At 41.3% G+C, this 288,358-nt stretch overlaps 3 long non-coding RNA genes across 4 annotated transcripts; 1 reads left to right on the top strand and 2 right to left on the bottom strand.

Annotated features, from left to right (window-relative positions):
• Window positions 1–11,944: 11,944 nt before the first annotated feature.
• On the bottom strand, window positions 11,945–16,196 carry LOC138734332 (uncharacterized). The gene is made up of 2 exons (XR_011339554.1): window positions 15,498–16,196; window positions 11,945–12,115 (listed from the first exon to the last, which is right to left on the bottom strand). It is a non-coding gene; the product is annotated as an uncharacterized lncRNA (long non-coding RNA).
• Window positions 16,197–25,318: 9,122 nt separating this feature from the next.
• On the bottom strand, window positions 25,319–91,836 carry LOC138734339 (uncharacterized). Of its 2 annotated transcripts, none has more exons than XR_011339555.1 (3): window positions 62,339–63,754; window positions 32,141–32,233; window positions 25,319–25,531 (listed from the first exon to the last, which is right to left on the bottom strand). It is a non-coding gene; the product is annotated as an uncharacterized lncRNA (long non-coding RNA). The 2 variants fall into 2 exon arrangements; XR_011339556.1 differs by lacking the exons at window positions 25,319–25,531; window positions 32,141–32,233 and adding exons at window positions 41,158–41,916; window positions 91,631–91,836 and having other exon boundaries at window positions 62,339–62,388.
• A 22,171-nt stretch (window positions 91,837–114,007) lies between these two features.
• LOC138734324 (uncharacterized) lies at window positions 114,008–232,863 on the top strand. The gene is made up of 5 exons (XR_011339553.1): window positions 114,008–114,646; window positions 116,897–116,962; window positions 125,659–125,819; window positions 230,224–230,379; window positions 232,302–232,863. It is a non-coding gene; the product is annotated as an uncharacterized lncRNA (long non-coding RNA).
• Window positions 232,864–288,358: the final 55,495 nt, after the last annotated feature.

Here is a 288,358-nt window from a genome sequence, read left to right on the forward strand (position 1 = left end):
TGGTTCAGTAATGTGCCGATTGCAGGAAGGAGAGAGCCTGACGTGAAATTCCTTCCTGTTCTTTAGGTATTGATTTCAATACAACAATTCATGAGGGTTTTTGTCCTTTTAGGAAATGGAGTCACTGTGTTCTTGCAGGTTCTGCAATCAGTGCTAATAAGATTGTGTAACTGATTAAGAATGGAAGTTTATATAAAGCTATTGACATCGATACCATAGACTAAAAAAGGCTGATGTCTCGGTGCTGGCCATAGTACTATGAAGTTTCCCCTTTACTAAATAATTTCAAACCGATTTTCCTTTCCCTGCATAACTGGATCTCATGGAAATAGAAGACTCCACCCTAAGATGTCCTATATGTGGAATTAATAGCCATAGGGCAAAAGAAGGATGCCAGAATAATCACATCCTGCTCTGCTTCTACAGGCTTGCAACAGGGGTAGTGACTTCTATTCTGACTTTGGAGAAACTCCTCTCCACCATGGCTGTTCCCACTTTTCACCTATTTTGGTTGGTTTCCAGTTTTCCAATGCTCAAAAATAACTCCTTTAATCTGAGCTGAGCAAGGCTGATGTGCTTTTGTCTGTCTCTGGAGGAGACAAGTCTAAGGTACATCCAACACACAGTCTGGACAGATTCCATTTTGATCCTCAGCTGAATCCAGAACCAGAAAGCCGCCAAAGCGGATCAGAAGTCCTGCTTGAGAGCACAACAAAGTGTTCATAATTTTCAATATTTTAAAAAATATTTGATCCCAGATCGCTGGAAAGTGTTATTGAATATTCACTGGGAAACGAGCTGGGAGCTATCCAAGAGGGGAGAAAGAATTATTGCCTCTTACCCCTTTCCCTCCAATTTGTGCTGGACCATTGCCAGGCTTTAACTTTACAGGGTTTATTTTTATTGATTTTCAACAATAAACAGTGGGAGTATCTACAATAAAAGATTTACAGCGCATCACAAGGAAATGCAGCTCCCTACCAAATATTATATTGATCTATTCCCAGATGCTACTGAAACAGCGTATAAAAGCCGAAACCAAGCGCAGTGATGGAGGACTTCCTCTCTTTAGTGACAGATGCGTATGACTGTTATGTCTTCAAAAAACAATAAAAGGGAAGGAAGTGACTCTGCTTCTTTGACCATATCTTCAACAGCCCAGTTAAATCTGTCAACTCAATGTAATCCACATAAATAAAGCATTTGGGAACCAGGGGAACTGCTAGCGTGTCTGAAGATTCCCATGCTTTGAAGCTGCCTCTCCTGCTGCAGTCAGGCCGTAATTACTCACAGAAGGCCTTGTTGTGACTTGTAAATGGAGGGACCAACAATGACTTGAATAGCCTGGAACCAGCCAGAGATCTGCCTGGGGGCCTGAATAGTCTCAAATGGGTGGGTGGGATGTAAATCACTAGTCATCGTATAAAATACAAATAAATCTGAATTCTACTATAAAAAAAGGGGGAACGCCAGTTTTCTGGACCATCGCGCAGTTTCTGCTGAAACAACCCCCTGAAGTGGGATCTGATGTGTCAATTTAATCAAAAAATCCTTCCTCCAGTTCTACTCAGTTTCTAGTTCAATGCAGTGGTTCAATAATTGGTGGTTTTTTTTCTGGTCAGAAGGATGATGAATGTAGCCCTGAAGGTTGGAAACAGTAATGTGTAAAAGTCTGCTGAAGAGAATGAATTTAGGACTTTGCTTTCCAAGCAAGTTTCTGCTACACCAGACGGCTAAATACTTGCTGAAACTGTGAAGAATAAAACATTGCAACATTGTTCCATCCAAAGTCTCCATTGGAAAAAAAAAAAAAAAGGCAATAGATTGAAAACATCAAGTCTGGGGTGTTACTAGTGCTTTGGAGACAGGAACTCAATTTTCTTTGAATTTCAAAGGCTGTTTGCAGATTTCATTGAGGGCCTTCTGAAAACACTCGTCTTTGGTTTTTGTTTTTGTTCCCCAGTGATAACTAAACTGAGTAATAAAATAATTGCTGACATACCGTTTTATTTACAATGCTGTATGCAGCAATAAATAAAATGCATGCTGATCCTTCTCTCCTTTAACCTTTGTGTCTCTTTACTAATTCATCAGCCTGCTCCTCAGCCTGGTCGCTGGTGAAGGAAAAGGCTACATGATAAGGGCAGGCAGAGAGCCATGGAAGAACACAAACTCGCTTCTTTCCCATTACAGAGAGAGAGTTAAGGGATAAAATTCATTTGGAAAGAGTCACTGCCTTTGTGGAACCAGACACACAACTTCTTGTATTGAAGGGAGGACAGTTAACAGAGCTGTCAGGAATTTCAACACCACCAGACAATGAACAACAGAAGATGCTCAGGTGCATCAGGAAGGGCATCACCAGCAGATATAGAAGTCATTATCCCACTCCAGGCCGCACCTGGAGTACTGCATTCAATTTTGGTTCCTGCTATGCAAAAAAGATGCGGATAGGCTGCAGAGCGTGCAGAGAAGGACCACTAAGATGATCAGAGGACTAGGAAACCTAAGAAATGAAGTATGGCTGAGAGAACTGAGTTTGTTCAGTCTTGAGAAGAGGAGACTTAGGGGAGAGTCTTATTACCACGTACCAGTACATAAAGGGTGCCTACCAAGAGGATGGAGACTCCCTTTTCACAAGGAGTCATGTGGAAAAGGCATGGGGTAATGGGTGCAAGTTCTTCCTGGGGAGATTCCAACTGGATTCCAGAAAATTTTTCGCTACGAGAACAGCTAAACATTGGAATAACCTCCCCAGAGAAGTGATAATTCCTCTACAGTGGACACTGCTAAGGCTCAGTTTGGCAGGGTGCCAGGCCATCTAATTTAAACTATCACCTAAAAAGATTGGATGAGATGATCTTTGAGGTCCCTTCCAATCTGGCATTCCATGATTCTATAAGATCTTATAGGGGTGAATGAATGGGTGGGTGATACCTGCTAAGGGAATGTGGAGAAGGCACAAAATGCCTTTGGGCATTATGGAGACTTATTTGTTCATGAGACTGTAGGGACAGGTTTTTTCCCCCTAATACGTTAGGCAAGTGGATCTGCAGATCTTACATCAGTTGTCTGCATACCTGAAGAACAAAATTTTTCTCTTGGAGGCAATTTCTCCTTCTGTGGTATGAAACAAAACATTGCAGGATCCAGACATAAGAAGGGTTAATCATGCTGATACCCCACATCTGGAAACAGAAGCTAAGCTTTCGGTGGCCAAAGAGACAAATTCTGAAGACCATAACACCAGCAGTGCTTTGGCAGCACTGGGGTTATAAGCCTCCTGGATAATTACTGGATACATCCTGCTGGTGGCCTTTGTTTCAGTTCCACTTGCAGCACGGTGATCAGCAACCCCTGTTAGTAAGTTCCTAATCTTCCATAAACTGGAAATGGATCTTCTTCTGGAACAGACTAGTTTACATTGTGTTTTCTCCATCTGCAAATCAATCCTTAAGCCATATAATTTTCCTTTGCTACCTATGATTGTTGAAAACATTGTCTTCTAGAGATGGCTCAGTAAACTGTAGATCCCTGCAACACGTTAATGCCTTAATGACTAATATGGCCATATCAAGAGTATAAATGAAAAAAATTATCTGCTTAGCCTCTGAAGTAACTGAGATCCTTCTCCCATCTTATGTTTCCTGCTGTTATTCAAAAAGCGTTTTCTTTGATAATTGAAGCATGATAGCACAATCCAGAGCTCACTGCTGTTCATATGCAGTCCCCCCAAACCTCTGTAGGTTCATATGGAAAAGGATGGGCAAAAAATCATCTTTTTGCCAGACTCCTCTTTCATTTCAGAGATTCTCTGCAGAACCTTGGCTGGGTAATACACTAATGGGAATGGGGACACCAGCGTGTCCACTGGCTGCATCTTTCCCTATCATCTACACTCTGGCAGGCTGTTGTGCTTCAGTATTGAAAGCCTGACCCACGCCCTCACTGAACTTCTGAGGCGGCTCTGAGACTGAACAGAAAAGCTGCACATCCGTGAGATTGTATAAAGCTAACAGGAACATCAGTCTGCTATCATTTTGATCATCTATATTCTGTGGAGGGTTCTATACTGACAACTTCTCTACTTCCAGCACCAAGATACGGCCATGAGTGGAGGATCAAATGACAGTTCTGAGGAGTTCACATCTGAAACGTTCAGGATACAAAGACATGCATTTCTGTTCTTCTGAAACAAATAGTGACAAGCACGTAGATCTTCTCCTAAGGACAATGACTCCTGCTACAAAGAGCACACAGCTCCATCAGGCTGAGTAGATAATGTGAAAATAACTGTTTTGATAAATCAGAGCAGGACATTTTAACACAGTAATGAAAAAATCCTAGTTCAAAAGGTTACTCCATATCAGATCTGTGAGATGTATACATTCACATCTCTTGAGAACTGGGACAGCCAAAGTGAATGCTGTGCTGGAATCGAGTCGCTACCACCTTCCCCCCTCCCTTTTAAAAAGATAAAGAGGGCTCTTTTCCATAGGAAAAGAAATGATGTTACTAATGATCTAACACGCTCGCATTAAAGTGCCCTGGGACAGAACAGAGTCAATGAGTGACTGAAATAGAACATGCAAGACTGTCTCTGTGACAGCTGGTAGGCACTAACCTGTTATAAAACCACTTCAGTGGCTGAGAGAAAAAGGTAGAACTTTAAAACATCCTGAATGTTCCAGATCAAACGTTGATGGAAGAAGCAGGTGGACTGTTACACATGAGAAAGTTAATTTTTTTTCTCTCCAAGTCTTGTGCTACTTTGCTGGAGGGCACCTAGGACTGTACAGCTGGAAAGCCTGTGCGCGCTCTCTCAGGGTCTTAAGAATGGTGTGTACAACCTCATGTACACAAACAGATTGCAAAGCATTAAATAGCTGCTGGTACGTCAGAAAACCCATCAAGAAGTCTTTATAAAGATATCCATTCCCGGGAAAGTTGTTATTGCTATACATAGTCTCTACTGCATTATTATCTAAATTCCCTCCTAGATAACTGTGGCAATTCTTACTATTATAAATTATTATTTGCAAATCTTAATTAACAATACTCCATTTAGGTTGTAGGGTTTCATAGTCTGTGACCTCAATTTTTTGAATGTAGCACTTTCTGCAGCAGAGAGAAAACATAATTTTACTCTAAATGTCAATTTTTGCTGCTATTTGAGACAGCTTACCTTCCCGAGAAGGCTGTCCTGAGATAATGTTCTACTCTGATGGCATTTAGCAATGGTTTAGAGGGTGGGGGTCAGGAAGATGGGGCCAAACACTTCAGTGATGTTCAGCAACAAGACAAGGGGCAACGAGTACAAGCTGGAGTACAGGAAGTTCAATCTAAACATGAGGAAAAACTTTTTTACTGTGAGGGTAATGAAGCACTGGAACAGGCTGCCCAGAGAGGTTGTAGAATCTCCTTTTCTGGAGGTATTCCAGACCAGCCTGGCTGGGCTTCTGTGCAACCTGCTCCAGGTGAGCCTGCTTTAGCAGGGGGGTTGGATTGTATGATCTCCAGATGTCCTTCCAGATGCTACCTATGATTCTGTGATTTGGCATTTCATAAAACTGCTCTGACAACCGGATCTGCAAACGCTTTGTACTCACTGGATGCAGGTAATTAGTCAGGAGCTGCCTATTGATGAGAAAGAATGACTGTATTATGTCAACTGATGACACAGCAACAGAGGGTTTCTTTGAATACTTAAGTGGAAGGCCTGCATGACACCTGGAGGACCCTTGTAATTCAAGAAATGCTTATGAGAATATAGAGATGCCAAAAGATGCAGGACATTCAGGTCTCTGTAAACTATCCTAGTGTGAAGCATACTTGACCTCTCTACCTCGTGTAGGATGACCAGCTGAAGAGAAGCTTACAGAAGAACCTTTCAGTCCTTGTCTGGTTCTGACTGCGCACAGGAACATTTTCTATTAAACTTGATGGAAACTTCTAGAAAACATTCTCAGTACCAGCAGAGTAGAGCACGGTTAAATCATACCAAAGGCTCGATATCAATGGAAGTTTATAAGGCAGGAAGTCTGAGCCTGATGCGAGAGTGGAGTGCTGGACTGCTGTCTGCTTTCAGCTGAAGGATCCAAAGGCAATATAGCCTTGTCAAAATTAATTTTGGTATCATCACTAAATTCTCCTCTATCATGGATGATGAGGGATCTTGGGACTGCAGATCATGTACCGTGAAATATTCAATGTAATTCCAACTCTGCATCACTGGACAGCCTACTGTTCCCAGGTCTGAGCTATGCTTAACTTCAGAAGAATTTATGTAGGAGAAAATGAGGATCTGTTTTGCAAATGTTCAGTTCTTTGTCACCCTCTGATCACTTGCTGACAGGCCAGGGCAAGGCATGGGAACAGCAAAACAGTTCTGGTCCTTCTCAGTTTCTGCTCAGACAAACTAGAACCAGAAGCCAGGTACCTATAATCAATTGCGACATCGTGAAGCAAGATGTTTTGCTTGCTCAGCCTTTGTAGGAGATTCCTGCGGTGCTCACCAAGACAAGTAAAATGTCTCTTATGCAAATAGCCTTTAGTTACACTGCTGTGGAACACATTAAGCTAAGGGAGGACTTGCTCATTCAGTAGAGCAGCTTCTCACCAAAAAATAATAGCAATGCTACAAGGTCTAAACCTAAACCAAATCTTATCAGCAATTTAAGTATTAATGTAAGTGTAAATAAGTGAATAATGAAAAACTACCTGGTATGTCATTGGCTAACGAAAATCTCCGTTCATAGCCATCGGCAGTCTGAAGAATGAGGGGATGGCAAGATTAATGCTGATTTTGCACAGTTATTGCTTTCACAGGTGCCACTGAAGAACCTTCTCCCACAGAAGAGTATCAGATGCACAGTGGCTGCATGCAGTGCCTACCTACAAACACAAATACATATGGAGAAGAATTCCAAATACTTTCCAAGATATTTGAATCCAGGTTTTTCTGGTTTTGTCTATGTCATATCAAGAGGATGGTGAAAGAAACTGGCAAAGGTAAAGAAGCTCAATATGAATTATTGGGTTTTAATATAGAGGGTGACATAGAAATTCGTATCCCAAGGATGTGCTTTATGGGGAATCAGAGTAGCTTCACCTCGCCTAGACATCTCAAAGAAAGAGCCCATTGGCAGCCTGAGAACCTTAAACACTTTAAATCACCGGGACCAGGTACTATTTTTACAAGAACTCTGAACTAAATGTAAAAAACTAGCAGTACAGTTAAGAACTTGTCAATTACCACTAAAAACTTCCACTGGCCTGGATAACTGCTCACAGCTAAACAGAAAAAAGGGCAGTTTTAGAGGAAAGTGACTGAAGATACTTTCATGGTGTAAGGTAGTGCCTTTCTCAGGCTACCTATATAATGCCTGAATAAGCATAAAATAATGGGACCACAGTGCCGCAAGCAATCTGTGCATTCTAAGCTACTAGAATTGCTTGAACAGAATAAAAATTACAGAGACTCCAAGAATCACAAGGAAGTCCAAGTTAAATTCCAATCTGGAAACAAAGTAAGTAACCACTCCTCTGAGGCTGAAAAAAGTTGTAATTTTTCTGATCAGGGCAAGGTATTTGAATCTTCAACTCAGAACAGGCCCCTATCAATGCTAGATTTCTTTACTGAAAGGGTTGTCAAGCACTGGAACTGGCTGTCCAGGGAGGTGGTTGTGTCAACATCTCTGGAGGTGTTTTTAAAAGACAAGCAGATGTCATACTTGGGGACATGGTCTAGTGGTGGACTTAGCAAGGCTAGATCAATGGTTGGACTTGATGATCTTAAAGGTCTTTTTCAACCAAAGCTATTTGTTGATTTGAGAGGCAGATTGTTAAAAAAAAAAATTAGAAACCAGTTTGCGCATAGACTGGAAGAGGCAAATCAATCCCCTTGCTGCTTGTTGAACAGCCATGAAGCTGTTACTCTGCTAGCTGCTCACAGCTTTCTCTCTTCAGCAGCTATAGAGAAAGCAGGAGCACAAAGCAGTTTAAAGCCACCTTCTCCAGTGCTCTCGTCAGCATAGAAACCAGAGCTTTGGCATAACAGAGCTCCACAATCCCATTTGCAAATATTCAGTTATCTCAGTGTTCATCTACCGGAAATATAAAGTACACCTTCAGTGAGCTTTAATGGGTATTTATCTTCATTGTATGCTTGTTTTACTGCTAGTTCAGGAAACATCTTAGGAGAAGAACACGGAACTTGCAAGGAACTGCAGTTAGTCCAATAAACGCAAATTCCACTCTGCTTTGAAATCCTACCTGCAGCTTTCTTTCATCTGCCACCAACCTTTGAACAAAACCATTTAGTGACTTCTCTTCTTTATGAAACATATTCTTGATTTAACAAGAAAGATGGGGAACATCTGTGGGCAACTTCCACAGGGCACTTCTTTGAAAGCAGATGTGAATTTGAATTCCCTCAGGCTTCTGAAACTCAGCTTTTCTGTTTCCTGGGAGAGTTCCCTCACTTGGAGATTACTTCAGCCAGTTTCTTATGCTCTTCTGATGGATTTTAGCAAGTTGTGACAATTTTTAAGCAGCTCTTTGGTCTGTCTCTGCCGTTGCCATTACCTCCTCTTCAATCACAGTATCCTTACCTTCTGTTGTTTTTGCAGACTGTGGTATCTGATTACAATCAATATTATAATGCACCAAAGGGGAAGAGGAAAAAGAAAAAAAAGAGGTCTTAAGCACTTTGGGTTTCTCAGTACAATGCCAGTCTTCTGTTCTGTGCTGTAGTAGAAGGCTGGTTCTCACATCAGTTTCTCTATTACTGTTATAGCTATGGATTTTTAGCCACAAATCAAATTCTTCAAATAAGGATGCAGTTTTATAACCTAGTCTGTACCCAATGCAGAAAGAGATCACCTCACAGCAGAAGATCCTATACCCCTGAGATAAGAGTACCTCCTGTAAAGTTTCCTTGGGTCACCTATTTCTCTCACAAATAGTGCCTTTAAAGCATAAATACATCACCAAATTCTAGAAAATTAGTATGTAGAGCACCTCTCATCACCACATGGATACAATGACCATTACAATGCAGATTTTATGCTCCCTTGTCAAACGCTTTAAAAAACAAGTCAAAATACCCAATACGTGTCCTTCAAATTTCCAATATTTTTAGACACCTTTTGAAGAACAAAGGTTTTCTTAACACATGGGAGAACACAAACTGGAAGTAAGCAGCTAGCTGCACTGGTAGCAACTTTAGCCACATACAAAAGAAGAGATTAAAACAAAGCAAATATGAATAACCACCCCCCCCAAGCCTCTTGGTAAAACTGTACCTTGTCAAATAGCAGCAGCTTTCATAGATGTGCCTGAAAGTGTGTCCCAGTCATTAAATAAGGCTGGAGCCTATGTCTGGCTAGTTCACTAACTTGTAAACTTATGCTTTAAAATCTATTACCTGTATTCTCCTCAGTTTATTTAAATAGTTTGAATTAGCCAGGCTGTAAATATGATATTAAAGAATACAATCTTAACTTTTGGTCTCAAGGCAAAGCACTGTTCTACATTTTTACTGTGGCTCTTTAAAAATAAGCTTCTGTAAGGATATGAAGAAGCTGAGTGCAGGTAATCTATTTAATCAAGCTTTCACATTTATATTATACACAAGTATTAAACTTGACTCAGAGGTAATTTTTATATTTTTCATATGGGAATGAAAAAAAAAAAGCTTGTTGAGTGCAATGCATTGCTGAATTCAAGGACACTTCACTTCTCGAGGCTCCACAACAATACAACCAACAGGGGGCTGTCTGGCTACACGATATTATCGAAGCTGCAGAAAAATCCTTTTCCCGACTGTACAACTTACCAGCCACACAGCTTCCTGCAACTGGTTGTTGCACAGGTAATTTAACAGATTTTGTACCTCCAAAACAATACAGATCTTTATCTTTGCCCAATGCTACTGGAAATGTCTTATTTTAGTGCCTGAAGTTTCATTACACATAGATGGATAAGATGTTTATATATATGTGTGCGTGTGAAAGTAACAGATACTGCCTATTGGACACCTGGGAGACTTTCCTGTTGTTCTGATGACAGGAAGGGTGCATCACAGCTGTTCCCATGTACTAAGAAGCTGTATCTATGTGAACATTTTTGTGTTAGTTTCATATGTAGATACCAAACTTCCGTAGAAAGGAAGATGTAGACAAAGATGTTGCCCCCTGTGACACTGATTTAAAGAGCAGGCAGGTGAAGTCTGTCTGTAGGAGTAAAGATAAAGGAAGAATAAGGCCCTGAATATTCCTTACATTGGTTTAAGCAATGGAAATGAACGTTAATACTGGACTGCCATTCTCAAGAGCAGAGGGCACTGTGTGTGCTAGCACATTCAACAGGCTGAGGTTATAAAAAAACAAACCCAAAGTCCTTCAGTGAAACCAAAATGGAAATATTTGAGCCAGGCTAATATTGAAGCTACAGGAAAACTTTATCAGTCTCAAACTTGTCTGTCTTGAGAATCACAGGACTGCAGAATCAGTCATACATTACTGTTGACTATTCTAGCCCATCCAATCATATAATCCTGTAAGCTTTTCTTCTGCCTTTATTTCAATAAAACATTGAAAATATATACATTTGAGACTTTACATTCTATAATTTATGCCTTATAGAGTTCAAATTAAGGGTTCTTCTCAGTATTTTATGAGAGATTCCAAAATGTTTTACTTTTAAAACCACTTAAAAGTGTAAAAGCTGCTGACAGAAGGTTCCTTTATAGGTAATAAAGCCACATGCTTGCACTGCAAAAAAACACAGGGAAATGTGAAACTTTCTATCCACGATCGTTTCCTATGGCTATAAGTAGCAGAAGAAAACATTACGGACACATTAGCCCCGTATCTCAACAGATGCTAAGTAAGCCAGCCTCTAGCTACTCAGCACTGTATACTTAGGAGTCAAACTGGATAAACGCTGCTATAATTCATTTGTTAATTTCAGAACTTTTGAACATAGGGTTGAAATTTTACATTAAGAGGCAGAAGCAATATTAGATAAATTTAATTAGATTTATTAACATAGAGTTATTATAAGCGAATCAAATTTGGAAAAAATACTGAGAAGTTCCACCTGAGAGACATTAAATAACTTCAAACAGAAATAAACTGTTTAATTTAGAATGAGAAAGTAATTCACTGGTGTCCTTTTAGTCCTCTCACAGAAGATGAACAATGTCACTTGTGCCACTGCATTTTCTCCATATTTTTTTCTTATTTCTTCTTATAGTTAAACATCATCTTCTGATACACAACTGCCATGTTAAAAGTCAGACTTACATATATATGCCAGACATAAAACTTTTCCTTCAAATACATTTTAAGCTTCTTGTTTATTTTAAATGAAGAATTGCTGCTTTGCCTCAAGCTAAACTGTGGTAAAATCACTTCAGATATTTCTGCCAATCATTTTTTGTGATTTCTATGACAAGAGGTGGCAATGAAGAAATAAAGGGAGTCCAAACATTTCAATATAAATTACTACTGCTAGCATTGCCAATTGATTAGGAGAGACCTTGCTGAATACTTAACAAGATTCCATGATTATGGGAAAAGCCAAAATATGTTCAGATCTCTATATCAGAATATCAAGTTCAGAACCACTTTAAAAGTGTCATATGCAGTACCAAGAAAACTGCTTTTGAATTTTGAAGAACAATGGTTTGTAGAAGTCCTAAATACACAGATGCAAGTCACTTCACATTTATAAGATCACTGTTTACCACTGTCCATAAGAAATTAAGTGTTACAATTTAACTAGGTTCATTCTTTCTGCAACACAGGTCTTAATATGTAAATTTAATGTAAAAGATGCTGAAGTTCAAACATGAATGTTACCTTTGGTATTTAAAGTTTTGCAAAATACAGAAGATGTTACTCATGAAACCATATTCCAAAAATGGAACAAACAAGCATTTAATTGTAATGGCTATATGTGCAAATGTAATCATCAAGAAGATAGCACACAAATCAAGAGTATTTTGGAGTTCACAGGACTGGACACATAGATCATGAATCAACAACATGGAAACTCTCAGTTTCTCAGCTTGAGCTTGTAAGAAGTAAAGTTGATTGCAGATCTGGTCCTTAAAAGATGCACCATACTCACCTCTTCCTCCAAGATCAGGATTAATAAATGCCACAGAAAATTCCACAAGGAAATGCATTATTGTAGTACAGATACTAAAGTGGTATTTTTTTAAACAAACAAAACCCCCAAAGCCCTTCAAGGTAAGTGCCTATTATCCCTATTTCAAATGTGACACAGAGGTGTAGAAACCATAGTAGTACGCAACAGTCCGAGGTATCCTGCTTAAGAAGATAGGAGGCTGTCAAATCAACATAACATTACATAGTATTTAAATTCCAACTCCTAAGAAGCTAAGCAGCAAATATGAACAGCGAACGCCTCTTAAGTCAGACACCTCTGAAGTGCGGAATACAAAAACAATGGCCTGGTAATTTGTTTAGCATCATATAAAAATAAAGGCAGAAAAACATCATGTCCAGTTCCTAGGAATTCTCATTTGACGTAACCACAAAGAGGCAGTTTCCACTACTTGCAGTCTTTTGCTCCATTGCCTACAGAATTTTCTACCAATTTCTGCAGCACCTATAGCAGCATCAAGTTTCTTCTTTACACAGCCCACAAACACCTTCCTTGGCTCAGCATGAGCTCATGCCAATCCAATCATCAGATTAAATACTCTGTATGATCATGAAGTGTACTTCATAGCACACTAACACAAGGGGGCAAATGAATTGCAGAATCTTAAAGCAGGAGTTATCTAACTTCTCAGTTTTTCATTTTGGGATATTTATGTTCTTCTTATAGTTTTTACAGTTAAGCTATTAGGTTGTGTTTTGGGATTTTTTTTTCCACCCCCAAAAGAAGCATTTCCCTCCGAGTTTCAATTCTCATATTTGTTGAAACATTTTATTTACCTTCATAAAGGGCCTCAAAGACAATGAGAGAACCAAAGCACCTTTCGCATGAAGAAAGGCTGAGGGAGCTGGGACTCCAGCCTGGAGAAGAAAAGTGTGCTTCTGATGGGGTAAGGGAGAGTAAAAATGACATAGCTGGGGTGTTCCAAGTTGCATCCAGTGACAGGACAGGTTGCAGAGTCTCCATCCTTGAAGATGCCCAAAACCCAACTGGACACAGCCCTATAAAAGCTACTCCTGCTTGGACTAGATTATTTTTCACAGAAAGCCTCACTGGGCACTGGAACAGGCTGCCCAGGGAAGTGGTTGAGTCACCATCCCTGGAGGTGTTTAAAAGACAGGCAGATGAGGTGCTCAGGGACATTGTTTAGGGGCAGATAGGAATGGTTGGACTCGATGATCCAAGAGGTCTTTTCTAACCTGGAGATTCTGTGATCTCCAGAGGTCCCTTCCAACCTCAACTACTTTATTATTTTGTGATTCATTCTCAGGACCAAAATCTCCACAGTAGCTGAGAGCACTGATAAGGTTGCCCTCTTCTATGTGGAACACACTGAGGGAGGTGAAATTGACAGCAATTTCAGAGATTACAGCAAAAGCTGCTACTTAACAGTCTGCATTCCCTTCCAAATCTCAAGTGTAGAGCACTCTACTGAATGTTAGGAATGATCTGAGGTGTGCAAACCCCTTTCCACAAGCCCAACTCATGTTCTCTTTGCCTCAGGCCAGATCCTTTCTGTCCAGTTGCTCCTTCCTCAAATTTCAAGACAACCCCCCACCCCCCATCTTTGCTTATGCAGTCCCAATCTTTCCAATTTTCCAGTTCATCAGACCTGTCTTTCCCATCAGCACCAGATTTTTAGACATGTTCCTCACTAATTGTCTTCACTCCTATACAGCTACAGTTTATTTTCAAGCAGGCCTATTTTTTCTTTCCCTTCTATATGAACTAAGCATCTTTTCCCCATACAGTTCCCAAGAGTAGCAGAAAATAAGCATCTGAACTGAAAACAGAAAGCCATCCTTTCTTACATTAGGCACAATCCTTAGGACCCTGGAGCCACAGTGCAGAGGGAATTCCATTCAGCCATGGGCTATGGCACCCCTCCCCACCCCGGAGGTAAAACTCTGGAAAATACAATTGCTAATATTATTTAAGGCAACTGTGAACCACACGAGAAATAAGACATTCTTTTGAATTGTTTAGGACCTGAATACTGTGAGTCAGCCCTCATAAGCACTTGAAGTAATTTTCTTAATCCAGACAGGGACTTTAGTTCCTCACTTGAGCTCAAGTTCTGCAAGTGCTCAAACGGTATTTTCATCACTTCAAACTGTTATAAGCTGCTAGGGCTGCCAAACAAGGCTTCTCTCATTCCCTGCCATATCCCGCCTTGTACCAGCTACAAGGTGAACCAGGAGGAAACAGCCTGTTCCACCATTCACACGAAAACCGTCACTGCCACAATGAGGTAGGCAGAAAGAAATGGTTTGGCCGCTGGACTTTGTCAAAGTCATGCAAACTGACTGACTTGTTACATGCTCTCAAATCTTTCTTACTGGCACTTTAGATTCACAGCTACTCAGAGAAGTCCCGAAGAACAAGCCTAGATATAAAGAGATCCGCAAGAGTAACAGGATGGATAGCCACCTGTAAACACCACAGCCTGCAGTCTGCTAGCAAAACGCAGTGACCTTTAAAAGGAGGGGAATAGTGGAAGAATAACATCTTTTTCTTTTATAACGCACACAGTCTGGTCAAGCATTTCTAAGTTTTCAAATGGCTGAAATGTATGCGCATGTCTTTAGTATTAAGCAGTAACAGATAAGCAAATACAAGACAGTACTACTTAAAGAAGCCTCAGTGAGAAAGCTATCAAACTTTGAGTCAGATAGTATATCTTTTTCCAAGTAGTCAACCTCACTTTGCCACACATCTCAAGCGACGTGTAGTAGGTAAATGTACACACAGAAGTGTTCCCTTTACAAAAGGCTGTAGGCTAATACTGGAGAGCTTTACTACTGAGAACCACTCAAGTCTGAACTAAATTGGAAATTTTAGCCATCAATAACCTCACCAGTTCAAATCTACAGCAGCGACAGACAGGAGAACTGTAATTTTTACTAGCACATACACCAGGCCGAAATTCTATATGGTAAAATTATGCAGATTTATGAATTATAACAACTTACGTTCATATTCATCTATGTCATGTTTGTACCTGTGCAACTACACCAGCAGCAGGCCTGCAAAGCATGAACTCAAAACAAATCCTCAGTGCACATAAGCTTCCTTATCCTTTTAAAACATCTATATGATGTATAAACTTGAAGCTGTGAGCACTTATTTGAAGAAGGCACATGTATTTTAACGGTAAAATAACAGGGCTAATAAAATGAGATTAGCAAGTGATACTGAGTCATGATAGTGAAGAAAAAAATCTTAAAAGGAAACACTTTCAGATCTTGACTGTATCTAAAATTAGTGACATTTACATAACCATTAGTCTACATTTGACTCACCAAACAGTTCTTGCATGCAGCTTTTAAAAGGAAAGGAGCCCAAGGAATTTTCATTCTCACTGCAGTGATTTCAATCATCTCAGTGAAAGATCCTCCTGTAAGAAAAACATCTTTGTAGAAGATGAGAAAAAAAAATTAGTGAATTCAGAGTCAGATACAGTTTAAACTTCAAAGCATAAAATTGATACCTGTCTATAGACATAGTGATTTCAGAAATTAAGTGTTTAAAAAGTTTTGCTAAATGTTTTACAAGACACATTTTGCTTTATGTGCACACTTTGCTAAAAACATGACAGAACGTTTCCTGGTTCTATTCATTAAGAAAATGTTGTAAAAATGAACGTGCAGTTTTACAAGTTTTAATAAAGAAATAAAGACACTAAAAGTAACACCATTTTTTTGTAATTTTATATTATATAAAGAACCAAATACACTTACCAAAGGATAGTTAGACAGGTGCAGCTTGAGATGGCTCCTCTAATAGAATCAGCTTTCATGTAAACTGAAGCATTCCAAGTTACATACAAGTCTATTCTATATTTACTATCTGATATTATGAAGCCCTAAAATTGTTCTCCAATAGACGAAAATACAAACAAGACCCAAGGAAATGGTCATAAATAACCAACCCATAAATTATAACAACAACAAGGCATCAGGAAACACATGAAATGTTGTTTTCCATGACTCACATGCAGAAGTGGCTAGCCTTACTTCAGCAGCACAGTTAATACTGGAGATATTTACAGTCTTAACACCAATATTTACGTGCTGCTAAAGTATGACAGACATCAGCATCGCAGGATTGCCTAATTTGTGACATTTCTCTTCAGGATGATGAAATCCTTGTATTTTTGAGGCAGCACAATATGGCCTGCACCTTTTTAAAACCCACAAACCATTATGTGCTGCTACGTTATGCCAAGGTGTCTACCATACTTCAGGAGAAACATTTGCTGAAAGCTGAATGCAGGATTTTCTTGTTAAACATTACTTTTCACGCATTGGCATCAGTTGTATTAATAAACTACGAAGTGTTTATAAAACATTTGTCCATTGCCAAGCTGACTGTTTATTTACAGTGAAGCTCTATACTACTTTGTCAACTGTGCATAATACCTTGATGGGACACAACGAGGAACTTGACAATTGTGTGTCTGATTAGAGGAACTAAGGATTATGCAGATGTTTATTTCTAAACAAAACAGAAAAGTCTGGGTTATTTTCTGATATAACTTTTAGTCATCTGGAAACTTCTGATGTGAAAAAAGCAAGTTTCATATTTAAGAGAGTAAGAGCTGATTTCAAAGCAAGATTCTTTCAAGTACTTTTATCAATCCTCAAGCCATTTGTTACCTCTAGAGGTTATCCTTTGCCACAGTTTTGGGGCAGATGGGTTTACAAGTCCTTCTTAGTCTGTTTCAGGGAAAAAAAAGAAATGTATCAAAAAGCTCCACCAAAAAAATCCCCCAACATATTGTTAGCAAGAACAGTAACTTTTCTGCTGTTGGGAGCAGGAGTTCATCTGCCCCCAGCCTAGAATGGACATGCTACTTTACTTGAAGAGTTCCCAACCCTGCCAAGTATCCTTTTCTTGTACTAAAGCATGTCAACATTTTAAGTGTGTACAATAATTTTAATAGTTCCCTAGGTAACATGGATTATGCTTTCTTTAATATTTTTATACCAAATTATTAAGACAAATGCTCCTTACACAGGCTGGACTCGAGCACTTCATTCCATTGTAATAAACCTTCTGGTCAGTTCATGATAAAAACATTTCTGTAAATTAACAAGACTATCTGTAAGCACAAGCATTTAGTAGGCCACAAAGGGGGAAAGCTTGGTGAGTTTTGCTTTTCTCCCTTCCTATTTTTGCTCCTACAATAATACAGCAGGGTGATCTCTGCTAGAAGGGTTAATTACAGTGAGATTTGCCAGTCTAAACTTATAGATAGCTGCAGCAACACTGAGGTTTTTATATAGCTATCTAGGTAGGCACAAATGCTACTTTAGGAAATGTTTAAAAAGAGCCACTACCAGTATATTTTATACATGCATAACAGTATTTACACTAACCCCCCACTCCCCCTATATTTGTTTGGGTTTTTTTGAAATCAGACAGCTAAAATAGGCAAGCTGGATAACCTAGGCACAACCTGCCCACTGCCTCAGCGAAGTAAAACCTGAATGCAAAGTCAAAATAAACCTAACTGTAAAGGTATGGTGTGACAGTTGGTCTCCCCACTGAAGGAACTGTGCTAGGCATAATCCGAGAGAGGAAAAGAAAAACACATAATGTGGAAGCAAAGATAAAGTTGCAAACAAAAATACTAGCCAGCAGCAAAAGATTTACTTAAAACTTTTCTAGGAAGAGAATATGAAAGAGGTTCTCCAGAAAGAGAACATAGTGCCACTCAGATATAGATTTACCTTAAAAGATTGAAAGGAAATTATTTAAATAAGACAGCTGCAGCATTTACTACCTTTGGAAGTACATTTCTCATTTGGATGTTCCAGCCAAACTCTTCATTTGTAAACTATGTGTGTTTAACTCGATACTGTTGTTTCGATTGCTGAGTTGATTTGAGCTTCTAGCTCAAGGATGGAGTTTTTTTCTGTTGCATGCGTAAATCCCTCTAAAATTAAACTACACACAGATGAAACGAATACTTGGCAGAACTATTATGCTATTTTCTGCAGCGATTACATTAGTAAGAGAACTTGCAGGTAATTCCCCCTACCCACCCAAAACCTCCCATGTATTACAGCATTGTGGTGGTGGTGGATTTTTGTTTCATTTGGTGGGTTTTTTTTGTTTTGTTGTTTCTTTTTTTTTACCTGTACTACCAAAAATGCCCCACACCAAATCAAACAAACAAATAAAACTAATAAAAACAATTGAACAGCATGACTGTGTCTTTTCTACATTGTTATTCAAACATATTTTCTCTGTAAGGATAAGGAGCAAGTTTTCACATAGAACTGAAGACCATGCAAGAGTAGGGTTTGAAAAACAGGAAAAGGATTGAAGTAGGAAGAGTAAGATAAAAAGTGTATTGATAGCTGAGCCAGAAATCTACTGAAATTCAGGAGCATCTGCACAAAGCTCTGTACCTCTATGGTTTGGTCATAAAGCTAATGTGGTTATGCTATAAAAAGTGCTTCTCCTACCTCTATCCTGCTGTCTTAATATGATGGTTTGTGGAAGGGAGATAGACAGGAGAGATCTTGATAAAAGCTGGGAATCACGTATGCAGGCAACTCCACTAGATCTACCCCAAACCCCTGAAAGCAAGGGCTATGATAGGGAAGATGGAAGGATTCTGAATGCACAGAACTGAAGTTCCATAGAACTAGGCACTCTACAGGCACACAGAAGTCAGGAAAGCTGTTAGAAGAAGCAATTAAACAGTTAAACAAAAAACCCCAAAAACAAACAAAAAGAAGGGTGTGTGTGTGTTTGTGTGACTGGGTTGCTCCCAAACAAGTAAGGAGCCTTTCCTTGATTTTAGTATTTCTTAACTGATTTATCAAAACCCAAGCCTAATATAAAATATTATGTTGAATTTTTATAGCTTTATGGTTGAGTTTATGACAACACCAAGCCCATTTCAATCTCTTTCTGAGCCCATGAAAAACAACTACTACTGTAACTACTAATAAGCTCCTTAAATTCTAAGCAACATCCACAAAGCCACTAGTCAGCAATCCAGCAGTTCTGTGATTTGGAGTAAAAGAAACCGAGGCCTTTCTATTAAATACTGTATAGTCTCAGATGCCCAACAACACAACATGAGATTAAACATCTACCTTATGTCTTTTGCTTTTACAGCAAAAGAACTATCTTGATATTTCTTGTCCAAAAGAACATTCCCACTGAGTGTTATAGGCCACTTGCACACGATCATACTCCACTGCTTGTGTTATTTACTCATTAATGCAAAGAACACAGATCCGCTATGAAAGCAAGCCTACTGCTTCATAGTTCTCTGCAACCCTTGCCCAATCTTATTTCAGTTTAAAATTAGAAACCTGAAGGTGAAATACTCTGACTCTTAGTGTTCCACATCAAAGCATTAAGTTATTTGCCCACCACAGCTACTCTCACAGCACAGGCATCATGAAGCACATCTGTATCCCACTTTATCCCAGTTCAGTTTCTTAGGTTAAACTAGAAATGAGACAGGATTTGCAGTCAGAATGAAAGGGGGCAGTTCTGACAAGAGTGTCTTGTTCTGTGTTCCATGAAAACAGTAGTCACTTACTCGTATGGCAGACAGGACATTTTGCAGTGATAGTTTTTTTTGACAACTACTGGTGAGTTTGCAAAGCTCTTCTCTCAGAGCTCACAGTTGTGACACTCATATACCATTCAATATTAATAAACACACTGACAGTTCAACTCTTGCTTCATACATGTGTGTGTGTATATGTATACATTATACACACACACACACACACAAAATTCATCTGGGCAAAGATAGAATCTCATTTCACTTAAGAAACCTAAACACTTCTATTCTCAAGCATCAAAACTGTAAGATCTAAAAGCCTATGTAGCTGTGCGTTGATAAAATACTGTCTACTTCCTCCCCTGCCCCCACCAGTTTAAACAATAGTAGTTTCACTTTATTTTTGTCATATGCTTACTCAACACTAATATTTATACTGCAAACACACTGGAATTTATAACCCTTGCTCATTCTTAAAACTTTAATATTTAGAAGTAAATGCAAGTTTAATATTCTTTCACTCCTGCCTTCTGATTGCTTTTGTTAAGGACCCCCCTTTTTACCCCCAATTCTTAATATCAGCAGCCTTTAGAGTGATAGGCATATACTAAAAAAAAAAAAAAAAGAAGAAAATAGTAAATTGAAACATTTCAAACTATTTTAGAGGTATCAGTGTGCTCTTGGCTACTAACGCATTGTTATTATTTTTTTCAGGTATAACCTATGATACTCAGTTAATTCACTCAACTTAATTGAGGCTACTTTGTGGTCATAGAGGAAAAAGAATAAGAGAATAAACTATGTGTGCTTTAACTGCTATTCTCCTGAAGTAACAGTAAGATTTTGAACTCACATTTAAGACAGCAGTTTAAAAAAAAAAAATTTAAAAAAAAAAAAAAATCTATCTCTCACCTACCAATTCTGCGCTAGGGTTGTTGTGGGTTTGTCTTTTTTTTTTTTTTTTTTTTTAGTTAAATTACTATCACCCAGTAATAAATTGGTCCCACTTTGCCTCAGAAAGCAGCAGTCATTCAAGACGAGGCTTAAAAACACTCTCCATATTTAACAGATCTTTCCATACCTTCTAGCAAGCAGTTGCATATTTCTACTATCAATTTGTATTAAAAAGTCACAATGAATGTTTTGGATAATTTTCTGAATGCAAAGATGAATATTGAACAGATATAACTTGCACTGATCTAGAGTTTAGGTTGTAAACCATGAGTAAGGTCAAGCACACAAACTTTGACAAAAAAGGGACTGTCTGTTAACTATTTGCTGATCATGTCAACCATTGTCCCCATATAAGCATGGCAAAGGACTGGGGGAACTACAGAAGCTGTCTGCAATGTAAAATATTAATAATGAAAGCTAAGCAGATAACTGATTACCAAAATCTACTGTTACTAAATCTGGAGAATGTATATCATGTGTCCAGCCATCTCTCCAAGGATCATGAACAAACATATTTAGACTAGCTGGAGAACCGCTGCATAAGATAAACATAAAATTACAAAGCCAGCTAAAAATAAAAACCAGGAAGTAAAACATTAAGAAATTCAGGAATATAAAAATAGCTGGAAATTTGGAAGTGCATTTTTGGTCTATTAGCATAAAATTCAGTTTTACATCCTTTTAACTTCATCTCAGCATCCCAATCACTGCTTAAATCACTTTGACTCTGTTTGTATGATGTGCACTTTTAGGAGTTTTTTAGGAGTTTTTTTTGGTTTGGGTTTTTTTTTTAGTTTTTGTTGTTTTTCCATTGCAGTCACGAAAACAAACCAAAATGAAGACAATTACTTGGTACCACAACACTAATGATTCTATTGGAGTGATGAACAGCAACCAAAATGCAGTGGATTTATGTCAAAGGCAAGCAAAGGCAGTCAGTTTTGACTCAAGGATGTACAGGATGGCAGTTTTTATAACTTGCTAGCTAAAAAGAGCTTAACTAAGGGAAGCTGACAGCACACAAATATTATCAATGTATATTTTACTATATCACCAGTGTATTTTAGTATCAACTCTAGCTTAAAAATAAAATCAAATAAGACTAACTCCTCCCACCTCTTTTCCCAGCTTCTAAGGAGTGTTTTGTCAGATGCTGATGCATTAACTAGACTGCTATATGAAATACTTTACAGGGATCTTGTAAAGTGTAACAGGCTCTGGGTTCTAACAGTTTGTGGAAGTTGTATTTCAGAAAAGCTTTCAGATCCCTCTTGATTGCACTGGTATAGCTTGCACACATTTAAAAATGTCATCCCTGCACCTTTGGCATGCACACAGGAAGAAATCTGTGTGAACGCTTACAATCTGTACCAGCATTCTTTCTGCTTGAAAGGACACAGACAAAATTAAGAAAAATGAAGAAGCTATTAAGTTCTACAAAGTAAGTTGCATATTTCATTATAGCAGTCATTAAAATGTTCCTTTCTCCACGATTTTATTATAAAAAACCAGTAATACTTAGTCTAGTGGATCTACCAAAAAGAAAGCCAGGTCTGTCTTAAAACAACTTAAGTTTCTATATTAGTATTTTAAAAAAAAATCGTAACTCCTTTTCAGATAACAACAACAAAAATCAAGATAATTTTTCCCCCCAAGTTCTCCAGCAAACATATCCTTAGATTATTCCACTATTCTACTTCAGAACAGATTATCCTATGATTACAGTTCAAGTTTACAAAACCTGAAGTATATAGAACTCTTTCTGGTAACAGAACAATGCTTCTCTAAATCACAATACCCATACGACACAAATCAGGCATAGAATAGAAAGGTACTAAGATAGGGAAACAGATTCTCCTCTCAAATACACTAGATTCTTAAAAAAAAACAAAACAAAACAAAAAAACCCAAACCCAAAACATCAGCTATTCATTTTCTATTCTTTTCACTCTCCTAAGCTGGCATCTGTTTTTTTATGAAAAAGTCACACAGGTATTGCTGTTTAAATCTTCTAACTCTATAACATTCAGCAAAGCATTTCTTCTCCTTAACAGAATACTTAATACTCAAGTAGCATCTTGCAGGAACCCTGGTGGTCTGTGCACAGGATCAGTTTCCAAAGCACTGCTGGGGAAGTGGAAAAACACATTAGTCAGTGTTAACCAGAATGCCTTCCTACTTTCTATCTTATCTGAAATTGGTAAATAACAATAAATCATGACAGCAATATATATATAATAATATATACATATAAAAACTGGCTTGATATGTAAATAATACCACCTGCACCACAAAAACCCACAAATCTTAAATTTTATTGCATCTCAGTATTATATAGAACTATGATACCTAAAGACAAAAAACAGGCCCATAACTCAGAATACAACCCCACTTGTAAAGGGCTAAATTTGCTTCACGTCTGCTTCCAAACAGTTAGGGTCAGAGTGACAATGCTATAAAATAAGGGTCAAAGCACAAAAAAACCAAGGCCACAGAACAAAGAGCTTTTCGTGTCCTGAAAGAAGGTGCTTTTTGTGAGCCTGCCTTCTGGCTTAGACAGTACATTTATCTTTTTCTTGACATCATCCCTACATGACTTCTGTAAAATGCCAAACAACAGTGTGATTTGTGAAAGGTGAGACTGAACTGTTAGAAGAAATCTACTCAAGTGTGAAGGGAATCCACCAGTTAACAGCAGAGGAACACCTCCTAGGAATTGCTGTAACCTCTCCAATCTTTAGTTAAATAATGAAGTTTTAGAAATACAGCTAGTCACTTCAGCAAAAGTTTTAAGTGTTCTTAAAACATTTGGGGTCCTACTCATTATCTACTTAGATTACTGTTTATTCAATGGTAGATGATGAAATGCGCAGGAGCAGCAACTCGGAAGGCTGTTTTAACCTTCTCCCCAGCCCTCTGTGAAATACTCCTGGAAGAGAGATCTCATCTAACACAGATGTGCATACTCCCTTTGAAAAACGTCTACAGGCTGGCTCCACACTTCCCTATCAGTGAGACCCACAACTCACAGAACTGAGCTAACACAAAATAAAATTGTGCTTTCTAAAGCTGACACAGATTGCCAAGCAGTAAAATTCATTTTTCAAGCTAGAAAACAAACTTCACTTAGGATATGCCTTTTCAAAACAACAATAATTTTGCCAAATGAAATGAAATCTATCCACTGGGGAGAAAAAAAAACCCAAAACCAAACAGATAAGGATGCTGGGTGCCTTTTATGGCTTTATATTAAGCTAGATTTTCAATATTTCACTAACAAGCTTAAAGTAAAAGCATGGTGATTAACTAAAAGTTAATATAGTAAGAAAAAGATTAATAATCCAATACCTAAAGCACAATAGTAGAAAAAAATATCAAAATCGTACTCAGCCCTATGAAACTGTCTAGTAAATATCCACAAACCAAAGAGAAGACATAGCTCTCTGAACAGGTAGCATTTGACTTAAATAAAAAGCTAGCTGACAGTATGTTCTTTAAGCAATTATCAGTACTGCAAGAATTGTCTCCATCATAATTCAAACCTATATGAAAGAACAGGAATTATCACTAAGTTGTGCATTATCTTTTTTAGCAGGTCTAAAGCAGGACATTCTGCAAATCACATCTTCCTTCAAGTAATTATTTACCCCTTCAAAACAGACAGTTTCTGCCCTCAAAGTTACTGTATTTAATTTTTTTTTCCGGTCCTAACTTAAAAGCTGGAACTGGAGATTCAGGTATGTGGAATTAGGTCAAAAAAAAATATAGAAAACTTACCTTTCAACTGTGGAGATCTACAATGATTTTTGAGTTTCAGTGCCAGCAAAACAGAAGTTTTATGTTTTTAAAAGGAAACAGATACCTTTGCTTTTACTTTGCATTAAGTCATAATAAGTCTGATTCCCATTTCAAATATTAAATGCAGTATTTAAGAATGTTACTTGTTTTTTTCTTCCTAAAAAATTAATAGTAAAAAAATTCTTATGAGAGGAAAAGCCTAGTGTAACATCTGAAAGGCCTACTCCAATCATCCTACACTTTTTGAAGGAAATGATTACTCCTCATCTCTCAAGAAGCACTGGTGCGAGCGTACTGATCTTCCTTGTGGTGAATAGCAGCCCACAAGTTAAGGAACTGATGCAAACTGGCAGATTTCCCCTTCTAATTCTGAGTCATATGCGTCATCTTTTTGTCAAAAGCTGGGAAGAAGAAAAAAAAAAAAAAAAGAAAGTCTCTTCCAGCCTGCCACATGAAACCACCTGCTTAAAGAAAGAACAGACCGATATTGCGATATTGGTCTGCACATTGCTGATATTTACACATTTGTTCTTGCTTTGATCAAATAAGCAAAATTCTTAATCTTAACTTAAGGACAGAACTCTTTGCTTTAGGGCCACAAATCAAGCTGGTAAAAGGGGAAAAAAAAAAAAAAAGAGGAATCATGCTGGCATGAAAATGCTTGTTCTTAAGATTCGGTATAAATATTCACATTCTCAAAATCCAGAGTTCATGTATGTCATTAAGACCTCTTTATCACTGTACATGTATATCAACCAATTCTTCAACACCCTTCCCTCTCCAACAGACCCCAAGCCCCAGAGAATCTAACAATGGGTTAAATTCCACATATTTCAGGTTTGTTTTTTAATTTTGTGCATTTTGCAAATTAAGAAGTGAGAAAACTTATTTTCTTTGTTCACAGATGCATCAAGGTCAATCATTGCTGGGCTATACACTGTGTGATAACATAAGCCTTCTCCCAAAGGTTCCAGCACTGATTAAGGTTGGGCACATCACTGCCAGCAGATACATATATTCCAATTACATTGGAGTAGTTGATGAGACCTGCAGGAAACAGGTATAAATGTTTACTATAACAATACATTATAGTATTTCTACTGATTTGTGGCACTGCCAGAGTGACTGTAAGTATTCTTTAAAAAAAAGAATATTTGAGAGCAGTTAAAACAAGGATAAGTTTGACTTTCATAGCAAGTTGTGCAAAAGAATGCAAATATAACACTACTTGAAAAACTGGTACAGAGTGTTGGAACGATCATGACATTTTAACCTTTGACTGCCATTTTTATAGATAAGTACACCTAAAATACATATACAGATATAAAATTACATTGAGAGATAGGTAGAAACACAGACATAAAATGCCCTTGCGTTGAGATTTGTACTGTGGCACAAGCATTTACATGGCTGGATGCATACATTTCAATATAATGAGACAATTTGCATTGCTAAAATCAGAATTCTTGAGTGCTTTTCAAGAACCATGACACTGTCATTTGCATTACAGGTTATTACTTACAAGCATTCAGAATGTTCTGTAAATCTATAATGAACATTCTAACTGTGAAAACTGTAATTTGTTATGTAATGCACTTCTATATAGATTGTTTAAATTGTGCCTAATGTACACAGATGATCTCCCCTCCTCAGTTAAATATAACACCTGAATGCTCATTTCATTTCAATTATTTTTTTTTATTCTATAAATATTTTTCTCAATAAAATTGTGGACACAAAGCATCTATCTGATCTCACCCTGCTCCTGGTGGGTGTTTTTTTAAAATCGAAATTATTATTTACATAAACTTATTAATTTGCCTAATTTTGCAGTACTTCATGAGACGTTTGTAACAATATATTTTACTCACCATGAGTTCCATTTTCCTTGATACTTAACAAGAGACATTTAAGTTTCAGTACAATGTTACCTTACCTCCCAAACCCCAGCAACTTTCAAAGGGTTCAGTGTAGCACATCAGGACAAATTAGAAGAAAAGGAAACCTACCACTGAGTAAGTTACCCCTTTTTGACAGCAGCAAGAGTGTGTGAGGCAAGGTATCATGGAAGATGTTTTTTGACTGACTTCAGCAAAGCATAAGAAGTGGTTCAGTGGAGTGTTCAGTGGAGCACTCAACAAAAATGATTTAGGAGGAGATCTAGCTTTTGCGTGGGGGAGACCCTGGGAGAGCCTCCGTAGGCTCCTTTCTGGACAAGGGGCCAGAGGCACCCGTAACTGCTCTGGGGCGAGCTGCTGCTCTGAATTGCCCTCTAGTGTCAGCCTTCATGAATTCCTACCTCAATGACAAATTCTGTTCAGATTTTTACATAATGGAAAGTGGGTCAGCAACATAAGTTATATTAATCTAAAAATAAAACAAACAAAAAAATGAACAGCATTTTGAACAATCATCTTCAGGTCAAAAGACAGTGAGGTTGACAAACTAAGTATCGCACACCAAAACCACAAGAAGAAATCTGTATATCTAAACAGCAAAAAAAGGACAATAAGTTTAAGAGATAACTTAAAACACTCGTGTATTTACATTTCCATTACTTTCTTATGCAGTTTCACAAAAATATCAGTTCCTGAAACAAACAACAAAAACAAGTGTATTCACAAATCCACTGTAATTACAGTGACATAGCTGGGATCAAAACCTTAATGAAAATTGAAGAACTGCTGGTGTAAAAACAGAACAGAGTCTAGTAGTACTAATTCCCTGGAAGGAATTATTCTCTCACTGATAATTCAAGAATCTCCTAGTTATACTCTAAACCTGGATGCAAAACAGGCACCATGCAAATGAAGATCTAGATTTTAAACCTGGTAATTCCAGAGAGAAAAGTGGAAGTATTTTTCTGTGAGTTCATTCAAACCACATTTTATCTACTCTAGAATTCATTACAGAGGCCACAAATTTAGGACTTAAAAGAAGTATAGAGAACAAATAAGTAACATTCACATATCACAAAGGCTATGGATTTCCACATATATAGCATTAAAGATGAGCACATGACCATCTGTTTAAAACAAAACTCTGGTCATATAGAACTACTGTCCCTAATACTCACTCTGCTGAGAGCTGAAACACATTGTTGGGTGATAAAACAGATAAAGAAAAATGCATATTTGACTGCTGCTGTGCTTGGCATTAAAAGCATCATCCTCCCTTCTCCTGAGAACCAGGAAAAAAGTCTTTTGGTTGTGGGGAGTGCAAGGACAGAGTAACCAGTACATAGCTATTTCTTTTGATAAGGAGTTTTTTGCCTGTGCAAGCTACTGACAGAAGGGAGACAATACTAGAGAGCTCTGTACTGCAACAGACTTTTGAATATATATTTTGATTCAGAGATACCCTTTCTCAGAAGGGCCATTACAATGTTTCACAACAGATGGAGCATCCTCCTATTTCTTGTTCTTGACTAAAATATGGACTAGCTTGTAACAGGAGGAAGCAAAGTGTTTTCAGAATTACTGAAGTTAAAACACACTTAGATTGCAGAATCTACCCGTAACACCAAAAGAAGGTTTTGCTCCACAAGTATACAGAAATTCTAAAGCAAATCTTTTATCGGATTCACTGGAAGTCCCGTCTAAATCTAAACATTACTTATATTATTCTATATATTTTCTGAAGTAGGAAATTATCAGTTATACTTGGCAAGTTTATACACATTTCATATTACAATATTTTCAAAATGTTTATGTTAACTTTCATATTAATACTTAAATTTATATCCTTCTGTGGGGGAAGAGAGGGAATGTTAAAAGAAAAAACCAATTAAAAAAACCCACTCTTCATATCAACTAAGATATCGATGGATAAAGTAACGAGAATTTTTGGCCAGAAGGCTTAAAAAAACCTAACAAAACCCACAAAACAAAACCCCCCACAGGATACTCACAAGAAGTAAAAAGCAAACTCTTAAAATTTAGTGGGTTAATGGAGAGGTGTAAATACTTTACAGACACATGCACATGGCTAAGATATTTAAGTACTCACAAATTAATAGATATTGCTGATTTCTTGTTTTGAACAGATTGTTTTTGTAGTGTTATTTGCTAAAAAACACTAATTTTCTTGAAAAAATTAGAATAATGTAACAGAAAACTTTTTCCCTGAAAAAAGTCCTGCCCCAAACAAATTTACAAAAAAAATTTCCTGTGAATACCCATGTATTTAAATTAAAAATTAAAGCTTGAAACAGTGGTTTATTCAAACTACTCTATTAGCAGTTGCATCTTCATGCGTGTCCTTTTTCATGCTAGTGTGCAAACAGCAGCCTAAACCAAGGGGAATTAACAAGCCATCAATACAGTTGGTGAACATTTAAGAACTCCTGACTACATTTTTCATCTCCTCCCCAGCTTAAATGTATGGGTTTACAAAAACGTCTAGTCTATTTAGATTTTTGTTGAAATAAACAAACACAAATTTAAAAATAATAAAAAATGGGCAATATCTTACTGTCATATATGTGCATCTAAGTGAGAAAAATAAGTATTCAACTATCCCATCTACCATGTTTTTTTTCCTAAAAAAAAAAAGTGCATGTAATCATATTTTGCCTATTGCCTTGCAAGAACATTTTATCAACAGAGAAGGAAAAACGAAGTGCAAGTATATCAATCTTAAACCTCTCCTATGTACATGTTTCATGTCTAACCTAATAATAAAAATTAATGTCTATTTAAATCTATAAAAGCTCAGTATATAAAGCTCCATTTTAAAATAATGTTACGGCTGGTTTTAGTTTAAACTAACAAAATCCAGAAAATTCAGTTGTTTCAGATTTCAAAACTTAAACCAGCCATGCCTAAGGTATGACAGGGTTTCAAGCAATGGCTGATTTTACATGTGTTGTAATAATGAGGCATGAGCTGCATTTATAGCTACACCTCTTCTTTAGGAATATTATTTAAGTTGTCTTTGAAAAGCAAGAGAAGCCCTTAAAGAAAGTACAGAGGAGTTGACAAAGTAATCTGCAGCAGTTGTTTTGGATGAGCAGTAAGCATGCACTGTCAGCTTTCAAATTATGATCCAGTCAACCGGGTCTGTAGAGCCTCAAGTACAGACCCATAGCACGAACAGCAGAAGTGGCCACAAAAAGTTACACACGGGGAGCACTTCAGCAAAACAGCCTGTACATTTTTATCTTTTCAGCCTCATTACAATTAGATATTGCAAAACAATTTACAAAGTCAAGCACACACTTTGCAATAGCCACACCAACAATTTTTAAGGGGCCAGCACTGCAGCCCTTATTTCAGGCTCAACTTCCAACAAAATAAATGCTAGTTTTGCTAATAAGAACTGCAGTAGCAGAGGCCAGGAGTGAGAAAATAAAACAAACACACCCTGTATCTCTTTTGAAAGTTTCACCTACAATTTGGGTGATGAAACAGCCATGCTGACTAACAAATACAAAACAGCTCTAGAAAATAAAAATTAATATGGGCCAAAATTAAGCATAAAAATGGTCTAGAGCTAATCTCCACCTAAAAAGTGGATTCTAATGATAACTGACAATTGCAGCACTCCTGAAAGATATTTGAGCTTCTAAATGTAAGGCTCATTTACTGCAAAAGTCTTCTCTTTGGACTTCATAGAGGTTATTTAGATTTGTCTTAAAATTCAAAATATTTCAATATCTTTTATTCTTTAAAGGAAGTAAAGTTTGCACCTAATGATAACATGATACTGCAAATCCTGAGCCATGGAAGTGAGTCACTAGGACTACTTGTGTACTCAAAAGTTTGCAGGATTAGGCCCTAAAATTTGAAATCTCTTTGATTTACAGTTGCGAACCAGAAACAATATTTTTTTGCTGAATAAGAATCTATGAGAAATACTCTGAACTTGTCTCAGACCAAGGAACAGTCCATCAAACTTTCACCTCTTAAATATGTCACAAGGGAGGCTTAGATACCTTGTCCTTGCAATATGATCCTGATTTTCATTAACAAGAACATAATTGCTTTTGTACAGAAAAAAAGGAAAAAGAATGGACAAATTCAAAGAAGTGTTCTGTGAAATGCTGGTACTTCTAAGAGAAGTAGAATAAAAAAAAGAAAAAAAAAACAGAAAACAAAACCAAACAGAAATGCAGTACACATTTAGAGCAGAGTTTCTGGACAGACTGTGAAATATTTATTTATTTGGGAGCATAATAGGCATGTTACCCAAACACTGTTACAGCATGAATAAAAATACTTTCACTGTGATTTTTAATCACAGAAAGAAAGAAAAGATTAGAAAGTAAAGAATTACCTAGTCACTAATCAAACTGCAAAGCTTATACGAAGTTGTGTTTCACTTCCTATCCTTTCTGTATTCCAAGTTCTGTTTCTCAACTGATAATTTTCCATAGGAGGTCTTATCTATGCTAAAATCATAGTATCATACGAAAAAACATATTCAGAACATGTCTGCCTCAAATACTTCTACAACAGGAGCTGTATTACTGGTAAAAGCCAGCAATTCTTCAGTCTCACTAACCACCAGTTACAACAATGAGGAAATATGAAATTTACACCTCACTGTATTTGCTTGGTATAAACTAGCAGTTACTGGGATAATCTAAAATTTTGTTTTCTAAAACTTCTCTTATTTTATGGTACAATTACTTCCTATCAAAAAAAGTGCTCTTGAGACAGACAGATTTGATTAAGGATAAAAACTGGATTCCAGCTGAAAGCTGGAATTGCTAAAGTCACGACATGTTCATAAAATTTGTTGTACTGTAATATATTCTGCTGAAGATAAAGTCTTACAGTTTTTACTACCCCATTTAGTATTTTAACAAATTTACTCAGTCCAAGAACAGTTACTATTTTCATTTCAATTGCTTATGTAAATGGTTAGTTAAGATTATTCGTATACAAGCAGATAGGTTACAATTACTCTGAATGGATTTCTCAGTTTCAGCCAAATTAGCACTTCTAGTGCAAAGCAGGACTTGCAATATGAGTGTAGCATAGTCTATATTAACTACTCTTCAATATTCACTGTTTTACTATATATAGTACCCATGTGCCAACAAACAGGTAAAATAAGTAACATCTGACTATTCTGGTACAGGTGGAGGGCTCTGAAGGCCACTTTCCCCCTGTTTTCTGCTTCTTTGCTTATCAGATAGCTTTATTAGTAGTTTATTAATGCCTTTAAAACCAAATTTTGCACAGCGCATTGAAATGCACTCAGCGAGCTCTCTATTCTATTCTTTAACAAAACCTCCCAACAACAACAACAAAAAAAGTGTTATTTAAAAATAAGAAGTATATAATCTATACTTTGTTTCTGAATTAGCAACATTTTAGCTGGAGTAATTCCCAAGATAAGACTATGAGATCAATACTACTTGAAGAATTTATATAACTCAAACGATCCAGGCTGTTGCAAACTTAGCTTTTTATACATGTTTCTGGTCACTTAATTTCCTTCTGAGCACAGCTCGTGTAAATACTTTTACTTATTTTTTTATAATTTTACAGAAGGAGTGTAAAGAAGAATTATTTTAACAAAGAGAAAAACCTTGAACAAACCCAGCAGAACTGGCCTGTTTTGAATAACCTGAATAAGTTGTACTACTGTATACATTTTTAAACATAAAGAACATAAGTAATAAGGGAAATGTTAATATATATATACCATGGTTATGCTCCATCAACCTTCCAGAGAGAGTTTTTCAATCACAGGAGTAAGCCGTTCTCCAAAATCAGCTCTCTATTGAAAGGTTGAAACCTGCAATAAAAATGTCATGTATTATAACATATTTCCAACACCCACAGTTTCATGGTTGATCCCCAAACATAGATGTAGGTCATTGGCTTGACCCTCGCATTGTCTATGTTACAGGAAATCCTAATTTTAAAAATACTTCTTTTTTTAACCAAACTGACTTGATTAGGAACACCTGTGATATGCCTCTTTATTATCAGAAGCCTCCTGAAACAAATCAGATTAGCATGTTTCTGCTTTCATTCTTCCCACAGCATTTTAAGATGAAAGTAAGAAAAAAAAAAACAGGGGGGGGGGGGAGGGTGGGGGAGCGGGGGAGGTGTTCTCCCCCTCCCAATCTCTCCCTCTACCATCAAACAAGCAGGTAAGTATAAACCACTCAATGGATGTCAGATTACTACTGTTACATTTCCATGCTATTGACTGTTTAAGTATTTAACTTCTAGCGTTTTTCTTTAAGGAGCTTTTTTTTTTTTTTTTTTTGGCTCTTCAAGGAAGTACCACTATTGCCTTTATTAAAATGTAGACGAAAAAATATTAGCTACTTTAAAACATGTAACGGAAATGTTATAGTCATACAACACACAGATGTAATAAAATTTTAAAACTTAAAAAAAACTCCCAAACAAACAAAACCAGCCACAAGAGTAATGGGCCACGATCAGGTAAGAACAAAGTATAACTTGAGAGAGGTAGTAACTACAGCCAAATATCTACTGGAGGAAGCAATGCATTCACACAGCCAAATTCTTAAATTTATTTTGACTTTATTTTGACTTTTTCACTGTAGATACCATGACAAAACACACCCTATGCCTAATAAATGAGCAGCAGATGCCTACATCAGGTCACCTGCTTTCAAATATTTCCATAATTTCATTCTTTATTCTTTAACTGTAACCTAGAAAACACTAAAATCTCCCCACAGCTCTGGAACCATAATAAGCACCTCACTTTAACAAGAAAAAGGAATTTGTCTTTATTTTCATGTATTCCACACATCTTTCATTTCACCTTTTCCAAAAACGTTCCTTTTCTTAAATGAGAAAGACAAAATTTCTCAATATAAGTAAGGGAGGGAAGATTTTCAGAAGATTTAGCATACTTAAAAGATAATATTGGAACTGGACTAACATAAAACCATTTAAAATGAAAATACAAGCTTAAGCTCTTGTCGATGTGTAATTATCTTTTTCTCAGACCAAATCTTCAAGTGAATTTTAGTTCTTGCTAAAGAAATTAGTTAGTTGCCACTAGATTCAATGTTGAAAAGTTTATTAATACTCTATTTACTGTGGATACACTCATTGCAGCGCCTGAAAACAAAATAAATAGGATTCCCCCCCCCCGTGACTATTTCTAACAGTGGTTTCCTTTAGACATTAATAACGATCACTAAAAGTCACTGCTATTTTCCAGTTTTGAGCAACATAACAATATTGTCTTGAGTTTTAGGAGACATGTCGGGGAAACATTCGACAAAATGAAAGCTAAATGTACATAATTTACATTTTCTACTGTTGTATGTATGTGGTAACAAATGTGTGTGTGTCAGGTCATCCTTATACACCAGCAACTCTTTATTACCAAGACACAGGAAAGTCTTTAGAATTTACATATAAAGTTATAAAACTTCATATTCTCTGAAAAGAGAAACTTTTTTTCTTTCTTGATGATACACTAAAATATTACTAGATGCAAATTTCATAGTAAAAAGCTGTCAAACTTCAAGTATTAGCTGCACTAGAGCTGAAGTTCTGCCACCTTCCCCTAATCTTCAGGCAAACCTGCTGAAGTTCTCACACAACAACATACGAAGCTGAGACCAGAACTATTCCTCAACTGTGGTACTGTCAACTGCCCAGTGAACAGACACAGCCCCAAGTTCCTTTAGTAGAACTGGAATGTTATAAAACCTTACAATAAAGGGTTAAAAAAAAAATCAGTACAGATGTTGCCTTACACCCTATTAAACTTGGGCATAAATTTCTATACCTTGCTCATTCTAACTATTTCTAAAATTGTCCAGTACCCAAACTTAAGGTATTTTTCTATAAAGAGATTCCTTTTGAAATCAATACATAACAAGTTGGGTAAGTTCAACACATCAGTAACCAAAATCTCTACGTAACCCCTGGCAATAATGCAGAAACAAAAATAAAATTGCAAAAGAATATTTTCAGTGAGTAAAAGGAGTTCCTAGAAATCAGTGGCTACACATTTCCACTCTGTCTGATGTCCTCTTCTTATTTGTGGGACATATCAATTTTCCCCTATCTTTAAAATACATGACTAGTTCTATTAAAAAAAATAGATGGCTGTCAGAAGTCACAGAGGACTATGTACAACAGTAATTTAGGCAGCCTGTTCAAACAAAATTTTCCAAGTATTACTGATAACAGAAAAGCTCAATTTTTGGGATCAGGTTCCAGTGTTAGATGTTAGGTGCTTAGAACAGCACATATATATGTTAAAAAAAAAAAAAATCTAAAAAAATTAAAAAAAAAAAAAATCTGTGGTGCACACTTATTGGTGTATATTAAGTTATTTTTAGTTTTAGAAACTTTATCATAAAAATATATTTTTCTGTTTGTACACAACAGCCCACAATTGCATTCCCTATTTCTTTTACAGACAGTCAGAACTCATCCGAGGTGCGCTCCACCTTTGACAGTTTGTAATGAATGTAAATTACTGGAATGATTTGCACTGGGCCTTTGAGTGTGGGTGGATGACTGCATCTGCAGAACAGAATAACCTGCATCACATTCACAGAATACAGTGATAAGATGCTCAGTTGTCCCTTTTATATTCAGTAGTTAATTGCTTTCTAATGCGAGTAAGAAAACCCATTAAGTTCCTGTAAAAGCAAAGCTAACTGTTACTGGGCTATTCCTTATGCTGGTACCTAGATAAAAGTGCTACAGAAAAGCACTGCTACACCTGTTTGGATGGCTCTGGACATTCAAGATGGATGAGATGTTCACCTTCCCTACTGTGCTCACAGGCAGGGTGGACACAAACAGGTAGTGTGCATGCGGGTCCAGATGCACTTCACTCCAGAATCTGATTTATAGGGATGATTTAGGAAATAAAGACTACTATTTAGCAGCAAAATTCCTTCCATAGCACTGCATTTTGGATGGAGTAGTAAGAAGTTCAGAATTCCAGAAGTAAGCAAAAAACACAAACAACCAAACAGAACCCCACGACACCTTATCGTATATACAGTCCGACTTTGAAATGTTACTGCAATCAGCTTCCTGAACAACACTGTCCTGAACATGAAGGAGTCACATAGATATACAGTCACACTTTCAAATTACTGTTATTTCAGAAAACTAAAATCTCCAGATTCACACCAAGCTTCGGCAGATTTTTAATCAATAAAATAAAAGAAAGGAAACCGTTTGGAAACTGCCAGTACAACTGAGTGAGCTTAAAAAACAAACAAGAAAAAGCGCTAGCTGAAGCTTATTTAGATGCTCTTCCTAAGAATCAAGATAAAGGATTAGACTAAAGAGAAATAAATTAAAAAATAAATAAAAAAAAAATTACACATGTGATGCTACGTGGTAGCCCTGAGCAATACTCTGTTAAGCGCCGAACTTTAACTTCCACTTATCAATATAATATAAATATTTATGTTTAGATCTTTAAGTTCTTTAAGTTCATTTGACAATTCCTCCAAATGTAACTTTTCCAGGGCCAAGTAATCCCAGTTAATGTTTGACATTTTAACTAAGGAGAAAAATGCAAGCAGTTCTACAGGGGTCTATTTAAGCTACATGATTTTTTTCCCCTAAAATATCTCAAAATAAGGAGTACAACAAATATAAGAAAGGAAAACCTACTTAACATACACTATACATTGATATTTGATTGCCTACTGCTTTCGTTTTGGCCACACCCACCTTTATGTAATTGTAAAATATGGGAATGGTGCAACTGAGAAATAAGAAAACCTGAAAAGAACAGTTGTTTTATGCAGTTAAATATGTGCTAAACACAGACTTGAATTAAAATGAAAAATAGGTATAAACTGCATGCTATTGAGCGTGACTATTGAATAGTGGGAAAAAAATGCACACGCACCTGTACAATACTGAATTATAGGGGTTTTTTTGTAACTTAGCTATGAGTCAGGACAGTTATTTCCTTGAAAGTGAAAGTCGATGTCTGTGAGTGCACTTCCATTGCTGAATAGTGTAAATCTGTTCAAATCCTGATATTTGGAAGCACACACAGCTACAATGAAACAGCTTTGTGCACATTCCCATATTAACTGTTAGAAACATTTCTGAAAAGACTCTGAAAGTATCGACACAAATCTAAAGAAATAAGCACTAAATTTCCATAGAATCTTACTAGCATTGCAGTTTCAGAGATCAAGGTGAATTCTCTAGCTTATCGGGGCATAAGGGTATAAATTGCGGAGACAAACGGAGCAGCTATTCCCAGGAAAAGAAAGGGCTGAAAAAGCGTAATTTGTGTAGTGGGTTGAAAGAACCCAGGGAAACTAAGGATTCGAGGCAGAAAACCCTCCTTGAACTACTGTATTTCTGCGTCGCACAGAAAACCCCTCGAATCACAATCCAGTTGCCATGCTGGAAACGCTAAGTTTTGCATTTCACTTTAAGGCTGCACGCTCTGAGCCGCGTACACAGAAATCTTTTGTACAGCACTTCTGCACCCCAACTCTTCTCTACGTCCCTCCTACGTTCTCCGGTTAACTCGTTATTCTCGGTGGCGAGGGTGCAGAGCGCAGGGCGGCCCGTCCTGGCTCGGGAGGCGGCGGAGGGGGGGGTGGAAGGGGGGGAGAAGCGGGGAGAGGCGGTGACCCGGGCCAACCTCCCGGCTCCGGCCCCGCGGGCAGCCAGGGGGGGCAGCAGCCCGGCCCGGAGCCTCCGCTGCGCATCCTGCGCGCTCGGGGAAAAGAGCCATAACGCCTCTCTGCCTCCGGAAAAAAAAAACCAACACGATAGTAATAATTAAAAATAAAATAATATTAATAAATAATGAAAAAACAACAACAAAAAAAAAAAGCCGCGCGGTCGAAAGCGGAGAGGGAAGTCGGAATAAAAAGTAGAAATGGTAGCTGAGAAGGAGCCCGCCGGCTGCCAGCGCTTCCCGCGCTGTTTCGGAGCCGCGGGGCGTTATCCCACAGCCACAAAAAAAAAAATAATTAAAAAATAAATAAATGAAAAAAAAAAAAAAAATGATGCGGCGTTCTGCGTGTCTGCGAGTGGCGGAGGCGAGCCCGGCGGCGAGGGGGTTAATCGCGGCGGCGGAGCGGCGGGCGCGGTGTCACCGATCGCGCTCCGAGAGCCACCGCCAAACGACATAGAAACAGGCACCAAAAAATAGCTTAAGCCAATGACAAATAGCGACCCGGGTGACAGAGAGGGAGAATTTCGTAGGCGGAGAGGAGGAGGTGAATGGCCAGCGCCGATCGCGGCGTTCGGCCCCGCGCTGCCCGCGGGGAGGGTATTTACTCGGTTTTTGGGGTGCGTGGGAGGAGAGGAAAAACACCTACAAATAGCTGGCGCGATCCGAACGGCCGCGGATGATGCCTGCCCCCCGCCTCTAGTTCAGGAAGGAAACTCGCGTTCGAACGCGAAAAGGTGGCGGTGGGGGGGGAACAGCCCCGTGCAATAGGCGGTGAGCAGCGCCTGGCTCCGCGGTTAATTCCGAAGGGATGGGGAAACGGCGGAGCCGGCACCCGGGTTTCTGCTAAAGGCGGCTCCGGTACGGAGACACGGGAGATCGGTGGGAGGGGGAGAAAGCGCTTAAACGGAGAAGTTAATCTGCTAACGCGGAAAGGCAAGAAACGGCGGAGAAAAGCGAATGTTGTCCTGTTATTTAGGAGGGGTGGGAGGGGAAGCGAAGGAGCGAGGGGGCATTAATCCGGGTTACGAAAACACGGGGAGAGAGGAAGAAGGAGGAGGCGGGGGGGTGGGGGGGAGAAAGAGAAAGAGAGATGCGATGGGAGCGGGGAGATCCCCCCGGCTGCCGCGGAGCCGCCGCGTCCCGAGCGCTGCCCCGGGATGCCCGCGGCGAGGGCGGGATGGACGGGAGGGAGGGAGAGGGGGATGCGCGGGGGGGGGGGGCGCAAAGGAGCGGGGAGGGAGCCTGAGCGCAGCCCGTCTTGTCACGGCTCGGGGAGCGGGCAGCGACCCCCGCCCCGGGGTTACGGCGGGGGAGGCGGCCGCTCCCGTCCCCCCGAGGCCGCGGGAACCGAGTGACAGATCCCGGGGAGCCTCCCGCCCGCCGGGTCCCGCGGCGGCCGCTCCCGGCGGCCGCGGGGCGCAGCTCGTCCCCGTCTCCCCGACGGGGGGCTGCTCCCCCCACCCCCCCACCCCCACAACGCCCGCTCGGTTCTCCCTCCATCCCGGGCTCTTACCGCCCGTGCCGGCGGCGGCTCCCGCTCCTCGTCGCGGGGCCGGGGCGGCGGGGAGGGGGAGGGAGGCGAGTTTCGGCGGCCCCGCGCGGCGCGGCTCCCCCGCGGCAGCGATGCGATCGGGCATCAGTCGAAAATGGCGCCGAAAGAGCAGGGCTCTTCATTCAAATTCGTTAGAGCCAGCCCCGCCACCCTGGGGCATGCCGGGAAGGGGAGGGAGGGGAGGGGAGGGGGGGGGCGCGGCGCGCGCGCGGGAGCGCCGCTCGGGCAGCGCTTTACGGACGCGGCGGCGCTCGCTGTCAATGCCGCGCGCCCCTCCCCAACCGCTCCCCCCCCAACCCCGCGCCCGGCGCGCGCTCCCCCGCCCCCCCCGCCAGCGCGCGCGCTCCCGCGCTCCCAACCCAACCGCCGCTAATGGAGAAGGGGGGGCGGGAGGGGGGGGGGAAGGGAAATGTCACCCGGCCCCGCGGGGAGAGGTGGCGCGATAGGGATGGGTGCGGGACGCAGACACAGATCCTCCGCCGACTTGTCAAGGTAAAGGCGCCTGGGGACAACGCGTGAGGGGCGGGGGGCGCGCACACACAGCGGGGTTGGGGAAGGTAAGGAAGCGGCGGCGGGGGGTGGGGGGTGGTGATGCGCGCCATGGGGACCTGAGCGAAGGACGAACAGCGCCTTCTCCCCTCCCCAACCCCAATGTGTCCCCGCCGCCGCTGCTGCTGAGGACCCCGCGGCTCCCGCAGCGCTTCGGTTGCCGTCGCCCCCCGCCTCATTCGCGGTCTCGGGGCGCTCGGCGGGCGCGCCATCTCCCCCCCCCCCCCCCAATCCATTCGGAGCGCTCGGCGCGCGCCCCCCCTCCCTCCCCCCCAGTCTATTCGGAGCGCTCGGCGCGCGCTCGCTTCCCCCCCCCCCCCCGCGCTTCATCCATCCATCCATCCATCCATCCACCCATCCATCCATTCGCGGGCTCGGCGCGCGCCCCCCCCCCCCCGCGCGCCTCATCCTCCCGCGCGCACCGGCTCCTCGGCGGCACCGACACCAGCCCCCCCTCCCCTCAAGACGCGCACCCGGTGCGGGCGCGTCGCGGGGGTAACTCGCAGCCGCCCCGCACGCCGGGCGTTTGAAAATAAATATCTTGCGCGAGGGACCCGCCGGGAGCGAGGCCGGGGGCGGGCAGAGCGGGAACTTTCATTTTCACGCCCCGTCGGGTTGAGGGACCGATCCCGACGCGGCGGTACCTGCCGGCGCTGCCGTCCCCGCCCCGCCGCGGGGGACCCGGCAGCGGCGCGCGGCTTCGAGGTCCCGCCGCGCTCCCCGAACCTCCCGCCGGAGCCCCGTTCCCAGCGAGCCCCCGCACCCGCCCCGGGGCTCCGCGGGGCCCGGAGCTGCGCGGCGCTCTCGCCCGGCGGGACAAGTGGGGAGCGGAGAGGTAACTTCTTTCTCCCTTTCTCTTTTTTTTTTTTTTTAACCAACTGGCGCGGTGGAAACCAGCGAGCGCTGGGGCTGGAGGAGCTCGGACCGTCCCGGCCACGAGAACTGCAAAGCTGCCCCGAAAATATGGAATCCTGGAGCTCCTTAGCGAAAAAAGTGCTGCGGGGAGACATGTAAGTAAGCACAGAGCCCGCTCTGCTCGTTTGTGTTGCTGCTTCTGCCTTGCATTTCAAGTTCTGTATCGCTAGAGAAACTAATTCCTTATTTTTCAGTGTTTTTCAGGATTTTTCAGGATTTTTTAGGATTTTTTTAGGATTTTTTACGATTTTTTACGATTTTTTTAGGATTTTTTAGGATTTTTTTTACGATTTTTTGGGAATTTGGGGGGATTGTTTTGATTTTTTGGGGGATTCTTTCAGGATTTTTTAAAGGATTTTTTTTAAGGATTTTTTGGGGGCTTTTTTAGGTTTTTTAAAAAGATTTTCTAAACGTATTATGGGGGAATTTTTTGTAGGATTTTTTTTTAGGATTTTTAAAGGGTTTTTTTGTAATTTTTTTAGGAATTTTTCAGGATTTTTTTGGCAATTTTTAAAGGTGTTTGTTTTATTTTTAAAAAAGATTTTTGGGATTTTTTTAAAGGATTTTTTTAGGATTTTTAAAGGATTTTTGGGGGTATTTTTAAAGGATTTTTTTGGGATTTTTTAAAGGATTTTTTGGAGATTTTTTAAAGGATTTTTTTTGGATTTTTTAAAGGATTTTTGGGGGGAATTTTTAAAGGATTTTTTTGGGATTTTTTAAAGGATTTTTAAAAAAATTTTTAAAGGATTTTTTTGGGTACTTTTTAAGGACTTTTTTTAGGATTTTTTCCGGATATTTTTAGAAAGTTCTCAGTGAAAATTAGCGAGATGGAAAAAACTTCAGTTCGTAACACCTTTCTGTTAAAAAGGAGAAAATGCGAATTATTCACAGCATATTGATATTTTTGCTCTTATTTTTTTGAAATTACCATGGGTGAAATTTTCAAAAAGTGTGCCTTTCAGCTGGGGAGAATGACAGGAAGCGCCTTCTAATTTTTTTTCTGAAGTTTGTGTGCCTGTGCAAAGAGAACTTTGCAGTGGAAATAGCAATGGAAACAGTAAAGAAAAATACACGGTTAAGGTGTTGCAGATACCACTTCTCTGTATTTAAATTATGTATAGTTCTGCCCTAAAATAATTCCAGTTATTATTTTTCGCCCACTTTTCACCCACGATATAAGATACAGAAGACACTGTGTCAGTCTGTTTAACAGGACATGGTGTCCTCTTAAATGAATCACACTGCTGTCCTTTCAAATGTCATTCCTAAGGTTTCATTAAGATTTTTAACGAAAGTGAAATTTTTACATCCCCTCGTAGTTAATACTTGCTTTCAGATTCCATGCTTAATGTGCACAGGCCCCAATCCTTTACGGGCAAAAATGTATATTATGATGTGTAGGTGCACTGAGTAGTTCTCTTCATTATTATGCTCTTGTATTTCTGACTTAAGGAGCTAATAGTGATGTTACACAAGCATTATTCTCAGTATTACTCAGGACTGCCCAAAACATAAACCGAATGTAACAGTCTTGATTTACATCTCCCATTTGTATCTCTGGGACTTAAGTTAAATAAGGTGCAATTATAATAATGTAAGGATCAGAATGGGTAAATATTTAACTGAGTATCAGATGAAGTGAGAAAGGAGATTGCTATAGTCTAAAAATCCATGTAATATGAGGTGGGTATTGCATTCTCTGGCTGCAGCATCTGGGAGAGGATCATCAGTTTGTTTCCTCAGTGACTAGTGGAGCCAAAAAGTCACAGCAGGAACACAGCTGAGGGCAGAAGGGAGAGGAAAGGGATTTTGAGCTTCACCAAAAGTGATGTCAATTCTTTAGATTGAATTTTCCTTCCAAACAACTTGGGCGGATCAAAATGGCGAAAGCCTTATCTGCTGTGGTAGCAAATACCAGGTTAAATGGCAGTTTCTGCAACAGACTCCTGTCCTCAGACAGTTCTCATTACAGCGCTACCTGAACACCTTCTGGTAGTGCCTGTCCTCTGTTATAGATTCTTCTCCTCCAAGTGTGTCGTCATATTGTCAGAGAATCTCCTCATACTGTAACAAGTGGCAGGACCAGCATTTGTCACACTGTCTGTGCTTGTTGCCAGCGGATGGAGCATGTCCAGTTGAACGCTTACAGTTTATTTTAGCTGTCTTTTCTTCCATAAAGGTGTTACGTATTTATGTTAGTGAGGCAAGGTCAAAGTAGTGTGTTTTGTTCATCAAGCAAAACACGGTTAGGTTTCTGATTGCCCTCAGCTCCTAGGCACAGTCATTCCACCGAATTGCCCCAGCCTCGAGAAAGTTCTGTCCCTAGAAACGACAGCTTTCTCTTCCCAGTTGCCCAAGTTCTTTTATGTCGGCAGAGGGAAACTGTTGACAACTGGGTTCAGTCCAGAGATCTGTTAGGCGCTTCTTTAGGAATCCTGGATTTAGGCCCTGGAAGGTCTTGAGACCCTGAATTTGCAATTTAAAATGCTAGAGAGAATCAATATAGAGTTGAAGAGAGGGGCTTGTAATAACCCACAATGCTGAGTTGACATCCCCCCAGCTTCTCGTACTTGGGAGTTTCCTACATGCAGCAAGCTGTGTTCTTGGGGATACTGGATTGCCTGGGTCTGGTTGAGAGGTAGCAACACCAAAGCAAGTTACTTACTGCCAAAATGGCACAGAAGCTTACAGCTCATCAGGGATGATTAGAAAGCTGGAGGCTGTCTTCTGACTCAGGCAAACATTACTTTACAAATTACCTTGCTATGTGTTTTTAAGATTTATTTTACAACCATGAGGATTAGAGGAATTTGTTGTAATGAAAACTGGCGTTGTGTCATTGCCGTCTAACTCTTTAGTTAGATTCTTTGGCTTGCCTGGGTACTTGCATATTACTCCATTACCTACATCTGATCCAGTTCCTAGGTAAGTTAAACCAACTGTGGGCCACCAGGATACACCTATGTGTAGTAATTATAATAATATTTTCAGTATTTGCATACGTACATATTATTTTGATATTCTGTGCTTGTGTGGCATACAGATGTACAGCCAGTAGGAATTAAATTTTTTCCTGTATTTATTTTTTTAATTTGAGCCCTACCTCGCCCCTGATGCTTGTCCAGCCTTCTAGGTCTCTGTAATAGATTGACCTAAGCCTCACTGCAGACCTCTTCTGTAAATTTTATATCAGTTGAAGTTTAAAGTTTCAGTTTAATAGCCTAGTAACAGCAGTTGGACATCCTCTTTCATGTATGAGTTTTACACTTCCTTCAGCCACTCAGTCTCTGAATTACCCTGACAAATACGGGATTTGGAATTCAGCACTTCTGCAGTTTCAGTCTGTTAGTAATGATAGAGGTTGTAATCTAAAAAGGACTTAAGTGTACAGCATTTACCATTGTACAGTGAAAAGAGAGTTCTGAATTTGCCAGTATAGAGCTGATCTAGGGATGTTTCTGTAGGCACTGCAGGAAGTATGTGCTGGCTTAGCACTTGCATTTGGTTTATTAGATTTCCTATAAAATTCCAGATTAAAAAATAAAAAAGTTTTGTTTTTCTTTTTACTGTAGGCTACTTCCTGATTTTTGAGTAGAAAACTTTCAGTTTAATTTGTTTTCAACCTTTAAAATGCTCAGTGTAGCACAGAGGCTAGTGGTGTACTCAAAAAGCTGGATTTACTGTATTTCATTCGGATCTTATAATATTGACTCTGAAGTAGCTATAGGTCTGACTCATAGTAATGAACATATCCCCGAGGATTCAAGAAGAACTTGGGTTCTGTGGTAAGATCTTCCTAAAATGGCCTAACTGTAACTTCTATATATTTTAATATTTTGATAGATTTAACGGTTGTAAAAAGCGCTGGTTTGGTTTCTGTGAAAACTGAAGCCTGTTCTTTATTCATGGATTAATTACAGCAAACCAGTTGCCAAGTGGTCCTCCCCACAGCACCCACGAACTTCCACCTTGTACTGAAGAGAACTCATCAAATGGTGAGAAAATAGCGTGGTTGTTGTGATTGTTAAGTTATTGAGGGGATGCTGTATTATTTTTTAATTACTTGCATTGATTCTGTTATTTAATAAGTATTGAAGTTAGATTTTTGTAGGGTAATTGCTGTAACCTAATTTGTCCCCCTCCCCCCAGTATTTCAGCTGTTAATTTCTCAAGCTTTTCTATCTTCTTAGCTGTCCTTGACTTTTCAAAAGTAATTGTTATTGATACCCTAAATTCATTAGCTAATTTATTTATTACTTGCTTTAGCCTTAGTCCTGTGCATGTGCTTAACTCTGTTCACATGAGTAGTTTCATCAGTAGCACTACTTAGAGGAGTGAAGTTCAGATATGTGGAATTGTTTGAAAGACTGAAGCTTAAACTTTGTAGATATGTATGCCTGCACTGAAATGAAATGCTACTGAAATGAGTGCAGGAGTGTGGGATCTGGAAATGCTTTAGCTAGTACTAATTTGTTTGCTTTTATGCTGTTCAATTTATTTCTTCTAAGACAGCTTGATGTAAGTTGTTAATTTGCTTCTCTAGTTTCTCAATTTCTGGGAAATTTTGAAATCCGAGCTTCAAAACATTTATAGAATTTTAGTAATGCTCATAATTCTCTTGAGAAGAACAAAACATTCTTCTATTTAACCATTTTATGAAAAAGTGACTGAATCTATAGAGGAACTAATTCTGTCTCTAATTCACTGCCTTAATCAGGTCTTTACGCTTACTCTAGCACCCTACCTTCATTAAGTAATGATTCTTACATGTATGCATTTATGAAGCATTCCTCTTAAAAACAGGGAGTTTCCTTTTCTACCGCTATAGATAAGGGAAGGCATATTGGTAGCGAGAGCGTATGCATATAAGAATATAGTTGTCGAGTGTTGATATTGTCTTCCTGGTCACTTAGATAGGAGACAGCTTAAAATAATGGTGCACAGAATGATCCATGGTTCAGGAGACAGACCTCAATAATCAGAAGTTCACAGGATGCTGAGAGATGCCCCGGACCTTTCTTGGTTCGCTTTCTGATCTCTAAAAGTGGCTCAGTTTCTGTTTACCTTTAGTAACTGTAGAAGTAAAAGGGACAGAACTCTACTAGTGGATTATGGTTTCTGCATTTTCTCTGATCTCTGTGGTTGTTAGAAGTAGGAATACTGGATACTAACCCTCTCCTAGCTGTTTACCAAATTGGCTTTGGAAATGCAAGTGTGTTTAAATAGGCAGGAGAGATTGTGAGCCCTTTATACCAATAACTGAACTACACCCTGCGTTAAGAATTACTTTAAAACTGTTAAACACTGTTAACACTGTTGCTAGGGTTATATACCATTTCGTGTATTAAAAATAATATTTAATGCTTAAGCCAGAAAGAAGCAGTAGTTTTCAGGCAGAGTGTGTCGAGATATAACCCAGAGGTCATTTATTGTTAATACAGATTCAACAATCTGTTATTTTTTCTTTCTCAGCCATTTTTTCTTTAGTTTTCTTTTTGAGACTTGATTCTTTAATTAACTTTAAGCACTTAATTATTTGCATTCTACTTCATCAAACAATTAATCTTGTACTCAAGTCACAATACTTTCATGAGTACGGGTTTTGAGAGAAGAGTTTGAATCCACATCAGGCTCTTGCATCTTGTGCTTGATTTTGCTTGTCTGATAACCAATGGATGGATCCAGACTAGTGCCAAAGTGTGAGCTCCCATGTTAGCAGGGCAAGGAGTTGGGGCTCAGATTTGAATGTGTGCTCAATACTACAGACATATTTAATGATTACAAGATTATTTAAATTAATTTTCAAATTTCACTGCTTCTTTAGACGTTTAGCTGAGCAGAGTTTAGATGCTCCATATGCTTAAAGTTAAATGGTTCAAATGAAGTGGCTTAAAGGTTTTCCTAAAGCGCTTTTGGAATTTATGTAGCTCTTTTACTGCAGTAGAAGAAGAGATAGGTCAATGTCAAACAGTTTTGAAAAGCTCATTCTTGGTGCTTTGCTGAGAAGATAATTTTGTTTCTTGTATTCCATCCCCTTTTTGGTTAAATCACTTTTACTTCCCTGACTCTTCTTCTATCCATTGTTTCCTGCTAACCTTTCCTCTAATGTCCAGCTTTCTATTAACTTTTCCACACTGACTATTCTTTGTCTCTTTTCTTTTTACTGGAATTTTGGAGAGGTCATTATACTTTTTCAGTTTCTTTCCTTCTTTCATCAGTTCCTAGAATCCAACAACAAATAAACCCCTCTGATTTCAACTATGCCTTTTTTGTTGAGAAACGCAGAAGTGAAAATTTAGTGCTAGATCAATAAGAAGGGTAAGCAGAGCAGTGTGGGTGCCCTTTATAAAAAAGGGGACTGGGACTTGGCATATTATTAAAAATTATTTCATAAATAGAGATATCAGGATCTGGATCCAGGCAGTGAGATCAGGATTTAAGGTGATTCTTTAAAAATTGCTGTGCTTATTCTAAAAATCAAAAGCCACAAAAAAAACCGAACAGCCCAAAACCACTACAAAATAAAACTTCAGTTATACCTAATGGATTCATTGGACTTAGAGTCACCGTTCTCTTACTGAGCTGTGTTTCACTGAACTTCTCTTAAGCCTTAGGAGAGGCAGCATGGAATTGGAAGAGAAGCAGGGATCTCCGTGAAGGGCAGTCAACTACAGTCTTGGTAAGTTCAAAAAATATAAATAAAACTTTATTTCTGTTAAATTTTCACCTTTATGAAGCAACGTGTACTTAGGGCCCTGCTCACAGTCGCAAAACCAAGCCAATTTTATTGCAACAGTTTCTGCATTCTCTGGATTCATTTATGCTATCACCACGTAAAAATCTGTGTTTTGTTATAGCTGTGTTTGTGGTGTAACTCCTGAATGAAAACAATAAGCGACATAAAATTCATTAGCTATTTTCATAGTGATTATGCTACAGTGTTTTCATGCCCAGTTTCTGAACAAAGCAAGATATATAGGATTGTGTTGTCTCCTAATAACTTTTGAATCCACCACTTGGTTTCAGCTGCATTTGAAATAGAAACAGAGGTCACAAAGTCAAGTTTCTATAATTTGAGTGAAACTTAGCAGCTGGGAGTAGAGAAAGGACTCAAATTAGTGCCCCTGGGGTAGAAAAAGCTGCAACACGGACTCAGAAATTTTCTGTTCTGTTCAACCTGTTGACTTGCCAGTCAACATGCTTGATCAGTCTGCCAGACAATGCATGTGTAGCTCAGACCTAGCCACAATGTGAGCTGCCTGTTGTTCTCCTAGAATTCAGAAGCTGGTGTTTTCTGTAGGAATTTAGGAAAATCTGTTTAGAAGGGAATGGGAAACCAGCCAGAATAGTGTCAGCCTGGGATTACTGCACAAGTATGTTGGTGGCATGTACAAGCACGGTGATAGCAAACAAGACTTCATGACTCCTGTTAGTACATGGAAAAAGCCTTGGTTTTGTCTGGGCCTTCTAGTCTCCCAGACCAGTTGTGAATCATTCAGTTTTATGGTAGTTTCTGTACCTGGGTTAGATGCATGTTTTTCCCTGTCCACGTCAGAGAAGGGAACCGTTGAGACAACTTCAGTATTCCATTTCTTTGACTGTTTGGATGTCAGCTCCGAGCTATTCCTTAGGCTGTCAAAATTGTAAGCTTGTGTTTTCAGCTTTCCCCAGAAACTGACTGTAATTCAGACTGCAAGTATGTGTCCTTGACCCATCCTATATCCTACACTCTTGGGGCAGTGCAGGAAACATGCATTGTATTCCAATTATCTTCCTTTGTGAACAAAAGTCTGGAGCTAAGCACAGGGATAGAAAACAATATCGGGGTCTGGCTGCATCATGTTAGCATGTTGCCTTGCAACTCGGGAAATGCTAAATCTGTTGCTGCATCCTTATGGGCATTATGATTGTCCTGAAACTTGTGGTCTGTCCATTCTTCTGAGTCAGTGAGAAGTGGGCAGGTTACACTTGCCGGAGGCACTGGTTCACTCACTTTGCAGACTAAGGTAGGCAGCAGGAACTTGGCAGATATCTGATATTTTTAAATTTTCTGCGTAATGTTAGACAAGGGTCAAAGTATCTTCTAACACGTTTTAAACAGAACTTAGCACTGTGGCACTGTGCTTTAGAAACAGTTTGTTTCTTAGAATAACAGAAGCCATGCATATGAAACATAAAATTTAAAAGCAGCAACGTGAGAAGAAACAGTTTTAATTCAATATAGCAAGACAACTTTCTTGAAATTTGTCATAAAGTCTGCAATATGTATTTTAATTTTTTTTTGTTTGTCCTCCTGCCCAATTGAAAATTGCCAACCTGGCAGCAAGGAATGAAAAACTGTGATACTCCTCTCCATTTTCTGCTTATTTTCACATCTGTTGTTTCAAAAAATGAAAACCAGTAAGAGAACAACTAGTCATTAAAATAAAAAGAAAAGACTGCATTCCATTTAGATAGAACTTTTGGTTCCTCTGTGAGGTTCTCAAATACTTTAATTTGGTGCCAGCTTTTTTTTGTTGTTGTTGTTTTTTCTAGAAAAATAGTTTCTCTAATGCTGTCTGTGTTACAAGAATGAAGAAATGTCTTCTGCATATTTCTAGGATCTAATGGTTGTTCTTATAGCCTTTATCAATGGTACTCTTGCATAGTGTCACAAGTTAACTATAATTTCCTGGAACCTATGGTTAAACTATTTTTAAATGGTTAATAATATATAAAAACATTGTAACTTACACTATTTTCCTTTTAAAGGTCAACATAGGTATGTTTTTAGTAAGAACAGCAAAGTCACATCATGAATGTTAAGTTTTTTGTGAACAACAAAGTGATACTATATTCTTGTTTAACAGTGTATTGTCTGCTTCCTGTGTTTTAAACGGACTTCACTAAGAGCTTATGCTTTGCAAATTATCAATTATTATTGATTTTTCATAAGGATATTTTATATAAAAAACTGAACCTTTTTGGTCTAAAAATTTCTAAATTGCTTTCTATAGTGTATTTTTGAAGATCTTGGTCTTGGATGCTGCTGTATGCGGTCAGATACTTTCATGATTATGGAGACCTCAGTGAATTCACAGACTTACTTTATGTCCCCAGAATGGGTGTCGTGGGACAGATTTTAAGAAGGCTCAAGCACTAAAAAGCGACTTGCATCACAGAGCAAAGAAACTGGGATAATTACTTTTTAGGAAATAATAAACATTTATATTTCAAATGCGTATTGATAAAAGCTCCCGTCATGTGCTGTCACTACATGTAAAACCCATAAGCAATTTTAGGCCAACATTCTTTAAAGAAGGAGCTAAAAATTCCTATAAATAATATACAACTTAAAGACGTATGGAACTCCTTTATGATGTGCTAAATGGTGTAATAAAACAGGCTATCAGTAGGTTTTGCTGCATGTTACTAATTTTCTTTTTTTTTATCCTGATGTTTTTGCAGGTGTGTGGAGGAACAGGTCCTGTTCTCGCTGTTGTTACTCCCACATAGGAGGACTCTGTAATTGATTATGTGTGGGTGGGGCCCTATTGAAATTAAGGAGATTCTGCAATAGTGCAGGGTTCTTTTTGTGAAAGTTGAGTTGCAAGATCAGGACCCTACTGTGACTCCTTACTGTGAATTCTGTCAGTGTATCATTGCTTGTGCTGGAACCTGCCTTTTGGGATAATGTAAGTCCTGTTTTCCCCCCAAATGTACTTTAGACATGAAATAATCGTAAAACATTTCTAATTAGAAAATTAATATCATTTACATGCATTCTTTTAATTATGTTTTTTTGGCAGTACCAAATAATATATTCCTCAAAACTTCTTAATGGCACTGAGGCTTTGTGGATAGTTGGTCACATGATGAGAAAATTCAGCTGTAAGTACACTGCAATGATTGAATTTTTTGATAGTTAGTCTTTACTGATATTGACAGACTAATAATGATAAAAAGGTGAATCAAGATATTTATGTCAATTGACTTCAGTTCTGTTTAGAAAATATATACAATATATCCATTAAGAATTTCATTATTTTTGGGTAATTCACCATGTGAACCTGGAGTCCTTCTGTACTGCTATTAGGTAGGGATTTTAAATGCATTTGTTTTCTTTATTCTCAAAATAGTATGTCTCTGTCTTGCTCTGTATTTTTGCCCATAAACTTTTTGCAATTTATAGATCTATAAAAACTGTTTATAACACCAATATTTGTGTAGATACTGTGAAGAGATTTACTAACATATTTGTCTTGCTGAGTTGAACATTGAAATGTTAATAAATATTCACTTATACTTGTGTCAGTGTAACTTGGTTAAATTAAACTAAACTGAGCTGGCATTATGAGTGAATTTGATCATGACGATTAGTTAATAGTCTCAGGCAGGAACTATGTATTTTACTGTGCCTAAGTACTTTGTGCTTAGTCAATAATAATTACCCATATCATATGTCAGTGGATTCACCCAAAAGAACTATAAATAACTATGCCTGGATTAAGGATGAAGTTCTTTTTCTGTAGCTATGGGTACAGTCATTGCTGTGACTCCTATTTTTATATCCAAGTGAGCAAAACCTACATGTAGGTGTTTTCCTTGTATAACAAAAGGGGTATTATAAACTCCATGCCCTTTTTTATGATGCTGAATTTCCTTTCTGGTAGTCAAATACAAGAATGTTTTCAATGGCATCTTAGTATCTGAAAATGGAAGAGCTGGAAGTGCAATTGAATTTGTTAATAGTTATTAAGGGGCTGTAAAGGCCTAGAGGAGTTGCATGTAAGTACAACGCTCCATGTCTTTCCTGTGAAGCAAGGACATAAATAATAATTGGTGAGTAAAGATTAAGGAGGACAGGATAATTTTTTTACTTGGTAAAAGAGCAGTGTGAAATGAATGTAATTTAAAGAGAGAACGAGACCAAAGAAGAAATCATAAACTCGGATCAAAAGCAATCTAGAGTCCAATTTAAAAACAAAACAAACAAAACCAAAAGCCAGAAAAGGCATGGCAAAAATATGCCTGAAAGGAGAACTAAATACATAGCTAGTGATATGTCTCATTGCACTGAACACATGATGAATTTAAGTTTAAAACTTACTCAAGAAGTGTTTTTCTATAATTTTTTTTTCTGTTGGAGTATATGGACTTTAAAGAAGACTCAGTGAGGTGTTGTGCATTACCTATATAAATTGGGGATCTAAGATGACAGTCACAACTAAAGAACAGAGGACAGTGGGTTATATTTGCTAAGCTACAATTAATGCTAGGCAGAAGCCTTAATTTCTTCTTCAAACATAGAACTTTATGATTTTGAAGTGTATCATCTTCAACAGAGCTCAAAACACAATTACATTATATTTGTTACAGGTTAGGAGTTTTCAAAGTTCTCTCATTCTTTTGAGAATTTGCAGTATAAAATGAAATAGAGATTTTTCAATTAAATCAAGATTTGAGAACACCAAATGTTTCATTTTGCATTAAAAAATTTTATCAGCATATTTTATTTTAAAAATGGCTAGAAGTAATGGTTTACTGTTTTCACCTTTTAATCCTATTGGCCGTGTTTATACTTACTTGAACTAAGTTGGGTAAAAGAAAGAAAGAAAAGGAGGGGGGGAGATTAGGGGATTGCAATAAGAAAACCCAAACACAGCCCTCTAGCTATGCCTGCCTGCCCTGCTCCAATGCAGATCAAAAGAAGTGCCTCAGAGGACATGTAGTTTCAGAGGAGAAAAGGGAGGAAAGTGACATGCTGGTAAGTGGTGGGGTATGAGGAATTCCCTGGATGTTTCATAAGTGTCCAGCTTTTTCACTCATGACCACTGAGAGGCATATCACCTAGGTATGACTTTTTCCCATGATGGCAGCTTCTCAGCGCTTTGAGGGGGATAATGTCAGGGCACAGCTTTGTTCTGCCTGCAGTAGTGCTGCTACAAATATTATTTGGAAGAAAAGGAACTCTGAATTGTCTCCTGCTGTAACCAGCTCTCCACTATGCACTGCTGCTAACCCCGATTGCTGAGCACCTGATCTGGTTGTTTCTTTGGCATCGTCGTGCCGTGATGCCGTAAATGTTCAAAACAAGGAGAACAGCAAGCAAGCAGATACCAAGAGAATGTTGTGGAATGTAGGGCGTGGGCATTTGCTACACAGTTACACGTCATATGGGCTTGGGAATACTTCAAGAGCTGGAATACCAAACTACAGCAACAGAGAGTAAGTTTTCCTTTAGTGGCAAATGGAGGTGGTAATCCTAGTTCTGTGCACTAAGAAGGAAGAGCGAAGAAATGCGCCTGAACATTCAGCATGTTAGTTGCTTTAAGTTTAAGTTGTGAGATCTTTTGCTCTGCTGTTTTTTGCGCATGGCTTGTATTGTGACTGTCCTGTCTTTAAGCTGGATGTAGCACGTTTCTTTTTATGTCAGATGAGGCACCCATCATATTATAACATCACGAACATTGTTTTTCTTCAATCCTTGAAAGTCAAAACATGGTGGCATAGGTAGCTGCAATAAGTTAGTAATAAACGTGACGTGGAGGAATTTTCTCATTTCACAGTATTCATAGGAGAAACAATGTTTTATGTGTTTCATCTACCTCCTTCCATCTTCTTTTCCACTCTTAAACAGATTTAATGCATGAAAATTTTCTTCAGTAGTGCCCTCAGTTCTTTTTTTCTAGTTACAACTATTGGTCTTTTGTTAGTAGGGTTTTTTCATATTTAAGTCGAGGCCTTCAAAAACCTCTGTGCATCCTCTATGAATGACACCACCATGCTGTTGTTTGTTTTAAGTCCCTAAATCTAAGCTAAATCTGAGTTTCAGCAATATTTATCCAACCCTTTAAGGATGGTCTTTCTTCTTTGTCAGATGATTATATTTTTCATCCGGGTTTTCCATGGATCATGTCTTTATTAGAAAATCTTTTTCTTTTGCCTTGACAAATGCAGTCTTGACATGCTCGTTATCTAGTCACAGTGCTACTCTACTGCAAATATCAGTTTTCAAACTTAATCCTTCGGTATTTTCAATTTCCTCCTTCAGTTTAAAGCAATAAAGATAAGCTGTCTGTCTTTATTTTCAAGGCCCATCAAGACTACTTCTACTCAATACCTCTCCTTCAGTATCAAGATGTTGACTCTTGTTTTGATCAACATATGCATCACATGCCAGCTTCCATCACTTGACTGTTAAATTTTCAGACCACACTGGATATTTTCTCCTCAGCTGCCTGTCATGTATTGGTTGACTTCTTCATAAACAGAACTGTTTACTATCTTCCTTTAAATATCTTCTTAGAAGTTTTATGTACTGTGAAGCTTAAAAAAATCCAACTAGACAACAGTTACATTGCAGGTATATTAATGCCACTGCTTATCACAGTAGTACTGTGTCATTGCACCTATACTCTGCTATAATTTCTCTGTTGTCTCTTTATGCAGAATTCAAGCACATCTTACTTTTTGTTGTATGTTTATTCATGGCCCAGTGTAACAAGAAGTGATCCGAGGTGAGGCCTGCCAAGATTTATGGTAATACCAATAAATAATAATGACTATCCACTGGATACTGCAGTGTAGCTGTTGGATTCTGCTGTGCCTTATGTCACATCATATTTAATGCAGAAAGAAGGTGCTCCGACGAGAGGCCTCACAAAAGGGAAAGAAGTGAGTTGCAGCCAATAGATAACATGCTAGCCCTAGGGACCCTCTCAGCTGTCAAACCCAAGTCAATAGCTTTTGGCGTTGTATCCTGAAAGCATCCCTCTCTTCTCCACAACAGTAAGAACAGACTCTCCCTTGTCACAGAAAGGAGTAAATGCGAATATTACAAAGTTCTGCCATGTGTGCAAAAGGTTAAAGGACTTTTCATATTTCCATAGCATCTTTCTGCTCCTTAGTGCATTCCCTTTGTGACACAGCATCTCTTGGACAGAAATCTTGCATAACCACAAGAAGTTCTTGCAGCCATAGTGTTGGTCAGTCCTTTTTCAGATGCCATCAGATCTCTGTTAAGAAGGAACCTACACCAATTTTGACTTTGTATCTTGGTACGTTGCCATCTCCTAGTGCTCCGTTTCCATTGTGCCTTGAAGGTAATGATTCTTCACAAGTGTGGTGAGCATGAATTCCATCAGGAATTCCCCAGGTATGTCATCACCCTCTTTATGGAAGTGGGTCTGAACGTATTTTTCTTTCAAAGGGACACTGAAATGTCAGTGTAGAGATTATACAGAGATAATAGATGGTTTAGTACCTAGCTGATACAGAGACGGTAGACTGGACTATGCAGACAAATGGCGCTGCATATACCTAAGAAAATATAGTCAAATAAGTTAATTTCATCAGAATAAGCCACAAAACATAATTACAAATGTCTCTACATCTGAGTAGGAGAAGTCTAGGAAGAGCTCTGGACTAGTTGATGGGATGGAGGCAGGGACTGTCATATACTGTGGAAGACTGGTCAGGCTATATAACCGGAAAGCTTGATTACAACAAGTTCTCAGTTATCCATATGTAGACTGGATAAAGTTAACATTAGGCCAACATGCACAGGCTGTATTTTTAGGTATCATCAAGAACTATGTTTTGAGCAAACCAGCTAAAGAATCCATTGGAGAGCCCTTGGTCTAGTCTAGATTAGCACACAAGACCTGACTATAGGAGAGCCATTCAGTAGCAATGTATCATACTTGCGTTTCTCATACTTGTAGGTGAGAAAGAGTCCAGTGTTGTTTTAAAAAGAATTGCATACAAATAAAGATACAGTCTGAATAAATACTAAAACCGACACAGAATTTGCTTTCTGATTCTAACCCAAATAAGTAAGAGTTATCCAACACAACAGTAAAGGAAGTTACTACGAATAAATAGAAGTTTTTCAAAAAATGAAATCTGCACAAGCAAAGCAGAAAAGAGCACAATTCTGGCAAGTTAAATGTAGAAGTATTATAAGGCAGAACAAAAAGATTTTGAAATGCAACAGGCTAAAATCCTAAAAGCCAAAAAACTTTTATTTGAATTGTAAATTTTGCTAGAAGGGAGGTGAGCTCAATAGATAATTGTGGATAAAGAGAATATTTAAAGACAAAGCTATCGCAGAATGAAACAAATTAATTTTTTTCCTTTGGCAAGGTTTATTAAAGGGAGATTAGGGACATCTTCACGCAAGAGTTGTTCTTTATAGGGAATATTTCAGATTTTAAGTATTTTGAACAAATTGATTGAATAAATGTTAACAGATTGACGGATAGCATTTTGTTTATTCAGTAGTCCTGGAGAAATTCAGAAATTAAACTGTGGGCCATGAGCTCTGTTGTGTAATCTATCAGTTTAATCAGCCATGATTACAGAGGAATGAAAGTAACAAATGTGACACTAGTTTTAAAAAGGGCCCTAGGGATGATTGTGGACCAATAAGTCTGATTACCGTGACAGATAAAATGCCAGTGGATGCGATAAAGAATATAATTAATAGAAACGTGGGTAGGTGTAAGAGGCAACCATCATCATGGCTTTAGTACAAAGGAGTTTTGTCTTGGAGCCTTGGTGGTTATTTAAGGAGTCAACAGATCCACAGGGAAGGGTGACCCAAAAGCTCCATAACCAAAGACTCTTAGCAGAATGAAATATTGAGTTACTTAAAATTCTTTGTGGATTAATAAAGTGTTACAAGCTAAGGAACAGTATAGCAGCTAATGGGCAGTTCTAACAATGCCACCTCACCAAGGTTTGCACTGGCACCTTTGCTGGTCCACCTGTTCCTACATAGGCTGAAAAAGTGCAGTGATAAAGACTGCAAATGGTAAAAGGAAAACATTCAGTTGGAGTCAGACCTAGTGCTGACCCCGAAGAGATGCAGAAGGATTTCACAGCAGGACCTGTGGTGATCCAGGAGCCGTGGCTGTCACAGAGGCCAGATATCGCTGACCCCGCTGTTGAGCTAGATCTATCAGCAGAGAGCGGCAGCGGCTGTTGGATTACAGCAGCCATCACCCTGTAAACTGTGAGCTCAGCAGGCTGTGGCTGGTCCTGCTGCTCAGAAGGCAAGGGCTTGTAGATGATCTTTTTAACTGCAGCAGGAGCTGCAAGTTGAAGAAAAGAGTTTTCTTCCCTATTTCTCAGGGATTCACAGCACTGATTGGGCTTCAAGTACAGGTTTTGGGCCTGGATTTTCTACTGGTCACACGGGTGGAATATCACTGTTAAAGTGATAGTATCTGGCTACTGTAAAAAGCCAGGGCTCTCAAGCCATCCTACTGGTATTTGCATGGATTTTTAGCAGTTCCTGCAAATTTCCTAAAATCGTTCTGGGTGGAGTTGATGCTGGCAAGAAGTGCCAAGACCTATTTGAAACAGAGAAGTGGCACTGGCATGCTGGTCAGTTTTTAGCAGTGGTGAGAACTACATATGATGTAGAAAAGGATGACTAAGAGGCATAGCATAGCTCTCTACAGGGCCAGTAAATGGATCCAGATTCCTCAGTTTGGACGAACATTGACTGAGGAGTAGGTAATGTGAGAAAGATCTCTAAAGCCATGTATACATGGAAGTGTTTAATAAGAGACTATAGCTCCCTATTTCTCATAACAGAAGGAACGAGGGACCTTTGATCACCCATTTGTTTTTCATTGCTCTTTAAGATAGCAAAAGGCAGCTTATCACTAGTTGTATCTGCTGTAGTTTTGTGAATGCATCTTTTCAAATGCACAAAACCCAGCTGTTTGGTGGTCTTGAAAATTTCACTCATCCTGAATCAGCTGTGGCCAAAATCCAACCTGTGCAGAATTATAGGTTTTCTGTAAAAACAAGTTTGTAGTTCTTACTGATTGATAATGAGTTTTCAAACACAAGTCAAATGCAAAATGGTCCCATATCCTAAATATACAGATATATTTTTATTTTCTGCTTCTATTTGTTCCTTTATCTGGCAGTAGCAACGTTGCAGATAGGCAGATCGGTTTTGCTTCTCTCATTTACAAATCACAGAATCATGGAATCATAGAACTGTATGGGTTGGAAGGGACTTTAGGGATCATCCAGTTCCAAAAACCATACCATGGGCAGGGACACCTCCCACCAGACCACCCTGGCCTTGAACACTTGCAGGGAGGGGAGATCCACAACTTCCCTGGGCAACCTGTGCCAGTGCCTCACCACCCTCTGAGTGAAGAATTTCTTCCTAATGTCTAGTCTAAATCTTCCCCTCTCCAATTTAAAGCTGTTCGCCTTGTGGGCAATGGAGAATGCCAGTTTGCTGCTGCTTCAGAAACCTAAATCAGTAGCAGGCCCTAAAATTAATCCCAGGAGAAATCAGATAAAGCAGCAGAAATGTTTCACACAGCAGCCAGAAGGTCTGGAGAGGGGGATGGATTAGAAGACATCATTGCATCTCTGAAACAGCTGGAATGGTTTCCAAGCTGTGGTCCACAAGCCCCTTGTGAACTACAAGGCTATGGTAATTTCAATGGCTGATTGGCCAAACCGTAGTTAACAGCGTTTTAAATAGTGCTTCCAATTAAAATTTTGACCGGATGGGTGCATGGCATTTTTTAAAAAAAATGTTAAGGGCTGATAATGACCCTTTGTTCCAAAAATATGGGAACCACTGTTCTGGAGTGTGTGATAACGTAGAACGCACTCTCTGCATTTTCAGCTTTAAGACAGGTTGCATGCCTCTTCTCCGAAAGCAACAGCTAGAGGTTCCCAGAAAGGAGCTAGGAAGAGCAGTCCAGTAGCATTAACCCTTCTGTTGCCACCGCGCCCTCCCTACTAGCAGAATTGTGGGGTTCTAAATCATTGCGTTGCCCTTGAATACTACCAAAAATCTTCACTACCTCTACTTTCCATTAATATTCATAAACAATAGATCTAATTTTCTGAGAAGTGAATATAACTTTTTAAGTCTTGGGTCCTCATCAGAAAAATATTAAACTTGTCAGCTCTGCTAGATTAAAATATTTATCCATCTCTGAATTAATACCTGAAATCTCATTGCCAGAAAAACAGATTTTATATTTTTCTATTCTGTCCTTATTAGCAGACGTAAACTTTCCTCGCAAGTATCAGCATGTCTTATTACAGCATCTGTTTATAACTTTTGAAAAAATCCCAGTTCTATTTAACCCAGCTCTTTTAATTTATGTCAGCTCCCTGCATGGTAATTTAACATTGTAAAAATCTTCTCTGCCCTCATATCAGGTCTCTTATTATTTTTTTCCCTGACTGAAAAATTACCAGAATCGCTATGTACGTGTATTATCAATGCTTCTAGTTGCCCTTGACATTACTTCCCAACGACCTGAGTACCGTACAAGCACATCCATTAGGAATTTGAAGAGATTTTGTCTTTGCAACATACTGCACATCTTTATGTTTGGAGTTATGGTGGCGTTGAATTTGAGAAAAGCCAATTGTAAGCCTTATTCAAATGGTACAAATGTGTTATTGTGAAGAATTAAGTTTTGTAATCTAGAATGACTGTAGCGTATTTTATGAAATCTAAGCAAAATACTGGAAACAAATGTTATTGACAAAAATGTTTTAAAAGGAACTAAAGAAAGTTGGCAGCTGACCACGCTCTGTATATCCATTTTTGTTCCATATTTCTTACTCATATGTTTTAATATGTATATGGAGAATGAGGGCGTTTGTGTACATTTCTCTATGATGTCGCTAAGTACCTGTTTTGAACTTATGTGATTCTGAAGTTATCTGTCAGTTTTCTAACAGGCATAGTACGTAAAGTTGTTTTTTCCTTGCTCAGACTGAAGCTACTAGCTTCAGAGAGTGAGGGGAATCTGTGCCTTGTATCAGAAAGGAACACATAAGGGAGGAGAGAGTGATTTCTTCTGTAGTGTGGAAAAAAGGTTTCTTGGTGTCACCTGTGACAGGAGAGAGGGATTCACAAGTCCAGGCAAGGTACACAGGCAGTGATGGTGCGTATGGGTAGGACTGGGGATGAGTGCATCTGAATAAAGAATTTGGAATAGGGATCAGAACAGAGTTTCTACAGGAGTTGGCGAGATCACAGCTGGAAAATATACTGGGGTCACTTGTAAGTCACTTTACCAAAGAACAGCTCTCTATCTGAATCTAGTTCAGTCCGCAGTTGTCCTCCCTACATCCTTCCCTGTGTCTTCTGGAGTGCCAGCTTCTTCACCACTTCCTGCACGTGACCCTTTAAAGTGGAAAACCTGCTTTCTTGCTTACTCCAGGAACAGTTACACACAAAGATACAAATGGTCCCACTAATCCCTCGCATCTAAAGCTTCTCTTCTGTCCCACTATACTTTTTTCTGCCTCCTGCCTATGGGGTTCTTAACTGCAGGTGCAGACAGACAAATGAACCATAGAATAGAATCACAGAATCATTTAAGTTGGAAAAGACCCTTAAGATTATTGAGCCCAACTATAGACCTAATGCTGCCAAGTCCACCACTAAAGCATGTCCCCAAGTGCCACATCTACAAGTCCTTTAAACACCTCCAGGGATGGCGACTCCACCACTTCCCTGGGCAGCCTGTTCCAGTGCTTGACAACCCTTTCAGTGAAGATCTTTTGTCTAACAGCCAATCTAAACCTCTCCCCTGGCGCAACTTGAGGCCATCTCCTCTTGTCCTGTCACTTCTCGGAGAGACTAGCACCCACCTCATTACAACCTCCTTTCAGGTAGTTGGTAGAGAGTGAAAAGGTCTCCCCTCAGCCTCCTCCACACTAAACAACTCCGGTTTCCTCAGCTGCTCCTTCTAAGACTTGTACTCTAGCCCCTTCACCAGATTTGTTGCTCTCCTCTGGACATGATCCAGGACCTCAATATCTTCAGTGAGGGGGGCCCAAACTGAACAGTTTTCAGTGTGTGGCCTCACCGCTGCCAAGTAAAAAGGGACTTCAGTGAGATGCTGTGGAAGTGCTGGGTGCAAAGTAATGGTGCCTTTCCTTTCCAACGTAACATTTGAGCCTTCTCTGAATGGGACATGTCCCATTGTTTGAAATCTACTCATAATACATGATTGTTCTTTTTCCAGTCTTCTTGTAGTACTATTTGATAGTGATGATTGGGGTTTTTTCCACATGATGAATTATGATATTTTAGATAATATTTGTCTCACTAAACATTAGAAAAAAAATCATGAATTTCTAAGTACTAGTCCCTTTGACTTGCATTTTTCTTCCTAAAATAAATTAATTAATCCAGTGGATGATTGCACCAACTGATGATAAGTTGATGCTTACTGACAGGATTGTTGATTTTCTTAGTTATGATTTTGCAGGTCCCTTAAAAGTTGTTCACAAAGCCTAAAAAATCTGCAGAAAGACTGAAAGCGATGTCTTAGGACATCCCCCTAAATGCAAGGATTTTTTTAAATGCAAAGGATTTTTTTAAATGCAAAGGTTTTCTTGGCACAGATCTTTTAATAAATCTTAAGCTCCCATTTAACAGTTTTCCTTCTTAATATATGATTACATACTTATGTCTATGACTAAACTTAGCTGGCCAGAAGCATGATTTTTGCAAAAGTTTAAAATTCAGGGATTAATTACTAAGCCTTTCAGCACCTGACAATACAAACAAGTTAGGTAGCAAGATCACTGTAACAATAATAAAATAAAGCATACTTTTCTTTCTTTTTTTTTTTTGTAAGAGTGTACATTTTAATGGAAAACTATTTTGATGTTTATTTTTTGAGCAGTTTTTATAGTGGCTATAGAGGTCACTCTCTCGTTCTGTCAGCATCCATCCTTAAAAATTTGCTCTACTCTTACTGTGTATCGTATGTCATTTTATCTATAAAGACTGCTGGAGTTTATGTTTACTGAGAGGTAACACCTTGAAGTTTTGGCACTGTTCCTTACAAAGTAACTTACACTGAGCTGACTTTCTGTTGTTATGTCAGTGAAACATCAAACATTAATACTATGTGTGAAACAGCATTTGATACAATAGCTATTAAGTTACTAGAAAAAAAATCTTGTAAAGATGGATTTTGTGTTTAGAAGAGCTGGCATCTAAAAATATATGTCATGGATACTGGTAATAAATGTCGTTTATGAATTGCTACAGGAGAAGAAATATTTACATTTGTGTATAGTATGCTAGTCGTAACTCCAGCTATTTTTATCTCCTTCTAAATATCTCATCATACATTAGTTATAACGTATGTAAAGACATGAATCATTTCATTTGTTAAACCTTTCAGTACGTCATTTAAAATGGCTCCTAAAGGAGAGAAGTGGATGTGCACTTCTCATAACGGCTCAGCATAAAAATAAGATATCAGAGATAATAATGCAGTTCCAAATCAGTAAAATCGTTGTTACGTTTTGCTGTACGAGCAGAGCTCTTCACAAAATGGTGATCTCATTCCAAGATTACAGTTATCTAAATAGATTTTCATTGCTAAACTATATGCTGATGAACTTTTATCTTTGCTGGAAACAAGAGAACAGAAGCATTTGAATTTTGAATCATTGATCTTTTGCCACAAGCTTTCAGAACTTTGTATTTCATCCCAGGACTGAATCCATAACCTTTTTAGATTTTGGAATTTCAGAACTGTGCAGGTGAGTAGGAAAAAGGAAATGTGAAAGGAAGAAACTGAAATGGAGAGGAGAAAATTATTTTCCCTTTCAGAAGGAAGGGAAAGATTAAAAAAACAATGAATAAGCATAGGAGAAATAATAGGGTGAAAAGGGAGGTGTCAGGTAAGTATTTATGCGAATATTTTGTATTCAGTGCTCAGATGTGTCATGCATTATGCTTGAATGGAAAACAGATTTACACTTCAGCTTTCTGACTAACTGCTGTGCTGAGCTGTGTTTTACTCTCTGTGCATTTTTACTGTAGCATGGTTGCTTCTAAGGAAGGCTTTCAATTGACTTTCAGCACCATCCTGAATCACAAACTAGAAAATGACGACTGCCCCCATATTCTGTCTTCCTAAGGTAGCTTTTTAAAAAAATACTATTAGACATCAAAATAACAAAGCCAGTTTTATACATATATTTCTGTTGTTAATTCCAGTCATTAGCATCTGGGGCAAGGCATGAGCAGGCAATAACACTTAAGAGTGGCAAAATTTGTGTGCAAAACCTAATTGTAATAATGCTGAAATTGAAAATTGAAACTGCTAGTTAATCATTACTCAACAGACAAGGTAAAGTCAATTAATTGATAACCATATATAGCTGTAGAACAATGGATTACTTACATTTGCTTTCATTACAAGTTAGTAATCAGTGCGTAGATTTCATCCAAAAGCTGTAAGAAAATAAAATTAATTAGGAAACTGGTAAAAAAGTTTAATTCAGTAATTTGTTCATTTATGTACTTAGTTACTGCACGATTCCCATGAGAATATTTGGTATTATAGTGGAGTAAACATTTAGGGAAATTATGTACTTTTTAAACTGAGCAATTAATTAATATTTATATAGTGACTATAACTGGTCTTCATGAATTACCATGCTAAAAACTTGTTTATTTTTAAATACAGAGACCTCCTATTTTCTCATGTTGACTTGGTGGCGTGCATAAAACACCTTAACTGTCCCCCTGAGCAACACTGAGTACAACTGAGACCTGAGCTGAGGTAGAGAGGAGCAGCATTCCCTCTAAAACTGCCCCATTGCTAACTGGGGACAGAAAGAGTGAAAACCATAGGGGGCGGGGGCAGGGAAAGCCATTGTGGTGCTAGTTCACCAATAATTTTGGAGTGGTAACATCTACTTTTTGGAATGTAGTGTATTAATTTCTGCTGATAGAGAGAGATAGGTCTGTGTAAGAATTACGCTATAAATCACCGTGTGATAGCGTTCCCTTTCCTGTGCAGCTGTTTTTAAGGGCACTCGGTGAAGACATGAATACTGAAAAACTGACAGAGTTGTACTCTTTGTGTTCACTCTAACAAGAAAATGAAATCAAATATAGATACAACTTTTAAAAGTTCTAAATAAGAGTTTTCATGCTGTGTTTTATAATTAGCCCTTACTTTTATGTTATTTTGTATTAGTGTTACTCTAATTTACATTACAGGACTCTAGAATTGTTTAGATAATATTTCAGTGCAAAATCACATTTCAGATGGACCATTATTTAGATTTTAAAGATACCTTTTTAATTTCATTGTAAGTAACAACTCTGCGTTGTCCTCATGAAACAATCAGTGTCAGGATGACTGTATCTGAAAGTAGTCACTCGTAGAAGACGATTGTATACACAGGTCTCCAGTGAGGTACAAATTGCACAGTCCCAGGATTCTGTCTCTCAGGCTTTCCGTGCCAACAAGGAAGCGCAGACTGTGAACTGTCTCGTTGGTGTACATTGCTGCCCCTAGAGCAGTTCCAAGAGGGAAAGCTGCCTTTCCCACCCTCTTCTCTGCTTATTTAAGTTTTGGTACTGCAGTTCTGTAAGAGCAGAGTCTTGTTTCTGCATTTGGGCTGGAAAGCTGCTGACAGTGGAATAGAGAGGTTGGTCCCCACTCCACCTTGAAGTTTCCTGCTCAGAGAATGAGCTATATACCAACTTCAAAAACCAGCCCTAAACCCATGAATCTTGTATTTGATTATAGATCATTTAAACTAACCACTATAATGTAGGTATCCATGACCATAACATAGGATTTTGGCATCTTCCCCACCACCCCCCCCCGCCAAAGGTATTTACTGTATTTAGTAACAAATTACTGAAATATCAGCAGTGCCATTTTAAGTATCAGTTAAATGTGATATTCCTGAATCGGGTCTTCATGCTGGGAATATAGGATCCCAATGATGTCAAGCTTTGATTTTTACTTACAGCAGATAAACTTAAAGCCCCAGTACTACATAATTAGTCCTAACAAGAAAGCAAACTGTCTTTTATTTGGGTCAGACTTCATTTTTGTGTTCAGTATAGTGAACATGAGTAATGTTTAGCAATAAAAAAATATTATGGAGCACAAACCTATTACATGTTCCTTGCAGATGAAAGTTGTTAGTGAATTTTCTTTGTTCAGAGTAAAGGAAGTGGAAAAATACGCTGTTTCTCATACTATTTTAATCCAAATGTTTTTATCCGTAAGTATTCAGCTTAAACATATGCTGCTACATTCACAGCTACGTAGTAAGCTTCACAAAATTAATTAAGTTTCAAGAGTCTTAAGATTCAGACTGTAGGATGGGAGGAATTGTCCTCTGGAGGTGCCCATTTTGATCTACTGGCTTCACTGAACTGACTAGCTCAGACTAAAAGTTAAGTGAGTGGCCTGTCACCATAAGATAGGAATAACTCAGCATTTCAAACTGTACCAGGTCTTTTATGTAGAATTCTTTCTTTTTAAAAATGGCAACAGTATTACTCACCTTTTCTGTCAATGTTCTTCTACTGTTTCTAAAGTGAACAAGCATGATTGTTACTGTTGCTGTTTCCTGTGTTTTTTTTTCTTTTTCCCTGTCTTTTTCAATCTTATCTTTCTCTGTTTTTTTTCTTTTTTCCCTGACTCTTTAGCTACCATCTCTTCTGAAGCTTTTCACTTGCTACCTCTCTCACCATCCTACCTTCTGTCTTGAGCGCATTGTCCTAACTTTTGATGTGGAAGATTGCTGACCCCTTCCTTTGCTGCTGATACCACTGTTTTCTGTGAGAGATAGTGCTGTAGTCAAGACATAGAAAAAGAAGAATGTGGCACTTTTGGGATTTATTTTTTTTATGGCTTTGAATAGTCAAGAAGTATTGTTCTTCTGCCTTGACATAAAATACGCTGATTTCCCAATGTACTTGTAATTTAAAGATGTTTGTAGAAATGTAAAATCAAATGTGAAGAATATAAAATCTGTATTAAAGACATTTAAATTTAACAAAACATAGCATTAGTCTTTATTTTAAACATTGAGTCCTACATGGCTCACTTGCAAAAAGTGGGATAAATTTAAAAAGCTGTGTACTGGTAGAGTCTGTCTTATAAGGTGAAATTATTTTCTTCCTTCCTATGCTAATAATTTCTTGATTTATACCTATTAAAGATCTCCCTTTCTCTTGAGTTCTCTGTCTTCTCCCTTTTTTGTTCCTTTTGTTAACAAAAGTTTCCTGTTCCTTTCTACACTGGACTCTCCAAACTCTTTTGGTTCAATACCGATCCATTTTTCTCTCATGTATACATCCATTTGTCTAAAATATTGTCTTGAGCATGATCATAAATATTCAAGAATAATTCTCCTTCTAAACACTGGATGAATCTGCTATTTCAGGACTTCCAGTAAAGCAGATAAGAAACATAACAATTTAGTGACTGCATTTTAAGTTTTTCATGACACGTGCTTTCATAGGATCAAAGTACCTTGGTTCCTACATCAATGGAATAATAATTATGGACAGAGATAAAAATTTCTGTAAAAATACAGGTACTTTTTCAATGTAGGAATGCTAACTTAAAAAGAGCACGTGAATGAAATCAAACATGCTGCATTCATAAATGGTATGGCAGAAGCTTTCAGATTTCATATGCAGATAAAGAGAAATGCTCATGGAAAGAATGCTTTGTCTTTTTTTTGTAATAAAACCAGTCAAAGTTAAAAAAAAGACATCAAAACTAAAAAAAAAGTACATCCATAAAAGTAGGATTTTTTTTCAGATAATATTTGTTATAGCAGAAATATTAAATAAAAGTTAATATTTTTGAGGGGTAGATGCCTACGTATTTTATTATCTATACTAAATGTTCTGTAGATAATCTGAATTACTTGGGTTGCAGTAAAAGGAATGCCAAGTACATGGGAAAACATAAATAGTGATGTTCAGAACTTTTTGCTTTAGGAGTGTAAAATATAATTCTGAAGCCTTTTCTAATACAGTAATTTACAATAACAGTAACAATAGCAACTTACAAGGAAATGGTTGGAGGTGTGGCTGAGGATGTCATTGATGGGGCATTGAAGTTTTTAACTAGTATAGTTATCAGCAGGACTTTGCCCATTAAAAAAGCACTTTAATTGCCGCATTCATTTCCTAAGCATAAGGATGACATTAGAAACAAGGATTTGAAAGGAAATTTGGTATCTGGAACAGTTACACTGAGGATGAGTTTTTGCATTGTACAGTAGTTACAGTAGTTAGTAGCAGTAAGTTCTTTGTTAACATGAATCAACTGCAGATAATTTTGTAAGAGTGAACCATGTGAAACTTACCCATACAAAAAGAAATAATGTTAAAACTATGTAAAACCTGTTAGGATTTTCTAGGGCATATCCTCAAATGGTATGAATTGGCATGCATAAAGTTAAGTCACCATTGCTTACTGAAGATTTGTCCTTTCTGTTAACTGTATAATGCAATACAGACCCTAAAATAGTCACTTACTGTGTTCATTTCGTGGCAGAGCAGTTACGGAATAAGATCTTACTCATTACGAGAAAAAAATATAATTCTAACGACGGTGTATTGTTGTTAGAAGGAAGTACATCAAACTGACCAGAATTAGCATAGTTTTGGAAAATAACTGGTTTTGAGAGTACTGTATTGATATCATGTGTTAAGTTACAAAACTATTGCTTGTTTAATAGTACTAATCTAAACCTCAGAGTTGTAGTTAGAAGACAAAATTATTTTTACACTCAATTTTAGCTATTTTTCATTTGCAATTTGTCTCAGTTCAAACAAGAAGTTAAAATGTTTGTCTTTTTAATATACGAAGAACAGTGATGAAAACATAGCTGGAAATATTAGCAAAACAGGAAAGATTTTTCATCAAATGAATAAGAGTAACTGTAAGGAAACATTTGTGGAAGGAGAATAAAGTTGAGTGAATATTGCTACATTGAGATAGGAAAACATACTTCATCTGTCAAGTCCTGCAGGAAATAATAATGAAAAAAATAGGTCTTTCTGTTTTTAAACACAGCGTAGGTACCTGTGGTCTTGAGAACTCCAGTACTGCCTCAAATTCCATGAAATGTTATTTGATCATATTACAAACGAATCTAGCTAAGACTTAAATAGAATATAACTACCTGTTGCTATATAAGGAAGATAAGGTGAGGGAAGCTCAATTTATAAAACAACCACCCTGTCTGCACATCCTGCAACTCACATGGCTGGCAGACACAGATATAATTTCACAAATGAAAATGGAAGGTGCAAAATCCATGAAGGTTGTGTTGGAGGTTTGTTCCATTTGACTTTCTCTAGGATTATGGGATGTCTGTGATTATGATATATAATATCTGTCTATTATACATATATATGTATTGCTATGTATATGAAAATAAATGTGTAAAAAGCTGTACAAGAGGAATTCGAGTTACAATACAAGAAAAGTTTCAAAATAGGCTACAGGAGGATATTTTTTGGTATAGTACTTAAAACAACTGGAAGAAGTAATGAGAGTTAATTCAGTCCTGGATCTGATAGTGGTCAGAAAAAAATATATACTAGGTCTACAATGAAGACCTTATGAATGTACAATATTTCTGATTTAACAGAGACCAGAAAAAGGGTAAACATATTGTGGAAATCATTGACAGAAATGTAAAGAGTTTGAAGAGTAATAGCAAAAAGCTAGTTCAGCACAAACATTGTGATAAAATAAGAGAAAGATTCTGTTGTAAATAAACGTTCAGTGAAGTATAAAGTAGGAGAAAAGAAAATGGAACTGGAAATGGGAACTTCAAGCTTGTCATCATGGAAAGACAAAATGGAAAGAAAGCACTGACCATGTGATACTATCAGAGACAGTCTAATTACCTGCTTAGTATAGTTTTGCTAATGTAATCTGAAAACACATGAAGCTTTTAAAGAAGTACTGAAAAGCAGATTTTTTTCACATTTCTTCAACTTTCAATTTTTTCTTTGTTTCCAATAGAGAAATAAATACCTGAATAAAAGGAAATCTGAGACCACTGTCTACAGATCAGATAATTTATTTGAAAATATAGTTGAAGAGACAGCAAACAAAAATGGGAATTGAAAATACAGAAAAGTATCTGAATATATGAAGGGGACCAGATTCTGCACCCCTGTTCTGCCCACTGGAGGTAGCACAAGTCAGCCAAGATCCATTCCTGCTCATAGGCTGAGAATTTGCCTGCCATAGGGAAGTCACTGTCAACCTAACGCTAGTCTATCCCTCTCCTTTGCCAACAGCTTTCATCCTTCGCGCAGGGTCGGGTATCGGAGCCTAAGAAGGTGTGTATACTCTCTACCAGTTTTCAGCTACATTTAATTTCTTAGATGACATCTGTACTAGAAAACAAAATGGACCAAAGGCCAGTCAAAAGCTGATGGCAAATTACAGCTCACATTCATTTTTCTTACTGCCAACTAAGAACAGTCTCTAATCCATGCTCGTCCCCAAATCTTGCTGGGTTTTACCTGGGTGCTTGTTGGTCTCGGCGAAAAGCATACTAAAGAGCATGCTAACGGTTAAATGCCATGGATTATCACACAGTAGAGCCCAATCATGTGCCCCGTTTAGCTCAGCAGAACAGATGTAATCTTGTGAACTACATCCAGTTGGCAATAATTACAACTGTATTAGCCTGCTCTAAAATAAAATCGCAACGGCGTGAATACTAATAAGCTTTATGTATCTTTCACACTACTGTTTCTTGAACAGAAATGTCCATGATCGTATAAAGGTGGGTGCAAGGTATGACTTAAAAGGAGCAAAAGCGTAGAAAATCTGAAAAACTGAGGAATTAAGAAAATCAGAGGAGGACAATAAAAGGCAAAAGAGTACTTATCTGATGTGGAGGTATTTTAAAATGGAAAATGGGAAGCTAGTTATATGAGTGAATATTCTTTTCAAGGTAAGCAATGAAGAAGTCGGTATATGACCATTTGGGTAAACAGAAATAGTTCATTATTAAAATATTGTTTGGGCCCCATCTATATGGACCTCTTTGTAGGAAATAATGCATTTGCTTCTGGTGTTTTATTCTGAGACTTTTGAGAAGGACCTGATGCTGAAGTAGGTGCTCTTCAATATAAAATAATGACCTCATCATGCACATGATGGAATAAGTGCTTTACTGAATATTTACACAGATTTCAAAAAGGGATATGCAATAATATCTTGGGATTAACATAATCTCTGTATTACTTGGACAGTTTTCCAGTATGTGATGTAATTACTATTAGGTTGCAGGTCATATTTTAACCTAGTGAAGTCAATGGTTATTTTCATGATAATTTCTAATTTTACTTGTTGTAGAAAACTATGTGCAGGATGCACAAAAAGGGCAAATAAAATTACATCCATAGACTACATTGTGACCTAGGATTAACTGCTTAAGTGTGAAGACAGAAAATAAAAAGGGAAGGGAAAATGTGGCAAGTCAGACAATGCTGGAACATTATATGCTAGCATTCAGGTTAATGCTGTCTTTTAAGTTACTCAGAGGTAACAAGAGGAAATAAGCTGCTCATATAAAAAACATATGCATATTCTCAGCTCCTCTGGTGAGTGCTTGAGGATCTCTACTTCCTACTTTGCAAAATCGATGCTTGAAATATCTGTCTAAAGCATGAAAAACTCAAGAATTGTATCACAATGCCATTGGTTTTATGTGAAGAAAAATGTCACTATTTTGTCTGTATGTAAAATAAAGGAGTTGCTAGGTCTGTTATATATATTGCTGTTATAACCACACCTGTAATGCTCAAGGCACTTGATACAGTGTCACAGGTCGCATGAAAGAAAACAGGTAAATGCAAACCAAGGTAACTACTCTCATGAAAACATGCTAAATTTACTAAATGTATGTAATCCACAAACAAAGCAATTTGGGGGTGATTAAAATGTATACATGTAAATTTTGTCTGTATACTAAGGACATCAGTTAAAGAATTGAGCAAAATTTTAGGATGCTATAGTTTGAAGGAAAAAGGCCAGAAATTAAGAAGGAAGGTGGGGAGTGGGTGTTTGGAAACAATTAATAGGAAATGATTCTTAATGGAACACTGGGAAGCAAATAGACCAACATAACAACTATTCCGCAATAAATTTACGAACAGATTAAGTAGCATAATTTATTTCGAGAAGCAGTCCCGCAGAAACGCAGGCAGCATTCCTGGAGGAACTAACTGGCTTTTCTGGCTTTACTGTACTGCCATCAACACAGTGGGGAACTATGTTGGGAAAAACCTCTCCTGTAAAATGAACGTGTGATTCTGTACCTTTGGCACACCTTGGCTTCAGCAGAATTATGCTCTTGCAAATAATAGAAACTACATTAAAAAAGCAAGAGAATTTCGCTGCAAAATACGAGAAAGTAGAATTTTATACACATAGATGGAGAAAAAAATAAGGCAAATCTGTCACATATAAACCTAGCTGGGAAAAAAAAAGAAAATAAGTGTTCTTTCTTAGAATGAGCTTGTAATTTTGAAATGGGACTGCGTTATATAAAATTCTAATGATATGATCCCCTGGAGCATAGTTTTAGAAAATTACATGGAAGAACCAAGCAATATATTTCAAGTTGTCCACTTCTCTCTGAATGTGTTGTGTATTCTAAGCCTAATGCCTGAACTGCCAGAACTGGTGGTTCCTGTTTTGAGGAAAAAAAGTTGTTTTAAGTCTTCTATGAAAAGAGATTCTGAAAGTTGTCACGGCAGATACGACTGGCTGCTAGAGAAGTGTTCACAAACTGCTCTCTCTTCTCTGCAAATACATTATGTGCCCATCACTCCTGCTTAAATAATCACTTGGTGGGGGTTTGCCTCTTTATGTTTCCTGAAGCAGGGGGGGACGTAGTTTTTAGAAGCTGATGGAAGCTGTGTTGGAGCATGGCAAGGAGGAGATGACTACATCAGAATTTTGGCTGAAGGGTAGAGGAATTGTAAAATGGCTTTTCCAGAGATGGGGAATAGGTGGCTCTGAGCAGGACTGCAAGGCTGCAGGGAGCCCTTAAGCCTATTTACTCATTTAGAGTATTGAGAGCACACCTCGGTATCATGGGATTTGGATGCTTTGCAGTTGGATAGATTAACTAGATTACAAAGACGAACTAATAAATTTCAGGAATTCATTACGAAAGCACCCTATGAATAAACTGTATGAATATTAAAAAGCAAAACCAAACCATAGAAACCACTTCTTGGAAGAACTTTCATATATGGCTGTGGTATGGTTGCATAGTCTGCACAAGTGAAGTAGAGCAAAGAAGCAGAAGATCTGGGCTAGATGTCATAAAGGGCTTCTCAGTTTTTCACTTATTTTATTCCTTCCAATTAAATAATTTGGAGATTCCTGGATAAACTATCACTAGTTAAAAAAAAGTAAAATTCTCTAGAGGCAGGTGTCTGCAAACAACTGTGAAGACAGTCAGCATTTAGAGCGCTCCTTTGATCTGTTACTATCTTACATCCTTTGTTTTACTTTTCTTGGTGCAGGATATTTCTGCTTTATTTAGACAAAAGTCATTGAAAACAATGCAGAACATTACATTCTTTTAACATGAACTAACAGTTGTGTAATTATCAGAAAGAGACTCCATAGTATACTGACAACATCCTTCCTACCTCCATCTCAGAAAACATTCTCTACTTTGACACAACAGAAAGATACAGCCTTTGAATCAAATATTCCTTCTATTATGCTTCATTCTCAAAGAAAACGATTTATGCCTGCCTTTCTACCTATCTGCTTATATATTAAGAATATTATAATTCTTGTTTTAGCTGTTAAATGTAAAAATAAAAGTTACAGTATTACTGAGTAGAAGGCATACAAAATCCCTGCTTTATCTGGTTCTTTGAAGAAAAGGAAAAAAAAACCAATCGAATTTTTCTATATTCAAAGAAAATTGTGTGTTATTACTGATTTCCAAAAAAGTTACTGAAGAGATGGACAGATGCATTTCGTTTCAAGGGTCTGCGGGGCCTGCTGCTCTAGAGCAACGCCACGTTCCAAAGGACATTGATACTGCCTAGTTTTGCAGATGAAGCAAAATCAAAGAATACTCATGCAAAATGGCCAGAATAAAAGTCAGTGAATAAAACTGTCGTATCTCTGTGTCAAAATAAAATCTGGAAAATTATTTCGATGTCCAGGTAAAGGTGAATTCACAGGAAAGCACATGAGTGAAAAGGGTTGTGAAAAGCAAGATTTATAAGGCGCATTTCCAAAGAGTTGTATTTGTTTAGTCTAGAGGAGAAAAGACTGGGGAAAATAGTCTGATATCTAAAGATTATTGTGAAGAAGATAGTCATTGATTGTCTTTCATGGAAAGTGGTGAAAGGACAAGAAAAGTATTTCTTAATTTACAGTGAAGAAGAACAGGCTACATGTTTGGAAAATCCTTCTAAGTACAAGGGCAGTTAAATCCTGGAGCCAGGCTATCTGGAAATACTGGAACATCTTCCGCACTGGCAATTTAGAACAGGTTAGACAAAAAGTTTCTGTCATCACAATCCTCTTACATCTGTCTAATTGCATAATTGTTGGCTCTACCCAGTAAATAATCTGGAATATTAAGAAGTAACTTGAAAAAAAAAAAATAAATAGTGGAGATGAAATTGGATAGTGCGAACACATGATATATCATAAAAAATGCAGGTATCATTTTTCATAAAATCATAGAACCACCACGTTGGAAAAGACCCACCGGATCATCGAGTCCAACCATATTTTTCGGTCAATACATGTATTTTTGTATCTTTTATTACTTTCTATGTTTTAATTTTCATTTATTTTAAAGTTCATATACATATTATTTCTATTTACAGGTCATCAATAAGGATAAAGCATTTTACCCGTTCATGCAAGCAGTACTGTTACTCTGCTCACACTACTTGATCCTCTGGGCAGGAAGCTGGTTTCAGCATTGTCAAGACCCTTCTTCCTTGCCTTCTAACTCTTATCTAGCACATGCTCTTCAGGTATGTATAGCTTTGTAGATATTATGGGTAAATAGTCTGCATTCAAAACACATCTAGTTTCTTTTAAGTCACAGATAGATAACTAGAGTTTATTATTTGACAGAATATCCAAAAAAGTCTGATTCCTAAACAAAATCTTGATGATGAGTTTTACTTTCTGTGGTTAACAGCCTATTTTTATTCTCATAAGTCAAGCCTGTAATAAAAATGAAACGTAGTATCTGTGCCATGATAATGGAATACTAAAGTGAAAATAGTGACATCAGAAGGTATTACTTGTAATTCTGCTCCAAACCTCAAGATATTTTATTTTCCTGTACTCCAAAACCCCATTAAAGAATATGAATGGTTTGTGCTACCAGCATTCACGGCCTTCACTATAATGTGAATAATTTCTGTGTATGCTTTTGTTAGAGCATAAAATATGTAGCATAAGAGAGCAAGCATGTTGAAGGAATGAAGGTTATTTGTCTATTCAGAATACTGACAGAATTCAGTCTATTCAGAATACTGGCTAGCATGTCTGTTCTTCCTAAGAAATTAAATTTGAAGGATTATGAGAAAACTATTTATATTTATTACTGTGATAATCTGTTAGCTGCTTAAGGACTTTCTGTGTCCGTATCAAACAATAATTAAAGTCTTCACATTAAAGAATTTATCTTCCAGTGTTTTTTCTTGTACTGGGTCTGTGACAGGAAGGCTGTGAGCATTTGCAGGTGTACCTTGTTTCCTCAAATTGTGTCAGAAACATTTCAGTTATTAGAAGCAGCTGTATTAAAAATGTGAATAGTGTACAGAGAACCTAGTGGCTTTCACTCACTGAACCTCCTAGGGAGGAAGATCTAAGTAAGAGAAGTAGCATCCCTTCACTTCTGTAGCTCACTGTCTTGTTATCTTGACATAGAACCAAGGGGTTTCAGTATAACTTTTCTGATTAATACTGTACTTGAATCATCCAGGTTTACCTGGCTTTGGTTTATTGTTGGATTTTGGAGTTTGTTTGTTTGTTCGTTCGTTTTTTAAGTAGGAGACATTTACTTATGCTAGTTGAGAATTAACTTGAAAAGAGACCACCAAAGTATTAAAACCTTTATAATACAAGCCAACCCAGAGAAAGATTGTTGTCAACTTGAAGTGTTTAATTTTGGGAGACTTATTTGCCAACAATAATTGCCTGCGTTACAACTTTGTTTGCTGCAGGCAAAGTATGCTGTATGTTGAAATTCCTACAGAACTGCAGAATAAGAATACGAAGCACATACCACTACACCTTTATATTAGGACAGTTTATGTAGAAGAAAAACAGTAAAGGTCATAGAAGCTTTTGGAGGAACACGTCTAGCAAATAACTTTAGAATGTTAAATGCACACATTTTTACAAGGATGGGAAAATATAATTTCTGGATGTAAGTGAAATACTGCTTCAGAAAGGCCTCTGAAATTTGAGTGACGACTTCTCGTGAAAGTCAAACAAGTAGCTTATGGACTAAAATGTTTCATGAAGAGAGAATGATGATTCTAAATTGTGAGATGGCTTAACAAATTGAACAAATTGAGAAAAACAAAAAAATGAGCTACTAAGGCTCCTTTAACTTACAATTGAAATCAAAGGGTGTCTGGTTTTACTTGTCAGAACTTGCTCTTCAACATGAGTATTAATTTAATAATTTTTGGAATTGAGCGTTCACATTTATATTTATAGTTTGGGGTTTTTAAAATGCAAAACTGTTTTTAACTTTCCCATTTAACATTTTATTGAACAGTTTAAAAATATTATTTTTGTAGACTAATGAAAATATTTACTTAGCAAGAGGGGGGTTATTATGATGAGAAATTTAGCTCTTTTGCAGTATCTTCAGAGGCCCAGTGCAGCTACTACAGAAATCAACACCCAGCAAGGTTCCTGTGTCTTGTTTTGGATAGTGTGATACTCAAAAAATACAAAGCTAATAATATAGAAGGATCTAACCTCCATTTGCAAAGGTGCTGATGAATTTATCCTTTAATAATTTTGAAAATATTACTTGCAGATTAAATAAGGACAGTCAGAAATAGTAAGAAAAGGTCGTTAGGAAGAAAAAGAATCACAGAATCACAGAATCACAGAATGGTTGGTGTTGGAAGGGCCCTGCGGAGATCATCCAGTCCAAACCCTTGCTAAAGCAGGCTCACCTGGAGTACTGTGCACAGGAACCCGTCCGGGTGGGTTCTGAATATCTCCAGAGAAGGAGACTCCACAACCTCTCCAGGCAGCCTGTTCCAGTGCTCCATCACCCTCACAGTAAAGAAGTTTTTCCTCATGTTTAGATGGAACTTCTTGTCCTCCAGCTTGTAGTTGCTGTCCCTTGTCCTGTTGCTGGGCATCACTGAAAAGAGTCTGGCCCTCATTCTCTTGACACCTGCCTTTTGTATATTTATAAGCAACTGATAAGATCCTCTCTCAGTCTTCTCTTCTCCAGGCTAAACAGACCAAGCTCCCCCAGCCTCTCCTCATAAGAGAGATGCTTCAGTCCTGTCATGTTCATGGCCCCTCTGGTGGACTTTCTCCAGTGGTTCCTTGTCTTTCTTGAGCTGGAGAGCCTAGAACTGGACACACTACTCCCGATGGGGCCTCACTAGGGCAGAGTAGAGGGAGAGGATAATCTCTCTTGACCTGTTCACCACACTCTTCTCTGTGCAGCCCAGGATGCTGTTGGCCACAAGGGCACGATGCTGGCCTACAGTTAACTTGTTGTCCACTAGGATTCCCAGGTCTTTCTCCACAGAGCTGCTTTCCAGACAGTTGACCCCTAACCTGTACTGGTGCAGGGGGTTATTCCTCCTGAGGTGCAGAGCCCTACACTTGCCTTTGTGGAGCTTCATTAGGTTCCTCTCTGCCCAGCTTTCCAGCCTGTCCAGGTCTCACTGAATGGCAGTGGAGCCTTCTGGTGTATCAGCCACTCCTCCCAGTTTAGTATCATCAGCAAACTCGCTGAGGATACACTCATCCAGGTTACTGATGAATACGTTGAACAAGACTGGACCCAGTACTGTCCTGTGGGGACACTGCTGGCTACAGGCTTCCAACTAGACTGCACCTCTGATTATATGCCCCTGAGCTCTGCATCCAGCCAGTTCTCAATCCACCTCACTGTCCACTCATCTAACCCACACTTCCTAACCTTACCTCTGAGGATGCTATGGGACACAGTGTCAAAAGACTTGCTGAAGTCAAAGTAGACAACATCCACTGCTCTCCCCTGCTCCTCTAACCCAGCCAGTTATGCCATCACAGCAGGCTATCAGGTTGGTCAAGTATGATTTCCCCTTGGTGAATCCATGTTGGCCAGTCCCAATAACCTTCTTTTCCTCCATATACTTAATGATGACATCCAGAATGAGCTGTTCCATCACCTTTCCAGGGACAGAGATGAGGCTGACTGGACTCTAGTTTTCCTGGGTCCTTCTTATCCTTTTTGAAGACTGGAGTGACACTGGCTTTTCCTCAGGCACCTCTTCTGTTCTCCATGACCTTTCAAAGGTAATGGAGAGTGGCACAACAATAACATTTGCCGGCTCTCTTAGCATTTGTGGGTGCATCCCATCAGGGCCCATGGATTTGTGGATGTTCATTTTACCTAAATGATCTCTTACCTGATACTCCTAGACCAAGGGAAAGTATTTTTCTCCAGACTTTCTCTTTCCTCTGGGGTTCAGAATTCCTGAGGAAGGGCCTCAGCAGTAAAGTCCGAAGCAAAGAAGGCATTCGGTAATTCCACCTTCTCTGTAGCCTCTGTCACCAGGGCATCCACTTCCCTCAGCAGCGGGCCCACATATTCCCTACTCTTCCTTTTCCTATTGGTGTACTTGAAGAAGCCCTTCTTGTTGTCTGTGACATCCCTTGCCAGATTTAATTCCAAGTGAGCCTTAGCCTTCCTTGTTGCATCCCTACATATCTGACAGAGTTCCTATGTACATCCCAAGTGGCCAGTCTCTTTTTCCACATTCTGTAAATTTCCTCCTTCCATCTGAGTTTTTCCAGAAGCTCCTTGCTCATATATGCAGTTTGATTAAGTGAGGTAAACAACCATATGCAAGGAAACTGAAGTGATATAATATTTATTTAAGTTGGCAGGAGAATGTATAATGGGAGGTAGAATTGGGAAAACATGGTGTGCAGTTGTTTTGAGTTACTATATTTTAGCAGACTTAATAATGTTTTAAAGTGGTGGTAATCGCCTTTTTAACATAACCGCAACTGAACTGGACAAAGTTGTAGAAAATGTAGTTCAGAAAGACAACCCTATGGTTGGATATAGGTTGGAAAATATAAGTGTCAGTACTTAAAGTGTGAAAACTTTTGTGGCCAATTTTGAGAAATAAGTAAGAAAATGTAAGAATTAAGAAAATATTTTCTCTGGAGTTCTAGAAAGTATATTTGTATGTAGTTTTGGGCTCTAAAGACTAATACTGTGGTGAACAGTAACAGTATAAAGAGAGGGTTGCTTTGTTAATGTAGTTTGCAGGTGTTACTTTGTATAGCCCAGTTTTCCACCTAAGCTGGCCAAAGCACAGAGAGTTAATTGCCCAATTTTTTAAAGTACTTGAATAACACATGTGAGATGCTTTTGATTGTTTCTTTGAGTGGTTGTATAGATGGACTTCAGTGCTGGTGTGTCTGTGCCCTATGAGTGCAAGGACAAATTCTTTGGACAAGCAGAGTCTATTAGATTAGATCAGAAGACTCTACATGAAGCATCGCCCTGTCCTCTGTCCTTAGGACATTAAATAGGGATATGAGCACAAACATTCTTGATTTCATTATTTCCATCATACCATAAAGATGGAAATAATGCAGTATATATGCTGTGTGATTAATTTAACTTTATACATAATAGCATAATTTCATGCAGTAAATTAAGTCCTTATGACCATTAGCAAAATACAGTTTGAGTTAACATACTAGATATATCTCTTCTTATGTGGATAACAGAGTTGTAAGATACTGGGGTTTAAGACATTCCCTAGCGTGATTCTTCAGAGGGCAACATGTTCCATAGTAACATTTCCTTTTTCCAAAAGAAAACGTACAGAGGGAGAGAGGGAGAAGACTTTCCTTGAACAGAAATCAATTCACTTATAAGTTCCACAAGTAAAGATATAGTTACAATTTAAGACAGTGTCTCTTAGTGTCCTAAAAGCTGTGATTCTGAGCTTCTGGAAAAATCTCCATTACCAGGGTCCACTTGTATTGGCAGGGAAGTCTGATGGAGGTGAGAGGAGCATGATTCCCAGTACAAGTTGCTGCCCATGTACATAGCAAGGGATGAAAGATTCATCAGCAATATGGCATGTCTTTGATTCATGTATTTTAAAGTCCAGGACCTGAAAAGACCTATTTTATAACTTTCACGCTCCCTGCAGGCACCTTGATAGTGACTGTCTTTGTGTTGAGCACCACGTTTATTTATAACTGTGATAGTAGCGATTGTATTTTAAGTGCCATGTATTTTCAGAGCAGAGTGACATGTTGGTCTCACAGCTTTCTCTCTCCTATTCTCTAACAAGCTACCTGGCTTATTAGAAACAATAAACACAGAAATAGATTCCTTTCTATGACTGATTGTAGAAGCAAATGTACCGTTACAAACCAGTGACAGAGCCTTCTATATCTACAGGAGAAAGGGTTGAGGGGGGCTAGCAGTTCAGTGGCAGCTATCAGTGCTTCAGCACTTTCATTTGCTATTTCAAATTCAGCCTGGAGTAGGATCCATAATCTCCTAACCAATCACTAATCCTCAGGGATTTTGAACTGCTAGCCTGCAAGATGTCTATTTTTACATACACAGGGGTCCATGCAGCAGAGAAAAGACATGAAGATTCCTCATAGGAACACCGGATTGCATTACAGAGTGCTATACCCTTCAGTATTTCTCATGAACCAAGCGGGAATTTTCTGTTGCTTTTGTGTTCCCCCTGCTCCCTCCCAGAAAAAGTAGCCGTCATCACATCTTGTCTCAGAAGATAAAGAACTGAAGTACACAGGTGATCAATTCAGTTCACACAGGTCTAAAGCTGCATGATCGATTGTTCCTAGACTTACAAAAAAAAGGCGCATTGATTTGGAACACTTGGTTAGAATTTTGCTGTTATACATCATATAATCAAGAGCTTTTTACTTCCCAGAGGAGAGATCCTAAACAGTAACAGGTAAATTAAACCAGCTTCTAAGCCATCTTATAAGATCAGTGAAAACATTTCAGCATTTATAGCTTCTCACAAAACATTCTGTGCTTTATCTACATTGTGCACAGAGTGGACTGAAACCACAGCCTTGTAAGTACCTGGTACACGCTGCATCAGATGTCCATGGTACACAAAGAAGTCCTCTCCTCATTAAACTTTGAACAAACAGAACTCAGTATAGTGTCAACTTCATACATTAATGTACCAGGGGTCAGGCTGACTGTCAGGTCTATTCAGAGATAGGGATTTGCTCTTATTCAAAATCTCTGATGCTCAGGGGATGCTTTATCTCCATCTAAATATCTCAGAGTCAGGACCCTCTGCCTTGAACAAAAAGTACATTTGGTTTTATATTTCAGGGACTTCTCAAACAAGTGCTGATAATCAACATGAAAATTAATTAAATATTCTGTCAACAAGCTAGTGAGGGGCAAGACTGTTTTCAGGAAGTTTTGTGTGACATATGGTTCTGAATTAAGCCAGTCAGAACCAGACAGCATTTGGAGTTCGAGTTGGTAATGTTGAAGGTTCTGAGCCTTTCTAACCTTCGGTGTATCCAGCCATCGCAGCGGGGAGTCAAAAGCAATGGCCTGTCTTCCAGAGTTAACTTTTTAAAGTGGGGACTCTTGAACATGCACTTGGTCATAACAGACACAAGTAGGTGTCCTGTTCTAACCAGAGAAATACTGACAGCCCCTGAAAAAGCTTTTCTTTACCTGTTTAATAACATGGGGTTTGTATGCTTTTTTGTTTTTACCTGTCTTTGTGCCTTGTGAAACTTTCAGTACAATCTCTTTACCTGCTTAGCCGAACATTCTCTTCCAAAATGATAATTGGATCCTGCAGCCAAACCCAGTGTGATTATCGCTGATAGACTGGGTGTTGCCTTGGCAAAATCTGCTGTCAGAAACTGTTTTGCAATAGTACAGACAATGTCTTGTCAGAGTCACTTTAACTAGAGTTACTCACATACCTAAATGAGAAGGCCTTCTGTTTGAGTATCCTAGCATCATCAGCTTCTCGTAACACCCTCTGCTTCAGTGCTACAGGACTGTTTAGTAGCTCTGACACTAAGTGAACTTTACATAATTTCTCTAAGAGTGCATTTTCCTGCAATAGCTGCTTATCTTCTGTACAGGGATAAAATATATCTTACCTTGTAGTGAGATTTCTGAAAGGCCTTTGTTTATATTTTTTTACCCAAGAATGGAGACTTGTCTTACCTACTCATATAATTTTTTTACTAATAGAACTGGGCTTTCCTGCCTGCTTGAGAAGTATTGAGAATACTGCATGGGTTATGAATCTCCTATGGAAATAACAGGGGACTCTCCCAAGCTTCTGCTGTTTTAATTATTATGTTAACTGTGCCCACTTAAGGTCTACCACCAAACTCTAGACACAATGTACTCCTCCTTTAGAGGAAGCTTGAAATACTTTATCTTCAGTTTTCTGCTTCAGTTTTCAGATACAGTTTGCATTGATTCCTTGAGCTATAATTCTTAGCAAGTAATTTTCTTAGAATGGGACTAGCTGCTGCAGATTGACAATTTCTTTTCCTCTTCATTTCCACTCCCTAGTATTCTTCTAGATTCTGCTTGCCGGAAGACCAGCAGGGTTTTAAGAGCACACTATGCATGACTGCATCTTTTCCTCTAATGCTTCTTCCCTAACAGTGGGAAAGAATGGCTCGCTCAGAATGTGCTCATCTAAGCTCACAGTTCCCCGGGATCCTGGAGGGACTTCTCTGCAAGAGCAGCGTCAGCACCAGCTACAGATAGCAGGCAGACTGGTAGCTGATTGGCAGAGCTAAGAAGAAATAGATTTCCAGCCCAGGAGCAAAGGACTCTTTTTCAGAGACGTTAATTACAGCACCCCTCTAACACTTCTTCAAAACAGCAACAAATGTTTTAAAATCACACATGAAAAGGATGGACAGGGATCAGCTTTTCACCTTTTCTATCAGTAAACAAAGAGGGGTGGATCCCATGAACCTGGCAGTAGGCAGGTTCAAAGCAAATAATACTATAAATTATATTGTTTTCTACTTCCGCGGGTAATCTACTCATGACACTCTTTGCCTAGACAATATGAAAGAAGTTCACATAGATCTAAGGAGAGGCTGCACAAGACCTTGGAAGAGAGATATAGTAAAGGTCACTGATTAGACAAACCACATCAGGCCCAGGACCTGCCCCCCCAAGCTAAAACAAAGTTGGGTGCTGGAACCCATAGGCAATATTAAATATGCTTGTCCTGGTCCTGCGATTCTCTGAGAGGTACTTGGGAAAGAACTGGCTTATCTACTGTTGGAGATAGGTAAATGGGGCAAATGTATGCCTGGCCTGAACCAGACTGACCTGCCCTGTATTCTTAAAATATGATTTATTTATAAATCTTGGCATAGCCACAGCCTTATCAAAACCAAAACAAATACTTTCAGGACTTTCCCCTCTTTAAATTTTACCAGCTAGATCCAACCCTATTCAGTCCTTCTCTTCCCTGTTACTGCACTGTCAGCTACGCAGCCTGTGGTAGTTCAAAGATTGTACAACATATGTTAATGAAACGCCTCTACCTCATCTCTTTTTTCCTCACTTAATCATGCCCTTACATGAACCAAACTTTCTTTATCTCTTTAGAAACTTGTTGCTACAGTTGTAATTTAGAGTAGTGACTTTTCTTGTTCCTTATGCTAGTGATTCTCTCTGCTACAGAGAAGAAATCTTTGAGCCCACCAAAGGAGAGAGCAAGAAAAGTATGATAGAAAAACTATGGGATAGTGTTGTTTCCATCACAGTAATCTGGGAGGAGCAATTTTATTCTAATTCTTGTTAAGAGAATAAATCAAATCAACAGATCTGTAATGCTGGATCTGTAAGTCATGTTCCAAAATTCAGCTAACTGGGACCACAACCTTTGTGTTGTATTTTCACAAGTAACTTTCCTTCCCTAATTTTAAGCTTGAGGAGTTGTCCTGATAGTAGGTTTATTCTCCCAAGTCATTTAGCAAGGAGAAGGAAATTCAATGGGAAGTGTCTATATTTAGCAGAGATTAAGGTGGTCAATGCTAATGTTCAGTTTCCTGGTTAGCTTAAAGTCCTTCACTTCAGTAGACGGGCACAGGCAAACACAGCTAGAGCTGGAGGAGCAGGGAAATAGAAAGGGATGGAGGAACAGGCAAGGACCTACAGCCCTTCATAGCATCCTTTGACCCTCTGCCTCCTGCTGCTGGTAAATCTGCACTTGAACAGCCAGTACTTTAAAAAAAAAAAAAAGATTCTCCTGTTTGGCTTTTTGCTTTTAACACCTCAGGTGTTAAGCAAATGAAGGCAAACCTCTGTGCCAGGGCTCTGTCTCTTTAACTTTGTATGTTTACCAGCAGGCACAGTAGGAACCCATTCTATCAGCATAAGTGGCTGATAAATCAGAAAGGAAGGAATCCCTATTTTCTGTCGCTTGTGTGGCCTCTTGGAATTATTAATATAGGTTTAATGAGTTCTGTATGTACGCTTTATTTAAATTAAATGTTTCTTTTTTAACAAGACCGATTTAAGAAGTATGGAAGTAGGGCAGCCTGGTTAAATGTAAGGTTAAGTTTACTATAGTTATTTTAAAATAATACAGTAAAAATACTATGCAACATACTTGTTGATGCTAAACTTTTAGAGAAAGTCAAACCACCGAAGGGGTAGAAGTCACTAGCAGAACACTTGGAACTATAACCTATAGAATGCTAAATCTGCTTCTGGTAGCGTTTTTCCTTATAATGTATTCATCTACTTTACACTACTGACTAGCATGTTCAAAATTGAAAAATCCACTGCGAGTTGAAAAAACAGGCAATTTCACTTTTTGTCATCAGATCAATGCATGAAAACTGCAAAAGGATGAGATGTACTAGTTCTAAGTCTTGAAGGTCATGCTGACCACAATCACTTCAGTTCACCAGCTAACAGTAATTAGTCCTTGTTGAATAAATCAGTTTTCAGTATGATATGTTCTGATAATTTTTTCCTTACGTATTATGTGCATCTATAGTTATTTAACTGATTAAAAATTAAGTGCTCTTTTGCTACGTTTTAATTGAATTCCATCTACAGTTTACAAATTATAAATGGAAGACTGAATCATGTGGTAAAGAAAAGCCATTAAATTTTCTATCATAAAATGTAAGAATCAAGAATCAGAGGTTAGCTGTATGGATGATTAAATTAAAATTGTACAGGCATGGAATAACAATCTGGATAGCAAGAAGGATCATATTCTGTGAAGAGGGTATATTTAATTGAATAAGAGCTTTTAAAAGGAAAAAAATAAAAAAAGCAAATGTAAAATCATACCCCAACAGACTGCATAAGACAAAGTCTTTCTCTTTTCTGTTTTAAAAGGTAGTTAGAATTGATAATTCGACTCGGAGACACAATCCAATCCACCCAGTCTGCTGATAACATGCACTTGTAGTTCTGGGTCCTAAACAAACACAATATGGGCCTTGCAAGTGCTTTAGAAAGCCCTGGTTAATAATCAGTTGTCCAGGAGTCCCCTCTGACCTGCGTGGGCCCTCCTTCGTCTTGGAACAAAACCCCGGCAGCTGCTGCTTACATGAACCATCACAGTGCAGGAGCTGCACCCCTCGCCGCTGCCCCTGCCTCCCTCGGCTTTCGCCCTGCATGTAGTGAGAGAAACCTGCTCCTGCAACTTACCTGCAGAGCAAATTAAAGAAAGCTGGGTGGCTGAATTACCAAGAGTAAGGTAGAAGGAGATGACCTAGGGTTAGACGACCCTGACTATCAAGAGTGTTGCCTTGACAAATAGTAATTGCTTGATGATTGCTCTAGACTTGGAAAACATATGTTATCGTGTTCATGCTGTATCCACTGATAGAGATTGTTTTCATTACGCATACTGGCTATTTCTTAACTCAATTGAACCTACTGATGTGTGAAAACAGAGATAAGTTCAAACTAGAGGTCTCAGACTTGAAAGATTTAAACTCAAAAGTCTCTCCTTTGTTCAAGTGACTGCTTTTGGCTAGTAGATGTTGGTCTAACTCAAGAATCAGTCTATGTCCAGCATCTACAGTGGTCTTTGAAATGCCTTTTTTTTTTTTTTTTGAATGGTATCTTTCTTAGAGCTGGAGAAGTTTCAATGAAAGAATATCTCAATTTTGTTCTTGGTGAATGCTACTGTATTAATTATTTCCTTGTATAGGTTTCAGCATTAAGGCTGTTGAACACATTAAAAAGCAGTTCACGCTCATGGCTCACACTCATGGTATTTAAGGCAAACGCACAAGTTTAGCATTGATTACATATTTCATACACTGTAGGATCATAATTTTTTTGGTCTGTACTGTAACAGAACTTCCTTTTGAACAGTCTATAGTTACTATTTCTTCCCCTTGTGGCAAAAGTTTTAGTGATAATATAAACATGAGCCTCTTCCAGTTGAAAAAGATTTCATTTTCTTTGAAATAAAGTATTCCTTTTTCTGAAAAGCTAGCAAGTCTCTCCCTGAAATAATTTTTTTACATTTTTCTTTTTACCTTATGCGTGTCTGCTTAAGCATCGAGAAACTTCTCAGTGCAAGAAGGGCTGTAGAGAGACATAAAAGATGGTATAAATTTTTTGGGGGGCTGTAGTTTGCTAAAACAAGAACAAAGGAAGGGGAGGCAGCCATGGACTCATGTGGTTAGAGAGGTGTATGCTTGCTGTATTGAAGAAAAGGCGGATGAAGTCTGGCAGGGGTCAGTACATGGTCACTCATGACCTCGAGTGTAGAGAGGTTGAATCCTTGTGACATGGTTAGCAACAGAATGGGGGGGGGTCTTTGATTCATTTACACAGTGTCAGAAAGTACGTAGGATACTGCTTTCTTATTTGATGAAGACTTCAGTCATCTAACTCAGCACCTTCCTTTAAAGTTCTTTTCTCTCTGTTTCCATGTGCCTCTTCCCTATTTCCAGCAGCCTGTCCCTCTAGAATGATGGATCTCATGCATGAGAAAACAACAGTTTTCCTACTACTGCTAAATTTGTTGTCATATGACACAACCCGTCATTGTTTTAATTCTTGCTTTAAAATGAAATGTCTGCCAGACTGTATGTTGAAATCACGTATTTTAAACAAGCACGATGGCAATACTTAGATCTAGTAGACAGCTTTTTATCTATAGATCTCAACCTTTTTTTAAACCCAGTATAAGATTTTATTCCTTTTAAAACTCACAGAGCTTGGGTAGAAGTGGCTGAGGCAAGATTAAATGGCATTTATACCTTCTCACTGTTGGGCTGCTTGTCAGATGCTAATGTGATGATACAGCTCCTCTAAGCCTCTGAGTGCCACTGACTCACTGCATCTATGCAGAGCTTTGTGCGGACCCTCCTGCTGCACCCTAAAATTCCCTGATTCCAGTAGGAGGAGGCTTACAGCTTCCTTCTACAACGCCTGCAGAAAGATCCTTCCTGGGGTGAGATAGGAGGCTTTTAGTGATCTTTCCCAGTCAAGTCTTCATATCTAATGTGAAAAGTGGAAGACTGGTGAGGATTTCAGTGACCATTATTTTTGGTTTCTTCATGTGGAGATATGATACAGCATGAGAACTCCTTAAAGGGAGATCTTCCAAGCTGGATGACCCTTTCTACATTGAGTAGGCACCGCTAACTAGGCACCTTGCCTCTGGAACTATGATTTTTCTGTTTTGAAAATATAAATACACAGGTAAACAAACTGTTGCTAAACAATTGTTTCAGATCTCAGGTGATTTTAGACTTTTCACCTTGGTATGTGTAGCCTTGGGACGTCCTATAAGCATCATTCTCTCTCTTAGATGCAGTGAGAGGTAGGACGGGTTTAATTATCTGCATCTTAAAATCAAAAATCCAGTGGTGAATTTCTGAGCTGGGGTCAGGATATTGGCCCTTGTTTGATCTCCAATTCCAAACCTTGGCCAAAACACCACCCATCTTCCACCTTGGTACAGATGATTTAACCTGAAACGTCTGTAAGATCTGTAACTAGTAATCTGTGCTCAGGTGGTGGGATGAAAGAGATAGCAATTACATTCTTTAATGTGTTAATCAGTCCATCTTATTTAAGCCTCTTCAGGAAATTGTGCCAAGTAATTTAATTTCTTTTTTTTTTGTTTATTTACAGGTTACTGCAGTGCTGAGCCGTTGTGATAGTTTGGTTTTTATGACTTGGGTCAAGCATGAAGCTTTCAAAACCACATGTCAAAGGTAAGTTAGTTTCAAAAATATTTGTATTTGTATACGTCCCTAAAATTGCTGTATGTTTACAGGCGGAGTTTTCATCCCTTAACTGAAGGCTCAGCTCTGTTGATAACTCACAGTCCTGCATAAAGGATGTTGTGAAGCAGCGTGCTTTCCTGCAGGGAGCTCTCGGAGAGATTTTCTCCCAGTGCTCTCCAATATACCAAGGAAGTGTGCCTACTGCACCAGCTTTTAAAATAGTGCAACCTGATCCTTTCTTTACAGATCAAAGGGTGGGGGTGGGGAGCGAAGGTGGAAGAATAGCAGCCCAGATCCTCCTTCCCATTTTGGGTCCGACTTTCTCTGTCGAGTCAAGAGAGCATTAATCGTGCATGACCATTATGAGAAAGGACCCTCTGCTCTCCCCCTTCACAGTTCTTGTGACATAGGCCATGTTTAATCTAGTCCGTGTTAGGAGAAGCTAAGTACACTTACAGGTTTATAATGAGCTTCCCCCTCATTTTCATTTTCCCTCACTGGTATGTAAATCATTGCTTGCAAGGGATAAAAATCTGTAGGAGTTACGAAACTGAAGTGATTGCATTAATGTGGAGCTCCTTCTAGTTAGTCTGCAGTGTTTATCACGCTGTTTAGTGTTGTAAAACTAAAATGAAATAAACTCCAAATCAAAAGAGACCTTCTAATATTTCTGTAACCAGCTAGTAAAAGTAAAATTGACAGCTGAAGTAATTTACTAAACAAATCTTTACAAACAAGCATAGGCAATGTGCAAGTCAGGAAATCGGTTTGTTGGAGTTTCACTTGTGAGCAGGGATTTAAAAGTTAACCAGATATAGTAGTTCATAGATTTAACTTGGAAAGACTACCAGCATTAATATTTAGTCAGTATTTGTGACAGCCGATCAGTACACTGTCATACAGTGGAATCTTTGTGAAATGTATTATTTTATAAGAAAGGAGATTCATGCACATGCCACATTCAGCCAGAAACAAGGATACTGAGAGTTCTCAAAAAGTGCTTTTGCTATTCTGTTTTGCCAGCTAGTGTTGTCTAGTTTTTGGCATATTTCTTTTTTACTTCTCTATGCACTCTAAAGGGCATATTTCTCATCTTTTGAACTACTACTGATCTCCTAATTTCTATTAATCTATTACAAAAGATTTTTGTAGCTCTAATCTATGCTGAGAGCGCTTTTTTAGTCTGTGCTTAGTATAACTTGTGTACACATTGTGTACACATTTTAAAGTAATGCCCTGAGCTGATATCACCTATACATGCGTGGCGTTGAGAATGTTAACTGTACATGTAGAAAATATTAATGAAAACTACTACAGTACTTAAAATAATTCTGAAAAAATATATTACTTTTTATAAAGCATTAATTGCAAACTTGAAAACTGTTCCATTACACACGTTGCTAGAGGATACGACTCAAAATCCTGAAGCAAGTTCAAGAGAAGAAACGGGGAAAGCAATACTTCTCGTTTTCAGATACTAGAAATGAAACTTGCGTAAAGATTTCTCCAAGAGTGCTATCAGTCTTCAGTTAGAAGGGTCATGCCATCATTGCCTCGCTGCTGGAAGGAAGGGAGAGTTTTCTTTCCCTCTTTCCGTAAAACACCAGTTACTATAAAAAGATAGCTGGAGCTGTGCTGCTTTCTTCCTGCGCCTCAGGCTCTGTTTTTTAAAACTTTTTTCTCCCCCTGAATCTTACCCGTCGTATTCGCCTAGTCCACTTTCCTGTTGTTAATACTTTTGCCATATGACTGCAACAATATGAAATGGACATTTTGGATAACTTAAGAGCTGGGTACAGGCTTCTAAAAAACAGTAACTGGACTTGCAGTCTTGTTAGTTATGCATGGCTGCTGCTTGTTAAAGTGCTACTGTGCAAAAGCTGAAACACTGGAACTGCCTGCTTGCAGAACCAGGAAGGCTGTGCTGTCTGCATCAGTCACATTTCCAAATGAAAGTTAGTAACACCCTTTACAACTGAAAAGATAGAACTGTGTTGTAAGTTTTAAACAAAAAGCTGTAGAAATTCATAGCACAGGCCTTTATAGTCACCGGAGAAAACTGCTTGTTATCATTAGGAATCACGAGGCTGCATTTTTTAAAAGAACTAGAGAGGAGTAGAAAAATATATTTCAAAAATAAAAAGTATCAGACACCAAACGGTACGGTCAAAATGGTCACGACACTGAAGCAGAAGCTGACTGTTAATCTTTTTCAAGAGGGGAAAAGGGAAAGAAATGGTCATTCAGATAACCAGATGCTAAATTACTCATTTATGTAGTTCAGGTAATCAAAGGAAAGGCCTAAATAAATTAATAATAAACGAGCTATATTATATGAAACAACAACAACAAACCCTTTATCTTTTAGACCTAAAAAACCTTTATATTGTAACATAAAATCAAGTAAAAATTACATACTGTATATATTAAAATACAGGGTTTAGCCTCCAAGTGAGTTAATACGGTTTCACTTTTCTTTGTACTCTGGTAACCCAACTCTAGTCTCCAAGCCTTTTTGACAGTAAAACCAGAAGGGGCTATTAATGTGAGCAGATATGTGTGTGTGTCCATATGCATATATGTACCTCCTTCCTTAATGGGTTAATTTAAGACATATATGTAATACACACCAAGTGTGTTTCTATTTTATTTGCCGAACACTAATACCTTTACATGTGGGAGACTGAATCAACATTTGCTTATCATCTCTGGGAGCATGGCAGATCTGGAGAAGGATTAATACCAGTCCCAAGGCCATAATTTGAAAGCACAGTGGGTTTGAAGTACACAGAAACTTAGCTCACGGTGGCGGGAGCTGGCTCCAGTTCCTGTGCCTCGGTCTGTAAGCCACATCCCTGCCCAAGATGCTTTTCCAATCCACCCAAAACATCTCCCCACCTTTTGTTTCCAGCATTGGGGTTTGCTTTAAGGGGTTGCCTCTTTGATTTATTTCTGTGCCAAGTTCCAGAGTGGCAGAGGCAGCCTGGCTCTGAGCGCAACAAAACCAGGGAGTCCTCCAGGAGCCAGTCGCAGCTCCCGGTCACCGGCCAGCTGTAGCTTGTCGGAGTTAGCATGCTTAAGTTGACATTGATCCCTCCAGGGACTAGCTACCAGCTAAACAAAACTGGAGCACAGGGGTAGCCAAGCATAGATTCTCTGTGACCCTGTGTCAAGACCTGTGATCTTTTTTAAAAGCCAGCTATGTTACCTCCTTGCCCTCCGGGACTCCCAGGGAATCCCCAAGTAAATGAGGCAGGAGTTATTTACATCGCCTTGGTGTCTCCATCCCAATCTTCTTTTGTCGATTTGGAGGGTTTTTTTGTAAAAACAAGAGATGATGGAATACATTAAAAAGGTGGATTTCTTCCTTTATGAAGGCTTACTGCAACAAAGCAAGAATAATTTGCCCCATCAATTATAGATAATGGAAAATGTGTAAGTGTCTACGTGGTTAAAGGAGCGAGTCTACTGCCATTGATGGTACCGTGACTGTCGTATACATCCTGGAAAGGCTGATGCATTTGAATTTTACTGGTAGGTTAGAATATTGAGAAGCCAGGAGACTTATAAAGTCTAACTATTAAACATACTGAGGGTAGAAAAGCTCATTTGCTTGTGCAGAGGAAATAGAGCAAAGATACACCAGGGCAGCGAGAGCCAGCAGGACAAAGGAGATACTATTGACTCATTCCAGACTGCCGACTTAGCAGCTCAACTTTGTTTCCTTTTAACTTTTGTAACAGTAGGAGCTCAAAGCCTCTCAGTCTATTTTCTGCGCACACAGAAACACCCAGACTTCAAAAAGTAAAACACTTTGAAGAAACCCAAACCATTAACACATTAAAAACTGCGTGTACTGCTAAACAGGGCTTCACGGTTACTTGAGTTTTGTAGCAAGTAAATGCTGGTGTTTTAGTAATAATTTTACACTGCTGCATTCTAGCTGACAAGTATCAGTTTGTAAAACACTTCTGGTTGGTTTTAGTGCGATACGGATTTATTGGCTTTGCAGTGGGTAAGTACTGCTTCAATATTTTCACAGACTGAGTAAACCTGAGCAAAACCGAGCCTGGGAGACCTTTTTTTGCAAACATGCAACAAGTTTCAGCCCTATCACACTGCACGTGGGAAGCACACCAAGAGCGCAATTGAGATTTTTGACCTCGGTGCTTACATCTGTGCCCTGTTTAACGCAAAATTCTTTTGATTGTCCCTGTGCTAGAGCCTTTTTCTTGTCAGGACACCCTCTTTGCGTCCCGGGGGGGGGGTCGCAAAAGCTCGGCGTGTCCCCCCCTCCCCCAAAACGGTCCCAGGGAGGGACCCCCCCCGTTGGCGAGGCGGGTTGTCACTCAAGGCGACGTCACAATACGCCTGTGTGAGCGCTGTAAACACTCGGCCGGGCGTGTGTGTGTGTGTTTATGAGGGATACGGGGGCGAGCATCCTTCCCACCCTCCCCCGGCTCGGGATTATGCCCGAGCCGGGGGAGGGTGGGAAGGATGCTCGCCCCCTCCTGCATCCCTGCAGCGTATGGTAGCGGCTCCAAAGGTAGCATCACTGGAGCAGGGGATGATGTAATTCTCCCTCCGGCCAGTAACTGCCTGCGCTTGCACCGATCCGGCTGGCAAAAGCTGAGAGGGGGAGTATTTTAAGCGTGATTTTTGCCCCAAGCGCCGTCCCCGTCCCCCTCCCCCCCACCCACCCCCCAACTCCTCCATCCTCTTTAAAACCCGCTTCTCTCTCTCCGCGGGGAGAGGAGGAGGGAAGGGTTGGAGAGGGAGGAGGAAGGGGGAGCCTGTGTGGTGTGTGTAGGGTAAACAAGTGCCTCTCGCTGCACGGTAACTTGGTGCTGGGGGGGGTTGTGTGTGTGTGTGTGTGTGTTTGTGTGTGTCCCGCAAACACACGCACTTCCCCCTAACAAAAGCCTGTTTAACATCGGCGTCAGCTTTTGTTCGGCGGGCAGCGACAAGCCTCCCCTCTCCCCATCATCTTATTTCACCGAGGGGTGCGTGTCCCCCCCATCTCTCCCAACTCCATAGCCACCACGGGTCCCCCCCCCACCCCGCACCTCCAAACACCTTCCAACCCCCCTGTCCCTGCTGCGAGCAGGCAGCCCCCCTCTATTCCCCACCTCCCCCCACCTTGGAAAAGAGCTCAATGGCACTTACTGTCAGAAGAGGAGGGGGCCGGAGGCTTTTCTCTCTCGGTGCAAAAGCAAAATAGCCACTCGCAGGACCGCGCCAGCGTACGAGACAGCGACGAAAAAAAAATAGAAAAAAAAAAAAAGAAAAAATCTTCCAGTAACGTGCGCGTGTGGGAGGCTTCGCCTTTCAACCGGAGAAAAAAAAGAAAATAACAAAAAAATAACCACCCCCCCCACCCCCCCCCGCCGCCCCCCGGTTGCCTTTTTTGTGCAGTTTCAGCAAAGCTGCGAGGAAGTTGGTCCTTTTGTTCCACTATTTATAGATTGCGTCAACATTGCGAGGAGGAGAAGGCGGAGCGGCGGCTCCCGCGGCTGCCGGGGGGGGTGGCGGGGACGGATCCCGGGCCGGGGGGGGCGCTCCCCGCACAGCCCCGAGCGCAGCGCGACCCGGAGAGCGGGGGGAGCGGGGCGGGGAGGGGACGGGAGGGGAGGGGAAGGGAAAGGAGGAGAAGGGAGGGGAGGGGAAGGGCCGGCGCCGCTCCCCGCTCCCCGCCCGCCGCCGCAGCGCCGCCCGCCGGGACCTGCGGCCGCCCCCGGGGCAGGTGCACGCACCGCCCGGCCGAGGCCCCCGAAGGGTTAATGTGCGTGTTAAAAAAGCGCAAACCAACCCAAACCCAAAATATTAAAACCTGAGGGCTCCTCAAAGTTAGAGAAGCCTCTTCGCCGCCGTCCGAGGAGGAATGGGGCGGGGGGGGGGGTTATGGGTGGCAGGGAGAGGAGGACACGGGACGGGGCGCGCCGCTCCCCTGGCCGGGAGGCCGCGTCCCCGAACCGAACGTAAACAAAGAGGCTGCAGCGGCCCGAGCGGGGCCTGCCCCGGCCCCAGCCCCGCGGCCGCCGCCCTCGGCACGGGGGGAGCTGCGGCTCCGCGCACAAAGCGGGGCGCCGGGCCTCGGCGCGCAGGAGGAAACAAAAAAATATATAATAAGCGTCTTTTTGTTGCTTTCTACTCGCTTTTTTTATCCCGTTTGGAGAGCCGGGGCCCGGCCCTCCCTCCCCCGGGCAGAGCCGCCGGGCGGCACCGGGCCTGCCCGGACCTGCCGGGCTCCGCCGAGCTGGAAACGTTCCCGGGGCTCCCGCTCCGGCGGCACAACCCGCTCCGTTTAGCCGGGGAAACCCTCCCCCGGTAGCAGCGAGGCCGGCGGGGGCGGCTGCGGGTCCCGGGGGAGCTGGGGGGCTGCGGGGCCCCCGCGCCCGGCGGGGCCGGAGCCGTCGAGGGGAAGAGGTCGGGATGTTTTCCCCCGTCTCCTCGCTTTTCTCGGAGCCTTTGGGCGGGTGGTTTCCTCCCTCTTAGTTTACGCTTCGTGTCAGCGGATGCCTCGGCGATGAGGGGTTTGTAGGGGAGGGTGCGAGTCCCCGCGGACCGTCCCGCCCCAGCGCAGGTGGCGCGGGGCAGAGCTCCTGGCGAATGCGATAAAATCCGTTATTGCGGTTCCTTTCTCGAGGCTTTGCCCTCCTCTCGGGCTTCTTCTCCTCTGCAGCTTCGTGCTTCTCCGTCCCACTTCGCTGCCCTTGCGACAGAACGCGACGCTCGCTCCCCCTCCCCGAGCCCTCGGCGGCGGCTGCGGCTGCTCTTTCCCGCTCTCCTATGGTTTAAAAAACTTAAAAATGATAAGAAAAAAGGTAAAAATGATAAGAAAAAAGGTAAAAATAATAAAAAAAAAAGAACGAAAATTATCTGCTTTGAAGACGAACAGTGTTTAGTGTCGCGCAAGTGACGGATTGGCTTTTGCGTACAGAACCCTTGGCAAAAGTGAAATCTTGTAACAGCCCTTTAACTGATGGTGTAAAAATTGGAAGTAGTAAATAGCGCTAATAAAGAATAGACCCAAACTATGAACCGTGAAGGAGCCTTCCTGGAAAGAGTTGGGAACTGGATAGAGGGTAGGTAGGCAATTCGCTTGCTGCTTCTTTGAAAACGTAGGGAAAAAAAATGGGATTGTGACGCGTTGGCACAAATTTATTTATTTATTTATCTATCTACTTTTTTTTAAACAACACGGTTCTGATGCAAAAAATAAAAATATATAGCGTTGTGGTGGAAATGGGCGAGGGAAGATAAAAGGGAGAGGGGAAAGGGGTGTGTGTGTGTAGGGCAAAGGCGGCGCGGCTGCCCCGGGGCTCCGAGCTCAAGCCCCGGCGTCCAGAACTGTTGCAACAGCGCTTTGGAAGTCTCTAAAGAAAAGCTGAATTGTTCGAACTTAGGTAACTTAAGGGAACTCGTTATGACCTACATTGCTTTTTTCTGAGGCAGCAGCCGCAGCCCCGGAGCGTCCGTCCCAACCCCCCCGCCCCGGGCTTCGCTGCTTCCCTAGTTTACAAATAAACTCGCCTGGGTCGAAGCGGTTTCACTTCTCCCGTCAGGAATAACTCCGCCTTTGCGGCTGTTTTTTTTCTCTTTTTGCAGGTTTGCGCACAGAGCAGCGTGTCTGCTGCGGCGGTGGGTTGCTGGCTGGGTTGGGAAAAAGATAATATAAGCGGAGGACAAGTTTGTTTGGGTTTTTTTTTTTAAGTTTTTAAAAGCTGTACTTTGTTTTCCGAAGGGATAAGGATTGTTTCATCAGGAGATGCCTCACAGGGAAAAGTTACTACGTGTTGCGCACTTAGGAACTTCAGTTCCCTTGTCTGTCCTATCAAAAGCTTAGCAACAGCTTTCCACAGTCCTTCTGTAATGAAATATAAAAGTAGCAACGATTAAGCTCCAAAAAGTCCACGTTCTCGAGGCTCATCGTTTAATCGAGTTTGCAGATCGGACGGTTCCACCACCGACCTTGTATTAAGCGCGCGGTCAGGGCAAGAACCGAGAATGTTTTAAGCTCTGGATCGGAGCCCCCTGCGCGCAGAGTCACCGCCTCAGCCCGGGGGGGCGCGGGGCTGGGGGGGGTCAGCCGGTCGTCTTGCTCTTGTCTTCGAAATGACGACAGAGCCGGGATGGAATGACCTCAGGAGAGCTCCGCCTTTCGGGAAGGGGCGCCCGCCGCCTCCCCCTCTCCCCGCGCCGTCCCCCCAGGTTCTCGCTCCGCGTTTCTGGACGAAACCGAAATGACAAAACTCACCTCCAAACGCCGGGGTTTTTTCCGGGCAGGCGGTTACCGGCTTTGCCCGCCGCGCCGAGCGCCGCTTTCGGTGTTGGCATCATTATTCCCGAGATCTTTTCGCAAACTTTTAGAATTTGACTTGCTATATACGGCAACTCGCCCCATTCCGAAACGGGACAGAGAAAAAACAATCCAATTCCTTTTCCTTTATTATTATTTTATTTTAAAGAACCTTTCGCAGCAGCGCTGGGGAGTTGATTTGATGCTCTTTCCTAACAACTCCTCGCTGCTGTGCGTTCCCTGCAGCGGTGGATTCTCACTCTCCTTCCCTAGGGCGGCAGCAACATTTGGAAATAGGGCTCGAAAGCGGCTCCCCGTGCCCCTGAGCAGCCAGTCGTTACTCTGGGAGCCGGGGAAGGGTTGTGTCTCGGTGGGGAAGGGACACCGCTCCGGGATGGGTTAGCAGCCGTGGGGATGAGCCGCCGAATAAAATCATCGCCTCCTCCTGCCTGGGTTTGTTCAGAGAGTCCCCAAAATCCCCCGAGGTGTCACCGCCGCTTCGAACCTTCCTTGCTCCAAGCCCCAAGTGTCAAAGGCGGGGCGGGGGAGGAAGAAGGCGTCTGCGCTCGGGGAAAACGAAGAAATCTCAGATACAGCGAGTGAGGAGGAAGAGGGGGTGAAGTGAGGAGGGGTTTAGCCCCTGCCCGCAGCGGCTCGGGCAGAACGGGGGTCCCCGTCCCCACCCCCCGTTCCCCCGGAGCTTTGTCCGTGCGGACAGACCCGCAGAACGGGCTCGGAAAGAGAGATTTTGGGAAACCTGTGGAGGGGATGGACGTGATCTGCGCGAAGTTGAAGGGTCGGCAGCCGCAGTTCACACCCATCACTTCTACCGAGATTTTTGACTTTTTAATTTTTTTTTTCAGCCTGAACACTTTTGTGTGTGTGTGCGTGTGTGTTTATCCAGAGCTGCGTCATTTCGTAATTATTTTTTCAGACGTCGTTGTCTCCATCCAGCGTGCGCGACCAGGTTGTTAAAGACTGGATGGGTTTTTGCTTATATCAGCAGGATCTTTGCAAAGTTTAATTAAGTCTGTGCGCCTCATCACGTTGCTTTTAGCGAGCAGAGTAGCTCTGCGAGCAGCCTGCGGGCAGCACGGGACCGCGCGGTGTTGCGGGGCTGAAAAGGTACGATGCGATGTACACAAAATGATTGTAGTCTCTCAGGGTGTTCCCGAGGTTAAATGAAAGCCTAAGGACGGTAAGAGCAAAGAACTGGTAGCTCTCCAAGAACAAAATCGTTGTTTTTAATTGAGCCGAGTTTCCGAGTTTAGTTGTTTGGTTGTTGGTTTTTTTTTTTTTTTCTTCTTTTTCTTTCCTAGCGTAGCTGGAAAGTGTCTTTGTTCTGTGTGAATAAGCGGAGGCTTTAAAACGTGCTCGTCACGAAAGGCTGTCGGGAGGATATATACAGCAAATAAAGACAACCCTGAGCGAAAGGAATGCGGTGACCTCGGTTTGGAAAGCGGTGTCCCAGCGAAGACTTGTCTTTTCCCGTGGGGTCCGTCCCCCCCCAGCTTTTGCTCTTTCTGAATTTTTTTTTTAACTTTAATTATTCCAGAGCTGTGGCTAAGGGCAGAGGCTGGCATGGCCGAAATACACACCCCCTCCGTGGCTCCCCTGCTTCTCTCCAGCCGCAGATGTTAAATCTCTCTCCCCTTTTCGTTCCTTAGTCCAAATATTTGGCTGGTAATAACTAAATCTCTGCGTGACGGCTCGCTCAGCAGCCAGCTCATCCCCTCCATGTCAGGTCTCTGAGCGTCCTCTTTTCGGACCCCCTTTTCCTTGGAGTTATTCCCAAACCCCTATTTTGACGTGTTCCCCGTCGCTTTTCCGCCTCGGTGGCACCAGAGCCACCAGTTTCATCTCTTGTCAAACTTGGCGTAGTAAATTCACGTAGTTTGAACTCCACGTTATCTTCCTCTTTGGCGCAATTAAATTAAGCGGTTTTAAATCTCGCCGTTAAAAACACTAAAGGACACTCGGCACCTGGGGTGTCTCCTGGTACTTTTACTTCCCCCGGCGCGCAAGGAGTTATTTAACATATAGAAAGAAGCGAAGAATCCCCTCCTTTACCAGAAGGTCAAACAGTGCAATTAAGAGAAGGTTCAGAGAGTCGGAAAAAAAGCTGTAAAAAAGCAGCAACGACTGGTTTGGTTTTTTTTTTTTTCTTTTTTTTTTCCCCTTTATTTCTTTTTTTTTCTTTATTTCTTTTTTTTCTTTATTTCTTTTTTTTTTTTTCCCCCAGTGTGAACAGCTTTTTGGGCTCGAGAGAGCCGCTTCTTCTCCGGTCCTTTGTTGTGCCCAGAGCTCAGCTCCCGGGCAGGCGGGGTGCGGAGCCGCTGGCAGCCGCCGCAGAGCCGCTTCCCAGCCTGGTTTTGGCTTCCGAGAGAGCGAGGAGTCGGTGTAAAACGTTCAGATCGCTCCGGTGGAAACTTTCCGGTGGGTTGGAAACACGTAAAGACAGAACCGGTGACGACACCGCTGCGCGTAAAGTTCCTCCTGGCTCCCTGGAAAGCGAGAAAAGCTTTGAGGAGCGGGTAGCAGCTCCGCTGAAACCCACACTCGTGCGTTTAGGGAATTTCAGCTTTCCCATTTCGATCGCCCCGGGGGGAGCGGGGGAGCCCCCCGTTAACCCCCGCCTGCCCGGGGCCGCTCGGCACGTCGGGCCGGGGTCTCCAGCGCCCGCGGGTTTCCCGGCGGGGCAGCAGGGGCTGCCAGCGCCCGGGATTCGTTCTGTCCCCGCTGCCCCCGGGTCCCCGTGGCCGCCCGGAGCCGGGCAGAGGGGCGCGGGACCCCGGGCGCTGCGCACCTGCCCCGCGCCCCGGGAACGGCGGCTTCTACGGGCTCGCAGCCGCTTTCAAGTCATTAGCGCTTTTTTGTTGTTTGCGGTTTTTAATTGTTTCTTCGCACCGGCCTCTTATCTTTCTCTCGCAGACCTGGAGCCGGTGAAGCCAGCGGGCAGGCAGCGGGGAGCCCGGAGATCTCGCTGCTCTCCCCCATCTCCTCTGAGCGCTGCGGTTCAGATGCTGGCAGGGTGGCGAGTCGTCTCCAGCTGCTGCTGGTCAGTATTTACCACCGCAGTCATTTATCTCCCGGGTTCAGCTTATTACTTTTGGGTTTTATTCTATTTTTTTTTTCCGCAAAGGAAATGCAAAAGAAATTCGTGAAATTTTCTGCAAACTTGACACCCCGAGCTGCGGATTTGGCCGTGCTCGGACTTTCCAAGAGCTGAAGCGTTGTTGGCGTTTCCCCCGTGCCCCATCGCTCCGCAGACTCTACCGCTGAGCTGCAAAGCACCTTGTGGGTCCCTATCGGCAGAGCCCCTGGCTCCTTTTCCCTCCTGTAGCAGTGGCTGTGAGGTGTCCCGGGGCACGATTAACCCTTCCCCTGGCCCTGGGACTGTCACCGAGGGGGGAACGCTCCGAGTCCCTCCGTTTCTTGCCCCAAGGCAACCCGTGGGGGAGCTGTGGCGGTGCTGGGACAGGCTAGGACTGCTCTGGGAAAGCCTGGGACGGGGCTGGGACAGCCTGTGACTGTCCTTGAACAGTTAGGATAGTGCTGGGAAATCCCAGGACAGTGCTAGGACCGTGTCGGGACAGGCTGAGGCTGCCCTCGCACAGCCTGGGGTAGCCCTGGAACAGCCCGGCAGTGAGGGTCGCGCTGGAACAGCCTGGGACTCCCGAGGCAGTTAGGATAGTGCTGGGACGGTTGAGGACAGTGCTGGGACAGTTTGTGACTGTCGTGGGACAGTTCGGGTAGTGCCGGAGAACGGCGGGGCGGTGGGAGGGCAGCGCCGGGAGAGGCGGGGGGGGGGCAGGGGTGGGGGGACCCTCGGCATCCCCCGGACACCCCCTTCCTCGTCCCCTGCCCCTGCTCTTTCATCGTCCCCTTCCTCGTCCCCTGACCTTTCCTCATCCCCTTCGTCGTCTCTGTCCCCTTTCCTCGTCCCCCTTTTCATTGTCCCCCTTTCCTCGTCCCCCTTTTCATTGTCCCCCTTCCCTCGTCCCCTTCGTCATTCTGTCCCCTTTCCTCGTCCCTTTCCTCATCCCCTTCCTCGTCTCTTTCCTCACTCCCTGCCCCTTCCTCGTCCCTTTACTCGCTTCTGTCCCCTTTCCTCGCCTCCCTTCTCATTTCCTTCCTCGTCTCGCCCCCTTTCCTCGTCCTCCTTCCTCGTCCTCCTTCCTCGTCCCCCCTTCCTCATCCCCCCTTCCTCATCCCCCCTTCCTCATCCACCTTCCTCGTCCCCCCTTCCTCGTCCCCCCTTCCTCGTCCCCCTTCCTCGTCCCTGTCCCTTTCCTCATCCCCCTTCCTCATCCCCCCTTCCTCATCCCCCCTTCCTCATCCCCCTTCCTCATCCCCCCTTCCTCGTCCCCCCTTCCTCGTCCCCCCTTCCTCATCCCCCCTTCCTCATCCCCCTTTCCTCGTCCCCCTTCCTCGTCCCTGTCCCTTTCCTCGTCCCTGTCCCTTTCCTCGTCCCCCATCCTCGTCCCTTTCGTCATTCTGTCCCCTTTCCTCTTCCCTTTCCTCATCCCTTTCCTCAGCCCCTTCCTCGTCTCTGTCCCTTTCCTTGTCCCTTTTCTCATCCTTTTCCTCGCCCCCTTCCTAGTCTCTGTCCCCTTCCTCGTCCCCCCTTTCTCGTCCCCCGGTCTCTCGCGGCCCCGGGCTCGGGGGTTTCTGGCTCCCCCCCCGCCGCCTCCCGAGCTCCGTGCCGGCTCCTCCCGGCTCTCCCCTCGCCCCAAAGGCTCCTGCGAGCACAGCTCGTTCTGCCCGAGCCTCCCTCGGCGGCAGCATCGGGCCCGTCCGCTGGAAACCGCGGGGCAAAACGCAAAAATAATCGTTAAAAATCCTGCCGTGAACTTAAGGAAAACATATTCTTAAAAAGCAGAGTTGTGTCTGCATCTCAGCCGTGGCTTCTTACAGCTCCCGAGCCAGCTGACGGCTGCTGGAGTTCCCGATACGTCTGTGAGTGTGGGACAGCGGCTCCAGGAGAATAATTTTGATTTATTACATAGAGTTGTATCAAAAAAGTCAATATTCGTCTATTGAAACAGAAAATTATTTGCACTCTGAAATGCTCGTGGCCCTGAAAGCTGTTTTCTTCATTGCTTTTGCTTAGAGATCTCAAAACCAATTCTTTCTTGGCTGTGTTCATTTAGTGGACCAAATTCGTTAAAGATGTGTGCTTTGTACAGTCCCGCAGGATGACTTTAATCACCGGTGAAATTTAATTTCACTTGGCAATGTAACGGTGGGGATTTGACTCATCAAGATATAAATTAAGAGTAAATAGAGAAAAAAAGTGTTTCTGCATACATCTGAATGTATATGTCCTCATTTTAATAGATTAATTAATATTACTTCTCAGTCATAAATTGGTAAGTGCTCTAGGGGGAATTCAGTGAAAAGTAACCAAAATGATTAATGTATAAGGGGCTCATGTATGGAGAAACTTTGTTCAATATCTGTGGTGTATGTCTGCATAGACAGAAATGAAAGTAGTTTGGGTAATGAAATGTGTATGTTTGTGGCTGAGGAGACTTGCAACGTGCAGATGCAATAGTTCTGCGTCTGCTGCAGCGCTCGGTGCTTAAGGACAATCCTAGGATCATAGAATGGGAAGGGACCTTAAAGATCATCCAGTTCCAAGCCCCCTGCCATGGGCAGGGACACCTCCCACCAGACCAGGCTGCCTAAGGCCCCATCCAACCTGGCCTTGAACACCTCCAGGGATGGGGCAGACACAGCTTCCCTGGGCAACCTGTGCCAGGGCCTCACCGTAGTGAAAAAATTCCTCCTTATGTCTAGTCTAAATCTGTGCCTCTCCAGTTTATACCCGTTGCCCCTCGTCCTATTACCACAAGCCTCTCCAGCTTTCTTGTAGCCCCTTTCAGGTACTGGTAGGTCTCTATAAGATCTCCCCTGGAGCCTTCTCTTCTCCAGGCTGAACAATCCCAACTCTCTCAGCCTGTCCTCGTATAGGAGATGCTCCATCCCTCTGATCATCTTTGTAGCCTCCTCTGGACCTGTTCCAACAGCTCCATATCCTTCTTATGTTGAGGATTCCAGGACTAGACACAACACTCCAGATGTGCTCTCACAAGAGAGGAATAGAGGGGCAGAATCACTTCCCTCGACCGGCTGGCCATGCTCCTTTTGATGGAGTCCAGGATACAGTTGGCCTTCTGGGCTGCGAGCATGCACTGCTGGCTCATGTCGAGCTTCTCATCAATCAACATCCCCAAGTCCTTCTCTGCAGGGCCGCTCGCAATCACATCATCCCCCATCCTGTATTGAAACCATGGATTACCCTGACCCAGGTGCAGGACCTTGCATTTGACGTTGTTAGGTTCCAGCCTAGAATTTAAACTGGTTTTGGGTTGTTGCTTCAAAGTATGCAAAATCTAGGCATAAATGAGTTTTCAGAAGCTTCACACACCTGGCCTGTTGTATCACCTAATTCTACGTGACAGTGTACAGCTATGTATTTGTTGCTCTTCTGAGAGTCCAGATTTTCTCAAGTATTTCATAGCAAACTGCAGCACTCGATTTGGGATTTTGTATCCTACCTTAGAGGCTAGATCCTGAAGTCTGGATAGAGCCGCATCTGGCTCATAGATACTGTACCAGTTATCATAGAATGACTGTGGTCATTCTTCCCCACAAAGAAACAAAAGGATGTTGTGGAAAACATCTGAAGAAGAGTGTGTCCTCCGGATTAGCATTTCTTAACTTCATTTTTTTGTTGTTTGTTTGTTTGTTGATTTTTTTTAAATTAGCTGTTAGACCTGTTCTTTTTTGTGTGTTACCTACTGGCTTATAGGCTTATTTGGGTAAGATAATTTCTGGGAAGTCCAGAAACTGTGTAACTCATTATAGCAATTCTATATACTGACTTAAATTACCTTGGAGAGTTGTAAGATGCTTGTAAGATGTTTGTAAGATGTGATAATCATGTTGTAGCTACAATGGCCTAAGGATATAAGCAAGACAGATAAGATAAAAATTATATTTTTTTTTATGAAAAGGAAGTCTTTTTAGTTATTAAAAACACATCAGTGTAAAATGATATTCAGAAAGCATTTGCTCATCACAAAATCATTACCTTATTTCAGTAAATGTAGCTTGCCTTTTTTCACAGCTCAAGTGAGTGGCTTAGCCACGTGTGATGTGACAGAAACTATAACTAAGTTAACGCAATCAACATCTTTGTATAGACCCTTGCTTTCCGTTATGCTACATGCAACCGTTTCTAGTACACATCAGCTATCTCTGATTCAGGTTTTGGGAAACAGACTAGCAACACCCAATTCTCTGCCTAGAAGTATGTTTAGTTCAGAAACTTTGGCAAACTTTCCCAGATAGGGGTCTCATCCATCTGAGAGCATCTTGAATTATTTGGTGCTTTGGTAGCTCAAATGGCACCGTAGGTCTGGCTCCTGAAATGTCACCTGGGATGCTTGGACCTCTGACTCCTGTTTAAATATTTCTTGTTGGGTAGTAGGAGGTAAGTATCTGAGTAGCTTTAGATTTTGAGCCTCATTTTTTCTTAGACATGATATCGAACCCTCTTATTGTACCTGTAAATATGCATTTACTAGGAAGCAACTCTAGACAAGAATACCGTGCTTCTTGTGAAGGGGTTTCAGCTCTTCTGGTGTACTGCCCTGCACCACCCTGTTAGAGAATCAAGCTCTAACTAATTTTGTAATTGATGGGAGGTAAGAGTATTGCAGAAGTAATGCTTAGCTCCCGAGAACAGGAGAGAAGCATCAGTCTGTTGAAAAGGTACTTAAAGCCTCCAAGGTTAGTCCCATATGACTTCATTTGGAAGGAAAAAGAAGAAATCTTGGAAGCAGTGGAAGAACATATGAGAGGGGGAAAGTGGAAGAAATTGGAGAGGGAGGGCACAGCAAGAATGAGAAGAGGCGTCCGAGATATCCAGGGTCATACATAAATGGATATATAACTGGGCAACTTACACCATGCTCTCAAAACTCACAGTGTCAATAGAATAATTAAATATGTCAATAAATATGTCAATAGAAAGAATTATAGCTGAGGGGTATTCTCATGTGTCTGGGTAGGTAGAAGTTTTGTTCTTGTTTTCAGTATAAACTACTCTAGTTTCAGTGGCACTAAACCCATTCACTGGTGCAGCGCCTCTCAGAAGGACACACCTGAGAAGAGCTTTCACCTGTTTATAATAATTTTGAAGAAGAACTGACTTTCCATCATTGTCATTTCTAAAATAGTTATTTTCGTTACATTTATTCATTTATTTTTGAATTTGGATGGCTACTGCAGGAGCAGGTACAGTATGTAACGTGCATCTGACCAACTAGCCTTTCTCAGCATCTCAGGAAAATCATTTGCTTGACCACCTAATGCCAAGTTTGAGTGAAGAAATGGGCCTTATGTGGTCTCCCAAAGCTAAGCAGATTGTGGGTTGATCAAGGGCAACCTCTCAGGCCAGAAGCAAATTGCACAGGGGCTTTTCCCATGATGGCAAATGCCTTGCCAGGAACTCTTGCTGAGGAATTGTAATTCATAGTAGTCTGCCCAAATGTGCTTAATCAAGTAGTAGGTGATTACGTGGAAATAGTTGAAATAGATAGGTTATTGATATCACATGGGTATGCGTGCTAATTTCAGTGGCTGATTGAACAAATGAGACAAGGTTGATTGCAGAACAGCAATTAATAAATAATTTTTTTAACAGCAGCTCTGAACATTCTCCTGCCAGAACTGCTGCCCTTAAAGAGCTTTCTATAATACGTACGTGCACTTGTCACCTTCCTGCAAAAGGTTTGTGATTGTCTCTACTCCTTCCTTTTGGAGCCCTAGATCTCTGAGGAAGGAAAAGAATTAAGTCATGTGAAAACCCCCTTAAGTTTGGACTTGATATTTTAACTTCCATTTGCAAGGCAGCTGCTGCATTTGCACATGTGGGAATCTGGTGAGCCATACAATCTTAGGCTGAGGATTTCTATTCACTAGGGATTAGCTGAACTGTTTTCCTAAATCAGTCACCAGATCTGGATTCCAAATTAACAAAGTGGTGCTGAGCAATAATGTAGACTCTAGGTAGCAGCTTTGCAAATTTATTCAATGACAGCATTATAAAAGCAGGCTGTCTAACTGCCTTAGCTTTAGTGCAGTGAACTCTGAGAACTAGTGGACTTGCAGAATTTATAACAAGTAAAAAGCTCAGTTTCATTCAGCTCCAAGGATGCTGAATGAGAAATGCTGGTCTTTATACAATTACTTGAAACACAACTACTCACAGCTAAAGGTTTAGAAGATGCAGAATGACTATGTCCTAGAAAATAGTGCGAGAAGGGACCTCAGAGATCATTGAACCTCTTCCTTTGCCATGATCACCCACTGTCCCTCTGTCTTTTCTGTTTGTCTAGCCTGTTCCTTAAGACATCCAGGGATGCATATTTGACTTTTCCTGTGCAGTCTATGCCAATGTTTAACCATCCTTCATGTTGGAAGTCTTTCCTTGGCATGTTTTATTTTGTCACCCGTAGGCTAAACTGTGCAGTTCCTTTGCTTTTTCTTCATAGGGTTCATTTTTTTTTTGACCTCTGACAATTCTTATGTCTTTTTTTTGAACTTGGTTAGATTTCTCTCTTACCATGTCTCAAACTAGCTGCAGTATTCCAGCTAAGAAGACTTCGCCGCTGCTGAGGAGGCAGACATCTCAAATCTCCTAACACTATTTTGTATCCCACTATGTTTTTTTTTTTTAAATTATTTTTTTATTGCAGCAGTGCAGATGATGATATAATATATTCTGACTCTGCTCCCCTAGTGCCTTTGTACCAGGCTGCTGTCTTGGCAATTCTTGCCTCGTCTGTATTTGTGCAGTGTGAAAGTGGAGGATTTTGCATATGTCCTTATTGATTTGCCTCCTATTTTTAAGACCGTTATTTGTCCAATTTATCAAGTTAATCTGAATTTCAGTCTTATCTTCCAGTGAGCTGGCAGCCTCTATTAGCGTGGGATCATCTGAAATAAGAAATAAGTTTATTTTATCTCCCCTTATTCAGGTTGTCAGTGGAAATACTGAGAAGCCCTAAATTTAACAGAGATTCCTAGGGAATCTCAGTTTATACATCTTTCCATTTCACTAACTAACCATTGATAAATGCTTCTAGTGAATGACTTCCCAGACAGTTTGTACTCATCCTATACTAGTTTTCTCTAAACTGTGTTTCTCCGTCTTTGGTAGAAGAATAATACATGTCAGTATCAAAACCAGTCAAGATATGACACCTCCTGCTTCTCCCATCTGTTACCGTGTTGCAGAAGGAAACTAGATTAGTGTGTCACCACCTAGTCTTATTCAGAAAAGACTATATACACATAACTCAAGCCTTTACAAGGCCTGGAGCAGCAGTTCCCAAGCAATGGCCTCAGATGAAGACACTGCATGTGAGGGGTGGCACCATCCTGACTGAAATCAAGTCAACTGGACAAGCTGGGCTCACAAGCTGAAGTACATCTGGCAGAATTAATGTGGTGTCGCAGTCTGGGCAGTGGGGCTGCTAGGGCAACCCGATGTGAGACACTGCCCTAGAGCCTTTTTCTATCCATCTTTTCTGCAAGTGAATACGGTGGTGTGAGGCACAGGTCCTGGAGCCAAGTGACACTCAGGTGTTGTTTGTAGCAAAAGAAAAAGAAAACAGATGGATCTCTGGAGAAAAAGAAACCACTAAAATACAACTTCTGTTCAGACATGTAATAAAAATGCACAGAAGGTGTCCTTTACAGGGAATGCAACATGCAGCCAGAGATCTGAAACCTGCTGTCATGAGCTTGATCATTAGTAGGGCATGCCAAGGTGAAACAAATGTTAGGCTGACTGTAAACTTGACACGTATTCAGTTAATTTATCTTTAGAGGTGTACAGTGTACACCACGTCAGATCACACTTCTTATTCAGAAGCCAGAATTAGATACTTAGAATATATCAGGAGTCTAATCTGTTTTAGAGAGGAGTTGCACCCAGAAAGACCATTTGTGTAAAGCATGGTCTGACAGGTCCAAGGTAGATATCTGTATTTTAAATGTCTAATGTTAAGTTATGCATTTTCTTTTTGCTTTTTTGTAACAGGTGCATAATGAATAACTTCTGGTCTCTATTAACTGTTATGAAAAGAGACACGAAATCTCCACACTGGGAATGCCTTGTTGATTTGAATTTTAGGAAAGCTTGATACCTGCAAGGCACTACTTAAATGTACAAGCATCCAAATGCCTCTCCATTACAACCCCATATATAATCATGAGGTTTTTATCTGCTGGATATATCACTTCTCTAATGACTGTCATCATTCCCTTTGTTGCTTAGCTAAGGACTGCAAGTTTAGACAGAGCATTTCCTAGCCCTGAAACAGTTGTGAGAAGAAGGAAGACTTTATGGCTTACATTAGGGAGTTCCTATTAAGAAACTGCCACTGTCAGAGTTGTTGACATCAAAAACTCCTATCTGTGAGACATGGGAGTTAATCTCAATAGATTTCTAATGCAGATTTATTATGTAGTATTAAGCCTCTGTGAAGATACTTATTCAAAGTTTAAGTCCAATATAGTTTAATTCACTTGGTGGATCCAGATTAGTTTTCTCGAAGTGCCTTGTGTAGACATTCCTTTGACCTGATAACAGAAGTCAACTGTTTGTGCTACAATATCCGTGGATCTAGGTGGCAAGTGTCACAGATGGAGTTCAAGACAGTGCCTGACCTGGAGCCACTGGCTTCTATGTTACTACTTGAGGAGTTACAGAAGCCAAAAACAGCATGGGGATTTTTTTGTAATATGATAGATCTGATGACCTTGTTAATCTGTAAGGTCATGTATATTCAAGTCTGGTGGCATGTCTGACTTTTTTTCTGCGCTGAACAGTTTTCAAGGGAATTTTCCTGAGTCACCGAGAAAAGCCATTGTAGGTATCCAACTACAGCAACATAAAGAGCATGAGACGCTCCCTGGACAGTAGATTTCACCCCTGAGTTCTATGATGCAGATAAGACTGTCTGTCTTGAAACTGAATTGGGAAATCAATTGAATTCTAAAACTTGGAAAAAACTCTTGAGAAACAGATAACAGTAACAAGACGATTCATTGCAGAAAGGAAGGCATGTAGGCAGATGAAGCCCATGCAGATGTAAAAGAACACTTGGCTTTAAAATGTTAATTACCTTGTTTATATTTCACCTCCTCCCGAACATTGCTTTGCTGGAAGGCTCTATAGGACCCCATGGAAGTGGTGGGTGTATGCTTGGGCCATCTAGAACAAATTACAAGGTATTTTTTTGACCCTGGGCACAAGATCATTGAAATACAATACCAAAAATTGCCTCAATTCAGAGCAAATGATTGGCATAATTTCTGAACCGCGTTAGAAGATTTATAAAGATGCAGTTTTCATGATGAGCCCCAAAACCATCTGTTTTGAAAATGTCAAAGCATGAGATCATACTTCTGGGTCTGTGTTAACATTATTCTGTGGGGAAGTCACTGAAGAAAATGAAAGTCATCTTCACATATGACAGAGATGATACCACTGTGTTCTTTCAAGTTTTCTTTGGTATCATTATTTCAGGAAATTCACAAGCTACTTAAAAAGATACAAAAATACTGCACGAAATTGCATGCACAGTTTTGTATTACTCTTTGCTACCTAATACGCATATATTTACTATACTAAGTAATTAGCATGGCTGTAAATGCAAGACTGCTTTTTATACATTAAAATGAAGAAATTACTCAGTTTGTATTTACAGATTCAACAATAATGTTATGCACTTTTTAAAATTTGCAAGTGGTACTCCCCCTGCTCCTCCAAAAAATAAGACAGGAGAACTAGTGACAACCGACATGGAGAAGGCTGAGGTACTCAACAATATCTTCCTCAGTTTTCAAAAGTAATCTCTCTTTCCCCATTTCTAAAGCCTCTGAACTTTAAGGCAGGGACTCAGGGGATGAAGCTCCTTTCATTGTAAGTGAAGATCATGGAATCATAGAATCATAGGATGATGAAGATTGTAGAATCATGGAATGGTTTGTGTTGGAAGGGACCTTAAAGATCATCCAGTTCCAAGCCCCCTGCCATGGGCAGGGGCACCTCCTACTAGATCAGGCTGCCCATAGCCCCATCCAACCTGGCCTTGAGCACCTCCAGGGATGGGGCATCTGCAACTTCATGTTTGAGTCCACCTGAGGAACCTTAACATATATTGGCTGACGTGTTTGCCAAGTCACTCTACCATATTTGAAAAAGTCATGGCAATCCAGCAAAGCTCTCTTATGACTGGGAAAAAAGGAAACATCATAGCTCTATTTAAAGGGGGTCAGTTTATTCAGCTGTAATCTTAGGATGTTTTTCTCATAACTGCTCCTTAGCCTATCACCCCCCATCCTTTATGTGCTGTTTAAGTGCTGAACTTTATTCTTGTCTCAGTAGAATTGCCTCCTATTGTTTTCAGACTATTTCTCCATTTCGCTAAAATCATTTAGTTTATTACTATGCTAGTCTGGAATATTCATCTCTCTGTCAGTGAGAGTTGTGAGGCCTGGGAGAGATTTTATATGCTTACCTTTGAGGTAAGTATAGGTGGCCACACGTGGGTTGGGTGTCTAAATGCCCTTTGTAGTGAAACCAGTGAGTACAATCGATGGAGCTTAAAGGTCTCACTCTTATGGAGACATTTGGTCAGCTCAACAGATCATTCATCGTACCCTTCATCATTAGTTACTGTGAATTCAGTGTAAACATGTCAGAAGAGGTCTGTAGGCCTGTTCTTGCTTGGAAAACAATAGGAAAATAACATCATGAAGCTCTCTCAGAAAGGCCTTACAGCAATTTTATAGCTTGTGCAGTAGGAACTGAAAGTAGGAGCCCCAATTACGCCTTCCTTTCTCATCTCTTTGTTCACATGGAACAGTTCTGCCTCTCACCTGCCTACTCTTAGGTTTTAATTATGAAAATATTATGGAGGAATCTTGTTACAAAGCATGAGAAAAAGCTTATTTTTCTATGAGTCTGTTAAATCACTGAACATATACTTTCTCTGCACAGGACTCCATCCAAGGATGAACCAAACTGCAAATTTCTGCCTTTGGTTCCTAAGCAAAGAAGTAGATAAGCCCTAGTGTTTGCTTGAATGTATTAATTAGGGATAGTTTGTTACTACTTTACTTCATTGTTGCTATATATTTTGTTACGGTATGTATTTCTGTGCACTTGTTGACAAATAAAAACCCAGTAGTTAATTTATGTGCAATTTCTTTTAATAGTCAGCTTTATGAAATTCCCAGACTTTAAGCCAAATATGAAAGAACTGTGACATGGTGGCCATAATCTATGTTCTGCTCTTGAGGAAAAGGCCAGATCCCTTCAAAATGTGCAGTTTGTGAAAAATGTGCATTGTGAATTCCCAGGGAAGGCTTGGGAGTCAAAAGTGTTAGGTCTTTGTAGTGTGGAAGGCTGGGATGATTCTATGACCTCCTAGGTATATTTGTGTCATAAGGCACCAGTGTTTTCCTCCTGAAACACAGATGTCTAGGGTAAGACTCTTCTAATCTACATGTAGATGTCTGCAATATGGATGTTCGTATCTAAGCATGTCTCCCTAGGTAATGGTTATGGTTAATGGAGAGGAGTAGGTGATTCTGGGGAATTATTCATCTGTAGGTTTTTGATATTTCCTTTGTGATGAGAAGAACCACATTAGAAATGTCTGTTTCTCTCTGCTAGCGTTCTGTTAATGAGAGGGCTGAGGCTACCCACTGTCGTAAGCTGCACCCAAGACCAGCATTTCCAGAAGACCAGTGCTATTGCAGCAACCAGCGGTTACAGAGGACAGCTCTTAGCTAGCCTTTCAGTCACATTTACTGATACAAAAAAGTAAACGGTGCAAAATACTGAGGCTGACTGAGCCAGTGCATTGCAGCTGGCACTGTAACAGGCAGTGGTGGTTGAACTCTCAGAAGAAAAACCATAATTGATTTTAGGTTTTAGGTTTTCGATGTCTTCCCGGTCACTGAAGAAATGGTTATCTTCATGAAATGTAGTGTCTCAGTATTTTTATCTGATACTACATCTCCTCCTTCTGCCCCTGTTGGCGTTGATGTTCTCAGATGATATCTCTGGACTAGGTTCACTCTAGGAGTGCAAACTCCCTGTATTTCTAGGGAGAACATACTCTCCTTGGCTTTCCATTTGGCTACAGGAAATATTTTTCATCACAGATTGCTATGAGGAGCTACAATACAGCCAGTCCTTCCGGGGTCTTTGTTGTCAGGAAAAAATGATCTATCAAAGCCCATCTAGTGGGAACTTCAGCCAGACAGTTGTGAGTGCTGATTCTTTGTTATTTTCTCATTATGCGGTTCCTAGGTTTCTAAAGGTCTTGACATACATTCTCTACCAATAAGAAAAAATCCCTCCTCATGAGATTTAAGCATGTTGCTTTTATCTTTAATGGAGCAATGTTTGAGTGTCTGTCATCATGTTCACTAAATCATCTGTCAATGAAATCCACATTTTTAGTAGCCATTACCTCAGCTCAGGGATAAATAAAGTTCTAGCTTTTATGTCTAATCCTCCATATTATTTTCAGGTGGATAGGGTAACACTGAGGCCACATCTTAAATTTATTCTAAAGGTGGTTTCGTATTTCTTATTAATCAGTATATCCACTTACCAATATTTTTTCCCATGACCTACCTCACCGGTAGAAGGATCAAAATGTTGATCCTTCTTGAACAACTGCCTTAGCTCTGCAAATCTGTGATACTCTTTGGTCTCAAACAGCCTTTGCTGTTCAGGATCAAATCTAAAAAGACGTAGCATCAGCTTTTAAACTCATTCAAAATGAGTTAGTAGACTTTATCAGAGCCACATTTGATGTTATCAAATTAGATCCACCAACCCATCTCAAGGCATATATGACCAGAGCACAGGGTACCTCCACAGCATGTACTGGCAGAATTCCAGTAGCTGAGGGCTGTAGACACACCACACAATCACTGATACTGACATCTATGAAGAAGTAGCTCCCTCATGCTGGTAGTACACAGGCTGAAGGACGCTGATTCTTCAGTCTTTTTTCCAATGAATAGCTTGCATTTACTGGTATGACTGCACTCCTGGTGAAACACCCAGAAGGAGTTTCATGGATGCCAGAACTTGAAGAAAGAAAGTGATTGCCTTCATCACTGTAATTGTTTGATACGTTCTTTGTATGTAGCTCCCACAACCAGCCCCTCTGCTCCCTTGGTGGAAGGCTCGTCATGTGGACTGAGAGCCGCTGAAGAGCTGGGTGGTGATCTGTTCACATGCTTGTGGGAGGAAAAGCACAGGTGAGCAGGTTATGCACACACCTTGTTGTGGGCGCATATTAACATTCCAAACACTTGAATTCTTATGCAGGAGAGACATATCCATTTAGAGTGGCTTTTACTTTCATAGAGCATCTCCAAGTTTCATAGCTATTGCAAGGTGAATAACCCTCTGTGTCATTCCTTGTAAAACACTCGATGTGAAACACAGTGCTATATCTTTGCTGTGTATTCCCATTGTTATTATTATTAGCACCGAAGAGCCTATGGTTGCTAACACTGTTACTAAGACTCATGAGTTTTTTGCAGGAATTCAACCTCATTAGAAATCAGAAGCAGGATTTGTTTTGTGTGCTGCTGAATTTTCTTTATTAAGCCCGGTGATGTATAGCAAGATACATGCCAACCCACAGAAGTCCTTCAGAGCTGTTATTTTAAACCTGTATCAATGAACAGTTTATTCTTAAGTCTTTTAAATGTGTATGCATATGCATTATATATATATATACTCTCTCTTTATATGTAGTGACAAAGCAAGTAGTTTAATACATTTTATGGGTCCTGCCTGGAGTTCTGCATACATGAACTTGTGTGTGGTCAAGGAGGCTTGCATATTTTTGAACTCTAAGTTGGCCTAATAAAAGATATCAGACTACAGTGCTTGCTTTGTCAACCCTGTTTTGCTGGTTTGAAATGACTTGCAAGATTAATTTTTGTTTTTAACATAAAAACCAAGAAAAAGAAGTGTTTACTTACTGCAAGGAGTTGATTCTGTGTTAATGACCCTGAAGGAGGCTTGTACACAAGGTACAGATTGTTGCCAATTTGATGTATATTCAAGTTACAGAATATGAAAATGTGAAGTTATACCATCTTGAGGATTTTGTTTTTATAAGTAGGATTGGTTAAAAAAACCTTTAAGTAATCACACCATGTGTTTGATGGTGGAAATTAGTATGAATGTTTCTGGCAGTGGAATGATGTGATGTGGTTATGCGTTTCTGTTTTCGCTGCCTGCTCAATATTGGCCTTTTACAAATACAGATTACCATGTCGATGGAAGGAATTTACAGCTTTGGCCCCCTTGTCTCACTCTGCGTTACAGCACCTTTTTTGTACTTTATGTTACACATCCTCCCAACTGTATTTTTCTGACAGAAAAAGGAAATGTCTGTGGACTGAGATCCTGAAAACATGTGAGCTTTACTATTTAATTGGATGAAATGAGTATTATTTCCCACTTACCTTGATTTCCTGTGGAGTGGAAATCTTGCTTCTCTGAAATCGGTAGCAAACATTCTCCTGAGCATGACAGGATGGAGAGTTCATCAGTGATCCCTTACCAGCTGGGGATGTTGCATACTGGAAGCTCAGAAAAAAGCAACCCTTTAGTAGTATTGATGGTGGATAGATTACTTTTAAAAAAATAAGGGTTTAGAACTGTCAAATAGAATCCACAAATAAAATCCAACCTGAATACAAAAGCTATGCATATAATATGTTTAATAGTGTTCATTTTGAGATCTAATGGCCCAGATGGTTAGAGCTGCAAGATCCGTTTGTGTTTTGTGGGCTGCTACACTACGTCCCTTACTTACCTCATCTTGTGGGCAAGGAACTGCTTGCTCTGACTTCATGGAATTGCAGCTGTATTTGTGGAGTGCTCTCGTCCTTTGGCACTCCCTCCCCTGTACATTAATAGGGTTTGAAGGCACCAGCATTTTCTCTGGAAGCAAACTTCAAAATTTGTCTTTAATCCTGATGCAATGCATATTCAGGATTTTTTCTTTTCCTGGAATTTGGTTCCAGTGGAAAACATACTTGACGGGTGCTTCCACCAGCCAGCTGTGGTTTATAACAATAATTAACAGTAAGATACTGCAGCAGAGATGGGGAGCAGAGAAATGCAGTCCAGCAGCTTTAGTTATGTGGTTCTGTTCACTTCTAAGGATTCCAAAGTGCTTAACAAACAATATTACAAGCAGAACAGGCAGCTCTGCCCATGATGAAGGTTTCCTAACGCTTCCTGTTATAAGATTCTCTTTTTTTTTTTTTCTCTCGGAGGTTTGCTGAACTTAATGTATTTAGGCTAAATTTATTTTTATCCAATGTCAGTCTCTAGGTTTGTTTTTTATCTGAAATTTTTGAGTTGAAAAGTGATTGAAGTATTTGCAAGAAGGTGGCTAGTGAAAAACATGTTTTTCTGCTTAGGTAAAAAAAAAATTTGATCCCTGTATTTTAAAAGGCTTTGAAGCAAAGACAGACCTTTCCCTGCTTTTGAATCAGGTATGTGCCTTTTGCCATCTTCACAAAGCCTTTCCAATCTGGTCAACTGTTTCAAAATGTGGAAAAAAACACAGTTACCAAATATTCCATAGAGATTTACTAAAGCCTAACAGCAAATATTTCCAGAGATTTCATCTTCTCCGCCTTGCAGAGCTCCTTCCCGTGATCAGACTTTCCATACACCGTCCTCACAGAATGACTGAGCAGTCTCTAGCTGGATGCACCAAAGGCCAAAACAGAGGCAACCCCTGTAGCGTTGTCCCTGGGCGTTCCTTTGAGCTGCAGCAATGCTACAGAGTGGAACTGACAGCAGCGACTATGACCCTCCTGAACTAGAGTGCAACTCAAGGCTCCCCAGTTTTATTGTTCATGTGCTGTTGGCAAACCTCCAGCATAGTTTGTCTTTGCCACTTGCCTGAATTCACGTAGAAAGTTGGACAACTTCAACAAAGCCCTGAGCAATGACATCTAATGCTGAAATTAGTCCTGCTTTGAGTGGGGGGTGAGACCACATGACCTCCTGAAGTCCTTCCCAACCCAACATAGTCCACGGTTCTGTGATTTTTTACTGATTTATGTAATGTCTGATAATACTGATTTATGTCTATGTGGGTCTGAAGGCACCTTCCTAGTAATGGGTCTCTGTGAGTATGACGCATCTTGTGGAAGCAGTCTTTATTAGTTTGTTTTTAAAAACACCTCTTTAAGATAATCTTAACAGAATCATAGAATGGTTTGGGTTGGAAGGGACTTTAAGGTCATGTAGTTCCAACCCCCCTGCCGTGGGCAGGGACACATTCCACAGGAAGACTCATCCAGCCTGGCCTTGAACACCTCCAGGGATGGGGCATCCATGACTTACCTGGGCAACCTGTGCCAGTGCCTCACCACCCTAACAGTAAAAAATTTCTTCCTAATATCTAATCTAAACCTATCTTCTTTCAGCTTGAAACCATTAATAATATTCAGGCTGCATGGACAAATATCATACAATTAGGAACAACAGAATGATCTCTGCAGTCTCAGTATGCTTCTAACACATTTACATTGGAACGTTCACTCTAGTGTTGTGATTGCACCGTGTTTTTTCTCATATGTCTTCATGCCTGTACCTAGCACAAATCTCTGGAGATGATACAGCGCTGAGGAGAACTGGTAGCTAGTAACTGCAGAAGTCTAGCTTGCTTGTTGAGAAGGTGGAAGGTATTTTCTGAATGAAGCAGGTCATGGTAGAGAAAGAAAACAAGGTCTCCAGGTTAAAGTAGTTGAATTCTGCTCTGGAAAGCTGGACAGTATTCCTGCCTCTTCTATTGTGCTCCTATGTGGCAGTGGGCAAACATTTCTCACGTGGTTATTAATTGCCAAAAGTGCCTTTCTGCGTGTGCCTTAGCAAGTTTGCGGATGACACTAAGCTGGGTGGAAGTGTCGATCTGCTGGAGGGTCGGGAGGCTCTGCAAAGGGATCTGAACAGGCTGGACCGCTGGGCAGAGTCCAATGGCATGAGGTTTAACAAGGCCAAATGCCGGGTCCTGCACTTGGGGCACAACAACCCTATGCAGTGCTACAGACTGGGAGAAGTCTGTCTAGAAAGCTGCCTGGAGGAGAGGGACCTGGGGGTGTTGGTTGACAGCCGACTGAATATGAGCCAGCAGTGTGCCCAGGTGGCCAAGAAGGCCAATGGCATCTTGGCTTGTATCAGAAACGGCGTGACCAGCAGGTCCAGGGAGGTTATCCTCCCTCTGTACTCGGCACTGGTGAGACCGCTCCTCGAATGCTGTGTTCAGTTCTGGGCCCCTCACCACAAGAAGGATGTTGAGGCTCTGGAGAGAGTACAGAGAAGAGCAACAAAGCTGGTGAAAGGGCTGGAGAACAGGCCTTATGAGGAGCGGCTGAGAGAGCTGGGGTTGTTTAGCCTGGAGAAGAGGAGGCTGAGGGGTGACCTCATTGCTCTCTACAACTACCTGAAAGGACGTTGTAGAGAGGAGGGTGCTGGCCTCTTCTCCCAAGTGACAGGGGACAGGACAAGAGGGAATGGCCTCAAGCTCCGACAGGGGAGGTTTAGGCTAGACGTTAGGAAAAAATTCTTTACAGAAAGGGTCATTGGGCACTGGAACAGGCTGCCCAGGGAGGTGGTTGAGTCACCTTCCCTGGAGGTGTTTAAGGCACGGGTGGATGAGGTGCTGAGGGATATGGTTTAGTGTTTGGTAGGAACGGTTGGACTCGGTGATCCGGTGGGTCTCTTCCAACCTGGTTATTCTGTGATTCTGTGATTCTGTGATTCTGTGATTCTGTGATTCTGTGATTCTGTGCCAGCAATATCTGGAACAAGATGAATGTGCAAATGTCATCTATCAATCATGACTCTTTCTTTTGTAATGTTGTGTATGATGTTCCATTTAATAAAGCCTTCATCAAGTCAGGTTGGGTAATTATTGTTTCCTTGTATCTGTTTATCATCTAACGTTCACTTTCTATTTATATTTACACACTGTAGTTATAATTACTTATATATGATTATTTGGCAATGAATTAGGCAAACTATCTCAAAAATCTCTAAAATTCGTGGAAATGTTCAGGCAGCATATGAGATTGTTTTTCAAACCTCAGCAGGCTTAATTAGATCCTGCAGTTCATTCATTTGCGCTGAAGTCAATTGGAATTTTACATGTGGAAAGTCTGTGAAATCAAAAATTATACCCAATGGGCACATAGCTCTATAGAAGAAAACGTCAGTTCTGGATGGTAGTATTTTGACTTCTCATTGGTTAGACTCCCTCTCCCCCTTCACTTTTTCTCTCTTTCTCAATTAGCTTTGCTTGCATTTTTATGTGAGTGGTTTTGAAAGGGTTCCTGGAAAAAAAAACAACCTTGCTGCATATATTGTACATGTTTTCATTTATAGATAACTGAGATGGACAGGCAGATAAATAAATAGATAGGGATTTCTGAGCTTGTGAAATATGTCACAAAATATAAAACCCTCTTCTAAGTCTGCTTTTGTCAAATATGCCAGATGATACTTTTGGAATTATATTTCTGGAATATTTTTTCAGCATTTCTTATTGCTGTTCTTGGTCTGTGCACCCTTGTTTGCCAGTCCCTTAGTCTGTCTGATACGAACTGAATGAATAGCAGCATTTAAAAAATATGGCTTCGGGGGCTCCTTAGGAGGTTTCTTTGTAAGTATACATTTACTAGTTCATCTGTAAATTTATTTTATGAGGTGTTTAAACCTCAAGAAAACTGAAAAGCATAATATTAATACCTGGTTTACATCTACTGAAGTCAAAAGGAACTTTGCAATTGACTTTAATGGTAGCCTATGTCCTCTCATTATGAAAGTGGCGAGGATGATATACACAAAACCACAAGGAAAGTTTTCTGTTTCATCATATCCTATTCTGTTTGCAGCTGCCTAAGCAAAGTACAATGTGGTTTGTTCTTGAGTTAAACAATTCAGTGTTTGGAACTGATCCTGAACTACGTTGCAACTTTAGGTAGTGTTTTGCTCCTCAAAAGATCACAGACTGCTCATTCTCTGTGTGGCTCACAGAGGTGACAAGGTAGGAAATCCAGCCAAATTTTCAAAAGGTTTTTGAAATTACGCTTTTGGTTTTGATCTTGCATTTGCCCTATGGTATGAGTAATGGAAGAACTTGATGGTGCAGTTTTCTTCCTAATTGTCTTGTTTTTTTTCATGTGATCATTCCTGGAAATGCACATAATGTCTGTAGCACATATATACATGTTTTCCCTTAAGGTTTTCTGAAGTGTAGTAGAAAGTTTCCATCATGCTATTGTAATCCCAGGCATCATTTTTACATTGTGTTAGTGAAAGTGAGTGAGAGAACACCACAACTAAAAAACCCTCACAGAATTCAGCTTTTTGGTTTTTTTAATGTTAGTGCAACAAGCACAGCAGTCTGAGCAGGCGAGATCTGGTAAGCAATTTGTAGTAGTAAATAATGATAGACAAAAATTCCCACAAGCTTCTTGTTGAGTCTGCTTCAGAGGTATTACTCATTTGGTGGCTGAAATGCTGGTTTTGCTTCACATTTTTAGTGCTTGTGAAAGATTTAAATATTTTGTTGGTAACAAGAGCTGGTAGCGCGCTGCAGACGAGTTCGGCAGAAGTTTTCAGATGGGGCTGTGCTCAGCTGAAGGATGAAGTTGCTGTCCCTGGAGTGTGTCAGCTCCACCGAAGCTCCAGAGGTGGCTGAGCTAGGGGCACGGCTGCTCCATCCCCGCTGCCCCCACCAGCCACCCCTCGGGTCTCCACTGGGCTGATCAGACCACCAGCAGGGCAGTAAATAACGAAGTAGGTAAAGCCACTTCTTAAAGGGGACAAAAGCAACACCACCAAAATTAGAAAGGACTAAATTCTGGTTTGCCCTGCCCCTAGCTCTCCCCTTACCCCAGCAGAGCCAGCTCCTACCTTGTCTTCGTGGTAGGCTAGCAGCTCTCTGGCTTCCTCCCCTCACCTCTTGCCAGGCTGGTGGAGGAACAGACCTTTCTGGTCTCCCTCCCCAAGTCTCCTGAGTTCTCAGGTTGCTGCCCCTTAAGGCTACCCAGACCCAAGGCTTCCTGATTCACAGGCAGCTGCTCTTCTGAGCTATCCCAGTGTTAGGGCAGCCAGGAGTCCAGCAGCCCTAGGGTTTGTGCTGTCCAGTGATGCAGTTATTTTGGGAGTGAGCTAGAAATATTGTATACTGCCTTTCTCAAAAAATAATGTATCATAAATTCTCCTTCAGTAAAAAAGGTGATTATTAGTACTTATTGCTGGTCTCATACAAAATGGATCTTTGTCAAAATTACTTTGGGAAGTGTTAGTTAAGAGAACCTGTACAGATCATTCCAGATGTCTGCTATAGCCTTTAGTTTGTCTTTAACATCTATACAAGAACAGAGATCTCTGTAGCATAATTAGACAAATAAAAAATGACTGGAAATTGTGTATTTATGGGAGACTTAGACTTCCTAGATGTAGGTTGGAGGAAGGTGTGCAGAAGTAGGGACCTATTTCTCGGGCACCTCTAAACATGGTGGATGAAATACTTCTTCACCAAATGACTTCTCAACCTATCATATTTTAGATTTAGTCTGGATGATCACGATGGCTTCTGTGGAAGAATAAAAATAAAAGAAACTTTGAAACAAGTACTCACAAGGCTACCGTGTTTACACTAAATAGAAGAATAAATAGAAGCAGGGCTGTAGTTAAGATTCCTGGTATTGAAGAGGAAAATTTTGATAAGCTACATGAATTAATGACTGAAGAAATCTGGATTGAGAAGCTAAGGTGTTGAAATGTGGAGGAGGTGTAGGGTTTTTAAAGTTTCAAATGTGAAACCCACCTAGAGCTTGTATCCCAAACAAAAGAAAAAATAGTTGGGAAAGGCATTGTAATAATGACACAAAAGACATCGGTAGGTAGTGCAAGGGCAGAGGAAAAAGAAGGACCAGCAAAGAAAGGTGTGTCTCAGAAGGCAGAATAAATAGGAATAAAGCAAAAACAAACCAAAGGAGCTTGAGAGAAACAGCAAATGTTCTTCATCTAGAAAATATGTGGGAGAGAAAGGCTCCTGTGCTGAAGGCGAACTATAAGCTGTGTTGGATAAACTGATGATGATTTAGCAACAGGGCAAAGTCTGGAGGTGTACTGAGGGTATGGAAATGACAATTAACCAGCCAATGGGGGAACAAAGCTTAGGAGAACTAATGGGCTTCAGTCAGGGGAGTGGGATAACTGTTGTTCCAGAATTCATGCAGAACAGGTGTATGAAACCCTATGTGTGAATATCTTATAAGGAGAAGAGGGACCATGTGACAAGAACACAGTTCATCTGTGTAAGAAGGGAAGATAGAGTCACGTGGACAAGAGCAGGCCTATTGATCTGATCTCAGGGATGAAAAGCTTTAAAACAGATCTTGAAGGAAAGGAATTTCTATATAGTAAATAGAAAAAAATAACGAATTTAAAAAACCTCCTTGAATGTGGTATGCAAATGTGGTACTTTGATTTGCTGGAAAAGTGACATCTTGTAAAACCTAACCTTTCTGGATCACAGTGAAGAATTTGCCAAGGTACAGCTCTGTGTTTGGTATGTCCCCAGGAAATCTTCTTCTCTGCGAAGCAGGCAACTGGGGTAGTAGGGAGGATCTGAGGAGAAGAGGAGTGAAGTAGCAGTTCTCTAATCAAGTTTACCTGCTACTTTGGGTAAGATAGTCAACACTTTTTTTCCATCATGGGCTGGCATTAGAACAGTGCAGTCTGCAACTCTTAGTCTTGTGCAGATGTGGAAGGCACACACAGTGTGGTTTCTCTCTTGTTTTGCTCTCTCCAGAGTTTAAAATATACGACATTTTGGCTGAAACTATGTATTACTATTTTATATATACTACTATATATATATATTACTATTTTATATATATATTACTTTATATTACTATTTTATAATAGATGTAAACCCATGACTATTATTCTGGTGTTCAGGGTAAGGTTGTAAAATGACGAACAACTCTGAGAAAGGGAAACAATGTAGGAGGGAAAGAAGACAATGCAAAAAGTAGAAATGCAAAAATATGCAGCACTCGGCAACCTCGTTACTTCCTCCGTGCAGGGGAACTGTTGTGGTTCTGGATCTCTATCTCATTTTAGGGTGAAACTCCCCTACATCAGTACGCGTTCCTAAAGGGAAAAAATGAGCCCTGTACACCTCCTGTGCTGCCCTGTGGCCTGTGTGGGAAGCCCAGTGAGATTTCCTCAAGTGTGGTGAGGGTAGCATGTAGTTGTGGCTGTGTTCAGATCATGTCCTACAAGCAGAAGTACAAAGAGATGGGTTGGTTCAGGTTTCTGGGACCTCTGGTTCCCTACCCGGTGTTTCACTTCTGAGTGCTGGCCCTGCATGTGCTCCCCTTGTGCACTGGGGACTTCCAGTGCTCATCAGCCCTTCAGGCTCTGAAGAAATAAGCACATTTCCCTAGTCATAAACCTGGGCCTTCCAGACATCTTTGGGCTCATAGGATAAACGATATTCAGAAAATATAAGTCATAGAATCATAGAATCACTGGGTTGGGAAAGACCCACTGGATCATCGAGTCCAACCATTCCCATCAATCACTAAATCATGCCCCTCAGCACCTCATCCACCCGTCTTAACACCTCCAGGGAAGGTGACTCAACCACCTCCCTGGGCAGCCTGTTCCAGTGCCCAATGACCCTTTCTGTGAAATATCTTTTCCTGATGTCAAGCCTGAACCTTCCCTGGCGGAGCTTGAGGCCATTCCCTCTTGTCCTGTCCCCTGTCACTTGGGAGAAGAGGCCACAGCTCCCTGCTCTCCACAACCTCCTTTCAGGTAGTTGTAGAGAACAATGAGGTCTCCTTTCAGCCTCCTCTTCTCAAGGCTAAACAACCCCAGTTCTCTCAGCCGCTCCTCGTAAGACTTGTTCTCCAGCCCCTTCACCAGCTTCCTTGCTCTTCTCTGGACTCGCTCCAGAGCCTCAACATTCTTCTTGTGGTGAGGGGCCCAGAACTGAACACAGCATTCAAGGAGCGGTCTCACCAGTGCCGAGTACAGAGGGAGAATAACCTCCCTGGACCTGCTGGTCACGCCGTTTCTGATACAAGCCAAGATGCCATTGGCCTTCTTGGCCACCTGGGCACACTGCTGGCTCATGTTCAGTCGCTGTCAACCAACACCCCCAGGTCCCTCTCCTCCAGGCAGCTTTCTAGACAGACTTCTCCTAGTCTGTAGCATAGGGTTGTTGTGCCCCAAGTGCAGGACCCAGCATTTGGCCTTGTTAAACCTCATCCCACTGGTCTCAGCCAAAGTCATCTCATATTCATCCATGAGGGACAAATACTTGATCAGTAAGAAGTGGCTGCGTGGTGTCTGTGCAGCCCAAAGAAGTTACTGTGCCCTAGAGATAAGGAGTTCCCTCTGACTTGGCTGTAAAGGACTGTGGTTGGAAGGAGAGGAATTTCTCTGAAAGAGGCAACAGAAAGGCACATGCTGATATAAGTCCCTTACAAATACAGAAATTATGTGGGCAAGACAAAAAAAGAAAGCTTCAAACAAAAGAGAGAAAGGCAGGGATATATCTTCTGGGGGGAAGAAAGTATTCTTTGAAGTACAGAATCAACCAAAGCTGGAGGAAGCTGCTTAGAGGAGGAAGAAAAGCATGTTCATCATGCAGAGGAAAAGCTACACACGCAAAACTAGTGAGAAACTTAACCATGGCTTGATGTATTGTTATTTCTTGTTCTATGTGGATAATTTTAAAGTAATGCTTAACTTTGACATCGGAGATCGTTTCTGCAGAGCCTGTGGCTGTCCCTGAGGAGATCAGCTGAAGCCAGAATGCCTTTGAGGAGGAGTGTTTTGGACATACTGTGGTTTAGCCGCTAAGGGACTTTGGATGAGCTGGGACTCAACATAGGGCATATACTGTTTGGTGGGGGAAGGGATGGGATGACTTCTACAGGAAATGGTGCTGCTAACGCATTACTAGAAGTGGTGAGGGCGCTTAAAAACATTGTAGCTGCAATGCTGAGATCCAAACCAGTTTCCTAGTAGCTGCCTAGTGAGAAGTGGGCTGGGTTTATGGCAGTCATGCAGATCTCATCATTCAGTGAGCAAGCCTGAAAAGGCTGAAGTTAAGAAAGTCCTAAGTGAAGTAAAAAGAATGGGATGTAAAAGTAATCCCAATGCCAAGGTTATTCCATCCAATGTGAGTTCATTAAGTAGAGCTGAGAGAGCAGAAAAATTTAGGATCTTAGAATCATAGAATCATGGAATGATTTGGGTTGGAAGGGACCTTAAAGATCACCTGTCCCATGGGCAGGGACACCTCCCACCAGACCAGGCTGCCCAAGGCCCCATCCAACCTGACCTTGAACACTTGCAGAGAGGCGGCATCCATAACTTCCCTGGGCAACCTGTACAAGTGCCTCATGACCCTCATTTTGAAGAGTTTCTTTCTAATGCCTAATCTAAATCTTTCCCCTTCCAATTTAAAGCCATTCCTCCTTGTCTTATCACTACGTGCCCTTGTAAAAAGGTGCCCTCCCCCCACACTTTCTTGTAGCCCCTTTCAGGTACTGTAAGGCTGCTATAAGTTCTCCCCAGAGCCTTCTCTTCTCCAGGCTGAACAAGCCCAACCCTCTCGGCCTGTCCTCGTCTGGGAGGTGCTCCAGCCCTTTTTATCATCTTCATGGCCCTCCTCAGGACCCATTCCAACAGCTCCATATCCTTCTTATGTTGGGTGTTCCACACCTGGACACAATACTCCAGGTGGGGTCTCATGAGAGTGGAGCAGAGGGGGAGAATCACCTCCCTTTCCCTGCTGGCCACGCTTCTTTTGATGCAGCCCAGGATATGTTTGGCCTTCTGGGCTGCCAGTGCACATTGCCGATTCAGGTTGAGCTTCTCATCAATCAGCACTCCCTTCTCCATTGGACTGCTCTCAATCATGTCATCCCCCATCTTGTATTGAAACCGCAGATTGCCCCGACCCAGGTGTATGATCTTGCACCTTGCCTTGTTGAACTTCATGAGGCTCATACAGGCCCACTTTTCAAGCTTGTCCAGGTCCTTCTGGATGATATCCTGTCCTTCTGATGTGACAACTGAACCACTCAGCTTGGTGTTATCTGCAAACTTGCTGAGGGTCTACTTGATATCACTGTTGATATCAGTGAAAATATTAAACAGCTCTGTTCCAAGTTTGGACCCCTGAGGGATACCACTTGTCATGGATCTCCATCTGGACATCGAGCCATTGACCACTACTCTCTGAATGTGACCATCCAACCAATTTCTTATCCACTGAACAGTCCTCCCATCAGATCCATAACTCTCCAATTTAGGGAGAAGGATATTATAGGGGACCATGTCAAAGGCTTTGTGGAAGTCCAGATAGATCACATTCTTTGGTTTTCCCATGTCCACTGCTGCGGTTACTCCATCATAGAAAGCCACTAGATTGGTCATACAGGACTTGCCCCTGGTGAAGCCATGCTGGCTTCCGTTAATCACCTCCCCATCCTCCATGAGCTTTAGCATAGCTTCTAGGAGTATCTGTCCCATGATCTTCCAAGGCACAGAGGTGAGGCTGACAGGTCGGTAGCTCCCAAGGTCGTCTTTTCTACCCTTTTAAAAAATAGGCACGTTACCCTTCTTCCAGTCACCAAGGACTTCTGATTGCTATGACTTTTCAAATATTATGGAGAGTGGCTTGGCAACCACATCAGCCAGTTCCCTCAGGACTCTGGGATGCATCTCATCAGGTCCCATAAACTTATATACGTTCAGGTTCTTCATGTGGTCACAAATGTGATCTTCCCCTACAGTGGGAAGGGCCATATCCCCCTAGTTTCCATCTTGTTGTTCATTGTCTCAGGAGCAATGAGGAAAGCAGTTGTCAGTGAAGACTGAGGCAAAAAAAGGCTGGTGAGTACCTCAGCCTTCTCTTCATCTGTTGATATGAGGTCACCATTTTGATCCATCAGTTGGGGTACGCTTTCTTTAACCTTCCTTTTCTGGCTGACGTATTCTTCTTGTTATTCTTTGATTCCCTTGCCAAGTTCAGCTCCACCTGCCCCTTGGCCTTCCTGACCCCATCCACACAACCAGGCAGTACCCCTATAGTCTTCCCAGGTTCCCCGTCCCTGCTTGCACTGCCTGTGCAGGTCCCTCTTGCTCTTCAGTTTGACCAGCAGGTCTCAACTCAGCCACACTGGTCTCTTTCCTTCCCTGCTCAATTTCCTGCATCTGGGGACTGAGCACTCTATAGAAAGCATCCTTAAATATTTGCCAGCTCTGTTCTGCTCCCTTGCCTCTGAGGACTGTATCCCAGGAGGTTCTACTGACTAACTCTTTGGTGAGCTGGAAGTCTGCTTTCCTGAAATTTAGGGTCCTGACTATACTCCTCGCCTGTCCCATATCCCTCATGACCTTGAACTCCACCAGTCCATGATCACTGCCAGCCTAGGCTGCCTCTGTTCTTGATGTCCCTGATGAGCTCACTTGCATTGGTGACCATCAGACCCAGTATTGCATCCCCTTGGGTAGAGACGTCTATTACCTGGGTTAAGAAATTGCCTTTGATGCACTCTAGGAGTCTCCTGGATTGCCTACAGCTTGCCGTGCTACTTTTTCAGCAGATGTCAGGGTGGTTGAAGTCCCCCAGTAGGACGAGAGCTTGAAGCCTCCTGTAGGTGGAGGAAGAAAGCTTCATCTGTAGGCTCCCCTTGATCAGGTGGCCTGTAGTATACACCAACCACAAGGTTCCTTTTGTTGCCTAGGTCTTTTATTGCCACCCATAAGCATTTGACCTGTTTGTGGCTATTCTTCAGGGACAGCTCTTCACACTCTAATTTGGCCAAATTCAGAGCTCTCATCCTTGTGCAGAGCCTTATTTGAATCCCAGGCTGTTTCATTCTCCATCTGTAGCATTAAAAACTGGGAAGACTGCTCAAGGGTCAGCAGTAACCTGAGCTCAAAACTCAAGCTGAACTCTAATCTGACAGGAAAATCTGCTGTCTCCTCAGGATGAGAAGTGTCTTTTTACTGGATTCCAGCACAGAACTGAGATGGTCACGGTCAATTGTTGATAATGATGCGCTCAAGAGACACTCCTTGAGCTAAGTGGAAGCAGCCAGAAAACCTGTTTCAGTACATCTCCTCAGGCTCTGACAGTAAAAAGTAGAGATACATTTGTACAAGCACCTTTTCTACAATTTCCTCTCTGTTTTGCAGCTAGTTCAGACGCTGTGGGGATGGCCAGGCTGTCATGGGTTTGGGAAATATGTCAGTCTTTCTGCTTCCAGCCTGCTGCTATTCTCAGCAAAGTGCATACCCTGGGCTGAAGTCCAACTCTGAAGGCAGTGGACATAGCCAGGCTCTTCATGAAGTCATTGCTTTGTTAAGGAGGTTAAGGAGGATAAAGCGAAGTCATGATAAGGTTCCAGCTCTCGATAGTCACATTATATGTATGACAAACAAGAACTCTATAAAAAGAAGTATGTACAAGCGTAAGTAGGACCATAGCTTTCATCAGCTTTGTAAGAAATACATTTAAAAAACCTCCCCAGATCTAAACTATCTGTTGAAACAATCTCAAGTGTCTTACATTTACCAGTGAGTTTACAGCAAGGCACCCCCTTTTCACGTGTTTGTATTTACCAAAACAAAATCAGCGTTTGGAAATCACTCATTTAACTATCATAATAAAGCAATGTTACCTTCTTTTCACAGATGGGAGAACTGAAGGAACAGAGATGTGAAGTTATCCGCTCAAAACCATAAAGGAGAGCAGTCACAGATCCAGGAACAGAAGCCAAGTCTCCTAAGTTGCTGCCCAATGCAGTCTAGTACTATAATCAACAAGAAAGTTTGTCTTCTGATGTTATAATGAGGTATGTCATAGCCATACCTATATATTAATAATTTACTCAAGAAGAACACGTTTGGATGTGTATGCTTACCTATGCTTTTGTAAATAATTCAAGACTTCTTTGAATTCTAATTCTGAATTGAAATTCTAATACTGTTTTCTTTTCAAATGGACATTTTTTTCCACAAAGATTTCTTTGTAAGTCATGTTTAAAATGTAATGGTTCTCAAAATCTGGTTTATTAAAATTGCTACAAGATAATGTCCAAAAATATCCCAGAATATCTTCAATAATTCATATTTCTAGATATTTTTGTATCCAACTTCAGGGTCCTGAGTACCTACACTTTAGTTTGCCTTTATAGAGGATGGTGGAGAGTTGGCATCTCAGAGAAAAGGAAATAAAGTTGTGTGTTCTCAATGAGGATGTTCTAAGTATTGGGAATCACTTCTGGAAATAAAGATCGGAATGTCTTGGAAGCACCAAAAGCTCAACTCTGGCTCCAGTTTAGCTGGAGAGGAGGCTATGCCAACAAACTCAGGTGCTGTGAACATGGAAGCCTGTTACAGAGCCTAATGCTGCCTGGTGTAATGAGGAGTATCTGTCACTTTTGGCGGAGGTACAACTTGCTTTCTGCCTCCCCTAGCGATGTCCTCCTATACCAGGTAGGGACATGTACACAACACTTCACTTTAAGATGTCAAACTTTTGGTTTACCGAGCACCAATAGTTACACCAGCAGCTGGTTTTACTTGCGCTTGAATGTTTGAAGCAGAGCAGCAGCTTTTTTTGCATAGGATAGGGAGGGTTTCCTTTTGGCTTCCACCTCAATTCGACATAGCCATGCCGTGGGCTTCCCAGAATAGCACGAGTGTCCAATGCTGAAACACTATTGAAGCATTGTCTTAGTAGTAGGTGCTTGGTGATTTATTAAGAGCAATATTAAATCTGATTGGAAAACTGTATTTTTTTGACAATGTTCTCCTTATGCACCTTTACAGTTTCCAAATCTTGATTTTCAGCAGTTTGTTTGGACACAGGTGGTGAGCATGCTCAGAGAATGTGTCAGGTTAGCTGCAATCCAACCTATAAAGTATCTGAAATTCATCCATGCTTCTCCCACCAGCAGGTGTCATTCTGGAAAAAGGAAAATATTGTAAATCCCTGAACTAGAGAATTTGGCTGCGACAAATAAGAAGAAAAGATGTTTGCTTAAAATATAGCTTTTGAAGGATACTTTATTCTGATTAAAAAGCAAGCCACAGTTGGCTGGTCTGCATGAAACAGCCTATGAATATTTTCTAATAATCTCTGTGCACCGTACAATCTTGCCATACAACCAACAAAGGGCAGAGGATTGGTAAGGCAAACCAATGTCCAGTCAAAGCTCTTTTCTGCCTCTAACTCTTCTTTGTGGTATCTTCACCACTGCTGACTCACCGCCCATGACTATAAAATCAATGATATTCATGAATCTTTATGATGAGTTTTGGTTCCCCCAAAGAACACACAGAATGAAGATGTTTAATTCAGATCTCACTTATTTCAATGAAAGCTTGAGGTAATCTCATTGAAGTGACTGAAATCAGAAGATTGCTTGGGATTTAGTCTGAAGTAACCAAAAGTAGTATTTCACTTTCTACTCTATAAGTGAACCTCAAGCAGAAAATAGTCACATACTTATTTAAATGTCTGTTATAATATTTATATTTTCTTTTAAGTGTTCATTTGGTTATTAGCTGCAGCCTCCTTTAACATGAAGAGATTATTTTTGATTTCTCATAATCACAGTGAGAAAGCCGAGTTATAAAGAACCACGACCCTGCTCGTTCATTGCTGAGGACTTCTGGTCTATTGAGTCTAGTCTGCTGGCTGTTGATAACAAACTTATCATGAAAGCAAACTTATCATGCAGAAGGTGTCTTTCCCACCCTACTGGAAGGTTGTTCTAACCCATCACAGCTCTATCTTTTAGTGTAAATTTATTCATAGCCTTTATGTCTATGTGGTCCTTTTACAGAATCACAGAATCACAGAATAACCAGGTTGGAAGAGACCCACCGGATCATCGAGTCCAACCGTTCCCATCAAACACTAAACCATATCCCTCAGCACCTCATCCACCCGTGCCTTAAACACCTTACATTAAACAGTTTTTTTCCCCTCTACTGTGGTTTAGGAAAATCCATGACACTCCCTTTCAGGCTCGATTTTAGTAAGCCAGAGGTGCTAGATATGCTGTGCAAAGCCTTGCATGATGGCTTCTTTCACCCAACGTTTACTTTCCATGGGAGCAGGCTGTGGGGTGTTGTAGGAGCCCATGTGGTCCCTTTCCCTACCATTTCCATCAGCTGGGAAGTTTGGGCCCAAGCATCTTAGATGAAGCTAATAAAATTTACACTTTTCTTTCAGAAGCTTAGTTTTCTATCCTCAAGTTACTTTAAGTTAAATTGATCTTTTTTAAACAAAGGCAAGCAGGAGTGTGCATCCTTCATTACTACCTTGCATACAACATTAGTGTAACAGCTTCCACACTCTACTAAAAATGTTTCACCTGATATATCTTAGTGCTGTGTCAGCCTTTCTCATGTCTTCATCACAGTCGTCTTCCAGTTGACTGGGTTTATCTTCTCCTCAGCACTAGAAGTGCTTCTGCAAAGGACTGTTTGCTACCGTGATATGATGCTCCACCCAAACTCTTCCTGGAATCTAAGGGAAATTTGCTTGAGGAAAGACACAGGAACAAGCTCCAAGGCTTGACTGTGAGAAGCAACTCAAAGGGGGCATTAATTTCAGATTTTTTAGAATTTGTAATTACAACAAAATGATGTAAAATAATTGTACTGTAGGCAGCCATGTCTTTTTCAACAAGGTATTTAACTTCAAAGGTGGCAGTGCTTTTCTTGTGAATATAAAGCACTTGGTTGCTGATGGCTGAATAAGAAAAATCTAGATTTGAAACCTTCATGGTCAAATAGCTAAAAGCTGCAGTCTTGAGTTTGCATGAAGCCTGTACTAGTGTTTTCTGACTTTTTCAGTACTCGACTTCGAAAATGTAGTGGTATTCTTGAAATACATACAAGAAAGTATAAAAGAATTGTGAATGTGACCAATTCATTATGCTCTTTGTTTTCATAGGACCTAGATAACTAGCGGTAAAGATCTCCAACAGGTTTTATAAGGTAAAGTTGGAGATTTAGACAAAATTTTATACAGTAAATAATGAGATTTATACAAAACTACTTCTTTGGAGTTCTGACTTTTTTTTTTTTCATTTTTTAGCTAATTGAAATAAGATAAAATTTTATCTATTTATTTTAATTTTTGCATTTTATTATTGTTAGAAGAAATTGATATACCTAAACATGGACCTCCTGTGTCATTTTAGAGCCCCTGGGGGATGCCACCTTGCTTCTCATTGACAGTTCAAATGTGTGATTCTCCTGTAGATCCTACATATCTGCCCGCCCTGAACAGATATCCTGGATTTCAGCAGTCATTAAGTACCTTCTTTTAGGCATATGAATTTCTCCATTACTTAAATGCTGCAAAAAATAATATGGCTCCACAAATGTTTAACTTTTTAAAATTAAATTGTTTTAAAAATAAAGATAGCACAGCTGCGAAGGTAATTCCACCTAAGGTGTTTTATTTAAGTTTAACAAGACATAGAGGCAGGACAGTAATTTTGTATCTAACAAGTACAGAGTTATTGTGTTTAAGGGGATGCCATCAGGAGTCTGTTTTGAATTATGGTGGCTGAGCTGAACCTGAGCGTGAGTTGGGAGCTGCTGTTGCTTAGGGTATGCACCGCGAAAGGCCCTGGCCAGAAGTCTGGGGCTTCGCATCAGGAATGTAGCGATTTGATGTTCAAAACTGTTGGGAGTCTGGCAAAAGTAAGCTTAATGCCTCAGTTTTGGGCCTGATGCAGCAAACTAATTTTGCTGAAGAAAGCAGTAATTTCAGGTACCAGGGCACTCATCTAGGGGGAATTCAAGAAATACTTGCATTAATTACATAGGCAATTAGAAACCTATGTTAATCAGGTCCATTTTTTGATGGTCTGCTGAATAGGAGTGTAATTAAAAAGCTTGAATATATTAGTTGATGCAGTTATGTTGAACTGTTCTGCGTGGAGTTCAATATTACTGAATTGTTCTTTTATAACAAGAACAATTTGTCATGTATATACTATACAAAAATTATATACTGTATATGTATAACTCATCTTAAAAGAAAACTAAGGCTATTGGAAGATAGGAAGTCCTGGATAAAATTCACCGTAGGCATTAATTAGGTTTGTATAGACAGAGAACACTTTCCCATGAGCTTTATTTATTAATTAGTCACTAGCATTATGATCGATAGGAATTTGGACTATTTCTGTGGTGGTCTGAAAAGTCAAATTGTTACAGAAAAAGCTATGCTGTAGGTTGACTCAAAACTATCATAAAATCTGATGTAGTAGTGTGCAATTTCAATTTTATAATTTGCAAATGAAGCAGATGATAAACTGATTTTGTGTACTCATCTGTTTTAAAGTCTTTATCAATGTTTTTCAGGATGAACCCCCAAGGCGTGGCTGGGATGGTTGTTTGAAACAAGAAATAGATACCCTTTTGGTGTCATTCATTTCACTGATCACTGGGACTGTGAGCCTGAATGAAGGTGTAGGAAGACTCCAAGAGAGAATGGGGAATGGCTTTTCACTTCAGAAGGGTATAATGGCATTTTTAATGTTTCTACCAAATACTGGTGCACATGATAAACATTTATGGCTTGGGAATTAATGGAAAGATTGTGAAATGAGAAAGAATGCGCATTACGAGAAGCCTTGGAGAGCTACAACCTAAGCACCCTGACATTTGCGACCAAACCCGCAGAATATCTCTTGAGTTATTGGAACCATCTCAAATGACTGGGTTTTTTTTGATATAATTTACCAGCCCCAGTAAGCTCCCCCAGCCAGACTGGGAAAGGACATTGCTTTCATTAATGTTCGTCCAGGGGACTAAAGTGTATTCTGGGTGGTGAAACATTTAGTTTATGGAATTAGATACAGAATTCAGATTTTAAAAAAAAGGCAGCAAGAATTTGTACCTGGGAGTTTTAAAAAATGGTGTTTAAAAGATAATATGCTTGTATCTAAACTCTGTTATCTGCAGCATAAAGGTTTACTGTTTTATATATATTAAATAACATATCTATATGATGAAATGTGAAATGTATAATGAAAATAATGACTAAAAGTAATACATATGTAAATATTACCTAAATCATATGTGTAAACATTAAATAAACTGGTTCATTTCTAGAGGCTACAGAAAACACTTTAAAATTTTATGCAGTCATCCCCGCCTCCCATTTCTATTATAATTGTAGTTTTAGAGCTAATCTGTCTATTCATGTTTTAATGTTTGCAGTTGTGTTAAATATTACCGAGTAACAGTTTAGTTTGGGGGAACTGTTATACTTTCTCCCAGCTGTGGTTCATGTTGTTTAAATAAGAAGTTGTTGAGTATTTATCCCAAATACCAGTATTTTTACCCCAGTGGCAGCTCTATATTTGTGGTCACCCCATGGCAGTGTGTGTGAAGATTGTATACAGTGGCTGTGCCTCTTCCAGAGTACCAGGAGGAAAACTGGATGCGGTCAACCCACACATAATTTGCTTCTCTTGTTGGAGGTCTCACCTAGACAGCACTTAAACGACAGTTTTTCTTTCTGGATAAGAAAGCCATTGCCTATGTTCCCTGAAACAGGCTAAAAAGACCAGATCTTCTGAGACACAGCTTTACACTGAACATATGCGGAACGGTGTCATTATTAATTCTGAAAATGTGTTTACAGTGGTTAGGTAAAATATTTAGTTACTATTTAAATATTTTGATTTATTATAGTTCATACATGAATTTTAGATGTCTACTGCACTTAACATTTCCAGTTTAAATAGCTGGTTTCATTAAGATTTTTAGTGATACAAATTAATAACAAAAGGCAGTTAATACAGAATGCAGTCATGAGACCAAAATACATGTGGTTTAAATTTAAAGAATTAAATGTTAGCATTTCCCTATAGAGAAAGGTTATTTGGGCACTGGTGTACTGACATTATCACCACCCACGGAGAAGGGGACCTATGGATCTTATTGGTTAAGCAGAAATTCAAAAAAGGAAGAATTCGGGTCCAGAGGGTTTGCTTTGTGTAAATGAATCACACAGGAAAAATGCTCATGCCCAGAATCATCATAATGACCTTCTCTGATGGTTAGAAAGAGAAATAAGCATGCAATATTTTTGTCAAGCTTGTCAAGAGGGTTTAGGTTGCTTGCTAGGTAAAATCGGTCTTGGTTATTAATATAGTGGAAAGTTAAATTATGACAATGAGAATATGATAAGTGCTGTTGTAAATTAGAAATGATTTTCTGTGGCCATTAAAAATGATAATCCAATATATTAACCATTGGGCTGAAGGGCTACTAAGAAAATAAATGTGGCAAGTGGATAAAATGTAGGACAAATATATGTTTAAGTAGGTGTTTCTTAAAAGCTTCCTTCAGGAAGGTGTTTCTGAACACTACCATACTCCTTTTGTCAAATCACGTCTGTTAAGATAAAGGTAAGAAAGCAGCATTCATTTAGCAGTAAATAGTACTATCTGTACTTCTGGATTTCTGTTTAAGCAAACCTTTATAATAATTTTATTGGACCTAGCTAGAAACAAATCTATTAAAAATAACAATTACTGATTTGCCACTACTTAATATTAGTTTAATCTGACAACTCTGGTATGGCTTCGCCTATTTTTCCTGGAAGAAATTACGTAAAAATGGGTGGATTTGAGTAGTTTCATGCAGACGTGGGAATGCACAGAAAAACCAGGTCTCAAAATCTCTGCATGCTTGTCTCTGACAGCTTGAACACAGGCTGAGTTAAACCCCAGGCTGCCAGTACTCTGCGCTTCGGCTTTTGAAACTTTCTGGGCACGATGCAGTTTCAACATGAAAAGTCAAAATACAGTGGTTTACAATCAGTTTTGCTATGTTTGAAGCTAAAACTCAAAGCAAAACTCCTGGGGTATAGAACTGTATGAAGCAAAACATAAGAAAGTTAACACAAAAACTCTGCAAAGCGAACAAGCCAGTTTTGCTCCACTCTTTTCTGCAAGTTCACTTTTCAGTCGCACATCTGTGAGATGTCAAAAATGAGTTGGTTTCACTACCCTGTTGCACAGATGAACACCACAGCTCTAAAGCAGCACCCTCCATCAGAGCCAGGTCTTGCTTTCTGTCTCAGCTGATACTTGAAACACCTTCCAAGAGACAAAATTTTCTCGGTCCCAGGCTAGTTACCTTTAGCTTTTGTTCATCTGTAAAGCAAGGGATTTGGGGTAAAACACAGATCCCAATCTGTATGGTTTTTTTATAGTTGTATCCAGCTCTGAACTCATTTCCTAAACCTCTGATAATGCTCTGAATGGCACCTGGTCCCAGAATGGCTGGAGGCACTTAGAATCATAGAATGGTTTGCATTGGAAGGGACCTTAAAGATCATCTAGTTCCTGTCCTAGGCAGGGACACCTTCCACTAGATCAGGCTGCCCATAGCCTTGTCCAACCTGGCCTTGAACACCTCCAGGGATGGGGCATCCATGATTTCTCTGGCCAACCTGTTCCAGTGCCTCACCACCCTAACAGTAAAAGATTTCTTCCTAATATCTAATCTAAATCTACCCTCTTTCAGCTTAAAATTGTTACATATTATACTATCACTTCACTCACTTCACCTTGGGAAGGTTATCTAAGGATTTATCTGTTTTGAGTTCAAAACCTGGTATTTTATAGATGCTGAGCACCTGCTGGTCTTCCCAGCTGGCAGGGGAGCTGCAGGTGCTCCTGCCGACTAGACTCCTTCTCCCAAGGGACCCTTATTTACAGTGAAATCACAAACACTCCTCTGCACTGTTTTGCTCTTTGTAAAATTTTGGTGCAACTGGATTGAAACAAACTGATGAACATCACTGAGACAGAGATACTTTTAGCAGAGCATTGCTACGTGTCTATGAGGTCAGACTGGTCGAGGCTCCTTTCTTTGCTGGGATCTGTTTTTTTCCACAAAAATATTGAGAAGCTAAACACCAAAATTATCACTGACAGAGAACCAAGACCTCAACAGCAGTGGGGCTAAGTGAGTCAGCTTCCAGGTATAGATCTCAGACTCTGACAACTTTGTTGAGAAGAGAAGTTTGGGGAAAAAAATAATCAGATAATCAGATAATCAGTGACCTTGTCTGCATATATTTTGCTTATTCACATGTTAAATTATTGTGGTGAACCAGTACCTAGGAAAGTGCAGAGTGCAAGGGGGAATGGCTGACTTAGAAAATTCAAGGGTATCTTGAACTATAGCTCACAGACTGAGTTGCACAAGGATTACTGTGAGTGGAATTTACAATATAATGGCTCACCTCTGCACAAGAGTGAGTTTTAGATAGTGTGAGCAGATGTTACTGAAAAAAAAGCCATCAGGCTGTTGGTGAAATGCAAATATTATGTGACTCTGAATCTCACTTGGTATTTTAAATCATGAGAGTTTCAGATCTGAGTCATAGTGACTTATAAGTAGGATATATATGCGTAAGTAGCACACAAGCTGTAAGCAAGGCTTCTGCCTTGGGGTTATTTTCCCTTTAAATTGCGTATTTGGTTCTCTGTTATTGTAAGTCATTATAGCCTCAATGAAAAGTCAGAAGCCAGATTAGATGGTTCCAAAATTTGAAAAGAAACCTGAACTAGAAACCTTTACAGTCTTCTATTTTCTTCTCTGTTTGTCCACTTTGAACTGTTGGTTCATCAAACCATGTTATACCTTTCTTACACCTCTGCTTCTCCGTGGTGCTTCCTGCGTCGTGGTAGCATCAGAATTTTTCCAACCTCTAATTTGCTCCATCAGAGCACTCAGCAGCATCTAATCTTTCATTAGAGGCAGAAACTTTGTCAGCACTGCTCAAAGAGCACCTTTAACCCAAGATCTTTATTGGAAAACTCCTCTAGAAAGAGCATGAGCTGGTGAAGATGGCACGCGAGTGCCTGCTAGCAGTCCTAGAGACACGTGTGGGAAAAAGTTCTTTTTCTTATTTTTTTTTTCTGATTCAGCACTTTGACTTAAAACATGCATCTCACCAAACTGTGCAGAATGACTTGCTGAACAGAAGACTGTAAGGTAGGGTTAGAGGCTCTACTTAAGAGAAAATCTGCTTCAGCCTAGAGAACAATCCCACCACAAAATAAAATTAACTTTAAAAGTAATGAGATTTTCCACTGTTAACTTAACAGCAGCAAACCACATGTTCTAACCAAGGTTTTAATTTTTTTTTTTTGTATAAGGACTCATTTTTAGTAACAGACCCCAGACTTTTAGCCCTGCCATTTTTCCACTGCTGGAGGAAAACGTGGACCCTTGCTGAGTTGTACAGTGAATATATCAGAGATATTTCAATCTGTCACCAATAAAAAGGCCTCTAAAATGCTAGCATGGAGGAACCAGTTCAAGGTAGAGGAAATGGAAAAAAAACGGAAAAAAGAAGAAACATTTCTTTGGATCTTTAGCTCTGTTATTTTTTTAGATTATATTTCTCCTGGGCTTCCAAAATCTTCAGTAACAAACAAGTTTTCTTTTAAAAAGTATTAAGTTATCAAAACATTTGCCAGGTCCTAATATTAAATCCTAGCAGTCAGCAATGTTTAAGTTCAGCCATAGCATTTTGCTGAGTAAGTCATGCTAAAACTTAAAGCTTTTCCCTTTAAAATGATCTTTCTAAATGAGATTGATATTGTGAGAAAAAAAGGAGAAAGATGCCTTCATCATGAGGAATTATGGAATTAATTTTCTTTATATACTCTGTTTGCACAAGACATTTTTGTTAACTCTTAATAAAAATACCGTTCAGCTGCTACTTTCATTGTTTTTATCCTGGGACCAATACAACATTGTCATTATTGGATATAAAGTGCTGTAAAAACAAATCTAATTTGTTAAGTTTATTTTGATAAGAAATAAATATAAAGGTAGAGCATAGTTTGTACAGTGCTGCTATCATAGGACTCCTGGGTATAATTTATATAAAGAAAATAAAAAAGCATACATAACTTTCTAGTTGATTTCCTTTAACAGGGCTAATTGAAAACAGTTTCTGTTATTTAAAAGTAATTTATTTTAAATATACTTTTAAAACAAAGTTCTTATTGATATCCATTTTAAGTATAATATTATCTCAGTGTGGGATACAAGTAAAAGGTCAAATCTTGTAGGAGTATTTTCTGTATGACTCAGTTCTGATCATAGATAAACTTATCGGGGAAACCAAATTAGTTAACCTTTTCAGTACCAAAAGCTTGTTTTAACAAGCCACGATGGTTTCTTTCACAAATATGAAACTTCAAAGCTCATACTTTTGTTCTGAAACATGAAAAAGAGAGTGCTAATTTCGCTTTTCTCTATCTGATGAAAGGCAAAGGCCAGTGATTTTAACATGAAATTAGACTTGTTGAGTTTCGGTATATAGGCATAGTAGGCAATACATTATTCATTTTTAGACAACAGCTGTTGTGCATGGCAACAACAAAAAAAAGTGCAGTTTTTTAAATTTAAATTATGCCTTTAAATTATGGGCATACTTAAAGGATATATTTTTCTTGTCCGATAGCATAATCCTTATGTATGGATGTGATTACTGGAGCACTGAAAGACGCTGCACGAACCAAATGGCTGTACATGGCATATCTGTAGGAACCAGCCTCTTTCCATATGACTTGATAGTTTGTTCAATTCCTGTGTGATTAACTGGTTTGCGACATTGTCATAGTTTAGCCCAGAATCCCAGAAACCACAACAGATATTTCTCAGAAATCCCTCCAGCTCTGCTTCCTTCTTCATTTCCATCACAGCCGTGCCGACATTTCAACGACGGTGGCTGCTTCAATACACACAGTCTAACTCAACCATCAGAAACTGCCCTTCTTTCTTAAAGCCAAACCCAGAGCTACTGAAAAGCTCTAATGGACTTCAGATCTGGGACCACACTCATGTTTGAGAAAAACTCTCTCAGATGTTAATAAGCCAAAGCCCTCTTCATGGCATTCATGCCATCCCACCTCTATCAGCACCATTTAATGTGGTAGCTGGGGGAGAGTTTGACTCATGGAGGGTTTTGCCTGCAGCCTCACTCCTGCTTCTTTTACTCCTTTTGCATAGTATTTACTCTCACTGACTTGCGTGAAGAAGCAGTGCTGCAAGGGATTAAAAGTGGTGAAGTCTTTCCCTAAATAGCTCCTAGAGAGCTGCATTTCAGACATTATCTGACAGAGAACTCTTAAGACACAGATATTAATAATATTTCTCATAGTCAGTGAAGTAAATGCCTTAAAAATATTCAAGGGTGAAGATATCTAGAAATCTGGTTTTGAAGGTCAAAGCACGAGCAGCAGTAGCTGAGCTCTGGCAGTATACTGGTTCTGCAGAGCAAAAAGTAAAAATACAAGTCTATGAGGCATGTCCCAGGCTGAACTCGAATGGGCTTGGGGTGAAAATTTTGCCAGCCCTGCCCATATACAGTGAAACATTCGTCTCATGCTGGCAGTGGCAATGAGCTTTTCTTTCTTCCATAACTTACAAAATATGAGCAAGTAGGTAATTAAAGCATTTGATTCTTCCATGAATGGAATAATTCTACATGGTATTCTTTAATGAGAAAAATAACTGGCGCCTGAGGAATTACTTTGTCACTCTCACAAAAAGTAATTTCATCCAAATGAGCAAAGTAATGCAATTATCTGTGCAGATAATGCAGCACACGGCATACGTGGGCAGTGAAGATAGCCTTTCATTCCATGAACAAGAGATGATTGCTCTGGAAAACTTGTTGGGTCAGTTTTAATTATTAAAAGAGCAAATTCATGGTTTCTTCATGGACTAGTCACACTGTACAGTATTTTCTTTTCCGTTCTATTTAAATTTAGATTAGTTATTCATACTTCCTGGCAGTGGTTATAAAAGGAGGATGACTGAGAATTTGGTAGGTGAGTTAATCTCATTTTCACTGAGTCTCTAGCGCTACCCACTTCCCCGTCATATGACTTGACACCAAATTGTCTAGCAGAGCGAGACGAAAGTACCAAAGCACCAAAGCACTGACCTCCTGCATAGCTCCATCTTCTCTTCTACCCTGTTTTTGCTGGTGTTTTATTTTTCTTCCTGCTTTTTCTTCTGCACATTTCTCATTTTTTGGCCTTCTCATCAGGCTGACATGTGGGTCACCTCCACACATGCCTACTGCCTGCAGATCCCTGGTAGGGTTGATGTGATTTGAGGCTAGGGAGACAGAAGGGAGGGGCTAGGTGGCTGCTGACTCAGTGAGGCGATGCCCTGAGGTCCCCAACAAAACTCCATCTCCAGCCCTGTACTCTGAAAATGAGCATGCTTTTAGTGTCAGTAAGGAATCACTCAAACACTGTGACTACTGAAGCCCAGTGGATTTGTATGATGAGTGAGCAGAAACTGGTGTTAAAGCCATTATCCCTGTTGAAGTGTTACAGCTCCTTTCCCCTAAAGTTGGTGTCAGGGGACGTAATAATACAGAGATTCAAATCACAGCTCCACTTTCAGTCTGAGTGCTTGTAGAGGTTGTGTATGGGTCCCCTCTCTTCTATTTGGCCAATTATTTTTATGTGGCTTTTATAAATGCTAGTAACTCTGAGATCTTTTTGCATTTGGCTCCTTTGGAAAAAGAGTTCATCTGCTTTTCCAAGGGGAAAGGCAGAGATGTGCGCACACAGACACTGAAACTGCCTTACAAAACAGGCGTAAGTTGTAGACAACAGAGAAATCTTTCTGATATTCTGGAACTAGTGGTTACACCAGCCATTTGTGACGATTTTCACTGGGAATTTTGTCCCAGCTATGATGTCTCTATATGTTTCTCTTTCTGATTTACTCTGAAAGGTGACTGAAACAGGCCTGGGCTGTGCTGCTGGTCTCGTTATCTGAGATTATGAGAATAAGAGAGGTTACAAATGGATCAATGCATCTTTTAATAAGGATATTAAAAAAATATCCTGATGTCAGAGAAATAAACAAACTCTCTCTCATAAATCTTCCTGGTGCACCTCACAGCTCCTGAATTTTGCTGTACACTCTCCAATGCTTCTGCTCCTAAAAAAAAATAAATAATCTTATTTGCCTGAGGCTTTTAAATAAAGCACTGCCAAATAGCATCTCTGAAGTCACCATTTAGTGAGTGGCTGGGGAGGCTGTACTTCTCCCCACTGCTGCCCCAGGTTGCAGTCGTCTGACCTGCCCAGGGCTCCCTCTGATCACAAAGGAAAAGTGCAGCCCTGTGCTTTGCTCAGCAGCTGAGCACATGTTCCCATTTCTGCTGCAAGCCTGCGATGAACCCAACTGTCAGGCTGCTGTGCTCTCATCCTTCTTGGGGAAACAGTTTCCAGGTTTTAGCTGTCCGACCTGGAGAACTTTAAAGATTAGCATTGATAATTTTGAGCTAGAGGAGGGTTATCTTATTTTTCCCCCAAATATATCTATTGTTGATATTACCTTTTCCCACAAACCTCACTGCACTTACAGCCCTAGACTATCCTGGCTGCAACAACAGTAAAAGTACCTCCAGCTTTTTATTTTCTTTTCCATTTCAAGCCCTCTAAATTATATGTTAACATTCTCACTGCTAGCTGAAGAGCAGTATATCTCACAATATTCCTGTCTTCATGTGGGATACGTGGCACGACGTTGAGGAATATGCCCAGGGCACTGTAATGTGAACTTCACCTGAAGCCAAGTGTGAGGATTCAAAGCTAGAGCAGCTGTCAAAGGATGGGTTTATAAAGGAGTTGAACAGTGGATTGAAGCTGAGAAGCTGTGAGTGTTTTGAAGGATAAGGGCTTGGAGATTTCTTTTAGCTTCAGCTTCATGCAAAGCTGGAGCATCACTCACTGGCAAAGACATCATCCTTCTTTTACTGAAGTTACAAACAACTGATTGAGAGTTTTAGCTTCCCTGCTTGCCAGTGCCTTGTATTCCTGAGTACAGATGTTGATTGCTAGTGACTGTGGATGTGAAACATTTCCACAATTACTGCAGTTGCAGTTCTGCAAATAGGAAGCAATAATGAGATATGATCACCAAGCATAGTCCTGCCATGTCTGTGGGTTGTATGGTCTTCAAGTATTGACTAAACACAGTGTCCCACCACAGCTGATTTCCCTCTGCAATATATTACCTCTAGTAAAGCTGAAGCCATACAATTCACCCATTTCCCTCCCCCTGCATTTTTGTGTTCCGAGAACAGAAAAATCACTTTTTTTTCCCCAAGTGAGAGAGAAAATATAAGCTTTTAATACGCTCTTTGACGTATTAGCCAGCTGCAGAAAGTGCAGCAGTATGAAAGTACAGGAGATGTGTTTTATGCGTTTGGTCATCTCTGGAATGTGTAGTGACGGAGTGAAAGGCTGAGAAACTCTCGCAGGACGGTTGTGCCAATGCTGACCTGCCAGCACCAACCGCCCAAGCCCTAATGATGGAGAGGGAAGCTGGGTTCCTCTCTGCGGAGGGTCTGTGATATGCATAGAGCACACAAGCTGGAAGGATGCTCTGTACATCTCCTGGTGTTTGCTAGAGCCCCTTAGCGCCTTATAAATGGCACTCAACGGTTTGTAGGATTGGGCTTCTGCTGACTGAAGAGAAAAAAACCTCATTTGCCCAGGATTTCTCTGTGTGCAAAAGGCCTACTAGAAAACTGTCGAAACTAAAATGATCACACATGTCCTTCAGCTTAGGAAAAGAGAGCTTTAAGTGAGAGCATGTGTGCTCTGACTCTTGGGCTGAGAAACTGTCAGTCTGATGTGCTTGGGAAGTTCATATTGATACAAACAGGGAGGCTCCCTGCTGCCCACAGATTTCCCACATAAAAGTCCTACTGGTAGCCGTGGGAACTTAGCAGCAGCCACGCTGTGGCTAAAGTCACCACTCTGAAAATGTAGTGAAATTAGTGTTCATAAAAGTGAAAAACATGCCACAAGAATGAAGATGTCCTGATTCACAGCCATGAAAATTACATGAGTTCTGGCAGAAAATAAAAACAAAACCAAACCTGAATTTTGCAGCTACTCTGGCTTCAGAAAGGGATTGCTGGTGAATTTTTTAAAAGTTCCTTTGAGCAATAAATCTTGGCTTTTCCCAAATCATTTTTTTTTGCACCGAAACATACCTCCCTCCTCTCCAGTTGTGCCTATGATGTGACACTGGTCCTTCTCACCAGCCCTGCGGAAAGGCACGATCCTGTGCTGCACAGTGGCCCCTAGTGAAACGGGGCAGTTTGTTCCAGAGTCTGTGAAATAGTTTGCAGCAGCTGGGCTGTTACTAATTTCAGTTCTGCCTTCCTATCTGACCCTCACCTCGCTCCAACTATGACACTCGCTTTGTATATTTTTAAGGCAAATAAAAAAGAAACCATGACAGGGTATAATGGCCCAACAGGCTTGTCCCAAGGTAAAGTGACCATGAACTAGACACCCAGAGGCAAAGGTGATACTAGCAATAATGCAGCTGTTGTAGCTTAACTGTATCATTTATCAGTTTGAAGTTAACTTTTTTGACCTTTTCCTGCTATGCCTACTGTTACGAGAGAAGATCGCTATGCTGGCTATGACTCTTGCTGCTAGAATTTGGATTTGTCTTGTATCTCTGTTCTGGTTAGAGACTCATCCTCAAACAGGTACCCTTAGCTTTTTTTTTCTCTTGCACCACAAATATTTGAAACATCAGGTTTGTAGTCAAAACACTGGATGAGGCTCTTTCCTTGTATCATATCAAGCCTGTTTTCCTTTGTTTTCCAGGAGGGGTGCTACTAAGCGATGAACATCACCCTTCCCTTGCTCCTTACAGCTTTCTCTCTGCCACCAAGCCATCTCACGGAGCAGCCTCCAAGCCAACCCCTCATCCTATTGTGCTTGCTATTGTTCTTGCTGGGCAGGCACCACCTTCCCATTCCCACCCCCCACGCCAGCGACAGTTTATGACAGCAGCGATCTTAAAAATAAAACAGGAAATGATTTCAATAGGGGATGTGGTGGCTGACAGAGAAAACTGGAGTAGGGCTGAAGAGCAGTTGTTTTTTCATGTGAGGGCCATGAAGAAATGTTGCAGGGGAATGAATGTTTGCACAGTTTTTCATGTGGCAGAGGGACCTGCGCTTGTTTTTGGTGTTGCCACTACAAAGACCTATTCTTGTGGCTGTCCTTGTGATCTGGGGTGAAGCAGCATTTTGCTGGGGCTCCGTGGCCCCAGGGCACTATTGGCACATACTTGCTAGTGTGTGGGCATTGCCCAGTGATCTGGTTGGCATTCGAGCCACTGTGATAACCCTTTGACTTCAACATTGGAACTACTTCGTTGCATTTACGACAGCTGGGCTAGCTATGCTCTGGCCAGAGAATAACTCACTTGCCCACTGGGCAACCCCAGTTGGGGTTGTTTAGCCTAGAGAAGAGGAAGCTGAGGGGAGACCTTATTGCTCTCTACAACTACCTGAAAGGAGGTTGTAGAGAGGAGGGAGATGACCTCTTCTCCCAAGTGACAGGACACAGGACAAGAGGGAATGGCCTCAAGCTCCGCCAGGGGTGGTTCAGGCTGGACATTAGGAAAAAATTCTTCACAGAAAGGGTCATTGGTCACTGGCAGAGGCTGCCCAGGGAGGTGGTTGATTCACCTTCCCTGGAGGTGTTTAAGGGACGGGTGGATGAGGGGCATGGTTTAGTGTTTGATAGGAATAGTTGGACTCGATGATCCTGGAGGTCTTTTCCAACCTAATGATTCTGTGATTCTATGATTCTATGATTCCAGTATGAGATACTGTTTTGGTCTGATGCCTGAAGGAAGCACCTACCCAACCTGCTGTTTCTTCTGAGAAGAACCTTTAGCTTCTGTTTGAATTATTGAGTGGGAGAGCTCTGGGTGCCCTGATCCTGCATAATGTTGAGAGCTTTTCATTGGGTGGATGTTTTGTCTTGGGGGATCAACTGGGCAGAAGAAGGGCTGTGAGTGAGCGCTGCTCTGGGAATGCCAGGCAGCTGGAACCTTTCAGGCTAAAAGATGCTTCTTGGCCTCAGAAAGCTGAGTGGTTTCTTGGAGGTAATATTTTGGGCTTGGAAATGCACTTTTGGTCTGGTTCCACCAGTTTTGTATTTATAGTGAATATTTATTTCTCTCACCAGCTGGGTTAAGCATTCAAATTCTTGGAACAGAGATTCAAATCCTTCTCTGCCTTCAAACGCAAACATACTTTATCTGTGTCAGGAGGTCCCTGACCTCCAAATCACTGGAGGCTGACAGAGTATATCATGGTAGTTTTATTATAGACTTGCCCTGGTCTTGTACTCTTCCCTAGACGTCTGCCATTTCCACCATTAGAGATGGGATATTGAGTTAGAGGGACCTTTGGTCTGACCTCCTATGGATGTTTTTATGGTCTTTTGTCTTTATCTGGGGCCTCCAGAGACTAGCAAAGATTTTGTAAATATAAAAGAGTTCATTGTGATCCAAGAAGGAGTCATGAGCATAGGAGGGCTCTCCCAGCCCTGCGCTCCCTAGGAGCAAAAGTCTGATAAGAGAAGTGGGTGTCTGGCAAGTGCTGATGAAACAACTTCCAAAGTCTATCAGTTGCTAGATAGATGGTCCTCAGTGGGTAATGAAAATACAGCTTCTGGACACTTCTTCATACACACGTGCACGCACACATGCACTTCTTCATACAGCGTAGGATTTAATAATTTTATACAGTATGTAATTTATCATTTAGATTTACTTCTAGTATGGCCCCACAGACTCACTGGAAACAGCAGCTCTACCTATCACCTTTGGCTTCTTACTTGGTTTCTTCAAAGGAGAAAGAAGTTCCCAAAGAGATCCCTTGTCCCCCATACCAAACCTTGAAAGCCTGCTGAGAAGCATGGGGACTATTGCTGCTTGTTCTCTGTTATCTAAATGGAGCAACTTCAATATCACAGAGCTGTGCATGGGTGTCAGCCTAGCTGAGACACATGGTGTTTGTGCTGCCAGTGGAGATGAGCTCTGAGATAGCTCCAGTGCACCAGGAAATACCAAGGGGGTTTTGAGACAGCAGAAAAACATCTGCAGATGTTCCTCTGAGACTGGTTTTCTCTTTTGTCCATCTCAGTTGGGATAGAAATCTCTCATGTAGCTTAGTTTTCCTTCCTTCTTTTCAATTTGCTTTTGAAAGACATTTCTGCATAAGCTGGAATGTATTCATAGCTGAGAAAGGACATCAGACAGGTGATAAGGAAGGCTTGAGCAACTGACCCTGACACCTAACCCATGCTGGTCTCTCTTTGGGGCTTCTGATGCAAACTGCTTAGCCAGATGGAAGGAAAGAAAAAGGGCAGATTTATTCCCACTGGTGAAGTGATAAAATACCCCAAACATCAAACCAGGATTTTCAGAGATGCTGTTCATTTTTCCACTTTCCCTTGCTCTTCCAAGCCTAGAGAAATCTCCTTCAGCATGACATTAAGCCTGTAAGAAGTCCTCTTCTCTTTTTAGCCAGATGTTGCTGAATAATGTAGAGCTACACTTTCCTAGTCCTGCCTGGAGCTGCTTAACCTTCACTTCATTGCACTTCATTGCAACCCCCGTGTCTTGAGCTGGAGTTTCGGTGTTAATGGTTGTAAAGAAGAAGTTATTTTAAAAATCAGGCTCTCCATTCATGTTTTTCATGCTTCCAAAATACTGCTGAAGATTCAGATCTCTGTCTGCTCAACCCTGCCACCCCCTGTGCCCGAAAGAGTCACAGCTCTGCCTCTGCAGCCAGGCCACAGCACCAGAACGGAAAATTCAGTAGAGCTCATCCAGTTACCCGGGGAAGGAAAAAGAATGTTTCACTTGTGCAGTCGGTGCTTTTCTGCATACTGTGCAGCTTTGAAAAAAAACAGTATTTTAATCAGAATGAGCAAACTGTATGGTCCAGCCTAAAAGCTTTCTAAGTAGCACATAGCAGCTTAGAAAGGGTCAACAGTTTGCTTAATGTTATTCAAGAATCAATGCAATATACAGCCTGAAAAAAACACTTCACATTGAAAAATGTGATTGAAATGACAGATGAGGATTCTCCTGTAAGATTGGAGAACACCCCAGAAGCAAACCCATGACAACTCATGCGGAGTGTCAACCTCTTCTAGAAAGTTAAAAGTACCTGCACTTAAGTAGGCACCTTTTAAAACTGTTACAGCTGTCTGCGCATGCATCTCACTTGCCTAATCTGTGGGGATCCTTGTTACTCATTTAGGGAAGGAGGCAAAGATCACTGAAGTCAATAGAAAGACGTAAAGTGATTTCAGGCAGTTTTAGGTGAGGTCACGCACTTTGCTCCCTCTGACTGCCAGTGTCCTCAGTGTTCACTGCTGTCAAACTCTTTGGTGGCCTCTACAGCAATTTCTGAATTGCAGTGAGAAGATGCACATCTGTGGGCTCATGTTTCTGAGACACTGGCCTCCCCAGCCCTCTCATATCGTGAGCTGGGGGCTTTTACAAATGTGGCCCAAATCATCCCTCCATAGGTGACTGGCCAAATGGACCTTGAAATGAAGGCTTTTGAACTGTTTTTTTTGTAACAAAAACTAAAAGCTGTTTTTCTTAGCCAATGGCATATGGTAAGGAGGTTTATGGCAGGCTCTACAAATGACAAAGTTGTAAATGTGCATGACTTCAGTGCAACCAAGGTCAACATACAGGATTTGTTAAAAGGCAGCAAATGTGGGCACAGCAGAGTGGATGAATTCAACTAAATTCAGGGCTGGAGAATAAAAAGGGCAAAACTCCAAAGCTGCAGTTTACTGCCTGGCATTTTTTAACAGAAGGATGTCCACAAAATTATTGGTGTCTGCAGTCATTTTTCGTAAAGCCAGCCGTGGCAGCTGATCAAGTTACCCAGAGGCGAACGCTGCCCCCAGGCTGTCCATGCTCTCCCTCTGACTCAGGCTAGCAGTGGCATCCACATCCCACAAAACCCTGCTGAGAAGGTTGGGTGTGAGCAGCGGCGCTGCTCTCCTGGGGTGCTCTGGCTGAGGAAAACCAGGGTGCTCTCCGGGCTGGCTGGGCGCTGGCTCGTCTCCGTGGCAGGGACAGCTGCTGAGCACACAGACAGCCACCCACCCACAATGTCTGCAATGCACACAGCTGTTGCCTGGCTGCATGACAGAGGTGCCTCTGCGATACCGGCGGCTGTGAACCATGCTCGGGCTATATTTTACAAGTTCATTTTCTACGGCGCTGCAAGCACAGGCACGCTTTTATGGCATCTAGAGCATTTCACTGAAAGGATTCGGTAGTACGCTACTGACCAGACAGCACATTTCCAGATTTAGATTATAAGAGGAAAACAGCAAGTGGTAGGTTCAAGTGCAGGTCAGTGGATACGTTATACCAGAGCTCCTCCGCCGAGCGCTGGAGGAGTCACACTCCCCTGGGACCAGTACTGTAAGCTGTGCTCAATAGAGATGGCCTAAGGTGTTTGCTTTTATGATTACTAGTACCATTCACACTGGGAAAATGGTGTTATCACATTGTAAACATAATTTTTAATATTGCAGAATCTTTTTGGATGGTATTTAGCTTCAAATGTGAATGGACAGTTCATTTTCTCCTGTTCTCCAGATGTATTGAGAGTAGCATTTTAGCAGCAGATTTTTGGGAAGGAAGAGAAGGGTACAGAGGTGAGAGAATATCCAGAATCTGCTGCTGGCCTTGTTTTTAAATAGCTGATAGTACCAGTAACTGCAGTTTGGAGGAGGAAAGAAAAGCAGAGCTGTAACTCAGACTGTGAAAATCAAAATCAGTGCTGATGGCCACACTGTGGATACACATGGAAAAATAAATACTGCAGTGTAATGTCATTGGCATTCAGTATGAGGAAGCAGCATTTAAATATCTCACCTGCAATAAAACCTGAGTTTACAGGCAGTAAAAAACAACTAACTTACCCAGCTCATAGCCATCACCTGAAAGTCGTTGGTAGAGTATCTCCTGATGGTCTGAAGAGCAAAACCAATCCTGATAACGATTGTTAGTAATTACAAACTGTCTTTGAATACTGCAGGGTTTTTTAAGATTAAATTCTGTTTAGTTAAACTTTAGATCACCTTTTGCAGGGCAATATTCCCTTTAAAGACAAGCCCAGGGCTGCACGAATCCCCTCTCCCTGCTCTCCCAGTGTAAACGGTGATTGCTGAAACCACAGTGGGTATGATATCACCAGAGAAAGCTGCTTGCCGTTTCATTGTTACGAGGAATAAAGCTCCCTTTCTCACTCTTGCTGGGCTGAACTGCTTGTGAAAGTGCAGCCTAGGCCCCAGCCCCACGTTTGCTGAGTAAGATCTGGCCAGTGTAGGCGTTAGTCATGAATAAACTGCCCGGAGCTGCCGTTCAAGTTGCTCACGGCTCTCCCACATGTTTTAACACAGATGTATTTTTAACAATGGGGTGCATCGTATGCCTGGGACTTACTACTTGTGGCTTTTGGGAAAGTAGCTCCTGGCACTGGGCAGAAAGGGGATACGAGAGCCTGCCACTGCTGGGGGGCAAAGGACGGAGACTGCGCCCACCCTTGTTGGGGGGAATCATCTGTCCCCAGCACAATGTACTAGCTTGGGCTCTGAAATACTTGCTTTTGTGAAAAGGAGACTCAGAATGGCTGGAAAGGTGGGGTATCAGCAGCTTTCATGGCTTAAGGTTCTGACACATCCTTTGGGAAAGCTGGCTTTGCTGTAGCAGTTAAAAACATGAGCTTCCAGCTTACGATATGAGCAGCATTTTTAGACTGATAATTTGTATTTTCTGGGATGATGTCTTTCTCCCTCACAGCAGCCCGAATCCTATATTCCTACCTTAGCTCTTACTCAGACAATTCTCCTATGGAACCTACTCCTGTCTGGATCAGAACTGACCAAAACTCTCAAGTCTTGACACAGAAGGTAGAAATCAATGCTGAAATGAAGGTTCACAGAAATACACCCATTTCATTTAACCTAGTTTCCATATGACACAGACACATCTGACTGCGCGATGGTGCAGTGCAAGTAGGGCAGATGCTGTTCATTGAGAAGACGTTTGTGTTGTGCCTGTGCTTCTTGCAGCATGTCCCACTGTGTGAGACCCCTCCCTTCACCCTTGCTCTGAGGATGGGGCTGTGCCGAGGTGGGGCAGAAGGGGAAAAAAAAAAGTTTAGATCTGCCTTCCTGAAATAAACGGTCTTTATTTTTTGGCTTATAGCCAGGCTTTCACCTCAGGATCTGACCTTTTTGTACAGGCAAAGTGTTCCATGCACTACAACAAGGCTTGGGTGGCAGGAGGATGGCGGGTACCCTGCGTGTCTGCCGTGCCCTGGCCAGCCCCTGCTCTCCATCCTGCTTGAGGAGTCCTGTGCTTTTGCCTGGCCCTGGGTAGGGTCTGGAATCATGGAGGGTCTGCAACCCTGTGCCATCAGTGGAAAGGTAGCATTTTGCGTCGTGATCTTGGATGCTGCTTGACAGATGTGGAGAAAACCTCAGCGGGTGTAACCGGACAACTCCCTACCGATGGTGCTAATTATTCGAAGAAAAGCTGCAAAAATTCAAACTCCCAGACCTTTCCCAGGAGATGCCCTTTCCTTTTTCCTTTCCACATCACACTCTTCCAGCAGATCCAGTTGGCTCCATACCTGAATCTACCCCTGGTGGAGTGCTCTAGGCCAGAGGGTTCCATGGGACACTGTTTCGTGCCCGTGTCTGTTAATGAAGAATTAAATGAATACTAAAAAGGTGAGAAAAGAAAGTAAGAACCAAGATGTTAGTGCATCTCTCAAGTGTTTTGTTTGCTGTCATTGCTCAGGTTTTAAAACAAAATAGAAAGCTGTGCTTAATGAGTGGAACTATCTCAACATGTCCCATTGCAAGGGGTGGCAATAGGAATTGAAGGGCACAAGTGGTCTGTGAGGCTTTGCAGAAAGCCACCCAAAGGGCAGAAAGCAAAGGGCTGGCACTGCTGGGAACAGTGTCATGGTGACCGCAGCTGCAACAGCAATGCCTTATTTTGAATATGAAGACTTCAAGCTGGGAGACACAAGGGCTGGCTAAAAGGGGGAAGGAAGAGGAGGAAGGCCCATGCTAAGCATGCTCGAAGCAGTGGAGCTGAGTTAGCATCTCACCGGCTGAGCATGGCCAAACAGCCTCCTCATGACCTTCCCTGCTGCCGTGCTTCAGATGTTGCTTTAAAAAGTTGGTATCACTGCAAGAGATTAGAAGTACCACGCTTCCAGGAAAGCCCAAAGAAAAGTAACATGAAAAAGCATCCTACTATAAATGAATGCATTTGGACAAGTGCCTCCTGTCAAAAATCAGCAATATGGTTGTCCATATTTGTGCATATTCTGGTCTTTCTATGTCCCTTGTTTGCTGCTCATAAATCAGTGACAATTTTATCCCGCTGTTCATCAAGATCATGCTATCTCGTAAGATGCTACATCTAAGTTTGTCACGAGGCAACTCTTATTCTGTAAAACCTTTCAATAAGTCAAATGTTTAGGTCTGCTTGAAGATTTTAAGTTAATTGTTGGATTATTAAATAACGATTGAATCTAAGACTGGCAGGATTCCCAGCTCTTTGCAGTTCTCAGCAACAATGGTCTAGTGGACAATAGAAAATAGGCTCTAAACACTTAGCAATATAAGCTTCTTTCAATCAGAACTTTGTCTTTTTACATCTTTGTAAATTATTCTTAATCTCTGTGTTATTATAGAAGTTGCAGCATTCCTTACAGTATATAGGACATATTAATAGAAGCAGGTCTGTTGTCTTTAAGAAGGTGAGATGCCTGAAAGTGACAAAATCCATCAAAAAATACATAGCAATGATAATTACTGTTAAATATGTGCAAGTAACTTAAATTATGTTTTTTAACCTCATTAAATAAATTCTGTAATTATTTCAATTTTGCTTAAACACTTGATTACATTAATAGATAATGAGAGATAAATAGTAAATCTGCTGTTTATTACTGCTCCTTATTACTATGAGTTTGATGTCTGGATATGTTATTAGTACAAGGTCTATTTTCAGTGAAAATTCTTCAAATGTCAAAGCACGACTAAAATGCAGCAAACTGCAAGTAAAACAACCACATTTGAAAGAAGGCAAAAAGCACTTTGGCAAATTGTTATCTTTACGTTGGTATCTTTGCGCTATATATTTACACAAATACACAGCAAGATTATGTATTAATTACACAGGAAAATCTTACTCATCTCTGTAGAAAAACAGGATAGAGCTTTCACATGTGGCTCAGCTCTAGGACGATGTGACATTAGTGTCTGTGCTGTTTTTAAGATGCAATTTATCTAACACTGGGAAAGGGTATGGTTTAGCTGACTAAACTCTGGAGTGATGTTGAATGATAAAAGTACTAAGGGGAATTTTTAGGGCGTCCAAAAGACAACGTATAAGATTCTGTAGGTGTGAAAAAAAACCAAAAAGGCTTTTTCTGGTGGTTGTATAAAAAGCTCACTGACATTTTATAACACAGACTAACCTCTCCCGCCGTACCTTTAACCCCCACCTTGCAGAACACAGCTGTCTTAAAACTGAGTGCCAGTTCACTCGCATTGAGGTGTTATTTTAGCATTTTGTCTTGTCTTGCCCCTCTTTGAGGGTTTTGTTGTACCTTTAGTGTTCTGAACTGGAGCAGGCTGCAGCACACTTAAGCACAACCAGTGAGAGGGGTCAGCACACAAATTCGACAGCTCATCTGGTTCTCTAGCTCAGCTAGTTCTCTGCAGAACACTTGACATCGCAGATGTTTGAGAGCTGAGGCAAACCCTGCCCCAGTTTCAAATGCTGGGGAGGGAGACCTCTGCCAACCACGCTCTGCCACGGGATCTGCCCCTTGTGAGAGGCAGATCCTTGGCTGCACGAATCTGCTGAGCTTCTAGGAAAATACCTGGCAGAGAAGGTCTGCTTGAGCTGAGAAAGACCCAGTACTCAGAGATGCGGAAATAAAGATCAGCGGGCTGGTGGGGATGCTCATGAGAGCAGCACATTGCAGGACAGATTTGCATCAGTAGAAATGCCTTTTGGATAATGGTGTTGGATGAGTCTAGACAGTGATGGATGACCTTCTCCAGCATTTGCTCCTCCCAATGGGCTGGCTCCTCTCCACAGTGGAGCTGAGATGTGCTGACACTCTTGCTAATGCAGAGGTCTGAGCTAGCTCAGACCAGGGATACCCAGAAGCCACTCACCTTGTGTCATCTGTGTGCTGGAGGTCTCCATGAAGCCCAGAGGGACTCTGGACTTCCTCCTGGGTTGCCCAGGTGCAGCCAAGGATAGCAGCATGAGTAGGGCTTGCTGCTCTTACCTGTCCAAAGTTGGCCAGGTGGAAATTCCCACTATGACCTAAGCTGCTACTCGCTATGGGTATGCAGAGGGATGGTGGCCATTGGTCTTGTTGGAGGTAAGTGTACCCCTAGGTATGTTCCTTCTCTTGCAGTATAGTTTCAGGACCTTGCATCTTGGAGAACAGGGAAATCTAGGTCCCCCTCAGATTAAGGAGCATAAAGGGATCTTATTTCCTCTGGTGCAAGGTCCGGGCTTCCTGCTCTCTGATTCTAGATCTTCATTTCAGGCCACCAGAGCAAAGATGTGATTGTTGCAGATCTTTGTGGAGTCCTAGGTTTGTGCTGATGACTTTCCTAAAAAAGCTTTGCTGCTTTCTCTTGTAGTCTTAGCCCTCGACTACACAGCAATCCTAGCTATAGATATTTTTTGAAAAACAGCTTGGCTTGAAAAGTCAGCGGTCCTCCTTCCATTGGTCCTCTTTCCATCCCCCCCTCGACCTTGGGAACAAAAAAAGACCACAATTATGGTTGAATCTTGGGATTTCTTTAGCCAAAACCTAAAATTTAGGGAACCGATTTCTGGATTTTGGATGACTGGGAATGGCATTACTCTAAATTCAGGGCAAATTGCATGCCTAGCAAAGTCAGAGAAGGTCTGCAGCTGGAGGCAGAATCAAGATCTTTGAGACAGGAGAAGAAAGCCAGGGAGAATTATTGGGGCTGAATTTTTGTTTCCACTGGCTAATTTTGCCCAAAATTCATCTTGAAATCTGAAAAAAGGGGACTTCAGGAGTCCAAACACCAACTTGGATGTAGCAGATTTAGTGGGTTTTCTTCTTCTCATTGAACCAGGGAGATTGCCTGCCAGAGGTGGGTGGCAAAGATTTCGGGTATTGATTTTCAGTCTGTTCGTCTTGAAAGCAAAAACACACCTTTAACCTTGCAAGGCACCTTATCAAAGCCCACAGTGGCTTGCAAAGTATTTCTGCACATCGTGATAGGGAAGACAATAGAACATCCTGTGAAGTAACAGCCTTACCAAAACACCACAAGAGAAAATTGTGAAAAACACACTTCTCTGTTCGCTTTTTACACAGACTTTTGGTTAGAAACACAGACATACTGGATCTGAAATCGCTTTCTCTTGTGACTTGGCTTCTTTTAAGCCTCAAGCCATTTAAAGCTTCACTCCTCTCCCTCAGACTCTGTTGAAGCTTGATGTGGGAGAATGTAGGCTTTTTTTCCTACTGCTTTCAGTCACTGTCTGACATATTCTGAATGTGCCTTGATGTGTCCGCTGCTTTTAATATTGCTGGCTAACACAAAGAACTCCATTTGTTCCCTCCTACTGACACACATAATTTGTATTTCTTTAAAGAAATGTTGCTGTTTTGCAGGGAAATTGCATGCAGCAGCAAAGTAGCAGCCTCCATAAATTCACTGCTTGGAGCTGACTTAGTGAATAAGTTTTCCTATGGCATTACATACTTATAGACTAGGGCATTTTGCATGCTTAAAATTATGTTAGTAGGCCCAACAAGTACTTTGCAGAAGGCTTGCAATGTTGGAAGTGTAACATCAGGAATAGGACTTGGTATTGATGTGCTGCAGCTTGCCGGAAAAAGATGGCATGTTTTCACTGTTTTTTAATGAGGCATTGTGTCTACACCAAGCTATGAAAAGACTCTACCAGCTTACACCTCCTCTGCATTTTCAGGCACATGCAGCATCCTTTGCTACTCCCTGACCTAGGTCCTTGTCCAGCCTTGCTATATTGAAAGTTTATTGCACCTCCCTCAAGGCTGGCTGAACTCTGTTGGTGAGTGAAATGGTTCCTTTAATGTCTACTAATTTTATGGCCGCAGAAACATCATTTTAGTATATTTTGGGATTGTTGATGCTTTATGAAAAGAATTATCTGCCAGCAGTTCAGGGTAGATATTGACCCGCTGCATTGCTCACTCATGCAGACCTTTGCTGGCGTATCAGTATGAAAACAGGAAACGATGTGGGAAATGTTAATAAAGCTTGACAACAACAAGTCAAAAGGTGTTTGATCCACTGTTTAAGTGTACATAACTATTACAGGATGAGGAAACAGGAAATACGCTGAGGGGGAGGAGATGAGAACAGAGAACTGTAAAAAGAATAAAAGACTGAACTTGAAAAATTCCAAGTCACTCTTTCTAAGTCAGCTGGCATGCACAAGGTGTTTGGCACAGTGCTCAGGGCCTCACTTCAGTGTTAGGCATGTAAAACCTAGGGAGCTGGAACTGAGAACCTTCACCAATTAATTCCATCGTGGCACTGAATATGAGACCAAGTTTATGCCAAAAAGAAAAACCTCAAATAAATAAATAAAAAAAGCTATTTCCAAGCAAGAGTTTTACAATTTCCAAAGCCAAATCATCTCTCTGTGGTTCCTGTTTCTTCGCAATGTGTGTTTGCCCACAACTTTGAATAAGTGAAGTACCATAGTGCTACTCCAATTCAGAAAGAGTATTACCGTTTCATGATGGGTTTTTTCTGTCCTCAGAGCTCTCGCATCCCACCCCATGCTCTTTCATAAGGAACTGAGTCAGAAAAATCCCCCAAACAACGCACCCTTTTTCCTGCTGTGTTTTATTGCAGTGGGTTCTGTGCCTTTTTCTCATTGAAGTTTGCATGATGAGTTCTCTAGTAACCCACGCTAGAGTTACTGAATGAAGTCCAGCAAATTTGTTAATTTGAAAGAACTGTTCAGAGGAAAAAACCCGTATTGATTCACATGTAAGAACAGCAAGTACTTCCCTTACATCACCTTTCATTAACAGTATTCAAAGCATTTTGAACACTTGAAGTCAGAATTCACAGTATATAAACAAAGAAACTGGGCTGCAGAGTTGAGATGGTTGATAATTAGTAAACTAATTATTATGGAATTCAGGTCCAATGCCTTTTAGTCTCTGGTTCATCTCCATTGGATGGCACTCTTTCCTGTGACTAATACACTGGAAAGAACCATTTCCTAATGTGTAGGATAACTGTTATCTTCCTTAAAACGTCCTTTGGACCTTTGAAAATGGGGCATAGTTGTTATGAGTCGTACGCTTCCTTCTAACCATGGGCCTGCACAAACTGATGCAGCTTTGTGTCTTCAAGAGACGGGGCAGAAATGAGATGCCCCACTGTTGTGAAGGCAAAGAAAGAAAGAAGGACCACCCTGGGGATCAAGAACAAGAACTTCCAGGCTGTGGAAGCAAGGAAGATTGCTGATTGTCTTCTGGTGCTCAGGGCCTTGGGCAGGGTTCATCTGCTCAAGCTTTGGCTTTCATCTCACTGCCAAAGTCACATCTAAGACAAACAGATACATCAACCTGTAGCGATGTATCAATTCCTGGGCACCCACTGCACAGGGTGGAAACCTCAGAATTTCGGTGAATTTCTAAGGGCAGACTCTTACCCTTTATCTCTCCCCTTGAGGAGAAGCCTACCCAGAGAGAAGGAGGATGAAGGTGTGAGGAGCCTCCCTTGCAGGCAGAACTGCCTTATTACAAAACAACCTGTTCCTCGCCGCTCTTGGTTTGAAATAATGCTTTTCCTTCTGCTAATTTGGCAGACACAGAGGGGCTCTGGCAGGAGCCTGTTACTGTTAATCTCTAATGTGGGTTGTACTTTCTTCGGGAAGGTAAGTAGAAGAGTTTGCTGTCACTACTTGTCATCTCAGACAAGACGTGTGACCACCACAGCTTGGACACATCCAGGTACTGGTCTTCTTTCCTGTGATTTTCATTTTCTGCTTTTATGGGCAATGGGTCAGGCCTGGCCTTGCTTGAGCATCTGATCCACACACTGGGTGTGCTCTGCTGTGTTGTTTCATGCAGACATCCCCTTTTGGTGGCAGGATGTTGCTTGTTGGTACAGACACAAAAGCCTGATGTGTAAAGATTTAATGAAGCCACGTATTAAACTGCTCCTGCAAAGCTTGCTGGTTTTCATGATATGCTTGTTTGTTGTTTCTTTAAATGATCTTAGTGGAAGCTGGAAGAAATGTGGTGCTACAGCTCTTGGTAGCTATATTAAGCTATTCGCATACTTGTTCCATCAGGACTGTGTGTGTACATACATATGTACATGCACACACACACAATTGTAGTTGTCCTTCATCCAATGTTGGAAGTTTACCCTACTTAAAGTGCAGCACACTGGTTTTTTTAGTCTTTCAAGTGCCCCTCCCTTGGGGCCATGTTAGGTTTGCCCAGCATCCCATGAACTTTCTCCAAAGCGCTTTCACATCCTCCTGTGTTAGATAGAATTATGAATTTCCAAGCTTACTCATAAGTGGAGTAAAATATCACCTGCACGTTGCCCTGTCATGCCAGAGATAGTGTGGCTGGTGATGGGGCCCCTTGTCATCATCTCCCAAAAGCGGAAAGGATAATGCACAGTCACCTACTATGAAACAGGTTTTTTTATAGAGGATGATTTCCCTGTGACAGTCTTATTGTGTGTGTTTAATTCTTCTTGTGGTGGTGATACTGAAAACAAAATAATCTCATGGCTGATGTAATGCCATGTTTGCCCTTCTTCAAGACTGGCTGTCAGTGTGACAGCACTTCCACTAGTATTTTTTTTTTTTGAGGCAAGGAAAGTAATATCCAGCTTGACTAGTGAGTCATCTTTTACCTCCCTGGTCCAGTTCATTGGGTTCCAGCTTGCTCCATCATTTTTAGGCTCTTCCGTGAACCTGAGCAGCTGGCAGCTGGTGTTTTTAGTTGCCTTGGGAAGGCACTAGGAGCTGAGAAATGTGCCTAACAGCATGTGTCCTCGTGGGCTTTTAGTGAGAAGCCTTGTTTGTGGTTGCAGGGTGGAAAATAAAGTTCAAGTGCAGGTGGATTGCATGCCTGTGGTATGGCTGAGGCAGTCGCTGGTGCTGGCAGCAGGAGGAAAAGGTTGGTGTGGAGTCTGCAAAAAGGAGTGAGAGGTGGAGAGGGATGATACATGCAGGATACAGGCTGAGGTAATTCTTTCCAGTTGCCTTTGGTCCTCCTCTTTTTGCCTTGGTTCTTTCCCAGCAGGAATCTCTCTGAAACATTTTTCCCTCCCATTTTCAGATGGAAAAACCCAGTGGAGGTTGGCAGTGTCAGGAGCACTGTCTGCTGCTTTACTTGTGCAGAGGGACAGACTAACTTGGATTAATGATTTTGCGTACAAAAAAACCCAGCAAAGCAAGCTGTGAAAAACTCCTGATGTAAACTGGATTTTTCTTAATGGCAGGAATAATGAAAGTTTGGCTAGAGGACCATCTATGAACACTTTCTGTTTATATATTCGTTAGAAAGTAAAAGTGGATGTAAATTAGCTCAGCAAGTGCTGGTTGAGGTAAAAGCAAGAGGTAAGATGACCAAATGGCAGAGACAACATAAAAACCCTGGGGCAGATGAACTGCCTGCAAGACTTAGCTTTGAGGAACACAGGCTAGATTTGTGGAGGTGTGGAATACAACTCGTGTGCACAGCCTGTTGCCAGGGTCAGCTCAAGAGACAGCAGTCGAATATAGTTTTCAACAGTATGAAAGGCCTTGAAGGCAGAAAACCCCAACCCCATGGCACAACACAAAGTACAAACTACGGACTTATGAAGAGCTTGACCTTAACTGTCTCCTTTCATGTTAAAAACCTCACAGCGATGCAAATCGGCAGAGTTAATGCATGGCTTTAGCAAGGTGACACAGGCACCAGAGACCCCAGCATTAAGGCAATCCTTCCATGCATTGCTTGCTAGTGTTCAGAGACAGAAGGCAAAGGGGCGAGGTGCAGAATAAGCCTAAGAAAAATCCAATTTAAATGTGACATTCCTCACATCAGAGAGCAGTGATTGACGCAGTCTTTTGAGAAACTTTCCTCTTGAAGTTATGAAAGAACAAGCTGGTGGCAGCTGGCAGTGCCTCCTCAGGTCCCCAGGCCCTCTCTATACTGCAGGGATAAGATTTCTCTTTCCCTTCAGAGATGCCACGGTCTGGGCTGCACTGTCTGGGATGGGAGTGTGTCACCTTGCCATGGCAGCTCGTGTCCTGGTGTGAGACAGAAACTCTTTGTTCCTGTGCAGAAACAGGTCACTGTGGTTAACCATACTTACTCCTTTAGGTGCAAACAGTTCTTCCTGAGCTTATATGTATTGATCTTCTCTGTGACATCAACAGGACGGCGTGTAGGAGGCAAGACATGCTGACTTCTGTCATTTGAACTTCTGACAATATCCCACATAAGGAAGCTCTGTAGGTGTAGGGGTGAGAAGTTGCTAGAGGCAGGCATTGACCTGTAGAAATAAATGTCCACTTGATAGCCCAGCAAATGATGGGGCTCGAGAAATGCCCCGTTTTGTGTAGGACATGGCTTGAGGTGGGGGCATAAACACTCTGGGAAAAAGAAGGAAATATTTTTGACACGGTATTTCATTATCAAAACTCTTCAGGAGCTCCAGGAGATTTCTTTGCTGCTGTCCCATGTCATATTGAACCATGTGTTTAAACCAGAAGATCCATAAGTGAACTGAGCAGTGGCCCTAGGCTCTGTCAACAAACCTGAGCAGTACAAGGCATTTCTGGTAACTGAGCTCCAGCTTCAGCAACTTGTGTGCCCCATGGCCATGGAAAATATGTGTCAAGGAGAAGAGGAGGCCCTGGAAGGTGCAACCCACCTGATGAAACTCCAGACAGACAGGGGACAAGAGGAGAACTTGGTACGAAGCATGATATGGTCTCTGTGGTCAAGATGCTCCAAGAAGCTCTGTAGGTAATGCTACTAACAGCTGCATGGAGATAAGAAAAAAAAGCCTGATGACAGCACCCTGCAGACTTTATGTTACAGCACATTGCAGAAATGCCTCTGAGATGATTATTAGACCTTGTGCTCAACAATAACGTGAAAATTTATGTAGTAAATTTTATTTTATGTAGGTCTTTCTTACCAGTTATATTAAACTTTCAAGAAACACATAGTGGTAAATATTTCCACTATCTACCAATAGAGTAAAAGAAATTATTTTTTTCATGCTTATGAACAGCAAGCTTTGTGCCAATAATTAAATTGTGAAATACTTTAAAGATTTAGGAAATTCTAACAAGAACAAGCACTGTACATTTTGTCCACTTTTAAAACAAAATATTTTTTCCTATTTTTCCTGGAATAATCCACTACTTTGAACTGTTACAGCCATTTTATTGTTTCCATGTGATGAGTAACTTGCACCTCTCAACCAAGAATGCAGGTTTCTGGATCAAGTTGCTGAAATGTCATCAGTGTCTGTCTAAAAATCCACAGAGTGGTAAAGCTGGAAACTGGTTAATAAAATCCATAGGCGTTGCATCTGAGGACTCTGATGATATGTGGCACACATTGTGTTGAGCACTAAGCTATTCTGGAAGATAGCAGCATTTTTTTATGCTTTCTGGAGACATTCTCTGTTCAGCTTGCCTGACTGGGACTGTATCACGCCCTTCCCAGAAGTTGCACCTCTCTTAAATTAGGGGCAAGACCTGGTCATTGAAGTTCAGTAATTTTCTGCTGAGTTGGGATATAAGAACCCATTTGATACATTCTGGTCTGCTTCTGACCACTTTTTTTCTAAACCAGTGTTTTTTTCACGCTGTTTAATAAACATGATGCTTTTCATCCCTGTTCTAGTGCATTGTACAAACAAGTGCTCACACATGAAGTCAATGGATTAGATGCCTAGAAAAAGTAGCTGACTCACCTATTCAGTGTTTTAGCCATTCAACTCGATAGAGAAATTCTATGGAGATTAGCTCTCTGATTCTGGTACACAAGTTGGGTTTGTAAGGTGGGGATGCCTCTGCTTCATTATGATGGGTTTGAGGATGGTTAAGCTCAGTGCATCCAGACCCACTGCTGCCTTGTTCAGCCAGCCAGCAGTCAGATCTAGGGCTTGCAGGTGTCTGTCACAGAATGTCTGTACAATGTTAGCTTTACAGTTTATTAGGTTGGGACCATATAGTCCATTCTGATATGTTCTGTATTATCTCTAGTTTTATTGTTTGGGTTCCTGCTTAACACCCTCCATAGCGGTCCTGGAATTAAAACAGAGGTGAAATAATAAATGAAAATGTGGGAAACTCACGTCTGTTGATGTGTATGGGAAACGGGTGAAGTCAGCATTGCACGAATGATGAGTGGATGAGCTATTCTTCCCTCCGTCTGTGTTATGCCACTGAGCAGTGTGTCACGGTGTGAGTGGAAGCTATAAAGGAACTGGATCTCAGGAGGGAATCAAGAAAAGTCTGCAGAAAACTGGAGATCAGACCCCTGCCTTTCTCTTCTCTAGCACCAGAACATCTTTCTACAGTTCATGTGGTAGCGTGAATAACATGTGTCACAGAGTTTAATCTCACGCCCTCTCCCCAGGGGGAGAAGTGTGTGCGCTGGAGTGTGCTGTTTTGGTGGGGAGGAGGGTAGTTGTTGATGGCAGATGTGGTGCGTGTGTTCGTCTCAGAGAGGGAAAGAGCCAAGACATGGGCCTTGCTGGTGCAGATTGAGGTGATGTGAGTGGTGACAGTGCCCAGACCCTGGGAAGGACCGGACACAGCTGCAAGGAAGTTCAGGGTCTGTCAGAGATAAACTTCATCATTCCCTACTCCTGCAGTTCCAGAGGCCGCTGCCTGCCTGCAAGGCAGTTTTCCCATGGAGAAGCACAACTCTATTAGGCCAAGTCATATCCGTGTGGTGTCCTGAAGGGGTCCAAGCCATGGACTGTAAACATCCCAAATCTGTATGAAAAGTGGTGAATCCCACCGGAGCCTTCCTGCCCTGTCTGTGTGCAAGCTCCCTCCTCCCAAATCCTCAATGGTTTACCCTTTCTCCTTGCAAAAAGGGCAAAATAAAATAATTTACGGGGTTCATATGACCTAAAATGCAGCTCTTTTTCAAGCTTTCTGCTTGTAATCAACAGAGAATTTTGCTGTGTAACCGTCTTCTATGAAATAGTGGCTGGGCATTTGGTTGTCATATGGCTGCTCTGTATAATTATAGGACATGTTATGGTTTGATGGATGAAGTCATTAAGAGCATAGTAATTAGTACCAGCCTGCTACTTTGAACTGTTTTGTGGTGTCACATATTCCTTACAGTGAATTACATCTGTGCACACACTGAATACAGCTTTCTAACCATCTGATGCCTCAGGCTTACATATTGTTACGCTGTATCCATCCAGAACATTTTTCATTCATTTTTAAAAATACACACACATCAAACCAGACAGCAATCTGTAGCTTCCTGCCTCCTAGAAATGGCAGGTTTTTTTTTTTTTTTTTTTTTTTTTTAAAGGAAAACTCCAAAAGGAGAATTCAGAGCCTTGACATGATGTCTGACATGGGCTTGGCACAGGAAACAAAATCTTGTTGTGGAAAGGTGAAACTCTCTGCTGCCACGTGTAGGGCCTCAAGCCAGAAGCAGTCCTGGTTTTCTTCCTTTTGACTTGGCAGAGCGCATTTGCAGCCTCAGGAGAGCAGTGAGCGGTGCACAGCCTCTTGCCCTTGGGCTGAGTTGCACAATGGGATTTCAGCAGTGGTCTATATGGGAATAAAAACTGGGTGACAGGGTTTTTTTGGGGTGAGCTGGATGCATGCAGGAATATGGAGAGGGCGGGAAAAGCAGCCCTGCAACAGGGAGAAGGCTAATGGCTCATCTGGGAGTGGCTCACTGCTGACCATTTCTTCGCTGTGTGAGGCATCCCATTGCAGCCTTCCCCAAACAAGCACTCACTTCAGCCCTGTCTCTCATTCCAAGTCTCTGGAGGTGATCTGGAATGGTCTCGCTTGTGAGTAGATGTGTTCCCCTCCTCTGCCCCACCACAAGTGGCCTTAGATAAGCCTGTGCTACTGGGGGCTCCAGTGGGACGAACAGGCCTTATGAGGAGCGGCTGAGAGAGCTGGGGTTGTTTAGCCTGGAGAAGAGGAGGCTGAGGGGAGACCTCATTGTTCTCTACAACTACCTGAAAGGAGGTTGTGGAGAGCAGGGAGCTGGCCTCTTCTCCCAAGTGACAGGGGACAAGACAAGAGGGAATGGCCTCAAGCTCTGCCAGGGGAAGTTTAGGCTGAACATTAGGAAAAAATTTTTCACAGGAAGGGTCATTGGGCACTGGCACAGGCTGCCCGGGGAGGTGGTTGAGTCACCTTCCCTGGAGGTGTTTAAGGCATCGGTGGATGAGGTGCTGAGGGGCATGGTTTAGTGTTTGATAGGAATGGTTTGACTCGATGATCCTGGAGGTCTTTTCCAACCAAGTGTTTCTGTGATTCTATGATTCTGTGAACTTAACTATTGCACCGCATTACACCAGGCAGATGTATCTTTGTTGTGTGGCTGGTAGAGGGTTGGTTATTTTTCCTTCTTCCACCTAAATCATATTTCCCTCTGGAGGACCTCTCAAGGTGTAAAAAATCAAAATGTGACGAATTTCAGCAGCAAATGACAACTCTGGTGTGCAACAACATGTATTGGTGCCTCCTGGGAATTACGGTGACACTGCTGAGGCTATTGTGTCTCACTTTCCCATTAGGGATTGGACGTACCTGCCATGACAATGCTCCAAGAGTGCTTTAGTGTCTCCCTACACTGATCGTTATCTTACACTGAGGAAGAGATAGCTTGAACTAGGACAGTCCAACTCAGAGAGGATAATATTAAAAATACACCGAATTTGAGCTGGATTTGGACCAAACCCACTAAAACGCTTTGAGTTTAAGTTTTTTTATTTTTTTAATGAAAAGTTGAAATTTAGTCTGGGAAACAATCGCCTTTAGAGGAAAAATAGAACTGAGCAACCACAACTAAATTTCCATTTCCTGCTGCAAAAAGTATCCGGCAAGACTTGTGCTTAATCCTGCAAATAAGAACTCTTCTTTGCTGGCAAAAAAAAGGAATCATGAAAAAAAAAATGACTTGCACAAAATACACTGGGGAGTATTAGTTTGATGATCATATGTAACAGTTGCATCAATCTTGGACTTCCTTTCTCTGATCCATCTTGGAACGCTGCTTTAGAAATTTCTGCTATTGCTTTCATCAGTCTCAGAGCTCATTTGTGGAGGTGGCAAGAGAAGAAATGGCCCTTGTAAAGTGGCAGTCATTTTGTCTGTCACCCATTTTCTCAGTTCGATGAGCTATTTCTTCAGCTTTTTCATTCCTTTTGAATATGGTATTGCTCCACAGACAGCACTGAACTGTGCTGTACGTGTAACAGTGCCCTTGAGTATGATGTGGCCCATGCTCATTTTGCTCTCATCTGCCAAACTATCTGGTTGCTAGTTGCCACAGGAAGCATGAGGAAGATAAGTGACTTGCTCATACACACTGTTTCCATGTGTTGAAAACAAACACGAAAAAAATGTTTCCCATTTTATCCTTTTCACACTTTCTTGCCAAATGTGATAGGATATAAGATGAAAGCTGCCCTCCTTGTTCTCACCTCAAGCACCACTTCCGAGCTGGAGGAGAACCTCTGCAGAGATGCCTATATAAGCTGAGTGGTAGGTTGAGGTGGATTTTTGGAGCAACCTTTTCAGTTCTGATTCAGTTTTGTGGGCTGAGGGATAAGGCAACATTAGGGATCTATTGTGTAACATGGTGTGAGATGAGAAAGAGATGTCTATATGAGGCACAGGCCTGTGCAACTGGAACTCCTCCATGCCATAGTATGAGTTCTTTGAGTCAATGCTCTGCTGTGAAGATGTGGTCTTCACCTTGATCAGGTGTAGAGTCCAAATCTGAGCATCCTTTGCAGCCAGCGGAAGGAAGCTGGTGCCTCTCATCCTGCAGTGCTGTCTAAGGTGGGATTTTAATAGTGTCTCAGCTCCTTGTCTTGAGTAAAAAAGTACTTTCTCCTTTGAAGCAGCCAACCCTCCCTACTGGTGAATGACTACTGTCACTCCTGAAGTCCCTCTCACCTGGAGGACTGGCAAAATGGAAGTAATTAATTAAGGTACCTGATTAGAAGTGAGGCAATCCACATTATTTCCTCTGGGGGCAGGCTAAGAAGTAACAACTGACTTCTCTTTTCCAAAGTGACTGACTGCACCTATTTCATATGTTCCTGCTACAGTCTGCTTTAATTCTTGCTTCGGTTTCTGTGAGCGTTTCCCACCTTCTGAAGGGTGTGGTAGTGCTCATGCTGGGTACAGAACATCAGGTATTTAGTGGGACTGTGCGGGCAGTGAGCTGGAGCACTTCCCACACTTGTCTCCCAGTGGTGTGTGCCAAGACAGCCAGATGCTTTGAAGCCTTTTCACAAAAGATTAATTGGAAAAGCAAAGATCTTAATTTGGTTTTTGAAATACAGTTGTTGCCCATTAAATTCTGTTCCATCCTGTGCACTATGTAAGACTGAATGAGAGAGGATTATTAAGGAGAAGTTATATGTTAGGTTTTCACTTTATCTGCTTGGATTGTTGTTTTGGAGATCTCTAGAGTGGTCTTAGAAGATTGTGAACAAAGCAGGACAGTGTGTATGGTTCTGCTGATCCAGAATCAGCATGCTGGTTGACTCAATATCAGTCCTCAAAGTGGAGCAATGTAATGGTTTGAGTAGTATCTGTTTTCTTTTTCCATACTGTGGCTGATGAACAGATGCCATGACAGGTGTTGGCTGTAGGATGTTGTCTGTGCACGGGCAAAGCAGGTCTATGGCTGGCTGGGAAAAGGCAGAGCTGCCTCCAGGCTAGCTCTGGCTTGGTTTGGGCTTGGTGGAGGTCTCCGAGACTGCATCCGTTCTATACACCTGACCCACCACCAGGACCCTCTCTGTGGAGCTTCTGGCCCTACGCATCTACTCTGCTGGATCTGTTATGAGACACAACTTGATAGCTGTGACTTATATAGCTTGTGGCTTAAACCATATGGTCATTCTTTTATGTAGTATTTCTGCTTGCTTATTTTTCATTTTCCCACACCCACTCCATTTATTGTTGGCCACTTTCCCAGCACCTTTCCTCCAGAGAGGGAGTTACATAAATAGATCTCTGTAGGCTTTTGAGGGCAGATGCTGATGGATTGATCTTCCCAGACAAACTGCAGAGCAGTCTGAAACGCACGTCACCTATGTACCTGCAAACACCTCAAGCTGCAAACCACAGTCCCCCAAGGCTGAGGAGCCTGATTGAGACGACAGTGCCACCGTGTTGACAGTGCCAACACAGGGCCAGTGACGAACTCTTTGTTTCAGCTGCTGCATCTTATTAAATGATGTCCTGCTTTGAGTGATTAGTCTGTCTGCAATCACTGGAAATGAATGTAGGGCTCAGGGGGAATTAGAAATAATTGAGGAAATTAAAATCTGCATAATGTTTACATTTTCCTCTTCATATGCGTTTTATAATGATTTAATATTTATGTGCCCAGCATCTGAAAACATGTGGTAGATATGTTTTCTTCATCTAATCTGCTACTGAAACATTTAATTACATTTAAAACTAAACACACTAATACATTTACTTTGTATGATTCAGTAAAACTCAGTAGTTGCACAGTGCAACTTGATTCCTCTTGATTCCTCACATGCTTGGGACTCTCCTTGATTTTAAGATTGCCTGTGGTAGGAACGATTACTGTGCCACTGTCTCTGCAGGGTTAGCAGCTTGGTTTTAGTGAGGCTTCTTTATAGTTAAATATGTTTTAATCTGAGTTAATAAAACTAAAATCAAGGTAAGGGTCCCTCTAGAGGAAAACTGGGAAAAGATTATCTCTGCAGCTGAACTCTTTGGGAATCAGTCATGTTAGCTGGAAACAGGGATAGCACTGGGAGTTTGTGGTTTGAGGGTCGTTTATGGGGCTTGCTGGGACAGGTAGCAGGAGGAAGAATCCCTGAATTAGGTTATTGCTCTAGTAGTTGGAGGGCTGAGCCATGCCTGTCATATGTCTGCTGAGGGAGGGCCGGCTGACCCTGCCTGTGGAGGGACTTAACTGCCACCATGTAGCTCTGCATCAAGAAAGGAGGAGAAGCTGGTGTTGTGAAAGGAGGGTGCAGCAGGAAAAGCAGTTATTGGTCTCGGGGCTTGTGTAAATAGGCAAGGCAAACTAATACAGCTGGCAACTGATGGCTTTGGATAATATGACCTGAAGGTCCTTGATGGGGCAGCTGATTGCTCCACCTATTCTATCCAGTCCTTGGTAGGACAATCCAATGCTGGCAGCCCCTGAACTCACACATAAAACCATTGCTGAGCTGCCCTGCCACCTTGGGGGCTGGTGGGTCAGCCAGCTCATCTCAAAACCCATATCAGCAAAGCCATGGGTGCATAATAGCAGGAAATGGCAGTCATATCCCAGATGTGGATGTTTCATAATTGGAAGAAGCCTATATCTGGCTGAACTTTCCAGCTTGTGCTGCTTCTTACAGAATAAGGTACTGACCACAGTGTGGTGCAAAGAGCCAGATGCAACTTTAGTCTAAGCGATGCCACAGAGCTCCCAAAATGCACAGGGAATTTGCATAAAAGGGCTGATATCTCTGAAGAATGGAGCAAGCCACCCTGAGCTAAGCCAAAGCACTTTACCTCCTCCCTGCTTCCACTCCCCCAAGACTGGAGAACTCAGCACTGATGTTTCTGGTACTGCAGTCGATGGGTCATTAACACCACTCACAACAGGAAGAGTGGTGAGGGTCTGGTGATAGCAGGATGATGCTGATGGGTGAGAAATACAGAGGCTGGACTTCAGTTATAGAACACCCCAGTCTATCTTGAAGACACTGAATAGAAGGGGGAAAAAAGCCAAACTGTCTGCATAAAGCCCTTGCTGAGAGACTGGAATACTTCACCCATTTGGGAAGGGAGCTGTACCAGCAGTTAAGCCTTTCTCCATGCTTCAGACTAGATATCTGAGTGCACAAGAAGCCTGGTCAGTGTGCATCCTTCCTGCCTGTCTTCATGGTGCTGTCTGGAGATGTGCCACATTCATTAGCTTTTGACCAAGGGAATGGCTCCATGTGTGAAGAGCAAAATTCCCCAGGGAACCCACTGTTTAAACCACTGTCTGGGAGATAAGGCTGGACCTCAAAGAAGAATTGATCTTCTCAGACCATATTATGTCTACATGTCTGAGAACAGACAAGTGCCGAGACTAAGAAAAGCCACGCGCAGGAGGTTTTCATCAAGTGGAGAATTCCGTGGGCAGATAGAGCAAGTTGGCTAATGAGATAAAGGCGCAAGAGCACAAGGAGCTGGAGAAACACAGTAAGGGAGGATGGGAGGCATGAAGCTGGATCAGGATGCTGAGATAGAGGGGATTTCTGGTACAGACTGGCTCCATGGTGCTAGACATCCTGAAAGAATACTCCCAGACAACACCCACTTTGTGGAAAAAAATGTGGGTTGGGTGCTGGCATACCACACGCAAAGACATACTATGCTCCAGAAAAATATTCTCTTCGAGGGACTGATTAGAACTTTAATGGTACCTCTCCTGTGCACAGATATTTTTATTTATTTTTTTTATTTAAATGCTAAAATTACTTTGACCAGTCAGGGACATATCCTGTCTTCAAGTCTGTTCCTTTTGGATGTGGAAGAGATCTGATGTATTAAAGGGAAAGCTTCTGTGTCACTAGCCTTTAACTAGTTAATGTTGGAGAGAGTTTTATTGCAACTTACGAAATTCTTTTTGTGGCTCATACTTCCAACACTTTCTGTCTGTAAAAATTGCAATACTCAACCTATTGTGGGATCACATCTTCTGTTGTGCTTGGCTGTAAAAACACTCATCCCTCTCCACACCTCACCTCTGACAAATGTACAAATGCACCTCTGACAAATTCTCAAAACCAGTGGTCCATGAAACTCATCCTATAATTGTAGGTGGGTGTTTGTCACTTCTTCCAAGTGATAGGGCAAGAGGGAATGGCCTTAAGCTGCAACAGGGGAAGTTTAGGTTGGACATTAGGAAAAATTTCTTCACTCAAGGGCTTATCAAGCATTGGAACAGGCTGCCCAGAGAGGTGGTTGAGTCACCATCCCTGGGGGTGTTTGGAAGGTGCGTAGATGAGGTGCCTGGAGACTTGATTTAGTAATAGAAAGGAATGGTTGGAGTTGATGATCTCAAAGGTCTTTTCCAACGTAATACTTCTATGATTGTAAGATGAACTGGCTATGCACTGGCAGAACTATAAAACTTCCAGGCTGTGACCTCACTGATAGTCCTGTAACTCATGATCCTTAGATGCTAATGCAATGCAATTTCATCAGTACATTTGAATCTGCTTCAGCCTCTAATTTTCTTTAGCTGTATAGGCCTAGGGTTTTAAAAATCTAATCATCTTCCAGTAGTAACTTGAAGAAGCTCCAAAGACAGTCTTAGACAAGGTCTGCTAGCTGAGAAGGTGCTGTGATGCTAAGAAGAATCCCACTCTAGTCTATTACTTCTTGACCTGCTCTGTTTCCTGACCTAGGTTAGAGAAAGGGAAAAGTGTAGGCAGGAATCAAAATTTTTGGATCATATTCAGACAGATATTCTGCTTTCTTACAGTTTTTCTGTTTCTTTTGGGGTCTTGTCACTGTGAGTCATCAAGGAGCTGCTTTCATGATTTGAATTTTGTCACTGGCTTTTAGGCAGTGAGCTGAGGTGGAAAGGAAATGTCTTTTTTTCCTCTGCCATAACTCACCTGGTGTTCAGAGAGGAGGACATCAAGGAACGAGCTCAGTTTTCACAGAGCTGGACAAAATTCCACGTCAGTGGAAAGAACTGCGCTATCTTATAGCAGGAGAAGAGCCCCTGGGAGCCCTCAGGGTAATGGGGGCCTGGAAGGAAAGCTTGAGTCACTGAATCCCGTCTCCTTCTGCTGTCGTCACCACATCATACAGAACTTTCACACACTGATCACGTTCCATCATAAAAGTAGATAGTGGTTTTGCCCCTGTTACTTGTATTATGTAGCTCTTTGGAAGCCTTGGTTCTGCAAGTGGGGAGAAGACAAGTTCCACTATGCTAACACTAGAGAGGGTTTTTTAAAGGAAAATTCTCATATACCATAACTGAACGGCAGCAACTATAGGATTTATGACCTATTGGACAGCACTAGACACATAAGCAGGGTTGGTGATAGATGCGCATCACAACATCCAAGGTGGTCAGAAAACAGAGTTAAACTCCATTTTATGGATGGCATGAATAAAATTGTGCCCCTCAAACTACTTTCAGGCTTGAAGATGTGGAATCTGAGTTAAGTTACTGAGGCATGACTAAGTTTTGCTCACACTAGAAATGTTCCACTGTTTGGTAACCACATCACAGAAAAATGGAGCTCTGAAGGCCCTGGTGGGTTGGATCCCAAATGTGAATGCAACCACCTAACAGAGCTTGAAGGCAGTCAGTTAGACTGTTGTTTTTTAATGCTATCCCAAGGATTAGTGTGAATGAGGCCCTAATTGCAACATTCTGATTCCAGATGTATTTTGTTGTTCCTGAAGGGTCTATTTTTACACAAATATGTAAGTGAAGATTTGAAACCAAACTGCTCTACTTTGCTCTACTGATGTGTTTGCAGTTTGACAGGTATGACCTATGCGATGTGTATGTTGTTCCTGAGGGCTCTGTTCTCGGGCTAAAAAATGCAATTAAATCTATTTCAATGATACTGTTTAAGGTAGGTTCATTTGATGAGGACCGCTGCAGGAAATTTTGCAAAGCAGAGAAGATCATGGAGCTGAACACAAGAAATAAGGTGATGCCCTCAAAAATCTAGGAGGATGAGGTGTTCCTCATCATCAAGATAGTTCCCTCCAGTACAAATGTCACATTGACAGTATTAAAGAGACCTGGTGCAGTCTATTGTTCACCAAATATGCACCTCTTTCTCAGATATAGATTGCATTGGAATTCATATTAAAACTTCATGCTTCAGAGGGGGAGAAGATAGATTCAGATAATGGTCGTAACATGATTTTGCACGCTGGCAGCAAGTCAACCACAAACTTAAGATTTGTTGTAAGTAACATTCACTATTATCTTGCCCCAGAAATAATGTGAGAATTCCTCCATAACCAGAGAATAGGCATAGTGCATCATTAACGGTGATTTCAGCCAAAAACCCAAGCACAGTTTTACGGCCTGATATTTAAAGCAAATGGGTAACAGACTGAAACTCCCAGTATGCCTGTCAAGAAGGGCTGTTATTTACTCCTTAGGTAGTTTTAAAATGTAAGCAGATATGCCATAATGCAAGATAAATTTACAAAGAAAATAGAGCATGCTACATTTAGATGAGAGGCCAGATAAACACTGATCTTGCACCCACATACGACAGGGTATGCCTCAGAACTTAAACTTGGACTCAAATATTTTGTTGAAAGGTCTTGGTGTGCTCACTCTTTCTTGTCTTCTCTTCTCACTGTTCATTCAGCTTTTGTCACCCTTACGCTTGTGGTGGCTGCTCCCTCGATGACAAAGAGGCAAGGTGGATGTTATGCTTCTCCCAGAAATAGGTATCCTGTGCATAAACTGAGATAACGTGTGGCTTTATTTCCCACTGCATGGTGATATTTGGGAATTTATTGCTATAGATAAGGGCTGCCTGTGGCCTAAGTCCTTTGGGAGAGAAAGTGAAAGTCTTGGCTGTTTACTCCCTAGAGATGGAGGAACGCATTAGGCTAATGGGGAACCCTTTCTACTCCTTGTTCTTGCAAGCGTAATGTTTTGTTGGACTCCTGGTGGTCTCTTTCATGCTGGTTTACAGACCCAGAGACACACAAATATACATGCAACTTCTTTTAAGTGGTATCCTTTTCAAATCCCTCAAATTCCTTCTTTCTGACCTGTGGAAGACAGTGCTGTTAGTGCTACACATCTTCCCGGTGCATTAGGACATGGCATGTAGCACCAGCAGCATCCTTAGCTCTCTGTAGGAGTGCAGTGGCCACACATACCTGCTGCGGCTCTGAGGACTATCCCAGCACTACAGAGCACTGGTGCCAGTGGAGGAGGCCAGTACTCTCAACAGTGACCTTGGGAAAGAAGGGACTGAAAAACTGGAAAACAGGACTCCCTGGAGGTATCACAACCAGCATCCGAGGCTTGTAAGGTTTCTTGTGGTGTCTCAAGCATCACCCCATCCTGTGCTGCAGTGTCCTGGGCTTAGCTTCTATAATGCTATCTTCTTTCATTGTATCTTTTTTCTTTCTCATACTACGTTCTTTCTTCTTTTTTTCCCCCCCATCTTATTTTTTTTTCTTTTCTTTCATTTTATTTTGCTAATAGAAACAGGATGAAATAAAGGGAGAGAAATCACCCAGGAGAAAACATGCGTGAGCTGAGTACCCACCTGGTAACATTAATCTCTCATGCTGGCTCTGTGTGACTTGTCACCTGGTGTCAACTGTAGCCATCGTGTCACCACTGAGTTAATCAAGCTGAATCGATTGGTGCTCTTGCTTGTAATCCTGAAAATGACTATTAAGGTGAACACATCGAGAGTGTATGTTTGCAAGAGCAAAATGATCTTCCACCTCTCCGAACGAAGAAGTGAATGTCGGATGCAGCAGTGCACCTAGTGTCTTGCTTAACAAAGAAGGTGCACATCTGTTTCTTGGCTCTGTTTGTCCAGGTCAAAAAAATCTCCTTGCGTACAGTGTTTGACCTGCAATGTCTCTTTTACTACATTTTACTTTCATAAGTTTAATTTTTTAAAGTTTTCAACCTTTTCCAAGAATTTGGAGTTTTTTGGTTGTTTTCTTAATCTGCTGTAACTGTTGCTGAAAGTCATACATTAACATTCTTCATGTACCTAAGTACTCTTGGCTCTATGTGAAAAGCCCAGTCACTTTGAAGTGGGTTTGGTGGGATAAGATTATCCCTTTTATTGTGGTTTCCTTTAATGTAGTCCTGTTGTGCATTATAATGGTGTGGAACAATAAGCACGACCTTTCCAGCAGTCGCTGCAGAGCAGAGCAATGGGGAGACATTGTGGCCAGATGTCCACTGCACAGACAGCAATGAATTAGTTAAATTTTTTGTGCGATGGACTTGTTGGTTATATTTAACAAAAATATGGAGTGACAAGGGATAAATAAAACCTTGTGTTGCTTTCTTTGAAATAGCTTGATGTCTCCAGGTGCTGGGCTGGAAGCAGGGCTGAGTGGAGGACTTGAGCCAATGCAGGAGAGTGCTGACTCTGCTTTCAGAAGATGGAGAAGTTGATGTTTTTAGCAAGTATGGAAGCCTCAGTCATTTTCATTTTTTTGACTGAGTTAGCTAGCGTTGCTCCGTTCTCACTTCTGTTGTCTCCATTTGAGGGGATGTGCTTCTGAGCCTCGGTCAGGGCTCTTGCCTGCTTCTCCTCCTATACTCCAGTATTTTTGGAGGGATGAGGGATTACCTGACAGAAGTGGGCTAATGGTGGGGAAGCATTTGCTTACTACAGTTTAGCATCATCACCAGAGGAGTCCCTTGCTGAGGAGCCAGTTCAAGAATCCCTGTGCTTCCTACAGAGTGTTGTGTGACCATGCCCAGAGATATGCTTCAGTCAAACGTTCTAGACACAAACCTTGGAAAACCAAGGGGGATATGAATGCAAACTCACATGGGGACAAAGTTTACTTGTGGGGTGTGTGTGGTCATCAGCAAAATGAATTTGGCAGTTTTCTTATACTTCTTAATGCGTCTGTGTCTACCACAGAGACCTACACCATTTGTCATGACTGCCAATAACCCTTCAGCAGAGGTCCAAAAATTAAGTGGCAAGGGTATCCCACATCATGTCTGAGATGTGCCAGCAGAAACGTAAAAGCTAGCAAAAAGATAAAAGCTAGCAGAACGATTACCTGAAATTTTACTGGCTTTCTCACATGCCTGATAGTCTCTAAGTTTCAGGAGTAGCAAAAATGATCAAATTAAAAACCAAACAAAAATAAGAGAGTTTTTAATGGAAAGACTGGCAAAGCCAGGGCTCAGCTAATTTCATCAGGAGACCATATGACCTTTTCAATCTTCTTTTCTGCCAAAGTTTATTAAACTATTTTGCTTATTAACTCTTTTGCAATCCGTTCCTTAATTGTGCCTGAAATTTTAATGTTGAACCACTAAATCCATTTTACAACCAGAGATTATAATGTCAAAGAGGATGGATTTGTGAGTTTAAGCTCTGACCCTTGAAAGATGAGGCGTGAAACATATTTGCTTCCTTTGAGACTGTACCCTCATCCTATGAAAATCAATGGGGGTGGGACTGAGCCTGTGTTGGGAAGCACAAAGTCCATCAGAGCAGAGGTATCTCAGACAAACTTCTTGTAGCCACTTGCCACATTTGATCTTAAAGTTCAGGTTCTGCTGTTGACTCTGCAGAACACCATTGTGTTCCTAATATTACACCTTTATTAGTGAAAAAGGGGACTTTATGAAGGAGTAAAGGCAGGTGAAACGTTAAGGCGCTGCATATGATTTCCATTTATTTAAGGTGTTCATGTAAGGGTCTATAGCAAGACTAAGAACACAAGCTGAAAGAAAACTAACGTGCTTGCAAGCATGATTTCAAGCTGAAAGAAAAGGTTACTACATCAAATTCAGAAAAGACAGCTTCTTGGGGAAAGTTATCAAGTAGTGACTGCAGACAGAAAATGAACAAGTTAGAGCAAACATGGGCTAGAAAGAAAATGTAAGCAATCCCCATTAGTCATACTGAGGTGTAGGAGAGAATTAAAGGCATCTTGTGGGAAGCAGGCTACAGCTGCTACATAGGCTAGGTAGTTTGATTCACTTAAAATCTACTAAAAAAGAGTATTTTCTATTAAAACCAAATAGTTTCTACTAAAACCGAGAGCTCCAGTAATCAAAAAGCATTATGTCACAGCATTTGCCTGTCTTTTGAATAGCAATCAATTTAATTTTAATCTTAACTGTTTACTTCTACTTTGCATATTACTAAATGTAGCACCTGCTGGCACCACCTCTTCCTCCCTCCCTAGAAGAGAGAAAGTGAGAAACAGAGGAAGATGTAGGCACTGCAAACATTGATTCATTCTCAGGCAGCACGACTTGCCAAATGATCTCCAGAATGGCACTGCTGCTTGGCCTGAAAACAGTTTTCCTCTCTCCCTGCCCCCCCAACTCGATGGAAGGAAAATGATACTCATGGCAGACAACCAGGATAGCTAGAACGAGTATTGGAGAGGTTCAAGGGACTAAATATGGGATCCAGGGCCTGGAAAACATGCCAGGACAAAAAAAGGATAAAAATACAGAAATAACAAAGGGAAGGAAATAAAAAAATAACCAAAAGAGTTTCTGTTACCAGAAATCAGTCCCTGGGATGAAGTACTCATTAAAGGCCTAATCTTACCTTTCCTATGCAGGGACTGGTTTTTCAGGGACTGCTAGAGGCTGAACTGCCATTCTTCTGAGGGAAATGCAAAGAAGAATTTGGGAGTGCATAAAGGTTTCCAAATCTGAAGGAACAGCACGAAAAAGATTAAGTGCTGGATTTGAACAACCTGGCCATGGAAATTAATGGTTGAAATTCTCCCTTGTTTCCAGGAAAGCGGGGAAATGTATTATCCTAACCCCACTTCAGACTCAGCAAGAATCCGTTTTAGACTGTTCTTGGATCATATTTACAATTACGAACTGTTAATTTATGCAGTTTATTAAAGTCCGGGGGACAAATCGTGCAGCTGATGGTTCTCAGTGTGATGTTAAGTACTGGCTACTTGACCAAGGTGCAGCCAAGGAGCTACCCCTTTGGATGTTCTCCGGGAAACATGAGCAGATACCAAGGCTATCATTTTTAGTGCCTCCCTAAATGCGAAGACAAGCTCCTGCTTTGACTGTAATACAGAAACTGTGCTGGGGAATCCTGGGCAATTATACTTTTCTATCTTTTGATTTTATCAATCATTTTGACTCACTAGAAAAAGATAAGCTGTGCATCTTTTTCTTCTGTTCTGTCTGTCCTTGTGGTATTTCAATAGTGGCAACTTTGCTTTGAGGGACCCAGTCTCCACAGACTAAGGAGCTCCAGCCCTCACTGATGTGGAACTTCAAGGAGCTGCTCTTTTTTGGGTGTCCAAATGTGTATTTTTTCATATCTATGTTAATACTCTTTTTAAATCAGAGCTTTCATGTAATTCTTCCTGCTTCTGGTTATGGCAGAAAAGTTTTGGCATTGTTGTTGCATGCCCAAGTAGATCAGAGTTGTCTCAGCATGTCATGTTGTTTGGTTTTAATCCATTGGTGGCTTTGTTGTTTAAGATAAAGGCCTTGATTAGGCACTGGTAAAGATCTGAGAGCTGTGGAGGCCCTGGAGCTTCAGTGTAAACCACTCTCAAAGCTTAAATCCCTTGGGAATCTGACTACTATGTTTCCATGCTAGCATAAGCTATTGCAGCTGGGAGACGAGTGTTGCCGTATTTATTAAATAATGGGCCGTTATGAATAATAGTCCCTCCATTACAAGTAGGATGCAAATGTCCCTTCTCACAACATGGAGCTGCTTTTCCTATGGCTGCATAAATCAGGGGAAGGATGGAGGTAATGTGATAAAAGGAGCTCAGTCTTTATTAAGTGTATTTTCACTTTCACATAGCTGATACTGTGTATGAATGCAAGGGTCATATAGGAGACTGAATTTTCCTTACAAAACAAGGCGCAACTACATCTGTGAACTTCTACAGCCTCTGCAGCGGTCTTCTTGCTGAAGAGAGAGAAATATTTAGCTGATGGACTCAAATACACAGAGGCCACAGTATATTTAAAAGGTCTTTGCAGCTCTTGCAAAATCAGTCTGTCCCATTAGGAAACACTGGTCACTGTATGTGCTGACCTTCCTCTGTTAGATGATGCACTCTTTTGGCTACCTTCGTTGAGGAACAGCTGCTATCATGCCAGTTGCTTTAGTCCTCATTAGTTGAGGTGCAATGCTACATCTTTTGCAATCTACCGTCTGGTCTAAAGACAGTCTTTTCCCTGTGTTTTTCCTACTAATTGTCACAAGGGAGAAGCTGAACTCTTCCTGATGTACTCTATTCTACAAACAGGGAACAGATACATGAAAAATTTAAGACCAGGACCAATTTATCACACTACTGTTGAACCTCCTGTGGAAGGGCTCAGCTCACCAGCAGAGATATAACCATCACTGGGGCTGTTTCCCCCTAAGCTCCCTGTCTTGAAATTCTGCACTAAGCCTCTGCTTGCAGGTGCCTTGTGTGCACTGAGGGATTGCACCTACTGAAGCAAACAGAAAGCTGTACCTTTTCCTTCACTGGTTATAGGTAAAGTGTAGTTAAGGGTTTTGGATGAGATGAAGCCTTCCCTTGCTTCCCCTTATGTAGCAGAGATATATTCAGGCATGTTGCCACTGGCTTCGTTTGCATTTGTGAATGCTTAATGTTTTCGACCTCTGATTACCAAGCTGAGCAATGTGGGGAAAAAAGACTCAAGTAATTAGTGAACTCGAGTAACAAGTTTGGTCTCATTAATGTGATATTGCACAGAAAACCTGTTGCAGCAGCAGGGGTAGATCCAGTTCTTTGAAGCAGCGTTCAACAGCCTGAGCATTGAGACCATCTTTTTTCTTACTGCCACCAGAAGCTGCAAAGGGCTTAACACAAATTTCATAGAAAGACTAGGGCAGACATCAAAGCTGCACTCCAACTTGTTTCTGATTTTGAACAGAACATTATTAATAAAATGCAGAAATAAATGCACAAAGACAGGGTTGCATTTTCAAGTGCTAACAGACAGCCCATCCCTGCAGAAGTGAGATATGTGTGAGGTACATGACTCACAGCATGAACTCCATCTTAGTGCAACCAGAATTTGCCCCACTAAGAGCTCAGTGAAAATTAAAGAAGGACTTAAAGATTCAGACACAGCTTTGGAACTACTCCATGCCTTCAGCAATCTGAATATAAGAGATTGGCTGATGTGAATTTTGCGTCTTCCTTTGATCCTTGGGTGCTTTCGGACAGCTCCTAATGCAAAAAGGGTCCAGGGAGCTCCAGGTGGACTCCTGCTCATGCTGAGCAGATTTACTCAAGCTAATTCCTGCCTTGCAAACCCATTCTGGAACAGGCCAGGCAAAATAAATAAATTCCTTCCTGCACATCAGACAAGTTGTTCTCAATCAAAACCTCATCACCATAATAATTATTTGCCTCAACTCTGTCTTAACATACGAAGTACCTCATTTGGGCCATACTACAGATACTGATGTACAGGTGAGAAAAGTCCACATTAATTTTTCATATGTTGCTGTACTTTTCAGGACCACAATATATAAACCTCAACGTTTACTTCCAAGCAGCATAACAGCGAAGGTGGAATACCGTGAGAGGTTTTCACAAAGCTACATTTCACAGTGGTATTCCCTTTTAATCTCTGCACATGAATCCAGCAAATATGATACATACAAATGTGAATAAGCACTGTCCACTGCACACATCTTTTACACATATGAGGCATCTATACTAGCTACCGAAAAACTTCACAGTCAAATGTCAATTTAACTATTACCAATGAGAATCAAAGTATATCAATGAGCAGAGAAAGAAACCAAGATAACAATAAGAAAAGCCAGGATCCAACACAACATAAGTTCTTAGGTAATATAGTTTATTGTAAATAAGCAGAAATGAGGAAATGGAATCATTACCTGTGTGACTTCAGGAGATAAATCATCAGTGAATATTATTTTAAGCAACACCATAGTTAACACAGAATAATTTCACATTTGTAGATAATTTACAACTCAGCAACATTCTGTCAACAATTCCTCATATGTGTGGTTTGATTCAACTTAGTGAAAGACATCTCCCATCAGAGCTGATGTCTCTGATGTTTAATGATTTTCCGCATGGAAAGGGCACACTTCATAGCAAACGTGTTCTGTTTTTTCCAGTGTGCCCAAATTAAGTAACTCATTAATACAGTGTCAATGAATACAATTGCTTTAAAGCAAGAATGTGGCTCTGAAAGGAAAACAAAGTCCAGTGGTGCCTTGCTTCTTCAACAAATGGATTTTTAGACACCCTTAAAACAGACAGCATATATGAGAACAAAATGTTAGATTCTTGTTTCTGTTGGCTATGAATAAATTCATCTTGGGATACATGGTTTAAATATGACCTGTTGTAATTCCCATTCTCCTACTACTAGCTGCTATCTGCTGAGCCAATTTCAACTTAAGCTCAGTTTCTTTTGAGTAAAGATTGCAGATTCTTGTCTTCATTTGTTCTCTCCAATTCCAGATACAAAGCACTCCTGGACACAGAACATAGGTTATTTTTCATTTTTGTAATGTGTGACTTGGTTTTAGTGGATGAAACTACTTTTTGCTAATGCAGTGTGTTAGAATTGACTCGTCTGTATCAAAGGTGCGAAGTCCTTGAGGGCTTTACCAATTGCTTTCAATATTATTCCTTCTTGGTTTTTGCTTAAGTTCACATCTGAGATTTTTACTGTCATTAAGAAATCACATAAATAAACAATTAAACCTCGCAGTTTAGGAATGAATAAGTTACTGGAAAAAACTACAATGGCTTTCAAAGTTCAGCGGCCAAGGAAATTGTTAGTCTTTTTCTGTTTGTTACTCACAATTTAAACCCCTGGGTAATTATAAACCATTCAACAATTACACAACATTACGGGCCCAGTTTTTTCTAAAGGACTGAGAGCCGATAGTCAATCACAGGTTTTCAGAATTGCCCAGCTCCTGCCAAAGCACCAAACTGAGCAGGCAAATCACATGTCAATTTCTAAGATTCTTTTAGCACCTGGATACTCCTTTTCTTTACCCTTACCTGGGCAGTCAGCCCTTGTAAACCTGCCTGCCCTGTAGGCAGGAGAAGACAAAATCCAGGATAAGTTTCATATTAGTGGCTTGTATATGTGTGATCCTATTTCCAAGCAGAGATACAAATCCCTTTTCTCTTTTTAACATGATAACCTGTGTGAACTGGCACACACAAATCAACATTTTCCCCTTTGGAGGGAATGTGAGGCTGGAGTTCATCCCCCTCAATAACTATCTAGCATTCCAGAGACCAGCCCTCTCCCCTTGTCACCTGTGTAGGGGCCACCTCAGTCGTCCCAGCTCTCTCAGAGGTTTATAGTGAATTTGCGTTTCAGAAATAAGTTGATAACCTTTGCACTGGCATGGAAGTCCTGACTTTTATTACAGGATTGTTAAGATAACAGCAGCTTTGAATGTGTACTGCTGCTGTGTTAGGAACCAAATGGAAACAAAGCTCTCTCTGCCTGTCTGCTGAGCTACCTGGATCTTGCTGGTGGCCAAGGGTGGGAAGCTCTTACACAGCCGGCTGGTTGTTCACTGCGACTACTTTTTGAGGCAGTAGAATGCACACAGCATCTCAGCATTGCTGCTGCTTTGTTATCTAAGGAATCCCTGTACTGCTTAACCCCAATAAGAAACCCAAACTGTGACTGTACCATGTGAGCTCTGCAGGGAGCATCAGCATTCCAGATCTAGGGCCATAAGGCCTGGGACCAGATTGTGGGGTGCAAAGAAAACTGTGTTTTTATGGCAAGCAGTACCATAAATAAAGGGAAAAGCTGTCTGAAGCCATTTGAAATTTTTATTGGGTGATCTGGAGTTTATGCACTTCAGATATTAGAGAGTCCTTTACTGGTGTGATGACAGCCCTAAAAGGAAAAATCCTCAATGTGGCTCCTGTCTGCCTTGCCATGTATGCCTAATAATCAGGATTATTTTCAGCAGTCTCAAGGCATAGTTCCCTTCTTGGGAAATAAAATCTTTAGATAAAAACCTGAACAGAAGGGACAGACTTTATAAATATATACATATATATTTACATATATATATTTACAAATACACACACACACACACATATAGTATGTGAGTCAGATGCTATGCAATTACCCCCTGAAAGTGATATTCAGAAGCCTTTATTTTTTTTTTTCTAAATGACTAGAGAAAGACAAAATATGATAACAGTACACACTGGGATGTTTATTTTAAAATAGATAACAGCTCTGAAAACCCCTTGCCTAGTTCAGTACACTGGAACATCCCTGCGGCTTAACCTCCTGTCAGTGTGAGCTGGAGCAGAGTGAGGAATGCTTCTTGCCTTTCCCAGGAAAACTCCTCTGAGGAAATTCAGAGTGCACAGTTTGTTCAAACTCCTTTTTTTTCCTCTTTGGACTTATTAATTACTTCAGGTTGATGCATGAGCTCAGGGCTGGGCTGGATTCTTTCCTGGACATCTGCCTTAAATGAGTGCCGTGCATCTTGTAGATCCCAACAGATATTGTATCTCAGGACATTCTCCTCATGTCCTGTATACCCCCAAATCACTTCCAACAACTGGTATTTTCAGCCTATGAAAAATACAGATATTTGGAACAGTGAGGCTGGCAGCAGGACTGAAGAGGGAAAGGCTGAAGCACAAATGCTGGACTTTACCCTGCCTCCCCTAGATTTTAATCAGCCAAAACCCCTACTGAGTCAGCAAGATCTTTCACTTCCAAAAGAGCTGTGTGAGAACTAAGGGAAGGTTTCAGGCTGATCCAGTACAATAGCTGAAAACCAACACGGCAAAGTAAAAAGAAGGAAGACAAGCAAAGCACACAGCTTAAGAAAAGCATTTTTGCTAGACAGTGTGTCTAATATCCAGCTGCTCCTCTGAAGAAGGAGGTAACAGCTAATGTTAGTCTGATGGGATGTGAGCCATCTAACAAAAATATCACAGAGTTTCTTTTTAATGTTTTGGGGGTGAGAGCAGAGTTTGAATTACAGGTAAGGAATGGCAGGTGTTAACTCCAGTCTTTCACTTTTAACTTCTGGATTTAAAGTCTAGGCTATCTACTTTCTTTTTCTCTCCAGGACAGTAGTTACCTTTTTACAATGTCTTTTTGTTAGTGTCCCACACTTTGCTTGTGCACAATATTGTCAGCAATATCAGGATATGTTTAGATAACAGATCTACTAAGTAGGCTGGCTTGGGTGTTCTAGGAGTTTATCTCGGCAGATAATACTCCAGTAGATTTTTCTAGTGGCTCTCATTAGTTGGCTCTCTGTTATCTAATCAGACTCTGTAGCCAATCAATACAGAAACTTGCCAACCAGTGCTGAAGCATTTAATGTGGTTATGTTCCTGAGGCTCACAGGAAAAAAAGGGAAAGGAGCTTAGGAGTAATTTTTGTTTTGTTCTGGTCAAATGCTGTTCTGAACAAATGGTTACTGGATCAGCTGCTAGGAGCTGATCCCTGCTAGCTTTTCTGTCACTGCTTGATGCATTAGACTGTAAACATCTCTATTTCTCCTGAGGTGGGATTCTTTTTCACTTTACAGATGAGCTGCCCGTACTTTGTGGCAATGTATTTATTTACCCTGCCTAACTGGGCTTGGTAACCATGGTTCTTCTCACTATGGCTCCTGGATTGGTGATGTTTATAGACAATTAAATAGCTTAACACCGGGTCTTTGCTTTTTCAAAAATAAAGTTTGAAAACAGTTGAAATGAAAGAGTTTTAAAACAACAGACTGTCAACACGTCCATCAGGCTGAAAGGAGCTTCTTTTCTTGGTATTGGGGAAGCAGACATAAACTCTTTGCACGCTCTTGCGGCCGACTGTCTCAGTTGGCTTTACCTGCACTGCCACCTAAAAGCCATTGCTTGGCTGTCTTCCATTGCTGGTCTTTGATGCTGATTCTCAGCATTGCTTCTAGGGGCTTCCCAGAAGCAATATAAAGACTACCTAGAGGAAAAAAATGTGACCATTGACTCTTCGCATATCCAAAATGAGTAAAGGGAGGTATGATTCTTCATCCTGAGCCATTCTCTTTGCTTTTGCTTACAGTGCCCGTGAAACACCATAGAAATATAAGCATATAGAAAACATCTCAGGTCAACAGACAGTTATATAGAATGCTATACGGGCTGCCATTAGCTCACAGGTGCTTATTTGCCATTACTTTGTTTCTGGAAGAGTATCAGGCATGGGGAATAACATCAGCTGTGAATGGTAGCTTTGAGAGAGTTAGACTGATACAGGCTCTGGTGAATCATCTGCGGGATGTTTAACCATGGAAGAAGTGCCCCAGATATGATGTTTTTCTTACATTCTTCCAGCCCATTGGAAATAAAGTTAGGTCTTCCAGGCATCCTGACTCACATATGATCTTAAAGGTGCTGAATTTGGTCATCCAACCAAACCAGCACTCAGGTATACACTTGATGGGATGTGAGTCCATGAAGACACTGATGTGGAGTGCTGAAATGGGTCCTGGAGCCCCTTGTTACCGTTCAATGTTGTGCATTTATCTTTTCTGTTTACTTGGCATGCTTTATATTTTGGAAATTCCAGCATCCTGAGAAGAGAAAGTCAGATGAAACACATTGCTCACACTTCTTGGAGCACACCTAACTTTTTATAAATGCAAGCAAAGGCCATCTGGTCTTTTGATGCTGCAGGTGTTTGCGGATGTGTTATGGTTTCAATCTGGCTGTTTTCAGCTGTGAAAGCTAAATGAGGACTTGATCTGTTTTGATTTCTTTTGTCAAATGCAAGAGATATTTCAAGCATTTTCAAGCATGATGAAAGAGTTAAAAGGCAAAATATGGGGTATGTGAGACTGCTTGACTACTTCTCTCTCACAGTCTGCAGGGTGGGACAGCAGCAGCAGACTCTGAAAGGAAGGTGCAAACTGACACCAAAATGATCATCCTGGTTGAGGAGCATGTCTGAGGTACATGACCAATCACACATCACTCCTAGAAGCATAGGAGTTGTGGTAGGTATTTATGTGACCATATTGATGAATTGATGCCTGTATCTACAGAGAAAAATATGCAATCAATGGATATCTCTAAGGTTATGAATAAGCTTTCCCCGGCAGCTGCACCCTGCATCTCTTTGGTAAGGGAGCAGTTTGGTGCATGATTGAGCACAATCCAGTGGTGCATAATGTTAGGTTTTGGGGATAACTTGGGGATGAGGGTTAGGGGATAAAGCTGAGAGTGTGTCTCATACCCATGGAACAGTGTTCAGAGCAGGTGGCCCTGCAGGAGAACACTTCTGCAGAAAGAGTAGCTGCAAAATGCACTATGGAAAGAAAAATCAGATAGGAGGTGCAGCCAGGGGACACTTTGAGACCTCTGAGGCTCAGTCCAAGAGAAAGAAGCAGATAAGCTAAAAACCACAGACCAGTCCTTGGCAAACACAAAATCAACAATATGTGGTGTCAATTTATTGCCTCTTATTCTATTTTTTTCTTATGCAAATGACAATGATTTTCATTGAGATCAATTCTGGAATAAAACCTGCTCAACCAGGTTGTGAATCTGGCTTGTTTTCTGTCTGAAACATTAAGCCACAATCTTACTGGATGTCTGCTAGGACTAAAATCCTAAGTATAAATGGTTACTGTATGTGCTTTCCTGTTTTATTACAGCTGCAAAAGTGAGCCATAATGATTTTTATAGTACATGATAGTATTTGTCAGCTACAGGACAGAATGAACTCACATGATAACGACTGGCTCAGCCTCAAAGTGATAAACATGTCAAGATAATGGCAATCATTTTTTTCCCTAGACACGAGAATACAATGCAATTTAAACCAGCTTTTTTTCTTTTTCTGCATTTTAATATTCCTATAATCAATCACCAACCATAACTGTTTTATTATGACTATGGACACAAAGGATCAAATTTTTATGGCCTGGTCTTAGTTTTCCATCTGTAATCTGCCAGCACCAGTAATTGCGCAGTTTGGGTCATTTGAGTACCTGATTATCCTCACAAATCAGGTAACTAGACATTTATGCTGCATGCTGACATAACTGGGAGAATAAACAATTCACAAAACTTGGCATGTGTAAAGTCAAAAGTCATACTTCAGGCCAGAGTGAAAACTTTGCTTTGCTTGTTTATTGTTATTATATCCTCAGGGGCTATATGAAGACAGAAAACTTGAAAACATTTGCTTTAAACGTGCAGTTTCTTTCAAGACTCTGGCAAGAACCTAACCTAAAAGTTAGGGATTCTTGTCCACAAGCAGGCAGCAGGTAAAGGTTAAAATAGTGGGTTGGATTTTTTTAAAAAATCAATTAAAACTCTCAAAGAAAATCAGCTGTTATGGAATCAGAGTGGAGATTCAGATTAATGTTTGATTAAAAGATGCGAAAAGAAGACAAAGAAGAAGTTATTAATTTACACAATGGAGAAGGGATACCATAGGCCCCTGTGTAGGTCAGTATCTTCATAAATGACCTAGTAAAAAGGGCAGTACCAAAGGAGCAAATTTATAGGCAATTAACAATTATTTAGGATAGTGAAACTAAAGGCAGCGGAGATGAGTTGCATGAAGATCTTATACTGCTGAGTGACTGAGTCATGAAAAAGAGGCAATGCTTGTAGAAGAGCAGACATGCAGGAACCAGGAGTTCACTGTCAAAATATGCAAGGTGAGACACAAGAGGAATAGTGAGACCAGTCATGTACATACATACAACACAATGACTCTACCTAACTTCTACCTCTCAGAGTTAACTTTCGCTCCCTGCTTATTAGTGATCAGAGAGACAAAGCAAGCATTAGGTGTTATTTAAAGGAATACAGAATAAAAGGGAAACTGTCATAGTCCACCTCAGTGCTCCCACATCTTGAGTCGTGGATGCAGACCTAGTCCCACGAGTGTGAAAGAAATGTGACCAGGAAAGCTGCAGACTCAGATTTCTCCAACCCATGGCATGCAGAAGTTGGGAGCATAGCAAGGGATAGCTCAGTCTGTCCTTGCTGGGATCACAGTGGGTTCCTGCTCTGGTTGGCCTGAGCCCTTACAGCTCTTCTTGTGCTACAGATGTAAGCAGAAATTGTTACAATTGCCATGTCCTTTTATTAAACAAGCAGCATCACTCCCAGTTACGTTAGGGACTTTTTGGATGTGACCTGTTGTGGGTAGAAACAGTGTGGAGGGCTCAGCATCCTGGCAGGTACCTCCAGTCTGGGTTGCCCTCACCTCACAGTGATCTCTCATCCCTCGTGCCTCACTGACATGTGCTCCTGGAGGTCTCACCATTCTGAGCTGGAGATAGTGCTACCAGCAGCCCAGCTGCCTGCTGCTGTGGCCCTATCCTCTCCCATGCTGGAACCATTGGAGGGGAGGCAGGTGTTTCTCCCAGCGCCACCCTGCTCCGGGAGGATGGGAGCTGTAGGGAGCGGGGAGAAGGTGGAAGGGATGAAGATTACTGTCCTCACTCTGGGTCCTGGTCTGGCTCTTGGCATCCTGTGCTGTCATGCTGCACCCACCACCTCGGTCGTGGAGAAAGAGGCAGTAACACTGCTGCCTCTCATTCAGTGGAAACACCCATGTGAGGCAGAGAGGGGCTCAGCACGCTGGCAAGGATGACTGTCGGCACACACTTGTGTAAAAAATTGAAAAAGCAAGCTGATTGCCTATTTTCTGCTTGTTATCTTAAAGCATTTCTGCAAAATTATCATGGACATATGCCAGCCAAAGTACAAAACTCACTGCCTGTCCTTTACTATGATAATGAAAACACTGGTGATATTTTCAATTAAAAAATAATACCCCTGGGAGGTAAGGTTTTGCCAGGCTTTTAAAAAACTTTCCTTCATGTCCAACAATATGTACGTGACTCAGCTACTAAAGAGGCATCTAAATAAAGGGGCTTGTCTTGTGCTTTATATTCACAAAACTCTCATTCCACTGAGCAAAGAAACACTCCCCAGCTTTTCTACATGTTCTTTCTTTGATCTGCAGGGTGCTAATGATAAAACATGTTTGTGTGAATCATAAACGGAGAATTATTCAGAGTGAGATTTTTTTTAAGGAATCCTGGTCATAGTTTAATATGACACAACTATATAATTGAATTATAAGAGTATACAGTTCTCTACATCATCTTCTGTCATTTAGCCTTTAAAAATTGCTTAGCAGAAGCATAACAGTCCTAAAAGATTTTCATTTTAATAGAACTCAAAAGGCCTAATACTACTGTATAATATGGAAGAGAGTTTTATATTTATTATGTCTAATACCAATGCATGCTGCCATGCAGAGCCTTTCTAAAGGTATTTTGGTGCACAATCTGAGTGGTAGATGCTTTGAAAAAATGCTTACGAAGTCTTTCCCATACCACAGAATATTGAGATACAGCGCAACTTGCAGACTACTTTTAACATTTCTGTGTATGTTCTCTTTCTTTGTCTGTACAGTGCTCACGTAATGGAGTCCTAGTCCATTCCTGGGGCTCTTAGAAATCACCAAAGTATAAATAATTAATAAGAATAACACAAAACCATAGTCATATGGAGAGGTATAAACCCACTATATAAAGATGTTATTCTGAGTGGACTTGAATTTTGTATGAAAGATGTTTCAAAATTCAAAAGATTTTTTGCAGTATTCACTGCAATTCATTCCTAGCAGAGCAGCTAAATGGTTACCATGAACAAATTATGTTAACAGAAACCCTCTATCTACTTGCAAATGTGTTGCTCACTTTAATTTTCAGTAGAGCAAATACCTGCCAAGTATTTTGAGTATAGCTTTTGGTGCATGCAGTGTTCATTTTATTCTACGTGGCATTTTAATGTTCTTTATTTGTATGATGCAGATGACCACCAGTTATTATTTCTGTTTCCAATTTGGCAAATTAAAATTTTAAGTGGGCTGAAACACAATAAGCTGTAAAGGGTCAAGGTTACTGGCAAGGGGCAGGTGGAAATACTAGCATAAACAATAACACTGAGGTGAAAGAATACATTGTGTGAATACTGCTAATGAGGAAATAGCTGTGGTAATGTGTGCAATAAAGACAGCTCCTCTAGAAAAGAGTGCACTGGACTTTTAATGTCATATTCCACCAGTTCCAGGGCTCAGTTTAGGACAGCATTTAAGCTTATCAACAGCATCTGAACCTACACATTAATAACTGCCTTCTTCAAAAGGAATTTGTTCTTAGATCAGAGCCCTAGATTCCTTGGAATAGGAGGCGTGATAGTAATAGTATAAGGAAAGATTTTGAAATGGTGGTAGATCTATGGATTTGAACAGGGAGAGTTGCCAGGTCTCAGTGGTGTCACATCCTGTAAAAATATTTTCCCGTAAATGGAGATGGAGCTGTTTCCTTTATTTTCTTTGTAATTTTCATTTTATAATAGAAATGGGATATACTACAATGTATTTCAAAGAGATCTGTGTTATCCTTGAGTAACTCCATTTTTCCATCAGCCTTGTGCCTTGTTAGATGTCCATACACCCAAGAAGCCAGACTCTTTAACACCTGTAGTGTTGTAAATCAGGAATAGCTGTACTATGGTAAGCTAGCTTCGCATCAGCATAAAACCAATGAAAAAGTATCCAGGCCCAGCCCCCGAACTCATGTTGCACATGACAACATATCTTTTCTGTCTTAAAAGTGAGTATTTCATTAGACAGCAATTTTGTGAAAGACTTGCCCTACTGGTTTCCCCAAAGGTAACGTAGGGATTTTCCCCATGCTGAATCTTCCACTAGCTGTTGGGAAAGCAAGTTTGCCTTTAAATATTTAGCATACAACATCACCTGTTCCCTAATAACCATAGTTTTAGAGGTCCTCTGGAGAGGTCGCAGACTTGACTCTCATGATGACCATCCTTCTGATGTTCTGCCCAGCCTTGATCTTTGTTTTAATGGGAGCACAAACCTCCTCAGGCTCCACGATACCAGTTTTGCAGTGCTCTTACGCCAGTCACTGAGGCTGTGGAGCAAGGACTGAATGTCATTCACGCTGCGAACAGTTTAGACTTAAAAGTTTACCATGAGAACTGTGCCAGTTGTGATCTGGCCTGTTTTACTAAAATATTTATACTAGTAAAAGACCAAATGTAAACTCTACTTACACCAGAAATAATCTGTGCTTCTGGGAACACTTGTATTGTGGGTTAACTCTATTCACATGAAGATAAGATTTTTATAGCAACAGCTAGACATCTTTTCCATTTTTAAGTAAGTTCTTTTTACACCCATTTTAAAGATTTTAGACTCAGAATTTAGCCTAGACTTCTTATAGCAGTCTCTGCATTAGCAGGCAATGCAGATCAGCATGAGATGGTTTGTAAATTAAAACAGTTGTGGCTGAGGTCCTGGCATCCATACCATACATGTTTCAGGGGAGTTTACTTCTCATTGGGTCTAGTCTGTCCCACGCACAGCCCATCCGTGAGCTGCTGGAGCAGGTTGGCTCCATAGGCACAACTTCTACAACAGCTTCTTTTGCAAGGAATCCAGTTTGTGTGCTGTGAGCCTGATCTGTGATGCGAACAAATGCACGTTAAGTGGTGACAACCTGGGGATTCGCTTCAAAGCATGCTCCTGAGCTAAATTCAAATCCTGAAATGGATCTACACATTGACTCAGAAAAATGAAAAACTTTCATTCCATGGAAATGGAAGAAATACCATCATGGCCTTTTGACACATGGAGAGGGAATATAGAAATGGAATGAATTTAGGGAAGCAGCCACTGAAAAATGATCTCAAATGCAGGTTTCAAAGAGGACAGGAAATACTGACAGATGTGCCTATAAAAAGACACAATGTTTTGCACATCTATTCTCTCTTGTCCCTTGACTCTGGTGAAAGCACAGTTGGATACTGAGGTTGTTTCCTGATCCATAATACTTTCATTCCCAGACAAGGCCTGGAGATGCAAAGCAATTCCAAAGAGCCCAAACTTAAATCACATCCAGGAAGGGATGATTTGTGAGGAAAAACTTCATCTTGATTTACATGATTGATGGCTTTGCTAATTTTGGGAAACATCAGCCAGATCAAATTGGTGCTTATGGAACCATGTACAACTTGTGCTACTTGTTAGTTCTTAATTTCCTCTTTGAGTCATTTAGCACTCATTGGGATGGTTCTCCTTAATGGATCAGTGGTGATTTTTCTGATTTGAAACCAAACCTTTCTCAGGCTCTGAAACAGCAAGCACTTCTTCAGTTTTGTTAGCTTGAACTGGCTGTGCAGTATGACAGGGAAATGAAAATTCAGACAACCCCACTAAAACTACAAGAGCAAGTTTAGGGGTGGGAGAATGACTAAAAATCCCTGAACAGAAAAGCTATTCTTGCTACCTCATTTTAGGTGACCACAGTTCCTTCCCCACCTAATGGACGCTTCTTGGATAAGCAGCAATAATAACAGTAGTATAATGAATATAGACATCTTTGATACTATCAGCCCTTATCTGCTCTGGAATCAGGAGAGCAGCTGACACGGGTAATACAGCTAGAATGTTGGCAGTTCTTCCTTCAGAGTCTCAGATTACATTTCTTTACAGTACAAACCTCTTAACTGATTCCTCTCAAGACACTTATTGCTTCTTTATCCTTGTAGTCACTTAACTACAGAAGAGGGAAACAGAGGCAGTTGCATTGTCTGCAACTCTCCAATGAACATGGTAGTTCCAGCAAATTGCATTTTGGCTTAGTGTTAATTTGTCACTGAGGAAAACGTGGATGTTAGAAGAAGAAATGGGAAGAGAGAAGCATGGTCATGCTTAGAGAAGCAGGAAGATGCAATGATTTGAAGAACCAGTCTGGATCAGAGAACGAGGTGGTATAAAGTAAAAAAAATATTACCCAGTCTTCCAGCTACTGAACCCAGCTGTAGAAAGAGACTCCATGCTAGAAGTCAGCAGTCATTTGCTCTCTGTCCTGTTTTCTCTCCTTGTTTCCCCTGCTCCCAATCTGCCTTTCCTACTGCCTCTCATCCTCCCAGCTGGATAGCAGAAAACCTGCCTCAGCTGCAAGCTGTTGGCTGGCAGCCATATGAGAATTCATGATGGTCTTAATGCCCCTGGAAGTAGTCCAGGTGGCATCATCTTCACAGTCACAAATTCATATTATGCCTCTACAGGTTGAGGATTTTCTCATGCCTGAAGGCCCTTCCCTGCATGGCTTCTGGGGACACCTTGACTAGGCTTGGAAATGTTGCTGCAACATATTTCTCTCCACTGTAAACGGATCCCATTTGCAGTCAAGAGGGATAGAAACAGACAGAAGTGTAAAATGTATTGGTGCTGACGCTATTGCTTAACTAATTTTTACCTACATTTAGAAATCTAGTCTAGAGCAGTTGTTAGGGCTTTTTGAGAGCCTGTGGAGAAAGAGCTGCTCCAGGGTGTGATCCACTTTGAACTAAACTAGGACCCTAAATTGAAGCAGTGGTCCCAATGACTTGAGGCTGCCTATGGATACAGTTCAACGGGACAAATTTCTACTCTCATGATGTGCTGTGTAACCACATAAGCGTGGGCCTGTGTTTGTTCTCAAGACTAAAACCACCGGCCAGACTTGCTGTTAGTGGAAACTCCTGAGCACAGACCTCAATCCTGGCTTTTGCCCTGGGAGGTCTCTGGAAAGGAGGAAGCCAGGCTGGCTTGGGGTCTCAAGTCAGGCAAAAGCACCATCCAAACCTTCCATACTGCATGGGCTCACATGCCTGTCGCATTCCAGTCCACTTGCCAGTGATACAGCAATGCAGCGGGGTGTTTTGAATGAAGCACTTTGGGCAGCCAGATCTGGGAATTGGAACTAGATGATTTTTAAGGTCCCTTCCAACCCAAACTATACTATGATTCTATGATTCTATGATTCTATGATTCTATGATTCTATGATTCCATGGTTCCATGGTTCCATGATTCTATGATTTTAAAACTGCTATTGGGTTTCCATATAGCAACACAGAAACACCCAGGCAATGTTGCTTCATATGCCTTTGCAAGAAACATAGCATTGAAATATCTCTTAACATGTTTGGAATATAATCTGTACCTGAAACGATGTTTTTGGGTGTCCCACCAACCATCTCTACATGAGTCATGCTATCCAGGTAATATTTGCTGGAAAGAAGGTTTTGGGCTTTTTCTTCCCCTCTCCTGAAGTGGAAGCAGTTAAAGAAAAGGACTGAGTTAGGAGGAATCCAGTGCTTGGTGTAAAGCGCTGTCTGAAAGAAAGCAGATGTCTTCGCATTCATCCTCAGGTGGTAAGATGTCTGGCACAATTACTGGTGCCATATACAGGACAGACAGGAGCATTTCAGTTTTGGCTTTGACTGTCTGGGCTAATTTTTGTCTGGATGGTGTCTTTTGTAAAGTTTTTTTTTTTTTATGTCTTTCATGTCTTTAACAGAAGGTGAGCATTGGATTCCAACATAAATATGAAAATCAAACTCAAATCACTCTTCTGTATCTTTTCTAGAAGGTATTAAATATTTGGAATGTTAATAGTGCTTGCTTGTGTGATTTCCTTAAACCAGGAAGGCAACACCCTGATTAAAGGTATCAAGAAGCCACTCCCTGTCACTGAGTACACAGTTATTTTTAAAAACCAAGGCAGATTTTATTGTTTAAATAAATCTTCTGAGGGGGGTGATGGTAGGAAACAACAAATTTCATTTTGCTCTACCACTCATGTCAAAACATCTGCATCAAACATTCGGTGCATAGTGACATAGCAAAACAAATGCAGAGCAGACATTACAGATGGATGGCCTGTTGACAGTTTAGCAGATGAGTTTCCCTTATGTTTTTGAAAAACATAGCTCCCTAGACATAATGTACAAGGGAAAAAGCTGGGATTAAAGATCAGATAACAAAAAGCAAGGTTTTCTTTTCAGTGTTTACTATTTAAATTCCCTGATATCATGGAAGATAACAGGAGCAAGTAAAGAAAAATATGTCACATCCGACACAGGGAAGTGAAACATGGACATCTTTAGGACAAAAGCTGCGATTAGAGGAGGGTTAAATGTTTTGGTGTTTCAGTTTATATGCAGAAAAAAACGTAGATTTGGGTTACTGAAGCTGCTGGCAAAATTTGTGTTGAGTTCATAAAATTATTTTGGCTGAAAAATAGCTGATTCTTTTTAAAAATACTAAAGGTTATTTTCTAAATAAAATGCTTTTTATTTTTGTTTCCAAAATGATATTTTGTTTACAAGTGTACCTAACTTTAAATACAGGAATTAAATTGTGCTTTAAAATTAATCATGTTTGAACCAAAATAAATTTTTTTCTCTTTTGTTGTTTGCTTGCCAAGGAGCTGAAGAACAGATTATCTACACAGATCTAGATACAATATGAGTTGTGGATATTTTTTAAGTATTGCTGTTAATTCAGAAATGTTTTAATAGAACAACTGAAATCTTTCTCCCGAATCAGAGAGTAGACATGTGGCTGGACTAACTCTCCTATCATTTCCAGTTCACAAAAATCTTACCAGCAAAGTAGCTCTGTAGACTTTCTTAACCATTTCAGTGCTGCCTTCTCAGACATGTTATCAGCTTTGCTTGCTGTTTGAAAGCTGGCTCCTGCAAGATGTGAGGTCTTGGGGTGACATGATCGCAGTGGTCAACAAAGATGTGGCTCATGCTGCATGACATGCAATGAAGTGCACTGCATTCCACTGGATCCATCTGAACGGGTGTGGGGGTGTTTTGCTTGGAGAAGACTAAATAGTGTAACTCATTGATATGTTGAATAGCTTGACATAGTGGACAGCAAGCTCCGAGGACACTGCTAAGCCACTTAGGATAGGCATTTATGGTTCTACTCTGTTGCATGTGGTTTGAGGGAGAGACGAAAAAGAATAAGGAAGGGGAAGGTATCCTCACGGTAATTTCATCTTGCTTCTCTGGCTAACCTCAGCCAGATAACATGAGGAAAGCTTTCTGATGAATGCCTTGGGAGGAAACACAGGGTAAGCCTCTCCGGCAATTTACCCCAGCTCTGGGTATATAAGGGGGGTGAAGTTTAGAGTTGATCCTTTACAGTGTGTGAGCACTGCTGGTAGCAGGAAATCCCCAGTTCTCCCTAGCAGCATAAAAATTAAATTAATGGCCAATCCTTGCCTAGCTCTGCAAGGGGCTGGAGACCTCTTCCTTTTCATTCAGTTATCCATACATGGGCAGCCCAAAACTAGTTGCTGGGTTTTACAAAACCTAATATGAATGGAATTATTTTCATGTATTGCTTTATTTTTTTTAAAACTTTCCTTTTATTACATGCTGACAGAAAAATCTAATATATAATCCACTGACAGGCAGTGAGCGCCAGAGCGCAAGAAGTCAACTTACAAAGAAGGATATGCAATTTTGTATTTCCATCAAGCGTGCTAGAATAATAAGTCAGATGCCACAAGCCTTGGAGAACTGGCTGGGATTGGACCTCCTACAGCAAATTGTAATTAAGATTGTAGAAATTTCCCTTTTCAGGACTTGGTTTACAGAATATCGTAAGGTCTCAATATTTTTTATAAGCTTCCAATTTATGGCCCTATATAAGGCACAGTAGGGTAGAGGGATAGAGTTACCTCCTCTCTTACCTTCAGCTTTTCCTTCTAATCAAGGGAAAAGATCAGAGTATTTCCCAAGGAACTGGGCACCACAACCTGTGTCTACATCTGTCAGAGCAAAGTGTGTGCCAACTACTTTCCCAGGACATGAAATGTTGGTCATGTTCCAGCAGGCCTTAAGTGCTTACCTATGGCACCTCCATCAGGCATCTGGTCCTCCTGGGTCCTGCTACAATCAGTGGAAGGAGGTTGGTGCCTTCAGAGGTCGAGGCAGTCCTCCTGTGACCCAAATTGAGGCCTGGAGGAGCCTTCACTAACTTTAAAGGGAGTTCAGGTCCCTGCACTTCTGTCCAACTCTGGCACTGCAGATTTCAGAGGCTCTTTTTTCATTTAACTGTACCACACTTCATGAGGACCCTAAGCAGGGATTTGTAGAAGCATCCAACTGTGCTAGTTCAGTAAGTCTTACAAGACCACTGTGCTTTGAATGAAGGTCAAGGTGGGTTATGAGCGAAAGCATGGCAGTTCCCAAACCTAGGAAACCACAGCAATACTCTTAGCTCTGCCTGATCTGTAATTTCATTGCAAGCATCTTATGCAGCTCAAAAGTTGTCTTTTGGGTATGTGTTTCAGAAGATGCTGATCATTTTGTGTTCCTTTCAGTGCCAGTAGGAATGACAGATCCTGTGCCTGGGTAAGAAGGCAGAACATGAGGCATGAAAAAGAAATGGAAGATCTGGTTACCCAAGATATGGAAAAGGCTGAGGCATTCAAAGTCTTCTTTATTTCAGTCTTCACCAGCAAGGGCTCAAGCCACGCTGCCCAAGTTGCAGAAGGCAAAGGCAGGGACTGGGAGAATGAAGAACCGCCCACAGTAGGAGAAGATCAGGTGTGAGACTGTCTAAGGAACCTGAAGGTGGATAAGTCCATGAGAGCTGATGAGATACATCCACAGGTCCTGAGGGAACTGAAAAATGAAGTTGCTAAGCCACTATCCATCATATCTGAGAAGTCATAGCAATCCAGTTCCCAATGACTGGAAAAGGGGAAACGTTACTCCTATTTTTAAAAAGGAAAAGTTACCTGGTTAACTACAGGGTGGTCAGCCTCACCTCTCTGCTAGGCAAGATCATGGGGAAGGTCGTCCTGAAAACTCTGCTGAGGCATATGGAAAATGAGGAGATGACTGGTGACAGCCAACATGGCTTCACTAAGGGCAAACCATGCCTGAAAAATCTGATGGCCTTATACAAAGATGTTACAGCATTGGTGGATAAGGGAAGAGCAACTGATGTAATCTGCCTCGATTTGTGCAAAGCATTTGACATTTTCCTGCACGACGTTCTTGTCTCTAAATTGGAGAGACATGGATTTGATGGATGGACAGACAACCCAGTGCATAAGGACTCGGCTGGATGGTCATATTCAAAAAATTGCAGTCAGTGGAGGGCTGGAGCACTTCTATGAAGACAAGCTGAGACAGTTAGGATTGTTCAGCCTGGAAAAGAGAAGACTCCTGGGAGACTTTATATTAACCTTTCAGTACCTAAAAGGGGTGTACAGGAAACCTGTAGAAGGACTTTTCACAAGGGCATGTAGTGATAGGACAAAGGGTAATGGCTTTAAACTGAAAAAGAGTAGATTTAGGTGAGATATTAGGAAGAAATTTTTTCCTGTGAGGTTGGTGAGGCACTGGAAAAGGTTGCCCAGAGAAGTCATGGATGCTCCATCCCTAGAAGTGCTCAAGACCAGGTTGGATAGGACTTTGAACAACCTGGTCTAATAGAAGTTCTCCCTGCCCATGATAGGAGGGTTGGAACTAGATGGTCTTTAAGGTCCCTTCCAACATAAACCATTCAATGATTCTATGAAATACAGAAACTGAGCTACCCCAAGTTTGTGGACTCTTCATTTCTCCACAACATGCATGAGTTATCTGTGTGGAAAATGTCTTATATTCTAGCATGTGTAACTGTGGTCATTTTACATTTAGTCAATCCATTTTCAGGCTGGAGAGATTGCTTTGAAACTGAGCTGCCTGGATAGAGAGTGCCGTGGAAGAGAAAGGGAGGAAGGACAACATGTTTGTCTGCAGCACACTTCTTAACCACTTGATATTTCTCTGTCTGATAGAGTGTGGGTCCCGTGAAGCCAGAACAAGCTGGCCCTATAATAGTGTAAAGTCCTTTTGCCTATAGCTTTAGATTTTGTCTTCAACAAATGCTTCCTCCTGAGGAGAACATGCTGTTAAATGTGAGGCTATTTGAAATTAAAACAGAGATCTTTTAAGTTCAGGTGATTTCATTTTGATGGCCAAAAGGCCTGCAATCTATTTCTGGGATCCCCTTCCCCTCGTGAGCTTCAGTGACATGACCGGGAGGCTGGCAGCTTGGGCTGCTTTTCCTGCCTGTCAGGAGCAGGCAGCAGTTCCGTGTCCCTATGGCAGTGCCAGATCTGAAAGCTGGGCAGGCATAGGGGACATTTGGGTGTGCTTGTTTTCCAAATAGACATCCTTTATCTCCTCTGTGGAAAAGACGATGGACACTTAGCAACATGTGGCCTGCAGGCTATCAGCTGGGCCACATTGGAAAGGTCTTAACTTAAGGTCTTTTAGGATAGACATGTCCTTATTGGCTGGACTTGTCCATCTCCATATTTATAATGCAACCAGCACATACTGTTAAAGGAGCATTCAGCATTTAACTTTCAGCATTTCAACCCAAAATGTAGACCTGGTTTATGAGAGAATGCAAAATTGACTGCCCTGCTTTTCTTTTTTCAAGCTTCATGAAGTAAATGAGTTGCAACAGCTCTGCAGAGTAAGAGGGGGTTAAATAGCATATTTGGCTTTAAAACATGAAAAACATTTAAGGACACAGAGGGCCAAGCTCTAATCTTATTTCCAGCAGAGCAGAGAAGAGCTGGCTTCAGTGGAGTTGGAGTCTACCTGAACTCTGCAGCTGTGTATGAAGTTATAACATGCTAATGTGTAGCCTGAGGACTTTCTTAAATTCTGTCAGTGCCAGATGGGCTGCCTTAGGTGTCATATTAATCATGCGCATTAAGAATATCCATATTAGGAGTGAGGGCAGTGTGCACTGCAGTGTGTGCTGCAACGTTGACTCTCAGGCTTGGCAAAGGTCACTTGACCATGCTAACAAATCCTTCCTTCATGATCTGCTCTGGGTGCCTAATCAAAGTGCAAGGAGCCAATGAGCTCTGAAGCACCCAGATTCAGCTCCATCTCTTAGGTTTATTGCTCTTTCAGATAGACTTTGCCTTGTCTGAGCTCCTCACCATCTCCAGGGAGTGGCACTGCCAGCACCGCTTGCTGAACGAGCAGTGAAACAGACTTGTCACACCTCGACGCTCACAGGCTGGAAATAGAACAAGCTCACACCACTCCCACAGAAGCATGCATTACATAGTGTCACAAAAATATCTGTACTTTCCAGGATGACTCTGATGATTTTTAATGCCACTGACTCTAAATCATCTTCTTTTCTATTACCTCAGGAATACACCCAACTCGTGTTGAGCTGGCACTGCTAACTGGTACGGCTTTGCATCAGCCATACCATGTGCAGTTGTGGGTACCTTGGTTTGCTTATGATATCTGGGGAAAACTTGCCATTATCACTGTAGGCCACAAGCCTTTTGTACGTCTTTGTCTCTGGTGAATATAAAGCTGGGCCCAAGTGCTGTTGCTGTATCCCGCTGTGCTGGTGATCTTCAGTGAGCAGGGACTACTCCCATGAGTTAGGATTGCAGGAACTTGGTCATACTTCATAAAATTATCCTTGAAGCTTACTGCCAGCTTTCTCTGTCGTGAAGTTCAACTTGAATGCAGACATATGGCTTTAAAATCTCCAAACAGAGATCACCAGCAGCGCTGTAGGAAGGAGATTTCATTCCCTGTCCCCATTAGTCAACTGTGAGCTTTCCTGTGCTAAAACCCATTAAGGAAATGCTGCAAACAAAAGAGGTAAATAGTTCTGAGCATTCCTTGTTGCTTGGAAGGAGTTAAGTTCTGCACAAGGCGATTGAGTTCTTCTGGCATTATCCCATTAGCTTAAGTCATTGCTGATGACTTCACCCTTGTGGTGACATCAGCCTCTAATCTCGTGAAGGTGAATTCATGTGAGATTGTTTCAAAACAATTACTCTCTGAATTGTAGGCCATTTCAATTGATATATGGATGTAACATTCACTTTTGCAGATTGTAGTCTCTCTCATACCGTGTGTGTACACATTTTCCGTATTGTATTTCAGCATTTATATTATGTCGCAAACTGGCACTGCCTGAGATCAGCAGGAGAATGTGCTTGTTTGAAATGCAGAGTAAAAGAAAGAAACACAAAATGACCCACTGATTTTACTATTTTTACATGTATGGTTAAGAATTCTCTGAAGTGGTATATATGGTTTGTCTGATTCCCTCTGGATGCTGCCTCCCTTTCTGTCTGTTGTAACACTCCTTCTTCTTTGGCTATGCTGTGTCTTTGCTTAGGAGTGTTCTGGTCATTTCAGAGTCTCTTGCCTTTTCCCCTACAGAGCGAAAAAATGTACACAGATAAACACTTGGGATGGTTCCTTAACAAATCACAATTTTTAATATAAAATACTTTATTCTCACCCCAAATCAGATTAAATATAGTCATAAGTGCAGAGAGATGATAGGGTGCGTTTTAAAGTATTTTCTCTTTTTCTCTTTCCTCTGAAGAAGTGACTCAGAGGAACACGTAGGCACAGTCGGCACTTGTAAGAAGTGGTTTTAATAAGAGGAGACAAGTCATCGTCCCAGCTGTGCAATCCTTGTCGAAGTCAAAAGGGCTGAAAAGAAAGGCCCCATTTGTCCTGAAGAGCAGCACACATATGTATATTGAAGGAGGATAGCAGTGTATTTAGACTAGAAGTTCCCCAGACCTAGACGAGACATTCCTCTGTTTGCTTAACTTCATTGTTCTTCCCCTCTCTCATCACTTGTCCTCAGCTGACTGCAGCAGTGCCTGTGGTGTGCTGCAGCAGCTTCCACCTTTAAACCAGAAAAGGAAGTTCACCCTCTCTGAAACTCCTCATACTTCCAGCTGCTGGTAGAAAGGCTCTCGTAGCTGCCCTGTGTATGAGTCCAGCTGCAGCCAGGGCAGGGGACAGGGCACAGAGCAGCACTGGAGGCAGGATTCAGACACTCTCCTCTCTATCCACTGTGTTGGGAACAGACTTCTTAATGTGACTAATAGCTCTTGGCATTAGCTGTAGCTCCTGAAGTGCAGAGCTGGCATGTCTATGCGCTAATGTTTAAAGTAATATGTCAGAAAAGTTTTATAGTAGTAGCACAGTATTGTTGGGGGAGAAGCCGCCTGTTTAAATAAAGCCAATAAAATTCTACTATCATCACTTTCCTCTCTTTATTGTTGAGAGGGTGGAAATGACTAAAGTTTTTATTTGGTGTTAGCAGTGTGATGCTCAATTTTTTTCCACATTTGGAAGTGGACAATGTAGTGATAAAAAATCATTAAAAACTGAACAAGTTGTCCTCAGCTCCTGGATGCTCTGGAGGGGCTCAGCCAAAGAGAAAGCAAACCTACTGTAGGCACCCAGAAAGGGATTCTTTTCTCCTTACAAAATAAACCCCGTTGTGCTATTCCTTTAGGAAGGAAATTGACTCTCTGGATGACTTGCGAATGTTTTGCTCATTGTGGTGGCCTGTATGTTTCCTGAATATCCAGATCTGATTTAGATTAGGGTTTTTCTTGGGGGGGGCAGCTGAGGGGAAGGACTGGCTAAATAAGAGGAAATTTGTATAGTTCTAGTCCAAGGTCCAGGCACTGTTACCAATTACATGTGTACAAGCTGTAAGAGAGGGGCTGCATCTGCCTGAGGTATAGTTCAAGTTGTTCGGTGTTTCATCGTTTTCCTCTGCACTTTTGTCCCCTTTCAGAGGGAAGGGAATCAAGAAAAACAAACAGAGAAGTGTCTCTCCAAACTGCTTTCTGCGACTGAAACCCGTATCAGGGCTAGATAAATTGTGTATTGCTTAACTCAAAAGAAAGCATAGGCAGGTAAAATCATATCAGCAAGCGTTGTTCAAAATGTAGATATTGTGGCTTCACATGGGCATGCAATGAAGCAGAAAAAGCAGAAAAGCTAAAGGTGGAAGCAGAAGAAGTCTTTCTTGTGTAAAACTTCAGTGGAAATGGCAGCTTCCCTGCTCTGCCAAGGTCTTGATATCTGGTCCCAGAATGCCTGGTACTTAAGTCCCACCAGCATAGCCCTCCAGCAGCCCACTGGCTTCTCTCTGGTGGAGCAGCCACTGCATTCACATGGCAGGAGATCATGGCCCATGGCATACAGCCATGCACCACTCCTGCTAAACCACTCAAACCCCATCTCAGCTTCTGCATCCTGGTAATCCTTCTCTCCTCCTAGCTGGGAAAGCATCCCACACCCAGTCTGCCTTCTCTGCCAGCAGCTTCAGAGACCTAATGAGACGCAAGGGAGTAAAAGGACACAGCCCGTGTAGAGTGCCCACCAATTTCGAAGAGAGTATCCTCTGTGTTTCGCTTTTATGTTTACCATGTGGCTACCAGATTGTGTTCTCTGTTTTCATCTTAGAGAAAGAACCTCCATTGTTTCCACTAAAAAATCCCCCAAAGCTGACATGCAAAAGACCAGCTCTGCACAGCAGGCTGTGGTTTGTTCTTACAGTCTTTGCTAGTTGGGCAAAAATAATTTGCCTTTCAAGATCCACCTTCTTTCCCCACTGTGTATTAGGTCTATTTAAGCCTTTTTCTACTGGCCATGCTGAGGTTTTGCATTGATATAGGAACCTTGAGTATTCAAAGATATGTTCAAAAGGAACAGAAACCCTCCCCAAAAGCACAAAGAAGTAATTCATCTTTATATATCTCTTCAGCAGCAATAACTGTTCCACCACAGCATCCTCATTAAGTGTAGGATCATACCTATCCTCAGGAAATACTTGCCTTATATCTGGGCCCAGAGCCACTACAGAATAAATGTAGTCTAGAAACTGTAGCACCATCATTAAGGGACTTTTGATAGACAAATTCCCAAGCCTGGGACTGCCAGTGTCAGAAAAGCACTTAATTAAACCTTTAGGTTTTAAATTTGCGCCTACTTCTTCTTGGATTGCATTCTTACTTTTCTGTGAATGCTTTCCACCCATCTCAATGTCACCAATGGGAGCCTATGTCCCAAGCTGATGACCCTGCGCACTATCAGATTCCAACAACATTGGTGAGCTCTGCAAAAGTTTGATTTTTTTTTGGAAAAGACCTCTTAGGTCAGACTGGGGCACCAGCTTTCAATATTTTAGCTGATAATTTTTCATGCTTAGGCAAAAAGCCACTGAGGTGCATGAAGCTGTGGCAGCTTGATTAATCATAAGCAGATATTTGTGTTTCCACAAGGTGCCATATGTATGATTTGAAAAGGGATTTCAAGGGGAATCTGTTATTTTCATCACATGATGATGAGAAGGAAGGCTTAGGAAAATTCAGTGCTGTGCTTGTTGTAGCCTAGGAGACTTCCATATCAAAATCATGCTAGTCAGAGCACACTTATGGGAGCAGGGGATAGATTCGTAATCCCCGTCTCCTTGTGTTCCCTGTATTTCCCTTATTGGGTTATTTCTGTGGTGCCTTGGAACAGCTCATTCCTCTGTCCACTGTCTCCCACTGCTGCTGCACCTACACATCAAGGTACCAGGTGTATGTACTTGAGAATGAATAAGATGGTCTTTGGATTTTGTAGAACTGGTAGAGTTCACTACGGGCTGCAGAAAACCCTCCTTGTCTACTTTTTATGTTGACTCTTAACAAGATTTTGCTGGAGTTTTAAAAGATTAGGTGGACGCTGCATGTTGAGGGTGAGATGTAGCAGCTGCTGTTGGTGGGCAGACATGTGTGTGTTTGGAGAACAGAACTAGAGAGTAAAGCGTGTGGAGATTTTCCATTTTTAAGTGAGGTTCTTGTTTCCAGGTAATAACGGATATTAATGCAGTTGAGTAGCTATGTGCTAACTAAGATATCTATGATCTAATTCAAAGCTGGTCAAAACTCTTGAAGGGGTTTAGAGCAGGCTGCTGAAGTACAGAACAGATAAAATATAGATAAATATTATATGTGTACATTTTGGAAGAGGTGTGGTTTCGACACTAGGCATGAGCTCACTATTGACTAAAGGACTATATGGAAAAACAATTAATTTCCTTTGCTTCTCTAAGACAAAAATACTTCGCAAACAATGTCTTCTGCCTGTCTGCTAGAATGTTAAGTGGAGCTGGGGACTGTATTCACATACTAGAGGAACACAGCCAAGAAAATGCATTATCTTATTTTGTAGAGCTTTCTGCAGGAAGAAATAAATTGAGCAGGACAGCTGCACTGGTAAAAATGAGACATACAACTAAACATTTTTCTTACAAGGTTTTGAAAATGCTTTCTGAAGGACAGCATATCTTAGTTCCATTTTACAAACAGAATATCTCAGATTCAGAGGATTTTAAGAAATCACACAAATTCATACAGCAAATCTGCAGATTCAGAACATGCTCTCCAGTTTTATTTGTTTGTCTTTGTTCATTTGGGTAGGCAACCCTATGAATCAAAATGTAACAACGATGGAGAGTTTCTAACAGACTTAGCTGTTCTCCCTTTTCCTTTCTTTCCACCTATTCTTTGGACAATGGTAAAACCATGAGGAGCTCTCCCTTTTGCTCACTCATATTAATTCCCTGCCTGAGACGAAGCAGGAAGAAAAGCAGCAGCAGAAGAGAGAAACCAGCAGAAGAGATGAATGAATACTCTCATATAGCTTAGGAGCCTTACCTACCTACCCAAGCTACCTCTGTTTAAACATATTCATTTACTGTGGGATACGCCTAGCCAGAGTGAAACATTTCTGATTTCCATGCAAGATTTTGCTCAGATAGCCACTGTCTGCTGTGCAAAGACCAGACGCTCTCCCCTCCTGCCTATGTGTGAGGGCTGGAGTTTGATCTGCTTGTGATCAGACAATAGTTTTTATCTGGGTGAGATGGTCCTGCTGTTGCTTTCCTAGCAACCCCATCTTTTGTCCCTCACAAGCTGCCTTTGCAATAGCCCTGAAAAATCAAATCCTTGAAGTTTCTCCCATGTACACATTTTGCTGGCTGGTAGGAACTTCCTTCATTTCTGCATTATGTCAGCTTCATCTTTGTTACGGCAAGAACTGAAGAAATATTGTACAGAGATCATCTTAGAGATTATATGGATAATACAACAGTCTGCTGCTTAAAGAAAAAGTAGTCCTAGTAATGGGAAAGGATTTATTGCGTGGATTTCTTTCTTCTATTGGAAATGACACTAGGACTCTCAATCTCCTTCTCATAAAGACTGAAGGTAAGATGTTAAATGGCATTTCTCTGTCATTTATGAGTGATCTGCGTAGGAGGAAAGGGAAGGAAGGTGATTAACTAGAGCCCTGAAAGTGTGAGGCTGGCTGAGAACCCCAGCTGTGTCCTGTACCTACTTCAACCCAGTGTAGGGGAAATCTGGAGAAGGCTGTCAAACTGCTAAGAAACAGCCTTCCCACAGAGCAGAAGAGACAGAGATGGAGCAGGGTCTGAAAATCTTACCAAATATGTCCAAACATTCAGTGGCTGCTTAGCCATACCTTTTACATTCAGCCCACAACAATTAGTGTAAACTGAACTCTTGATTTATACAGAGGAAGAAAATAAATTTGGAGAAGTCAAGCTTGACATTTTTAAGGCTGCTACATTTTCCTAAATTCTTTGTAAGACTTGATTAATGGGTTTTCATTGCTGAACGTCAATGAACATTGAACTTATGCTCAGCACATCACCATGCATAGCAGTGAAATGACAAAAACCAGAATATATTTATACATATTTCAGGCATATTGGATGCCATCTCCAAAGTTTTACTCAACTCATTAAGACCTTTTCCATACTTAGAACTTACATATTATTACTATAAAACTAATGCAGGGAAGGAAAGAGCACTACGTCACACTCTTATGACCCTGATCTTGTATCTTGCTGAATAACTGCTTTGTGCACTTACTTGTGAAAACATTTCACAGAATCACAGAATCACAGAATAACCAGGTTGGAAGAGACCCACCGGATCACCGAGTCCAACCGTTCCTACCAAACACTAAACCATATCCCTCAGCACCTCGTCCACCCGTGCCTTAAACACCTCCAGGGAAGGTGACTCAACCACCTCCCTGGGCAGCCTGTTCCAGTGCCCAATGACCCTTTCTGTAAAGAATTTTTTATTTACTAAAATATTGAGCCATAGTGCCTCACGTCAGGCATCGTAGTCTTTCCTAGAGGTGTGAAATACCCATAGAAGTCATTGATATCACTGGAGAACTGGTTGATAGGAATGGTTGGACTTGATGATCCAGTGGGTCTTTTCCAACCTAGAGATTCTATGATTCTATGATTCTAACTGGAGTCCTCAAAGCTTGTTAAAATCATGCCATTGTCTTTAGCTATCTTGAGAGGCATCAAGGTTGTCATGTTTGAATATTAGAACTAGAAATATTTATGACTAACAGGTAAACTGAAAATGCAACTTTATTAATCCAGTGGGAGAATAGAACTACAACTGATTATGAGGCTGAATTAGAAAAGAAGAGAAAAGAGAAAGCCAAGTAGGACCTAAGTTAAGGTTACAAAATCCCACAACTGAAGTGTTTCTTTGCAGAGGTACCGTTGCTGCCATGCCTTTCTCTCTCTGAGGATGTCACCCCATGTTATGACATATGCCACAGATATGGTAAGAAGTAGCATTTAACGTCTACTTATTTTCTATGAAAGATTCAAATGAATGATGCCATGACATGAGGCATGAAAAACATGGCAAAAACCAACTCAGATTATTTTAAATCAGGGAAGACATATAGCAGCCTCTAACTTCCTCAGCCTACAGCCTCCTGCCTTTTACAAAGCAAACCAAATTTCCTGATCAAACTGTCCCTTTGGCAATTTGTGTAAACAATCCTCTCCAAGTAGTGTCATGTAAGAACAAGTGCAGGACTAGCCAATTGTCTCATTCAATTTCCCTGTTAATTGTATTAGCTATTGGTGACTGAGAAGGCAGTGACCAAACTCTCCGAAAAGCAAGTAAATTTGCTTAGATTCTGGACCCAAGTCACATTTCATAGATTTGGCAGATATTATGCCATGTCTGCTCATCACTGTCATGTTTTACTCAGTTCCCAGTGCAGGGGAAGAATATTTGTCTTGTCAAAACCTGACTGTTTGTGAAGAATGGGGAGACTTGTGCCACTGTGATTGTATAGATCGAGGTGATAATGTCGGTACATTGCCTTGTGAGAAGCAGAGCCAGAAAACTTATCACAGCCTACCCAAGGGAAAATCCTTTCCAGACCTCAAAGTTGGTGATCCCAAGCATATGAAAGTATCTGATAAGTACAGGTGAAGCTTAACACATGAGACTTCATTGTCACAGCTATTTTAATGTAGAGTTGCAAGTGCCGTGAACATACTCAGGCTCCAGAAGAGAGAAAGGCTTAGATAGATGGGTCTGGAATAGGCTGTCACAGCCATAGCACTACCGGCACATATAACTTGGAGGGTGTTTCCATAAAACTGAAACAAAGCACACCACATGTTTCCTGAAAATTATATCTAGTCTCACTTAAAGGCTCTAAATCACAGTGTGACCATGACCTTTGAGGATTATATGACTGTATCTGTTAGATCATAACATTTAACATTGAAATATTAATGTGGAAAGATGATTTTGAGATGCCTGTCAAAAGTATTTTTTAATTTCCATAACAAGCATAGGAGTATTTGGGATAATAGAAGTAAGCGCCCCAATCTGGAGGCAAACATTTAATGATAAATTTTGAGAGAGTGGTCTGTGGTTACTTGTAAAAGAACAATTATGTGCATTAATTCTGTAGCACACAATATTATTTGAACTATTGCAAAGCGGGTGAGATGTTTGTGTCGCAAGTCTCCTGGATAGTCGATTTTTTATGAGACCCTTAAAATTGGAAGGCTTGGCAAGTCTGTGGCTAGGATAACACTGTGAGGTAGAAATGAAGCAAATGTGGAATTACTCATCAGAAAAATGGATTTCAAGGCTGTGACAATGCATATGTAGATGAAAGTTTTAAAAGCTAAAAAGTAAACAAACAGTTATAGAAGGAGCTCTTTCAGCAAGATCTGAATTTTTAATATGTCATTTGATTCTTGTGAACTCAATGAGTTTGTAAGTCCGCTAACGTGCTGGAATTTCAATGCTTTTTGATTTTACTAATAAAGCATGTCAAATGTATATCCTGTTGTTCCTACTGTGTAAGTATATGCTGCTTTCTATGGTGATTTTGTTAACTTCCATGTGGTTGTTTTGAAGTATTCATTACACTGAAGATCAAAATATTTAAAGAATCTGTTTTTATCTAACACTCATTACCTTCTGTAATAAAATGTGTTGATATTCTGCCCTGATTTCTAGCAAGTTGTTAGGGTTTGGGTATGTTTGGGCAAATTTAAGACTGGAAAACTATCTAAATATAAAGGACTATTTTCAAGGAATGTTAATCAGAAAGTTGCATTTTCTGGTGTTTCCTAAAAGCTTATCAAGGATAACATATTTCTTGCTGATTTCAGCAGAAATAGGCACACCCCAGCCTGTGTTTCCTGGGCTGTTTGAGCCGTGCCGAGGACCTCTTCAAGAAGAGACTTTTCACAGTGCAGAGCATTTAGGATGGGAAGGGCCAACTCTCTGCAGCCAGCTCTCCATGGGACTACTCTCCATGGTACAAATCTACGTGGCTGCCTCTCCACAGGGACAGCTCTATGCAAGGTTTATGGTTAAAATTAAGGTTAGGATTTTGGGCTCCCTGCAGAGACTTGTCACAGCAGAGAGTGGGCTGTGTAGAGTTGTCCCGTGGACAGCTGGCCACAGAGGCTTGGCTGTCAAGAGTTGTCCTAGACCCCATTTCTGAGTCTGTTAAGAGTCTATTTCAGGAGTTTTCAGTGTGGCTAGAGGATGCTATGGCTGCACACAAAGTAATACAGGTGCCAGGTGGGGAGATGAAGTAGGGATGGCTTCATGACGCCTATTGCTTTTCCTGGACTCTAATTCCCTAACAGCCAACTATGTTGTTGTAAGTTGTATTTAGCTGTTGTGACACATCCCTCCTGCTTCCTGTATCCTACAAATATTCTTCAAATCAGGAACATGGCACAGAAGATGGATGGCTTGTAGTGTCTCTTGTTTATAGTTTTTTTTAATAGATTTATAGTTTTTATGCCATCAATATGGTGAAAGATATGAGAAAGGGCTGAGAATCTGGAAAACTGGACAATGTTTTTTTTAACTGTGATCAATGCCAGTGCTAAGCAACACTACTTCTATAAAAATTATAAAAATTAATTAAAATGAGGAAAAGCAAAATTGAAAGGAAATTGAATTGCACTCATTTCTCATATTGTAATGACTAAATTGCCCATTAGTATAATAATTCATACAAGACATTGTTGCAGACAGCTCAAGTGGTGTATTAGAGCATTAGGCTGGGTTCCTCCGATATATCTTCAGCTGCTAATAATGCTAAAATCAAAATAATTATTGCTTATGAACATTTCACAACAGCAACCACTGCCAGACTGTTAGTAAAATCATTCATTTGCAAACATCAATATTCTGCGTGCTTTCTATTTATTATTTTGTTAGAAGGCTGAAATGCATTGACCAAAACTGAAATAATTTCAAGTACAAATACTGCTGCTTTACTTTTGGTTAGCTGTACTCAAGTCTCTTTAGATATTTTGTCATTATATAGTGAACTGCATCTATCAAAGGTAAAAATAGCAGGAAGAACTGCATCCTTTATGAGGGACCATAGCTGAGGATTTCCTTTTCCTACCTGCACGTGCAAAGTTATTGCTATAAATACCAGCTTTTAGATTTGACCAGGAGACTGAATCCCTACTGGTTTTAAAAGCAAAAAAAAATGTCAGCTGCATGAATTTTCCTGTTGCATGTTTTAAAATCTGTCTGCACTATTCTAAATTTTAAAAGAATGTCACAAAGACAGGATGAAAGAACAGCTCTATGGTTTTCAATGAGGCTGCAATATCATAAAGGAATTTTTCCCCCAAATCTTCTTTGAAAGCTGAGGCAGAGACACTGAAGAGATCAGTCTTCATAATTTGTATCTCAGTTTCCGAGGCTGAGTCTCCTTCCTGTATAGCCTAGTTTTTCCATTTGGAAAAAGACTAAGATTTGGGATGCCCCTCTACTTCTATTTTCTTTATCCTTGAGTCCCTTCACAAGCTGCTTCCATATAATTCCTTAATATATATCCCTTGCCTATGTCTCTGGCTGTTAAACCATCACTTTTATTCCAAGTATATGCTTTCTTTAAATACTGGGTGTAAAGCTCCTCTCCACCCCCACCCTACAACACCTTAGCTCTGCTACTGGTGCCAGCCTTGACTGTCTCTTCATTACCTGCTTTGTGCTCTGTCTCTGCCTCTTTCTAGATTGTCCCTTAGGAATGGAGTAATTTCCAACTTTTTTTTTTTTTTTTTTTTTTTTTTGCAAGAAGACTATGTCTTATTTAACTGCTTGGTAAAATCCCACTCCTTATGCCAGTTCCGTGGCGTGCTCAGAAGCACAGATGGTGGGTTGCCCTTTTTTGTGTCTGTCCTGCAGGGGAGGAAGACAGAAAGAGAGGGCTTTTCTTCAGGCTGGGTTTTGGCACAGCAGCGGCTGTGCCGTCAAAGCTGACAAATAGCAGACAGGGCAGGGTATTAAGATGGTATTCAGCAAACCCGGTTACAACCCTTGGCTCAATTTCCAGAACAACAGGTATGAAATTTTCCTTCCTCACTAAGGTGTTGTGAGAATAAAACCACATTAGCAGTTGTGGATTTCTGGTGACTGTGGGGTGAAGGGCAGACAGTGGTTTTCCAGCTCTATGCTTAAAACTGCCACAAGAACAAAGCCAGGTGCTGGATTTGGGTTCTGTTGTGTGAGGAGCAGAGGGGGAAGCAGCTCACTGCTCTGTTGAGTGCTCCTGTGAAGATGTTCGGGTGCCTGTGTGGTGCAGGAACATGCAAAGAACAGAAATGTGGTCGGCATGCTTAGCCCTCCGGCAGTTAGTCCACTTCTGAACCTGAGCATACATGAGAATTTGCATCCGTAAGCAAGATGGAAAACTGAAGAACATTTTGTTTGAGTGTTACAAGATACATATTCTTGGAAGTTCAAAGAAAGGCTTAATTTTTGTTGGGGAGGAAAAGTCTCCTTATTAAATTCTAATTGCAATGTTTAAGATTTTTCTTCATTTTATAAACTGTTAGAAATTGGGCAAAACTCCCCTACAATGAATAGCAACAGATGTAGCTCTGTAGACTTCATGCCATTCCAAAGCCTTTGACAGGACAGACAACACTAACAAACTTTCCAGTCTCAACCACCAAATAAAGTGTTTACAAATTAGGACAGAATGGCCATTGCTTTTCTTCTCTATAACAAAACAGAAAAAAATTGTTCAATCTCTTATTGAACATGAATTAGTCATGGCTCTTTGACATTTTGAAATCTACATCAAGAAAAGTAATGTTTATGGTTTTTTTGTGTGCAACAAATTTTTGTTTACAGAATGCAATGTAGTATGAAATCCTCTATTCTCTCAGGACTCAGATCACATAGTGACCAGGGTTTCAGTTTCTGTTGGCAATTCCAATTATTCAACTGGAACAGGACATGGGTAATCATCATGTAAGCACAACCAACCACAAACGGCAAAATGCTTAGCAATGCCTCAGATTTGCGCTGTCTCTGTGGCTTTTTTTTCAGGCTGATGGCTTTTAATGCCACTGTACAAGTGTTTGCATGGTAGTACTGCTGTACTAAATACAGAGATGGACTTGCAAATTAGAAATGGGAGAAATGGACTCTATTTTAGTCTTTGTGAAGCATCAGGTAACTTTACAGTTATATTTATATGTAAAAAAATTATTTTCTTCAAACTGAATTACCTCTGATTTTGTTAAATTAATGCGATATTGGATGAAATGAGTGCATGATCAGGATAAATGTGAGCTGGAGTTCTATCAGTGGACCAGATTCTGCTGCTGACACGTTGCATTCCATTTTCTCCCATAAGAAAAGCAAATAGACAGGATCTGGCCCCAGTTTGTGTTTAGTATTTTTGATTTCCCTACAACGGTGTCCTTGTACAGACTAAATAATGCCAGGATTTGGTCTACAAATGAAAAAAATCTCAAACATGACGTTTACAGATTCAATGTATTTTTGTTTATTTGATTAGTATTAATCACTAGTGTCCATCCTTTCTTGGCTTTCTGGATTTTCTTCTCTCATGGTGTTATTGACCAGTATCACAGTAGTTCCCTTTTGACTATGCTATATAGCACTTGTCTCTTTTCCCCAAGCAGGAAATTAAACAAAATTCCTTGCAACAGAAAGAGGGCTCTGTCTCTGTCCTTCCCATTTGAGGGTGCCATATGCCCAATTAAACCCTTCTTTTCACATTGATGATTATTTTTTGTTAAACATGCAGACATCCAGAGTGTGCAGACTGAGCTGAAGAATTGAGGTTGGATCTGGACCAGCAGAAGACTCATTGTTCGAGTCATGTTGGTACAGCTTGAGCAAACACTCAAAGCAGCTGGTCAACTCCAGATGGATTTCATCTTCAGTCAACCGTTACATGCAACCTTGCTTCCAATGACTTACCTCCCTCTGCCCAAGCCCTCTGTCTATTATAATTTTTTTCCTCTAGCAATTCTCTTTCTCATTTCCCATCTTCTTTTGAGCAGCTAGGTAGATTTCTTCTTGGGCAGGAGAAATGTTTTGTTCTTCTTTACTGTCTTCTGAACAGAAGAAAAACAAGTGAGAGGAGAACCCCAAAGAGCATTCCTTCTTTTCACTCCAGTTTCCTATTTCTTTTTTCCAGTGGAAAAAGGCAGAGCAGAGAGAAACAGAGAAAGTGAAAGTAAAAAGGCACTTTAACTTGAAAATGAAGAAAAAGGAAAATAAAATTCCTCTTAGAATCAAGATAAAAATAATTCTACATTTTCCTGTATAAAAATCATTGCGCAGCATTTTGATGAAGAGACTTCTCTGTCCTCAGTGAAGTTCTCTTTTTAGCTTTGGAAAGCATGGCTTAACTTTTTTTTTTCTACCATCATCAAGTACTAAGCAGATCTGCTCTTTTTTATATCTTCTGACAGCTTTAAGCCAGCTTTTTCTTCTGGGAGTTGTGGCTGCATGTATGCTAGTACATGAAATGTGCTTGGGTCTGACCCCATTGAGGCCAAGCAGCCAGTGACTGGGTGGGCAGAGGACCTCGGTGACCGGAGCAGGGTGCCTGACCATTGACGACCCACTCCTGGACACCCTTGGCTCCCAAACTGTGCCTGGGAACTGCTGGAGGACACACTAGCTGACACAGGCATGAACTGTGCTGTAGTTGGGTCACTCCAGCAGCTTACCAATAGGGACGATCCATCTTTCCTGGAGTCAGGAATCTTTCTAGGCACTGCTCAACTTAGTAGTATAGACACGAATAGAGAGTATGCTTTTTTGTAGGTCTACTAACTGTCTGGGTCTTCGAAGTGGACTTCAACTGTTGAATTTATGAGGAGTAACTTATTGGTTAGTTTTCAGAAGCAAATCAACAACTTTTCTGTTAGATGTAGTGCAAACATCAACTGAGACTCGAAGAGTGAGAAACAAGGGGCACAAACCTTGTGTGATGAACATACAACTTCAGCAGCTCACCCAGCAAGCATTTCATGCACTTGAGAGCAATAATCTTTGCACTTTAGGGCAATAGTCACAAGTGTAACTTTACTAAGAAGCCCAGGCAATGTAGGCTTGGGCTGAGGACAAATCTTCCAAATCGTATACCCACAAGGTAACATATCAGCTAATTAGAAAAGACCCAAGTGGAAAAATGCAGGTAATGATGACCTGACCACCATCTCCTGTTGTGTTCAGGACAGACTGATTTGATCTTCCTTTGAGTTAATCCTCTGGTTATATAACTGATGTTTAGATATCAGCCAGGAGAAGTCTATGCTCTCCTTGCTGGTTCTACATCATGTGGCTGCATTGGCACCCGTGTATGTTGGACAGGAGCAGAGCAGGCTGCTGCCGTCCAGATACTTCACGCCAGCCAGTCATTACTGTTATCTCCAGAGCAGAACAAATACAGGTGATACTCCCGATGGCTGCATGCAAGGAGCAAACGAGGATCTGTTTTCATGAGGCAACAACCCAGAAAAATTAACTAAATACCTGCAAGAGTCAGTAACCATTAAAGTCCCCAGTCTCCAACATGGGCCAGAGACAGATTTGAGCAAATTCTTCTGAAGTTACAAGTTGGTTACAGCCAGAGGTTTAACAATGTGGTTTCATTAGGTAATTGTTGTGTCCAAGTTAACTATTAATTAACCTCCCATTGGCTGATGTCAAACTTTGCTGTACAAGAAACAATTGCCATAATTGTCACAGACTCTTTTTTCCTGGTTGGCTTTATTGATTTTGCAGTAAAAAGATAAGCATGGTAGGATTAGATTGCATTTATTGTCTGTTGATGAAATAATTCTTATTTCTTTTTTCATTAAGATCTTTAAGAAGTCCTACACCTCTGTGAAGACATTTTATTTGTATTTTTTTAGCAGAAACAATGATATCCTACCCTGCTGTGACGAGGCCAACATACTATTCCTCTGGGTAATCCCCGTTCTTCTTTCTCCCTCTGTTCATTTTCTGTTGACAACATTTTGTTAAACAAGTTTTGAAAAAAGATTTTACCTCCTTCTGGCAAGGGCAACACATTCCTGTTTGTTCTGTGAAATAGCAGACAGACTTTTTCAGAGCTGTAAAAAGCTTATTAAAAATATTCTGACTTCTAATAAAAAAAATGTTATTCTTTATGATATAAATTAGAATTTAGAAGAAGGGAATAATTTGCAAAGTTGGGTTCCTGTAGTTGCTTCTACTACCAAACTCTTCAAAAATATTGGATTCAAAGCTGCCTGTTACTTCCTTCTGTTGCTGAGACTTTCTACAACATAGTGGTGTAAAATAAGAACACTGTCTCTTCCTGTGTCTGCACCGGTGGCCTTTGAGGTGGCCTTTTCAAAATTACAAGTCGGGTCTGAACACCATCATTAGTTTGGGTAGCCAAGAAATTGCGATATGTGTCACTTCATATGCCCAGCACGGCCACAAAGTGTTAGGACTGCTGAAGTCCTGGAATCTCAGGGCTTGTGTGGACAAGTAGGGACCAATTTTAGCAGTATCCCCACCATCAGCTTTAGTAGGTTGTTTACCAAGTTATTTTGAGAAACTCATGAGAAGTCAAGGAGCTGAGAGGGATTTTCAAAATAGACGCCTGTCACGTAGCATTCATAGAATTTATTGTCTGCCAGTTACCAGGGCTAGGTCTGTGAGCCATACTGGCAACATCAAACTTACTGATGGAGAGATTAAGTACTTGTTTTGCAATTAGTGGGAGTACTATTTTGTTTTTATTGCAGTAATGCATAGAGGTTCCAGCAGAGTCTGAGGGCCTCTCTGTGATAAGCATTAGATTTATGTACAATAATAATTAAAGTTCTTGCCTCATAATTCTGTTAAGGTCATCTGAAGGATGCTGAGAGATTTCAAAACAAATAAGGCGATTATGAAATGGATCCACCTTGAGCTGTTCAGCTCCCAAAGTTACAAGATCAAGTCAAGACCACACACAGAGCTTCCCCCTCTCCATGTTGTTTATGAATGGTTTACAAGGGGCTGTTCCCAGGAGGTCACTACACAAGCACTCCAATATTATACCTAATTCTAAAACAGCCACCACAGGATCGTTATTGTGAACATTTTTTCTGATGTTATGAAATAATGGCTTCACAGTGATTTAACAACTCTCTAGCTTAGTTGGATGGGGAACAATATAATTTATGTGCTCTGAGCTCTCTCATGGATTAGATTTATCACTTGGTCAGTGGAAGTGCCCCTGTTTGACAGATGTAGGCCATTATTGAACAATTTGGCCTTCAAAACAGTGACTGTATTTGGAAAAGCACTTTTTGGCATAACCAGCCTTGATTTTAGCAATCCATAATATAATGTATTGCCTTGGAAGACCTTACTTATGCTGACAAAGGCATAGAATAAGCTACTCCTGAGAATATTTTAATAAATGAGATGGTCAGTTTCAAAAAGTCCCATGCTGGACCCTTCCAACGCTCTTCTCTCACTAAGACGATGGTTTATGTTAGCTGGTTTATGAAGAGAATTGAGTTTACCTGTTTAAAATTTGAAATAATGAGTAATTTTGAAATAGAGTTGAAGTGTGAGAGTGCAGTAGTAGGGACGCAAGAAGACTTTGTCTGGGGTGTACCTGGTTGGAGGGAAGTGCTCAAGTGTGACCTTCAGGCAAAAGTGAATGGATAGCGGATTTGCCTAAAAGGCATCTTGCAAGGGGAGACACTGACAGCATGACAATTTTGAGATGGTGTTGCAATACAGAAGACTCAACATGTACACATATATTTGTATGTACAACGGGGATAGATAAGAGTGTCATAAACTTGGTACAGATCCTTAAGCAGGATAACCTTATCCAGTATACAGAGTACCATGTCTGTGTCACCTAAGGTTGTTGGAAAGAGAAGGAATAGCTACTGCCTCCAGTATAGAGGAATCTTCAGTCAGGGTTGGAAAAAAATACAGGAAAGAGCAATGATTTTTCTCTTTTCCCTTCACAAAAAGATGTGATTCTGATAAGAAGGAACAAGGAAATAGCAGACATGTTGAACATCGCAGTGTGTAGTGGTGTCAAGGGGTATAGGAAATATGAAGAAAAAGAGGGGAAGGAGAGCTTGTGAGAAGTGTTGTATAATGTTTGTAAATTTAATAGTAAGAGAGTGAGTCAAACTTGAGAGGACTGGAAAGGAAAAATGAAGACTCAAGAGTCTTAAAGCAAGGCAGAGGTGGAAAGGAACAAGCCATTATAGACAGGTACTGACGAGAATATGTTGGACAGGTACTGACGAGAATATATGTTGGAATGTGACTTCAAACACAACCCTGTTCTTGCAGGAGACATGTTTGTTGAGTCCTGTGGCCAAGGTCAGCCTTGATTTGGCCAAGAGCCCTCCAGCATGCACCCTTCTCCTAGTACTGAATTGGGAAGGTTTTTAGCTTTTTGGTGTGGTCTGTGAAGGCTGAAGTACTTAGTTATCCTGGCAGCATCCTGTCTGACAGCAGGATGGAGCTTGACCTGGGCTTGTCAATGAATTCTGAAACTGCAAGGTCACAAAGGGCTGTGGGATGGTAGCCCTGATTTTGTTGGAAATAGTTCTTCACCAGCTAAATGAGGTATGGCGTTGAGTATCTGCCATGAAATTTGAGCTATTGACATGGACAATGTGTCCTTCCCATTGCCCTTCCCCAATCCTCACCACCACCACCAATAACAACAACATCCTGGGATATGAGTCTACTGGGACCCTATGCATGCAGCAAGACTAGAACAAAGCAACTCTGGCTGCGTCCGAGGACATCTTGGACAGCAAGCAATGTGCTCACTAGGGAAGTTCACTGCCAGAGGCCACCCAGCCTGGGGAGGTTCTTGAAAGGGTGATCTGAATGTTAACTTGAATGTTTCCTCTTCTTTGGGAGACCTCAGAAGCCTGATGCAATCCTTCTGTCACCCTCTCTAGGGTTCAAAACCAAATAAGTGGATTTTAATGGAAACAATTTGCTATTCAAGTTAAAGTTTGGATGCAGATCAGCTCCAAATAGTACTAACAAGGTAAGGTTCATGCACACGCTTAGATATCTTCATATATTCCCAGCGCCTGTCCTTCTTTTTTTTGCCTGTGACGTGCAAGACCAAAGTATTTCTGCTGATCTTGAATAGAATAAAAGACTAAACTTATTTCATATCCAACCTGTCTTTGAGGAAGAGTGTTGGCTAACATACCGTCACTGCTGGGATTTAGCACAGCAGCCATTTTGTACGCAGCAGATCTTACCAACAATTTTCTAGGAGTGGGAAAAGTGGCAAAAAATTCATTAAAATTATGTGGGAATTTCACAGAGTGCAGAATATAATTAACCACATTGGAATCTGGCCAAGAAACCAAGGTTAACACAGCTGTACTTGCAGAATTGCCACTGGTAAAGCAACACCTCCTGAAAACTTTAGAACCTAATCCGCTCCTATAAAACAAATAAAAGGCATGTATTTGAAAGGTGGTGTACAGTTTTTATTTATATTTGGCCATACCTTCATCATTTACAACTGGAACAGTCAATCATGACTGTACACTAAAATCAGAAGCATATATAGCTCTTAATGACATATAGTTTTTCAGTAAATCAGAGTTGAGTTAGTATATTGCCTTATGCCAAATCCTTATAAAATTGAGCCAAAGTCATCTTATGTATGCAACACATTTTATCAAATGTGTAAGAAATATCTGGAAGAGGAATATTGTTTACATAGAGGAAGGGGGGGAAAAGTGAATTTGGCAGCATATCACGCAAAAATTAGTTCAGTAAAAGAGGAAAAAAAAATCAAGCTATATGTGCCAGAATTTCAGTCACAGACAGATGAGCTTCTCTGAGCTTGCAAGTACTATGCAAATGTGAAAAACACACGCTTGGTGCAGGAGGAAGTGAAGAAGGAAATAGCTGATGGAGAAGTCAGGGCTGTTTATGCCAATGGTGACGCTGCAAGTCAGCTAGAAAAAAAGCAGCAAGAAACGCACTCCTGCTTCAAGCCCAGATTTCTCTCTCACATTGCTGGAGCCATGTTGCAGATTGCCTAAGCCACAGCACGGGACAGCTAATGGTCTTGCAGCACCAATAGGGCTGGTTCTTTTCCAGAGGGAGCTTGATTCTCATCATGTATACAACCCAATAAAACTCTGCTTTTGGATGTGGTGCAAAATCTGTGCTGGGTTTGTAGAACTGGGCTTAATGTGAATGTCCCTAAGAACTTTCTTTCTGGGGAACTACAGGCTGATCAGTCTCACCCTTGCGCCTTGCAAGATCATGGAGAAGATCCTCTTGGAAACTATGCTAAGGCACATGGAAAATAAGGGGGTGATAGGTGACAGCCAACTTGGCTTCACTAAGGGCAAACCATGCCTGGCAAATCTGATGGTCTTCTACAAAGGTCTTACAGCATTGGTGAATAAAAGAAGAGCAACTGATGTAACCTGACTAGATATGTGCAAAGCATTTGACTCTGTCCAGCATGACATTCTTGTCTCTAATTTGGACAGATATGGATTCGACAGATGGACCATTAAGTGGATAAAGGCTTGGCTGCCCAGGGAGGTGGTTGAGTTACCATCCTTGGAGGTATTTAAAAGAGAGAATCATAGAATCATAGAATCACAGAATCACCAGGTTGGAAAAGACCCACCGGATCATCGAGTCCAACCATTCCTATCAAACACTAAACCACGTCCCTCAGTGCCTCGTCCACCCGTCCCTTAAACACCTCCAGGGAAAGTGACTCAACCACCTCCCCAGGCAGCCTGTTCCGCTGCCCAATGACCCTTTCTGAGAAAATTTTTTTCCTAATGTTCAGCCTAAACCTCCCCTGGCGGGGCTTGAGGCCATTCCCTCTTGTCCCCTGTCACTTGGGAGAAGAGGCCAGCACCCTCCTCTCCACAACGTCCTTTCAGGTAGTTGTAGAGAGCAATAAGGTCTCCCCTCAGCCTCCTCTTCTCCAGGCTAAACAACCCCAGCTCTCTCAGCTGTTCCTCATAAGGCCTGTTCTCTCAGGGATCTGGTTTAGTAGTGGACAGGTACGGTTGCCTTGATGATCTCATATGTCTTTTCTAACCTAGTGATTCTATGGTTCTATGTTTCTATGGTGTGTGAGTTTTTGCAGCTGAAGTGATACTGCAGGGTTACAGCAGCTTGTGAAAAATCTTCACATCTCCCAAACATCTATGAAAAAGTCTCTGCTCTGCTCTGTCCTGGAGTGAAGCAGAGCTCACAGCAGGCTGTTTATTTACCCCTGTGAAAACCCAGATGGCAAGAGGCCACTGCACTTGCCAGGGAGTAGCTCAGTGCCTGCCGAGTGGGGAGACAAAGCAAGGACATGTGGTCTGAGGTTGCTGCCCTGGTTGTCATTGACAGAAGTGATCTGGCCTTCCTTAGTTGAGGATGAATACAGAGACACGTAGCTTGGACTGAGAGAACTGAAAGAGCAGGAGCCACCACCCAACAGGCCAGGAAGGTGTGAAGTTGCCAAGCAGCTGATCTGAGGGGCTGCCAGAACTTCCTGAGGGGTTTGGGCAAATGCAGTGTCGCTGTTCAGCACTCTGGGAGCAACAGCACTTAGAAGAAATCAGTGAGGAAGAACTTGCATTGTCTGAGGAGAAGCTCTGAAGCATTTTCAGTACAGCAAAGAAACAAATCTTCTGCTGCTTGTTTCCCAGTTTGTTCAATGAAATAAGACTGTTTACAGTCTTTCAAACTAAATAGTATTGCATCAAATATTGCATACCTGACACTATCGTTAATTCCTCCAGCCTGCTGGGAAGAATAAGACCCTGGATACTGACCAGCTGCATCGGTCCAATTGTGACTGGATTGCTGCAAAAGTGTTTGCTGTTTTGTGCTTTGCACTCAGTTGCTGAATGCTTCAGATTTCACTGGTGAAGGTTTTATATTGACTCTGCCTTCTTTTGTTTCCGTTATAAGGCTTTTAAGTGGCTGATGGAAACTTCTGCCCTTGAGTATGAATACAGCCAAGGGTAATATCCCCATGCCAAATAATAGATGGGGTCCCATCGGCCCCTTAAATCAAGCAAATTACAGTTACTAGTAATGTACTACAAATTACTAGCCCCCCATCCCCTGATGCTATAGGAGTGTATGCCAGGGGCATTGAAAGGCTGGCTGAGTTTAGGAGAAGGATGCAAAACAGCTCTTGCAGCTGCTTGCTGAGCCCTCTCCTGGGCAGGAGTGGACTGTGGGGCTCTCCACCCCATCTAGCAGGCGTATGGGAAGGGTTTTGAGGCATATCATAGCTATAGCAAAGTTCCACTGAGCAAAAAACCAGAAAGAACCACTCCAAAGAGTCTGAGTTCTCCATCTGGGCTGGGTGACTGAGGGAGTCACGTGGCTGGAAAACATTGCTAAACAGTTAAACCCAGCAGCGAGTGTCGAGGCAGCTGATTTTCTAAACCCAGTATTTCCCTGCAGCCTGGGTTGGCTTCACAGAGAGCACTGCCCTGGTAGGAGCCACAGGGCTGCTGAGGAGGAGCAGAGTGTGATGGATTGGTACGAGTCCCAGAGTGCAGAAACCTGGAGTCATTGCTCAGGCAAAACTTGTAGGGTCCAGCCTCTTAATGCAATTTCACTGGGGCTTTGAACACATTTTTTACACAGCATTTTTCTCCTTGACAAATCCAAACCCTTTAATCAGTGATGACTGGCACCAGCCCCCTGTGGCTCCTCTTGGACTGGATTCAAGCTGTATGTTGTTTTTTGTTGTAAATCTTTCTGCTTTACTCTGCTGCCCCTGTTCCTCTCCCCACCTTTTAAATTCTTCATTGATTTAATGCCCTCCCACTCTCTGAGGCTATCAAACAGCTTTTCCCTGAGTGCTTTTGGTTGCTCCAGCAAAATGGGCTTGGAAGAATAATTATTCCAGGCTGAAAACCTGAAGAGGTTATATATGAGCTCTGTACAAAGATTGAAAAGCTCTGAGTTGTTATAGCAGCTGTCTCAGCTGAAAAAATGTCAGGGAGTAGGATCATTTTCTGTATATTTTATGGACAGGGAATAGGCCAGGTTCCCTGGTATTTGAGTTACTCTGGGGTAGTTCAGCCAACCCCTACACTTTGCAGGACAGTAATCAGATCCCTGGTGCCCTTGAAGTGTGCTTGCACTCAGTGTAGAAAGCAATAGCTCTATGCCAAGCATTAAATGGACTTCTAAATACGTAAGCCATTTTTGTTCTTGTAAAATCTAGGTTTGATTCTGTAAAAGACTTGCACAACTTTTTTTGAGGGGAGTTTGATGTGGTTTCTCTGTATTAAAGCTGAATGAACTGTTCTCAGGGATGAACTTGTTCTCTTCCTTTTTTTAGATCTGTTCGTGATTGAGAAAGAATTTGGTTATAACTAATTATTTTAAATTAGTCAACAGCACTTGTAGCAATATATTGCAACCACTGGATCATTTGCACCTGCTTTGCTAGTTAGCTGAAGTGTTTCACAAAATTTAAGGCTGAGCGGACCATTAGATCAGCCAGACTGAACCCCTGTACATTACAAGCCATTAAATTTCAGCTGGTCAGCCTCCTGCGAAGCTCAGCAGCATCTGAGCTTGTCTAAATCACAGAATGCAGCAACATATCCAGCCTGGATTTGAAAACAGCCAGGGACACAGACTCTAACACTCTCTTGGTAGTTTCTTCCGGTGGTTAAAAATAGTGCCTTATTTCCTATTTGAATTTGGCTGCAAGTTGAATTCAGTCTCCAGTTCTTGTTACACCTTTCTCTGTTGGGTAACACAGAGCTTTGGTATATGGCATTTTCTCCCTGTGTTGTATGTTACTTTCTGTCTGTAATCAAGTCTCATCCCTTTTTTTTCCCCCCAGCTGTTAAAAAAATAATGTAAACAGATAGTGCATTTTGATTTTCTCCCAAAAGAGGTCTTTATATTTCCTTTTAAAGCATTTTACAAAATCTTTCAGAATCCTCTCAGGTATTTGATTATCTTTTTAAGCAGATGGATGACAGAATTACAGAAAATCTTCTTTCAGTCTTTCCTAGACCTGGAAACAGGCCTGCTGTGAGTATCCTCTCACCATACACTTGTGGGCAATGCCCAGACATGCACTTTTCTCTGGTCTTATCTTTCATCTGTAAGGAGATGGAGTGATAGAACTCACAGAACCACAGAATCACAGAATAACCAGGTTGGAAGAGACCCACCGGATCACCGAGTCCAACCGTTCCTACCAAACACTAAACCATATCCCTCAGTACCTCGTCCACCCGTGCCTTAAACACCTCCAGGGAAGGTGACTCAACCACCTCCCTGGGCAGCCTGTTCCAGTGCCCAATGACCCTTTCTGTAAAGAATACAGAATCAACTCATGACAAAAATTTTTTGTTACTTGGTATGCTCTCACCTTGGTATGTGAGACGTTTAAAATAGTTTCTGGTTCTGCAAAGAGCTCACAGTCAGAAAGCTAATTATGGTCCTCTCCTGGAGAGCGAGAAGGTGGAGCCCCTCAGCATCTCCGGCCCTGCCAAGGGCTTGAATCTTCATCTCTGTAACCTGAGTAAAATACTGTTGAGTGGATTTTGCTGTTGTTACACCTCTTATGTTAGAGTCACAGTGCTATGTCATCAGACATGCAATCTGAACATGAGATTACAGCAGCTGTATACTATCTATATCTATATCTATATCTATATCTATATCTATATCTATATCTATATCTATATCTATATCTATATCTATATCTATATCTATATCTATATCTATATCTATATCTATATCTATATCTATATCTATATCTATATATCTGCATCTGTATCTATCATATAGAAGCTGAATACTGTCATCATGCTATAGAGTTGAAGCTCTCCTCAACTTTTGGTACTCTTCTGCTTGACCTAATAATCTCACAGTTATGGGTTAAAGCCATGTATTGAGGGAAAAAACAGTGAAAAATCTAAAGAGCCTTAAAGCTTTTATGCTGCCCCATTGCTCCATATTCCTTGTTAGGTGTGCTGATCTGCATTTGACTACCTTAAAACATTCTTTATTGCTCCCAAGCCACTGGTGAAAAGTAAGCTCAACATTTACAGTGTAGCTCTGATCATTGCAGAGTTCTGGGTTAGATGCATCCTTTTGGAAATTTTGTCCACCGATAACTACTTTTGGATACGTCATTTAGCCAGCACTTGGTTCAGTTACTGCAGCCCTTACTAACTGTGTATAATGCTAATTTTAGGGAGCTGAATACACTCTAGAACTTGTTGTGCACTTCAGCTGGACACTTAGCAACCTAATAAACACTAGTTTGACTTCATTCTTTGGATGCCAAAACCTTTCCCTGTGAAACTGTACTGATTACCAGTATTATATTTTTGTGTTCCCATCCTTTGGTAATAGAATCGCCCATTAGCTACCTGTGAATGTTGCCCAGGATTATCATAGAGCAAGCCAGATTTTGGCTAACTGTGCCAAATGGTTTGCCCTTTCTGTATTTTGACACTTTGATACTGGGGCATAGCTCCAGCATTCAAAGATGCATCAAAATTGAATATAGGTCGGCCAATTACTGCCTTAAGCAGAAGTCTAAGAAATTTTGTGTGTACAAAGAATCATAGAATGGTTTGGGTTGAAAGCGACCTTAAAGATCATCTAGTTCCAATCCCCTGTCATGGGCAGGGACACCTTCCACCAGCCCAGGCTGCCCAAGGCCCCATCCAACCTGACCTTGAACACCTCCAGGGTTGGGGCAGCCACAGCTTCTCTGGGCAACCTGTGCCAGGGCCTCACCAACCTCACTGTGAAAAATTTCTTCCTTATGTCTAAATCTTCCCCCTTCCAATTTAAAGCCATCCCTCCTTGTCCTATCACTACATGCCCTTGTAAAAGTCCCTCCCCAGCTTTCTTTTAAACCCCCTTCAGGTACTGGAAGGTCGCTATAAGGTCTCCTCAGAGCCTTCTCTTCTCCAGGCTGAAGATGCCCAACTCTCTCAGCCTGTCCTCATAGCAGAAGTGCCCCAGCCCTCTGATCATCTTTGTGGCCCTCCTTTGGACCTGTTCCAACAGGTCCGTATCCTTCTTATATTGAGGATTTCAGAACTGGACACAATACTTCAGATGAGGTCTCACAAGAGTGGAATAAAAGGGCAGAATCACCTCCCTCAACCTGCTGGACACACTTCTTTTGAGGCAGCCCAGGACACTGTTGGCCTTCTGGACTGCGAACACACATTGCTGGCTCATGTCAAGCTTCTCATCAACCAGCACTCCCAAGTCCTTCTTTGCAGAGCAGCTCTCAATCACATCATCCCCTGAACTATGGATTGTCCCTAAACAGATGTAGAACCTTACTCTTGTCCTTGTTGGATCTCATGAGGTTCCTAGAGGCCCACTTCTCCAGCTTGTCCAGCTCCTTCTGGATGACATCCAGTCCTTCTGGTGTGATAACTGCACCACTTAACTTGGTGTCATCTGCAAACTTGCTGAAGATGCAGTGACTCTTGCTGTCTATATCATCAATGAAAATATTAAACACCAGTTGTCACAAGTTTCCATATGGACATCAAATTATATACTCTATGGGCCTCATATGAAAATTATTATCTTTAGTATATCTTCAACATCTTTCTCATTGTGATGGAGTTATCATATTCAGGTGATATGAATACAGTATTCACATTTCACTGTGCTTTCCAAATATAGGCCATAACTAAATATCCAACACTTTTGCCACCTTGCAAATTTTTCTGCAATTCAGATATAATCTAAAATTAATTTTTAAATATAGCAAGGGTGTATGTGTTTCCTAAGTAACTTTTGCTGTTATTATTTGGGATATTCTATCCTGATGTCTTTCGACTTCTTTATCAGTTTTCCATGCTTCAGTTTTTAGTTTACATTAATTGCTCTCTTCGTTCCTCACCTTTCTAACTTCATCTTTCCCTTCACCAAGATGGCCTTGTAATCGATGTAATTATCTTTCTTGATTATGACATCATGCCTTTGGCTATCTAAGAAACTCCATTCACTATTTACATTGCTGTTTCTTAGTTTTGAATCTCTGGTTAGTTTTGCTTCTAATTTTCATTTTTGCTTGGAAAGATCCATAGTATTGAATAAGTTTTATATACCTAGCTATGTCTCTATAAAACTGTGTTTAAATAGGCTAATGCTTGAAACCAGCTATTTTTGGACTATGTTGATCTCCTTTTTATCAAAGTTGCAGTTTACTTATAATAACATATAAAACCAGAGTTGTATTCTGTCGAGACATTCCTATTAGAGTAATGTTTTAAAGAAATCCTATTTATGCCTTGCTATTGGATGTGGAGGGATTTCTTGTCTCCATCTGCCAAACTGGAGCCCTCATACTAGCTGTCCTGTTCTGCAGTTTGACTCCGTGGTCCTTCAGAAAACTTCACCTCTTTCTGACAACTCATTGCTGGCTGCTTGTTTTACGGGATTTGTCACCCAAGACATGCTCATGAGGGTTTTTTGTTTGGTTTTGTTTGTATTTTTTAACTCTTGCTCAGATATTTTCTGAAAATGTGAATGTGCTATTCAAGATATTCCTGTGGGATGAGGGCTGACCCAGGCCAGGAGGAGCTGAGTGAAGACAACTTTGCAGCTCCTCCTCCCTCCCTCTTTTGGGCCCCTTCAGAATCATTTCAGTGAAGCAGTTAAACACTTTTCCTGCAATCTCTGCTATGACATTTAGTTCATCCTTCATATTTATTGGGCTATATGAGAGCTCCCCTATATGAATAATGAGAATAAATACCCCATGCAGAGTCCTGAATACAAATTTCCACACTGACTTGCATCTTCACTTATCATTCTTTTTTGTTATAAACTGTAAAAAGTGCCCAGATCTGAATTGTGAGCAGTTCCCCTCCTGCTACTTCAAAAGAGCATATTATTCATGTAATGAACAGGCTTAGTGCCGGACTTGACAAAACACTGGGAAATGCACTGTTGGGCAGAATTCTGAACTGGCAGGGAAGTGGACTGGGTGACCTAATAGGGCTCTTTCATCTCCAGTTACTTATGATTTTAAATGCTAATTAAAACCTCACTAGCTAGTGGGGAAGGACATCACAGCCAATTCAAATAACTTCTGTTAAAAACGTTCCTTCTGTTTAATTTTTCCACTTGCCCACTTCATTTTATACACATATCAGTTTAAAACACCCTTAATTACAAAAGTGCCCAGCTATAAAACTGCAGGACAAACAAACAAAGCCATTTACACGTAGCAGCTTATAAAATGTGCAAAGGCCAGGAAAGAAATTATTTGGCTTTATTAAGGAAAAAGAAAGTAATTTCTCTAGTACTGTCCGGGTCTCCAGGTGTGCTAGGGTATGATTGTGCTCTCAGCTCACATTACACCTGAACTATCCCTCAGGTTTCACCAGATCAGGACACTGACATATGTCTAGTGGGGACATTTTTACCTTAATTAATCAACCTTCAAACTTCTGATGAGCAACTGCTTCAGCTCGATGGTTTACCAGAGGAGTGCAGCCCCAAACTGGTGGCTTTAGGCTCTTGTTCACATGTGTTGGATGCGTAGGATGTGGGCAGATGGTGGAGGCTCAGTTTCTCCTGTGGCCTAGGAGGATGACGAGGGATCAGGGTGCCCAGCAAAGCCTTGCTGGCCAGAACTGCTGGGTCATTGCCTGGAAGTGACATCTGGGTCTGGTGTCAGCCCAGTGATGGACACTGCAGTAGCGAAAAACAGGTGTGTGCTCTCATGGGCTTGTGGTTCCTCAAGGTGTCAAAGCACCCCAGAAACTAGAGAAGACTCTTGCAGAAAACCTGTCAAAACCTGCAATATTACATGGGGGCACTACAGCTGTTAGAGGCATCAACATGGAAATGAACAGAATCACAGCATAATTTTGCATGGACAGGACCTCTGAAGGTCGTGTGGTCTGACTTCTGGTCAAGTAGGGCTGGTTTTGAAGTCCAGCTCAGTTAGACCAGGTTGCTCTGGGCCATATCCTGTCGAATTCTGAATGTCTCCAAAATCTCTCTGGGCAATCTGTGTCAATGTCAGACCACTTCATGGTGAAACTTTAATCCTTGATATCCAAATAAATTTTGCAGTGTGTTGCTACAGTGTCATCTTTTCACTGTGTACCTCTGAGAATAGTAAAAAAATAACAAGGTAAATAATAGTAAAAAATAACAAGTTATATAATAATAAAAAAAATCAAAGCAGTAATACGTAATAATAAACATAAAATAAAATAGCTCAGACAACCTGTTTACTACATGGAAATGTTCTATTTAAAGAGAAATGTCCCTGAGTGGTTGTTATCACTGCAGTGACACACTATCTAACAACAGTGTGGAAGTATTTACATTCATTTTACTAAAGATGATATCAAAATCATGTGAGATGAGTTAAGAAATAATATAGGAGATTACAACTGATCACAGTTAATAATTAACTTTTATTTTCAAGAATGACAACTCCCTTGAGTCCATGGTAATGTTCAGCATTTTAACAAATTGTTGTCCAAATATGAAAGTATTAGTTTTAAAAACTGACCTCAAGATGCAATTTTTTTGCATGTCTTTTCATCATGCACTCAGTTGTGTAAATCGCTCTCAGCTCGTTGTATAGAAAACAGGCTCCATGAATGACCCCCAGAACTAATCATTACTTCACAATGAGTTGAGGTTGTTCAGCAATGGTTCATACTTCTGAAGATAGTTAATGTCAATCTAGCCCTGGCGACCAGCTCGTGGATCCACACAGGGAGAAGGAAAATAGGAGCACAGCAGTGCTAGTTGTGGTGTGCTGCCAAAGACCAACAGGATAAATGGGCTAGGGTCTTTGTGAAATGTCAGAACTAAAAAAGAGGTAAAAAGCCAAAGTTCCAACCCCAGGACAAGAATTGTTACATTTTCCGCAAAAAGAAAAAATGGAAAAGTATTTGGGCTTAACTCAAATAATATAGTTGGCTGCACAATGTAATCTTTGTATTGGAGATCATTCACTTCTGTATTTAACAGGCTTTGGGTTTTTTTGTTTTTTTTTTGTTGAGCTTTTTTTAAAAAAAATTTGGTCAAATTTGAAACAGTGAATGCTGTTCTGAAAAAAGTCATCACTTATAACACTTATAAGCCTTTTATTCCCAGCAGAAACTGGATTAGCCAAATTCAACCCAAATTCATTTTTGCTCTTCTGAAACAAATCTACATCTTGCCAGAAGGAAATATTACCTGGCTCTTAAAAGGAAATCCCAAAGAAAGTGGGACATATGGAATGGGTGTCCTATAAAATAATTTTCAGACAGAGATGTTTATGGAGAAGTGGATTATGTAGTGAATATGTATGGAGAGCCTTCATTTGCTGGAGCAACTGTTGACTGTGGTTGAAGACTGAGGCCAAATTACTGAGGTAAAGTTAAACCTTGTGTTACTCGTTAACGAAATAAAAATCTTACAGTAGGCTAGTGAGTGTTGCACAGGTCTGGACAGGATGTTTGCTGATTTGTGAAAGCAGTAGAGGAACTCCAAGAGGGTGGGCAACGTGAATGAATTGAGCAAAAATAGGTGGTAGCAGATGCCAGTCACGTGCAGACTGGAGGATATGCAAGGTGAGCAGCAAAGCCAGTTGGACAATAGAAAACACTTAAGATGGTAGTGGTTTGTGGCTGAAGACAGCACCATTGTCTTATGTGTGGGGACATGATGCTGATGCTGGGTCCAGACTAATGTTTTTGCACCATCGCAGACTCCCTAAAAGTCATCTTCAGCAAAGCATTTATGATTAACACACTAAGAGTGGAGGGTCCCCGACTGAGTAGAACCCACACTGGTCTACAAAGCCCAGGAGCTCTTCAGTGCAGAGGGTCTTTCAGACTACCAGGGTGAGCTGGTTGGGTTGTCTTGGCACAGAAAGGGTTCTTCAGGCCATCAGGTGGAATGGCAGGGGCATTTTGGTGGCAAGGTCCTTCAGACCATTGAGACAGTAGGGAAGAGTTGTCCAGCAGGAGGTATCTTAGTGTCTAAGCACTGTGATGGGTGCTGCTGCTGATTTCCTTAAGATAGCATTCTTTACCTTGAGGGGTGTGCATTTGGTGGCCTTCCCAAGTAACCTGTGCGGGTTACTTCAATGGTGAATTCAGTAAAGGCTGTACTCTCATATTGATGGGGCTGAACTCATATAAGTTTCTTTGACAGCAGAAAGATTATGCGTCAAAGCTACGGAACACTTAGGGGTACACTTGAAAAACTGAGTGTTTTTGCTCAAGAAGATATTTTAAGATAAAAAAAGAAAATGGAGAAGGCTGTTTTTTTTTAGAGAGATATAATTATTATGAAAGATATGGAAAATAAACATGCCCTGAGGTCTGCTGTGTATGCACAGGCCCCCAGCCAAACAGTGGTCCACAGGAGTGAGCTGTATCTTACAGCTTGTTACATGCAATTAATTTATATTTTGATTTTCTCTCCTTCTTGACTATTTCTTTTAACATTGCTTGTAACAATTCTATATTGCAATTCAGAACGGACCATGAACTTAATGCCTTCTTTGCCTCATTCTTAATAGTAAGGAAACCCTGGAGGTATTTAAGGCCAGGTTGGATGGGGCCTTGAGTAACCTGATCTAGTGGGATACCCCTTGCCCATGGCAGGGGGGTTGGAACTAGATGATCTTTAAGATCCCTTCCAACCCAAACTATTCTATGATTCTATGACTCTATGAAAGTTGTTCCCTGTGTGTACATCCCCAGGAGCTAAAGGAGCAGATAAAAACTCCCATGATCCAAGAGGAAGTGGTTAGAGACCTGCTTGGCCAATTAGATACTCACAAGTCCATGGGGCTGGATGGGATCCATCCAAGAGTACTGACAGAGCTGGTGGATGTGCTTGCCAAACCCCTTTCCATCATCTTCCAGCGATCCTGGCTGACTGGGGAAGTTCCACTTGACTGGAGGCTGACTGGTGTTACTCCCATTTACAGGAAGGGTAGCAGGGAGGATCTAGGAAACTACAGGCCTGTCAGTCTGACCTCAGTGCTGAGGAAAGTCATGGAACAGGTGATCTTGAGTGCAATCATGAAGCACATGCAAGATAACTGGGTGATCAGTCCCAGTCAACACGGGTTTGTGATACGCAGATCTTGTCAAACTAACCTGATCTCCTTCTATGACAAGGTGACTGGCTTACTGGATGAGGGGAAGGCTGTGGATGTAGTCTTCTTTGACTTTTGACACAGTCTCTCACAGCATTCTGCTTAGGAAACTGGCTGCCACTGGCCTGGATGGGCACACACTCTTCTGTGTGGAAAACTGGTTGAATGGCTGGGCCCAGAGAGTTGTAGTAAATAGAGTTAACTCCAGCTGGAGGCCAGTTACAAGTGGTGTCCCCAGGGCTCAGTGCTGGGTCCAGTCCTGTTCAATGTCTTTATCAATGACCTGGATGCAGGCATTGAGTGCACCCTGAGCAAGTTTGCAGATGACACTAAGCTGGGTGGAAGTGTTGATCTGCTGGAGGGTAGGGAGGCTCTGCAAAGGGATCTGAACAGGCTGGACCGCTGGGCAGAGTCAAATGCCATGAGGTTTAACAAGGCCAAATGCCGGGTCCTGCACTTGGGGCACAACAACCCTATGCAGTGCTACAGACTAGGAGAAGTATGGCTGGAAAGCTGCCTGGAGGAGAGGGACGTGGGGGTGTTGGTTGACAGCGACTGAACATGAGCCAGCAGTGTGCCCAGGTGGCCAAGAAGGCCAATGGCATCTTGGTTTGTATCAGAAACGGCATGGACAGAAGGTCCAGGCAAGTTATTCGGCTCCTGTACTCAGCACTGGTGAGACTGCTCCTCGAATACTGTGTTCAGTTCTGGGCCCCTCACCACAAGAAGGATGTTGAGGCTCTGGAGCGTGTCCAGAGAAGAGCGACGAAGCCGGTGAAGGGGCTGGAGAACAGGTCTTACGAGGAGCGGCTGAGGGAGCTGGGGTTGTTTAGCCTTGAGAAGAGGAGGCTGAGGGGAGACCTCATTGCTCTCTATAACTACCTGAAAAGAGGTTGTAGAGAGGAGGGAACTGACCCCTTCTCCCAAGTGACAGGGGACAGGACAAGAGGGAATGACCTCAAGCTACTCCAGGGGAGGTTCATACTAGATATCAGAAAGTAATTTTTTACAGAAAGGGTCATCAGGCACTGGAACAAGCTGCCCAGGGAGGTGGTTGAGTCATCATCCCTGGAAGTATTTAAAAGATGGGTAGACGAGGTGCTCAGGGACATGATTTAGTGGCAGATAGGAATGGTTGGACTTGATTATCGAAGAGGTCTTCTCCAACCTGGTGATTCTATATTTCTATGTACTTGCATTTTTGCAGTAGCCTGTATATATAAACTGCCACAGTTTAGCATTGTTGGCCAAGAAATGTCTGGTTCTTCATAGTTTTTTAGTCTTTAGTTATATTCAAAGTGCAAAATTCATGCATATTCTGAACAGGAGTAGGATTATCAAATTGGCAGTTACCTGTTAAATGAAGCTATGTTTCAAGGAGAGCCAGACTGGAAAGAAGTTTGTATTAGACAGTATTCTCAAGAAAAAAATTTGTTTTTCACTTTATTCTGTTTGTAGTCTTTTTGGATGGATTATAATTGCCATTCTCATAAAAGAGTTTCTCTTCTTAACAGATTCTGGGTCAAGTCATTAATATCAACTGTGTGGTGATGGCCAACTTCTATAGAAATATGGAAGTCGGAAATTCAATCAAAAGTAAACATTTCTTCTTTTCCAGGATGTGGGCAAAATCGTATGGGTGAAATAGAGCTGAAGGGCAAGAAATATTTACATTTTTTGGCGTGTCCCTCCAATATATCCATTGATTTATGTCAGGAAGGCAGCAGAATATGTTCCCATGACTGTACAAGCTCATAGAGGAAAAGGAGAACATTTTCATTTTAATGAAAAGAAAAAGAATTAACCCTAACTGGTGAGGGTTTAATGCTATTGAATAGTCCGGAGTGGTAGGAATCACACAGGTTCTCTTGAGAGTTTTGTGCACTTTTGTTTTAAAGTTCAGTTTGGATGTTGGGTTGGACAGAGAAGCTGACACGTTTTAATATTGGTTCTGTTTGGCTCCAAATCAAGACACGTCTGAGACTCTGCTCATCTCTCACACAGACCAGGATGTGTAACATTACCCTGACAGATGTGGGAAGAAATATCTCTTGGAGCAATTTTTTCAAATTTTCCAACAAGAAATCGAGCTGTTTTGAAAATAGATATTACCTAAAGAGAGAAAGCCCTTCAGAGACAGTTGTCTTCAGGGGCCAATAGGCTAGGCAGCTACTTGCTAGCTGAATCTCTACCCACTGCAGGTGATTTGACACGGAAAGGAGAAAGACCTACCTTTTGTTTTAAAAGGTACTTTTGGTGCTCCCATACTGCATGTCTCTGACTTCACAGCTTCACAGTGGCCACTTGAGTTGATCTTGGACTGAGAGACAGTCTATATTATGTCTGGGACAACTGGGCATACCCCAACAAAAATAGCTCTGACACGTTTTTAAAGTGTTTTACTAGAGGGCAGGGGATTTAAAGGAGGGAGAAGGGTTGATTTGGTCCAGAGAAATGCTCTTTTACAGCCTGCAGCCAGCTGGATGCTTGATGGGCTGCTTCAAATTGGAAAGGAGGGAATAAAATAATTATCCTTCCCTAAAAATTGAAGGTCCTAAACTGATTTCACTTAGCTTCCATTCTAAATGGAGTGACTTATGATTTACAGCAAGGTGAGATCACAATCAGGCCTGAGATCTTGGTGTTTTTTTTTTTTTTAAGGCTATTTTCATCTCTAGATGTCATGGACCTTTCTGGGTCCCATCTGTTCAGGGGTGTCTACAGCATTACTCCACAGACAAGGTATTTTTCTGGGCAGACATTTCATTCCACTGATTATTCACCAGCCTTAGTGATACTGAACCTATGCAGTCTACTTGACTTCATATTTTGGGGTAAGTTGGCTAGTGTGTGCTTTTCCATGGGCTTAAAAAAAGATTTTTAGTGGTAGTGCTTGCTAAAAGAGCCAGATTTCTGGCTCTGCAAAGCAGCTTGCTCTGTTGTAACACATTGCTATAGATCTGGAAGTTTTCTTTATGTTGCTGTCATGTCTGAGGTTTGATATGGAAAGGACTGTTTGTGGAGAAAAAAAAAAAAGATAAATCAATTATCAATTTTCTGCCTCTTCTCTGAGACTGCTGACTTGTGCTTTAATTCCAGCAGCTCTTTACTGATAGTTGATGCCCCACTGGAAAACAACTGTCCTTTGGGAAGTATCATTTGCCCAGAACAAAATCAACTCAAGTAGCCATTCCACAAACAGCTTTCAGGAGGTGCTTCCTATGTCAGATTTATTTATCTCTTTCCTTCATATTGCCCAAAGTGCAGTGCAGTAGGACTGTGCTGGGGAATGAAATGTCTGAGAGTACATTGGAGAGATATGCAGAGATGCAGGGGTAGAGGGATGTGCATGACTGCTAACTAAGGTCCCTTGGAAAACTGTTTTTTCACTCCCTTTTATACAGCTTTTACAGAAAGCAATCAGACCAGACACTTGTATCACAACAGCTGCAAGCCCATGTATCACATTAACAACTATAGCTGCCTCTTGTTATCTAGGCAGCTCATGGTGGTTGAAGTACAGCTCCAATCTGTGTCAGTGGATGTACTTAATTATGTATGGATCCACCCTGGGCAAGGGTTGTCTTAGCTTGGAAGTTTTTGTGTGCATCCTTGCCCCTCTGTGATCAGCTGGCAGACCACTCTCTGCCAACTACAGCTGAAGTCAAAAGCTCAGAGATGCAAATGAGCAGCTGAGGGTATAGTTGTTTAAAGAGAAATTATGGTAGGATTTAGGTGCCCAAATCCTACATGAGGATCCTCAAAACTTGTACCTTGTTCTTTACTATTGGAAGTACTATTGCTGTTACTATTACTTCACTGGATTTTCAGTGCATCCCAGGGTGCTGCTGTGTTTGCCTAGAAGTATTCCCTTCTTCTCAGGGCTGGGTAGTGTGGTGCCTGTTTCACCACTCAAAACAAGAGGTGTTCCTTTGGATGTTAAGAGGACTGTGGTCTCTGATAAGTGTGCTGGGAGGCTGCACAGTTCATTTCCACCAGCCCTGAAGTGATCTGTGCATACAGCTTCCCACTTTGCACACAAAACCTCCACCTCTGTTGGTGCAGGAGACTGTCAACAAGTGTCCTCCGTCTTCCCTGATCAGGCTATAGGAAGTAGCGTGAGAGCTTTTGTGTCACAGAAGAAGGGTGATTCTTCCTGTAGCCTGGGGATTTGATCGCTCAGCTGGAGTTTCAGGGCTCTGGAATGACTTACTCCTTTGGCATTATGTGATTATTGGTTAAAATGTATGAACTGTTTGGAAACGGGGAGCACACTGTGAAGGTTTCTGTATTTGTTTTTAGCATTAGCCATCAGAGGTATCTATGGGTGGGATTCATCTATTCTAACTGCAGCTGTCTATGTCTGAGCAGAGCAGAGGTGGATATAGATATTGCCAGACACAGCAATGAGATTTACCAGATGCACGGGGTGACACGCACCGTTATGCCCATGCACAGATCAGAGTAAGTGAGGAGAAACAGACCTTCTCTGTATTTCTGTTCTCTGCTTGTTACTGGATAATTGCCAGGTATGTTCACACAATTAATTCTGAGTTAATGCAGTAGAACAACCTCCTTCAGTCTAGCAACCACCCCACCCTTCAGTAAGAAAAAGAAAACCTGAAAAACCTACTGCCATCTTGTGTTCTGCTGGTGTTTACCAGTTGGAAGGGGATAAGGAAGAGAGAGATAAAATATTCAATATTTAGACACACAATATGATGCTGTTTTACCAAAACCTGTAATTTTACTGCAGGAGTGATAAACAGGTTCATCAGAAGAAATGGGGACCCTTAGGATGATCCTCATGGGAGCTGACAGCAACAGGGAACCAGCTGACCCATATCTCCTGGCAAAAACTTGTGAACTTACTGGCTGCATGGAAAAATGTGACTATTCTGCTTTGCAGGCACACTGTTTTGCAATAGTTTTGCAGACTACTCTCAACTGTGGTGTGGATCCCAATCAAGTGTGGGATGCACATTGAGTGACAGCAGAGCAAAAGACTTTTTTTTTGAAAGCAACAGTTCAGGAGTTGATCTGGATGAAGTTCTGTATTGTGTTTTCCTGCTGAAAATGCACTTTTAAGTCATTAAAATTTTCTGAGAGGGAGAGGAGAAAAACAATAAAAACATTTTGACTCAATATTTGAAAAAAAATATTTCATTTGTTTTTTGTTTTCAGATTTCTATTTTTAGAGGTTCACTTAGCCTTAATTAAAAAATAATAAAGTACTTCCCCTTCCTCTTTCCACTCCCCAGGAAAACAAAAAGCTTTGTATTTACTTTTGTTTGAAATAAACCTTTTGTTAGACTGAAGTTTCAAAGTGCTTTGTTTTGGGTGGGGACACTGTAAATTATTTGGTTTTGGTCAATCCCAAACAATTTTTTGGCCAGTGAGACGAAAAAGAAAACCAATCACTTGCTTAGTTTTTGTCATGAGTTTGAGTCCTGGTGCTGCAAGCATGCAAAAAAATGTTCTGCGTTGTGTTTCAGTAGGACATAAGTGTCTTCAGTGGCAACTTAGCCAAACTTCTCCTAAGAAGGAAGAGTATTTGTTGAACATTTGTGGGGAATCAGACAGAGCTGCATGCAGTAAAAAGTACATTCTTCCCTTTGAGTCTTTTGAGGTCTACAGCCTGAGGCAGCTTCAGGAGATCCTCTGTTGTGTGTTGGATGAACAGGCAACACCGGCTGGGACCAGTCCCAGCCTGACTTCAGTGAAAACAAACCTCAGAAAGTAGCAGTGAAAGTGAGCAGATCAGCTCAAGGTTGATAAGAGAATGATTCAGATGTAGGGGTTAATTTGCCTTATGGTTAGAAATTACAGTGAAAGCAGTTTTTTGTACGGCTCAGGCCATACAATGACTTTTTTGCATTTAATATTCATTCATTATTCTGGTATGGTACACAATGCCACATTTTGAGCTTGGAGGCAACTGGGCCATGTTCTTCTTTGGAAAGGTGCCTAAATGGTCTTGCTTTAACTCACAAACATGGCTCGTCATGGACAAATTTGGTGCACACATGCATTTCCTATGACTTCAAGGTGTCCTGCAGTGACAGGAAACAAGCATAATGCGTTTCAATGGTGATTTGAAGAAAAGCTGAAGAAATACAGGGGTCCCTTGTTTGTTAACACTAAACTAAAACTAGTGCAGTATGCGTGGTATTGGAGACAGCTGAGTTATCCCTGCAGAATTAAAGCGAAAAATGCCTGTGGATTGTCATACTATACATATGTTCAGCATCAATATTTAAAGCTGAGATAGTAAAAACATTTTGCAGAACTGCACAGACGGAGAGAGGGGAAAACTGATCATTGCATTTTGATTTGAAATACTTGTAACCCGAAACATGACTGTGCAGCTTCTAATCTGATAGAGCCTGGCACCACCTATATGCTTTATGCTGCAGGCTCAGACTTGTCTTTTAAATCACAGCCTGATCGTTAGAAATGTTTGTCACTGGAGTGCCAAGATTTCATGCTAGGTGCCCTGCTCAGCTGACGCTTGTCCATGGGATGTCCTAACCCCTTCACCTGTCTCCTGCCACCCTGTACCATCCATCAGCAGCCCCTGTCTCCACCTGCTTCCAAAGTCAGTTCCTGTTTGCCCGTGACCTCTTTACAGCACGCTAGCAAAATTTAAGACAGGTGAGGACCTTGTCTTAGCTATTTATGGCTTAAGCGGAAGAAAGATGTGAGAATTTTCTTTTTTTGAATGTCAGTTGTCCCAAATGGCTGCAGATGTGTAAATACATGTAAGTATTCCACTTCCTCAAAGGTCTGTTTTCTTCTACAGATTTGGCTTTCTCACTGCAGAGCAGTTATTGGCTTCTCTGTGCCTTTGCAGAAAGTTGGATTTCCAGCTTCTAGGGAAGTTATAAATCTTGGCAACACATATCACAGTGTTTTGAAAAAGATAAAAATCTGCTTTTTCCACAGGTGATTTTCTGTAATCTGTCAGTTCTGCACTTTATTGAATAACATGGTATAAAAGCCAACATGGAGTAATTTTAAAACATTGCTATTAAATCATAGAATCATAGAATGGTTTGGGTTGGAAGGGACCTTAAAGATCATCTAGTTCCAAACTCCCTGCCACGGGCAGGGACACCTCCCACCAGACCAGGCTGCTCAAGGCCCCATCCAACCTGGCCTTGAACACCTCCAGGGATGGGGCAGCCACAGCTTCCCTGGGCAGCCTGTGCCAGTGCCTCACCACTCTCACCATGAAAAATTTCTTCCTTATGTCTAGTCTAAATCTTCCCCCTTCCAATTTAAAGCCATTCCCCCTTGACCTATCACTACGTGCCCTTGTAAAATTCCTTCCCCAGCTTTCTTTTAAGCCCCCTTCATGTACTGGAAGGTTGCCTGGAGCCTTCTCTTCTCCAGGCTGAAGAACTCCAACTCCCTCAGCCTGTTCTCATAGCAGAGGTGCTCCAGCCCTCCTCTGGACCCATTCCAACAGTTCCATGTCCTTCTTATGTTGGGGATTCCAGAGCTAGACACAATACTCCAAGTGGGGTCTCACAAGAGTGGAATAGAGGGGCAGAATCACCTCCCTTGACCTGCTGGCCATGCCTCTTTTGATGCAACCCAGGATAAGGCATGGGGACCTTAGAGTCCTTCAAAGACACAGGTGAAGTAGAATGCCCTCTTTTTCTGGCTAAAATAATTAGAAATACATATTGGAAAATCTTGATTTTATGTAAATGTCAGATGTCAACTAATTTTTCCCATGAAGAAATTCCTTTTCTTTCTTCTTAATTTAGTGCATGCTGCAGTGTGAGGTATATTTCTTTAACCCCTTTGCTGTCTTGTACCATTGTAACTTATATGGGCTTCTTTGAATAGCAAAGTCTCACTAAGATATCACCACTTTAATTTGAAACATATGTTAGTTGAGTATGGTACACGGAGTCACTCAGCTCTATATACCAGCTACACTATTCAGTAGTCAAATGGTTAAAATTATTCAAAGGAGATGGCAAGTTTAATGCGGCAAACTCATTGGAAATATATTTATTTTTACTGTGGAACCAAGCCCACATAAAATATCTTGAGAGAATCTGCTTGTGAAAACCTGGATTAATACTGGATAAATATAAAACCAGAGTGATAGTAAGAATTAGGTTCCTAAGTTTGATAGAGCGCTGTGTCTTTACATTAGCTAAATACCTCAGCTTCATAAGCTTTTATAAAAACTTTAAAACTGTGACAGACTTATCCAGAGTATCAGTAAAACATTTATTACAAATTAAAATACAATAGAAATCTGGCTGGCATTTTTTTTAAGCTCCATCTTTTACTCAAGCCTCTTCTGCAACTCCTAGGGGTGAAGCACAGAGGTGCTTGAGAGCACCACAGCCCAGCAAACAGGCACCCACCTTGCCCTGCCTTGGCCCCTGGACTGTCATTTACCACCTGTCACAGTTTAGCCCCATCCCAGCAAATTACAGCAGCTAAAATCATACAGTTGGGCTACCAGTTCCCTTCCCCCACCACCTCCAAGGAAAAAGGAGAGGGGAATGAGAGGATAAAGACTTTCAGTTTGGAAGCTAAAACTACAGTTTTAATGAAATAATAATAATTATAATAATAATATAAGAATAATTAGAAAGTAATAAAATGAATACAAGTATATGAGATTGTGCCCCCAATCCCCCCACCTCTTAATGATTATACATTACCATAAATACTACAGGGTAGGCACAATGGCATGGATCCACAGCTAGGAGGGAGCTGGACTCAGGAACTGGATTCACTAATTTACGGGTCCAGGGTCAGGAACAATCAGACAGATGAGGTCCTTGCTGGAGGTTGGCCATCTCAGGAGAAAGCAAGACCCTCGTGGTTTCTCAATTTCATACCGAGTATGATATATTAGGATGTTGAGGCTCTGGAGAGAGTCCAGAGAAGAGCAACAAAGCTGGTGAAAGGGCTGGAGAACAGGCCTTATGAGGAGCGGCTGAGAGAGCTGGGGTTGTTTAGCCTGGAGAAGAGGAGGCTGAGGGGAGACCTCATTGCTCTCTACAACTACCTGAAAGGACGTTGTGGAGAGGAGGGTGCTGGCCTCTTCTCCCAAGTGACAGGGGACAGGACAAGAGGGAATGGCCTCAAGCTCCGACAGGGGAGGTTTAGGCTAGACGTTAGGAAAAAATTCTTTACAGAAAGGGTCATTGGGCACTGGAACAGGCTGCCCAGGGAGGTGGTTGAGTCACCTTCCCTGGAGGTGTTTAAGGCACGGGTGGACGAGGTGCTGAGGGATATGGTTTAGTGTTTGGTAGGAACGGTTGGACTCGGTGATCCGGTGGGTCTCTTCCAACCTGGTTATTCTGTGATTCTGTGATTCTGTGATATATAGGACGGAATACTCTGTTGGTCAGTTTAGGGTCATCTGCCCTATTCACCTCTCCTCACAGGTGCATCCCTTTTCCACCAGTTTGAGGATGGCCTTGGTTACTATAAGGATAAGAATAAGCATTGGCCTTTTTGCATACCAATGCCCTGCATTATCACATTGGGGGAAGAACACTGTCTCAAAAACATGCAGTTAGCTTTCAGAGAATGAAGTTACTTACAGCAACTGAGTTAGTCACAAACCCAACTGTAATTTAGCTCAAATCACCCTCCCCCCCAGCCAAATTTTTAAAATGGGAAAACTAGATTCTGTGCAACCTTGAGCCACAGGGTGCAGGGAGGTGCAGGGGATGAAGCTGCTTCCTACTCCTCTCCTCATGAAACTCTCCTTTTGCCCAGTGATGGACAAGACCTGCTGCAAAACTGAGATGTGACCATCCAGCTCACTATGACCTGTTGCACGGTGCCTTGATGTCCTGTGGTGCTATGGTCCCTGTGCGGAACCCACCCTGCAGTACAAGCAGCCTTGGACAGTACATGTTTGCAAACATTCCCCTCCTTTCGATTTTACCTGCAGATTTTCTGCAGTCACATGTTATTTTGCTCAGTTTTACAGCAAGTGTCTAAGCAAATTTCAACAGACAAAATCGCTCTGCCAGGCAGGGTCCATGTTGTTTTGGCTACTCCTGATAGTCAAGTCTGGTCCTTTTTCTTGGCTCAAAGAGCTAAATGTCACCCATAATTATGTCAGATATTAATTTAAGAGGAACAGTTGTTTAATCATCTCAGGGTCTTCCTCCCATGGCAGGGGACTATTATGCAGCAGACCATCTGATTATCAACTTCTTGAGTGTGCTTACAGCAAAAGCATAGGCTTACTCACTTGCGGATGCACCCCACTATGCCCTGACAAACTTCATCTTCTCTCAATTTAAGTGAGATAAAAAAGAGTAAACAAACCAAGTAAACCATCACCAGGATGCAATACTCATCCCAGAACCCTGACTGCCTTTTATTTGTCTCATCAGAGAAGTAATGGCTGTGCATGATATTATATGAGCACAAGGGGAGGGGTGAGGAGTGCAGGATTTTGTGTGCTGATGCAGTGCTCTTACAGGAACCCCAGGGTTTTCAAATGAGAAAGTGCTTAGAGGCAGTTTATGTAGCCAAAAATGAGGTGGTAAATGGTTGTACTGGGGCCAATATGGGGGCAAGTTGGCATGCCTATTTATAGGGCTGCAGTGCTGTCAAGCTATTTGATACATCTGTGGTTCTGTGTGGGAAAGCCCATGAGAGGTTTGGGTGAAAACATGAAGCTCTTAAGGATTTTAATATGATTTGTACTGCCATTTAATTTTTAATAAAACTTTGAATAAAGTTGTGATTAAATGACCATCATGAGTGGAAGATTCCACTTTAACATAAAATGCGAGAGTTCCCAGAATAGGTTGAGATAGGTTTTATAATACTGAGGTATGCACCTCTCTCTCAAATACATTGAGTAATGGATTCTATCAAAATGGAAAAAAAGGAAGGTATACATTAAAAAAAAAAAAAAATCTGCTGTGTAGTCAGTAGTTCCACATTTTGGAAGAAATTGCTGAGCTTCTGGCATCCTTAAATAATACCCTTTTCACATGATAGTTACACTGCTCCAAAGACGGTATAATAAACCATGCCAAAAATTCTTCTGTTTCGTTTGCATGAAATTGAACTGACAGATATACCTGTCTATGTTATGTCCAAGAAAATGTCTTGTTAGAAATGTGTGAAAATATATTATATGACAGATGCTGAAAATGTTTCAGATACAGCAATAAATTGATTGTGGTTTCTGGACCAGATGTGAACTCTGTTTAAAATTCATCATGCTGCTCTGTATTCTAGCTCTGCACTTAAATAAATGCAGAGAAGTGGCTTTGCTTTTCAATGAAACCCATTATAAGAATAGAAGAGCTTCTTTCCATCTAATAAAGAATAGCCCTGCCGGTAAGGCTTGCATCTTCAGAACAAGTATTAAAAGCACAAACCAAACTAAGAGAGAACAATGCCAGGTCTCAGTTTTTGCTTCATTAATGTACATGAAAACGCTTGACATGTCAAAGCCACTGTGACCAAGATGACTGTGATGTGCATTATTTTCAGTTTAGAGGGAGATTCATAGCCACAAATCAACCAAAGAGGGAAAAGAATGGATATTTTCAAGAAATGTTGTTAAAGGGGAAAGAGCCAGTTGCAAAAGTGTCGCAGACATGACTGAGTGCTGAAAATCAGTCTGTGCTTCCCAAGCCCTTTATTTTCATAGAATCATAGAATGCTTTCTGTTGGAAAAGACCTTTAAGATCATTGAGTCCAACCATCAATCCAGCCCTGCGAAGTCCACCACTAGTCCATGTCCCAAAGTACGAGATCTACTTGTCTTTTAAACACCTCCAGGGATGGTGACTCAACCACCTTCCTGCGCACCATATTTCAGTGCTTGACAACATTTTCAGTAAAGAAATTCCTCCTAGTCCACCAAACTTACTGAGGGTGCACTTGATTCCCTCATCCATGTAACTGATAAAGATATTAAATAGAACTGGCCTCAGTACTGAGCCAGGGGGAACACCTCTTGTCCAGCTCTCAACTAAATTTAACTCTGTTCACCACCACCCTTTGTGCCCGGCCACTCAGACAGTGTTTTTTACCTAGTGAAGTGTATGCCCAACCAAGCCATGAGCTGCCAGCTTCTCTAGGAGAAGCACTGTGGGAGACAGTCCAGGCAGACAACGTCCCCAGCCTTTCCCATATCCACTAGATGGGTCATCTGGTCATAGAAGTAAATCGGGGTAGTCAAGCAGGACCTGCTTTTCCTGAACCCATGCTGACCGGGCCTGATTGCCTGGTTGTCCTGCATGTGCTGCATGGTGGCACTCAAGATGATCTGCTCCATAACCTTCCCTGGCACTGAGGTCAGATTTACAGGTCTATAGTTGTTGTCATGGTTCCCTATCCTCCAAGTCACCTCATTTGTTATGTTCAGCCAAATGAGGAGAGGCTAGAGAGCCCTCCGTGTCCCGAGCTTTGTCTGACGATTGGGCCTGTCTCAGGGAAGGTAAGATACGGCTCCAACAGTCTATCTCATTCTCACACAACCTGATTGTTTTCAACATACTTATGTCTTCCCGGAGCTCCATCACTAGACAGAGGGACTCCTCTGCTTGGGCACACCCCCACAGCCATGTTCACCACTGCCCTCTGACGCCAGCATAAGAGTGGGGCACACCCTGTGGCCTGACACTCAGGTGGCAGCGTGTTCTCACCGGAGCTCTGTCTGAAGCCACTTGTTCCCTTCTCTTGCAAGGGAGCAGGGTGAGAGCCAGACTTTTACGTCTTTATGGCATATAGCTCGGAAGCTGTGTGACCGCAGCTGGGCAATCCAGACTGCTCAAGTCAGGTGCTTAGGCTGCACCTTCAATCCACAGGCACCTCTCAAAACCAGTCCAGAAAGACTGATGTGCTGTGGTTGGAAAGAGGGAAGAGGAAACAGGGAGCGAATGGGTGTTATTGAGCATTTCCAGCCACCTCTGAGCTCTGGCACCTGGATCTGTGTGGTGTGTTTGACACCTCTAGCACTACACTTCTGAACACCCTTCTAGTACGGAGACAGCAGGTAATTTTCCTCCAGAGATGATGGGGCACAGCTTGACAATCTTTTTGTGCTATTACCCTGGCCTGAGAAGGAGAAAGCCCCCAGGGGAAAGGAGAGCCTGCTTTCTCCCCTTTTTGCAGGTCCCTGGTAGGGGACAGGTGCTTTTGCTGAGGGCTGGTTGTACCCATGTGCTCTTTGCTCTGGGACCTTATTTCACTTTGCAGCTCAACAAACCTCTTCAGGTCTATGTGAAGGGTTGTGTATCTTTCCCATGACAAGTGTTAAGAATATAATGTAGGTTTTATGACTGCTCCTCTAGGTCTGATAATTGCAGTAAAGGGTTTTTTTTCCCACTCACTAACAAATAATGCCTCTCTCTCCTCCTATCTTTCTAAATGAAACCTAGTTCATTTAATCTCCTTCCCCAGAGGAATATCAACAAGGAGGGGGGAAATGACACCTATAGATATCTCCCAATATGTTCTCTCCTCTGTTTTAAAGGATATTTGAGGCCGTTGTTTGATATACTATTAAAGATGCATTAATTCCTCTCTGATGTCAAATGAATACTTTATTAGAGTAAAGCAGCTCTTCATATAAGCTATCTAGCCCTCACTAGCGCAATATCCTGTATAAGAGAAATAGTTGGGCCCGTCAAATGTTACCAGTAGCGATTACGTGTAAATTTTACTACTTTCCCCATTCTTTTCGTATTTACAGCTTTAAATTGAAAAAATATTCTGCAAGCTATGCAAAATCTCCATATTCCAAAAGCCCTCTAGTTGTGACAGGTTGAGTCAGAACTGTTTATTTTATGGATTTATATGGAAAACTATTTTCTGACACGTAGATGCAACTCCTCTACATAACCAAAATCGCCCTCTTATACTCCTGGGACTTCTAGTTCTCTGAGCTATCTGTCCATAAACACTCTAATACTGGACTGCCTTTTTTGTTAAATATGTGCATAGTACTCAAAATCAGAAAAAACCTTGGGCTGATATGGATGTAGTGTCTGTCCTTCTTGTAACTTGTATTCATAGTGCAAGCTGGAATCCCTGATTAAATTACAGTTGTTACGTGGATTGAACTGGAGAGGTTTCTGTGCTTTCTGGTTATTAAGTATGCTGTTGTCACACAGGGAGAGAGACACAGTAAGACCCAGAACTGCATTTAAACACTTAGTTTATTGCCTATAATGTTACAATTCTAAGTCAAGAATATAAGCTTACGTCTAGACTAATATTAGTATCCTATAAGGGTTTGTGAGGGACTATACAACCTGTCTGGAGTTCAGTGATAAAGCCTTTTTAGATGTTTCCTCTAGGTTGCTGTAGGTGGAGTTTCTGCAGATGCTCTGATCCTCGGAAGTATTGGATCCATGATGTTATGTTGATGTCGGTGGGGGACTAGACTAGCTGAGAGGGAGCTCCATTTATGACCCGCTCCTCTCATTCCCTTATAGTACCTTCTGTAGTGGTAACATCTGGCATATCATTCAGCCCTGCTCCTTATCATCCTCACCTTTGGCCAGTGGTGCCGCTGGTACGGGACACAGTGGGTTGCTTTGCCCCTCTACTGGTGCAACTCCAGGGTCATACATCAAGGCATTTCCAACACACAAAACTCACGGTTTCCAAGTCCATAAGTCATACAAGTACAACGTATATTGGTATTAATTCATATATCTTATTAATACTTCTGCTTTTAGGATCACCTCCGATTCTTTGTTCTGTGGCTAAGGTGTAACTCTGCATACCTGTGTTGATATGAGGGAGGGGGTGACTAGGGGCCAGTTTGGTCATCCTGATAGGCAAACGAGTGGTGGAGACATAATGGCTAGCTTGTTCTCTCTGACTCATCCTTGCTGCATGCATATTTTGATGTGGCCAATGATGTGGAGTGGCCACCAGAACTCTGTCTCGCTCCTCTCCACCCTGTGGCTCAGCAAAACAGTAACTTTCTTCATCAGCTTCAAGGAGGGGAGGGATATATCAGCTGTTAACACTGTTCTGTTGAATGTCACAAATCTTGCCACAGGGCTATAAACTCTGAAGGTTATAAGGCTAACAATATTAAATATATTTGTTTATGTGTAATCCTGAATATATGTATATAATGCAATATTTTTATATATATATGTTATTATATATATAAGCTGGAAGTAGATATATTCAACCTATAACCATGAAAAAGTATAGGATGAAAATATTAATTAAAATGAAGGCAGTTATTATGTTTGACTTGGGGTATGGGAATCTTTAAAGTTCATGTGGCCTGGCTTCTCTCAGAAATTGCTTTTTTTTTTTAAACAAAGCAACAAACAAACAAAAACAACATAGGAGTTTCTCAGAAGTTCACAAATGCCAGGATTTGTGTCTTTAGGAATAGCAATGCATACTGCAAAACTCATGCTAAAATCATGTTATTTGGCAGGATTCTTTTCTTGGTTATGAAAAGATAGCTATAATCCCATCCGCAAAACCCACTACTGCCCAGAATAGGGTTTAAGTCATGATTGATCAAATGTGAGGCCAAGAAGCCTGGCCGTCTTCTGATTTTAAAAAACCAAATGCTTTCAAAATTAAGACTGAAACTTAGGCCCTAAACAGTCCTTTACACATCCTGCTTTATCCAAACAATCCTGAAGAGGTGTAGATGTAATGGAAATGCTGACACGAGCTTAGTTATAGTGATACTGTAAGACACTGTTATGCTACTATAAGCATTACATTCTAAGGAAAACACCAAGTTAGTGATGCATGTTTTTCTCTTGAACTAAATTGCCACACGAACAAAGGTCATGTACCACATGGATGCCAATGTTTATAAGTGACATACATGTATGGCACTTCTCAATGACACACCTTTTAACATTTTTTTGTAATGACAAGCCCTTATTGAAAAATAACCACCAGCTTGTTGGTGGGCTTTCTTTGGCTTGGCAAAGCCTGCTGTTGTTCTGCCTTTTCTTTGCAGACACTGCTTATTTTCTCTTGGATGAGATACTGATTGCTCTCAGTAGCAACCCAGATGGGCACAAACTGCTCAGAGGGACAGGGAATGCCCTGGAGTCTGAATTGCTTTTACGACTTGGGTAAGACATTTCTGTGCCTCTACCAACTTTAAGGTTAAGGGCTTCTGTTGCTGCCCAGAGTGTGGGGATGTTGAACACTGAACCTGGCTCCATGACATCCTTTCCAAAGGGAAATCTGGCTGTTTCTCTGCCTTCTCTTGAAGCTGAACGTTTCCCTCACAGCACACATCAAAACCTTCTCTTGCACTCATCTTTTTTGTGGGCTACAGAAAGATGCCAACATTGCCTTTTCCTATACTGGTACCTTCACATGGACACTTTGCTGTCTTTGTTGCTTTTTTTCCTCTTTCTTCTAGAAAGACTGCTTGTTAGACCTTTTTCTTCCAAGTGCTTTGGACAGTAATGTAAGGGTTTGCTCAACTCCAGCATCATACCCAACAACCCCAAAATCCTATTCATGATTAGATGATGCTCCTCAGTAGCCTGTGGCACTGGGTTACAGTGAGGTTTAACTCCTTGCAGTCTTCCCAGACTTAAGCCAGACTTATACCAAACAGAGTCATGAGATTTCAAGCATGTGGAGCACTGGGACAAAGCCTGGGGCTTCGAGATGGACTGTCTCCCTTCAGTTGTAGTTGAACTTTTAAAAAAAGCAAGATGAAACAAGACGCTCCATTCATGTGATTGCAGTCATCCTTGAGTGAATCATAAATCCATGGGCTTGAAGTTGTGTGTGCAAGGGAGCACTCCTGAAACATATGTTGATATAACACCCTCACACAGTAATGAAGTTAATAGGGCATGCATCGAAAGTGTGAGACAACCAGACATGATTTTCAGTTGTGTCTGAGTGGCTCTGTACCCATGTCTCCAGCCCCAATAATATAATTCACCATCTCCAGCCCCAATAATATAATTCACCATCACATATTCTGGAGAGGTACTACATTGGTCTCTCCTGGGGACCAGCTGGCTTTAACCAGTGGGTCATGCTCAGAGTGTGCTGAGGAAGGTCACCAATACACTCTTGTGAAATGGATGGAGAAACTGGGGATTCAAATTTCTTCAGAAGAAGGGTAAAAATAGGTTAATTCAGATTACTCATATTGTGGACTCCATGATCTCTGGGATATGGGGTAAGGGAAGGATAAGACCTGCCTGGTCTTTTGTTCCTTCTACTTTTCATTTCAGTGACTGAAAATGAAACAGTGAGATGTGAAACAGAAGTGAAGTACACTTTTTCTGTTCCACTCCACCTTTTTGTGCCTTGAGAAAGTGATTTAGGTTGATCCGAGCTGAAGTTTTGAAAACCTTTTTCTGGTTCGGCAGCCAAGCCTGAATGTTGGCCACTTGCACCACTCTTGCTTTGAGAGGGAGAGTGCTTCCTAGAGATTGGCTCATGGCAGCCCTGTGTGAGCCTTGCCAAGGGCACCAGCAATAGGCCTCTCTGGAACAGAATGAGTTCTTGACCTCTGAATATGCTGTTTCTAGCCACATTGGTGTCTGTTCTTCAGCAGCTCAATTAAAACAAAAGCAAACATGGGTTTCAGAAGAAAGGGCAAGTTGCCGGTGTTTGCTTACATGGAGGTAATGGGACACGGGGTCCTGGTTTGTGGCTGCTTTTATAACTTTGGATTCTGCCTGAAGCATTGCAGAAGTTCCTTTCAGCTCACCCCATGGCCTGGGACATATGACCACACACTGGTGCAAAACCTGCCCAGAGCACAACTCGGTCTCATCACCAAGGCGTCCCAACCCTGTTCAGTTGGTGTTGGACGAGGTGACTACCTCTTTCCTATTTGGCTCCCTTCCCCCCTCCTTGGAGATGTGGACAACCGCAGGCATGGTGACATTCTCTCTGATGGGGTCATAGTTTTTCCAGTTTCTATTTTCTTTCATCAATATTGCTTTGGGTTTTTACTAGCAAAAAAGAACCAAGAAAGAGTGTACTTGCTTACAGTGCTTCTGGTAATGAGATTTATTAAGCCCCTTATTTTTTGGGGGAATTTGTTGCACACTTGAAGACCTGTCTGTAGGAAACCTGTGATCCTAGATGGGATTTTGCCCTGTGGTGTGAAGTTTCAATAAGACAGGAGGGCACTTGTCAACCACCCTCCTTTCTACAGCTTTAAGTAAACTTCTAGATGTCACAGTCTGTGACCACAGGGTGCCTTGAAGACAAAACTTGAGACTGTGAACCTTTTGGGAGCGCAGAATTGAAGGTGAAGAAGGGATTTAATACGGTCTGATAATGAGAGCTGTTGAGGAAGATTTTTTTCAGTGTTTTGAGCTGGAGTTTTGTGAAGGCTGACAGCTTTGTGTCTGTGTGGATCACTTTGCTGAGGTCTTGCTACAAAATGATGAAGGAATGAGTAACCTGTGCCAAAACTCTGTTAGCCAGGATGTCCTGGGTAAACAGAGATTTTCAGAAAGTGCTATTTAAAAAAGTTAGCAAGTGAAACCATTGCATCAGTGAGGAATTCAACAACACTGTTAAATTACCAGAGTGAATTGACTAGTTGTGCGTGTGGGCATATCTTCAACTAAACGATAGTAGGTGGGGCTGCAAACTCTCCAAAGTGCTGTTATTTTTGAGCTAAACCTCAGATAACCTCCAGTCCTTTAAAAATATCTGTTGCTGAAAATAAGTCCTCAGATAACCTTCATCCTTGGATAACCCACATAAAATCAAAGGCAGGGGACAAATAGAAGAAAGGGGACTTGGAAATAAACTTGTCATATTGCCCACACATGTGAGCAACACACTGCTACTGACTAGCAGCTATTTTTACAGAGAACCCATGTGTTATGAGAAAGCAAAAAGGGTTCTTTCCTTTGCTTAGAAGCATGGGCACTGTCTTGCTCCTTTACCCAGTGGTGCCACTGGTTGTCTTACTATCTGTGGAGCTGTGGATACTGCTGGCACTCACATTCTTACTGTTGGCTTCATTATCTAGAGGCTCACATATTAATCTTGGTAGGATCCAAGCCATCCTTGGCAAACCTAGGGAAGATGGGAATACAGGCTGAATGGCTCTCAGAAGAGTGCTCCAAAATGGTCTGAGTCCTTCTGAGAGGACTTCTGTCACAGCTACAGGGAAAAGTAGTTTCTCCTAGCTGACAATGGAGCTTTAAAAATTAGGTCTGGAGTGACTTCTGCTACCTCAGGAGGTGCGAAAAATGCATACCTCAAAAAAAAGAAAAAAAACTATACCAAACCCATTTCCCATGCCATCTCAGCACCTTCACTAACCAAGGTTACTTGGGTAGACAGCACTGCATCTCCAGCTGTGTGCAACTTCAGAGCAAGGTAAGGAAGAAACAAACTAGTCAGAAAATGTGCAGGCTGAAGCACACTAGGGGAAACATTCCATGCTTTCAGGTTTCTGCAGATTTGATTTGCTCCTGAAACCCTGACCCATGCAGCGTGATGACAGTCAAGGGAGTGTTTGATAGCCCTCATTGGGTGAATATACTGTCCCCCAGGGTGGGAGTCTGCCTGTCATCATCTGTGTTTGTGAACCTCTCTGGACGTGCAGTCTTTTCTGCAAACCAAGGAGACTGTCCATGCTACTTGGCAAATAGTTCATCTAAGTGCAAGGGCACAGAGGTTTGGTAAAGCAGCTTGCTGCCCCATATAGTTCCTCTGGGTGGGATTTGGCATCTCTAATGGAGGCTTGAGAGCAGGGTTGGAATTCATTCATCTGACAATAGAAACCTGAGCCAAAGCTAACACAGAGTTTTATGCTCATTTACAGACCTCCACAGACTAAAGGATTCATAAAGGAGTTCACTGATACCTTGTTGACAATGGTGATGAAATACTCTGACTTGTCATCCTGGGAGATTTCAACACACACATCGACAAGACTGCAGATAGAAAGTCCCACAAAATCACCTCCTGGCTTTCCTCCCAAACACTCTCCTGTTTACACTGACCTTTACAGTCAGCCTTGGAGAGTTCCCTTTGTTGGGTCTTAGTGGCATGTGTCACTCCAATAGCAAATTTCAGTGGTCTGCAGACACAGTAAGTCCCCTGCTCATGGGCAGTACTGGGAGCAGGTCAGCAGCTAGGACTGCAGAGATTGGTCATGCTGTGTTCCTCTGCCTGATGCCTGCAAACATACTGCAGAGAGGATGATAGCTGTGATCAGTGAAGCTCGAGCAGATCTCCTGACTTTTGCTGTGCTTGGAGGTCATAGCGTGGGTGTTTATTCAGTATAAGCTTAACTTCTTGCTAGCAGTGTTGATCATCTTTGATTTAATCTGTGTGCGCTCTGTGCTCTTTGATTTGCAATTGAATTAAAAAATACTGATTGTCAATTATGTGGACCAGCCTCATGAGCGGTCTTGAACCTGGGGCAAGCAAAGCATTCAGTCCCCTCTAATGGACCAGAGCAGGCTAGATCAGGCAGGGCTAGCAGAGGAGGTACCGAGCTGCTGCAGAGTAGTATGAAGGGATCTCCAGGCATCTTAGTATTGGTGGGACTCAGAGGACCTTCAGTTCTGATTTAACTTTTATCAGATTCTCTCGGAGCCACCTCCCAGAGGAGAGCATCACTGCACCAGTGGGCCAAGGTGTTGAGGACCTGGGAAGCTCCTCCTGCCCTGCATGACTCCTACCTGAGGTTCTTACCATGATCCACAAAGACATCATGTTGCTTCCACCTACACAGAGCATATCGGGGCTGCTGCTCTCTAGGGTTGGAGAGAAGAAGAAGGAAGTAGGAGGGCAGGGGCAGGAATTGGAATGGAAACACTGGAAAACCAAAATTTGTCATCATGAATTCAGCTCCATCCTTGGTGACATGCATGAGAGGTCAGGGAGCCTTCCTTAGCAGCAACAACGAAGCAGCAAAACAGTTCCTTATCTCCAGCCAAAGTGGCCACTGGAAGCAGGCAGTAAGCACACTGCTGAGAACCACAGATGATGACTCAAGGGATCCACTAATGCTCCAACTGGGTGTTAAACCAAAAGTGGGTGAGGAGTGGTGGAGTTTTGTTACCTTTTAAAATGCGCTTTCTTTGTTTCCAAACCACTTGCAACCTTTGGGAGATGTTTCTTGGCAAAAAAACCCAAATGAGGTTCCTGCCCACACCAAGTCTTAGATAAGTTTGAGATTAAATCAAGCCACTCAGCTATAGATCTTCCTTCCTTCCTTCCTTCCTTCCTTCCTTCCTTCCTTCCTTCCTTCCTTCCTTCCTTCCTTCCTTCCTTCCTTCCTTCCTTCCTTCCTTCCTTCCTTCCTTCCTTCCTTCCTTCCTTCCTTCCTTCCTTCCTTCCTTCCTTCCTTCCTTCCTTCCTTCCTTCCTTCCTTCCTTCCTTCCTTCCTTCCTTCCTTCCTTCCTGTAACAAATTTGACCATGGCATAGTGGGCATGATAGCCTTGTTTTAACTTTGCTAATCTGTTCCCTCCCCCCACCCCCTCCTTTTGGTTTCCCAATGAACAGCCACAGATTCTTTATGCTGTCCTGCTACTGTAGGAATAACTGCACAAGACCAAACCTAGTTGTTGAAATAGTGATGAAGAAAAAGTCCCTTTGCTTTTGCTTGACAGAGATAGCTTGTTACTAGTCAATTAGGTCTTCGACACAGTTGTCAGAATAAAGCTGTTAATGTAAATGGAGACATATTTTTCTAATTACTTGCTAGAAAACACTTAGCCATCATTCCCAAAATCAGTGAATCTTGTCTCACAGGTGCAGTTACCAAGAGCTTTTTTTAGTGTTTTTATTTCATCCAAGCATAACAGGACTTGACTCTAGATCACATACCTTCTGTTACTGAAATCTGAGTAATGCATTAAGTAATAGATGAATCTGTCTGGATTTACTAATGTAGTTACAGGAGTTTATCCCGATTTGAGATGCCTGAATCTGGGATGAGAAAAGCCATTTTTTAATAAAGTGCAGATACCTCCTGGGGACCTCAGGGGAAAGAGGATGTTTAGGTGCCCACATTCTCCACCTGCACGTGCCACACACCCACTCTTACTTTTTTTTCCTCTCTTTTTTTTTTTTTTTGTCATTTTTCCTGGAGCACTGCCCAAAGGAATGAATTAAGCCTGTTAGGGCCTGGGTTGATGTTGTGATGTTTATGGCCCCAGTAGAGTGATGATTGTTTTATGATGTTTGTATTTTGGCATCAGTGATGCTGTGATGTTTGTGCTGTGATGTTGTCATCCACGGAGGGCAGGTCCATGGCTACATTACATATATGTATCCCATACGTGGTATAAAATGCACACATAAATCATGCAAATGCTGCAAGCCCAGGATGTGTATTTGGGGCCCTTTATCCCACAAACAAGGGTTCATGAGGAACAAGGGTGCAGTCATGCGGCTAGACATGAAATAGCTAAATGCAGTTTGCAAGCCCAACAACCTGCCAGACTGGTCAATTTTGCAGGACCCCACATGACTTTCCATCAAGGAAATGGTCTGTGTTGACCCAAAAGCGTGCAGCTCTTGCCTGCATCTTCAGAAGACTCTCCTTGGCAAGGCAGAGGGAGGTCCTGAGGCCAGGACTCATGCCCTAGAGCTGGTGGCATTCCCATGTGGATGTGGAGGTAGGCATTGAAACATCCCCAGAGTGACATGATATTTTGGTGCTCCTCAATAGCCAGAGAAACAAGATGTCCTTCATGGCTTGAGGGATGAAGCCCTTGCCCAGGAGAACTGTCTGCTGTGTTCTTGCTGGTCCTCTCACATGGGCTACTGAGGACGAAGCAGAGTGAGAGGAGAGAATAGGGGAACAGCAGTGCAGCAGAGGGGTGTAGGTCACAGCATTTCATCTGAGGGAAAGAGTTTCTCAGGAAACACCCTGGCTATACAAATCACTTTTTATTTTTTTGAGTAATTTCCTTCAGAACCAGAGACTGCCCAAAGGCTGCTCCTTCATGCTGTATCTTTCTTCAGCTGAAGTGTTGCTGAAGACATCATTATGTAAAACAAAATGTAAAGCCTTGCAGCACTAAATCCTCCTTCTTCCCCACTCAGCCAACAGAACAGATACTTCCTTGCTTATCTTGTGGGCCTTTAAGTCAAGCATGAACCATGTTTCTGCATCAGCGACCACATGCGAGAACTGTGCATTTCATGTACCTATTTTTTTCCCCCTTATGCTATTGTTATCAAACTTTTGTCATCAGTTTCTATTTCAGTAACCACTGTGTAATCTGTAAATGCCAGACCTCTGGTCCTATTCACAGAGCAGATCTAAATGTCCTTCTTTAGCTAAGCTGTGTTTTTCTCTTGATCTGTCCGCACTCTTACCACATATGCTACAACAAACCAAGTGCCTTTGTTCTCCTAAAGCAATACGGCCCTAGGCTATCCTTCCAGTAGACATCAGTTCTTTTGTTTGGATAAAAGGGTGTCATCACTCATTCATGATCAGAATATGATTCAGCCTTGTCTCTGCACATTCACTGCCCAGTCTTCACAAATACTTGGTTTTACAGCATATTTTATGTGTATTCGAATGGCTGACATCAGTGAGCCTAATTCTGCCCTGACATGAATCTTCTTCAGTCCTGATGTTCACGTTAGAGAAATTGGAATCTAAATCAAAGGAAAGTATGATCTGTACTAGGTCCCATTTCAGTGTAAGCTTTTTCTGAAAATAATGAGATGTGAGAGTGCCAGCCACTGCGTGGAATTGCTCCCAGACTGAAGGCAAAAAAATAACAATAGTTAAGCAAACTAATTTTGCATTAAACATTTCTGTGATTACAAAATTACATATACCTTTGCATATTTAACACAGTACAGGTAACTTTGTAAGTGAGAAATGTAGTGTGTTTGTTTTCCCTTTTTGACCACAAAGTCCGAATTTGAGACCTTTGCACTGAAAACTATGTGTCTTGGAAACAGAAAATCTCAGCTCTGTTATCTCAAGGCCATTAAGGCAGAAAAGCTGCATCAAAACAGAGGGACCTGTGCATGATGGTGCCCAGGTGACCAAGAAGGCCAATGGCATCTTGGCTTGTATCAGAAACGGTGTGACCAGCAGGTCCAGGGAGGTTATTCTCCCTCTGTACTCGGCACTGGTGAGACCGCTCCTCGAATCCTGTGTTCAGTTCTGGGCCCCTCACCACAAGAAGGATGTTGAGGCTCTGGAGCGAGTCCAGAGAAGAGCAACAAAGCTGGTGAAGGGGCTGGAGAACAGGCCTTCTGAGGAGCAGTGGTTGAGAGAGCTGGGATTGTTTAGCCTGGAGAAGAGGAGGCTGAAGGGAGACCTCATTGCTCTCTACAACTACCTGAAAGGAGGTTGTAGAGAGGAGGGTGCTGGCCTCTTCTCCCAAGTGACGGGGGACAGGACAAGAGGGAATGGCCTCAAGCTCTGCCAGGGAAGGTTCAGGCTTGACATCAGGAAAAGATATTTCACAGAAAGGGTCACTGGGCACTGGAACAGGCTTCCCAGGGGGGTGGTTGATTCACCTTCCCTGGCGGTGTTTAAAAGATGGGCGGATGAGGTGCTGAGGGGTGTGGTTTAGTGACTGATGGGAATGGTTGGACTCGATGATCCATTGGGTCCTTTCCAATGTAGTCATTCTATGATTCTATGATTCTATGATCCTCAATGCCTGGAACTGCAGCCTGAGCCGCAGGGCACTGCAGTGTTCACAATAGTACCTATTCTTTCCCACTCTGGTTTCCACCTCAGAGAAGCCTGTCATTAGCAGCCTGGTGGCAATGTTGCTGTGCCCCTTGCTCCTGGACCAACCTAATGAAGCATGTGTCACACACTGGCTGCTCAGGTCACTTCATATTCCTTGTAGAAACTGACAGTTTCATGATGCATGGGTTATATTTACATCACTAGGATTTAAAGAAAATGGCAATAAAATCTTCAAATAAATTGCTCCTCGAAAAAATCTTCCATTGCTTTCTGAAATAGCAAGAGTCTAAATAGCAGCCTGTTGTAGTATGTGGTTTTTTTCTTCCACTTTCATTGAATTTTGAGGCCACAACTAGTGTCACTTTTATCATATAGAAATAAGTCTGAGTGTCCTCTTGAATTTACTGGAATTGCACTTATATAGCTTCTCCATTACATGTTCGTTCTCTTCTCCGCTGGACTAAGATTGTAATTTCTCTTCTAGGAAGGCTGTATTTGGTCAGGGGTACCACTGAAAAGCAGGAACAAACATTAATCAGCATTGGCTAGGCTCTCTTGCTCTGTTCCTGAAAATTCAGATTTGTTATTATGCCTGCAAAGAAGGTAGTGGTGATTGCAATGACCTCTTTCTGCCCTGAGACTTCACCCTTCTCTGATTTTCCAAACAAGATTCGAACACTTAAGTGTAAAACTGTGTCCCAAACTAGATCTCTGCTAGCTCAATGGAGAATTGGGCATATGAGAGGACTTCTAAAATGTATAAAAATATTCAACTGCAGTGATTTAACTTGATGCTGGGTTTATTTAACGATAGCGAGGGTGTGGTATGAATCTCTATGGAGTTGATTATTTTTTTTTTTCTGGACAGAAACTCCTAAAATTTGCTGCAATCAAGCTAAAAGATATGGAGAAATACAGGACACAACTGACTTTAAAATGATTCTTCACCACATCTGTTAACAGTGAGTCAAGTTAATGTTACTTTATTTCATGAACTAAGGAAGTGGAAAAGAGCCTTAAGGAAAACACATTAGGATAAGCTTAAGGAAGAACGTAGAGCATGTGGTGGCACATGGGTAAGAAGGTCTGGATTACCCTGGTTAATAACTCACGCAACACATTTCTTTTATAATCTATTAATTTCCATATTTACCTTAAATTGCTTTACATAAGAATTTCCTAAACCTAGCTGTGGTTTTCCAGTGTATTAGAAGGTTTCTGTTTGGTGTGGAAGGATTTGTGATCAGCCAAACATTTCATGGCCCTGTTGGTAATGTGCTAGGAAGCCTTCCTGACATCAAAATTTATTTTAAGGAAAGCTTGTCCTAACAGGCAGAAAAGCCTCTAAAAGCTCATCTGTTTAGCCTTGAAAACTTCTTAGAGGGTACTCCAGTGTCCACTGAAGGCAGAGGAAAGGGTCCCAGTGACTTTTATGGGGCGCTTAAGCAAGGGGTTTGCTGAACTGAGTATCTGCTTTGAAGATGTTAACATTCACAAGACTGCACAACAACTATAAATGATGTGTTCTAGCACACATTTGGTTTATTTAATTAAATAAGAGTATTTTTCATAAATCTACTGTCAACATTATAATGACAAAGGGAGTTGTCAGTTTTCAGCTTGGCTTGTGAGGCAATCAGTTTGTTGTTAATTAATCTGATTGGAAAATTAATGGGGCACAGAACTGTATGAATGGTGATGAGTGACTTCATGTTTCTGTCTGTTTGTTGTTGAATGATGAAGATGCATTGGATATCTTAAGCAGAAAATGATGGCAAAAACTGTAAAGTTATTCAGCAACTTTTTTTTCCCAGTGTTGGTCTTTCTGGGACTGACAAATAGCAGTGTATGTGCTATGTGAATCCTAACCCTCCCCCTCCAGAAAGGGTGATGGGACTTTGCGGGGATTCTTGCTTGTAAGTGTCATCATAAAAATAGGACCTGCAAATCTTTCTCTATGATTCACACAACAAAAGACCTTTTGTTTCAAAAGCCAGACAAGACTGGTAATGGACTACATACTTGACTAACACGTCATGTACAACCCCAACTGCTTAAAATCATGGAAAATTCAAGGCATCATAAATCTTACACCAACTGCATCATTTTATTTATTCAATTTTTTCAGATATTTAAAATAAATAAAATATGTTCCTACATAGACTCTAAGTACTCTGCCAGCTTACAACTGCAAAACCAAAATGCAATATAATTGACTCACTGCTTCTACTAAACTGAAGTAAATAAACATTGGAGTCCCATTCATCAACCAGTCTTCTTAAGGCTCTTCAAAGAGCTATTCCAACACATGGGTGTTGCAGCAGGTCCTAGAAGTTGATAAATACAGATGGTGTCAGACTGCAGGAAGGGATTTATGAAGCCTAGGAAGCTATTGGGGAGTATCTTTCTGGTTATACTTTCTCTATTATATCGAAGGGAACATAATCCAGTCATCAGTGCTTCTAATGTCTGCATCTCTGAGAGATGCATCATTGAGTGTTTATCTTAGGAATTGTCTTCCCTGGAGACTCTGGGCTTCCTAGGACCAAACCATCATATTCAAATCAGTCAGGCCACTCAAGAGTAACTGACCTGGGTCCCAGAGCAGAGATGCGCATACCAGGTGTGTGATTTCCTTCTGCACCACAACCTGCTTCCAATTAAATTGCAATGTAGCCCCATATGAAGGATGTGCTGTGGGACCAAGCCAGAAATGACAAAACCACAGATGATGAGTGAAAGTTATCCATCTGAAAATAAGAACTTTGGACACTTAGGCAGGCATGCGTAATAAAATCTCTGAGAACCACTGCTAAGTGCATATATAGCCCAGTAGAATGGAGAACATAGCTGAAAGAGGGCCTCTGTATGAATGGTGTGCTGGAGGTTCAGCAGAGGATGGCACCAGGTAGCAGGAACAAGTACAGACCCTCAAGGACTCAGAGAAGTGGAGGAAGTCTTTAAACCACTGGTCTTGTTAAGCTTCGTTAATCTGGATACAGAGGAAAAGGCATTGTGATGACAGCCCTGAATTTGTTAGGTGGCCTTTCAGGAAATTAATTTTGATCCCTAAAGCAGAGGGAGACAACCTGAAGAGAGTGGCAAGGAAGTGACAAGAAGGTTGGTAGTGCAAACTGTCCATCTTTGAAGACAGAAGCATGGGTCTGAGCACGTTTATCTACCTTCTCTAAGAAGAGGAGGAGGTCAGATTTGGACATATTTTACTCACTGGAAAGCGAAAGAATTTCTTAATGGAGGGGTTGGCTTGAAGAACCAGGAGGATCAGAAAAAGGAAGAATATATGTTTGTTTAGTAGAAAATCCAGCTCCTGAGCAAGTAAAGAATAAAGTTGTCCAAGGACATGAGGCCAACAAGTTCAGTTATTTCTGACCCGTCAGTGTTGGGTAACTGGGTTTACATTTCATAGAACAGTATCAAAGTTGGACGAGATAATTTGCACAAGTAGAACGTTAAGTGATCAGTGACAATTAGATGAATATGAACAGTGGATTTTTTTTTTTGCTTTGTGACTTAACTTGTTGAGGCAGCCTAAATATTCTTCTCATTCAAGGTGAGAGTAATAAGAAAATGAATATGCAACTTTGGCCACAAATATTACCTACATTTTAGCAGCATTTAAATCTCTATTTTTTTAAAGCAGAATAAAATTGTATAACAAAGGTTATTTTTATTTAGAGTGTGGGTTCAAAGGGTCAGTATTCAGGGGTTAGGATGCTCACTCAGGATTACAAGGGTCCAAACTTCCTCTCTGTCAAATGTGGAGCAAAGCCTTGAGTCCATCCTGCACTAACCACTAAGCAGAGCTTTTATTTCTTCTGTTAGCATTTGAAATGCACCCACATTCAGCAAAACCTTGATTTAATTACCATGGATGGAGAGAAATTGATTATAGAACTGAAGCAAATGTCTGCTTATGTGCAAAATATTGTGTATTAATTATATTTGTATACAAAAAGTAAAATATGCACTAGTAATGTAGGTTCTTGGTTCTCTAAAAAGGCCAGTTTTGTAAAGCTGATAACAATTACAAGCCAAAAGTACTGTGAGAATTTAAACAGAAAAATGTGACTTATAATTGTGAACCATTTAAAAACATTTTACTAAAAAGTCATACTTGTTATAAAACAAAAAAACCATAGCTTAAGTGAAAGCTGTTCTCTTATACAAAAACCCACATGAAACAACTGGAAGAAAGGGTAGAATAACAAAAATTAATCTAAATCAGAAGACAGGAATGGTGACAAATTCGCAAGGGAAGCAAGAGAAGTGTAAGTAGAGGCATTTACCCAACAGAGTTAAAGATCATACAAGTTCAGGACAAGAAGAAGTTTTTGATGAATGTTAGGGAAGAAAACCTATTAATGATGTTTCTCTCAATGGTTAGAAATGGTAGAATTAGTTATACTAACTCAGAAGCGACAAGAAAAACTTTCTGTGTTGCTTGGGAAAAAAAAAGCTGAAAATATATTATCCCACAATAGTGATGATGTATTTTCCATTACAACAATAATTCAAGAAAATGTTTAAACAGCGGCTGCTAAAGTAGGTATGTTAAATGAGAGGCTTGAACAACTTCTGTCCACAAGCTTAAAAAGAACAAGTCAAGAAACTCCTTTGACTATAAATAATGGTTTTCCAGAAGGTATTGAACACTAGAGAAGTTTAAGAGGACTGGGAAGATACTGTCTTATTCATAAGATGTGTATGGTGTGAGAATCCTATCACGTGCATTTCCATTTGACTTTCTCTGGTCTTAGAGAAATTAAAGGTTGTGTCAGACTCTGCTAATAACTCTGTGAAAGAGATTGTCATAGTAAAATCTTTTAATAAATATTTATGCAGCTAACCTGACATGTTTTTAAAACAATATTATCATTATGGTCAACACAGCTAATAGTATTTGATGTAAGGTACTTTGAATTCTGTATTGCATTTAGCTTGGCATATGATGAAAAACTGACTAAGAAAACAAATGTTTCCTTAATTATAAATTTTAATCTCACAGATAGGAAATCAGCATGTTACACTGACAGTGGATTAAATGCTGGCAAACTGATTGGTCTGAAAATGCAGTTGCTGGAGATTTATTATTTACTTGGTGTTTTGAATAGAGTCCTCAAACAAGTGATAGCTAGTCTTCTGCTGTCAAGAGCTTTGTCTTGGAGATTGCATAGAATGGTTCCTAAAAAGTCATGCAAGAGAAAGAAAAGTAAGCAGAGTGATTAATACACACATGAAAAGAGAATCTCCTGGATTACTTGAGAATCTGAATTCAAGCAAAAGTGAGTATTTTTAAAACAGGATTTCAGTAAGATTGTGGGAACCACTTGTCGTGTCTACATTAGCAAAAGATTTGGCCAAATAGCAGCGGAGAAGCAGATTAAAGCAGCTCACACTGGTGCCTGTAAGTGTACAAACAGAGCAGTGCAGTGTTTGATCTCAAATTTGATTTAGTTGGTCCCCCGGACTCATCATCAGTTGCTAATTCATAACCTAACACCTGTGGCAGCATCTGAGATGTGCGTGGTGTACATTGGGGAGTGATTTCCCAACTGCTTTCTCCCAGCAAAATTCCAGTCCCCACAAATCAAACCTGAGTGGGTGACCTGCACCCACATGTGGTAGGAGGTGTTGGGTGGAGTGTATTTTTAAACAAGAAGACAATTAATCCCTGGAACTGCTTACTAAAGGTTATGGCAGATTTTCAGAACATAGGTTGGTGTTTCTTATTGAAGACATGCTCTCAGTTACTGGTTACCTTCCCTTTTCCCTCCCTGCCAGAGGATACACAGATAGCCTGGTAGAGTGCTTGCACAATGGCTTTCATTTGCAACAAGTTCAGAATTAGGATAAACTCTGAATGTTTTTTATTCTCCTTATTACCCCCAATCTTATCCACTTGTTTGTTTGCATATGGGGAAATGCATATGCACACGCATGCACATGGACACACACAGCTGTATTTTGCACTACAAAGGTAGAGATACAATGACTGTAACAAAGTTTAGAGTAAACTGGTTTGCCAACTCTCAAGGATGTTTTGTTCCCGATTGAAAATAATCATGTTCCACTAACAGTAAGGTAATAAAAAGTTTCACATCAAATTTCTAAAATTCTGACTTGAGTTAAAGTCACCCAAAATGAAACACTTGCTTCAAATTTTTCTCATAGGATTTTCCTCTATAGCAAAATCAAAATCTTCCCGTGGAAAATTTCAGTTTTGTAGTAAGTGCATTCCTGTTAGCAAATAATGGTGCTGTGGAACTCCTAGCCAACTCTAATAATGACAGCCATCCCAGGGAGGGAGAGAGAGAGAGAGGGAGTGGATTTCTTTATGGTCTCTTACTCTTCTAAAAGAGAAAGAGACCTGAGCTTCTCCTTTCCCTTTGTTTTAGCAGTCAAGTTTCCTGCCACTTCTTAAGTACAAAACCCGTATGCAAGTGCATTTATTGCCTGGGAATCAAACTGATAATATATTAAAAGGATTATGATTTACTGCTGTAATTATTGCCTCCCCAACTTTCACCCACAATTATTCTGTGCATATATCTTCTGGCTTGGAAAATCCCTACTTGTCTGTATAAATGATGTGATTGCATTACTCTGTACTTTCTTTGCTACTCTAACTGCTCATTAGAGCAAACACCTCGAAGTGTGCATGTAAATATGTCGGGACTGCTTGGACTATCTGGCTCACTCCCTCTTTTTCTCTTTGTTGTTTTTCCCTGTTTTCCCTTGCCATCACTCCAATTTTTCCTGCTATTGTATATCACACTGTATTTTTCCTCCCATTTTTCCAAGTGTCCAAATGTTCCTGCCTGATTTATTTACATCTGACACTATTTCAGAGTGCCCAGTTAATTTCCTCTGGGACCATTCTGTTTTTATCTCTCTTCACTGGGATGCTTATTTCCTCCTGCTCTACTCCTCTACTCAGCTCCTCCAGCACATAGTTTTCCTCCCCTGCCTTGAATTTCTTTACTCTAATGTTATTTTTTTCCTCCCTTAGTGAAAACCCTTCTTCTCCTCTGCCTCTGCCTGTCTCCTGTTTTCCTTCTTGCTATATGTTTCTCCTTCCCTTTCGTTTCTTCTTCTGGTGTATCTCTGCATGGAGCTTCCCCCTTCAGCCCTGCACTTTTCTATCCACCTTTTCTTCCACCCTACAATTGCTCTTTTTCTTGTCTTATTTATTTCTACTTCTTTCTGTGCCTTCTGCTTTTACCTGTTTCCAGGCTTATCTAAGGCTCTTTTTCCTTCACGGGGATGTACCTGCTCTCCAGCCCCATATTAACCTGGGAGAGATGAGAGCTGAGGACAGCTCTACTTCTCAGCATGCTATCCCAAATCTCTCCGAGACTGATCTCATGTATCCCCAGTGGAGGACAAAAATGTTAAGGAACTCGGTGGAAAGGAAACTGAAGGATGTTACGTTGCCCAGCCTGGTGGAGCGGCTGTGTCCCACCCAGCCCCACTGCAGCCCAGAGGTGTGCATGCTGCTGCCTCTCTGTGCTTGGAAGAAGTCACAGGTTTGTGTAGCCAGTTGCATCCCAGGGTCTGGGCATACACCCCACACTGGCCAGTGCTAATAGGCAAGTGAAAGCCCCCCAAGGGGCACTCACTTCCCTCCTGTAAATCCACATCTAGTTTGAAGGGATACTTTATGAGGTGCCTCTGTATACTTGATCCCTCGTATTTTTTTCCTGCTGTGAAGCCTGAGGCCATCCTTCACAGCTCCTGCAGTAAACCAGAGCTCTGGGATCTGGAGTCCCAGAGATACCACAAGCAGCGAGTGTCGGTTTTCATAGAAGTCACAGGTGCTTTCATCAGGGAGCTGCTGTGCAGCCCGTGTCTGTCCTCTCTGGAGCACTGTTGCTGAATGCTGAAAGCCCAGTCAGGAGGCAGGTGAAGCTGATCTGGTAGAGCTTCATCTCTTTGCCCCTTCAGTGCTTAGACACTGCTTGTCTTCTTGGGTTTCTGTCCTCTGCCAGTACAAGACTGTGGCTTTCTTAGGCCCTTTCTTCCCTCTCTTGTCCTCAGATGAACTAGCCAATAGCCAAGGTGATCCCACCTGTGAAAAGCAAAAAAAAGGAACTAGGAAAGCAACAAAAGGCCTTGAAAGAGGTGATGGTAAGGAAATGCATGAGAACATCAGCTCCTGTACCTCCTCCATGACCATTCACTCCCACAACTCAGTGCCCATAGAGCATTTCCTCTGCCAAGCAGCAGGGCTCCCTTGCATAACAAGGATGTTGCTGATCGCTGACCTTGCTTTTCCTGAAACAGAAATAATAGTGGAACTTTTGGGATGCCCTCTTGGCATCCTGGGAAGATGTGTAACTGCTTCATGAAAACAAGCATCTGTTTAAGACCCTTAATGACCATCAGAATGAACGCTCCAAATCCACAGAAACAACTTACCCTGTAGGTATCTGAAAAGAGTTTCTGAGTAGTGATTGTAAATAAGCAAAAAAGGAACTTGACATGCTCCAGAATATCTATTTAAAAAGTCTTAAATGTGATGAACATAGGCTATAGCATTTCTGGAAAGTTAAGAACACAAAAAAAATAAGGAGTGTTTTTAACCCCAACCCCTGCTGACTCATGATGTTACAAGAAGAGAATGAATTGGCTACAGGCACTGTCCTATCAACTAGTGATTATCAGATTGTCTGCCTGTAATGGCATATCCAGTCATATGTTTTCCCCATCAAACTCAAAATAAATGAGAGGAGGAAACTAAGGAGTGTAAGAGTCCAGCACTTCATTCTTCATACTTCAAGAGCAGCAGCAACAAATACTAAGGGAAAATTCCCAAGTGTGAAATGATACCAGTTCAAGGTCAAATAAGTTGATGCATGGAAGTTCATTACAAGAAAACTAGAAAGCTATTTTGGGGACTGTCATTGTTTATTGAATGCTTGGAGGGATTGTTTTGAAATTCTGTGCCTGGGCTCTCGGCTAGCAGTTAAATCAATGTTTCTAAAGCAAGTGACTAGGAACTGGATGATTCTGCATGCTGCTTCTCAGGACCAGAGGATAAACTGGTCCTTCTTTTCTGAGCCTCAGAAAAGAGGCTCCCATTTTCACACTCAATACCATTGATATTATATGTCCCTAATAGCACTGCAGCAGAAGTTAATTTCTTAGTATGGTGACAATCTGTTTCATGGGGAAGTGCTATATGTTTTTGTTACTACAGTCCCTCATAAAAAGCAAGGTGAAACCATATTATCAAGGGAGAAAGTGTGTGATAAGGGCTGTACCTTGGAGAAATATTGTACTTCATGGAGCTTCCACACATAGTGCAGTGCAAAATGCTCTGCTGTTTTCTTCTGACAGCATGGGGTGTGGGGATCTTTTGGGCCCCAGCTTCCTACCAGAGACACCTCTTATGAGTCAGGCACCACAGGGACCAGGAGGAAATGCAAAAGACGGAAAAGGAGGCCAAATCTCAGATGTGAGAGCAGAAGAGGGTGCTGTGTAGCACTGATACATGCCTGCCTCCTTCTTCCTTGCACCCTAGCAGTGTATGTCTAAGACCTGAGCAGTACAGGGGATGTCCTGGCAGCACAGGTAGCATCAAAAGCAGAGTCCAGCCAGCCCCTAAGTGGGTCACGCCAATGTCCACAACGGGACAGGAGCATGAGCAGGGGATAACCCAAAGCTTTATATCCAAATGTCTTTCTTATGAGTTGTTAGGACTGCAGGCTCAGTTGAGCGCTGCTTGCGCTAACCACAACTCTGCCTGAAGATAAACTGGGGGTTAGGTCATGCACAGAAATGGGCCTCATCTTCTACCTTCCTGTGCGACCCAGAATGGCTCCAGGAGGGACTTTTCCTCCTAGTAATACCACGGTGGGCCTGAGGAAGTCTTTCCTACAAGAGCATCATTGACAGCAGTATGTTTCTACTGGCCGTTTTGGATTTACAAAACAATGGACAGCTTGTATGAAAAAAATCCCCTGTGAGGGCTAATAATAACAACATTTGTGCTGCTCCACCCTTGCTCTATTCAGTCATCGCAGATGGCGAGCGCGTCCTTGTGGGGACTGACCATCATGCATGTACTGGGATGTGGGGCTGCCCCCAGCTTGGTAGAGCCTCCCCATTATTAATCTCACAAGACTGGCATGCACTGCCCTTTCTTCCTGTAGCAACTAGAGCCGAGTCTGTAAAGCAGGTCTAATTTTAGAGCAGTCTGGGCAGAGCACAGAGTGAGACCAGACCTGGGAAATTTTGAGTTATCATTGTTTCCTCAGCTGTGGGTGAAGAGCTCCCATGGACATTTGGAAGAGTTTTTCCCAGATATGTGAGCCTTCGCCTCTAGCTGCATCTCCCACAAGCTCTGTCTCTAAAACCTTGGTGACATCAGCCTTCTTTTCCCCTCTTTGTTTCAACATCTTTAAAGTCGGACACTGTTGTTTTCCAAGCATGTTTCACAAAAGGGAGAAATTAGTTGTGAGCATTCATAACAAACACTACTCAAATATTTGAATTAGGTGCTCAGGATTTTGTTTTGTGAGGTAGTGCTTCAAATGCAATGCAATTAGTTTGGGCTTCCAAATTAGTCTGGGAAATTATGACATGCATGTGTATGTGTGTGTGTATGGAGGGGGCAGGGAAATGTGAGACCTGTTTTTATACGTGCAGGGAAAGATTTACGGAGCCGCGCTTTCTGACACCTTCTTGCCATCAGTCAGTTTAATGGTGCTGTGTGCTGCTGAGCTTTTAATGCTTTGTCATTTGGCAATAGTGGAGGGAAAAACTACAGTGAGGCTGGTCCCTGTTTGAATGCCATATTTTTGGAAATCTTAACTAGCCCCTGCTGTACCACTGCACACGTAGCTCCAACACTCTGTCATATGAAAGGCTATCTGATAGTACAGCGAGTGCAGAGTCATTTCAGCTGGCACGCTGCAATATGTTGCACAAGGAAAGACAATCTTTGCACAAGAGGTTTTTCTTGTAAACAAACTGACTCGCAGGCTGAAACAAAACTATTGAGCTATAGCAAAGAAAAAGGAAAAGTCACACTTCCTTTGTGTTCAGCAGGCTGTTGTCGGTCGATGGAGTCTGATTACTGACTTCAAGAAGGCCTATTTTGTTACTGAAAGAGATTTCCTTCTTCTCTGGGTGGATTAACTAGAGCTTGTTGGAGGTGAGTGATGGTGCCAGCATTATTTTCACTTCCATTACTTCTCTTTTTTATTTCATTCTTAAAATGGTTGTACAATGTTCTCATTTAATACTTCTATGCTAAAAAAACCCTATCATTAAAAAATATTCTCAAAAGGAGTTACATGTCTTTCTTCAGACTGGGATCCAGAATAGGCCATTTGTGAGGTTGTTTTTGTGTTTGTGAACCGAGCATCTGAAAAGTAAGGAAGCAAGAAAAAGGCTCCTCAAGCATGAAATGGAGAGCACCAGTTATGATGGCTAGATTTAAGTCAGGCCTCAAACCACAGGACAATTACAGGTTTTTTCTATGAAATGTTTAATTAGACTGAGGTTGCATTGTGGATGCACAAGGGAAGGTATTCAGTGGTATAAAGTAACCATCTCTATTTGCCGGCCCTGAAGACAGAGGGTTTCTAGCAGTTTCTGTTGCTGCAATGCTGCTTCTGGGTTTTCAGATGTTATGGCAGGAAGGATTTTTGTTATTATCTGTTACAACACAGCCTGTGGGATTGAATCGCCAGCTAGAACAAATAGGGAGGTTGCCTGTCTTTAAACACCACACATAGTAGAAAGTCTATCCCATTCCTAGATAAATTCTTGCTGCGCTTAATTCCCTCCCTTATTAAAATCTTGGCATTTATCTAGTTTGGATTAATCTAGTATCGGATTCCACCTACTGGATGTCGTGTCTCTGTCTGCTAATTCAGAGATCCCCCTGGTATCAGAAATATAATACAGCTACTTGCAAACTAAGACCGAACAAAATTTGGAATTTTCACACAGTGGGCAGATACAACTGGTTAACATTTGTTTTCACTCCAAAGTATGCAAAAAACCTGCCTTATTAACACACCCAGGATGGAAACATACAGACAAAGAAACAAACTAATCTAAACAAATTTATCGTTTTATTTAGTGTAGAATTCTTGTTGTTTGAATTTACTGAATTGATTGACCAGGGCTTTCTTTTGTATTAGTTCAATATTAAACCCAAATATTTTCCCATAATGCTGCATTGCTCCTGGGAATTATGGCCTGAATAAATGCTACCCTTATTCAACTCAGGCAAAGGCTTCTTGGCTGGACTACTGCTCCAGTAATGTTATATACAACTCTGAATTAAGTGACAAATTACCCTGTGGCTGGCCTATAGGAGAAAACCAGGTACCTACACCACAGATAAATGTGTTCACAAGAAGGTGAAGTTTAAAGTTTCCTTGAACCGAACAAATGGAGGAGGAGTGGCTTACAGTGAAAGACTTAATTTTGCTTGTCCTGAAGGAAAATTAACACTATTTTTCTTTAAAGAAATTTGTGTGGAATTTTAATTTTCTATTGTTAAGACAGAATACCCAGCCAGCTCTGTTATAAACCGCAGATAAATCACCATTTATTCTCCTGTTGGATAAATTAAATGAATTTAGATTTTTCTTTTTTTAGTATCTCACTGGCAGCTTTTGCCAATTGCAAGTATATTTGTAATTCTTTCTTGAACTCTTTCCAGTTTGTCGATAGTATTTTTTAAAATATGGACATCTGAGCTGGACCTGCTTTCCTACTATTAATATTTCAAGGAACAGCGAGCATCTGCCTTTCCATCCTTGTGTTTTATAGTCCCTTGCTTGCACATACTAAGATCACAATTTCTCTCTTTGTCAGTGCATTGCATGGTGAACTCTTGTGCATCTCAGCTGGTTATCAGCCATGACCTTTAAGTCCTCTTCTAAGTCTCTGTTCCTAAAATATAGCCCATATCCTCAGTGTACAAACTACTTGGTCTACTCAGAATCATACTTAACTGTACAATAAAATATATTGGTTTTTTTTTTCCCTGTGAGCTCAGGTTACCATACAAACCAGATTGCTTGTTGAATACATCTGCTTTTCTCATTATTTACCACTCCATGATTTTTGTGTCGTCTGCAGACTTTGCAAGGAATGAGCACAGATTTTTCATACGGGATCGCAGATGAACGTATTAAATAATGAAAGTAAATCCAAATGGGCCTCCTGTAAAATACACCCGCTATAAGGGCACTCTCCATTGAGTTACTCTTGGGACTCCTCAGTTTTAGTTATATTTAGTATGTGCTACACTATCTTTCTAGAAGATCTATTTTCTGGCATGTTGTGCCATGCTGAACTTGAACATTAGCAGGAGTGTACTACATCAGAAGAGTTGTGTAAGCTCATTAACCTTTGTAGCTGCTGTCTAAAAATACCCTGATGACTTTGGGGATACAAAGTATTGAATTCGAATTGTAATATGATCCAATGTATCATCAATACACTATTTTCTACCCAACTGCAGGACAGCCGTATTCTGCATCATTACCAAAGACCTTATCTTTTTTTGTCTACCCTGGTTATTGCCTTACACTTATGGGAATTGTGTTAATAACATCTGACGTGTAACACTAGTGATATAAGCTGGGAATATGTACTTGGTGCTTTGATACTTGGCTACTAAAGGCATTACATTATTCTTTGCAGCTATCAAAGCATTTTTCATTGCATTTAAAGTTTACTCTGGAAGGTTGATTGCTTTTCTTAAGTAGATAGAAAAAGCAGGTACAGAAAGAGTTCCCAGTTTTAAGAGTAGAAATAGCCAGAACTGGAATTGTAACTAGTATGTTGCAATCCCGCTGAGTGATACTCCCCTGCAAATCACAGCCACTGGGAGGATGTGAAATTGTGCCTGAAGATTAGTCTCCTCTTCTTGCAAAGATGTTTGAAACCATCTTTCTACTAATGTCCATGGAATATCAGAATTTCCCATGGCAAGTCTAGGCTGCTGACAAATTTAAAATTAAATAATGTCTGTGTTAATGGTTTACACTCAAATGGCATGAAGCTGAGGTTTTCCTTTCACCTCTCCAATGGTTAGGGTAGGAAACATTTACGAAACCAAAAGCTTCAGATCATAATGTCTCTGCCTGGGTTCCTGTAGGCCCTGCTCCTCTCATGCTTCCCCAACAAGAGGTGGTAGCAGTGATCATGCTTGCAATGCCAGCTTATAGCATGTGAGACCATGAGCTGAGCAGCACAGCTGGAAAACTTCATGGTAATTTCAGTTCAAACTCCACTTTGAGGCAGCAGGTACAGAGAAAACAGAGTTCAAGGTATTCCATGTCGCTATTCATTAGCAGAGGTTATGCCTGATGGCACCCAATGTGGAGTCTGCATGGGAGACGTCTGCTGGAAGCATATTTCGGGGTCATTCTAGGGGATCACGAAGTATTGTGTATCTTACATTTGTAGTGGCTTGTCTGGGATCTACATTCACTTCCTTTCAAGACTCTATGGAAAATCCGTACCTCATTATCCACTGTGGAAACCCATCTTTATCTTGGTTGTGCATACAGAAAGCACGTGAATGTTAAGACTGAGGCTGGAAGTACAGGAGGTTAGGTTCCTCACCCTGCTCCTTCATATCAATCTTGCAGGATGTTCCCCAACGCTACTGATGATATAGGGAAGTCGTCACCCCTGGATGCCCAGAGACTTCAAAGGATTGTGTGACATGATTGAGAGCAGAAAGCTCATATACAGCAGACAATATATGCAAGATTCCTACAAGGGAATTATTTCTTCACTTGAAAATTCTAAATTGAAAGGAGTGGATGAAGCCAGCTTCCTGGTCAACAGAGAGAAACTCTCTGTTTTCAAGAAGACATAGAGCTTTAAGCAGTATGGCAGAGAGGAACCTCTTTCTCTCCAGGGTAGCCTTAGGCTAAAATCAGCTGTGGTGGACAGCCCATAGAAAAATGGGGCTTACATGTCCAGTGCGCATCTCTGAAACAACTGAGTCATGGATCAAAAACAAAAGGACTCTTTGTTTGCAAAGTGAATTTGCTGAATACTTCAAATAAAGTCATGTGTGAATCCAGGGAAAGCAATGAAAGGAAAAACAATTGTTCAGGAGAATAATTTATTAGGATTAGTTTCTCTGTTTTTTATTCCTTATTCCCAATTCTTTGAACTGGAGGGTTGTTAGGAATACTTTAGAAGATGGATACAAAATCTAAGCTAAACTCATCCCCGTGTAGAAGCTCAGCCTTAAGGTTTTTATAACACTAGAGTGTCATGAAAGCCTAGTTATGAAGATATCCCTGGTGCATGGGCCTGGTGACGCTCAACCTCTGTGATCTGGTGATGCTTCAGATCACTGCCTGCAGGCCCCTGGTTTCTTACCATGTCTCTATTTGCATAAGAAAAGACTTCCTATTTTAAAACCTTCCCTAACCTACAAATTAGTGCAGATCAATGGCCTCTTGTTGGAACTGGAGTAGTTATCCTAGTTCCAACAATAGCACAGCAAACGCCAGATTTTAAACCCTCATAATGCATATAATTGTGCGATATTATACCAGAGGGGAAATTTGTTCTGTAGTCCAGCTGGTGATTAGCTTTACTTTGAGGCACTGGGATTGGATACCTCTTGAAACTTTATCCTAGTTAACGTAACTACAGCTGGTATTTTGTGGTATAACAATTCAACCCTTACTCCTGAGAACAGTTCCTCTGAGACAGACCTGGAAGTCCTTGCTTGGATTTTATTCAGGCAAAACTATTGCTACCTTCAGTTAAAGTTTTGACCCTGAAAAGTCCAAGCGTGAACACCAGCAGATGATCCACCAGCATTTCGTTGTTTGTTGGACACTGTTTATTCACTTGAATAAGGATTACAAGGTCAAACCCAAAACGAGGCATAAATATCTACTAGAAATGTAGGAACTGCTAAGTTGTATTTTATTAATAGCTCATCTACACTAATATCTGTCTCACTGATGGCAGCTACAACACTTCTTTGGAGGTTGCTCATAACTCAGTTCTCTGTTCTTATTCATTGTCTTGAATTCAACCAATAATTAATAGATGGCCGATTAACAGAACCTTGCCTATTTATGACTCTTCCTCACTGTGTAACCAGTTCTCAGTGTGCAAGGTACTACTGTTCCTCCTGTTTCCAATCTCTATTTGAAACTTATGAACTAAAGTAAATTCAAAACATTTACTTTGATAGACGTTTCCAAAGGAGGAATTATCTGTTGTGAAGAATTCCCTCATGTATCACCCTTTTCTGTTTTTTTCATTTCACTTTTGTGAAAATAAAATTCAAAATGATTTTTTGAAAGTTAAATTGCATCATTGCCAATGTTTTTCTGCCTAGCCCATTTTGAGAAAAATCTTTTTCCCATGAAAAATTAAACAGCCCAATATTGAACAAAAAGAGTACCAAATACAATGCCAGCTGAGAGGAAACAAAGTTCTTCTTTAACTGTCATTCTGGCTGCTAAAGAAATATGACTTAAAAATGGTTGTAAAAATTTAGTTTGAAAAACTAAAAATGTCAAATGCGATGATTTGTTTTTTCAAGTGAAAACAGGGTTGAAACTCTTTAAGAGCAGACAGAACAGAACAAACTCTTCCGTAAAAGAACAATTAAATCTGTTTGTTATGCAATTAATTATTTCAAATGGTGGTGGCAATAATCTTCAAAAGGTATTTGGGAATTGGAAACCAATCTGTTGTCTTTCACTTGATGCATTATTTTTTTCATTTTGAGTGCATTTTTTTAGTTCTAAAAGAGTGTGGATAGAAACATACTCTTGGACTTCTACACACACTGTATTTTTTCTCTCTCTCACATATGCTTTCCTTTGTCCATTGTAAAATAAATGGTCCAGTTTATTCTTCCTTTACTTATATCTCCTGTAGAAATTCCCTCCCATGCTATTAATTCTTTGAATCATTTTCATTGGAGCATTTGGAACCTTTTAAATGTCTTCTATGCCTTGTTAAACAGGATTAAAAAGGACTCTAGAGCTGTAGATGAGAGCACATCTTCAGCCTTACCACAACATAGCAGTCTATATTATGTTTATTTCTTTTTTTTTTCCTTTTTTTTTTTTTTCCTTAGCATCTTTGTGTGATGAGCCACTGAAAAGAACATCTTCATGCTGAAAATACAGTGAAGTTACGACTACCAGACTGGTTGGGTCAGACTAAAAGTCACTGTAACCTAATAGTTTTTCTGAAAAGGAGTAAGCAGTGGTTGAGTGGAAAGAGCAGAGAGTGGGGCAGGCTGGAGGGATTCTTCCCTCCTCTACCCTTCCCACAGTGTGTCTCAGGTTGCAGCTAAGCCATCATTTTTATAGCCACTAATGGCCTATTCTCCACTAATCTGGATAATCCCTTTTTGACCACTTTTATACCTTTGCCTTCCAGAAACCTCTTTTACAATCAGTTGTGGGACTTGGCCTCTATTGCATGAAAAACTACATCTTCATTTGCCTTGACCTGGTTGCCTCATGGTTTAATGGGTGCCCCCTGGGTCTGGTACAGTGAGAAAGCAGTATTGTTGCCTGCCTACCTACCGACCTCTGTTGCACCACCTGGGATTTTGTTTTATTCTCTATCCTTTTCTCTTTATCAGTTCCTTAAAGAGCTGGAAGGGTCATATAGTCCCAGGAGTTGAATGTCAAAGTAAATCTCTAGTGAGGTAGGAAAAAGGAAGGGAATAAATAAAACTCTGATTTACTGAATGTGTTATGATAGATGTGATTAAATTCTTGAGAACAGAAACTAATTGGACTTAATTGTAAGGCCAGTTGCTCTAGTAGAAACATATGCAGATTTTATGTATTTGGCCGGTATGCTCTGTGGAGGTTATGTGGGCCAGTGGAAAGATATAAAGGAACTTGGCAGTGTAAATAATACAATTCACTGAACTACATGTTTCGGATAAATCGATAGGCGTTGGTATTCACATCTAACACAGGACTGAAGGGAAACCTTTCGGGGAATGATCTGAAGCATGTACCAGAAGGTGAAAAGGAAAGAAAGAGGCTAAAAAGCTTCTTTGAAATAATTTTCAGTTTACTATTGACTTATGAGAGGTTTGTTGCTTAGTTGTGCTATCTGTGAAAGTTGCAGTTGCTTTATAAATGAATGGTGTTACCCCCAACTTCCAAGAATGGTTTTAAACCACAGAATGTCACATTTTCTTTGATGTTGACCTGTGTCTGCATGGGCACAGACCTGTGACACATGCTATGCTGTATTTCCATGAGCCTTTTGGATTTGATATTGGTGCCATGTGACTTGTCGAATATGGTGAGATGTGTTCTGTAGTTATGCTTGTACACAGTCTTGTTGAGAAATTTTACCTTGAGAGATATACATTTGTTCATGCTTGAGTAACTGGCAGTCTATCAGGTCTCTTCTGTCTCTCTATCTGTTCTTTGATGGTGTAATTTAATTGTGAATCAAGTACTAAATTCTCTCTGCAACCCGAATATTTTAAGCATTTACTAAACATCAATTGCCAGCTCCCTGAGTAAAACCTTTCAGCTAAATGCATGCATTACACATTAAAAAACTATCTAAATAGGGCATATCTTAGGATTTAGCAGGGATTTGGCTGGGACACCTCATGATTTCTTTTCAGTCTTCAAGAAAAGTATTCAGAAAGAAAGGAAACAAAATATCCTAAAGCAAGAGAGGGAAGATAGGGCTGGTCTGCATTACAATGATCTCAGCAGACTCCCTGGGGGAAGTTAAGGAAGCTGGTACCATGCTAATTCCCTACTGGATCCCTCAAAGGGATAGGGAGATGCATACCTTTCATTGATGACAGGAATAAAGTCAAGGAGAGGTTTAAATCTTACTTGAGCCATGTGAGCCTTATGTCAGCAACACTGGAGTCTGAGTTGGTAGGAAAGGGGGAGGTTCATCTAGTTGGAGCATGGACAGAGAGAACAAACTTCTCCAGAACACATGGGGTACTAGGATAACATAATGCTTTATGCGGGTAGTTTGATCCATGCCCTGCACAAGGTGTCTAACAAGCGAGTAGGCTTGTCTTTCTTGCCAGTATAAAGTCTGGAGGAAATTTGAGCCCCAAATCTGTGCAAGGGTCCATGGAGATGGACAAGCAATGTCCCGGGGCTCGGAGGGGACATCCTGCAGCGAACATGAGGGTTGCACTCCTAGACTGTGGCTGAGCCCCTGTGGTCCATGGGGAGACCAGGGGCAGCAGCTCTCTGTGAGTCACACGTTGGCTTCCTTCTCTGGCTACAGAGGCTGCCCTTGGTTTGCTGGGAGGGAGCTTGTGTAGGAAATTCATGGCCTTGGCTGTGGGTACAAGGAGGTGCAGATGAAAGGTGGGTTTCAGGGGAAAGCTTGGGGCACTTTTGTAGAGGATGCAGTCTCTTCTGCTTGAGCAACAGCTCTTGAAGCCATGTGACTGCTTTGGTAGTGCTCAGGTGATTTATCAGTGGAGCTCTGGTCTCAGTGTACTTTCTCCTCTCTGACAGGAAAATTATTATCTATCTGGCTATTGGAAACCTTAAAAATTTTCATACTAATGCATCTGTGTCTGTTGCCTTCATTATTATGTGAGCCACAACAATTTTGAAGACACAAGTATTTTCCATCAAGACTATGAATAACGCCACTTGGAAATCCATCCCTATAACAAAGAATGAAACTCCAACATTTTTAGTGTCTTTACATACAATGTGCCTTAATTACTGGCAAGCATGTCAAAAGCCTATTCCCACATGTGTCAACACTTCCTTAATACACTATAATTCATCATGTTAGCATGGCAGAAACAAGGTACTCTGCATTCTTACACACATCTTTCTCCAAGTTCTGGTTCTGAACTTAGTATTAAATGAACAGAAAATCTTCATCTAATGAACAAAGAACAGACCACAGCATCGAAACAGTAAGGTCCCCTGAGTCAATCAAAGTCGTACATCACAGAGCACTTTATCATATTCTTCACAACACTGTCTAAATCCAAGAAGCACTGCTTTATTTTCAAAAGGACACTCACTTAATAACAGCAGTAAATCCAAAAAGGCAGGCTAATTTTAGACAGAAAACTTGGCTAAGAAAGAACCCTATCGTTTCCCACTCCTGACATTTTTATTCATTGAGTTAATTTTCATGCTAGTCTTGTGATTAAATGCAGATAGGGATTTATTTCCCTTTAATAAAAAAATACATGATCCTGAAAAAAGCCAAAATTGCAAATAAGGGACCTGATCCTTTTCCCACAGAAATAAACAATAGTTTTCTTGTTGGCTCAGTGATGACAGGAATGAAATCCATGCATCTTTTTTGGAAGAAAAGGTTAAAATTCCATTTGAAAACTCTTCTTGGACCATACATTAACTCTCTGGCAGTTCTGGGGGCAACCAAGAACCAGCATGATTTCTTTTCTGCTAAGCCTGCATGTGTGTGGAAATGCATGCAGTGGTATAGGGAGCCATTTCATGAAGAAGCAAGTGGAAAGCAATCTGTCCTCAGTGTGTTGAAGTGAAATGTTTTATTTGCACTCATAAACCAAAGTGCTTGCTGTATTTTTGCATTGCAGTTTTATTGTCAGCAGCGATACAATCTCTCTTCCTTATGCATAGACCCTTGTACAGAGCCAAGAATATTAGATGAGGGAAAAAGGTACCATATAGTGAAAGTAAACGTGAGAAAAACTAAGCCTTTTGAAGAACTGGATCTGAGCTCCAGAGAGAGCATATATCTTCCCTGTTAGTCACTCAATCATAAGGTAACTGCGTTTTAAATGTACTCATTTGAACAGGGTTAAATTTTTTTCTTGGATAGCAGTTGCTTGGAAAGAAATTGCTTAAATTCCACCAAGGACAGAATTTTGATCTTCCTTGTGCTGCTTCAAAACTGTAATGACTCTGATGAATCAGGTGAACTATTCTGTAATAACAACCTTGAGAGAGATTTTTTAAAGGCGATGCTCAGAGAACTGTGAATTTTTAAAATGGTTTGTATCCTTCCATAGGCAAAATTGAAAAAATTTAGATAAAAGACGTCATTTCCTTCAATGGTCTATATTGCTCTGTGTTTTACCATAGTTGTCCTGACTGAATGGGCTTTGTGGCAGAAGAATTGGACCAGGACTTCTCCACCTACTTTTTCATCTGCTTCACAGATGCTCTCTACAACTTTTCCATTACTGTATTCTATCAGGCAGAGCTTGACAAGAGGTTCCTAATAAGCAACTCTATAAATTTCACCTCCTCTTTTCTGCTCACAAAGTTTCCATCACCTGACCACAATTTTCTTTCATTTAATCATTACTGAAATGTATTTGGAGTGATTAATCAAATAATTTCTATGAAAAATAATTGGTCTGTAATTTGTTTGCAATCAGTTGGTTATGAGTATATTGATACTTAAAATTCAAGATCTTTTGACTGGATGCAAAGAGTGTTCCCTAAATTAGTATATTTAACATTCAGAATCACTTTTTTCCAGGGCAATTTCTTTTCATTACAAGTCTCAACTTGACTTTGCACAAATATTCTGCACTATTCATTTTACGTGATTCTTGGTGAACATTCCCTGCTACAGAAGTAGCAGGTTCAAGTACGCACAAAAGGTAAATGCAAGAGGATTTGCAAACACAGAGCAGGTCAAATTTCTGTCCACACTTGAGTGTATATTTTCGAGACCTCAGGCAGAAGTGACAAGATTATGCTGAAGTTTTGACGTAATTCTGCTCCGAATTAATTTTGTTGTAGTTTCACAGTTGATGTGAGAGAACAAGAAGTTGATTCTAAGTGCAAAGTATAGAGGTTTGTCTGGTTTCTGTGCACATATTAATCTGCAGCCCCATTACAGTGTATGCAGAAAGGATGTGTTTTCATTGCTTCATGTGTAAAACACATCATGAAAACACTAATGCATTTGGTCCACAGCAAGGCACAGAGATAAGACAACATGGTTTTGATCCAAATATGTTTTTTGCATCTGCTAGAACTTAAAACAACAGTAGAGCCTGCTTCTTAAGGCAACATTTTAGTTAAACAGTAACATCCAAATCCTGTTTGACTGTTGTTAACTGAGTCAATACAGGTTTGTGCGTATTTGTTTCTTTTTTTTTTTCTTCATTTGTATGTTTCAGTGAACAGAGCAATGTGGAAGGATTCTTCAGGGTAAAGATGGGCTTAGAAAGCCTCTGCAAAACCTTTATGGAAAAATCTTTCTTGGTTAGGACAGCTAGGTGTTTCTTACACTATTGAATAGGATTGCCAGGAGTCTATTCCTCAATGCATTGACTGCAGCCAAGTTCTGGTCTGTTATGTGCATGGTAACGCTATGTTACTTAGGTTTCAAAATATAAAATAACCTGTTCATCTCAACTCTCAAATAATACACTTAATCCTTTTATTGTCTTTACCAGGTGACTAGATAACTGTCGAAGAAAAGCGCTCCTGTACCAAACAGGTTTATACTACCTTGTATGATAGGGGCAGTGGGAAGAAAGATACTTCCCCCTCATCCTCCTTATCAGGCTTGATAGGAAAATATGGATCAATTGTTTTTTTTCTCCATAGAATTAATCTTTTATTCCACTGTGTGTACTGATAAATGTTATCTGGCACGTCTGTATGAGTTTTCACCAGCAAGTGGAAATCACACATTAGAAACCTCTACTATAGACTTGCTGGTTACAGCCCTTGCACCCCTGATGAGGATTGTCTGGTCTGATGAGTATGAGCTATTTAATTTCTACTAATGAGAATTATTGCTTGTGATTTCTTAGCTAATAGTAGTTCCTTCAAATCAAGTATGTGTGTTTTGTTACACAAGCCCTAACGATCTACAGAGTCTAGCAGGCTGATTCCCATTTATACTAAGGTCAGTGTAAGTAAACACCTTCAGCTACATTACAAATCACACTTTGAGCCTCTTTTCATTGCTAGGGTTTATAAGGTAACTTTAATGTAACTGAGAGCCAGCCACTATTGATTTTAGCTCTATGAAATATTCAGTCCCCCTGTATCAGCTGGAGAATAGTCAAGGCAGGAGATCTTTCCACTACTTCACAGAGTTTTAAGGGTAGACGTTGGTCCTTTCCAGCCTTTCTATCTTGGAACACAGATGAGATCTTGGAGGAGCACTGGGAAAGCAGAGACTCCCCTTAGCTTTCTAGTTACTAGAGATGTGAGGAACCTTGGTGCAAGCTCCATTTTTGATGAAGCAGATTTGAGTCTCACAGTGCAGGTGGTTGTGTGGTTCTGCTGAGAGTACAGGGTTTATTTCTCCTGCCAAGATGAGCCTGCTGATACGAGTCCTGCAGCCTCTGGGTTAGGAAATCAGACTGTAAATAGAGAAGAGATGCTTGCATCCTCTCTTGTGATGGTGTGATAGACTGATATTTGGGTTCTTGGTCTGGGACTAGCCCTCAAATCTTTTCTCCAGAAAAAAAGGAAGGGAGTAAGTGGAAAAAGAGAGTGCTGTTCCCTGTTCAACCTCTTATCCTGAAGCATGTGACATATGCAAGAAGCAAACCCACCAGCTTGCTTCCTGCACTATCCCCACGTCTCCTTGTAGTGAGGATATATTAGTTGGGCTGTAAGGAATAGGACCTCACTGCTTTCTGGTCAGATCACACATCAAGTGTCTGAATCCCTTTCAAGAAGACTTGAACTCCCTCAGAAGAAGACACTAGACCCTGATTATTGCAATGCGATAAACGTTCTTCCCATTGAGGAGGCAGTAGTACAGTTGCAATTGCTGCTTCTCCCACTCACATTTGTGGTGAGATGGTTTTATCCAATATGCCTGGGGAAGCAGGTTCTTCTAGAAAACACAGCTCTAAACTGCCCCTAGAGCTATCCAGAAGCTCAACGGGATTTTACAGGTCTGAATTTTGGAGTGAAGCATCTGAGGTGACTGTTACTCACCAATGTGTTTCACCATCCTCTCCTTTCCCTAGTGTTTTCATGGCCCTAGACCAGTGATTTTTGTCTATTCATGAAGATGAGACCATTAATGGCAAGACCAGAAAAGCATCACCTTTTTCTGTCATTGCATTTACTTCAGACATAGGAACCTTTTTCCTGGACTTTTTTTTTTCTGACTATATTGTAATGTAACCCATACAAGAGGATTCAGGACTCTCCCTCCTTTACAATGCCTGGCACAAGGTAGGCCAGCAGAAAAGCTAGTTTCAGTCTGTGTGACACCAAATTGTCTAAGTAAGTTCATATTGTAGTTCATTGTCCCTGTTTTATATTGTTGATTGTCACTTGCTTTAAGTACGTAAATCCAGTGATTTGAAATGACATTCCAGTTCTTAGTGTGAAATGGACTTACTGTTCAGTTTGTTAACGTAGTCATAAAGAATATAAAAAACAAAAACTGACTGAAGTTGGTCACTAACATTGGTGTTTTGTAAACAATTGTCCAGCCTCTCCTAAGAGGAATAAAATGTGTTGAAAGAAAAAGAAATATTTATTTGCTATGTGTGCAAAGCATCTAACAACCTACAGTCAAGAACCAAGGACAGTTTCCCACTACAGGGAATAAGGCATGTACTACCATTCCCTCTGCTCTTCCCTTTTGCCTCTGCTATTTGGAAAACATTTCCCTCTTTCACTTCTGTTCCTCTCTCTGAACCTCAAAGCCTTTGCTTTTCTCAGTGTCCAGACCACTCGCTCTTTCAATTCTGTTTTTGATTTAGCTTTTATGAAGCCTTGAGGTCATCTCTTCCTTTCCTCTTCCATAAGTTTATAGCTGACAATTTTGTTTTTTTCATGCATTTGGTTGACTATTGAGGTTGCAGGTGATGTGGTAGGACAAGGTAAACGTGGAGGTAGGGTGGGTCTTTCAGATCTGGGACATTACAGAGTCTTCAGAGGACCTTCTTCATCATGTGAAAGGGCAACAAGATGAATAAAAGGTCAGGATTAATTATAGAAGAATCTAGAAAGGCACAAAGATGCTTTCACAGAATCATAGACTCAAGGAATCACAGAATAGTTTGGAAGAGACCTTAAGGATCATCTAGTTCCAACCTACCTGCCATGAGCAGGTCCACTTTCCATTAGACCACATTGCTTGAAGTCTTATCCAACCTGCTCTTTCACATTTCCAGAACAGAGCATTCCTGACCTCTCTGGTTCCAGTGTTTAATCACCCTTATTTCTTCCTTATATCTGATCTAAACCTACTCTCAGTTTAAAGTCATCCCACCTTGTCCTATCACTACACATCTCTCTCCAGTTTTCTTGCAGGCTCCGTTTAAGTACCTGAAGGCTGCTATAAGGTGTCCCTGGAACCTTCTCACGTCAAGGGCACACAACTTTAACTGTCTCAGCTTGTCTTCATAGAAGTGCTCCAGCCCTCTGATTGTCTTTGTAGCCCTTCTCTGGACTCACTCCAATAGGTTCATGTCTTTCTTAATGTTGAGGACCCCAGGGAAGAATGCAGTACACCAGGTGGGATCTCGAGAGAATGGAGTAGAGGTTGGAAAATCACCTCCCTCAACATGCTTCTTTTGATGCAGCCCAGGATATGGTTGGCTTTCTGGGCTGCAAGTGCACATTGCTGAGCCATGTTGAGCCTACCAGGACCCCCAAGTCCTTCTCTCCAGGCAATTCTCAATCCATTCTCCACCCAGTCTATATTTGTGCTTGGGATTGCCCTGATCCAGGTGCAAGATGTTGCACTTGGCCATGTTGAACTTCATGAGGTTCACACAGGCCCACCTCTCAAGCCTGTCCAGATCCCTCTGGATGTCATTTCTTCCCTCCAATGTGTCAACTCCACCATAAAGCTCGGTACTGTTGGAAAATTTGCCAAGGGTGCACTCAATCTCACTGCCTATGTCTACAACAAAGTTGTTAAACAGTGCCAATCCCAGTACTGACACCTGAGGAGCACCACTCATCACTAGTCTTGACATCGAGTCTTTGACCACAACTCAATGTGACCATCCCACCAATTCCATATCTATTGAGTGGTCCATCCATCAAATCCAATTTAGAGATAAGAATGACATGCAGGACAGTGTCATATGCTTTGTGTAGTTCCAGGTAGACAATGTTGGTTACTCTCCTTTATCTGTCAACACTAACCATTTTGTAGAAGGCCATCAGATTTATCAGGCATGATTTTCTCTTAGTGAAGCCATGTTGGTTGTCACCAATCGCCTCCTTGTTTTCCACATGCCTTAGTGTTGTTTCCAGGACGATCTTCTCCATGATCTTACCAGGCACAGAGATGAGACTGACTGACTCCCCAGGTCTTCATTTTCTCCTTTTTTAAAAAACAGGGGTTATGTTTCCCCTTGTCCAGCCAGTGGGAACTTCACTGGACTGCCATGACTTCTCAAATATAATGGATAATCTCTTAGCAACTTCATCTGCTGGTTTCTGGGGTGAATTATGAAGGACCTGAGGCAGTTCTTAGATGTCCAAATGACAGCTGTTGTATGCTTTCTCCTTCCTCAGCACTGTGTGATACTCCACACAGAGCTTCAAGGCTTCTACCCAAAGCTTCAAAAGGCCTTAAGTGGGTGGCAGACTCTTTTATCTGCAGACAGAACCCTTTCCCATTTCCAAACTGTGCTGATTTGCTGCGAGAGGAGCATAGCTGTCTGTGCCATGCTCTACACATGTGAAGCTGGACAGGTGCCTTCAAAGCCCTGGGTAGATGGGATGGAAGCAGTGGAGGCTGCAAGTACCAGGCAAGCCTCTCTGGGTGTGGGATGCTGCCACATCTGGTGGGGCATTATTCTCCCAACAGTGTCTACTCTGAGAAGGGGCAGTGTGGGCCTGGTTAGAAATGTCTCGTGAGCAGGGACAGACCATGTCCTGCCACAGGGACTGTGTTGACTAAGCAAGATATAACGCTGTGACTGAATGTGAGAGCCTTAGTTACTACAAAGGCAGATTTCTGTGTAACGATGATTAACCCCCCCAACTATAAAACAATATAATAGAGAAAAAGTTGGTATGAATAAAAGCTAGAGTGTGAAATATAATGGATCCACCATGCAATGCAGTGTCCACCAGTCCCATACCAGATGAAACCTGTGCTTAAACCTTCTTGCTATTTCTAGCTAGTCTGGGGACTCCTCCTCGACATATGATCTTTTCACGTTTTTTTCTTTTCTCAATCACCATCAAACTTTGCCTCATGACAAACATCTGGAGATTACACCTTTCTCTCCACACAACTTCAGCTTTTTGATGAATCTGAGATTTGTCCATCAGTCAGAACAGGAGGTGTTTCTCTTTCCTACTAGTAGTTCATCATCTGGTAATGGGTAACTAATGCTGCTGAGAGCAATATCTCCGGCTAAGCAAAATGTCTTTCCTCTTGCCATGTGCGGAGACTGTGAAGTTGCAGATCCACCAGGCATGCCAGCACCTTCTGTTTAAAATCTATTTTTCCTTTGGGTTTGAGCCAACAGTTCAAAGCCAACTTTAGTTGTTGGGTCCAGACTGCTACAAAATTACTTTCTCGGGCAGCATCCAATACCTTTCCTTGACAGCGGGCTGTACTGGAGCGTGCTTCCATGTCCTGGCTCAGGGTTAGACACATTCAGCATGTCGTGCAAAATGGAGGTTCAAATGCAAAATGGAATTCACGGTTTGAGACCGTTGTGTCCCGCTGTGTCATGGCATAAATGGTACTCCCCCAGCTGCCTGGAATGACACGCTTACCACTGGTCTCCCTGCCCTGGAGAGAAAACAGTAAAGCTAGATAGGGAGATGGACAATAAAAAAAGATTGGAGGCGTGGAATGACTTCCATATGAAGAGAGACTGAAAAGGTTGGGATCATTTAGAAAGGAAATGAAAAAGAAAAGTATATGTTAGAGCGATTCAATCTATTTAATAGAACTGGGAAGATAAATCAGATGCTCTTCCTTACCATTTTTCTTTACACACACACACAAAAAAAACAACCCAACCCAAAAACCAAACCCAGACCAGGGGAACACTCAGTGAAAGTGAGACAGCAAATAAAAATTGATAAAATCAATTGCACAACATATATTTAACTTATGAAAGTCATTATTTTGGGATATCATTGAGTTCAGGAAGACAGAGGGCATCAAAGAGGTGCAGAAATTTCTGTGTAGTGGAAAAAACTGTGGGATCTTAACTAAGAATAAATAAACAGAAAAAAAATGAAGCTACTCTGTACTGGGTGGGCAACACATAAAACCTTCCTCTTGTTTACTAAACCTGTTTCTGATACATCTGGAGATCATTTGTTGTCCCTGATCATGCACTGGCAACCCTGTAAGGTGAAACAAAGGTGTCTCAAGAGGATGTAGAAGAGGGGGAGGTGCTGGTGCCCTTTTCTCCATTCCAGTGCTTTGAGGAGTGCAGTTGTCAGCACCTTTCTAAGCCATTGGTAACTGCTGGACTTTGGTCAGCTGTTGAGTGTAGTATAAGGGAAAGAAAGAGTAATGTGGTACCAGGGATGGGACTTATCTCTGTGCTAGATCCTTGTCAAAAAGAATGTCCACATATCCCAAGATCTCCTGGTTCACAGATGCCACTGTCATGGATACATACCTATGGAACCCTTAAGACAAAATCCAAAGAAGGATATAGATGCTTAATGTACAATTTAGACTGTCACCAGGTGCCAAAATTAGAGCCAAAAAAGCTCTTAGGTTCCTACAGCTTTGCAGCTGTGTACATTGAGAAGTTCTGCTGGTTTGGCTGAGCTGAACCTAAATCTTTCAAGAAATCTTCAAGAATTCAGGAGTCCCCATTTCTGGGGAAAGTGCCCAGAGCAGAAAACTGCAGAGCCAGTCCTGGCCTCATGAATTCTCGTTTTCCTTTTGGCACAGAGGCTTATCTTCGTTAGGAAGTGTGGCAGCTGCTCCACCTTCCTCCTGGGGAAACAAGCAAATGATGCAGTCCATGGTTGGGTGGCTAGGACACCTTCATAGAAGTGAGTGATGTGGAGTCTGAGCACCTTAAGACGATGGATCTTACTTTGTTATTCTTTGAGGAAATCACAAGCTAGAAGCTGAGCTGTTTTGTATAAGACTTACCACTTGGTTAATGGTTAATGAAAGCACCTAAGCTTCCATGACTGTCAGGGAACTTTAGGTGTGCTTTGAACATGTTTACTGGATCCAGCCTCCATGAACTGAGGCACAAGCCATGAATCTCACAGTCCTTGGCAGAGATGGAGAAAAAGTATTTGGCTCAGCCAGTATCATGGTTCCACTGGGCATGCTTTGTAGCAGAAATGTTGACGCCAAACTAAGCTTTGCTGTCCAAATTCAAGCACTTACAGACTCTCAGACATCTAAAGGATTAAGCAAATCCTTTGTGGATCACATATTTGGACATGGGTGACTAAATTCTGCCTAAACTGCTTGAGAAGTTGGTTTGTACACATTGTAATTTTCCAGTTTCTTCCAACTAACCCTTTGGTGTTATATTGGTGATAATTACCTCTTTCTCTTTGACTGTCTGTCTCAAAGGGACCTCTCTTCTCAGTAGCATAACTGTTCACACAACTAGTAGAAACCATCTTCTCTCTCAAATCATCTCGCTGATTAACATAGCCAAATTCAGAGAAATTGTTCAGATTCTAGGTTTAGTTCTTAAGTTTGCTGCATCCTTTTCTGAACCAATGAACAGCTCCTGTACCTCATCTGTTTTTTTCCTAAACATTTCATCTGTTATGATGCAAGATGTTGTTTCTTTTTATCAGTTTTACCTTGTTTCCGTGAGAGTGTTATGTGTACAAGAGCATTAAATTTTTGGGAAAGACATGTTCAATGTCACTGAGCATTCGCAGCAGCTCAAAGGAAGAGTGACTACTTTGTCTGAATGTGTACATACTGCAGCCAGAAGATAAATATTCTGACCCTGAGAGGAAAGAGGAATGAGTTTTCTACCATTGACAGAGAACTGAAGAGCTGTGTAGGTAGAAACAGTTATTACAGTCCTGCTGCTCAGGCACTGTGATCCCCACAGAAAAATTGTGCAGCTGTTCTGCTATTTTTCATGAGACTGACTCCTTCTCTAGTTGGTTGTAATCTGGGGGAGCTCTTCCCGGAGTTCTGCCAGCTAAAGCAAGATTTGGAAAGGCCAAGGCCAGCTCCTCATCAGAAGCAGGCAGGAGGCAAAGACTACCTGTTGCAAAGAAATATGAAGAGCAGTGAAATATCCAGGGTGAGATTCATTCTGGCTAGCTGCTGCTGTCAAGCGCAGAGATGTCCACACCTGTGTTAGTCATTTAGCTCCCCCAAGAGCCCATGGAGATCTATTTAAGACATTCAACATTAGAGCAAGATGAAGCATGTCCAAAAGTGTCTGTTTCTCTCTTCCATCCCTATGCCAGATGAGTCCTGTGGTAACTAGGTCGGATGTACACATCTACATCCAACTGATCCCATCCTCAGCAGGCATTTGCCGAAGATGAAGAGGGTGGATGCTTGCTTCTTTGCTGAGGCTGGCTGGACCCAGAGAATTTGCTGTCATACCATACAACTAGCTGCTGCTCCAGGAAGGGAGAGTAGCTGTCTCTAACACATTTGCTTTTGTGCCAGAAGGGTGGTGGCACATCTACATCTCTCCCTGGTCACATCTGGTTGAGATGCAGCAACAGACCCTCTGTACAAGGCACCTCCCAAGGGCTATGAGGCAAAGACTCTTCTGCAACCTTTGAAGTAAGGGTGGCCAGTGAGAGATCCGTCCTTCTTCCTTTCATTTTGTTTTCACCCATGTGGCATGTAGCTGCTTCTAGAATGATATCCAGCCTCGTAGGATATACACATGCTTGCATGTGTTGGATGCACACATATAGATGTGTGTCTTTATGTGGTATATTAAGAATTAAAAAAGCTTATTTTTTGCCTGAGACAGTGCTTACAGTGCTTGCCTTTTCAGCTGGGGGGGACTGTGTTTTTAATCTCACTAATACAAAGAAAACAATGGACCTCTTTCTCTGCTAGCTGTAAAGGGTCATAAGTAAAATGAGTTTTGGCAGACTTGTTCCAACTAGACATGCAACCACATGCAAAAATGACTCTAAATTTAGCATGTCATTTGTCAGGGTTAACCCTTCCCTTCCTCAAAGAAAAGAAGCTTATTTTCTGTCTTCTTGTAGTCTGTATTTGCAAATGAGTCTTGCTCTATAAAACTCTGAATTGCAGGAATTTATAATGGCCTTTCTTGTGTAAGCTTTTATTTCTCTTCAGAGTTATGATAAATGCAAGTTTATCCCTGTTTCAGGGAACAAGACACAGTTGTTCCACAGAAGAATTTGTACACTTAAAACCAAGCGAAGTATTTTCCTCTTATGTCTCAGATGGGAGTGAGATGGTCTTGATTTTTTGCATGGACATTAAAAACTGTTGGACTCAGCCTTGTGTATTTCTGCAAGTCCTGATCACCGGCATGAAATTAGTTTAATGGAATAAGGTTACTGCTGTAACTTCTGAACTTAAGTCAGTCCAAAAGTCTTTGAGAAATATTATATTGCAACTGAGACTTTATGCACACAGACATTGGTGTAATACCTGTTACAGCAGGAGAAACAGGAACTGACCTTCATCTGCAGCTATTTCCAGCAGGAAAAGAAACATTGAAAATGTCCCAGTCCATTTTCCAGCCCATGATGTTTCTGACCTTAGTGAGTGTTGTTTCATATGTTTATCAAAGATAAACAAGCAAGAGTTTCAGTGTACAATGACGTTCACATAAATCCTTGTTTTAAGCTAAGAAACCTATACCTATAGAGTAGTGTAGGTAATTATGTTGGGAAAGGCAAATTGTTTGGATATATGAGAGAAAGTGGGAGCTTACCCACTTTGAATGCAGTTTGTGGAAAAGTTGGTCTAAACTGGTCTGATTCCGTCTGTGTTTCTCCCTCTTGTTCTCTTTTTCCTCCCCTGACCAACAGAACACCATTCCCAGAAATCCCAAAGGACATTCCTAATTGAAAGCAATGATCATGAGTAATTCCTGTATATTAAGTGGAATACTCTTGCATTCCTCCCAAGGGATAAAGTGATTAAACCACTGGAGAAGGGCCCAGGAACTCCCTGCAAACCTTGAAATTAAAAATCAAGAAGATAAGCCAGTTGTGCAGTATTTTCTTTCAAAACACATCTCTCTCTCTGAACTACTAGAGTCCACATACAAAGAAACAGAAAATGGATTGCATTTCTGACAGTTTAAGATTCAGATTTTGTCAACTGAGGCTGTTCTTCTGAACAAACTGTACACTACACTGTCCTGTTGTCTGGGGTATAATGGAATATAATGTTAGCCTCGGACAGTGGTTATTGAGTCAGTGCCAGCCTCACTAATGAGCATGTGGTTTCAATAATAATATGGCTACTTGTAAGACGACTGGCCAAAAGCCAAGCACTTAATATGGAGGGGGCAACAGATGTAAAAAAGTACCATCCCTGACATGATTGCATTTCCAAAAATTCTCTGGCAAAAAAGTTAAGACTCAGCACATCAGGATAATGAAGAATCTCCCCATATCAGGAAAAGATGAAGCTCTGACAAATGAATAGGAGCCCTATGGGCTTTGTGCACATATGGTAAAAAGTAAGAAATACAAGAACAGGGGTGATAAAGGAACTGATAATTCTTCTTTGTGGAAAAAAATGAGGCTGGTAATGGAAGGTGCTGGATGGCAAAGTTCCTCTCCTCTCCTCTCCTCTCCTCTCCTCTCCTCTCCTCTCCTCTCCTCTCCTCTCCTCTCCTCTCCTCTCCTCTCCTCTCCTCTCCTCTCCTCTCCTCTCCTCTCCTCTCCTCTCCTCTCCTCTCCTCTCCTCTCCTCTCCTCTCCTCTCCTCTCCTCTCCTCTCCTCTCCTCTCCTCTCCTCTCCTCTCCTCTCCTCTCCTCTCCTCTCCTCTCCTCTCCTCTCCTCTCCTCTCCTCTCCTCTCCTCTCCTCTCCTCTCCTCTCCTCTCCTCTCCTCTCCTCTCCTCTCCTCTCCTCTCCTCTCCTCTCCTCTCCTCTCCTCTCCTCTCCTCTCCTCTCCTCTCCTCTCCTCTCCTCTCCTCTCCTCTCCTCTCCTCTCCTCTCCTCTCCTCTCCTCTCCTCTCCTCTCCTCTCCTCTCCTCTCCTCTCCTCTCCTCTCCTCTCCTCTCCTCTCCTCTCCTCTCCTCTCCTCTCCTCTCCTCTCCTCTCCTCTCCTCTCCTCTCCTCTCCTCTCCTCTCCTCTCCTCTCCTCTCCTCTCCTCTCCTCTCCTCTCCTCTCCTCTCCTCTCCTCTCCTCTCCATTCCATTAAAGCTTTTGACATTTCAGACTTGGACCTAGAAGTCCAAGTGCATCAAGACAGTGAAATGAATTACAGTTTAATAATATTCCCACCACACAGACAAAATGGATTCAATTACATAATGGTAGCATTAAATGTTATTAAGAAGGGGATCCAGAGTCTTGAGGCCAGACTTTCAGAAAATCATGATAAGCTGCTTAAAACAGCTGAAATAGCACATTTATTGGTTTTCCAGCCATAGGTTTGCTGAGGGGAGGGAGCACAGTGAAGGAGTCATTACGTTTCTCAGAGGCTCTGGTGTGCTAATCTGTTATCGAGGATTTAGCGTGTAGAAAACTATGCCAAAAAGTTTCCAATTTGATTATTATGTCTTAACCTGTACAGTTTGGGATGCTTTCCGTTGGGATGCTTTCCGGAATGGCTGCTCTTACAGGGCAACACATGTGAGAGAGGTTTCGATGGAAATACTGTTTCCTGGGCTCTAGTCATGGTGATGGGGGATGGTCAAGACAGCCAAAAGCAGGGCAGATCCAGCAGAGGGGAGGTAGATGCATCCCTGTCCAGTGTGAAGCTACCCAGAACACTCCTTACCCAGTCAGCCATGGGCTTTTGGGTGACAAAAAGGTTCTGAGCTGCTTTCAAGCAACCAGACTTCTGCAACCAGAGCTGCTGAGGAAGTCTGTGGGTGGATGGGACACCACAGAAACATGGGGCACAGTGTGCAGGTTTCCCAGAATGGGGTGAGCACAGGCAAAGCATTGTTTTCTCTTACAAAACCCCCAAAAGAATTTTTTGTTCTTGATATGTACAATTACACTTACAGATTACATTTTATGATTCTTTAAACACTTGGTTCTCTTTCCCTAGACATGATTAAACAAAAGTAGGAAAGAAGGAAAACAATCTTGCAACTTCTTTGAGAGAAGATAAAAAGAAGAGGAAAGTAGAAGAAAGAGTGGTCAGAACACAAAGGGATTCAAAACTAAAATAAAAGAATTAACTTTTCTGATTGCCAGCAAAAAACCAAATTGTTATTTTCAGGTAAAGGAATTTTTAGTTCACAATAGTGATAAGACATAAATTTTCGTCCTGAATTTTATGGCAATTGATATTGACAGGATTTCAGAGAAAATTTAAATTTCTACACCTAGTAAGTGTCCATGACCATTTTGAAAACTCCATTATTTCAGACAATTCTCATATAGAGTGTTCCAAATGCTCCAAACTCCTTGCTCTGTTGATGATGTCCCTCTGAATATTTCCCAAAATTTGGACACACAAACTAAAACTGGCCCTTACCTGGGAATGTTTCTCCGTTAAAGATTCTTAGACTAAAATAATATTACATGCCAGGGTTGGGAGACATTTCAAGCCCTGTTAAGTAACCAGCACTTCCATCAGGGTGCTTGTTGATTCACGGTCTTATGATAAATGGTCTGTGATTAGGGAACAGCATATATTCATTGCTAGTAGGCAAAAGAGTGTTTTACTGCTATGCTTCCTCTAACAAAAAGTCCACAGACACCTCAGGTCATCATGGATCAAATATTCATAACTTCCAACAGTGGTTTGGGGGCTTATCTGAGAAGAACTTTGAGATCTCTGAGTCCTAAACAGTCCCATGCAACACGACACCTGGGACTATGCACATACCCTGGTGCTGGCCACTGAAAAAACAGTTGTGTGGAGCTCCCTCCATCCTTCATGGGGAAGGAGAGTAACAGAGGGACCTCTACAGCGTATTTCATCTCAATGTCAGTAGATATTTAAGGGGGAAGGGATGACTTGCCCCGTGAAGTTGCTGCTTTTCATTTTTATCGTAGAGGAGGCTAAACATCTAATTGCCAAGCAAATAGGTTGCTAGAGTTAAATGAGATGTACTTCAGCTATACCATGGACTGTTGGAAATGTTGCATCCTTTATGTCCTGCCAATCTGAAAGTGCTCTGCAATTGTAATACAGTTTTTCTTCCGATGAATTGATATTGCAGATTCTTATTTTGGCTGCAGTGCAATAACTGTATAAACAGCCGAGTAAACTGAGCACCACAAAAGCTTGCTGGATGGTTGCTGCATGCCCCGTAGGCAATAAAAACATGTGCAAAGAACAAAGAGCTGCACAAATCGACTACAGATATGACCACACACGTTAAGATGTAACACGTCATTGAGACAGGAGAAAAAGCCTTTGTAGCAACCAGCACTGGGTGGAACTGGCTAATCCCATTAAAAAGGACCAAAATCCATTGATAAAGGGCCAGCTTTTGTACTCTCACTTACACAGCGGCAAATCTACTGACCTTGGGGAAAAGAAGCTGAGAGCAGAAGCTGGCACAGTGTGAGTCCCCGTCCTTGCCTGCAGAGATGGCAGAATATGTGGTAAGTGGCAGGCCTGATGTGAAAGTGTGTGTGGCACTGGTTTCTCCAAGCACTCTGCCATTTGACAGACAGAAGGTGGGACAAAGCTTATAAATCTACTCACGTCAGGATGTTATGGCATGTGAACGTGTGGATTTCAGAGGAAAGACAATGAGAGGCATATACATACTAAGGTTCTCAGGAAAGTGACTTCTTCGAGCTTTGATCCTCAGAACCAGCAGGCTCTCCCTGGAATCCCCATATTTCAGCATGCTGTGAAGTTCTGGTTGCTCTTTGATTAGATGCCTGGATGAGAAATTGGGGAACACTGAGGTCAAGGTGCTGTCTTGCACAATCCATGAAGAAGGTGCTGACTCTGTTCCCAGACAAGACTGGCATTCAGTAATCCCTGGGAGCTATTGTGCTGATACCTTGGTTTTTGACTGAAGGGAGGTTGACACCTCTCTGTTCTTGAAAGTGGTCATGTGAAAAAAATAAAAAGGAGACTGAACTACTGTGAATCGTTCCTGTCATGCCAT

The sequence above is a fragment of the Phaenicophaeus curvirostris genome, chromosome 1 (assembly GCF_032191515.1).
Source record: "Phaenicophaeus curvirostris isolate KB17595 chromosome 1, BPBGC_Pcur_1.0, whole genome shotgun sequence".
Lineage (NCBI taxonomy): Eukaryota > Metazoa > Chordata > Aves > Cuculiformes > Cuculidae > Phaenicophaeus > Phaenicophaeus curvirostris.